This window comes from Bos indicus x Bos taurus, chromosome 12, assembly GCF_003369695.1.
Source record: "Bos indicus x Bos taurus breed Angus x Brahman F1 hybrid chromosome 12, Bos_hybrid_MaternalHap_v2.0, whole genome shotgun sequence".
Taxonomy (NCBI): Eukaryota; Metazoa; Chordata; class Mammalia; order Artiodactyla; family Bovidae; genus Bos; species Bos indicus x Bos taurus.
In genome coordinates, this window is record NC_040087.1 from 71354026 (window position 1) to 71627806 (window position 273781).

Sequence of the window (273781 nt, forward strand, 5' to 3'; positions counted from 1 at the left end):
ATGACATTCACACTAAAGGTCCTTGTTTCTACCATTTTGTATTTTATTGGGAGTTTTTAAAATGTTAACATTTAATGTTAAAATGTTAACTGGTACATGTGTAATCAGTAATTTTCAATAAAAATCCTCCCCAAATACTGGAATGTTTTATGATACGTGTTGCAGGCTGGTTCTCTGGGATGCACACTCAGATGGAGTTTAGTTCTGGAATGTGTATCAGGGGTGCCCTTGGGGTCAACACTGTGGAATCAGGAGGGAATAAACAGGGTAAGGCAGAGGGAAGGATCAAGCTGGATCACTGGCCAGACGACCTGAGCTGACTACATGGGAGTCTGGAGTGATGATGGCCCCCCAGGGTTGTCCTGACACATCCAATGACCAGTCCTTTATACCTCCACCCAGATGGGTCATTGCATTCAGGCTGCCCCCAGAGGGGCTGGTGGTTTAAGGTTGCCCACTGGCAGCACTTTCAGCTGTTGGACAACGAGTCCCTGAAGGGAGGTCAGGACAGCACGTCTCAGTGTCCCCCCTTGGTTTGTATCAAAGCTCCAGAGGTAGGTGGTGAGGGTGCACTGTGGGGAAACCTCTTGATGACTGATGTTTAAGTGAAAATGATGACTCAGTGATTCTCCTGAATACCATCTGGTCTAAAAGATAGAGAAGGTCCATGTAGGGGAGATATCCTCTTTGTCCAGGGTCAGCCCAGTTGTTGCCTCTTCTAAGAAGTCACATTAACATCAGTCGCCATCCTAGGTAACTCGGATTTGTGTATTACCCTGAGCGCCTCTCGTGTTAAAGTGAACCATACTTGGTTAGTGTCCTGTGTCACCATCTTGAGAGACCTTATTTTTAAATAAGGGGCCTGTTCTTTCTGTTGTGCATGTAGCCTGCCCTGACTGTAAGTGTCCACACGTGGAATTTTTCTCACTTAGTTTAGAGCACTTGAAACTGTGCCCTGTTCACTTTTTAATTATGTCTTCCAGCAGAGTATCTGTACATAGAGGTTTCTCACTAAATGTTTGTGGAATGAACAAATGATGACTGAGAGCAAATCTTCTTTCTCAACTTTTAAACTTTGAGATATTAAGAGGTAGCCTGGGATAATAGAAAGCCTTGGTTTTGGAATCAGTCACACTGATCTGTCCTTTCTCTACTACTCACTAGCAGTGTGGGTGTGGGAAAGCAGTAACCAGCCAAGGTGCCAGGACATTAGAATGGCACCATCCTTGACAAAATAGGCTCTGGACAGCCTACAGCCACGTAGTCTTAGTTACATGCTTGGGTAAGCATCTCAACCTCTGAATCTCAGCTTCTTTGTCTGGAAAATGAATACAGTTCCTGCTGTTGAACCATTGCTTTGCTTGGGATGATGACCTAAGAGCATCCAAAGACACAGGGTGGAATCACTGACCTTGGAGATTCTTATCACCAGGAGAGGAGAACAGGATGGGTGTGGATGAAGGAGGTTTATGGAATGTAGAAGGTGTACGTGAGGAGGTCCGCATCTGATGGCCTAAACCAAACTGTTCCTCCTCCACATGTACTTAAAATGACACAAGCACACGGGCAGAAGCACAAGCTCTGGAGTCAGGGGCAAATACTGGCTCCTCTGGGCACTGACTGGGCTTGGATTCAAGTTCTGCTACCTGGTGAGTGTGGACTCTTAAGGTTGGGAAGCCCACTGTGCTTCAGGGTCTTTGAAAGGTCAGGTGGGGATAGCCTTCTTGATTCTCAGAAGGCTGTTGCAAAGATTGATTATGACAGTGAAACAGTGTGGTCTGTGCGCTAATGTCAGTCCCTGACCTGTTTGTAACCCGGTTAGAAATAAGTACAGGAAATTCAAGAAGTCTAGAAATTCAAAACCCTCTGTATTGCTGTGACATCCACCCTCAGGATGGTTGGGATCCTGAATTCCCCGGGGACCAGTGTGAGTGTTGCACTTGTGCGGTGGGGGAGGGGCCCGTGGCTGAGCTGAACACTAGCCGTGCACAGTGGATCATTGATTAGGTTGCAATGGGTTGAAAATGCAACGTTAAGTAAAACTCATATTTAATCCAAGAAAGGTGAGAAAGACTGCTTTTGAACAATGCTGGATATGTGATTATCTGTCAACCAGTACGATCCCCTCCAGCCCTATCCTCTTTATTAATTGTTCCCATCATATTTATCTTAAAATTAGAGCACACAGGCTTTCAAAAGGCCCTACTATACATTATCAATGCTTTTAATAGCATTAAAAAGTTAGAAATAATTAAATTCCTGTTCAAGTTTAAAGGTTTTTTTTTTTTTTTTTTCCAAGTCTAAAAACAATACTGTGCATATATTTTACCAATTCTATTATTGAATCAGCAGCATGGTCCTAATGTTGAAGAAGGTCCCTGGAAGCACAACAGGCCACTTTATAAAACCTTCAGAATTTTTTTAAACACAAGGTTTTAAGTGTAAGCTATTAATTTTCCTTTAAAAACAGAAAGAATGTAGATTAACTGAGCTTTTGTTTTTTAAACCTAATGTTCTAAGAAAAGTGTTTCTTTTTTCCAAAAACTAAAACAGCAATGTGTGTTGAAAACTGTGAGAAAGATATATTTATTTGAATTTAGACCTAAAAAATAACATTATTAGAAGGAATTTCATGCTCCAGCTGTGTGAGACCTCCATCTATACTCCAGGCCCATCTGACTTACCTTAGGAGTCAAAATGGGATTGTGTGATTTTTTAATAAAAACCAAGGTTAAGACTTAGATACACTAGGAATGTTCTATAAGACATTTATATTGGACAGTCCTGACTAAAATTCACTCTTTCACTCAGCAAACATGCTCACAAGTATCCATCCTAATAGGTGGAAGCTTTGGGTATTCCAAACCAGTGTTTGATCCAAAAGCTTATCATATTTAATTCTGGAGGACATTACAGGAAAAGCATTTTTAAAAATAAATTTTTCCGATTATCTAGACAAAAAATGAGTCTCTGAGATGGAGTTTTTATCACATTAGAAATTTCATAGTAAATAACGATAAACAGAGGGCTGTGGGCTTTTAAAACCTACATTTTACAACACTAAAAATTTTTTTTAAATCCATGAGTTTATACTGATTCCTATAAGACATAAAATAGTAGGAAGGGAAAGCCCTTTTTTTTTCAGTAGAAGGTCAACTCACAAATGTAGACAGATGGACAGAAAAGTACCATATAGCAGCCATCCTTGTCATAAATAATTCAGACAAAATTCATCATTGTCTGAATATACGGTGAGTGTTCATGGGTTGGGGGAGACACAGCATTTTCATGGACTCAAAGCATCTTCTCAGATTAATTCTTTAGGGAAGAATTGTATTTTCAAATTGGAAAAATCTGGCAAACACCTGGCTAAACAAATAACCAGAGTGAATATTATTAATAGTGAACCTACTGACACCCTTGACTTTTTTTTCTTGTTTCTTTAAAAATTTATTTAAGTATTGTTGATTTACAATGTCTTAATTTCTTCTGTACAGCAGTGATTCAGTTATACGTATACATACATTCCTTTTCACATAGGTTAAATAAGTATGACCTGACAACATACAGGTCATACTCCTTTCCCAATTTTGACCCAGGCAGTTGTTCCATTTCTGGTTCTAACTGTTGCTTCTTGACCTGCATACAGGTTTCTCAGGAGACAGGTAAGGTGGTCTTTAAGTTTTTCAGTTTGTTGTGATCTACAGAGTCAAAGGCTTTAGTGTAGTCAATGAAGCAGGAGTAGATGTTTTCCTGAGCAGAAACCATAAGATCTACAAATTCTGGAAATGTACTTCCTGGTCCTTTACAGAAAAATGCTGCCCACCCTGCCCTAGAGCTCTGCTGTCCTAAGTGTGGCCTGTGGACCAGCAGCATCGACTGTCCTAGGAGGCAGTTAGGACATGGAATCTATCCCAGACCTACTGACTCAGAATCTCTGGATCCCAGGTGAGTCCTGCTCACAGTACAGTTTGAGAAGCGCTGGTTTTGAGGTCCTGCTCGGTCATCCTGCGGATGCACCCTCCCCAGGTGCAGCCAGAGAGGACCAGGGGGTGTGGCCACCTGGAGCCTCGCCCCCTCCAGGCCTGCTCTGAGCACCTGGACCCCAGAATCCCTGTTCCCATCCCCAGTGCCAGCCTCCCTCCTGGGGCCCATGTCCTAGCCTGACAGGTGGTCAAGATACTGCTGTTCATGGGTGGGAAGAGTGTGGCCTGATTTTGAACTTGAAGGATAGGAGTGCTCTTGCTTGAGCAGCAGATTCCTCAGGGCCCAGGGAAGGTCAGAGCCAGAGGTGGGAAGAGCAGGGGAAGGGGGCTGGAGGCTGGGTCAGCCCCGCCCTCCGCTGTCCTGCCTTCTGGCTTGGAGCTCAGTGTCCAAAACCCCAGTCTGCCAGGTGTTAATAGTTAGGAAGGTGTACTTGACAGTTTTGTTTGATTGATTTATAACTTCTAAATATTTAAAAATACACTATGGCCTTCATTTGTACTCTTGACCGAGGGCCCACGGATGTGAGTGGCAGGTCTATTAAATGTTTCTCTGAGTGTTCACAGGATCCCCTGCATCCCAATCCCCCAATCCACTGGGATGCTTGATAAAAATTCAAATTCCCAGGCCCCACTGTGTGACCTCCTGGATCAGATCTTTGGGAATGGATCCTAGGACTCTGCCTTCTGACTTCTCCCCTGGTGACTCTGATCCACAGCAGAGCTACAGGAGCACTTGTAATTGGGGGGCGGGGCGGGGGGGGGGTGTTGCTGCGGCCGGAGAGGAACGTAGAGGGAAGCTGCCATAAACGGCCGGAAGTGAGAGGTAGAGAGAGGGAGGTCCCAGGTCACAGGAAGATGCTGACCACAAGCTCACTCCCTCCTCCTTCTCTCATGAGCCCTCACAACCTGGGCTGACCCCATCCCCGGGAGTTGGCTGCAGGGAGAAGCGACCAGAACGGGGCAAGTGTGTCCTCCTGCTGACTGTGGGGCTCTCAGGGCTGCCCTGCAGAAGGAAGGACCGGAGTCAGGGGAAATAGGTGCAAAGGGGCTGTGGGAACTTGGAGGGACCACTTGGACCCACCGGGAGAGTCAGGCTGAAGGGCTGGGCAGATCTTTGGACAGGAGAGAACTCCGGGTCCTGCCAGGACATGGGAGGAGCGGGGACAGACTGTGGGGTCCCACCTGCCTGGGCTCAGAGGCTGCATCTGTCAGTTAGGAGTCGGATGACCTTGAGAAATTTCCTTAAGCTCTGTAGGCTTGTTTCCATGTCTCTGAGATGGGGATCCTAACACCCTCTAGGCTTGTGTCACAGGTAAACGCGGTAATTAAGTAAAAACATATCTTTGCTATACAGGAGGGCGGAATATATAGCAGGACTGTTGCTGTTTACTGTGAAGATTGTCAAGTTACACCTCTGCAATTCCTGATGCTTGATATCACAGGCACTTGTGTCTGGCTGTTAAGACCAATTTCCTCAAACCCCAGGCACAGGAAGGCTCCAGTTGCAGGCATGTGCCAGACCCGTGCTTGACCAGTGACCTAGAGCTCCCTGAGCTTCCCTGTGCAGGAGCAACTCCTGAAGTCACTGCCAATCTGCTCCTTGTGTATGGTTCCCAGGATTTCCCTCCTGGCAAACCACATCTATGGGATGTGAGGGAATCCTGCTCACAGATTTGTGATGAACTGAGGAGGGGCTTGTATGAAACCTCCAGGGACAACTGTTCCGTTCAGTTCAGTCGCTCAGTCGTGTCCGACTCTTTGCGACCCCATGAATCTCAGCACCCCAGGCCTCCCTGTCCATCACCAACTCCCGGAGTTCACTCATTCTCACGTCCATCAAGTCAGTGATGCCATCCAGCCATCTCATCCTCTGTTGTCCCCTTCTCCTCCTGCCCCCAATCCCTCCCAGCATCAGAGTCTTTTCCAATGAGTCAACTCTTCGCATGAGGTGGCCAAAGTACTGGAGTTTCAGCTTTAGCATCATTCCTTCCAAAGAAATTCCAGGGCTGATCTCCTTCAGAATGGACTTGTTGGATCTCCTTGCAGTCCAAGGGACTCTCAAGAGTCTTCTCCAACACCACAGTCCAAAACCATCAATTCTTCAGCACTCAGCCTTCTTCACAGTCCAACTGCCACATCCATACATGACCACAGGAAAAACCATAGCCTTGACTAGACAGACCTTTGTTGGCAAAGTAATGTCTCTGCTTTTGAATATGCTATCCAGGTTGGTTATAACTTTCCTTCCAAGGAGTAAGCGTCTTTTAATTTCATGGCTGCAGTCACCATCTGCAGTGATTTTGGAGTCCAAAAAGATAAAGTCTGACACTGTTTCCACTGTTTCCCCATCTATTTCCCATGAAGTGATGGGACCGGATGCCATGATCTTCGTTTTCTGAATGTTGAGCTTTAAGACAACTTTTTCACTCTCCACTTTCACTTTCATCAAGAGGCTAAAAACAACTCTACCATACTGCAAATCACCACCAGGGGGCAGCAAAATCCACGAGTCCAGGTGAGGTGCATGGAAAGTTCATGGAATGAGGGACCAGGAAGGCCTCACAGCAGGCAAGAGGGTTGGGGCCTCTAGCTTTGCTTCATCCTCATTCACCCCACCCTCCACACACAGAAATGCACACTCCTACTCCTGAAGAATCACCTGATCCCTGTATATTCAGTTACCTTCTCCAGGTACAGTCCTTTATATCCTCAATATGACAAAGGCCAGTGTTTTGTAAACTTGGCTGCAAATTCAAATCACCAGAGGAGCTCTATAAAATCCCAGTGCTGAGTAGTCATCTCAGTTAAATCAGAGTCTCAGGGAGGGGAGGCAGGAGTCAACACTTTTTATTACTAAAACCCTACAGGTGATTCTACCCTGTTGCCAACTGAAAACCACTGTTGGAGGCAAAAGATCTTTCTTCCCAAACGGCAGCTGCTTTCATTCACATTTCTGACAAAACGTAGTCTACTCGAGAAGGGAATGGAAAACCCCTTCAGTATTCTTGCATTGAGAACCCCATGAACAGTATGGAAAGGCAGAAAGATATGACACTGAAAGATAAACTCCCAAGGCTGGTAATTGCTCAATATGAAGAGTGGAGAAATAACTCCAGAAAGAATGAAGAGACAGAGCCAAAGAGAAAACAATGGCCCGTTGTGGATGTGACTGATAATGGAAGTAAAGTCTGATGTTGTAAAGAACAATATTACATAGGATCTTGGAATGTTAGGCCCATGAATCAAGGTAAATTGGAAGCGATCAAACAGGAGATGGCAAGAGTGAACATTGACGTTTTAGGACTCAGCTAAAATAGACCAGAATGACTGAATTTAATTCAGATGACCATTTCTTCTATTAATGTGGGCAAGAATCCCTTAGAGGAAATGGAATACCCCTCATAGTCAACAAAAGAGTCTGAAGTGCAGGACTTGGGCGCAATTTCAAAAACAACAGAATGGTCTCTGTTTCCAAGGCAAACCATTCAATATCACACTAATCCAAGTCTATGCCCCAACCACTAATGACAAAGAAGCTAAAGTTGAATGGTTCTATGAAAACCTACAAGACCTTCTAGGACTAATAGCAAAAGAAGATGTCCTTTTCATCATAGAGGAGTGGAATGCAAAAGTAGGAAGTCAAGAGATACCTGGAATAACAGGCAAATTTGGTCTTGTAGTACAAAACAAAGCACGGCAAAGACTAACACAGTTTTGCCAAGAGAACACACTGGTCATAGCAAACACCCAATTCCCAAAACAAAAGAGATGACTCTACACATGGACATCACCAGATGGTCAACACGAAAATCATGTTCTTTTCAGCCAAAGATAGAGAAGTCCATAGAGTCAGCAAAAACAAGACCAGGAGCTGACTGTGGTTCAGATCATGAACTCCTTATTGCCAAATTCAGACTTAAATGGAAGAAAGTAGGGAAAACCACTAGACCATTCAGATATGACCTAATCAAATCCCTTATGATTATACAGTAGAAGTAACAAATAGATTCAAGGGATTAGATCCAATAAATAGAGTGTCTGAAGAACTATAGATGGAGGTTCATAACATCATACAGAAGGCTGTGATCAAAACCATCCCCAAGAAGAAGAAATGTAAAAAGACAAAATGGTTGTCTGAGGCGGCCTTACAATTAGCTGGAAAAGAAGAGAAGCTAAAGGCAAAGTAAAAAAGGAAGGATATACCCATATGAATGCAGAATTTCAAAGAACAGCAAGGAAAGATAAGAAAGCCTTCTTAACTGATCAATGAAAAAAAATAGAGGAAAACAATAGAATGGGCAAGACTAGAGATCTCTTCAAGAAAATTAAAATACCAAGGGAACATTTCATGCAAAAATGGACACAATAAAGGACACAAACAGAATGTACTTAACAGAAGCAGAAGATATTAAGAAAAAGTGGCAAGAAAACACCAAACTATGCAAAGAAAATCTTAATGACCTGGATAACCATGATGGTGTGATCACTCACCTAGAGCAAGACATCCTGAAATGTGAAGTGAGATGCACCTTAGGAAGCATCACTATGAATAAAGCTAGTAGAGGTAATAGAATTCCAGTTGAACTGTTTCAAATCCTAAAAGATGATGCTGTAAAGTGCTATAGTCAGTATGCCAGCAAATTTGGAAAACTCAGCAGTGGCCACAGGAATGGAAATGGTGAATTTTCATTACAATCACAAAGATGGGCAATGCCAGAGAATGTTCAAACTACTGCTCAATTGCACTCATCTCAGTTCAGTTCAGTTCAGTTCAGTCACTCAGTCGTGTCCGACTCTTTGTGACCCCATGAATCGCAGCAGGCCAAGCCTCCCTGTCCATCACCAACTCCCAGAGTTCACTCAGAATCACGTCCATCGAGTCAGCGATGACATCCAGACATCTCATCCTCTCGTCCCCTTCTCCTCCTGCCTCCAATCCCTCCCAGCATCAGAGTCTTTTCCAATGAGTCAACTTTTTGCATGAGGTGGCCAAAGTGCTGGAGTTTCAGCTTTAGCATCATTCCTTCCAAAGAAATCCCAGGGCTGATCTCCTTCAGAATGGACTGGTTGGATCTCCTTGCAGTCCAAGGGACTCTCAAGAGTCTTCTCCAACACCACATTTCAAAAGCATCAATTCTTTGGCACTCAGCCTTCTTCACCGTCCAACTCTCACATCCATACATGACCACAGGAAAAACCATAGCCTTAACTAGACAGACTTTTGTTGGCAAAGTAATGTCTCTGCTTTTGAATATGATATCTAGGTTGGACATAACTTTCCTTCCAAGGAGTAAGTGTCTTTTAATTTCATGGCTGCAGTCACCATCTGCAGTGATTTTGGAGCCCCCCCCCCCAAAAATAAATAAAATCTGACACTATTTCCACTGTTTCCCCATCTATTTCCCATGAAGTGATGGGACTGGATCTCGATTCCAGCTTGTGCTTCTTTCTGCCCAGCAACTAAATGCTGGGTGGGAAGAAGCACAAGCTGGAATCAAGATTGCAGGGAGAAATATCAATATGCAGATGACACCACCCTTTTAGCAGAAAGTGAAGAGGAACTAAAAGACTCTTGAAAGTAAATGAGGAGATTGAAAAAACTGTCTTAAAACTCAACATTCAAAATACAAAGATCATGGCATCCAGTCCCATCACTTAATGGCAAGTAGATGGATAAACAATGGAAACAGTGAGATTCTTTATTTTGGGGGGGCTCCAAAGTCACTGCAGATGGTAACTGCGGCCATGAAATTAAAAGATACTTGCTCCTTGGAAGGAAAATTATGACCTACCTAGACAGCATATTATAAAACAGAGACATTACTTTGCCAACAAAGGTCTGTCTAGTCAAAGCTATGTTTTTTCCAGTAGTCATGTATAGATGTGAGAGCTGGACCATAAATAAAGCTGAGCACCAAAGAATTGATGCTTTCAAACTGTAGTGTTGGAGAAGACTCTAGAGAGTCCCTTGGACTGCAAGGAGATCCAACCAGTCCACCCTAAAGGAAATCAGTCCTGAATATTCGTTGGATGCTGAAGCTCTAAACTTTGACCACCTGATGGGACGAACTGACTCATTGTAAAAGACCCTGATGCTGGGGAAGATTAAAGGTAGGAGCAGAAGGGGATGGCAGAGGATGAGATCATTGGATGGCATCACTCACTCTATGGGCATGAGTTTGAGTAAACTCCGGGAGTTGATGATGGACAGGGAAGCCTGGCATGTTGCAGTCCATGGGGTTGCAAACAGTCTGACACGACTGTGTGACTGAACTGAAAGGAGTTGATTATGTGGGGTTCTTAAGTATTTTTTAGTCATTAATATTTTTCTCCTATGTCTTAGATAGACATTGTTTTTAATAGTTGGTGTTTCAAAAAGAACATAATTACATAGCCCCCTTATTAGGAGGACTGAGTGTTATCACTATTTTCCTCCAGATCTAGTTCCAGGCCTGCCATAGTAGGTGCTGAGGAAGGTTGGATTTTAATGACTCAGTGAAAAACCCTAATGGGGCATGTAAGAAATTGGGGAAGGACTCCTTTAGGACAGAAGACTGTGTCCACAGGAGGAAGTGGGATGACTCCTCCACCACCTGAGTCCTGCCTGCTCTCCTGCTTCATCTCCAGATTTTCTTTCACTCTAGCCTGAGCTCCAATGTGTCTTAACTGTTTTAGTTTCTCACACCCACTAACCTCTCCTTTGCTCTGGACATTTGGACCCATCTTTTTCTGCCAAGGAAACCTTCCCCCCACACACATATTTTATTGACAGACTTTTACTCTTCTCTCAGCTCACAAGTGAGACATGGCTCTACCCAGCAGGACTCCTTCTCCTTGAGATAAGGCCCCCTCCTTCCCTATCCCCCCCTCTCCTGATTCCGCTGTGTTGGCTCCTTTCTCCTCTCTTTCAGGCTGCAAGAGCAGCAGCTGTGTCTTCTCCAGGGACCCCAGAACCTGTCTGGGAGCCTGGGCACAGGTGGGCTCAGTATTTGGTGGCTGACTTTGAAAACACCCAGGTGGTAGGTGAACAATTTTCCAAGTCTCAAATATGTCCACTTGCTTTTCTTTTCCCCTTGGTCTAATTAGTGGCTATAAAACTTCAAGTGTTTGAGGGGAGGAGTAGGACACCTGCATGATTTAAATAGAAGACAGTTGGAGAGAGTATGGAGAAAAGAACTGGGAAGTTCAGGAAGAGTATGGCCGACAGCCAGTTGCTGTGATTTGCACAAAGCCTGTCCTGTGTGTGTGAAAGAGGCTCCCAGGATGAACGTGCCATGGAGATGTTCCCTGAGGGCTTCCTCTGGCTGGTCCTTTGATATGCTGAGTCTCTGAGGTCAAGGCTGTGAATGGAAACTCAACTTGAGGGAAACATGTGTTGTGTCTCTTTGTATAAATGGTTGCTACTCTGCACCCCAAAACAAGCTGCTTAAATAGGGATGTCATACATTTTAAAGTGTCCAAATCTCTCATCCACTCCCAGGGAAGGAAGGACTGGTTGTCCCTGAGTCCTATCCTTCAACCTCTGAGAACTCTTCATTCACTTTCCCCAGAAGAGCAGGGCTGAGGGTAAGAGAAGGCTTGTCGTGTCTCCATCTCCAGCCCCCTGACTGTTGTGTGAGCCTGTGACTGAGAGGTGGGGAGGAGGTGAGATGAATGAGTGTCCTCTGGTCCCACAGCCAGTCCTCCCCCGGCCCTGCCCCCAGCACCTCCACCCTTCCGTTCCCTCTGCCCTTGGACTTGCCCTTGGATTTCCTCTAATATTCATTCAAAGCTTCCCAGAGTTCTATCTCAGAGCTGAAATCTTTCTTAAGCCATCTTTTCCTTTGTTTAAAATCTTATCCCTTGATAGTTGAGTGAATTCACTCAGGAGGACAAGGGGAGAACCGGGAGTATGGAAAAGGCAGGAGGGTCTGACGTGTTGCTTAGTTTATTATCTCACTTTTAAACTAGAGTGTGAGGCACTTAACACACAGCAAAGGCAAACATCACAGCATTTCACCAGAAGCAGATCCCCTACACCTGTGACAGGGAGGAAAATTAGCTTTGTTGGCTCCTGACCTCCGTGTCCATGAACCGTGAACTTCCACATGTTCAAACTGGTTTTAGAAAAGGCAGAGGAACCAGAGATCAAATTGCCAACATCTGCTGGATCATGGAAAAAGCAAGAGAGTTCCAGAAAAACATCTATTTCTGCTTTGTTGACTATGCCAAAGCCTTTGACTATGTGGATCACAATAAACTGTGGAAAATTCTGAAAGAGATGGGAATACCAGACCACCTGACCTGCCTCTTGAGAAACCTATATGCAGGTCAGGAAGCAACAGTTAGAACTGGACATGGAACAGCAGACTAGTTTCAAATAGGAAAAGGAGTACGTCAAGGCTGTATATTGTCACCCTGTTTATTTAACTTCTGTGCAGAGTACATCATGAGAAACGCTGGACTGGAAGAAGCACAAGCTGGAATCAAGATTGCCGGGAGAAATATCAATAACCTCCGATATGCAGATGACACCACCCTTATGGCAGAAAGTGAAGAGGAACTAAAATGCCTCTTGATGAAAGTGAAAGAAGAGAGTGAAAAGTTGGCTTAAAGCTCAACATTCAGAAAACGAAGATCATGGCATCCGGTCCCATCACTTCATGTGAAACAGATGGGGAAACAGTGGAAACAGTGTCAGATTTTGGGGGGCTCCAAAATCACTGCAGATGGTGATTGCAGTCATGAAATTAAAAGATGCTACTCCTTGGAAGGAAAGTTATGATCAACCTAGATAACATATTGAAAAGCAGAGATATTACCTTGCCAACAAAGGTCCATCTAGTCAAGGCTATGGTTTTTCCAGTGGTCATGTATGGATATGAGAGTTGGACGGTGAAGAAAGCTGAGTGTCGAAGAATTGATGCTTTTGAACTGTGGTGTTGGAGAAGACTCTTGAGAGTCCCTTGGACTGCAAGGAGGTCCAACCAGTTCATCCTAAAGGAAATCAGTCCTGGGTGTTCATTGGAAGGACTGATGTTGAAGCTGAAACTCCAATAGTTTAGCCACCTCATGCAAAAAGTTGACTCATTGGAAAACACCCTGATGCTGGGAGGGATTGGGGGCAGGAGGAGAAGGGGACGATTGCCAGGGTCCAGCACCGGTTGGATCCAGGGATTCCCTCGGGAGGACTGCGTTGGTGATTAAAAGGATAGATAAAAGGAGAAAGATCAGAGGCTCAATATAACTGGTTTACGTGGAAAGCCAATAAAACCTGTGATACCAGGTTTGCACTGACCAGGGAGGCTGCAGGCGCCCTCTCGGATAGCAGAAGGTGCCCCACCTTAGGCACCTTCTCGAGTGGGTCTTAGAAGCCCGGGCAAATAAGTGGTCTCAGAGGGCCCCCGCACTCAATTATTTGTCCTGAAGGCAGAACAGAGAAGAAGAGGAGAGAAAAGGAAACAAGAAAGAACGACATGGGGAGACCAAGCTTGATGAGCATGGCCCACACTTTATTTTACAAAGTCGTTTTTATACCTTAAGTTGTGCATAGAGGATAATGGGGGGCGGGGGGAGGGTAGAGTCATGCAAGGTCAGCAGTCCTTGATCCTTATCAAAGCCAGGCTTTCTTTCTGAAAACTTATCATATGCCAAAGCTTTAGGTGATTTACATCATCTTCTGGCCAGGAGGCCTGTTAACATTTTATGACCCTTTCTTCAGAAAACTTATTTTGCTCTAAAGGTGATTATTCTAAAGTCAGGTGCCACCCTCCGAAAGCATTAGATAAAGTTGCATTCCTATAGGGCAAAAGTGTGGTGGTCTGTAACAAGAAACAATTAACTCAAGCATCCAAGGTTATAAACATTAAAGCTACTACTTACATTTCTATATACCAACTATATTAATCAATACACTCCCAGGGACACAGTAGGTGAGGGATATGGAAACTTGGCACCAAGCATTAGCTAAACAAAGAAATCCTCTACTAGTTCTATTCTAACAATTTTAACTCTCTGAGAAGCTCTGCATTGTTAGAATATCTTAAGCTTCCCATGCCTCTTGTGGTTGGGAGGCTGTGAACAATCACATGCGTAGCTGCAGGAGTCCAAACAAACCTGTCAGGCAAGCTAGAAAGTCATCAGAGGGGTTTGAATGGAAACACTCCTATTATGCCCAGGAAACTTATTAACTAGAGCTCTAAGTTGATTTTCTTCAGAGAAAGGTAGTCAGGGATAGCCCCCTGTTAATGTCAGAAGAGTTGGTGAAAGTCATGAAATAGTAAAACAGACAAATTTTGGTTTTGGGGTAGATGCTCGGGCAGGTCCAGGGGGCCTCTCCAGTTCTGATTCGCCTTTGCATGTCAGATCCTCTCCGCATGACCTTTGTCATGGGTGGGAACTCCCGTGCTGGCTCCCGCCAGACGGCAGAGGATGAGATGGCTGGATGGCATCACTGATTCAATGGACATTAGTTTGAGTGAACTCTCCGAGTTGGTGATGGACAGGGAGGCCTGGTGTGCTGCAACTCATGGGGTCGCAAAGAGTTGGACACGACTGAGCTACTGAACTGAGCTGACCTGACCTCCGTGTCACCGGCAGCTCCTCCCAAAACTCCAGGTCTTTGGTCTGTTCCTACCTCTCCTCAAACTGAAAGTAAAAGTATTAGTAGCTCAGGCATGTCCTACTCTTTGTGGGCCCATGGACTGTACCCTTCCAGGCTTCTCTGTCCAAAGAGTATGAGAGTGGGTAGTAATTCCCTTTTCCAAGGGATCTTTCCAATCCCAGGGATCAAACCCAGGTCTCCCACATTGCAGGCAGATTCCTTACCATCTCAGCCACCAGGGAAGCCCTCAAACTCATGTTTATTATCTGGCTCCAGTTGTTGGGCGGAGAAGGCAATGGCACCCCACTCCAGTACTCTTGCCTGAAAAATCCCATGGATGGAGGAGCCAGGTAGGCTGAAGTCCATGGGGTCGCTCAGAATCGGACAGGACTGAACGACTTCACTTTCACTTTTCATCTTCATGCATTGGAGAAGGAAATGGCAACCCACTCCAGTATTCTTGCCTGGAGAATCCCAGGGACAGGGGAGCCTGGTGGGCTGCTGTCTATGGGGTCGCACAGAGTTGGACACGACTGAAGTGACTTAGCAGCAGCAGTTGTTGGGTGGAAAATTATCTCATTCGCTTATTGCATAATAATAACAAAAGAAAAGGAGTGGTATCAAGATAAGACTGAAGCTCATTATCCAATCTTTCAAAGGGAAGAAATAAATCATTCCAGAAACTGCCCTCATGTAAAATTCCAAATAAGTGTGAAAGAAAGTGAAAGTCACTGAGTAGTGTCAGCCTCTTTACAACTCTATGGGCATAGTCCATGGAATTCTCTAGGCCAGAATACTGGAGTCGGTAGCCTTTTCCTTCTCCAGGGGATCTTCCCAAGCCAGGGATCTAGCCCAGGTCTCCTGCATTGCAGGTGGATGTTTTACCAACTAAGCCACCAAGGAAGCCCAAGTGCAGTATTAAACCAATGGCTTGTGATAATTTAGAATGACCCAGAGGGATAGGATGGGGAGGGAGGTGGGAGGGCATTCAGGATGGGGAACACATGTACACCCGTGGTGGATTCATGTCAATGTATGGCAAAACCAGTACAATATTGTACTTAGCATCCAATTAAAATAAATAAATTTAATTAAAAAGACAGAAAATGAAGTAGTGATCATTGGAACAATCTCTTGGTTCAATACATAAAGGATTGTAATGCCAAATTAAATGTATATGCTTATAAAGGCTGAAGGAAACTGTAGTGAATCCTAGCATTAAGATTTTAGCAGGCATCTGTCACTTTCTTAAGATGCTCTTGAGGTACTGTACTGAGTATGAGTATATATATCCATACACACACATATATATATTCATATTAAGGTGATTAGTAAAGGGATGATGGTACTGTGTTTATCTCTCTCAAGTGTTTAGCTCTTAGAAATGTGTACCGGAGTATCAGTGGGTGAAATATGTATCTGGGAGTTGTGCTAAATACTGGTGGCACTACTGCAAAAGAGGACAGTTTAATGAAATGAGATGGACAACATGTGAATAATTGTTGAAGCTTGTTTCCTGGAAGTTCATTGTGCTATTCTACTTTTGGATATGTTTGAAAATTTCTATAAAAAAAAAGTTTAAACACCTACTTGCTATGATAGGATATGAAAAAATAAGAACTAAAGACAGGGTCTTTGATCAGATGAATTCCCAGTGTTTTAGGGTTGGGAACTCACCATTCCTCATGATATTTCCTTAATAGGCAGGCACAGGAGAGAGAATTATTATTCATTATGTAAAAAGAAACTTGTATGTGAGTCAAGAAGCAACAGTTACAACCGGATGTGGAACAACTAATTGGTTCAAAATTGGGAAAGGAGTACATCAAGGCTGTATATTGTCACCCTGCTTATTTATCTTCTATGCAGAGTACATCATGCAAAATGTCTGGCTGGATGAATTACAAGTTGGAATCAAGATTTCCAGCAGAAGTATCAACAGCCTCAGATATGTGGATGATACCACTGCAATGGCAGAAAGTGAAGAGAAAATAAAGAACCTCTTGATGAGGGTGAAAGAGGAGAGTGAAAAATCTGGCTTGCAACTCAACATGAAAGAAAACTAAGATTATGGTATATGATTCCATCACTTCATGGCAAATAAAAAATGAAAAAGTGAAAGCAGTAACAGATTTTATTTTCTTGGGCTCCAAAATCAATGCAGATGGTGACTGCAGTTATGAAATTAAATGACACTTGCTCCTTGGTAGAAAAGGTGACACAAAGCTAGATAGTGTATTAAAAATCAGACATTACATTGCTGACAAAGGCCCATATAGTCAAAGCTCTGGTTTTTCCTGTAGTCATGTATCCATGTGAGAGTTGGAGCATGAAGAAGGCTGAGGGCCAAAGAACTGATGATTTTGAATTGTGGTCTGGAGAAGACTCTTGAGAGTCCCTTGAATAGCAAGGATATCAAACCAGTCAATCCTAAAGGAAATCAACCCTGAATATTCACTGGAAGGATTGTGCTGAAACTTCAATACTTTGGCCACCTAATGCAAAGAGCCATCTCATTGGAAAAGACCCTGATGCTGGGAAAGAATGAAGACAAACTTCAATACTTTGGCCACCTAATGCAAAGAGCCATCTCATTGGAAAAGACCCTGATGCTGGGAAAGAATGAAGACAAACTTCAATACTTTGGCCACCTAATGCAAAGAGCCATCTCATTGGAAAAGACCCTGATGCTGGGAAAAAATGAAGACAAAAGGAGAAGGGGGTGGTAGAGGATGAGATGGTTAAATAGCTTCACTGACTAAATGGACATGAATTTGAGCAAATTTCAGGAGACAGTGGAGGACAGAGGAGTCTGGTGTGCTCTAGTTCATAAGGTTGCCAAGACTTGGACATGACTAAGTGACTGAATAAGAAAATGAAAAACCAAGGGGATGAGGGCACAATTATATTTTAAAAGAACAGCATTGCCTCTGCAGACAGATGTTCTAAGCTTTGCTGCCAGTGCCTCAGCAAGTTCATTCCAGAGTCCTCTCTCCATTGCCCTCACATCTCAGTTTGCTCTCCAGACCTCTAGACTTCCCTCATTCAAAAATGAGCCTGGGAGGAGTTCCCTGGTGGCACAGTGAATAAGAATCCACCTGCCAATGCAGGGGACACAGGTTCGATCCCTGGTCCAGGAAGATTCCACATGATGTGGAACATCCAAGCCTGTGTGCCACACTGCTGAGTGCCCATGCTGCAACTCCTGAAGTCCACATACCTAGAGCCTGTACTCTGCAACAAACGAAGTCATCTCAACGAGAAACCCACACACCACAATGCAGAGCAGCCCCTACTCTCCTCAACTAGAGAAAGCCGCATGAAAGCAACAAAGACCGAAAGACCAGCACAGCTAAAAATAAAACAAGTAAACAAACAATGCTGGGACTAACCTGCCTTCTTTCCTTTTTTATTTTTTTAATGTCACACTCTGTGGCAGGAGCGTCTCCGTTCCCTGACCAGGGAAAATAAGATTAAACCTGTACCTCCTGCATCCGGAGCATATAGTCTTATTAACCACTGGACTGCCAGGGAAGTCCCTTTTGTTGTTGTTGTTTTTTAACTTTGGGGTTTTTTTTGACCTGCCTTGCTGATTTTCAATCAGTTCCTTGATTAAACTTTGACCCCACTTGAGAAATCAATTCCTTTATCAGACTTCGACACTATATGAGTGTTGCATCAACAAACTACAACAGGGTGAAAGAGAACTTTACATTCCACATACTATCCTTTTGCCACCCAACCAGGAGTATCCCCAACACAAGACCAGATTCCTTCTTCAGAGCAGGTGGAATGTTGAAGGAGAGAAGCAGAGAGAGGGTTGAGAACTGGATCATTGTGATGAGTCTGTCCACGCAAGTACTGCTGAGTTCATCTCCTGGTCTCTGCAGTCCCATCTGCTCATCTCAGCTCCACCTCCACCACTCAAGCCAGGTGAGGAGTATTTCTCTCCCAGAAGACAGAGGAAACCCTGCATTCACTCCAGCCCCGTGGTTCTCAACCAGGAACTGGTTTCCGAGGATACCTTACCAACAACGTCTGGACACATTTTTGGTTGTCACGACTGAGGGAGGAGGTGACTACTGCATCCAGTGGATAGAGGTCAGGGACTCTGCGACACACCATGCAATGTACAGGTCCTCTCACCAAGAAAGACTTGTCTAGTCCAAATGTCAACAGTGCTAATGTTGAGAAAGGCTGCTCTCGTCCCCCTGTAAAACCTGAAATGCATAATCAGGCTCTTTCTTTAAAGAGAACATCAGATCAAGTCACCTCATTGCTTAAAACTTTTCAACGGTTTCCCACTCTTAGTACGAAGATTAAAAACAAATAAAAAAACCTCCTTAGCTCCTTGAACTTGCATCACCTGACACTCACCTCCCCTCTTTTCTTATATTACTTGCAGTAACAAAACTAACTTTATTCCTGTTTTTCTAGAAAGCATCATATTTCCTCCTCCCTCACAGGGTCTTGCTATTCTCTCTTATAAGTCAATTTCTCCCCTCTCACCAGCCTCTCCCCCTTTTCCCTGCTCACTGCTGCCTTCCAATCCTTTAGGAGACCTCAGCTTGAAGGGGACTCCATCACAGACTCCCTCCGTGACCACCGAGCGGTCAGCAGTCTGAGGTGAGAGGCCACATGGGGAGAGAAACCAGGCCACCCCAGGTCCTCTGGCCATCCCAGCTCAGGCCGGAGTGGAAGTGAGGCCCATCTGGACACCCAGTGCCAGTGGGGCCCCTGGCTGTGGGCAGACCTGTGAGTGAGCCCAGGAGGCTAGCAACAACTCTGCTTCATCAGCCTCACAAATGTATTGAGTAATGAAAAAGTTACTGCCTTAGGGTGCTTATGTCTCAGGTGGTTGATGTAGTGACAGACAGCAGATTCATTCTCCCTGGTGTTCCTGACTGTGCAGTAAGGAGAGCTCCTTGCTACTGTGGGGAATTCCCCCCTCACCTCCTGCTCTGTCCCCTTCACAGGACTGCTCTCAGGACCTGAGTTTCTGAGTCACGGTCCACTTGACAGGATGAGGCTCTCTCCCCAGTAGGTCAGTGAGTGGAGGTGGGGAGACTGTTCCCCTACCATCTCACCTTCTTGTCCCATCAGCCTCCCTGGAACTGCAGTCCTGCGCTGGGCAGGGATGGTCTCACTTAGTTAACTCAAGAACCAGAATATGTTTCAAAGGGTCAGTATCTATTTCAGTAAGCAGGGAAAGAGCTAAAGATTTTCACAGTTTGTCTTTTCCCATATTATAAAGGGGAAATCACTTAGAGGATAACTTAGGCTTCCCTTGTGGCTCAGATATTAAAGAATCTGCCTGCAATGTGGAAGACCCAGGTTCAGTCCCAGAGTTGGGAAGAGCCCCTGGAAAAGGAAATGGCAATTCACCCCAGTACTCCTGCCTAGAGATTTCCACAGACAGAGGAGCTTGGCAGGCTACAGTTTATGGGGTCTCAGAGTTGGAAATGACTGCACGACTACACTTTCTTTCTTTCTTTCTTTTGGGAGAACACCCCAGGGCAACACCAGTACTCTTGAACCTGGTTTTTTACTTAGAACCCCCTTCCACTCTGTTCACAGTAATCTCCACCTGCCTCCTGCAGGAGACTCATCCTCATGGGAAAACCCCATCCCCATGAAGGTCTCATCACTTGAGTCAGTCTCCATTCCCTGGCCAGTCACCAAATCTTTAGTATAACCTCAGTTTATCATGACAGGGTATTTCTTGGGGCTTAGGTCAGGAAGGGTGGGGGCATCTGAAGGAGAAGATGCTGTTGGTTTCTGGGTCTAGTGTGAGCCTGGTCACCCAGACAATGGATTTCCCTCAAGAGTCCCACTCTGAGAGGCTCCTGAGAGTCTGGTTCTTTAAGTCTTTGACCTGATAGAACAGGAAGGTGTATCAGCCTCACCTGGCTTCTATCAGGAGGGGAGGCACAGGTTTTCAGGAGTGAACATAACTTTTAAAGGGAATGATGCAAACTACAATGATATTAAGTCTAATTTTCTTAACTAGTCTGCTGCTTCTCCCTTACCTAGGTCTCTAGGAGAATCACACTCTTATTGAGCAGAAGGGGGTTGGATTTCTTCCTGTTCTGTTACCCACCGTCCCACGTCAGACCCCAACAAGCGTCCTTTGCCAGCTGTGGCTAGTTCCAATAGAACTTGCTCTGGAGCACATGCTCCCCGCTAAAAGCCCTCCAGGGGCTGGGGCTAGTGGTTCATGTGAGTGGAGAGGGGCGGGGTTCTCGAGAGTCCGGGCTCAGCTGTGTAGCTACGCGCCCAGATCCAGTGCCAGGTGCATCGTCTCTGCCCACGGCCCCCTGGCCACCATCTTGAATCACAGCCCCGGGAGCAGCGTCTCTGCCCTCGGCCCTCAGAGCTGAGGTGTCAGTGGAGCCATTTCTCCCCAGGAAGTCTTGTCTGAAGGGCCAGGGATGGGAGGCCTCTGCAGGAGGTGACTTGTGAGCAAGTGAAAGTCAACTCAGCACAAAGGGAAAGAAAAAAAGGTTAAATTTTTATTTTATGACCCTGATTCTAATTTCTGTTGTTTAGTTGCTCAGTCGAATCCAACTCTTTTGTGACCCCATAGACTGTAGCCCACCGTGCTCCTCTGTCCATTCGATTTCCTGGGCAAGAATATTGGAGTGGGTTGCTGTTTTTTTTTCTCCAGGGACTCTTCCCAACCAGGCATCAAACCTGCATCTCCTGTGTCTCCAGCATTGGTAGGCAGGATCCCACAAAAACTGGCTCAAACCAGCTACAATCAAGATGGTGTTGAGCATGATCTGGTCACTGACCTCTAACTCATTACACCTTCATTAGAACACTAAAAATCATTCCCCTTGCACCATGACAGGCATTGTGATAGTTCCAAGGCTGACCATAAAAGGCAAAAAAATGTTCCATGACCCAGCTCCTGGCACTCCCCGTCCCTTCCTCAGAATAGCAAGAATATTCTTCCCACTCTCTATCCTATGAAATTCCCCAACCCATAAAAACTCACAACCCCATACTTTGGGAGCACTCTTGCCTTCTGAGAAAGTCCACATTCTGTCTGTGGACAGTGTATCTCCCTGAATCAGTCCATTTTTCACTCTACTTCAGCTCGCTCTTGTATTCTTTCCTGCAGAAGCCAAGGACTCTCACTTGACAGCTAGTCTCAGGGCTCCCAGGACATGATATTTCCTTCTCCTGCACCACTGGTAACCTGGAGAATGAAGGATAGAGATTATAGATCTAACCTGATTATAAAGTAGTTGACCTATATTTAAGAAGAATTCTTATTTATTGTCCTAGTGTCTCTTAAACTCTAGCAAAGTCTGATTTCTGATTTCCCAGCAGATTTTGCTTTTTAAACTTGCTTTGTTTTTAAAATCTACTTTTCTATGGGATTTTCGGGCTTCCCTGATAGCTTAGTTGGTAAAGAATCCACCTGCAATTCAGGAGACCCTGTTTGATTCCTAGGTTGGAAAGATCCACTGGAGAAGCGATAGGCTACCCACTCCAGTATTCTTTGCTTCCCTGGTAAATTCTTCCCCGGTAAAGAATCCACCTGCAATGTGGGAGACCTTGGTTCAATCCCTGGGTTGGGATGATGCCCTAGAAAATTGAAAGACTACCCATTCCAATATTCTGGCCTGGATAATTCTATGGACAGTATATGGGGGTCACAAAGAGTTGGACACGACTGAGTGACTTTCATTTCTCTTTGCTTCATGGAATTTTAAAGGAAGGATGTAATTGGTTCTCATTTGCTCCCCAGCTGGATGGCACACACTTCATCTCCCTCTATGGCATTCTCTCATCCTGGTTCCACACTCCATAAGCCTGTTGCTTCCCGCTTTCTGAATTTTCCAGACCCCAGGTGGGAAATCAGGATTTTCTATTTCACTCGTAACACAGGTTTATGGCCTGGGAGTCTCCTCTACAAAGCTGATAACTCTGCTGGCTTCTAGCAGGAGGTAAGGCATGAGCCATACTTGAAGGGGTTTCTATCATATCCTGTATCCCCCCTACTTTGGGGACGGTGATCACTGGGGACAGATGTCTCCAGCTCTCTGCCTCTCATTCCCAGACCTTTGCTCTCCTCTGATTTGGGTTTTGATCTGTCTTCTGTGGAGGAAATTGTGGTTGGCTGTTTTCTTGCCAATTGTGCTCTTTATACCAGCACCAGTACCCTTTAAGCTATAACCTCAAGAATTCCATTTTCATTCCTTTTACAAAAACATTCACACCCTAGCAAGGGACAGTCAATTTAATATTTTGGTAAAATATATTTCCATAATTGTTTCCACTTATTGAACATCTCTTCTGTGCTATGAACTGCAGTAAGCACTTTCACATCAATAATAACTCCATGAAATTGATACTGATTTTCAGTACCCCCTTTACAGATAAGAAACTTTGTTCACGGAATACAATTATCACCCGGAGGTGGAAGAGTTGTCCTTGATAGGAAGTGGCCTTCCTTATTTATCTGATACATCTGCTGGGAACCTAAGAGTTTCCAAGTTTTGGAGGGATCAGGTAGAAAGAAAAGACATGTTTTAGTTCTACTTACAAAGGTCTAATTTTCCAAATTGTTGTAAGTCATAATTATCTTGAAGGGAACTGTTTCATTATATCTGGAAAATGCAAACTTAAACTGGTAATATTTTATTTTATTTTTTAATATAGATTTATTTATTTTAATTGGAGATTAATTACTTTACAATATTATACTGGTTTTGCCATACATAAACATGAATTCAATATTTTAGACAATATATTTAGACATAAAATATATTTAGACAATATTTTTAGACATAAAAATAATAGCCATGTTCACCAGTTCACTCAGCAACTAATCCTTTTTGTTAACAGTTTTGTGAAGCCATTAGGCTTTCTGCTAGATCTATAAAATTTCTTACAAAGTTGACTAGCATGGTCTGAAATTTATCAGATACCTGTATTTATCAAAAGTCCTTTCTATGAATCTTCTTGAACATGAAACACTTTTGCAAAACTGTCCGAGTACAACAATAGCAATCTGTAAATGATAGAAGATCTTTCCATAAGTGTGCATGCTGCACAGGTTAATAAACTGTATTTCACTTGTTCATCTGTCTTACATCATTTGAATTTCCAAGGCTCCATCCAGAGAGCCTAGAAGTGTAAAAGAAAGAGGAATTTTCCTCTCCCCTACACAGTAAAGTATACATAATGTAAAACGAACTTTTTAAACCATTTCTTAAATGCACTGCTCTGTGGCAGTAATTATATTCACATTGTTGTGAATCCATCTCCAGAATTTCTACATCTTCCCTTTAGATTTTATTAGGTTTGTCATAGCTTTCCTTCCAAAGAGCAAGTGTCTTTTAATATTATGGCTGCAGTCACCATCCGCAGTGATTTTAGAGCCCAAGATAATAAAATCTGTCACTGCTTCCACTTTTTCCCCATCTATTTGCCATGAAGTGATGGGACCAGATACCATGATCTTAGCTCTTTGAATGTTGAGTTTCAAGCCAACTTTTTCACTCTCGTCTTTCACCCTCATCAAGAGACTCTTTAGTTCCTCTTTGCTTTGTGCCACTAGAGTGATATCATCTGCATCAGTTCAGTTCATTTGTTCAGTCGTGTCTGACTCTTTGTGACCCCATGGACTGTAGCACACCAGGCTTCAACTGCGTATCTGAGGTTATTGATATTTTGCCTGGCAACCTTGACTCCAGCTTGTGCTTTATCCAGTCTGGGATTTTGCATGATGTAGGGATGGGGGAGCCTGGTGGGCTGCCGTCTATGGGGTCACACAGAGTCGGACACGACTGAAGTGACTTAGGAGCAGCAACAGCAGCAGCAGTCTGCATATTAGTTAAATAAACAGTATGACAGTATACAGCCTTTTTGTACTCCTTTCCCAATTTTTGTTTGTCTGAAGAAGTATTCATTTTTCCTTCACTTTTGAACAATCATTTCACAAATTACAGAATTCTAAGTTGGTGGTTTTTTCTCTCAACACTTAAAACTTTTTCACTCTACTCTCTTCCATGTTTGCTTGGTTTCTGAGGAGAATTGGATATAATTCTTATCTTTATTCCTCTATAGCCAAAATGTTTTTTCTTTAATTTGAAAATAATATGCCTAGTTGTAGGTCCCCCCCCCCCTCATTTCTGTTACACTGCTTTTTATCTCTAGCATTTACTCTTGGTTCTTTCTTAGAATCTCCATCTTTCTGCTTCTATCACCCATCTGTTTTTATGTGCTATATACTCTATACATTAGAGCCCTTGGCATATTATTCATGTTATTGTTATTGTTGTTTAGTTTCTTTTTAGCATTTGACTCTTTTGTGACCCCAAGAACTGTAGCCCACCAGGCTCCTCTGTCTATAGGATTTCCCAGGGAAGAATACAGGAGTGGCTTGCCATTTTCTTCTCCAGGGGATCTTCCTGCCCCAGGGATCAAACCCAGGCCTCCTGCATTGGCAGGCAGATTCTTTACCACTGAGCCACCAGGGAAGGCATAGTTGCTTTTCAATTCCTCATCTGATATTTCCAACATCCCTGCCATGTCTGGTTCTGATGATGCTTTGTCTCTTCAAAAATATTTTTCTTTTTTCTTTTGCAGTGTCTTGTAAGTTTTTCTTGAAATGCAGACATGATGTCCTGTATTAAAGGCACTGCTATAAGAGGGCTTTAGTAATGAGGAGGTGAGGTGTGAGGGCAGGCAGATCCCATGATTAGGTCTCAGCCCCTCAGTAAGCCTCTTCCTCTGGACTGTGAACCTCACAAGTGTTTCTCATTTTTCTCTCCCCTACCCCATCCCTTGTGTGGGACAGAATGGCTTGAGCCAGCTGGAGCTGGATATTCCCTTCTCTGAGGTCAGTTGGGTTCAGTTAATACCCTAGAGGGTTAGACTCTAGTACTAATTTTCCTCTAGGGCCTTCTTAAGAGGACTGAGTGTTCTGGTTTATTTCAAATTGGCTACCCCCTATCACCCCACTCCCAGCAGGAAGGCTGAGGGGATTTTCCCTGGTACTCCTGTAGGATCCTGATGAAGCTCCTGGAGGTAAATCTCACAATATTGTGAGTCCCCCCATGACTGGGTCCCCTGGAGTTTTTACTTTCAGATTGTTTTTTTTTTTTTTTTTTTCAGTTTCATATAATTTGTTTATTTTATTTTTATTTTTTTTTCCTTTTTTCCTTTTGTTTGTTTGTTTGTTTGTTTTTTTCCCTCCTTCCTCCCCATACCATCCCTCTGGGTCGTCCCAGTGTTGACACTGAGCCTCCAGCAGTTAGTCAGTTATGGCTCTGGTTTCTTTCCCAAGCACAGGTTCCCATGATCGTTTCACCCTGAGGAAGCCTCAACTTCCTCTGTTTACCTGTGAGCCTCCCCAGTCTCGGGGGTGGCAGTTTGCCTCCTCTGACAGATGCAAGAGCAGGTTTCCCTTTCCTCTCTCTCTCTTTTTTTTTTTTTTTTAATCTACACTTACCTAAGTTATCTTATCCAATACCATGGAATTTTTTTATCTTTTTTTTTTTTTTGCTCCCAGGTTTGCAGAAGACTGACTCCCTGATTTTGGCTAAGTTTCTCCTCTAAGAAGGCTTCTTGACCACCCAATTTAAAGCAGGGCTTGCCAGCCATCTCCAGCCACTATCACTTCCTGTTCTTCAGATTCCTCATCAAACCTAATGTTATCTTGTTCATCCATTTACTTTTTAACCATCTATCTCCCACTACTTCAATGTGAACACCATGAGAAGATAAACCTTACATATCTTGTAGTCCATTGATTCCCAGTGCTTTGAAAGGTAGATGTATGGTAGATGTTCAAAAGCACTTGTTTAAAAATAATTCATAATTTGTTCAATCATGTTGCTATTGCTAAACTTAGAAGTTAGGATATTTCTAAATCCTATTACAATTTAATAATAACCACTGTTCTGAGAAACATTTGCATATAAATAAAATTGTGTATAAATAGTTCTCTATAAATGACTTTTTTGCCTTCATCATCATGTAAGTAAAAATCCTATTGAGTCAAAAAAGATGAATGTTTTTAAGGCTCTTAATAGATGTTGTCAGATTATGTTCTGAAAATGCTTTTCTAATATACAGTTTACCAATAGACTACAGTGCCTACCACACTTTTCACTAGTGTGGGCTATTCTGGTTTTTAAAGAGTGTTGCTTATTTAAAAGATGAGAATGAATATACTTATACATTTATATTTGTATCATTTTGCAGCAATTTTCTTTTTACCTATTCCATTTCTAGATTGTGAGCCTAATGAAAGCAGGATTTTCATCTTTTTAGGTATATTATTTTCTGAGAACACCCTTATCAACTCTTATCAGTTTCCAGACAACTTATCTCAATAATGGACTAGTTTTCCAAAAGGCTTAAAACAAAATAACTGAAGCTCCAAGTATTATTATAATATCTTAATGTTGTTGTTTAGTCACTCAGTCATCTTCGTTTGTCAGAGAAGGCAGTTGCACCCCACTCCAGTACTCTTGCCTGGAAAATCCCATGGACGGAGGAGCCTGGTGGGCTGCAGTCAATGGGGTCGCTAAAAGTCGGACACGACTGAGCGACTTCACTTTCACTTTTCACTTTCATGCATTGGAGAAGGAAATGGCAACCCACTCCAGTGTTCTTGCCTAGAGAATCCCAGGGATGGGGGAGCCTGGTGGGCTGCCTTCTATGGGGTCACACAGAGTTGGACATGACTGAAGCGACTTAGCAGCAACAGCAGCAGCATCCTCTTTTGTACCACATGGACTGTAACTGCCTGGCCCCTCTGTCCATGGGATTTCCCAGGCAAAAACACTGGAGTGTGTTGCCATTTCCTTCTCCAGGGGATCTTCCCGACCCAGGGATCGAACCCGGGCCTTCTGATTGGCAAGCAGATTCTTTACCACTGAGCCCCCAGGGAAGCCATTGGCCCAAATTGAGAAGTTTTGCTTAATTTTTTACATCAGGTCTCTATATGATAGTCAATGATGCAAATGGGACTGAGGGCCAGTGGGAAGTGAGATGGGAACTCATCACTAACAACAAAGTTCTGAAATGTGAATGTGACTTCTTTCCATGAATTAGATCACATTCGAAATTTGTATACTAACATAACCCTTACTTATTTGCTTTCTTGAGTGGGAGAGAAATTTTTGGTGCTAAAGCCTTTCCACTGGTTACAGCCGTGCTATCCATAGAAATATACAGTGAACCACATCTGTAAATTTAAATTGTAGTAGCCATGTGAAAAAGTTAATAGGGACAGATAATATTAGTAAGATTTTTTTAAGCCAATGTGTCAAAAATACTATATCAACGTGTAAAAAATATAAAAAATCATTGAGGCATAAAGAGTTTTACACTGTCTTTGAAATCTGTGTTGTATTGTACAATTAAAGGACACTTCAGTTTGGACCAGATGCATTTCAAGACCTCAGAATCATCATGTGAATAGTGCTACTGTATTAATATTATAAACCCAAGGTTTATAATATTAAAAAGTATTTTCATGGGCTCAAAGAGGAAGTGAATATAGTTTTCAATACTTGGAATGATGTTCCTCAGAGGTTTCATAGTTTGGGTTTTCCAGTCACAGACTTTGAGACAAACAGTTGAGTGAAAGTGGTTTATTTTAGAAGTGATCCCAGGAAAACACATGTAGGGAGTGGAGAAGTGAGACAAAGTGGGAAGGAAACCAATAAAAAGTGTGTTAGCAAGAAAGTTACTGCTTTTGCAACTGGGCTCCTTCCCTTGTGGTCACCTTGGTAGACAAAGTTATTCCAACTCATAGGCAAGGGCACTGGGGCATTTATCTACCCACTTCCCATCCATCACTGGTTAAGGGTTGAATCCAAGGTTTTGGGCTTGCTTTTCATATGGCCCCAGTGTGCTTCCATAGCCAGAAAGAGGCCCTAAGTGGAGAGTTGCAGATAGGCAGTGAGCTCCTTAGTCCTGGAGAAGAGTCAGAGGTCACGAGCTGGAAAGTGACAGCTTCTGCTCCAGCAGGTCACACTGTCCAAGGAGGGATCCTATTAGCCTCAGTATGTTACAAAGACTTGATGTTACAAAGACTCCACTTTATACCACTCATCCTATTCACTTATATATCCCTAGCTCCTGGAATAGTAGGTGTTTAATAAATGTTGACTGTATGACTTTCCCTGAGTGCCTGCTTTATTCTTTAAGGCTCTCAATGTAAATGGGGCACATGGTTACCAATCATGGGTCATGTCCTTAAAACTCCCTCATCAGAAAGGAAAGAGAGGTTTTCCCTTTCTAGCTCCAGCAAAAGCAAAACAAAAATCACCCTCACTCCCCTCCCCTTCACTGCTCAATATTCTCAAGGAAGAAATCCAGTTGGTCTGGTTAGCCATGAGGTTATCTCTCAACCAAGCCCTTTGGACAAGGTCATGGCATATGATGATTGGCTAGAGTTCAGCTGGGTACTCACTCCTGAGTTTACAGAGGTGGATATATCACTAGGAGAAGTGATAGAGAAATTATCACTATATTCAGAACTATGCATACCCACAGGATTATGTTTAAATTGTAAATCTCATTTTCTTATATGTCTTGGTTGAAAATGCTTGAGGACCAGCATTATCTCAGCTGAATCATTTTAGTACTGCTCTTATACCTGCTGTAGGTTTAACACTTGAAGCTTTGACGATTTGACAGAGATCTTATAGATCAGTCATTTTCACCGTTTTTGGAACCAGGGACCGGTTTCTTGGAAGACAATTTTTTTCACGGACCAGGGAGAGTGGGATGATTTCGAGATGATTCAATCACTTTATTTATTTTGCACTTTATTTCTATTATTATTACATTGTAATATATAATTAAATAATTATACAACTCACTATATTTCAGAATCAGGGAGCCCTGAGCTTGTTTTTCTACAACTAAATGGTGTCCTCCAAGCTTGATGGGAGAGAGTGACACCCGAAGTGTGTTCTTATATCCAATCTACTTTGTGATCTTGCTTTGATTGCTGTCACTGCAGAAAACCCTGCTTTACAAAGATAGCTTGTTCAAAATGGAAGCAGGCTTTTCAGTGCTTTGTGGCAATCTCTGCCACAGAGAATATCCTGTGGCAGGATATTCTGCCTTGACTTTAGAATGTATAGAAATTTGAAGTTGTCTCAAACATACTTTTAGGTCATCATCATTTGCAGTCTCACAAAGCTGATCCTCTTTCTAGCATGAACAAAGTTGATTTACCTGGCTTATTCACAGATAGGTCACAGATCCATTCCTTCCCAGTTCAAGGGTCTTTTGCTGTTGGGATATAATGCTCAAACTCTTTAGAAAGCTGAGATAGGTGATCAAAGACCACCTGGGAGAAAGAAGTCCCTGGCTCAGTCTTTTTCAAAATATCTGCTAATATTTGAAACATGTCAAAAATCTCAATGTTCACTTGTCACCCCCATAGATCCAGTTTGGCACGGAATGCAGCCACTTTACTTTGTTGGATAACTGGTTGCTACATATATGTGTTGCAATGAACTCATAATTGAAGTAGAACTCTCGATATTTTACCTTAAATTGTTTCCTTTTTGTTGGTGGTCTTAGAGTCTTTTGCTGTCTCATCATTGGGTCTCTCCCCCTTATCAAAGAAGCTCTTCAGCTGTGTTTGTTTTTCACTCATTTTGGTAAAGTTAGCTGTGGGTTTACCAGACTGAGACGGAGTCAAGTGTGCAGTGCAGGAAGAGCTGCTGATGGAAAATAATGGGCAGGCCTTGTGCACACTGAAATGAGTGTTGGATTCTGACTTAAAGCCTATCACGAGATGCGGCTGTCCAATTGAAGTACATCAACTCATGTTACTGTAAAGCCTGCCAGCAGATGCAGCTTGTCACTTGCCACTCACTGAAAGGATTTTGATATGAGTCTGCAAGCAATTGTCTTATTTTGGTCTCTGTGTCGTCAACCTCTCTGCTCATGATAATCTGTGTTTGCAGGTGCTCCCCAGTGCTAGCATCATCACTTCAGCTCCACCTCAGATCATTAGGCATTGGATTCTGATAAGAAGTGTGCAAGCTAGATCCCTCACATGGGCAGTTCACAGTAAGGTTTGTGCCCCTATGAGAATCTAATGCTGCTGCTGGTCTGACAGGAGGTGGAGCTCAGGTGGTAATGCGAGTGATGAGTGGAATGGCTATAAATACTGATCAAGCTTCTCTCCCTTGCCCATCACTCACCTCTTACTATGTGGCCTGATTCCTAACAGGCCACAGACCAGTGGTTGAAGACCCCTGCTGTAGACCATACAATATTTTATAGTTTGCACAGATACAAATTTCCACCATCTATCCCTGAGGTTTGTTTGGAAATGAATCATCAAGTCCAACAAGATTGCATTTCTCCTTAGATATTGTTTTGCCCTCCTCATTAGAGTCAATGGCTGTCTTCATTAACTCGGCATAATATATTCAGTGTTCATCTGCTTTGTGGCATACTTCAGTGTATCTATCTTGACAAATCATATCCTATTGCATGTAATTCCAGATTTCATTTGCCCATTCATAAGGTGGTGTACACTTTCTTCCTCCCACCCCTCACACCTTTATCTTTTATGAATAATGGTGTTATAACATTTGTAACTAAGTTTTCAAGTGGACATATGTTTTCATTTATCTTGGATAGATAACTATGAGAAGAATTTCTGGGTTATGTGGTAACTTTGTGGTTGTACCATTTTACTTTCCCACCAGCAGTATATGAGGATTCTGGTTTCTCTGCATCCTCTCCATCACTTGTTATTGCTCCTTTAGTCATAGCATTGAGCCATTTCAGATCAATAAACAAGTGCAGATAGAGGTCTTATGACATCTCGCTCGTTTGTAAGCTCTGTGTCTGGCCTAGTGGTCCTGCACCTGAAAGGCATTCACTGAACATCTGTTCAAAACAAAGTTTTATTTGTATGTTGTTTTAGGTTTTAGTTTTTAGAAAATGCTCTCACAAATCCTGAGGCTCACAGTAACCCTGTAGGAAGTAGGATGAGTGAAGGATCTGGTCCCCTGGCTCTAGAGCCACTCTTCTCTGAACAATTTAATACTGGATTTCAACATTTCTTCTAAACATCGTATTAGTTTATGCTCAGAAAACAATGCTAAAAATTTTCAAAAAACTCTTAGTTTTAAAACATACAGCAGAAGCTGAAGGGACTGAGTGATTTGACAGTTTAGAGATGACAATTATGGTCCTGAGAGAGTTGGAACTGGAGAGAACAGTCTGGGGAATTGGGAAAAGGGAAGTCACCAGACTCCCAACTTCAGCAAGCAATTTCTTCATCTTTGAAGAAGAACTAGTAGCTGAACATTTATAGGGATGGAAAATGTAGAGAATTTCAAAGACAACTGGAAATTAGGTGAGGAGTGATTATTTAGATTGTAGATTGCATTATCTGAGAAAGAGTTAACAACAGAAAGATGGGTAATTGAAAACTGACGATTTTTGGCTCTCTCTTCCTTTTTGCAATAGAAAATTTCAAACCTGCATAAAAATTAAGAAAATAATATTAAGAAAATAGTATAATAAACCACCATCACGCCCATTAATAGAAAATAATCAACACATTGCCATTGTTAAATGTATGAGTTATAAAAAATATTTGACTACATTAAGGATTTCTTTAAAATTGATTTCTCCTCCAGCTTTATTGAGATCTAATGGACAATCAAAAATTGTATATATTTAGATGTACAACTTGATGATTTGACATACATATACACTGAAATGCTCATCATACTAAGCCAATTAATGTATCTATCACTTCACATCTTAATCATTTAGATTTTTTTCTTTCTTTTATGTTGAGAACCCCTAAGCTCTACTCTCTCAGCAAATGAAAAGGACACAGTACAGAATTATCAACTGTAGCCACATTGCCATGCCCTAGTTCTGCAGGACATATTCATTTTGCAAACCTGAAGCTAAAAGTCATTGTTAATACCATTTTAGCCAAGGTTCATGGGAAATTATCAAAGAATAATGAGGTGATCTTGTTATAAGCCCCACAAACTTTGATCTTTCTTCATTTAGGATGAAAGGGAAGAAAAGCTTCTAAGCTGGTAAGGCAGCCACAGAAATAATTTATCACTTATGAGTGAGGGCCCAAGATTTTGTTCTCAGTCCTACAGTCATTGATTCATTCAGATAGCATATTGTGGCACTTTTCACACAGACCATCCACCAGTGGGATGGTCATGCTGGACTTGGACTTGAATCCAAATCTAGATTCATCATTTACTGATTCAAAGACCTTGGAGAAGTGCTGTCTTTGAGCCTCATTTTTCTCATCTGTAAAACAGATAACACCTCCTTGAATAGGGCACTGTTTGATTTAAAAGTGAAGCAAAAAAAAAAAAAAAAAGTGAAGCAAGTTCCCCACAAATGCACATAACCTGTGTTCTATAACATATGCCACTGTTACATGTTTGAGTTATAAAATGTTTGAATACATTAAGGATTCCTTTAAAATAGATTTCTCCTCCAGCTTTATTGAGCTGAGCTCATGATGAAAGAAATCATAAGGCAATCTCTCTGTCCCAAATCCCCCTTGTAAGAGGGCAGCAAAAAGCTCACAAGAGTACCCCTACAATGTAACCTGTGAGATGCAAGACATCTCACATGTTGTGGAGTTCTCTAATGACAGAAAATTCATCTTTTGAAATCATTTGGAGTTTTCTAATCTGTCACATTTCTCTAAATCTTGCAGCTCTATAAGCATAATATGTGCTAAATACTGTTGTTCAGTCAGTTCAGTCACTCAGTCGTGTCCGACTCTTTGCGACCCCATGAATCACAGCACGCCAGGCCTCCGTGTCCATCACAGTTTCCCGGAGTTCACTCAAACTCACGTCCATCGAGTCGGTGATGCCATCCAGCCATCTCATCTTCTGTCGTCCCCTTTTCCTCCTGCCCGCAATGCCTCCCAGCATCAGAGTCTTTTCCAATGAGTCAACTCTTCGCATGAGGTGGCCAAAGTGCTGGAGTTTCAGCTTTAGCATCATTCCTTCCAAAGAACACCCAGGGCTAATCTCCTTTAGAATGGACTGTTTGGATCTCCTTTCAGTCCAAGGGACTCTCAAGAGTCTTCTCCAACACCACAGTTCAAAAGCATCAATTCTTCGGTGCTCAGCTTTCTTCACAGTCCAACTCTACATCCATACATGACCACTGGAAAAACCATAGGCTTGACTAAACAGACCTTTGTTGGCAAAGTAGCGTCTCTGCTTTTCAATATGCTATCTAGGTTGGTCATAATTTTTCTTCCAAGGAGTAAGCGTCTTTTTTAATTTCATGGCTGCAGTCACCATCCTGCAGTGATTTTGGAGCCCAAAAAGATAAAGTCTGACACTGTTTCCACTGTTTCCTCAACTATTTCCCATGAAGTGATGGGACCAGACGCCATGATCTTCATTTTCTGAATTTTGAGCTTTAAGCCAACTTTTTTTACTCTCCTCTTTCACTTTGTAGTTCTTTTTCACTTTCTGCCATAAGGGTGGTGTCATCTGTATATCTGAGGTTATTGATATTTCTCCTGGCAGTCTTGATTCCAGCTTGATTCCAACTTCTTCCAGCCGAGTGTTTCTCATGATGTACTCTGCATATAAGTTAAATAAGCAGGGTGACAATATACAGCCTTGATGTACTTCTTTTCCTATTTGGAACCAGTCTGTTGTTCCATGTCCAGTTCTAACTGTTGCTTCCTGACCTGCATACAGGTTTCTTAAGAGGCAGGTCAGGTGGTCTGGTATTCCCATCTCTTTCACAATTTTCCACAGTTTATTGTGATCCACTCAGTCAAAGGTGTTGGCATAGTCAATAAAGCAGAAATAGATGTTTTTCTGGAACTCTCTTGCTTTTTCGATGATCAAGCAGATGTTGGCAATTTGATCTATGGTTCCTCTGCCTTTTCTAAAACCAGCTTGAACATCTGGAAGTTCACAGTTCACATATTGCTGAAGCCTAGCTTGGAGAATTTTGAGCACTACTTTACTAGCATGTGAGATGAGTGCAATTGTGCCGTAGTCTGAGCATTCTCTGGCATTGCCTTTCTTTGGGATTGGAATGAAAACTGACCTTTTCCAGTCCTGTGGCCATTGCTGAGTTTTCCAGATTTGCTGGCATATTGAGTGCAGCACTTTCACAGCATCCGCTTTCAGGATTTGAAATAGCTCAACTGGAATTCCATCACCTCCACTAGCTTTGTTCGTAGTGATGCTGTCTAAGGCCCACTTGACTTCACATTACAGGACGTCTGGCTCTAGGTGAGTGATCACACCATCGTGATTGTTGGCCATCGTCAAATGTTTGGTGCCTGGTTTGTATTGGCCAAACCAAGGTCTTGTGCCCAATGTACATTGAGGTGAAACAAACTGAAAAGTTGGGGTTCTGAGCAGAGAAAGGTTCCTTGCGAGGGTCAAGCAAGGAGTACAGGATGTTCATCCTCAGAAGGCTGGAACTCCCCAGTGGATTTCGGGGGAGGATTTTTAAAGGCAAGCTGAGAGAGAGAGTCCAGGGTACTTGATTAGCTCATGCACTATTCCGACTGATGTTGAGGGGCAGGGTAATGTAACAGGGGTTATCATCATAAATCCTTAGGTTCCAGTTTATCCTGGTCATCATGCAATTAACTTCTTCCACCTGGTGGACATTTTAGCATCTGCAAAACAATTCAGGAATATGCACCAGACCCTGTTGTAAAGATTCTGTGACTGTTTATGGCTAATCTATCGATGAAGTTTTTTTGTTATTACACCTTCACATTCTTCCAATCATCCTTGAGCCAGCCTTTTGTGACTCAGAGGAGGCCTGGGAGATTGAAGCTTTTCTACAAACAAGAGCCAGGCAGAGGTCATGGGGTTGGAGTAGGGTCTATCCCAGGAAGGTCCCTCAGTGTCCTACTCCATTCCAGTTGGAGACCTTCCCACAGTGCCCTTATTTGGTCCTGAGGAGGGCAGCATGTCCAGAGGGTGTGCTGCTGTCTCCTTCTGCCATCTTTCTCAGGGTTTCCTCTGCAGTGCATGGGCAGCCTCTGAGCAGCAAAGATGGGCGGGGCCTGAGACTCCTGCCTCCTGTGAGTTCCTGGACTCAGAGCAGGAACTTCCGCAGAATTTGCAGCCAGGTGTGCTCCAGGGAGCTGGGCTGGTTGTGCCCCGCAGTCAGCCTGCCTGCCTGCCTTTATCAAAGAGCTGGTAGCTTTGCCTCCCACCTGCGTGGAGCTCCTAGCAGCATTTACCTGGGTGTCTCTTGGTCCTGCAGCCCCACACGTGGCATGCTGCATCCATCCTAGGCCTGTGGCAGCAGCTGCACAGAGTGGGTGCCTCAAAGGTGGACTCTGGAGGTTTCTCAGTCCTGGGAGGTGAGACCTGGCACACCACTCTTAGAAGCAGGTGTTCTCAGGCTCCAGCCCAGTGGACCTGTGGGGTGGCCAGTCTCCAGCATCCCCGCCGGCACCTCCAGGAGCAGCAGGAGGCCCACCGCCTCCTGAGCAGGGCGACCCCGGTCTGCGTCCGCCTTGGCTGGCAAGATGCTGGCCGTGTCCCCGGAGGTGAAGACCAACCCGCTGCAGAAGGCGAACTTCTGCTCACGCCTGTTTGTCTGGTGAGCACCCCATCTAAGCTGTGACAATTCCTGCAAGCACATGCCTGACACTGCTGGCTTCTTTTGGGGACCAAGGGACAAGGAGAGGGTGTGTTCGGGACTGGTGGCAATAGGGGTGGGAGGAGGACCCAGGGACCTGGTGTCCACCTTATCCAGCTGCCTCAGAACCGCTCAGGAATTCACTGTCAGTTCTGAAAGAAGCTGCAACTGTCACCCCAAGGAAGCAGCTTATGAACAATTTTATTTATCTAATCAGTGCCCTGCACCTTTGCCATCTTCCAATAATGTCCCCACCTTTCCCCATGTTCCTTAGGTGAACATCTGAGCTCCAACTGCCCTGGGATACTTCTCTCACCCTGTCTATGGCCATGCCTTTCTTTCTTTCCATGCCTCCCTCCCTGTGTGGTTGACTATTTGTCCTGGTACCTAGTCGAGGCCAATTTCATGTGTGTACAAAACACAATTGTTTTTTATGAAATGAATGGGAACGCTCTTCTGGAACACCTTTTGCTTTTTCCTGGGATACACAACCAGGAGCAGAGTGTCTATTTGACCACAGCCCCTTTCCCTATTGTAAATATCTCCACTTCCACCTTTGAGGACCAGATCCTGGGAATGGGGTCCATGAAACCTGTGGGGTCTTATCCAGATTTCTAGCTCAGAGAAGCAGTGCCTGATCCCTGAGCTGGGAGGAAACACACAGATGAAAAATGCTGCAGAGTGCTGAAGCTCTTAAATGAAGTCTTCATCTAATAGCTGGGACTACAGAAAGGCAGGCCTGAACCTTTGGACTTTAATCACACTTGGGTGATTACTAGATCTTTTGTTTCTTGACTCTAACCCATTCATCTTTCCCACAAATTCTGATACTTCTTTTCTGGGACAGCCTAGGGGATCCCCAGAGTGATGGCAGCTCCTATTCTTGTTTTGATGGTAGTATAGTCAGTGTATGTGGCCACATCTCTTGGCTATTGGATGTCCCTTAAGGAAAGAGGGTCCTAAAAGAAGGAATATGTGTGTGGTTACCATAAATAATAGCAAAATAGATAAATGTCTCTTTAATTTCAGGCAGAGCAAAAAACTCTCAAAGCACATTCTGTTTGTTGATTTTGAAAATGTATGTGCATAGAAATGGAAGGTGGAGACTTTGATTTTGGTTGGCACCCATTTCCAGTTTTCCTGCTGGAGAGGAAAGAGGGTAAAGATCATCTGCAGAGGTCTTTACCCTCATCTGGAGAGGAAGGATTGGTAAAGACCGTCTGCAGCTTGATTATCTCAGTTCTCCAAGAGATAAAACTAATGAGACAATTGAGGAATCATGGACCAAAGAGCAAGAGAAGAAGAGTAACTGGAAAAGGCTCTAAGAATGGCCTTAGCAGCTCATGGAATCTGGGGATCTTTCTTTTGAAACTGTCACAAATTTGTTCAGTCAGGCCATTCTTGTTCTGAGCATTTAGCCAAGTGGCCTCTCTAAATATATATATATATATATATATATATATAGGAGTATAGTTGATTTACAATGTTGTGTTAATTTCAGGAGTACAGCAAAGTAAATCAATTATACATATATCCACTTTTTAAAAAAGATTATTTTCTATAAAAAAGAAAAAAAAAAATAAAGGCTATTGAAGAGTATTGAATAGAGTTCCCTCTGTTATACAGTAGGTTCTTACTAGTTATCTATTTTATATATGCTTCCTTGGTGGCTCAGATGATAAAGAATCTGGCTGCAATGCAGGAGACCTGGGTTAGATCCCTGGGTTGGGAAGAATCCCTGGAGAAGGAGGTGGCAACCCACTCTGATATTCTTGCCTGGAGAATCCCATGGACAGAGGAGCTTAGTGGGCAACAGTTCATGGGGTCACAAAGAGTGAGACACAAATATAGTAGTTTATATATGTCAATTCCAGTCTCCCAATTGTCCCTTCTTGCCTTATCCGCTGGTAACCGTAAGTTCTTTTTCTACATCTGTAACTCTATTTCTGTTTGGTAGGTAAGTCCATTTGTACCGTTTTTTAAAGATTCTATGTATAAGTGATACCATATATTTGTCTTAGTCTGCAAGCGGCTTTCTCTGGCAGTTGGGATGCACTCTCTTTTATCAGACCGCTTGTATTAACATAGAAACAACAGGAAATGGTTGCTGGGGCACAGATTCCCCCTTGATCAGCCGGCAGGTAATCAAGAGCTTTGTAGTCTTCAAGAGTCATGTGGGCCAGAGGGTCTAGGGAATATTTTGTCATTCTAAGGTTAGAACTGGGTCCTCTACTTACCCAAGCTAGTCTCTGACTTTTTTTTTATGGTTATGGGATTATAAATCATTACTAGTTCTAGGCTCATCAGGGATCCTACAAGAGAGACAACTGCTATTACCAGTCCAACTCCCCTCCTGACTAGATGAATGGTCCCCTTTGATTCACAGGTTGTGTGAGTGTAATTAAAATCTGAATGTAACCTTGATCTGGGTGTGAACCACCTATAGCCCAGTGTCCCCTGGTAGAGTTTTCTTGGAGACAGTTGATGGCCCAACGTGGGTGGCCCTTGTCACAGGGGCCTCAAGGAACAAACATCCCTCAGGGGTGCACATGCTGTCTTTGGGTTTTCTTGAGTCAAGTTTAGGCTCATGGTGGTGCCCTTCCATCCAGGGTACTGGTTGCATAATCAGACTCATCTATGTTTGGTATGATCCTGTTCCCACAGCCGTTAAGCATGATAACTACCTAGAGTTGGCCATGCCTGTAGGTGGAGGGCTCATAGTGAACAGTTGGTTGAACTCCAAGAAAACAGGGATTTGACTAACACATATACCTTTGCAGGGGTGTGGTGGCAGTGGGCAACCTTGATGTCCCCGGGCAGAAGCCTGGGCATGGAGGAATTAAACCGTAGTTTGGTGATGTTGTCAGTTGTTAGTGGAGTTCCCTGAAAGTCTGGGGCTATATTTATTCCCCGACTGAGACTGAGGCTGATTGTGACAGATCCAACAGTCAGTAAAACTTCAGCCCTTTTGGATGTTTGAATGTTACTTTTTAAAATAAATGAATCTGCCAGGGAGTGATACCAAGGAGATACCAAGTAAGAAAAATCAACTGTGCACTTTAGCTGGGAAAGTGTTACTTATCTTGAGTATGTCTTCAGAAGATTGGGATCAGAAAGAGGCTCACTTGAGCATTCTGGCTGAGGGGAGTCTGACAGGACTGTAAGGAGTTCAGGGTCCAGAGCCTGTTAGACTCAGGGTTTTGTGTCCATAAGATAATTGCCTGTAAAAATTCCTCTCTGTTGAGAGCTGATCTAAGGAGATCTTGACATCAGGGTTGAAACTGCTTTGAATATGACTGGTGCCCAAACACTTTAGTCATATCCGACTCTTTGCAACCCCATGGATTGTAGCCCACCAGGCTCCCCTGTCCATGGGATTTTCCAGGCATGAATACTGGAGTGGGTTGCTGTTTCCTTCTCCAGGGGATCTTCCCAACCTAGGGATCGAACCAGCATCTCTTACATCTCCTGCGTTAACAGACAGGTTCTTTCCCACTAGTGCCACGTAGGTATCCTTGAATCTGATACAGTTCAGAAGATTTAAGTCCTCAGTAATAGAGAAACGTTATCTGCAGCCTTACCCGCAATGGCCACTCAGCTCTATTCTGCTTTCCTGAAACACTGTTACTTTATTTTCACTTCTAGATATATTTTTTCCTTAATAATTAAAGAACATGTACAGTGTATGTTCAGTAGGCCACAAACAGCCTGCTTTTATACCATGTATAAGCCAGCATGACTTTCCTATACCTAGAATATATGTGTGTAAGCACATGTCTAAATCCCCCCTGTACCTTTATATATTTAAAATGTAGACTTCTTTTTTAACAATGTCCATGAATGTAGGTTTCTAATTAGAGATGTATAATTTGGATATATGTCACTCTCCTTTTAATGTTTAACAGGTGGCTAAACCCCTTGTTTAAAATTGGTCACAAACGGAAATTAGAACCAGATGACATGTATTCAGTGCTTCCAGAAGATCGCTCCCAGAGCCTTGGAGAAGAGCTGCAAGGGTGAGCACAAACATCAGAGAGAGGGGAGGAAGAGTGAGAATTTCCATGTGGGGCTAAAGGTTTGGGGGAGGCTTTGCCTTCCTCTGGGTTCTCCTGAGTCTCCTCCCCTGACACTGCACACTCACCCCCTCAGGCTGACCCCGGGCTTAGCCCACTTTGCAGTCTGGGGGAGCCCGTGTTCCCTGTGCAGCCCGTGTTCCCTGTGCATCTGTGGACGTGGAGGGAGCCCTCAGCCACGGCCCTGGAGGCCGAGCTCTGTCTTGGAGATGGGGTCCCTGGAGGAGGGTGTTTACCCTCCTGAGCTCCTCATGACCTGTGAGTCCAGCAAAGCTTGGCAGGAACTTGTTTCCAGAATCTGGAACTTTTCCCTCAAGGCCTGTTTCTCTGGTGATTCAGAGTCTGCACCGCTCATCTTTCAGGAGCCCTGTGAGAAGGTAGCCAGCATCTATTGCACAGCCACAGAGAGCCCTGTAGTGCAGGCTCGTCTCCCACTCCACCCCACCCCCTTTCCCCTTTGGTGGACACGCTGTTCTTCACTGTGCTCTGTTTCTCATCGCAGGCACTGGGATCAGGAAGTGAAGAGAGCCCAGAAGGATGCACAGGAGCCTTCCTTAATTAAAGCAATCATAAAGTGTTACTGGAAATCCTATTTAATTTGGGGAATGTTTACGTTTCTTGAGGTAAAAAATTTTTATACTGTGCATCGCTTTTTGGTGTATGAATATCAGTACTGAGGTGGACGGGACCGGTGGGGAGAGAGGCCAGTGGTCTAAGGTCTGAGGATAAACCCTCATGGAAACATGATAGAGCTCAGAGGTTGTATTCATCTTTAGAATGGCAAGAACTGGACTCCAGGGGTTACTGTTCTTCTTTTAACTGATTAAAGAGTGTTGTGGAAGGATGGCCTTGAAATAAAATACATTTTATTGTATGGTAGAAAGTTCCTGGTGCTCAGTATAAACACTGATTGATCTTTGACCAAAAGAAGATTCCAGCAACCTCAGAACCATATGTGCCCTGTGATTTAGAGGAAGGTAATTTGGACCTGAGCCCAGAATAAAGTAGCTTTTATGGCGCTTTGTTATAGTTTAACAAGGTAAAAATTGTTACCTTGACCAGGTCACATCTTATAAATGCTTTTCTAAGAAGATACCATTGCCGCTCCTCTTCCAGGGGAACAGAACCCAGGGCCCTGCATCTGGCCTGTAGCTGCCCAGAACTCCTTACAGTACACCTTGCCCCAGGCTTCCCCCTTCCCTATGGGCTGGCACTACGAGCAAAGCCCCTGTGGGGAGCAGCTCCAGCTTGACCGTGAATTCTGTGTACCCTCCACGCTGCTTTCTTTCCCTGGTTGTGGGAGCAGATTCCTGGTTGAAAGGGGAGTTCTAATAGCCTGGCATTGGCAGAGGGTGTAGAAGGGAATGTTCAGGGCAAACCAGAGGCAGAAAGTTGTGAGGTCAGTGACCTCCTTGACCCTGAAGATCTTGGGTCAAGATCCCCCAGAGGACAGTTCACCTGGGGACACAGGGCTGTGAGCCCCCTGTTCTGGCTGAGCCTGCTGGGGGTCTGCTGCTGACCCCCTGGGTGGTTTGTGCTCTCCGTGGTCCCATTAGCTGCCTTTGGGACACGGGTGGGCTGTGAGTGTGTGAGCAGGAGGAATGGAAGATGCCGTTGCTGTGAAAGGGGTGTTTTAGGTGCAGAAGGTGTGAGCTGTCCTCAGTCCATTGTGTTGGGGGTGTGGTGGGTGGGCCAGGTAGTTTACAAGTGGGCGGCGTGGCTCTGGTTTAAAGTGCTGAAGGGCACTGCGGGCAATGGGCAGCTGGGGAAGGTGAAGTCCACCCCACACAACTGGAGAGACAGAGAATCTGTCAGCTCCCAGGTGACTGGATGGTCCTGGGGGATGGAGTTCTCACTGATGTCAGAAGAGGATTGGCCACTGTGCCAGAGGATGGGACAGGTATGTGGGGCAGGGTGTCACCTTTGAGAGGACACTGACCACCTAGCTACTGCAGTGCCTTGTGAAGGGCAGGGGTGGGAGAGTGAGCAGGAGCCCGTCAGGCTGCCCCAGCCCTTCTTTGTCCCGTGTGCAGCTGTCCCAGTCATGGAATTTCCACATAGTCACAGTAAGTCTGTTTGAAATACACAGGTGGCAAGCTGGTGTGGCCTGTTTGTGCAGGATTTCCTGACCTCACACAGCAGAGCTCTCATGAATTCTGCTTATCAGGAAACCCTGGGGCCTCGGTGTCTGCCTGTGGCTCACGCCAGGTGCATAGTTAGATGAGTGGCCTCCGGGTTTAATGTTGGATCATATCCTGGAGCAGGTCTTTCTCTGCTGTCCCTGGCTCTCTAGTTTCTCTTTGGTAGCAGATGCTCAAGAGTCTTAGAGTCAGGTGGGTTCAAAGCATAGCCCATGTGGCTGGGTTTGAACTGAGCTGCTGGTTTTTCTTGCTGTCCTGGGCTGTTAGCCCCTTGAGTGGGGTCTCTAAGCCTTTGATGCTGCTGTGCTGCTGCTAAGTCACTTCAGTCGTGTCCGACTCTGTGCCACCCCAGAGACGGCAGCCCACCAAGCTTCCCTGTCCCTGGGATTCTCCAGGCAAGAACACTGGAGTGGGTCGCCATTTCCTTCTCCAATGCATGAAAGTGAAAAGTGAAAGTGAAGTCGCTCAGTCATGTGCAACTCTAGCAACCCCACAGACTGCAGCCTACCAGGCTCCTCCGTCCATGGGATTTTTTAGGCAAAAGTACTGGAGTGGGGTGCCATTGCCTTCTCCGAGCCTTTGATGGATCCCATCCTAATATGAGTCCTGGGTCTTGGCTGTGGCAGCTCATGGGAGAAGCAGACATAGAGGGAGAGGCCGCAGGATCTGGGGTTCTTCCTGAGAGGGAATCCTCCCCACTGTGGTGCTGGGAGTGTTGATTTCAAAGTTGTCCAGCCCCAGTAATACTTCCTTCTGGGGGTCCAGTAAGGCCAGGCCTGGGGCTGCATAAGGTGCAATTGGTAGAGCCCTGGCCCTTTCAGGAGGTTGGTCGCTGTGTGGTCATGGCGGAGAAGCAGTGAGTAAAGGACATAAATTTAGGGGCTCATCTGTGTGGCAGTATTACTAGGACTAGTAGCAGTGCTAGTTAGTTAATAATTGATTTTATGAAGCAACTTCCCATGTTGTGATCAATCTATACTGCTTGTTATTCTTTATATTTTAAATGGTGGAAATCTAAACTCAGCCCAGGATTTTCTAAAACACAAACATGTTTCCTTTTTGACCTCTGGCCCTCTTTTAATCTCTCAGATTCACAGAATGCCCCGTGGATCATCCATGATCCCAAACAGTGTGGTCTTTCCACCCACAGAACGAGCAGGGCCTCCCAGGTATTCCTGGAGGCACCAGTGGGAGAAAGCAGGGTGACGCCAGTCCAGAATGAGGCTTTTAGGGTTTTAGGATTTTGAGATATGAAAACCTCTGTCCTATGAGAAGGGCTTCCCTGATAGCTCAGCTGGTAAGGAATCTGCCTGCAATGAGGGAGACCTGGGTTCAGTCCTGGGGTTGGGAACATCCCCTGGACAAGGGAAAGGCTACCCACTCACTCCAGTATTCTGGCATGGAGAATTCCATGGGCTGTCCTGTGAAAACTGAGGAGTATCTCTTCCTCTCAGAGAAACGAGTGGCAGGCTGTGGAACACTTGCCAGTCACCCCTAATTAGAACAGAACAGCCTGAGAGCTCCCAGCATCCCTGGCCCCTGTGTGAACCTTCACGGGTACTGTGGGTGGAGAGGATAGGTCCCCACCTGCCTGCGGCCGTCAGGGTGGAGAGGAGGAGCCTGAAGCCTCTGCCTGGGCCTGAGTCACAGAGACCACCTCCCCAGGTCATCAGCGCTTCTCTCTGAGAGGTGAGGTCTCCATTGCTGGTGTGTAATGGGGTGATCTCAGAGAGCCAGAGTGGGTTCACCCAGTCCCTTCCCCTGAGAGGGGAGGTGTTTCCGGGTGCTGTGTCCTTTTCCCAGGACTCTTAGAAGTGGCCCAGCCTTGTCCGGTCACTTGGCCTTTTTTTGAAGCCACTTTTGCTGATGGTCTCTGGTCCAGGTGGAGGCTGTTGGAAGCCCATGTGTGTGTAAACCTTCACTTTGGAGCTCAGTTAATGGACAGGAAGTAAACAGAATCCTCTGCATCCCACAGTGGGCTTTGTGCCTCAACTCACGGCTGGTTCCCCAAGAGCTGAGTGGTCTTTGCATTAATTTCCCAATACTTTCTTCCGTGTGTCCCTCACTTTGCTCAACCCAGGAGGCTGAGGAGTGGCTGCTGGTGGCAAAGATACTGTGGGCTGAGAGCAACCACTGAGGACCACACAGCAAGGGAGAGGAGGAGGGGGCCTTGAGCCAAGCAGAAGGGGACCTGCCAAGCAGATCTGCTGTGTGTGCCCTGCTGGTTCTTGAGAGCATAGCATTAGTGATTAGCCATTAGATGTTAGTAATATCCACAGTGATGACCTTGAGTTGTAAATTAGGGTTTTATATCCACCTTCTTTTCTTTTTCTAAGCATATGTAAGTTTTTAATGTAAAATTAAAATTTTTTTTTAAATTGAAGTATGATTGGCTTACAATGTTATATTAGTTTCTGATATACATCAGTTCAGTTCAATTCAGTCATTCAGTCCTGTCCGACTCTTTGTGACCCCATGAATTGCAGCACACCAGGCCACCCTGTCCATCACCAACTCCCGGAGTTCACTCAAACTCACGTCCATTGAGTCAGTGATGCCATCCAGCCATCTCATCCTCTGTTGTCCCCTTCTCCTCCTGCCCTCAATCCCTCCCAGCATCAGGGTCTTTTCCAATGAGTGAGCTCTTCACATCAGGTGGCCAAAGTACTGGAGTTTCAGCTTTAGCATCATTCCTTCCAAAAAAATCCCAAGGCTGATCTCGTTTAGAATGGTCTGGTTGGATCTCCTTGCAGTCCAAGGGACTCTCAAGAGTCTTCTCCAACACCATAGTTCAAAAGCATCAATTCTTTGGCGCTCAGCTTTCTCTGTAGTCCAACTCTCACATCCATACATGACCACTGGAAAAACCATAGCCTCAACTAGACAGACAATTGTTGGAAAAGTAATGTCTCTGCTTTTGCTATCTAGGTTGGTCATAATTTTCCTTCCAAGGAGTAAGCATCTTTTAATTTCATGGCTGCAATCACCATCTGCAGTGATTTTGGAGCCCAATAAAGTAAAGTCTGAAACCGTTTCCATTGTTTCCCCATGTATTTCCCATGAAGTGATAGGACCCGATGCCATGATCTTAGTTTTATGAATGTTGAGCTTTAAGCCAACTTTTTCACTCTCCTCTTTCACTTTCATGAAGAAGCTTTTTAGTTCCTCTGCACTTTCTGCCATAATTAGTGATTTAATATTTTATACAGTACATGATAAGTTTAGTTGCCAACTGTCACCATGCAGAATTATTCTAATATTATTGAATATATTTCCTATGTTGTATAATTCTGTGATTTATTTATTTTTTAAATTTTTATATATTTATTTTTTGCCCCCAGTCCCCTTTTACTTATTTTATAATTTGGAGTTTGTACCTCTTAAGTTCCCTCACCTATTTCACTTGTTTCCTCCACCCTCCTCGATCCATTTTCTTTAGTCAGGGAAGTAGGAGACTCTTTTTAAAAGATTGCATTCATAATGTTTAAAAATGTTGGCAATCTGGGTAGAAGTGAAACTTTAATTACAGTCTAGAAAATTTGGTTTTACACATGACTTTTCTCAAGAGATCTTGTTCCATTGTGGTCGCCTGTGAGGAACAATGTGTTTTCCAAGCCTTTGTGAATCCAGACTCTGCCATTAAGAATAGAGTAAATCTCTTACCAGGACTTCTAATAATAAAAGTGATGAAAAATCCTTGTTTTTATGGTGGTTTCAGAGCACTCTTCTCTGTTGTAGCTCATTTAGGTGTCCCAGGATTCCTCTGAGGGAGGCATGGCGGGTATTTTCACAGATAAAGACCCCGAGGCCCAGGAGGGCACACGATGGGCTTGGGATCCTGTGACTGGCAGGTGGCCGACCTGGTCTCTGAGGCGTGGTACTCTGACTGCTAGACCCGTGTTCTCTGTGTTCTGTCCTCTCCTCCCACAGCCTCCACTGAGGCTCAGAGCCAAGAGGAGCTGCTTTTCTAGAAACAGCTCTGGCCCCTCTGTCACCTGATTTCTATAGTGTTTTTTTTTTTCTTTTTAATTTCCTGTAGATTTTTTTTTTTTTTTTTTTAAATCTTGTATTCCTTTTATATACAGGGAAGAGGTACAAGGTTCAGGTATTCATAGATTCATTTTTTTTTTTTTGTAGATTTTTAAGAACATTTCAAAAATACAAAAATAGAATAGATGGAAAGGTAACACAACGTGTCACTCCGGAGTAGGGCTCTCTGGCAGAAAGATTGTTGTGAGTTGATTGTGTTTTTCAGAAATAGACACAGGAGAAACTCTGAAGACAGAGTAGAAGTTATTCTTCTGAGGGACATTTACACAGATAAAGGAAATCTCCATTTGTAAAGGTGTCTCCCTCTCTGTACCAGAAAAAGAAGGATGGCTCTAAATCACAGCAGAATCCTGTTGAAGGACAGTCTTCAAGAAGGATGAAATCTGCATAACAAACCCAACCCTGCTGTAGTTTAAGCTGCTTCTCCTGCTAACCTCTCATTGGCATTCCATCACCTTTTCTTTTGTCTTTAGGGGGAGATGGTATTTAAGGTGGTGGCTTGGGCTATCTCAGGGAGTTACTCAGTTCTTCTTGATATTTCTCATCTGTATCAGAAATATACATGTTAATAAACTTCTGTTTTATTTTCTCTTGTTATTCTGTCATTTATTACAGGGATCTTCAGCTAAGAACTCAGAAGGGTAAAGGGAAATAAGCCCCTATGTCACCCTGAGTCAGCTTCAATAATTGCCATAATGAGCAGTCTTGATTCATCTGAAACACACCCTCACTTCCCAAGATTATTTTAAAGAAGTTCCAAGACATCATATCATTTTTATCCATAAATATTTTAGTATGTATCTTTAAAAGATGTGGAATCTCCCCCCACTAAACATATTTAGCATAAACATTATTTTTATAGACTTCCCTGGTGTCTCAGATGGTAAAGCATCTGCCTACAATGCGTGAGACCCAGGTTCAATCCCTGGGTTGGGAAGATTTCTTGGAGAAGAAAATGGCAACCCACTCCGGTATTCTTGCCTGGAAAATCCCATGGTTGGAGGAATACAGTAGGCTACAGTCCATGGGGTCGCAAAGAGTTGGACATGACTGAGCGACTTCACTTTCAGTTTATTATTTCTATGCATAAATATTAACTTTAATATCATTAGTATCTAGCCAGTGCTCACAGTTGTCTTTTCCCCCTCTTCCACTGGAAGCAGTATTAAATAAGGTACACTTGGCTGACATAGGTTATTCAGATTGCCTTTCTGTTCCCCTCCACCCCGAGCCTCTAGGTTGTTTGACCTGTAGAGATTCCCACAGCCTGGATTTGGCTGATTGCATCTCCTTCTGTGTCAATTAACTTGTTCCTCTGGCACCTTAGGTTGGTGTTTTAGGTCTAGAAATTTGATATAACTCATTTGGATTTTCTTTACCCCTTTCATCTATGTAGGAGGTAGGGTTGTATATTTCCCTTATAAGGCACATAACATCTTGTGTGTGTGTGTGTGTGTGCATGAGTGATGTTGGAGCTATTCATGATCCTTGCTCAAGGTCCATTAATTTATTAAGGGTTGCAAAGTGGGGATGTTCTAAGCTCTTTGGTTAATGCTGAACTATAGTGTTTGTATGGAGAGTAGGGGAAAATCATTTTTTCCATTTTTAAAACCTGTTTTCCAAATGGGGAATTGGTTCTCCTCTAGTGAGGAGAGGGGCTAGTGAGTTTTCATGGTTGTTTATTTGGTTTGGTTTGGTGAATGTCAATTTGAGCTCATGGATTTAAGCATTTCTGATCTGCTTCAGTCCATTTTATTTGTTATGCTTGTGTCAACCTTGGGCCATCTTTGGGCAGTGAGAGTATATTCAGGTTGGGTCCTAAGTCTTTTGCACATACTCTAGAAGTCTTGGCTAGTTTTTTTTTTTTTTTTTTTTAATGTCTTTTTTTGTTTGTTTTGTTTTGTTTTGGTTTCTGGTGTGACAGGATGTTTCTAGTTCATTTTGTACAGCATTTGCTCAGCCCTGGAATCATCCATTTCTCCAAGCCGCCCTGTCTTCTTTTAGTGTGAAATGGTATTTAAAGACTATAGTCTGGATGCTAGAGGGGCTTATTGCTCTTGGTTATTGTTTCTTGGCTTTTTTTCATTAGACCAAGTTAGAAAACATTTTTAAGGTAAACAAATATGTTTATATGGGTGTTTCCAATCCAAATCAGATACAGGACCCTAGTTTTTTACTTCATCTTGTTGTGCTTACATCTGTATCTCTTTTCTCCCATCATCTATTCTCTTTGTCCCATGTCTAAGCCCAATTCTCAATGATACCAACATAACTATTCATTTGTTTTACCTTATAATGTGACTTCTGAAAACATAATAAGATTTATCTTTTGGCAGTTCATACTGTCATCACGTGGGTGTATCACGCAGAGAATGTGTTTTCAAATTGTTTTTTTTAAACCACTTTTGATAGTCATTTTTTGTATGGTTCTTTGAACCAACAGGATGGGCAGATATTTAGGTACTTTTATTTAAATTTACTCTGAAATTTTAGGAATTTCTTTTTAAAAAATTAGTTCTTTTATAATTATAATTCTGTATAATGTTTTCACGATTCCAAAATCAAGACAAGGCTACTTTTAAACAAGGCTAATATCCTTGTTAGCTCTATTCTAATTCTCCTTCTCCTTTTAGAGATAATTTTCCAGGCTAATTTTGACTCATCTTTTTATTAATGTTTTTTTAAATATAGTTTTATCTGAATTTTTGTTTTCCTACTGTGCAGAATGAAAATTTTCAATTTCAGTGCTGTAATCTCTGGACTTGGGTTTATAAGGATTTTTCTGGAAGATGAACTGTGTCATGGGACTCTGGTTAAAACTCTTTGTGATCATTGTAACTCCTTCATAGCAGGTCTGTAGCCATTCCAGGCTCAGATGCCAAGACAGTGCAAGAGTGGAGGTTAGCAGATGCTTACAAGGGGTTAGTTTCTACATCCAGACTCTTCCAGGGAGAGGAATCTTCAGGCTCCACCCTAATCAGTTGAACCTAAGCCAGTTTCTGGAAGCTGGACCTTGGGCATCAGAGTGGCCTTATCCCCCCCAGGTGATGCTAAGGTGCAGTCAGGATGAAGACTACTGTGTAAAAGATGAGTGAAGGCTAGGATATCTAGAATGCTGGTTGTTATTATTTCACAGATTCACTGCTTTTTCTCCTCATTTCTGGATTTTTCTCAACTCTACTTTAGAACTCCCCCAGTTCTGAAGATTAACTGCTTGTTCAATTTTTCCCTACAAGCTCACTCTTTTCTGCTTATATGTTTCACTCAAGTGTTTTTCTTTGTTAGCTTTCTTCTATTTTTGTGTTTTTATTTCCATGAATGAGATGTGGGGAAATTGGGTGAGAAATGTTTCAAGTACCTTAACTTGGAGGAGGAATTCTATCCACTGCAGAAGTTCTAGTTTCTAACCAAACCCTGCAAGAAGTTATCCTAAGAAGCAAAAGCTGGGACCCAATATCAGGTGCTTTCAGGAGGCTGAATACCAAGGACTCTATCAAGAAATGGCTACCACCAGCTTCCCTCACAGTCCGGTGATTAAGACTCCATGCACCCAATGCAGATATGAGTGTTTTTGATCCCTGGACTGGGAACTAAGATTCTACATGCCACAGGGTGTGGCCAAAATAAAAAGTCTGCCTCAGAGACTCAGACTCTCAGATAATCCAGAATAATGGATGTTGTGGTATTAAATTCAGCTCTTTTATAGATCCTTTATGATTTCAGAGCTGTGAAGAATTCTTGTGAAAGAATAAGAACTATATTCTCAATTGGTTTGTGGAAAGAATGTACATGTGGTCATAGATTGATGTCAGAGAGGAAAGGTTTAAGGGACAGTGTTTGACCTTGTTCTGCTTATCAAGAAAGTTTTAATTTGGTTAGCTTCATGATTGATAATGAATATTTTCTCAGTTGTTTTATTTCTTATTAGTTGACAGTGAGAATTGGGAATGTACAGATGAGAGAATTCCTTGGTGGTGTCTGCCCACAGCAGTGTACATGTGGTGGGGGCAGCTCCCGGGAATGGCTGCCACCAGTGTCTGTGTCCCCAGGGTGAGCCACAGCCACTCCTTGTCTCTCTGAGAGACTCTCCAAGGCAAGCAGAGTCTTCTGAAATTCAGTCTACCCTTGGGATTCACACCACTGTTTCATTTGGAGTTAATACTTGGACTAGAACATTAAGCATATGCAGGAGTTAATCTTCTGGTAGCTGGACAAACTTTTGCCTGGTTTGCCTCAGCCAGTTTTACCAAATGTTAGAAATGGAAACACTCACAGATTATAAATTCTTCTGCCAGCTGTCCTGCTAAATGACTCTCCATCTCTAACCTTTCCTTGTGTGTGGAGGGGTTGGATTTACTTAGTCTACCTTTGATGGCCTCAGTCACTTCTGCCCTGTGTGTTCTGGAGGCTTTGAAGAATCATATTTAATATGTGTCTTCTTACTCTTTATATGTACTTGGGGTTTTGTTTTCACAATTTTGTGCTATTCATTATTTTGCTTTCTATTTTTTCTTTTTGAGAGAAATTACTGGAAAATTGTTTTTTGCTTGCTGCTATTTTTCATATGGAGCATAATATCAATTTTCTGTTTTCCATAGTTGCAATTTTCCTTGTATGTTATACTTTTCATCAGTGCTCTGAATTGCTGTGACTGCTCCTTGCTGGAGGCAAAGTTGTACATGTGTGCTCAGTCACTCAGTTGTTTCTGACTCTTTGTGACCCCATGGACTGTAGCCCACCAGGCTTTTCTGTCCATGGGATTATCCTGGCAACAATACTGGAGTGGGTTTCCATTTCCTCTTCAGAGGATCTTCTCAACTCAGGGATTAAACCTGCATTCCCTGTGACTCCTGCATTGAGATGGATTCCTTACCATTGAGCCATTGGAGAAAGTCCCAAAATAATAAGTGACTCTCCCCTCAAATTGCATCAGTAACAGTTCATGTTTGAAATCCTTTGTTATCTTTTTGAAAGATAACAAATTTTCTATCCCAATTAAATAATAGTCATTATCAAGAATAAAACGAATTCACAGATGAGTAGAAGATATGAGCCATGAAATGGCATTATACCTTAATGAGGCTATTTCTCCAACTGTTTTTTTGTTTTGTTTTGTTTTGTTTTAATATTGATTTATTTGGCTGTGCCAGGTCTTAATTTCTGCATGTGGGATCTACTTCCATGACCAGGGATTGAACCAAGTTTCCCTACATTGGGAGTGTGGAGTCTTAGCTAAAAGACCACCAAGGAAGTCCCTCAATTAAGTTATTAAATATTGTTTCTCAGTGAAAAACTCCAGATATGCTTAGGCAGTAATGACCTGCCTTTATTTACACGTCTTTTTGCTGGATTTATATTAAATTTATCCATATTATCTTTGGTGAGTGCTATTACTCTTATTTCTCCTATAATTACAAAGATGTTAGGCTCAAAAGGAGAGCTAAGTAACAAGCAACAGTGTTTCCCAAATAGAATCATAAGTTTCAGGAAAGTTTTGAATGACAGATATTACTGCTGGGCTTCTGGTGGTTTGTGGCTCCAACACTGGACCGCCCTTGGCAACACCTGGGCTGGGACTTCCCATGTGTACAGTTTGTTGTTCTTGCTTCTCTGTGTGGCCTCCACATTTCCATCTCAGGAAACTGTAAACAGTGTGGTTGACAGTCCACTGTGTGAGGGACTCTTCCATGAGCTCTCTATGCCTCTTGGGATGGATGACAGATTACGATGGAAATGTATGAGAACTGATCATTGTACTCAGGTCTAATCATCTTACTTACACTTCTTCAACTAAATAGTGTTCCCTTTATCCTCTATAGTAGATGAAAATCTCCATGAGTTCATGGAGGGAGAGGCAGTTGGTGCAGCCTGTTAACATGTGTGTGTGCATATGTCCATTTGTGTAGAACAAGACAGGAATGTTAAGATTTAATGAGACCCCCATATGAGGGATGGGGACATCTTTGAATAAATATCCTGATCAAGCACTGGTTGGCTGAGCAGAAAATGCTTGGTTTTCTTTTTGGTGTTTGGTGTTATGGATTCTCCTTCCCTCCTCTTTTGTGTGTGTTCCTCAGCTTCAGACAGACAGAAGAGAGCTATCAAAGCATACCTGTCAGGTAAGCAAAGCTTACTCTGTCTGTGTTAGTAATGCGGATTGCCAGAAAAGGAAAAGCCCTGTTCCTGAAAGACTTCCAAACTTTTAACATTTTGTCTTTTGAGAAGTCTGTGAAGGAAATGACATTGAGGCCCAAGGTGTTTAGTTTTGTTAACTTGAATTTGTTGATTAATTTCCCTTGATGGTGAAAAAGGCATCCTAGGAAGAAGGGGACCTTCAAGGGGTGACTAGAGGGAGGAAGTAGATTGTGAGGTGGAGCGGCTGTTTGGCAGGGTGGATAGGTGTTGCCGTTCCTTTGCCTTTTTCTTTGGGAAAGAAACTTGCTTTCCCTAAGTCTTACTCAGGGTGGAAGCCCAGTGCACCCTGAGTCAATTGGTTTAGGCCTTGGGGAAGAGAGGATTGGTAACATTTCTTCCAAACCACCAACTTCAGTGGATGGTGGATCAAGAACTATGGAGACATGATTTTTTAGCTTGGCGTCCACCATGTTTAATTTTTTACTCCAAGGAACATTCCAACTTCTAGAGGGTAGAGGCGTAGTGAGGCAGTGCTCTCGGGAGCTGAGAGCCTGCAGAGCTGCCAAGCCTGGTTTCTTTGTGGTACTCCTGCCAAACCCAGTTTCCATTCCCTGGATCTACGTGTGGAGTTTGGGGTAGAAAAGAGTGGATTTGTTTATGCCAGTGTCTCAGTTCATAAAGATTCATGAAGATGGTGATAAAAACACGTCTCCCATACATGAACCACATTGACTTTCTATTGGGCTGGGACATTGAGAGTATGGGGGACAGGGGCAGGCTGCCAGCAGGCTTGTTCCTGTGGAAGCAGATTTCTTCCTCTTCTTCTGCCACCTTTTTCTTTATTCATCTTAAGGCTCAGTTGGTATTGAGCCTATTTGTGATATTTGTTGAGCATCCATGGTGTGCTAAGCACAATGTACTAAGGCTTTACTATGTTTGAATGGAAAATTTTGCCTTCAGGTTAAACTGTTGCCTGCTTGACTTATAGGACATAATAAATCTGCATATTTTTCTTTTAAATTAGTCACAAATGTAGCATTTTCTCAAAATGCATTTTAAACATGCTAATGATAAAAGTAAATCTTGTGTAAAGAAAAATTGACATTTCTAATTAAGACTTTTTTCTTTTCTTTTAGGAAGGCACCAGAGTAGTTCAACCCATATTTTTGGGGAAAGTGATTAGTTGTATTGAAAACTATGATCCCAATGATTCTACCTCTTTGCACGAAGCCTATGGCTACGCGGCAGGGCTGAGCGCCTGCGTGCTCCTGTGGGCCGTTCTGCACCACTTGTACTTCTACCATATGCAGCGTGTGGGGATGAGGCTGAGAGTAGCCCTGTGCCATATGATCTACCGCAAGGTGAGTGTCACTCGGTTCCACAGTGTGTACCTCCCCTGAAGGATCAGGAACATTTAGGGAAAGTTCTCTGTAAACTAAACATTTTGTAACTGGGATCATTTGTACTTTACTGGAGAAGCTTGGTATTTGCACCAAGTCAAGTTTTTTTTTGTTGCTTTTCCAATATATAATAAAAAGTTTTCTACTGAGATTGGATCAGGGCTACCTTTTATGATTTTTAGCCACATAATATCCACGTTGCATAATATCCACTAAATCTGTAATAAAATCTAATTAAAAATTAAAGTATCAAAGGTATCCCATTGATTTTCAATGTTTTTATGCCTAATTCTCATAGTGGTATTTCTGGAAATTTTGTTGTTGTTGTTCATTAAAACCTTCAAAGCTGTATTTAAAAGTGAACTTCAGGATTGGACCCATAAAATTAAATCTTGGAGAACAGAATGGATTTGAGAAAGGGAATGATTATATTTTCCAATGGCCCATTTAATCACATTCAGTACAATTGTGTTAACTAAAGAAAAATATAAATATAACTCAGGCTTAATACAGACTCACTATATGCTATATGCTATAGTTACAATTGTTTTATTGGCATTAAAGACAATAATTGGACATTTTGGATAAAACTTGAAAATTTCCATTGTCTTTAGTAATTTGAGAGAGAATTTGTTGCTGTTCTTTCAAGTTATTTTCATAATACTATGTTTCCTTTTTCTCTTTAGTATGCATTATAGAAGTCTTAATAAGACCTGATTTAGTCTCAGGCCGTATCAGCCTGAAGGCGCCCGATCTCGTCTGATCTCGGAAAAAAAAGACCTGATTTGATGTGTTCAGTGATTTTTATATTGAGAAATGCCACACAACTATTTCACAGCTTACCCTGATCTTAGCTAGTGTACAAGGAATTAGGATTTCAGATGTCTTTACAAAGAAATTGCCACAGATATACCATGTCAACTGTTGAAAGTCTCTGTGTAAACTTGTGTCTCAGTATCTTGTTGCCCTGGGTTATTTGCTTTAAAAAAATCCTTATTTTATTGTATTATATACTTGAATTTTTCTGCGAGAGTAGATCTGAAGTGTTCTCAAGTGAAAGTGTGAAAGTGAAAGTCACTCAGTTGTGTCCGACTCTTTCCGACCCCATGGACTATGTAGTTCATGGAATTCTCCAGGCCAGAATAATGGAGTGGGTAGCCTTTCCTTCTCCAGGGAATCTTCCCAACCCAGGGATCAAACCCAGGTCTCCCTCATTGCAGGCATATTCTTTATCAGCTGAGCCAAAAGGAAGACCTAAGTGTTCTCAGGAGACACACAAAATGGTAACTACATAAAGTGTGAATATGTCAATTGGTTTTACTACAGAAATCATTTCCCAATGTATATTTTTAACAATAATCGTGTTGTCTACCTTAATACATATAATTTTTATTAAAAGATAAAATCCTAATCAAAAGCTAAAACCAAACAATTTAAATTGAAATCATCACTTCTTTTACCTAGTAGCTACTTATGCTGCTTATCTAGAGCTTCTGTTTCTTGGGAATGTTTTTCTTGGCAAAATGTAAAGTGTCTTCTCCTCATCTTTCCTTGAGCAGAATCTTGTTAATCTCAAGGGTCCCTGGCATCTCATTGTGTGTGTTTGGCACGTGAGCTGGTTTCTTCCTGGGTGATGTGGAAATGGTAGTGATGACTGTAGACTCTAGCCAGGGTTCTTCATTGTCCCTCATCATATATTTGTTATTCTCTTGCACCTTTCACTGTTTAGGAGATGAGGACTCAAATTTCTCCACAAGTTAGCTAGATGTTTGTCATTCTAGATCGTGCTTAGCTCCCATAAGTATGTGTGAAATGTCACCAGAACTGCACTGTGAAAACCTTGTTAGGTGTGAGGTCATGCTTCAGGCAAAGCTCACTGTTTGCTGCACAGGTGAGCCATTGTCCACCTGTTTTTCTTCCTCTTCCCACTAACACTTTGGAATGTGACCTTTGGGAAATTTTTAGGCTCTTTTTAGCTGAAATTTGAATGATCTTGTCAGATGTGTCATAAATATAATGATTTGTCATTTCTACAAATTTAGTAAAGTTACTTTTGGCTTTTGGTCATTGATTTTTAAAAATTATTATAAAATATGCACAACATAAAATTTACAATTTTAACTAATTTGGGGAACATTGTTTATTGACATTAATAACATAAAGAACTGACTCATTGGAACAGACCCTGATGTTGGGAAAGACTGAAGGCGAAAAGAGACAGGGGTGGCAAATGATGAAATGTTTAGATACCTTCACTGACTCAATGGACATGAATTTGAGCAACCTTCAGGAGATAGTGGAGGACTGAGGAGACTGCTGTGCTGCAGTCCATGGCATTGCAAAGAGTTGGGCATGACTTAGTGACTGAACAACAACAATTTAGTGACATTAGGAACATTTACATTGTTGAGGAAGCAACACTGCTATTCATCTCCAGAATTTCATCTTCTCAAAGTGATCCTCTGCATCCAATAAACACTAATTCTCCAGCCACCCCACCCCACCCCTACCAGCCATCACCATTCTACTTCAGTCTTTGAATGTGACTTGGTGTCCCATGTAAGTGGAATCGTGAAATATTTGTCATTTTGTGTCTTGTTTATGTCATGTAGCACAATGTCTTAAGGGTTCATTGACGGTGGAGCAGATGTCAAATTTAATTCCATTTTACAATTGAATAATATTCCATTATAGGTATATACAGCATTCTCTGTATCCATTCATCTGTTAGTGAACATTTGGGTTGTTTCTGCCTTTTGGCTATTGTGATCATTGCTGCTGTGAACACAAGTGTATAAATATCTGTTCAAGTTCATACATTCAGTTCTTTTGAGTACATTCCCAGAAGTGGAATTGCTGTATTACATGCTAATTTTGTGTTTTTTGAGGAACTGCCACACTCTCTTCTATGGCCGCTACGTTGTTTTACATTCCCACTTTATCATTGATTTTTCTGTTTAACCTGAGGACTAAATGAAACAGTTTTATGAACCGTGAGACTGTTTGGATCCGATTGGTGGTCTTTGAAGAAGCTCATGGTGTCTGTTCAGGTTCCTCAGATCTCTAGGACATTTTTCTTAACAAATAAAGGAATTGTGCAGCAGAGGCTGTGTTTTTTGTAAAGTCAGCAGACTGGCATTAAGAACAGAGGTTCCTCACAGAAACAGTGTTTTGAACATTATAGTCACTCATTTCAGAATGAATAAACTAAGCCCAAAGGGTTTAAATGAGGTCACACACAGAATTGATAATCAATTCCAGATTTATAGTCCATCCAAGTCCTCTAATTTCTTTCTTTAAGTCAGCCTTTCCACTCACATCTAGTTTGGCTCAAATTTATTTTGGTTTGTTTTTAAGTCTAAATCAACATCCTTTTATCCTTCAGACAGGTTCAAGTTCATTGAGAAACAGGATGGGGGATTTTGCTTCTACCTCCTGCTCCTCTCTTTGCTGTTCTTGTGGGTAGGGCTGCCACCACATTGAGGAGAAAAAGGATGAATATAGGTCCCTAGAACCCTGCTGTTCGGGGTCACTCTCTTTGTCCTAGCACTGTTCAAGACTCCATGAAAACAGTCCATTTTGCTATGTTGTAAGATTGACTTGGTATCACCTTAGCAATCCAATTCTCTGTATCTTTCTCTCACTAGGTACTTCGTCTGAGTAGCTCGGCCATGGGGAAGACCACCACAGGCCAGATAGTCAACCTACTGTCTAACGATGTGAACAGGTTTGATCAGGTAAGCTGCCCCTGAGGGATCCTCTTTCATTTCCCATCCTTCTTACTGAGGGTAGCTTATTGGAAGGCCAGGTGCCAGGATTTGGTGTCAGCCAGGGTTCTGTTGAGGACCTAAGACAAGGGTCCTCTTTATCCAACTCTCATTTCTTCTGTATGCAGCTTAGATGTAACAATGTGTGTTGTCCTGTGGATGAGAATTTTGTTTTTCTAATAATAGGCAGTAGGATTCTATCCCAGCTTGGTTAGTGTCCCTAGGGGTCCTTCTGGTGTGGCCTTCTTGGCATATGGTGTTGGTGTTGCTGGGCTGTCTTCCTCCTCCTCTGGATGATGAAGGCCTGGTGGGCAGGGGTAATTCTTTCCCTGTTCAGTGCCTGCTGTATAGGGAGCCTGTGAGGAATAATGCCAAGTGGATGGTCCTCAGCCAGACACAACCTACTGTCTGCTGTCCCCTCACACTCTTTTTTCCCACTTACTTTATGAATAGATTACATTACCCAGGGCATTGTAGCTGTTGGTAAGATCTGTACTGCACTAGACCACTTCTCCTTCAATTATTCATTCATCAAACATGAAGTAAGACTTCTACTCAGTTTCAGGGATAAATTAGGTTTAGTTTTTGCACCCCGCCCCCAAAGCCACAGCCTGTCAGGGAGGTAAATACTTAAGTAATTACTGGAGAGAGTAGTAGGTACCATAATATAGGCTCTCCTGGGGAGATGGTGGCTGAATTTTGGAACAAAGAGAGTTTGGGGAAACCCTGAGCTCATCTGTGTTGTGGATAAAATTCAGATCTTCCTTCCAGTGCTGCTGATTGGGTTCTCCCTGGCTGGTCCTGTGCTGCCCCAGAACAGTGTCATCTGGGGTTGGATGTGTGGATTTCTGCTTTAGCAGGTTTAAAACCCACTGTGATTATTTCTGTTTTGGTTCCTGTATCTTCCTTACAAGCATATTATTTCTATACTGTGTCCTTACTTGTGTTGTTTTTTATAATATCCTAAGAAGGCTTATCTTTTTCTTTAAGGTAATGATGTTCTTGCACTATCTGTGGGTGGGGCCACTGCAGGCAATTGCAGTGACTGCCCTGCTCTGGATGGAAACAGGAATATCGTGTCTTGCTGGGATGGCGGTTCTCATTTTCCTTCTGTTGTTGCAAAGCTGCTTTGGGATGTGGTTTTCATCACTCAGGTAAGTGAAACACTGGTTTTAAAAATAGGTAACATATATTTGGTGACAACTACAATCTGTTGGATGCTTTTGTTTAAAAAACAAGGTGCCTTCTCTGATCTTTTCTTTGTGTGTGTTGTAGACCCTTCAGGCTTAGTTTAGCCAGTGGTGGCTCCAGCTTTAAGCTGAAGGATAATCTTGAAGCAGGAAAAGTTATGGGATTTTCCAGACCCTCCCAGCACTGTACCTGAATATGTAGAGTATCCTTGAGCACAATGTACCTATATTGAAGTTATTTAAACATTATTAAATAGTAATAATCTTACAGGCTCTATCTTAGCTGCATGTATTTTTATTAAGCTTGGGTTAGAGTGATTTTTCCAGTATGTATATTCATGTCTTATTTTTAATTCAATGTTTCCATTAATTTATAAGTGTCCAAGGACAAAGTCAGTTTTGATTAATTTTTTAAATCAACCTATTTATTTTAATTGGAGGCTAATTACAATATTGTGGTGATTTTTGCCATATATTGACATGAATCAGCCATGTGTATATATGTGCCCCCATCCTGAACACCCCTCTCAACTCCCTCCCCATCCCATCCCTCTGGGTTGTCCCAGTGCACCAGCTTTGAGTGCCCTGTTTCATTCATCGAACTTGAACTGGTCATCTATTTCACATATAACAATATACATGTTTCAATGCTGTTCTCTCAAATTGTCCCACCCTCAGCTTCTCCCACAGAGTCAAAAAGTCTGTTCTTTATATCTGTGTCTGTTTTTCTGTGTCACATATGGGGTCATTGTTACCATCTTTCTAAAGTCCATATATATGCATTAATAAACTGTATTGATGTTTTTCTTTCTGACTTACTTCACTTTGTATAATAGGCTCCAGTTTCATCCACCTCATTAAAACTGATTCAAATGTGTTCTTTTTAATTGCTGAGTGATATTCTATTGTGTGTATGTACCACAACTTTCTTATCCATTCATCTGCTGATGGATATCTAGGTTGCTTCCATGTCCTAGCTATTGTAAACAGTGCTGCGATAAACACTGGCATACACATGTCTCTTTCAATTCTGGTTTCCTCAGTGTATATGCCCAGCAGTGGGATTGGAGGGTCATATGGCAGTTCTATTTCCAGTTTTTTTAAGGAATCTCCACACTGTTCTCCAGAGTGGTTGTACTAGTTTGCATTCCCACAAACAGTGTAAGAGGGTTCCCTTTTCTCCACACCCTCTCCAGAATTTATTGTTTGTAGACTTTTTGATAGCAGTCATTCTGACCATCATGAGATGGTACCTCATTGTGGTTTTGATTTGCATTTCTCTGATAATGAGTGATGTTGAGAATCTTTTCATATGTTAGCCCTCTGTATGTCTTCTTTGGAAAAATGTCTGTTTAGTTCTTTGGCCCATTTTTGGATTGGGTCATTTATTTTTCCATTATTGAGCTGCATGAGCAGGTTGTATATTTTTAAGCTTAATTCTTTGTCCGTTGCTTTGTTCACTACTATTTCTCCCATTCTGAAGGCTGTCTTTTCATCTTGTTTATAGTTTCCTTCATTGTAAAAGAGCTTTTAAGTTTAACTAGTTCCCATTTGTTTATTTTTGCTTTTATTTCCATTACTCTGGGAGGTGGGTCATAGAAGATCTTTCTGTGATTTATGTCAGAGTGTTTTGCCTATGTTTTTGTCTAGGAGTTTTATATTTTCTGGTCTTACATTTAGATCTTTCCTCCATTTTGAGTTTATTTTTGTGTATGGTGTTAGAAAGTGTTCTAATTTCATTCTTTTACAGTCAGTTGACCTGTTTTCCCAGCAAAACTTGTTAAGGAGATTATCTTTTCTCCATTGCATATTCTTGCCTTCTTTGTCAAAGATAAGGTATCCATAGGTGTGTGGATTTATCTCTGGACTTTCTGTTTTGTTCCATCAATTTATATTTCTGTCTTTGTGCCAGTACCATACTGTCTTGATGACTGTAGCTTTGTAGTAGAGCCTGAAGTCAGGCAGGTTGAGTCCTCCAGTTGCATTCTTCTTTCTCAAGATTGCTTTGGCTAGTCAAAGTTTGTTATATTTCCATATAAATTGTGAAATTATTTGTTCTAGTTCTCTGAAAAATACTGATGGTAGCTTGATAGGGATTGCATTGAATCTATAGATTGCTTTGGTTAGTATACTCATTTTCACTATATTGATTCTTCCAATCCATGAACATGGTATATTTCTCCATCTATTTATGTCATCTTTGATTTGTTTCATCAGTGTTTTATAGTTTTTTATATATAGGCCTTTTGTTTCTTTATGTAGACTTATTTCTAAGTATTTTATTCTTTTCATTGCAGTGGTGAATGAAATTGTTTCCTTAATTTCTCTTTCTTTTATCTCATTGTTAGTGTATAGGAATGCAAGTGATTTCTGTGTATTAATTTTATATACTGCAGCTTTACTATACTCATTATTAACTCTTGTAATTTTCTGGTGGAGTCTTTAGGGTTTTCTATGTAGAGGATCATGTCATCTGCAAATAGTGAGAGTTTTGCTTCTTTTCCAATCTGTATTCCTTGTATTTCTTTTTCTTTTCTGAATGCTGTGGCCAAAACTTCCAAAACTAAATTGAATAATAGTGGTGAGAGTGGGCACCCTTGTCTTATTCCTGACTTTAGGGGAAATGCTGTCAGTTTTTCACCATTGAGGATAATGTTTGCTGTGGGTTTATCATATATGGTTTTTATTATGTTGAGGTATGTTCCTTCTATGCCTGCTTTCTGAAGGGTTTTTATCATAAATGGATGTTGAATTTTGTCAAAGGCTTTCTCTTCATCTATTGAGATAATCATATGATTTTTATCTTTCAATTTGTTAACGTGCTGTATCACATTGATCTGCAAATATCAATGAATCCTTGCATCCCTGGGGTAAAGCCCACTTGGTCATGATATATGATCTTTTTAATATGTTGTTGGATCATCTTTGCTAGAGTTTTGAGAATTTTTACATCTATGTTCATCAGTGATATTGGCCTGTAGTTTTCTTTTTTTGTGGCATCTTTGTTTGGTTTTGGTATTAGGGTGATGGTGGCCTCATAGAATGAGTTTGGGAGTTTCCCTTCCTCTGCAATTTCCTGGAAGAGTTTGAGTAGGATAGGTGTTAAAATTTTTGGTAGAATTCACCTGTGAAGCCATCAGGTCCTGGGCTTTTGTTTGTTGAAAGATTTTTGATTACAGTTCTGATTTTCATGTTTGTGATTGGTCTGTTAAGATTTTCTATTTCTTCCTTGTTCAGTTTTGGAAGGTTGTACTTTCCTAAGAATTCATCCATATCTTCCAAGTTGGCCATTTTATTTGTATGTAGTTGCTGATACTAGTCTCTTATGAGCCTTTGAATTTCTGTGTTGTCTGTTGTGATTTCTCCATTTTCATTTATAATATTGTTGATTTGATTCTTCTCCATTTTTTTCCTTGATGAGTCTGGCTAATGATTTGCCTATTTTATTTACCTTCTCAAGGAACCAGCTTTTAGTTCTGTTGATTTTTGCTATAGTCTCCTTTGTTTCTTTTTCATTAATTTCTGCTCTAATTTTTATGATTTCTTTCCTTCAACTAACCCTGGGGTTCTTCATTTGTTTCTTTTTCCTAGTTGGTTTAGGTGTAAAGATAGGTTATGTATTTGATTTTTCTCTTGTTTCTTGAGGTAAGTATGTATTGCTATGAACCTTTGTCTTAGCACTGCTTTTTACTGAATCCCATAGGTTTTGAGTTGTTGGGTTTTCATTTTCATCTGTTTTTATGCATATTTTGATTTCCTTTTTGATTTCTTACATGATTTTCTGGTTATTCAGAAGCATGTTGTTTAGCCTCCATATGTTTGTATTTTTAATAGTTTTTTTTCTCTAGATGACATCTAATCTTACCACGTTGTGATCCAAAAAGATGCTTGAAATGATTTCAATTTTTTTTTTTTTTTTAATTTACTAAGGCTAGATTTACAGCCCAGGATGTGTAGTATGTGGTCTATCCTGGTGAATGTTCCATGTGCACTTGAGAAAATGGTAAAATTCATTGTTTTGGGTGAAATGTCCTATAGATATCAATTAGGTCTAACTGGTTCATTGTATCATTTAAAGTTTGCGTTTCCTTGCTAATTTTCTGTTTGGTTGAGCTATCCATAGGTGTGAGTGGGGTACTAAATTTTCCCACTATTATTGTATTACTGTTAATTTCCCCTTTCAAACTTATTAGCATTTGCCTTATGTATTGAGGTGCTCCAATGTTGGGTATATGAAAGTGAAAGTGAAAGTCACTCAGAGGTGTCTGACTCTTTGCAACCCCATAGACTTTATAGTCCATGGAATTCTCCAGGCCAGAATACAGGAGTGGGTAACCTTTCCCTTCTCCAGGGGATTTTCCCATCCCAGGGATTGACCCAGGTCTCCCACGTTGCAGGCAGATTCTTTACCAGCTGAGCCACAAGGGAAGCCCAAGAATACTGGAGTGGGTCTCCTATCCCTTCTCCAGTGGATCTGCCCGACCCAGGAATTGAACCGGGGTCTCCCATATTGCAGTCAGATTCTTTACTAGCTGAACCGCAAGGAAAAGCCAAGAATACTGGAGTGGGTAGCCTGTCCCTTCTCTAGAGGATCTTCCTGACTCAGGAATCAAATCAGGGTCTCCTCCACTGCAGGAAGAAACTGAGCTATGAGGGAAGCCCTTGTTGGGTGCATATATATTTATAATTGTTATATCTTCTTCTTGGATTGGTCTTTTGACCATTATGTAGTGTTCTTCTTTGTCTCTTTTCAGAGCCTTTCTTTCAAAATCTATTTTATCTGATATGAGTATTGCTACTTCTCCTTTCTTTTGGTCTCCATTTGCATGAAATACCTTTTCCAGCCCTTCACGTTTAGTCTGTATGTGTCCCTTGGTTTGAGGTGGGTCTCTTGTAGACAGCATATATAGGGGTTTGTTTTTAATTCTTTCAGCCAGTCTTTGTCTTTTGATTGGGGCATTAAACCCATTTACATTTAAGGTAATTGATAATTATGAACCTGTTGCCATTTATTTTGTTGTTTTGGGTTTGAGTTTATAAACCTTTTCTGTGTTTCCTGTCTAGAGAAGATCCTTTAGCGTTTGTTGAAGATCTGGTTTGGTGGTGCTGAATTCTCTCAGCTTTTGCTTGTCTGTAAAGCTTTTGATTTCTCCTTCATATTTGAATAAGATGCTTGCTTGGTACAGTAATCTGGGTTGTAGGTTTTTTCTCTTTCATCACTTTAACTATGTCCTGCCATTCCTTTCTGTCCTGAAGAGTTTCTATTGAAAGGTCAGCTGTTATCCTTATGGGGATCTCCTTGTGGATTATTTGTTGCTTTTCCCTTGCTTCTTTAAATATTTTCTCTTTGTGTTTGATCTTTGTTAGTTTGATTAATATGTGTCTTGGGGTGTTTCACCTTGGGTTTATCCTGTTTGGCACTCTCTGGGTTTCTTGGACTTTGGTGGCTATTTCCTTCCCCACTTTAGGGAAGTTTTCAACTATTATCTCCTCAAATTTTCTCATGCCCTTTCTTTTCATCTTCTTCTTCTGGGATTCCTATGATTTGAATGTTGGGACATTTTACATTGTCCCAGAGGTCTCTGAGGTTGTCCTCAGTTCTTTTAATTCTTTTTCTTTTTTCCTCTCTGCTTCATTTATTTTCACCATTCTATCTTCCATCTGACTTATCCTATCTTCTGCCTCAATTATTCTACTGTTCGTTCCCTCCAGAGGCCTTTTGATCTCAGTTATTGCATTATTCATTATTGATTGACTCTTCTTTATCTCTTCTAGGTCCTTGTTAAACATTTCTTGCATCTTCTCAATCCTTGTCTCTAGTCTATTTATCTGTAACTCCATTTTGTTTTCAAGATTTTGGATCATCTTTACTATCGTTCTGAATTCTTTTTCAGGTAGACTCCCTATATCCTCCTATTTTGTTTGATTTTGTGGGCATTTATCACATTGCTTTACCTGCTGAATATGTCTCTGCCTCTTCTTTTTGTCTAGATTGCTGTGTTTGGGGTGCCCTTTCTGTTTGCTGGCAGTTCATGGTTCCTCTGTATTGTGGAGCCTTCTCCCTGTGGGTGGGGTTGGACTAGTGGTTTGTCAAGGTTTCCTGGTTAGGGGAGCTTGTGTCTGTGTTCTGGTGGGTGGAAATGGATCTCTTTTCTCTGAAGTGCCATGAAGTGTCCAGTAGTGAGTTTTGGGGTGTCTATGGGTTTGGCATGGCTTTGAGAAGCCTGTCTTTTAATGCTCAGGGCTGTGTTCCTGCTTTACTGGAGAATTAGCATGGTATAGCTTGCTCTGGAACTTGTTAACTCTTGGGTGGAGCTGGTTTCAGTGTAGGAATGTATCCTTTTGAGTGAGCTCTTGTCTATTAATATTCCATGGAATCAGGAGTTCCCTGATGTTCTCAAGTTTTGGAGTTAAACCTTCTCCCTCTGGTTTTCAGTCTTATTCTAACAATAGCCTCAAGACTTTTCCATCCATATAACACAGATGATAAAACATCTAGGTTAATGGTGAAACAATTCTCCACAGTGAGGGACACCAAGAGAGGTTCACAGACTTACATGGAGAAGAGGGAGAAGGGAGATAGAGGTGACCAGGAGGAAAAGAGAGGAACTCAAAAAGGGAAAGAGCAATCTAGCCAGTAATCAATTCCCTAAGTGTTCTCCACAGCCCAGAACACCCAGAGGCATTCACAAAGTAGAGAAGAGAAAGGAGAGGGAGGAGATATAGGTGAACTCGGGGAGAAAAAGGAGAGTCAAAAAGGGAGACAGCAATAAAGCCAGCCAGCAATTTCACACACTTAAGTGAAAATGGGTACTGAAGATTATATTCCTAAAGGTACAAAATTGAAAACAAATACCAAAAAGCAAAGATTAAAAATCTAGAGTAGAGGTTAGACTCTCAGGAATACAATATTAAAATTATAAAACAAAATCAATCACAAAATTATGAAAAATATATATGTGAAGTTGCTTTAAAAATAGGGTCTTTTTTGCAAGATAATAGGTTATAAAAATGAAAATGGAGTAATAAGGAACTTAAATTAAAAAATTAAAAAGTGATAATAATAAAAATATATATAGGAATTTCTCTGGAGCTGTTGTGGGCAGTGTGGGGTCAGTTCAGTTTCAGATAGTTCCTTGCTCCAGCTTGTACTTCTTCTCAAGGTCTATCGGCCCCCTCCAATGCTTAGTCAATGTTAACTACAGGGTTTTAATCTGTTGCACCTGTTACTTCCAGAGACGTTCCCTCTTCTTTGCTTATTTTGGCTTCCTCTGTTTGCAAGTCTCTTCAGTGTCTAATTTCCATCCTGACACAAGGGGGCAAAGGTGGTCACTTATTTAGGCTCACTTGTTCAGTTGTGTTGTGGGGAGGGAGGGACAATGCAAACAGATTTCTCTGGCATATGTGGAGAATGTTCACAGTGTAAGGACCACACTGGGTTTGCCAAAGCTCAAGGTGACATGTGCTTCCTGGGTCTATTCTGCTCAGGCTATAGGGTGCTCTGCAGGGGTACTGTCCAAAGTGGGTCTTCCTTTTCGGGAACTTCCCAGGTCTAAGCTGCTCAGGTTCTTGGGTACTCCACAAGGGCACAGAGTCGGTTGGGTGTGCATTTTGTGCCCTTCCCAGGTCCAAGCAGCTCAGGTGACCAGGTTCTTGGCGAGTGCACTGTCCCAGGTGGGCCATGTGTCTTAATCACCTCTCAGGTCCTGGCCGGTTGGTGTCCCGGGTGTGCCGCAGGAGCACCATCTCAGGTGTGCCATGTGGGAGGTGTGTCTCCTCTGGGGAGCTGATCTCAGGCTGTGACACTCCTGGCAGGTGTCAACTGTCCAGGATCCCAGGAGGACGTGGTTAGCAACTGGGAGCCTGCTTACAGTTTGGTGGAGGATGCCGGTCCCTGGGGCGGATATTGCAGCAGCCCCTTGCCCTGCAGCTCTGGTTGTCGCACACCTGCGTCTCTGCCTCTGGGGAGCTGGGGAGGGCTGCGGGGCTGGTTAGGTCTTCTTTGGTGTTAGCTTAATCGTTTGTTCTGTGCGTAGGCCAGGCTGTGCGTTAGAGCCTTTCATGGGAAAGTTCTCTCTTTTTTTTTGTTCTCTCTGGCAATCCCACAGTTTGGGTTTCTATCTCATGTTAACTCCTTCAGATTGTCCTCAGGGCATTGAGGCCCAGTCCTTATCCTAAGCACTGATTATGCAGCCTGTGCCTCCCTGTCCAGTCCACACTTGTTGGTAGTGGATGAGAGTGTCTGGGCTACTTCTCCACTGGCAGCTGCGGTTAGGTGCATATTCTGTGTGTGTGTGTTTTCCTCCTGGTTATGTTGCCATCTGAGATTCCAAAACTCCCCACAGACCTGCCTGTGAGAGGATTTCCTACTGTATGGAAACTTCTCCTCCTGCACAACTCCCTCCCCAGGAATCCCTAACTCTTTTTGTCTCTCTTTTTGGCTTTTATATTTTGTCCTACCTCTTTTCAAAGAGAATAGGCTGCCTTTCTGGCTGCCTGGTGTCCTCCACTAGCATTTAGAAGTTGTTTTGTGGAAGTTGCTTGGCATGCAAATGATCTTTTGATGAATTTGTCGGAGGAAAGTGGTCTCCCCATCCTATTCCTTTGCCATCTTGGGACCATCACCAGTCTTGATTAATTATGTCTTTATTTTTCTTTAATTAATTTATTTTACATCACAATATTATATTGGTTTTGCCATACATTTACTTGAATCCACCATGGGTGTACATGAGTTCCCCATCATGAACCCCCCTCCCACCTCCTTCCCCATCCCATCCCTCAAGGTCATCCCAGTGCACCAGCCCCGAGCACCCTGTATCATGCATTGAACCTGGACTGGCGATTTGTTTCACATATGATAATTTACATGTTTCAATGCCATTCTCCCATATAATCCCACCATTGCCCTCTCCCACAGAGTCCAAAAGATTGTTCTATACATCTGTGTCTCTTTTGCTGCCTCGCATACAAGGTTATCATTACATTCTTTCTAAATTCCATATATATGTGTTAATATATTGTATTGGTGTTTTTCTTTCTGGCTCACTTCATTCTGTATAATAGGCTCCAGTTTCATCCACCTTATTAGAACTGATTCAAATGTATTCTTTTTAATGGCTGAGTAATATCCCATTGTGTATCTGTACCACAGCTTTCTTATCCATTCATCTGCTGATGGACATCTAGGTTGGTTCCATGTCCAGGCTATTATAAACAGTGCTGCGATGAACATTGGGGTACACGTGTCTCTTTCAATTCTGGTTTCCTTGGTGTGTATGCCCAGCGGTGGGATTTCTGGGTCATATGGCAGTTCTATTTCCAGGTTTTAAAGGAATCTCCACACCGTTCTCCACAGTGACTGTACTAGTTTGCATTTCCACCAACAGTGTAAGAGGGTTCCCTTTTCTCCACACCCTCTCCAGCATTTATTGCTTGTAGACTTTTGGATCATAGCCATTCTTACTGGTGTGAAATCGTACCTCATTGTGGTTTTGATTTGCATTTCTCTGATAATGAGTGATGTTGAGCATCTTTTCATGTGTTAGCCATCTATATGTCTTCTTCGGAGAAATGTCTGTTTAGTTCTTTGGCCCACTTTTTGATTGGGTCTTCTATTTTTCTGGAATTGAGCTGCAGGAGTTGCTTGTATATTTTTGAGATTAATTCTTTAATTGCTTCGTTTGCTATTATTTTCTCCCATTCTGAAGGCTGTCTTTTAACCTTGCTTATGGTTTCCTTTGTTGTGCAGAAGCTTTTAAGTTTAGTTAGGTCCCATTTGTTTATTTTTGCTTTTATTTCCAATATTCTGGGAGGTGGGTCATAGAGGATCCTGCTGTGATTTATGTCAGAGAGTGTTTTGCCTATGTTTTCTTCTAGGAGTTTTATAGTTTCTGGTCTTACATTTAGATCTTTAATCCATTTTGAGTTTATTTTTGTGTATGGTGTTAGAAAGCGTTCTAATTTCATTCTTTTACAAGTGGTTGAGCAGTTTTCCCAGCACCACTTGTTAAAGAGATTGTCTTTAATCCATTGTATATTCTTGCCTCCTTTGTCAAAGATAAGGTGTCCATAGGTGCATAGGTTTATCTCTGGGCTTTCTATTTTGTTCCATTAATCTATATTTCTGTCTTTGTACCAGTACCATATTTTCTTGATGACTGTGGCTTTGTAGTAGAGCTGGAAGTCAAGCAGGTTGATTCCTCCAGTTCCATTCTTCTTTCTCAAGATTGCTTTGGCTATTCGAGGTTTTTTGTATTTCCATACAAATTGTGAAATTATTAGTTCTAGTTCTCTGAAAAATACCATTGGTAGCTTGATAGGGATTGCATTGAATCTAGATGGTTTTGGGTAGTATACTCATTTTAAATATATTGATTTTTCTGATCCATGAACACGGTATATTTCTCCATCTAATTGTGTTCTCTTTGATTTCTTTCACCAGTGTTTTATAGTTTTCTATATATAGGTCTTTTGTTTCTTTAGGTATATATATTCCTAAGTATTTTATTCTTTTCATTGCAATGGTGAATGGAATTGTTTCCTTAATTTCTGTTTTCTCATTGTTAGCATATAGGAACACAAGGGATTTCTGTGTGTCAATTTTATATCCTTTGACTTTACTATATTCATTGATTAGCTCTAGTAATTTTCTGGTGGAGTCTTTAGGGTTTTCTCTGTAGAGGATCATGTCATCTGCAAACAGTGAGAATTTTACTTCTTCTTTTCCAATCTGAATTCCTTTTATTTCTTTTTCTGCTCTGATTGTTGTGGCCAAAACTTCCAAAACTATGTTGAATAGTAGTGGTGAGAGTGGGCACCCTTGTCTTTTTCCTGACTTCAGGGGAAATGCTTTCAATTTTTCACCATTGAGGATAATGTTTGCTGTGGGTTTGTCATATATAGTTTTTATTATGTTGAGGTATGTTCCTTCTATTCCTGCTTTCTGGAGGGTTTCTGTCTTAAATCAATGTTGAATTTTGCCAAATTATGTCTTTATTATGACTTCTCTGGTGGCTTAGATGGTAAAGCATCTGCCTACAATGCTGGAGACTCAGCTTCGATCCCTGGGTCAGGAAGATCCTCTGAAGAAGGAAATAGTAACCCACTCCAATACTCTTGCCTCAAAAATCTCATGGACAGAGGAATGTGATAGGCTACAGTCCATGGGGTGGCAAAGAGTTGGACATGACTGAGCGACTTCACTTTCACTTTTATAAAGTCTCAGTCTCAGCAGCATATGTGATAGAAAAGTAACTGGTGATGAAGGGCCTAATGGTGATGAGTGAGAGCTGAGGCAGGTTCCAGAGGGTTGGAAGTGGGTCATTGTCCAGATTGTCAGGTGGTGAAGGCGTGTTGTTTGAAGCTAGGTGAGTTCTTTTGTGTCTGTATGTACCTTTATGTGAGGTATTTTTCTTTACTTGAAATTCCCTTTCCTCTCCTTGCTGTGGAGAGATGTTCCTTATCCTTTGAGGCCCTGTTCCAGTGGTACAAGGTGTCTTAAGTTTTGCTTGTTCTCCTTTCCTAATGTTATTAGCAGCCTCATCTTTTCTGTTCCCCAGAATTTTACTCCTATTTTATTACAGCACAGACACTGTTTTCCTGTTAGATTCCTTTCTGCCTTTCCTGTTCAACCACCATCTTCTTGGGCAGATGGTTTTTATCTGACTCACTTCAGGTCTTCCTTGGCTGTTACTGCAAGTTCTCTGAGTTAGTCTTTGAATGAGGCTGAGTTGTTGACTTCCTAGAAGTCTTTTTCTCCATTTGTACTTTGAATAGTACCTTCCTGTGATGTCAGCACAGAAGAGCTGTAGAGAATCATTTGATCTCTGGTCCCTCCCTGTGCCCCCTGCTGCTGCTGCCACAGAAAGTTAGTTTGTGATCACTATGGCTCATCTCTCATGTCTGTCCCCTTAGGAGTAAGACTGCAGCTCTCACAGACGACAGGATCAGGACCATGAGTGAATTTATAAGTGGCATCAAATCAGTAAAACTATATGCTTGGGAAAAGTCACTTATAGACCTTATTACCAGATTGAGAAGGTAAGTTTTTGTATATGTCACACCATACTTTTGTACTCCCCTCCACATTTTTAACTGAATTTACTTATTATTTTTGGAGGATAATTACTTTACAGTGTTGCGGTGGTCTCTGCTATACATCAAAGTGAATCAGTCATAATTATATGTATATCTATCCCCACCTTCTTGAATCTCTGCTTTGCACCTCTATTCTACCTCTCTAGGTTACCACAAAGCACCAGGCTAGACTCCCTGTGTTATATAGCAGCTTCCTGCTAGTTATCTATTTTACACATGACAGCATATACATATCAATAATACTTTCTCAATTTGTCCTACCTTCTCCCTCCCACTTTGTGTCTCTGAGATTGTTCTCTGCATCTGTATCTTCATTTATTCTCTGTGAATAGGTTCATCAGTTCTATTTTTCTAGATTCCATATATATGCATTAATATTTGCTTTTCTCTTTCTGACTTACCTCACTCTGTATAACAGGTTCTAGGTTCCCCTACATTACTACAAATGACTTTTCTGAATTAATTTCGAAGTCTTACCAAGTTTTTCACATTATGATGAACTTAAATGCTATGCACTCCACCCCCAACATGTGGCAGAAAGTTTAAGTAGAATGGGGAGACATCATTTTAACCTGCTCTTTCACTTACTGTCTTCATAAAGGAAAAATTTATATAAAGCTTCTTCAGTACAGTTCAGTCACTCAGTCATGTCCGACTCTTTGTGACCCCATGAATTGCAGCAAGCCAGGCCTTCCTGTCCATCACCAACTCCAGGAGTTTACCCAAACTCATGTCCATAGAGTTGGTGATGCCATCCAGCCATCTCATCCTCTGTCATCCCCTTCTCCTCCTGTCCCCAATTCCTCCCAGCATCAGAGTCTTTTCCAATGAGTCAACTCTTCGCATGAGGTGGCCAAAATACTGGAGTTTCAGCTTTAGCATCAGTCCTTCCAATGAACACCCAGTACTGATCTCCTTTAGAATGGACTGGTTGGATCCCCTTGCAGTCCAAGGGTCTCTCAAGAATCTTCTCCAACACCACAGTTTAAAAGCATCAATTCTTTGGTGCTCAGCTTTCTTCACAGTCCAACTCTCACATCCATACATGACCACTGGTAAAACCATAGCCTTGACTAGATGGACCTTTGTTGGCAAAGTAATGTCTCTGCTTTTAAATATGCTATCTAAAATGGTCATAACTTTCCTTGCAAGGAGTAAGCATCTTTTAATTTTATGGCTGTAGTCACCATCTGCAGTGATTTTGGAGCCGCCCCCCAAAAAGTGTGACACTGTTTCCACTTTTTCCCCATCTATTTCCCATGAAGTGATGGGACCAGATGCCATGATCTTAATTTTCTGAATGTTGAGCATAAAGCCAACCTTTTCACTCTCCTCTTTCATTTTCATCAAGAGGGTCTTTAGCTCCTCTTCACTTTCTGCCATAAGGGTGGTGTCATCTGCATATCTGAGATCATTGATATTTCTCCCGGCAATCTTGATTCCAGCTTGTGTTTCTTCCAGCCCAGAGTTTCTCATGATGTACTCTGCATATAAGTTAAATAAGCAGGGTGACAATATACAGCCTTGACCTACTCGTTTTCCTATTTGGAACCAGTCTGTTGTTCCATGTCCAGTTCTAACTGTTGCTTCCTGACCTGCATACAGGTTTCTCAAGAGGCAGGTCAGGTGGTCTGGTATTCCCATCTCTTTCAGAATTTTCCACAGTTTATTGTGATCCACACAGTCAAAGGCTTTTGCATAGACAATAAGAGAAATAGATGTTTTTCTGGAACTCTCTTGCTTTTTCAATGATCCAGCAGATGTTGGGAATTTGATCTCTGGTTCCTTTGTCTTTTCTAAAACCAGCTTGAACATCTGGAAGTTCACGGTTCACATATTCCTGAAGTCTGGCTTGGAGAATTTTGAGCTTTACTTTACTAGCGTGTGAGATGAGTGCAAATGTGCAGTAGTTTTAGTATTCTTTGGCATTGACTTTCTTTGGGATTGGAATGAAAACTGACCTTTTCCAGTCCTGTGGCCACTGCTGCTTTTTCCAAATTTGCTGGCATATTGAGTGCAGTACTTTCACAGCATCATCTTTTAGGATTTGAGGTAGCTCAGCTGGAATTCCATCACCTCCACTAGCTTTGTTTGTAGTGATGCTTCCTAAGGCCCACTTGACTTCATATTCTATGATGTCTGGCTCTAGGTTAGTGATCACACCATCGTGATTATCTTGTTCATGAAGATCTTTTTTGTACAGTTCTTCTGTGTATTCTTGACACCTCTTCTTAATATCTTCTGTTTCTGTTATGTTCATACCATTTCTGTCCTTTATCGAGCCCATCTTTGCATGAAATGTTCCCTTGGTATCTCTAATTTTCTTGAAGAGATCTCTAGTCTTTTCTGTTCTGTTGTTTTCCTCTATTTATTTACATTGATCGCTGAGGAAGGCTTTCTTATCTCTCCTTGCTATTCTTTGGAACTCTTCATTCAGATGCTTATATCTTTCTTTTTCTCCTTTGCTTATGTTTCTTATACAGAAATGAATTTCCAAGTATTTCTTAGTACCACAAACCCCCCAAAAGCAGTAATTTCAAGGTGTTAGTATTTTTTTCCCCTGTCTTTTATGTTTATTTTTACCTAACGATATTCCTTAGCTTTTTCACTCTCTGTAAAGGTCTTTCACATATGGAAATCAATTACAAAAGAACTCCACAAGGTAAGTTTTGTTTTCATATCCAATATAGAAACATGAACAGAGACATGGTGGTTAAGTGTTTCAGATAGAAGAGTATGTAATTGCTGGAAATCAGTCTTTAGGTGAAAAGTCCAAAGCATTTTCTTCTGATGATGATAGCAGGTGTATTTTCTGTCCCTCCATGACATCTGTCCTATATTGGAGCTTGTGTGTGAGGCAGTTTCCTCTCTATGCCCCAGCTAATGTCCTCTGCTTTGTACAACTTCAGGATCCTGGGCAGAACCTGGTTTTCTGTCTCTTCTCTTGAAGCAGGTGGCTTTTGCCTATTGTCAATTCAGGGTACAGGATGGGCTTGTTGTCATTATTTAGTCTCTAAATCGTGTCCGTCTCTTTATGACCCCACGCAGTATAGCCTGCCAGGCTCCTCACCATGGGATTTTCTAGGCAAGAATACTGGAGTGGGTTGCCATTTCCTTCTCTACAGAAGATGCTCGTATTTGAGATGATGACATTCAAACTAAAACTATAGCTTGCTGTAGCACAAATGGCGAGATTATAGAGATTGGATGTAACTGTATCAGGCAAAACTTTATGAATTGCCAAGGTTCAGCCCCGGCTGATCCAGGGTATTCGCGCTCCAGATGGAGACTCAGCTGGAAGTTAAGGAGAAAAATGATATGGGGAGACCAAGCTTTGGTGAGCAAGGCCCATAGCTTTGTTTTCAACAGGGGCTTTTATACCCTAAGTTACACATAGAGGATAATAGGGGATGCAAAGTCAGCAGTCTTTGATCCTTATCAAAAACCAGGGTTTCTATCCTGCAAATTTATCGTATACAAATGGTTTAGGTGATTTACATCATCTTCTGGCCAGAAGGCCTATTAACATTTTATGACTCTTGACAAAGACTTATTTTCTCTAAGAGTAATTATTTTAAGTTTTGGCGCCATCTTTCGAAGGTGTTAGATAAAATTGCATTCCTATAGGGCAGAGGTGCAATGGGTTTACAACAAAGGAAAGAATTTACTACCTTAAGGGTCTAAAGTTGCTAACACCAAGGTCACTACTTATTTTTTCTACATACCAACTATATTTATTAATACACATTCAAGGATACAATACAGGGGATGTGGAAACTTGGCAACAAGCATTGGCTCATCAATGAAATCTTTTACTAGTTTTATTCTGGCAGTTTCTAACTCTCTGAGAGGCTCTAAGCTATTTGAATATCTTAAGCTTCCCATGCCTCTCGAGGCTGGGAGACTGTAAACAATCATATGCATAGCTGTAGGAGTCCGGGTAAACTTGTCAGGCGAGAGCTATCTGAGGGGTTTGGATTTAAACACTCCTAATTGCCCAGGAACTTTATTAATTGGAGCTGTAAGTTAACTCCTTGACAGAGAGAGTGAGATGGTGGGGGGGGGGGGGGTGGGGACAGCCCCTAGTAAAGTCAGAGATGAGAGCACAAAGCAATAAAATAGGCAGACTCTGGTTTTTGGGGGTAGATGCTCGAGAATATCCAGGGGAACTCCTGAGGCTCGATCCCGCCTTTGCGTATGCCGAGACTCCTTCCTCATGACCTTTGTCACGAGTGGAATGCCTCACTGGCTTCCGGCAATGAATCATTATTATTTATTCCAAACAGAACCATGAAAACATTATGTTGTTTTCTTTGTAGAATACTTTTCTACATTTTCTTATCTACGGTATTTTTCTACATCTTTCATTTAAATATCTGATGAGTGTTTTACTCCAGCACACGGTACTTAGAATTCTCTGTTATCTCCCTGTCACTTCTTTGCACCTTTGCGGGGGCCCTCCCTCTGATGGAAATACACTCTCATCTTCTTTATTCTCTGGACTCTGCCAACCCTGACTTCAGCTTATCTTCTCAAGATCCACATTCATGCAACTTGTTCTCACTCCACTGCTCCATGTTACACAACTCTGCTCTGAACTCCTGTGGGGGCTCTGTGGCTGCCTCTGTCTAATGTCTTTGTGTGTCAGAGTCTTAGGGTGTCTTATTCTGTTCCTCCACAAGTTCATGAGCTCCTGGAGGTGATGGGCTGTATCTTTTGTCATCTGTGCGGAGCCTGACCCAGGACTTGTGGTTTTGAATGCTTGTTGAATGAATGTTCAAACCCAGTCTCACTGGTCCAAAATGTTTTAAAAAGTGTGACTCTAAGTCTTCTTTTAGTTGGAAGAGTGAAGTCTTGCTGCAGAGTGTGGTCCTGGTTTGGGGGCAGACCTCCGGGTGCGCACTGTGTAGTGTCTCCATGATGTGAGGGATAGTTTATCTGTGCCCACTCCCTCAAAAGGGGCCACTCACACAGGGCACTTGAATTCGTGCCTTGGATGTAGATGAATGTTTTAAAATCTATTTTCTCCTCTCTTTTCCAGGAAGGAAATTTCCAAGATTTTGCAAAGTTCCTACCTTAGAGGAATGAATTTGGCATCATTTTTTGCTGTAACCAAAATCATGATTTTTGTCACCTTCGTCACCAATGTGGTTCTTGAAAAGGTGATTACAGCCAGCCAAGTGTTTGTGGTGGTGATGCTGTATGAGGCTCTGCGGTTTACGAGCACCCTCTACTTCCCCATGGCCATCGAGAAGGTGTCAGAGGCCATCATCAGTATCCAAAGAATCAAGGTTTGGGAACAAATAACTTTTTAAAGTTGTAGGTGTATATTACATAAAATGCCTTCTTTTATTTTGTGTGACTGTGTGCCAGTTAGGTGAGGTTTAGCTCTGTGCCAAAGCTGGTAGTCATTCCAAACTCTTATGTACTCCCCTCTCTTCTTTGATAGAGTATATTATAAATATCATAAGTTCCCTGCTCATTTATTGGCAGCAGTAGCAACAACACAGGACTCTCTACATACAAGTGATGACATCAGGGTGATTAATATGTCTAAAAACAAGAGAAACTAACAGGTTGCTTCTCCTGTGCTAACTCAAATGACTAGACAGTCAGCGTGCACAGTCCTGGAGTGAACAGGATTCCTCTCTGGGCTGGGAAGGAAAAAACTTGCTGAGAGCTCCTTCTTCCTTGGGCAGGAAGATTTACTTAGTTCTCTGTTGGAAACGGGTTCTTTCCTGCATAGGTGGTTTGCTTATTAATTTCTGAGCTTGGCTTTTGGATCTGCCTTTTCCTCTCTGCCTCTTTTCACTGCTTAATTCTGTCTCTAGCTGGACTCTTCCCTTCAAATTTGTGATTCCCACCATACCCCCTATGTTTTTTTCCCCTGCTGTCCCTAAATTGCCTGGGGTAAATAATTTATATCTCCAAGACAAGGGTCTGGCACACAGTAGGTGATCAGTTATTCATGTGTTTGTGAATAAATCTAAAATGAAAATAAACTGGTTCTGTGAGTCAGCCTGGGCATGAGCTTGAGTGTCTAGGCTTTTGAAAAATCTGACTTGTTTCTACTTCTCCACAGTGATGGGCAACTAGTAATAGATATCTAGTGAAGTTAGATAGTTCTCCATGTGATTATATTTTATTTTGGAGTCTTGTCAAAAAAGCCAATCTTTTCTGTGATGAAGTTTCTATGCTATAAAAAACCATTTCCCATAAAACACATCAGTCATATGGGGTCAGTTCTGGTCCCCTGAGTTTGTCATTCTTTCTGATGGGGGCTTCTAGCAACACTTATAAGGCTTGGTCCATGCAACTTGTTAAAAAATTCCTTTTTCCTGGCTTTCACATCTTCAAATAAGACATTTAGGAAAATCCTTGGACTGTAGTGACATTCTTAGTGACACATTAACATATCCAGATGGAAGCTTCATATGTGTGTTGTACTATTGTGGTTTTGTTATTACTGCTGCTGCTGCTGCTGTCTTTGATCGTGGCTACCAGTGATCTACTTGTGGTCTGGGCCCTCTTGAACTCTTTATGCATCATGCCATCTCATTTAATCCGGAAAGCAATTGAGTGGTAAACATTAGTGTCACCGCTTTACAGATAAGGAAACAGCTTCCTTTATCAGTTGAAATAGCTCACCCATCCTCACACAGCTTGCAAATGACAGAAGTAGGATTCTGACCAAAGCCTGGTTTCTTAACCACTGTTACATTGCTGTCTATGTACCTTCTGTCATGTGGACTATCTCATTAAGTATGTTTTTTAATCATCTTTTCTTACTCTGAAGACCTTTGAAGTCCCTGTGTTTTGAAGAATCAAGTTGTAAACTCTGTGCTCCACTGGCCTCTCTGTTTGTTTCTCAGCACATGGGGACTGGGGTGGGGAGGAGGAAAGGGGTTTGCCTGTGACCTGCCATATGCATCCTTACTTTGAGGTCTTGGCTCACTCTATTCAGCCTCTTGGATTGATTTCCCTTCTGTCCTTGATTTAAGTAAATGCTTCTGAGCCTCCAGCAGCCCCATGACCCTCTCCCAGCACTTTTGTTGATATTGATCTGGGGTTTCCATCTATGTGCACAGCAGCCTCTTGTCAGGTGGGGTGATGCTGACTCCCTGGGAGTGTTCTGAGCCCTTGACAGCAGACTGTCTCTGGTGGTTCTTTAGTGTAGTGTCTGGTCCATGCTGGACACATCATGGGTATCAAATAAATGCTGGATTGACTGAGACAACAGTTACAGGACATGACTGGGCCCCTATAAAGGCCCAGGGTGGGTCAGTCTACACTAGAAGCTGGAGAAATACAGAGGAGGGAGCAGATTAGAGATAGGCATCCCTGGAACATTGGGTCTTGATGGGAGTGTCAGATCAGGAGAACTGAATCTTATCCAGAGTGGGGATAGGTCTGAATCTTCTGCTTCTTCTGTGCACACATCTGTGTATCTGAACCCAGCCCAACTAGACTTGGTGGACCTGCTCTCTAAAGAGAGGAGCTAGCTGTACCCTGTACAGCCAGGTGTTCATGTAGCTCCTGCTGGCCTGGCTCCTGGGCCTTGTAGTAAACTAGAAACACTCTTATTTGTTTAACAAAAATTGTCTTGATGGCTATCATAAAAGAAGATTTATAACATGAGGCTTTATGCTAAAATTCATCTCTAGTCCGAAGGTGCTCTTGAGACAGAATTCCCTCCTCTTTGGAGTTTGTCAGTCTAGTTTCTCTTAAGACCTTTGACTAATTGGATGAGGCCCACCCACGTATGAAAAATAATCTGGTTTACTCAGACTCTACTAATTTAAATGTTGATCTCATCTAAAAATGCTTTCACTGTAATATGTGTTTGAGCAAGTGTCTGGGGGCTGGTCTGCCAAGTGTCTGGCTAATAAAATTAACCATCACATCCTCTTGAATCCCCATATCTTCCTTTGAGCTCCCAGATATGACGTTGTGCTCACTAAGCCATGTATTTATGGATTTCTTTCCTTCCCAGAACTCCAGACTTCTTACAGACAGTGCCTTGTTCATTTTCGTAGTTCTCAGAAATAGCAGATGCTCAGAACATGTGCAACTGAAAGGACTTTCCAGCTCCATCATGTCTGGGATCCTGCAAATACCTAACCGTTAAGCATGGTTGAAGTGGAGACAGTGATAACTCTGATTCTCTGATGGATGATGTGATGCACCAGAGAGTGTAGTGGGAAAGGGGTCCTGTAGAAGGTTTTCAGAGAATTGTGCTCAAATACGTGGGTGGATTTTTTACTTCTTTTCTACTAAAATGAACTCAATGTCTAAGGCCTGAGACTTATTCCTGTGTAGCTGTGTGCAGTAACATTAAAATTATGATCTGGGGAGAACCTTGAATTTTCCTTGTGCTGACTTTGTCAGGCTACTTTGTGTCCTGATGAAGGACACACCTTTGACTTGGGAAAAACACCTAAAGTTTCTCTTCGTGGCTGGAAGGTGGTCTTGGAATTTAGAGGTCTGTTGATGGTAGTTTGCAGTAAAGCCAGGGCAAATAGCTGAGAATAAGAGCGGTGAGGTTGTTTGCATTGGAAACTGCTCCATGGTGTGTTGAAGTAATCTTGGAAGTTTTTTGTTTTTTGTTTTACATCCTAGTAATAGAAACTTCTTCAACCCATTTAGTTTTACAACCCTATAAAGAATGTAGGTCTCTAGTTCATGAGAATCACCTGGTGTGCTTATTAAAACTAAATTATCACATCTTGGAGTTTCTGATTCACTATTCCTTTGCTGGGGTCCAACTTACCTATGTCTTTAGTAAGTGTCCCTGTGTCCCTGAAAATAAATCACGTTTGGGAAACATCACCCTAGTTGTAGAAAGAAATCTAAAATGTACCTTAGCAAATGCAAAAGATAACAGGACCTTTTTAAAACTAAAATCAGTTGAGAGGAAAAAGCTGTCTTGATTTATGCTTGACTTTTGTGGGTCAAATTTGAATTTATTCATCCAATCATTCCACAGAATAATAAGTCTAGTGCAGCCTTGAGTATGGTACAGATGAGTATATACAGTGGCAAGTAAGCAACTGCAGAGAAGTCCTTCCTACTTGCAATTTATGTTTCATCAAGTGGGAGGTTAATAAAGTATCAAACAGTGATACCTGATGTGCATTTCTGTGTCAATAGTCCTTGGAAGGAAAAGTCTAAGGGGCTATGAGGTGCTTTGTCAGAGTCACTGGTATAGTTTTGGAGGTTGTGTTGAGAAGTTTGAGCAGGGAAGGCTAAGCAAGTTACCTGGAGAATTCCATGTGTGGGGGTGTGGGAGATGGGAGGCTGATGCTTCACATTTCCCTGGGGATGGTCATGTGACAAAGGCCTTTTGTGGATAAGAAGGGGGATCCGTGCATTTGAGTAACCAGAAATGTCTGAGGCTGCAGAGTAGAGAGCTAGAGGCCTCAGGAGGGGCCCATACAGGATCCTACAGGAAACATTAAGGTTTTTATCATCTCAAAACTCAGCCTGGCTGCAGCCTGGAGAACAGGGCAATGATATGTGTTAGGGACCCAGAGCAGAGTCAGGGAGATGAGTGTGTCAGAAGTGTGTGCAGTACATGGTCCAGGGACGAGATCATGTGGTTTGGTTTAGGGTGAAATAGAGAGACTTGGCCATATTTGAGAGCCGCTCAGGGGCACATTTTGAGTTGGGTATTAGGGGCGGGGATGGGAGAGGTGGGTGTCAGGCTGCTTTGGTTTTTCAGGCTGTAAAATCACCTGGATTCACGATGATAAGGAATGTTAAGAGAGAACCAAATCTGAGGAGATGACTAGCCTGGACTTAGTTTTAGATTCTGAGAGCATTTAAAAATACTCAGTGTTTGCTGTAAGACCCACCTCACTGAGCAGCCATTGGCTGGATTCAACCTCCTGTCCTGTTATTTAACAGGTAGCAGCAATTATCAGATAATCATTTTCTTCCATTCCCTGCCTCTCACTTAGATGTGATGATGCCCAACTAGAAGGCGAAAAGGGCCGCAGGAGTGAAAGAAAAGGTCAACTGAGTTTACGGATCAGGTGGTCAGAACTGGGCAAGATTTGACCACAGATGGGCTGGAGGTGTGGTGGACATGCAGAGTTTAAAACACAGTGTGGTACTGAGCCCTGCTGCCCCACAGCCTCCTGAAGCCTGGGGCTCAGTAGACTAGGTGGTTCATCATCCAGCATTTCTGCTCAGGTCATGTCTGGCAGCCCCAGGAAGGAAACCCACTACCCCTGCCCATCTTGGATGTGGTGCGGTGGTCCATCCCCATGGGCAGAACTACACATGGTCTTCATAGTGTTGTGTCTTCTTGTTTTCATGTGCTTTTCAATGTCATTTTTCCCATGTACAAAATATGAATGATTTACTGTGACTTTATAGGCCCCAGAAACCCCTCTATTTTATCTTAATAAGGAAAATGGACTGAAGCTCTTATCTTTGAATGACTCCAGTAGGATTGTAAATATCTTGAAAGCACCATAAGTCTTCAGTGACTTTCATATCCAGTAAAATGTGTCTCTGAAGTTTATATTATTCACAAAACTGCTTAGGTTTTCCCCCACCAGCCACTGGGAAGTCAATCTTTTTGGCTGAAGTTATGACTTTGATATTTCCCCACATGATCTGTTCTGGGTCTGCACATCATCTGTATTTTATTTTTGGCCTTTTTTTTTTTTTTTATCAGCATGAGTCCTAGAAAAAAATCCAGCCAGCACTTCTGACACCTTTACAAGCTGGTTATGTGCTGGAATCTCATTTAACCCCTAGAAGATTGTGACATCTTTCCTCACTCAACCTATTATTTGTGGAGAAGTGTTGGGAAGTTCTGTCCTACTATGTACACACTGATGGTGTCTGGTATCACTGACTCGATGGACATGAGTTTAAGCAAGCTTCAGGAACTGGTGATGGACAGGGAAGCCTAGCGTGCTGTAGTCCATGGGGTCACAAAGAGTTGGACACGACTGAGTGACTGAACTGAACACATGCACACACTAAATATTGAGTTTTTGTCTTGGTAACATATTTAAGCTGAAATTGGTATTTGATTCTGTCTAGACAAGATGTACAATATATGCATACAAGTTTTTGCTTGTTGCTGTGTTAGCTCAGTCTATGTAAAGCTGTAGCAATGCAGGTTGGATGGATTTGAAGAGCCCTGTAACCTATTCCTTCCCTTACCCATGATTTGCTGACTCTGTACAAGGCTCGGTCTCTGTTGGAGTTGGAACTAGTGTCTGTAAGTGTGTGAGTGATGTAGTGTCTATATCTCCTGTGTGACATATAGGAGAACCCCTCATGGGATTCAGAGATAGGGAGGACAGTGCCAGCTGGTGATGTCCTGACAGGTTCCCAGGAGGATTAGCTTTTGAGATGGACTGGAAGGGTGGGTGGGTTAGTACTCAGGGTGTCCAGACAGAGGCCACCTGGGGAGTGTGGACTTAGGTGCTTATGGATCACTGGGGGATATTAAGTATGGTAGACTGCCGGGCTCCAGCCCTGGCTGATCCAGGGAGTTCGAAGCAGGGACAGCGTCGGTGAGGATCAGGATACAATAGCTTCAATTAGATATTAATTAGAGATGTAAAGAGTAATAGAATGAAGATAGCTCAGTAGGAAAATTCAGTGGAGAAAAGAGGCTGAGTAGCTTGGTTTACGTGGGAGACCAATAAAACTTCAAGACAAGAAGTTTGCACCACTTATGTAGGCCGCAGGCGTCCTTCCATTCTCCCGAAGGAGAGGAGACACTGACGCCTCCCTGGTCGGATCTTAGAAGACCAGACAAAATTAGTAAGCTTGGTGGGTTCCGCACTCCAGATGGAGACTCAGCCATAGTTTGAGAGAGCGACATGGGGAGACCAGTATTTCGAGAAACTGATCCCAATTCTTTATTTTCTATGGTCTACTTTTACACACTGAGATGTTATACAAAAGTCACACGGGGTCAGCAGTCCTGACTTTTATCAAAGTCAGGTGCTTCATACAAATGTATACAGAGGTCTTAGGGGTGTTACATCATCTTCTGGCCAGGGGGCCTGCTGACAATTTATGATCCTCTCCTTGTGACAGCGGCCAGTCAACCAGGACACTTATTTCTCCAGGGGTGATTATTCTTAAAACAGACGCCACCCAAATAAAGTTACATTCCTATAGGGTGAGGGTGTAGTGGGTTTTAGTTAAGGAAAGAATTTACTTGGCCTAAGGCCTAACGTGATTTATATCAAAGGTTAATACTTATTTCTTCTATATATTCATTAATGTGTGTAAGGGCAGGTGATGTGGAGACTTATCAACAAACATTAGCTCAACAAATGAAAAACCCTTCACCAATACAATTTCTAATCAGCCCATTATACTTATACTAATGGTTTTCTAACTTTTCTAAGGCACCTGTTTTTAGGAGGTTTAAAGCATCTCATGCCTCTCACGGTTGGGGGGCTGTGAGCAATCACATGTGGCTGGACAAGCCTGTCAGGCAGGCTAGAGAACCTTCAGAGGAGTTTGTAAGTTAAAACACTCTTGTCACACCCAGGAGTTTTTATTAACTGGAGCTCTAAGTTAACTCCTTCTCCGAAAGAGGTGGTGGGGGACAGCCCCCCGTAAAGTCAGAGGTGTAGGTGACAGCACAAAGTAGTAAAGTAGGCAGGCTCTGGTTATGGGAGTAGATGCTCGAGGATTTCCAGGGGGACTCCTGAGGCTCAATCCCGCCTTTGCATATGTCGAGCCTCCTTCCTCATGACCTTTGCCATGGGCGGAGTGCCTCCCACTGGTTCCCCGCATCATTCTCAGAGGTGTTGTAAAGAGATCAGGAAGGAGTGCAGTTGGGGAGGGCCAGGGAAGGAACCAGGGAAAAAACCCAAGAATATTATATCAGTATTTGAAATGATTAATAGTAAGTTAGACTCTGAAATTATGTTGCTTCAAGAGAAAAGGAAAATTGGGAGATGAATGAGCTGTGGCAGAACAGACAAGAGCTGCTACATGACTGATGATGGGAGAGGTGATGTGGAGACAGAACTCAGGTTGTGGTGATTGAGAGCCTGCAGAGGAGTCCTCAGACCACCGTCCATCCATTCCGCCCCCTGCTGGACATGGGCTCAGGGCGGGGAGGAGTAGTTGTGCCCCATGTTAGGTTCTCAGTGAGCCTGGATGAGAGGAGGAGGAAATGAGAAGATCTTATCTCCTGACTGCTGGTCTTTGAGAGAAATGCAAGGGTACTGCTTTCTTTTTCCTGCACAGAAGCAGGTTTTCATGATCACTTTTTGCCAATTGTTTTTTTGGAGAGGAAGATTGCAATCACATTTGTAGCTCTGTGGTGTGATAGGTGAGAATGTCAAAGACTTGAAGGATGTTTATGATTTTAGGGGAGTAGGTTCCTATTCAAATGTTTTCTTTCTCAAACATCCCCAGAAGCTTTTATCAGTTGCCCCTGTGTTGGTAGGGAATTGGTTTGCATCTGGGTCCTAGAATTGCCCATATTAAAGCTGCTTACAAGGATAGTTTGCTTTTCTCTCATACAAGAGTCCTTGTAAGGATCTATATTCTCTTCCTGGGGCTGCCTTTACAAAGTAACACAAACCACAAGACCTAAAATCACAGAAGTATATTATTTCACAGACCTGGAGGCTGAAAGTCTGAAATCAAGGTGTCAGCAGGGCCACGATCTCTCGAAATCCTATAAGGGGGACTCCTTTGTCAGCTCTGTTAACTTAAATGGTTTCAGACAAACCTTGTTTTTTCTAGGCTTGTAATTGCCATCACTCCAGCCTCTGTCTCCATCATCATCTGCCTGTTTTCTGCCAGTGTGTCTGTCTCTGCATCTCTCTTCTTATAAGGGCACTAATCCTGTTGGATTCAGGGCCCACCCTACTCCACTGTGATCTCACCTTAATGGATTACACCTATAACAACCCTATTTCCAAATATAGTCACATTTTGAGCTAACTGGGGTTAGGACATATCTTTTTTGTGGTGATACAACTTTCCCCATAATAAGTCCCATGGCTAGTGTGAACCTCCACGGTGTTGGGACCCAGACTCTTTCTCTCTTATTATTACTCCACTGCATGTGACCTTGACCCCGCTGGCAGCCTCCAAGGCCCATGACGTGGGGTGGAAGCTGGAAGGTCCTGGTTGCTGTCACTCTCCACTGACCTCTATTTAGCCACGTGGTTGTGCCTATCTGCTTCTGAGGCTGGAGAGAGAGACCCTCCTTCCAAACTGCCACGTGCAGCCAAAATCCAAGGTTTGTTACTACAGAAGAATGAGAGCAGATTTTGAGGACAGTCAGCAGTCTCTGCCACACATTCATAGTTCTTAGGGGTGTGGGTAATGGAGGTGGTCTCAGTTGTTTACTCAATTTCTCTACCACTGTAGTTTCTTTTACTGAGTTATTAATACATCTAACATTTGCAGGGAAGAGAGAGTTTTCTGGTATATGTTTATTTTAGCTTTGTAGTGGTTTACAGGACTTGGTTTTATTCAGCTAAATCACATTGAATGACTGCTAAGTGCTGTGAAAAGAGCAAGAAGTGGAAGATGCAGCCATTCCTGTCAAGCTGGAGAGAAGGCACTGACTAAAGAAAAGAGATAAGTGACAGTGAAAAGATGCTTGTGAAGTATTTTTAAGAGGTAGAAATTTAATAAGAACATTTTCTTTTTAGAATGATAACAAGTGATAGTTAATGAAAAGCAGTGATATTGATTTAACACACATGAGAAAAGCAGAGTGGTCTTAAGTGCTCACATGGGGTTACGACCCACAACAGGCAGAGCCAGAGTTTTCATTTAGCATCTCTGCTATAGGTCTTGTGTTCCCAGCCTGTCTTGTGCCACCTGATTGAAGAAGGCCTGGGAATGGCCTTCCTCTCTCTGTTTCTAGCAGTGTCACATGATGCTTGGCGCATAGTGGGATTCAGTAAATATGTATGGAATAATTTCCTATCAGCTCCCATGTTTATTGCTGGTAACACAAGACTAAAGCAATATAAATGTCCAGGTTCTAAATGTGTTGGATTTTGGAGCTATATTTTCTCCTTAGGGAAAAACTTGTACACTGAGAAATGCTGAGAAAGTTGCAGACAGACTCATGGCCAGGCCCTCTCTATATTTATGTCATATATACACATGAATATACACACATTACACACACACACACACACTCCCTTATATAAAGAACTCTATGTATACTATATGTCTTATATTATGAATGTATATACTATATGCTGTAATAATAGTGTATATTATTCTATATATTAGTTTATTCTGATGTGAACCAACACTTCAAGTACAAATGGCAAGACAATTTGTAGGTTGTATAGATTTTTACTGCAAATTCCAGGGAAGCAATTATTTTTGTTTGTGTTTCATCCCATAGACTAAACTGTCTATATTTTTCCTTTTTCTGTAGAACTTTTTGTTACTTGATGAGATATCACAGCTCAACCCTCAACTGCCATCAGATGATAAAACAATTGTGCACATGAAAGATTTTACTGCTTTTTGGGATAAGGTAATAAGTCCTCCATTCCTAGATCATGACTGCTAATAGATAACTGTGACATAGATTTATTGGAGAATTTTGAGATTTTACCCATGGTGTAAAACTGTGACTTGCACATTTACTGAAAGTATGTTATAAAAATTCTCAAAATCAGAGATATTTTTGCAACTAACAGAGATTACATGTAAAATCAGCCTAAGCTATTTGATGTGTTGTCTATTTCATTTTCAAGAGTGCTTTCAACACATTAGCACATCTTGAACTTAAAGTAAATATGTTTGTAATGTTAGAGTTTACAGTACTGGAGAGACAAAATGGCAGGGCAATGCCAGGTTCTGAAGCCTGAACAGGGAGGGAGCTCAGTGTCTGGCCCTGGGAAACTGTGAGGTGTGGAGACAGGAAGCTGAATGTATGGGGCTCATTATTTTGTTGTCATACCTGAGTGATAGTAGTAATATAGAACTCTCAGTATCAGACAAGAAAGGAGTGGAGAAGCTTAAAAACATCTCTCATGTTTAAAAATCTAGCTTCTTATTGATAGATTTGCCAAGTCTCCTTTTTAGTGATGAAAAATAATTCTCATTGTTTCAGTATGTTAATGTTTTAGACATATTTTAGAATGTTTTTAGTATATTTATGTTCAAGACAACATAAACAGATGAAGAGATATTCCATGTTCCTGGGTAGGAAGAATCAATATTGTGAAAATGACTATACTACCAAAGATTCAATGTGATCCCTATCAAGTTACTAATGGCATTTTTCATGGAGCTAGAACAAAAATTTCACAATTCTTATGGAAACACAAAAGACCCAAAATAGCCAAAGCAGTCCTGAGAAAGAAGAATGGAGCTGAAGGAATCAACTTTCCTGATTTCAGATTATACTGCAAAGCTACAGTCATCAAGACAGTATGGTACTGGAACAAAAACAGAAATATAGACCAATGAAACAAGATAGAAAGCCCAGAAATAAACCCATGCACCTAGGGTACCTTATTTTTGACAAAGGAGGTAAGAATATGTAATAGGGCAAAGACAGCCTCTTCAATAAGTGGTGCTGGGAAAACTTGACAGCTACATTGTAAAAGAATGAAATTAGAATACTTTTTAACACCATACACAAAGATAAACTCAAAATGGACTAAAGATCTAAATGTAAGACCAGAAACTAAAACTCTTAGAGGAAAACATAGGCAGAACACTCAATGAGATAAATCAAAGCAAGATCCTCTATGACCACCTCCTAGAGTAACAGAAATAAAAAAAAAAGAAAAGAAAACAAGTGGGACCTGATTAAACTTAGAAGCTTTTGTACTTCAAAGGAAACTATAAGTAAGATTTAAAAACAATCTTCAGAATTGGAGAAAATAATAGCAAATTAAACAACTGACAAGGGATTACTTTTCAAAATATATAAACAGCACATACAACTCAATACCAGAAAAACAAACAACCCAATCAAAGAGTTGGAAAAAGACCTAAACAGATATTTCTCTAAAGAAGACATACAGATGGCTCACAAACACATGAAAAGATGCTCAACATCACTCATTATTAGAAAAATGTAAATCAAAATGACAATGAGATATCACCTCACACAGACCAGAATGGCCATCATCAAAAAGTCTACAAACAATAAATGCTGGAGAGGATGTATAGAAAAGGGAACACTCTTACACTGTTGGTGATAATGTAAATTGATACAGCCACTATGGAAGATGGTATGGAGATTCCTTAAAAAGCTAGGAATAAAACCACCATGCTCCTGCTGCTAAGTCGCTCTAGTCATGTCTGACTCTGTGCGACCCCATAGACGGCAACCCACCAAGCTCTGCCATCCCTGGGATTCTCCAGGCAAGAACAATGGAGTGGGTTGCCATTTCCTTCTCCAATGCATGAAAGTGAAAAGTGAAAGTGAAGTCACTCAGTCGTGTCTGACCCTTAGTGACCTCATGGACTGCAGCCTACCAGGCTCCTCCCTCCATGGGAGTTTCCAGTCAAAAGTACTGGCCATATGACCCAGCAATCCCACTCTGAGCAATCCCACCAAAATTGAAATTGATACATGTATCCCATTGTTCATTGCAGCACTGTTTACAATAGGTAGGACATGGAAGCAACCTAGATATCCATTGACAGATGAAGGGATAAAGAAGTGTGGTACATATACACAATGGAATATTACTAAGCTATTAAAAAGAACATATTTGAATCAGTTCTAATGAGGTAGATGAAACTGGAGCCTATTATACAGAGTGAAGTAAGTCAGAAAGAAAAATATCAATACAGTATATTAACACATATACATGGAATTTAGAAAGATGGTAACGATGACCTTATATGCAAGACAGCAAAAGAGACACAGATATAAAGAACAGACTTTTCAACTCTGTGGGAGAAGGTGAGGGTGGGATGATTTGAGAGAATAGTATTGAAACATATATATTGCCATATGTGAAATAGATGACCAGTCAAAGTTCGATGCATGAAACGGCATTCAAAGCAGCTGTACTGGGACAACCCAGAAGGGGTTGGGGAGGCAGGGTGGAGGAGGGTTCAAGATGGGGAACACATGTACACCTGTGGCAAAAAATTTCTAAAAAAAAAGAAAAGGAAAAAGAAAGAAAAACAAGTTAATGTTTTATAATTCAGTTCTTCCCAGAGAAATGTTTTCATTTTTAAGATTATCCCAATAGTTTATTCAGACTTTGTCTTTTAGTTTTTTGGGCATTTTACTGATCAACTGTAACCTCTCTTTAAAAGCAAAAATTATCAGTTACTGACAATTTTCTTAACACTAAGAACAATGTAAATACACACCCTTAAGTCTCTCAGAAATATGACCTGTAATTGGCATGACTTCTCCCTCACATTGGATTGTGTGCTATTGCATGTACCTCCATGTTTTTTGTTTTCTTACAGCAGAAGTACTTTATGACCCCTGTTTAGCCAGGACAGATAATGCATGTAACACATATTAAAATTGAGGTCTTATCACTCTGACCCACAAAGTCATAATTTCTTATTTCCCTATTTTTTTTTTTGTTGTCATTGTTGGTGTTAAATTAGAGCTCTTGTGAAGTTAGAGTTTTGACGAGTATTTATAAGAGTTACTTTGCCAAGAAAGACTTCATCATATAAAGTGACCTGCTTCCTTAGCATTACTGAGATTCATTCTTTATCAAATGAAAATGGAGAGATAGTGGAGGTTTCAATTTATTAGTAGAGGGCCAGGCTCATCATGTACTTAATCTGCCACATTGTGGAGATTAATGAAATAGTTAAAACCAGGGGTCATAATGAAAACATAAATGATTAAAAACTTCCTATATTGACTATTCTACTAAGTATATTATTTAAATAAGTTAGTATACATCATAAAATTTGCATTTCAAATTTCAGCTTGTCATTTCAACTGCTAAATTCTGTGGCTATCTAATACTGTGCCCATATGGATAGCTGGTAAAAGGAGACTTCTTAAAGGCAACTGAAGTTGTTTCAGACCCTGGAAGAGAAAAGATTGGATAAAAATTCCTGTAGAACACATTATCTTAAAATAGGAAGGAGAAAAATGTGGGGTATGTTTAGCATATTAATGACTATTTTGTTATTTTCTCCACTTTCTGAAGTAATGTGTGTTACTTTATTGAAAGGGGCACATCTTTATAAACTTTAATTTGCAGGAATCAGAAACCCCAACCCTACAAGGCCTTTCATTTACTGTCAAACCTGGTGAACTGTTAGTTGTGGTTGGACCTGTGGGAGCAGGAAAGGTAAGCCATGATACCTTGCTCGGCTTGCTGCAATGCCACAGCCCCTGTTAAATTCTCAGGGTTGAGGGACTTCCCTGGTGGTCCAGTGGTTAAGAATCTGCCCTCCAATGCAGGAGACATGGGTTGGATCCCTGGTCGGGGAACTAAGATCCCACATGCCTCGGGGCAACTAAGCCTGCATGCTGCAATGAAAGATCTTAAGTATTGCAACTATGACCCAACACAGCCAAAAATAAATAAATACATATTTTAAAAAATTCTTAAGAGTTGAGCCTAAAGCTGTGTATAACACAGTTTGAACTGGGCAAATCTAGAATCACTTTCCTCTAGGTGTGTTCCATGGGACATTCGTTTTGCAAGAAGGTTTCATGGCCACATAAATCTGGATAAATGCACACTGTTTTCCTTCTTGGTGCTTCATGCTGCACAGTTGGAAACTGCTTGTTGGATATTTGGACATCTCAGTGAAGGACATTATTTATGTGACATCTATTCAGGACAGAATGAGACAGTGGGGACTTCTTTTTGTGACGGTCGTCCCTCCAGGAAGTCTGGAGGTTGTGAAGGCTCTTCCAGGAAGCTTTGAGCATTTTCTCACATGACTTGACTTGATCCTCTCAGTGCACATGTAGTGAATGTGCAGCCATGTGCTGGAGCTAAAGAAACAGATGTGAGCGAGACCCTGACACCTCTGCCATCCAGAGACAACCAGGTTCTGGGGTGAGACAGATATACAGGCAGATTATTTTAGCCCAGTGCGCTAGCACTGTGATGTGGGGACACAGATACACCACATCTGTGTGGTGTACAAGATTTGAAGGACATATGTACATTCACTTAGTCTCTTGTGTTCTGTACAACAAAATACAGAAATCTAAACGTAAGTGTGTACATGAGAAGTTGATGATTTCTTCTGTGATGGACTTTTGCTCTCTGGACACAACCCAATTTAGAGTTCTTTCAATAATCATCTTTGGATATAGTTTTCACGTGTAGCTTTTTAAGAACAAGTATTTGTCAAGTGAAGGATACCCAGATGTAGGAACAGCTGTATAAACATCAGATGCAAGAAATACATATCCTGCTGGGCTGCTCTGCTAGTTAAGAATGTTAAACATTCTTATTTAGTTTTTCTTGAGTATAGTGCTTCATTTGGGGGAACTTTTTGGGTACAGTAGATTGTTATAGCATTTTATTAGTATTTCTTGTCAACTGTGGGTTTACATTGACCAACAGTGTTATTTTCACCTTTTTGGTTGCAACTGCCAGAACTATACTTCATCCTGTTCTAAACACAAGCGTTCTATCATGTATCAAGCGCCAGGGTGGGGTCGGCTGTGCTGCGGGGCATGTTCCGTCCTGAGTGCTGCGTGTTCACATGTGTGTGTTGCGATCTGTTTCAGTCATCACTGTTACGTGCTCTGCTGGGGGAGCTGCCCCCAAGCCAAGGACAGGTCAGCATGCATGGGAGGATCGTGTATGTTTCTCAGCAGCCTTGGGTGTTCTCAGGAACTGTGAGGAGTAACATTTTATTTGGGAAGAAATATGAAGAAGGACGATATGAAAACGTAATAAAGACTTGTGCTTTGGAAGAGGTGAGTAATGACTCCTAAGTTGGATGTATTTGAATTTTACAAAATGATAGTATTGGTTTAACCTACAAGATTTGTTGAGAGTTTTTATTTATTTATTTATTTTAATTTGAAAAATCTTTGATTGTTGCTGATTATTTGAAGCTGTTCTTCTGGGTAAATATGTAGGTATATACATTGCTGTTTAAACACTCACAGAATTCCTTTTTTTTTTTTTTTCCCCTTGAGGGGATCAGTCCATTCTGTGAAGTTTCATTCATTTTTAACAATTATAGAAATTTCTAAAATAGCAAGCACAGTGTAATGAATCCTCATGTACCACTCCCAGCTTCAGCCAAGATTAGCTGGTGGCCGGTCTTGCTGCATCTCTACCCCTGCATTCTGCCTGCCCCACCCATTATTCTGGAGCAGATCCTAGACATCATATTAGTTTATCTGTCTACATTTCATTAGTTTCGTCTAAGAGAAAAAAACTTTCCTCTTTGGAAAAAAATTGACACATGATTTCACCTGAAAAATAACCCAAATTACTGAATGTCATCAACCTTCTAATCTGAGTTTACATGTTGTTAGACATCCCACTGAGAAATGTTGTTCCCTGTTGTTGGAATCAGATACCACATAAGGTCTGTTCATTGTGCTTAGTTGTTGCCTCCTCGATCCCTTTCAGTCTGTAGGTTTCCCTCTTTACTTCATTTTAATTTATAATTTATTGTTTAAAGAAAATAGAATACTTATGTTTCTTCTTAATACTGCATCATTTTATTGGAGAAGAGATTGTTTTCAGAAAGGGCATCAATTTTCACAGAAAATGGCAAAGTGAAACGTTTAACTCTATATTAGGATTTAGATGAAATTAGTGAATGAATGAGGAAAACTAAAATTATCTGATAGAATATAATTTGGCAGAAAGAAAGAAAAATGTAAATACTGATAAATAGTTTGTTATTCTCTTGGGTTATAAACATCAGTGAAAAACAGTTTTAAAGGGCTCACCCTGGTCTCCTCAGGGACGTTTGGACATCTGACTATCCTTTTATACTGTTAGGAAAAAGCTGGGACAGACTTTCAAAGGTTTGGTGTTAAAGGCTGCAAACTCTCTTTGTGAGGAAATAGTAATTCTGCTTGAACAATGGCTTGAACAACATAGACAGTATCAGGTGAGCATATTATTTTATGATAATGTGAACAGAACATAATTATTCATTTAATGGCTGCTATTTCTTTCTCTTGGGCTCGTGTTAATGGGAGATTGTGCTTTTGCAGAAATGATGTGAAGTTAGGAGGAATGAGCTAGATTTTTATTAAATGGCACATAGACTATATAAGAAAAGAGGAAGGGAAACAAATGTGAAACAGTGAGACAATAGCTGCTATTTATTCAGAGTCCATGTGCAAATCATTTTTGTATCTGTCTCTCACACGAGTGCATGCACACACATAAACAGAAAACAGTTCAGTTCAGTTCAGTCGCACAGCCATGTCCGACTCATTGTGACCCCATGAATTGCTGCACGCCAGGCCTCCCTGTCCATCACCAACTCCCAGGGTTTACTCAAACTCATGTCCATCCAGCCATCTCATCCTCTGTCATCCCCTTCTCCTCCTGTCCCCAATCCCTCCAAGCATCAGAGTCTTTTCCAACAAGTCAACTCTTTGCATGAGGTGGCCAAAGTATTAGAGTTTAAGCTTTAGCATCAGTCCTTCCAACGAACACCCAGGACTGATCTTCTTTAGAATGGACTGGTTGGATCTCCTGCAGCCAAGGGACTCTCAAGAGTCTTCTCCAACACTGTTTCCACTGTTTCCCCATCTATTTCCCATGAATGATTGGACCAGATGATATGATCTTAGTTTTCTGAATGTTGAGCTTTAGACCAACTTTTTCACTCTCCTCTTTCACTTTTATCAAGAGACGTTTTAATTCCTCTTCACATTCTGCCATAAGGGTGGTGTCATCTGCATATCTGAGGTTATTGATATTTCTCCTGGCAATCTTGATTCCAGCTTGTGCTTCTTCCAGCCCAGTGTTTCTTGTAATGTACTCTGCATATGAGTTAAACAAGCAGGGTGACCATATACAGCCTTGACGTACTCCCTTTCCTATTTGGAACCAGTCTGTTGTTCCATGTCCAGTTCTAACTGTTGCTTCCTGATCTGCATATACGTTTCTCAAGAGGCAGATCAGGTGGTCTGGTATTCCCATCTCTTTCACGATTTTCCACAGTTTATTGTGATCCACACAGTCAAAGGCTTTGGCATAGTCAATAAGGCAGAAATAGATGTTTTTCTGGAACTCTCTTGCTTTTTTGATGATCCAGCAGATGTTGGGAATTCGATCTCTGGTTCCTCTGTCTTTTCTAAAACCATCTTGAACATCTGGAAGTTCACAGTTCACAAAATGCTGAAGCCTGGCTTGGAGAATTTTGAGCATTACTTTGCTAGCGTGTGAGATGAGTGCAATTGTGTGGTAGTTTGAGCATTCTTTGGCATTGCCTTTCTTTGGGATTGGAATGAAAACTGACATTTTCCAGTTCTATGGCCACTGCTGAGTTTTCCAAAGTCTCTGTTTTGAACAAGCTGTATATTGTCACCCTGCTTGTTTAACTTATATGCAGAGTACATCATGAGAAATGCTGGACTGGAAGAAGCACAAGCTGGAATCAGGATTGCCGGGAGAAATATCAATAACCTCAGATATGCAGATGACACCACCCTTATGGCAGAAAGTGAAGAGGAACTAAAAGCCTCTTGATGAAAGTGAAAAGGAGAGTGAAAAAGTTTGCTTAAAGCTCAACATTCACAAAATGAAGATCATGGCATCTGGTCCCATCAATTCATGGGAAATAGATGGGGAAACAGTGGAAACAGTGTCAGACTTTATTTTGGGGGGTTCCAAAATCACTGCAGATGGTGACTGCAGCCATAAAATTAAAAGATGCTTATTCCTTGGAAGGAAAGTTATGACCAACCTAGATAGCATTTTCAAAAGCAGCGACATTACTTTGCCAACAAAGGTCCGTCTAGTCAAGGCTGTGGTTTTTCCTGTGGTCATTTATAGATATGAGAGTTGGACTGTGAAGAAGGCTGAGCGCAGAAGAATTGATGCTTTTGAACTGTGGTGTTGGAGAAGACTCTTGAGAGTCCCTTGGACTGCATGGAGATCCAACCAGTCCATTCTGAAGGAGATCAGCCATGGGATTTCTTTGGAAGGAATGATGCTAAAGCTGAAACTCCAGTACTTTGGCCACCTCATGTGAAGAGTTGACCCATTGGAAACGACTCTGATGCTGGGAGGGATTGGGGGCAGGAGGAGAAGGGGACAACAGAAGATGAGATGGCTGGATGGCATCGCTGACTTGATGGACCTGAGTCTGAGTGAACTCCAGTTCATGGTGATGGACAGGGAGGCCTGGCGTGCTGCGATTCATGGGTTCACAAAGTGTCTGACACGACTGAGTGACTGAACTGAACTGAACTAAATTTGCCTTGATTCATGGACCTAACATTCCAGGTTTCTATGCAATGTTGCTCTTTACAGCATTGGACCTTGCTTTTATCACCAGTCACATCCACAACAGGGTATTGTTTTTGCTTTGGCTCCATCCCTTCATTCTTTCTGGAGTTATTTCTCCACTGATCTCCTGTAGCATATTGGGCACTTACCAACCTGGGAGTTCCTTTTTCAGTATCCTATCATTTTGCCTTTTCATACTGTTCATGGGGTTCTCAAGGCAAGAATACTGAAATGGTTTGCCATTCCCTTCTCCAGTGGACCACATTTTGTCAGACCTCTCCAACATGACCCATCTGTCTTCAGTGGTCTTAGTTTCATTGAGTTAGACAAGGCTGTGGTCTGTGTGATCAGATTGGCTAGTTTTCTGTGATTATGGTTTCAGTGTGTCTGCCCTCTGATGTCCTCTCACAACCCTACTGTCTTACTTGGGTTTCTCTTACATTGGACGTGGGGTATCTCTTCATGGCTGCTCCAGCAAAGCGCAGCTGCTGCTCCTTACCTTGGATGAGGGGTATCTCCTCACGGCCACCCCTCCTGACCTTGAACGTGAAATAGCTCCTCTCGGCCCTCCTGCGCCCGTGCAGCCGCCATTCCTTGGATGTGAGGTTGCTCCTCTCTGCTGCCACCCCTGACCTCGGGCATGTTGTAGCTCCTCTCTGCCGCTGTGCCTGACCTCGGACGTGGGGTAGCTCCTCTTGGTCGCTCCTGCACCGTCGCAGTCTGGCACTCTCGGTTGTCGCCCCTTACTTGGGTGAGGGGTAGCTACTCTAGGCCATGCTTCTTCGGGGTTCTTCACAGCCGGTGCGCTAATGCATGGTCCGTCACAGCTGGCGGGCTTCTGCGTGGTCACATGATTTATTCTTTATGAGTATCCTTGATGTTCCTATGTTCATTTTATAGTAGGAGAAACTGATACTTGGGGGATCAAACAGCTCATCCCTGCCTTTACAGCTCAAGTTTAGATCTGTTTCTGCATAACCCTAGATTCCATGTAAGGTGGGGTGTAGAGTAACAGATTTCAGGCATGTCTTCTTTACCTTAATCACATACATTTCCTGACACCCAGATTAAATTCCAGAGACCCAGCCAGGGTGTGCCTGTTTCTTTCATGACCTTACTTTTCTGGTGAAGAAAGAGACACACCCTGGTTAGAGTCTCTGTTTACATGTCCCCTTACACCTTCATCCATTGCTCACTTTTTAAGAAGTTTTTACTTCTAAACTTCCTCAATTGAGAGGCAGCACAACACCATGGATAAGCATGGAAACTAGAGGCGGTATGATGTGAAAGAGCAGAAGTCTCTGAACTGACATGAGCTAGGTCAGATTCTAGCTCTTCTGTTCAATAGCTGAAAAAGGAAGATATACCTATTTGAATGCAGAGTTCCAAAGAATAGCAAGGAGAGATAAGAAAGCCTTCCTCAGTGATCAATGCAAAGAAATAGAGGAAAACAACAGAATGGGAAAGACTAGAGATCTCTTCAAGAAAATTAGAGATACCAAAGGAATATTTCATGCAAAGATGGACACAATAAAGGACAGAAATGGTATGGACCTAAAAGAAGCAGAAGATATTAAGAAGAGGTGGTAATAATACACAGAAGGACTATACAAAAAAAGATCTTCACCACCCAGAAAATCATGATGGTGTGATCACTCACCTAGAGCCAGACATCCTGGAATGGAAAGTCAAGTGGGCCTTAGGAAGTATCACTACAAACAAAGCTAGTGAAGGTGATGAAATTCCATTTAAGCTATTTCAAATCCTAAAAGATGATGCTGTGAAAGTGCTGCACTCAATATGTCAGCAAATTTGGAAAACTCAGCAGTGGCCACAGGACTAGAAAAGGTCAGTTTCATTCCAATCCCAAAGAAAGGCAATGCCAGAGAATGCTCAAAACCACACAATTGCACTCATCTCACATGTTAGCAAAGTAATGCTCAAAATTCTCCAAGCTTGGCTTCAACAGTACATGAACTGTGAACTTCCAGATGCTCAAGCTGGATTTAGAAAAGGCAGAGGAACCAGAGATCAAATTGCCAACATATGCTGGATCATCAAAAAAGAGAATTCCAGAAAAACATCTATTTATGTTTTATTGACTATGCCAAAACTTTGACCGTGTGGACCACAGCAAACTCTGGAAAATTCTTGAAGAGGTGGGAATACCAGACCACCTGACCTGCTTCTTGAGAAATCTGTATGCAAGTCAGGAAGCAACAGTTAGAACTGGACATGGAACAGCAGACTAGTTCTGAATCAGGAAAAGAGTACATCAAGGCTGTATATTGTCACCATGCTTATTTAACTTTTATGAAGAATAAAAGTTCTTCATAAATAAAAGAATAAATGAGAAATGCTGGGCTGGATGAAGCACAGGCTAGAATTAAGATTGTCAGGAGAAATATCAAAAACCTCAGATATGCAGATGACATCACCCTTATGGCAGAAAGTGAAGAAGAACTAAAGAGCCTCGATGAAAGTGAAAGAGGAGAGTGAAAAATGTGGCTTAAAGCTCAACATTCAGAAAACTAAGCTCATGGTATCCGGTCCCATCACTTCATGGGAAATAGGTGGGGAAACAGTAGAAAGAGTGACAGACTTTATTTTGGGGGGCTCCAAAATCACTGCAGTTGGTGATTGCAGCCATGAAATTTAAAGACACTTACTTCTTGGAAGGAAAGTTATGACCAACCTAGACAGCATATTCAAAAGCAGAGACATTACTTGCTAACAAAGGTCCATCTAGTGAAAGCTATGGTTTTTTAAGTAGTGATCTTTTGATGTGAGAGTTGGACTATAAAGAAAGGTGAGCACTGAAGAATTGATGCTTTTGAACTGTGGTGTTGGAGAAGACTCTTGGGGGTGCCTTGAACTGCAAGGAGATCCAACCAGTCCATCCTAAATAAAACCAGTCCTGAATTTTCCTTGGATGGACTGATGCTGAAGCTCAGACTCCAATTCTTTGGCTACCTGATATGAAGAACTGACTCAGAGAGGACCCTGATGCTGGGAAAGATTGAAAGCAGGAGGAAAAGGGGATGACAGAGGATGAGATGGTTGGATGGCATCACCAACTCTATGGACATGAGTTTGAGTAAACTCTGGGAATGGGCAATGGACAGGAAGGCCTGACCTGCTGCAGTCAATGGGGTCACAAAGAGTCAGACATGGCTGAGCAACTGAACTGAACTGACCCTCAGAACAGTGATGTGACCTCACTTAGTCTCAGTTTCCTCATCTGGGAAATAGGGTCAGTACTTACCGTGTAGCTTGTTGCAAAGATTAGAGATAATCAGTATCAGGGTGCAGCACAGTGCTTGGTTCACAGATCTTACCCACCAGGAGCTGAGAGATGCTATGTGCATGCATACAAATTATTGAGCAGAATAGGACAGGTCCTTCAGAAGAAATGTACGCAAAGTCTTAGGAACCCAGCAGGAAGAGAGTGAGTCCAGGATGGTTTCCTGGGAGAGTGTGTTTGGGCTGAGCCTGAAAGGATGGGCAGGATATTGACAGGCCGTGAGAGGAGGGGCAATTCCAAATGGAAGACAAGCAGTAAAGAGAGGTATGGGCTTCCACTGTTTGACTCCAGAATCCAGCCCTCCTCTGCCAGGGCGTTCATCAACTGTTTCAACAGTCTGCTCCATAGCGTTTCTACTTACTTGGTATGTTTCTGGTAGATGGTATCAAACCAGCTTTTTCATTTCCTAGTTTGCCTCTAGTTTGTGTATCTGCTGTTCAGTGAAAATTGGTTAAATTTAACTTAGAGGAAAATAGCATGAATAAGAACACTTTCCTGTCAGTGGGAAGTGTTGTAATATATGCTCAAGTCAGGCTTTTCCTTTTAACCTAATCAGGAAATCGTGGCTGGGAAATTAGCCTGACTTGGATTTTATCTCAAATCCTTTAAAATGTTCTTCCCATCTTGGACTTGTCCATTAATAATTTGCTAAGTCAACAACACACTCGAAGTCCTATCACCAGAGTTGAAGAGAGCCTGTTTCTTATGCTCGAACTGAGCTAAGTGAAAGAGTGAACTTTTCTAGAGCATGTTGCAATTGCTATACTATAATGCGATGCTATTTGGGGAAGGAAATCAGAAAAATACCTTAATAAAATTAAAGGATAGAAACTAATAACAGTTTGCAAGGATTGTTGACAGTGAAATGGAGGTCCAGAAAACAGTGTGTGTGTATGTATGGCTGGAGCCTATCTTAAAATGGTATCAAAACCAGGAGGGAGAGATGGTATTAACTTCTGAGCTTGATGAAGAAATAAGATGAAATAATGAATTTTCATGACAAAACAATTGCTGCTTTTCATTTGATCCTCCCTTGTTAAGCTTTGAGTGAGCAGGGAACCTGTGTGTGTTTGTGTGTCTTTGTGGTTGTCAGGGAGGGTTATGATGGAGACACTCTCTTTCTTATCCTCATGGTCACAAGCTTTGCATGCTGTGATTCACACTGTGAATAGGGTCCCCCTATTGGATTAATGAGAAAATAGGCATCAGTCATTAGTAGCAGAGCTTCCCTGATAGCTCAGTTGATAAAGAATCTACCTGCAGTGTGGGAGACCCAGGTTTGATTCCTGGATTGGGAAGGTAACCTGGATAAGGGAAAGCTACCCACTCTAGTATTCTGGCCTGGAGAATTCCATGGAGTCACAAAGAGTCAGACATGACTAAGTGACTTTCAGTTTGACTTTCATCAGTAACAACTCAGTAAACGGTGACCCTGTTCTTCCTCATGCTCCAAACACCATGGTGCTCTTCTTTCAACCCACACCCATCCCATCAGTAGGTCTTATAGACTCTGCCGTCAGAATGTGTCTAGAGTGTGCTCCATCTCTCCATCCCTGCTGCTCCCACTGTGGTCCTGGCCACCGTCATCTCTCAGATTATTCCAGTAGCCTCCATACTTGTATCTATCCTCACTCATTCTCCCTTACTGCTTGTTTTCTGCAAAGCACAGGAGTGATTCTGTAGAAATCTCAGACCAGGTCAGTCCTCCCTTCTCCCACTCCTCCTGTTACTGGAGTGACCCCAGGCTCCTCCTGCTCTGTCTCTGCCCTCACTTCCCTCATTCTTACTCAGCTCCGCTCTCCTGCCTCCTTGCTTGTCCTGAACACCTTGGGCACCTCCCGGTGGCCCCTGCACTCGCCCATCCCTCTGTGTGGAGCAGCCCCTCCACCTCTCCCAGATCTGCTCATCCCCGCTCTGAGCAGAGCCCTCACACCCCAGTGTGGACTCACTTCCCTCCTTTACTCTCCACCTCCCAGAGCCCGCTTCCTTTTCCTTCTCATCCTCAGTACTTGCACTCAGGTTAATTTTCCTTATTGTTCATCCCCCACTGTGGAGAGAAACTCTAGTGGCTTTGTTTCCTCATGGCTGAATTCATTGTGCCCAGAACAATGCCTGGTGTATATTGATCCACAATAAATATGTTAGAATGATCAGATGCATAAATGTTGTGAAAAACTGCAGAATGAAAACAAACAAACAAACAAAAAAACCTGAGGATTTTTTTAATTGTTCAGTGTTACGGTTTAGCAACTATGAAATATACTCGTTGTTGTTGATCAAACACTGTGTGGAGAACTGATGCTAAAAAGTTAGGATGGCGGGAGGAGAACATATTTTAGATCTTTTTTTTTTTTTCTCCTTTTCTATCTTCATGTAGGATTTACAGCTTTTGAAGGAAAATGATCTAACTGAAATAGGAGACCGGGGAACCCCGCTGAGTGAAGGACAGAAAGCCCGGGTCAGCCTCGCCAGGTAAATGGGATTTCAGTTGCCATCCTGCCCCTCCTCCTCCGCGACTCCTAGTGGATGTGAGCACGCAGAACCCACTCACAAGGTGGGCCTGTGTGAAGCACGGTCTTGGTCCTTTCCCTGGGCTCTTGAATTAACCTGGAGTTGTTGAAAGCCATCATGATTCAGAGATGAGACCCAGGGAGTGTGACGTGTCCTCTCCTGATGTCTCTCTCTGTTTTCTAGAGCCGTGTATCAGGATGCAGACATCTACCTCCTGGATGATCCACTCAGCGCAGTGGATGCAGAAGTCAGCAGGCACTTGTTCGAACAGTGAGTTTGCTCCTATTTTCTATCATGTCTGCTTTCCAGGAACCCTGTAGAGATCAGGGAAGAGAGCTCAGGAAAGCCTTTGTGCTCCAGGAAACTCAGCTCGCTCTGCCCTGGTGTCCCTCTCTCCTCTCCCTCCCTTCCACAGAAGATCCATAGTAGAGAAATTTTGCATTATGATGAGGTCATGAAAATACAGAAGGTATTTCCTGTCATGAGGGCAGGAAAATACAGAAGGTGCTTCCAATGTGTGAAGGACAGAGGGGTCTGTGCTTTAGGGAGTGAGGAATAGATGGGAGATTTCCCTGTGACCTGCAGTTGATAACCAGACACTGTGATGGATCCATACCCTTGAAATAAGAAAGATGATGAATAATTTTTAAATTGTAGAGTTGGACCCAGGAATCAAGTACTTAGGGTCAGTCCTTTTCCTCCATCATGTGTTTAAGGCACATTAGAAGCAAAATTTTCCGTACTGACACAGGGCTTCTGTGGAAAGGCCCTGTTGGTTTATGCTTATTATTCTTTAGGTTTGGAAATTCTTAATAAGGCCTAGAATTAAGACTAACTTATTCCACATCTAAGTATGAATTTAATCATTTAGCATTGCTTCATGGATGCTTATTTGAATTAATACTTAGACCCATGATGTAGGGTTAACCTGAATGTGTAACTAGAGATCTAGAATCTGGTGGAAATCTTGACTTTCATTTTTGTGTTTCTGGAATACAAATTGCTTTTGCCTGGCCACAGAATGACTGAAGTAGAACAACTCTTACGTTTTTCTGTGAATAATGTGTCCTCATACACGCTGACTGAAGCCTCTGATGGAGTCTAGACTGGCCTTTTTGAAAGCTGCATGAGCTTGCTTTTGCTACAACAGCATCCACATCTACCCCGTGGTTGCTTACCTTGCTGTTGTCCACCTTGTTAAGGCCAACAAGCCTTCCAGCTGCACTTATTAATGCCCTGCTGTGTGCACTGGGATCAATGCCCTTACAGATGTCCCTGCACAAAACCTCTTAGTTTATAAGGAGGACGGAGAGCCAGGAGAGGGGAAGGACTACACTGGGCAGCATAAGGGAGACTAGGAAGCCCAACTCTCATTTCAGCCTCTGAGGAACCTGTCTCAATGTGGAGCTTGTTAAGACAGATGCCTGGGAAAAGGTCAGCTGAGTCAGGGTTTAGAGGTTTCTATACAGGATAGTTGGAGAAGGCGATGGCACCCCACTCCAGTACTCTTGCTTGGAAAATCCCATGGATGGAGGAGCCTGGTAGGCTGCAGTCCATGGGGTCACAAAGAGTTGGACACGACTGAGCGACTTCACTTTCACTTTTCACTTTCATGCATTGGAGAAGGAAATGGCAACCCACTCCAGTGTTCTTGCCTGGAGAATCCCAGGCATGGGCGAGACTGGTGGACTGCTGTCTGTGGGGTCGCACAGAGTCGGACATGACTGAGGCTACTTAGCAGCATACAGGATAGTAAGTGCTGAATGGAACTGAATGTTGGAAAGCTCCCTGTGCCCCGGGCTGGGCAGGAAGTGCCCTGGGGTTGTGCAAGCTGGGTATGTATGTAGAGGCTGAAAATAGGACCCAGTTCCCTTTGCTGGAGGAAGAGTAGAAGCACAGGAAACGAGGCTGTGAGAACAGAAGGCACATTGTCGCCTGGAGGAGGCAGGTTGTACAGCAGAGAGAAGCTTTTTGGGAATTCTCGCTGTCAGGTCCTGTGTTAGTTTGCTGGGGCTGTGTCTGTCCAGGCTGATCTCACCGAGACCAGAGCCTGGGCAAGTCCAAGGGTGTTGGCAGATTTGGTGTCTGGTGAGAACCTAATTCCTGTGTCCTCATGTGGTGGAAGGGGTGAGGGAGCTGTGTGGGTCCCTTTTATAAAGGCACTAGTCCCATTCAGGCAGACTCCACCCTCATGACCTCGCCTCCCAATGGCCCCATCTCCAGTACCTTCACAGTGGGGATTAGGTTTCAATGTATGTATTTTGAGGGCACCAACATTCAGTCACAGCAGGTTTTTAGAGATGACAGTGTTGGGGGAGCAGTGCGAAAATAATTGAAATTCATTCTCTCACAGTTCTAAAGGCTAGATTCTCAAGATCAAGGTGTGGGCAGTTTGGTTTCTCCTTAGACCTTCTCCTTATCTTCTGATGACAGCTTCCTCACTGTGTCTTCAGACATGGTCCTCTCTCTGTTCACGCACACCCCTGTGTTTCTGTCCTCATGTCTTAGTCTCCTCTTCTAAGAACACCAGTCATATTGGATTAGGCCCACTCTAATTAAGGGTAGCAATTACCTCTTTAAAGGTTCTGTCACCAGATTCTAAGGTTCTGGTGGTCAATGTGCCATCACATGAATTTTGGGGGGAATAGAATTCATTCACAGCAAATCCTAAATAGCAAAGTAAAGAGACTTAAGCAGATCGGTGGAGTGAGTGAGAGAGATATATGAGGAGCTCTGAGCTCTGGATATGAGGAGCTGGGATTCCAAATCCATTAAGCAGGGGTCATGAGGCAGGTACCACTGAAGGCTGTATGTGAAAGGTGCTTAGTGTTGGGGCAATGAAAGAGCTCTAGAGATGGATGGTGGTGATGGTTACACAATGATGTGAATGTACTTAATGCCATTGAGCTGTATGCATAAAAAATAGTTAAAATGGTAAATTTCATGTTATGTATATTTTACCACACACAAAAATTACACATTAGCATTGAATCTTTCAGAACAAAAGAGAGCAGGGCAGCTGACATGTGGCATGGCCCACACTCCAATCTGACCACCCCCCCCCCCTTTCCCACCCTCTTTTGATTGTGATTTGATAAATTTTCTCTTATTTAAAGTACCTAGTGGTTCAGATGGTAAAGAATCTGCCTGTAATGCAGGATACCTGGGTTCAATCCCTGGGTCAAGAAGACCCCCTGGAGGAGGGCATGGCACTATTCTTGCCTGGAGAATCCTCATGGACAGAATGTCCTGGTGGGCTATAGGCCATGGGGTTGCAAAGAGTCAGAAATGACTGAGTGACCAACACTTTCACTGATGATTTTTCCCTTAGGTAGTGCCTTGTGGCTTGTCGTGAGTTCAGTGATGGGATACTAGTACCAAGACATGAATTTCCATCCCCCACTATCCTGGCATCATGAGTAGCTCAGCCTCCCTGTTCCCAGCACTCTACCTTGAACTTGCAAATGTCTGCTACCCTGTCTTGTGTGCATCTGCACAAGTTCCCCATCACTGCAAGAGCAGTTTCTGCTGGCTTTTGTGTCTGTGTCACAGGGAGGGGAAGGGAAAGTTTACTGATTGCCATGTATCAGTGTGCTGAACACAAAAACTCTCTCAGGTGTTTATAAAGGTGAGGTGTTTATAACATGTTTATAAAGTCCTCTCCAACCTTTTGGTTTAATGACCTTGGATGTACACTTAATAGAAGCAAGCTTGTTAAGACTTGTATGCTAATCAGAACCACATTCTTTGGGGAAACTTAGGGCAGGGATCACAAAGGCAATTTAGTACATCACTCAACAGTGACTGAGAATGTTCTCAATGAGTTAGGCAATTGGACGGAACAATATGCTATGAGAGATGGTGGTCGTGTTGAAGCTTAGTCGTGGTAAATATTTTCTATTAAAAGTGAATGAATCACACTCCTACTTGCCATTATCAGCTTCCTTTAGTCATGAGTATATTAATATATACCAGCTTACTAATGTTTGTGATTTTTATAACTATATTTTGTGATGATTAAGTGGGTTCTATTACTTATAGAAGGTGAGAGTCCTTAGATAAACTGATGCAGGTTCACTTGTGTCCAGCCATGGATCCTTTCCTGGCTCAGCCCCACATCACCAGATCCCTGCCTCCTGCGTCATCAGCTTTTCAGGTCTGTCCTGATCAGACTCCCATGCTGCTGTCTACACAGCTTACCCTCCTGCTCCAGCCCTTCATAGACCTCCCCCTGCCCTCCCCTCCCATTCCTCCCATGTTCAGGAAGCAGCTCCAGGTCCGCAGAGAACAGGCTTCTTTGCCATCTGCCCCCATCAGCCTGTCTAGCTCTTCCCCACACCTACTTAATAATCCACTGCTCTGGCTTTGTGGGGGTCCTTTCTCACCCCTGTCTGTCTATATATACTGGCCCCTCTGTCCCAGAGCCAGGGAACAGTGCACCAGGACACAGAAGGAAGATGGAAGACGGGATCTGCCATTGCCTCCCGTTCCTCCAGGCGGAGCCCATGCCCTCTGTCTTCCCACAGCCCTCAGCGGGTGCACTTGACCATTTATGAGTCTCCCCACCCCTAGAAGCTGTGAATGCAGGAAGGCGCCTCAGCCCAGCATGTTCTGTCCCAGATTCCTGCACCTGCTGTGTCTTCTTCCAGGGATGTTTCCCCAGAGAATCTCAGGTCTCTTCCCCAGAGAATCTGTAGTCTCCCCAACTACAGCAGCCCCCTTGCTTTTTCTTCAGAGCACACATCATGGCCTGATAGTACATGTCCTATACTCGTTCAGTATATCCCCCTTTTACATGGTGCAAAATAATGTCTGCTTTCTTGACCTGTGATGTACGTCAAGAGAGTGGCACCTCAGTAAACCTCTGCTGATTGAATGGATGAAGGTGTGGATTCTGAATTATTTGTATCCCCTCTACCATGGAATGTGTCTCCTCTTAACACAGCCCCTATAGAGAATGATACTGGATTGGCCAAAAAGTTCAGTTGGGTTTTTCTGTAAGATGTTGTGGAAAAACCCAAAGGAATTTTGTGGCCAACCCAATAAATAGAATTAACACAGCCCTTATATAGATTTAACAGTTAACTTGTTTCTGAATCAATAATTTTTATGACATAACTTGGAAATCTTTACTCTGAAACTTGAAAAATAGGCTATCTTCTTAGAGATGGATAAAAAGCATTATTTAGGAAAATTTCAAAGTCATTAATTGGCCACTTTGTTGTAATTATTTATATTACTTCATCTCTGATGGAATTTTAGGAAGCAAACATTTTACCACTTTTGGGTTGCTCCATCTTGGACATAGAAACCCATCAGATTTGATTAACATCTGGCTTCAGGGACTGTTGGCAAGTAATTATGAATTAAGGAGAAACAGTTCCATTAAAAGCTTTAGTACTAAGTCTGAAGAGGTTTACTCACTCAGGAATCTTAGACACAAACGCTGAACTAAGATATGTCAAAGGGAAAAATGAATCCTTTTGGACTTAATGAAGCAATGGTGTATGTGTCTACATCCTGGGGTCTTGCTTCTGGTCACAGACCCAGTGTCCAGAGTGTCCCCTTAGGACTTTTCTGTCATGACTCCAAAGCACATGACTGCTCATGGTTAGGGAGGAGTGGAGAAGGGGGCTGACATTTACTGAGTGGATTGGTGGTTTGATTTCTCAGAACCTGTGGGTGAGTTGTCCTTGGCCTTGTTTTGAGATGAAGAAACTGAGGTTTCATCACTCGTCTGACATCAGGCTCATGAGAGGGACTGAGCTGCAATCTTCTGCCTTCACACTCTCCATCTAACTCACTAACAGGCTGAGTTCTGGCCCAGGTTCCTGAGATTTGCTCTGTGAGGGACTTGGGCACCTAGAGTACCTGCTTGCAGCCCTGACTGTGGTCACCGGGGCCCCAAATCCAGCCACTTTCTTCCCTGGAGAGGTTGTGGACCTTGTGGGATGAGACTGGGGCTGAGTTCCCAGGGGTCTGCATTAAAAATGTGAAGCATTGGAGAAGTTACTGTAAAAACACACTTAAGGTTGGATACTGAGAGAGGTTGTTGGCCTTCCAGACCTGCCAGGCCTGTTACTTGCCCAGGTTAGACTTAAGAAAGAGCCCAGAATCAGTGACAGACACACATATGGTTTAATTATTAGGGCCAACTTACATGTGCAAAGGAAATCCTGGAAGGGCATCCTATCATTTGAGGCCCACGTCAGAACAGGACGTGGTGGTAGTCTTTGCTCCCAGGGCAAGGTGGCAGGAGAGGGGGGGCATTACCTGTTATAGGGGAAGTTGATGTCAGGGTGGGCCATTGGTCACCATGAAAACCAGCAGAGGGTCATGTCCCTCTTGCCCCTTTGACAAGCATCATGGAAGATTGTGATCTGAAGCTAGAGCCATCATTAGCTGGGCCCTGGGACAAGCATATAGGAAGGTCAGTCATGTAAGTAGGTGTAGGTGAAGCAGACACTGGTCAAAAAGGGGATGTATAGAGAGCAAGAGAATAGCCATTTTGGGTGGCCTGATCACACAAGGGTCTTGCCTAAGAGAACTGGTGTGTCTTTTGGCCATTGGATGATTCCCATTGTGATTTGGGCCATCTGAATTCTGTTCTTTAATTTTCATATTTGGAAGGTGTTCAATCCTTATGAAAGAAGACTGGTTTCCTGGGTGGGACTGGGACTGTTGTAGAGACTGATGGAGGCCACGTTGGCATTCATTTTCTGTTTAATATTATTTGGGAAGAAGTGTCTAGAAAAGTCACTCTAGCAAAGGTTACCAAGATTCTATTAATTTTTTGTTGTTAATGTATACATCATAAATCATAAATAATCCCCTAGAAAATTGTCTAAGGAAAATGCACACATTTTTATATAACATAGATGCCTCTTTTCCCCTTCCCACATAGTGATAAAATATTAAGTTCAGTCAAGTTTTGGAATCTCAGTATTGCTCAATTATTTTTCATTATGAAATGTAAATTATTGTTAAGCTGAGTTTTTAGAAAAAATTTAGCAAGTGCCTCCTTCACTGGACTGTTTTTAGATTTTTTTTTTTAGCAGTGCTGGGTTCACATTTGCTGCTGATAAATTTGAGGACCTACTCAGGATCATTGGCATATTTGTATTTAATTTGTATTATTTATTTTTTTATTTAAACTATAGACCTTTGCTGTGTTGTTTTTGTCTCATTATGTTTTCAGAATATGTGTTTTCAGTTTGGAGCACCCCCACTAATGTGCATTTGCATTCTATACCTTTTATATTTGTAGGTGTATTCGTCAGGTCTTGAAGGAGAAGATCACAATCTTAGTGACTCATCAGCTGCAGTACCTAAAGGATGCAAGTCAGATTCTGGTACTGAAAGATGTAAGTAGTTTCTAGAAGCCTGTGAAATTGCTAGCACTCAGGTGTGTTGAAGGCCAGACCTCCCAGCAGGTCACTCGCCTTGGATTCATGGTAAATGTCCTCTTCTCCCTCAATTTAACTCCCTCTTTTTCTCAGAGCTGATGCTATTCAGGTCTTTGAGGATCAATCCAAAGACCTGTAAAGTGTCACTATTAAACTTGAAGCCACATAAACACTAAAGCATGTAGGAGCGCTACCACAGGACTACTGAAATATTACTGTTCTATTGAAATTTGTTAAGGATAATGATGTTATTTTATTTATAACTTGTGTTTTCCCCTTATACAACTTAAGTCAAAGTTTTTTACTTGGAACTTAGAGCTACTGAGACCTGTTTGTATCCACATGATTGTCAAGTACAATTTGCCTAAAGAGCATCTTCCATTAACACTGGAAGCAAAGTTGGGTAGCCAAGCACCTGGGTCAGAGATGCCCACTCTGCGGGTCTTCCTGCCCAGGTCTCTATGTGCCCGATACGTGTGGCAGCCTGTGCAGCAGGAAGACAAGGCCCTGCCTTCACAGGACTCCTGTTCTTATGGGGATGAATGTGACAAGGAGGGTGATATCCTGGCTGTCTCCTTGAGGAGCTGGTGCCTCATGGGGTCTGAATGACATGAAGGTGGGCGCCGTGCAACACCTGGGGGAAGGGGCCTGAGGCAGGGGGTCCTAAGGAAGGAACTGACTAGCAGGTTGGAGGAACAGCGGGAAGACCAGTGTGTCTGAGGAGAGTGAGCAGGGGGACGTGGAGGGAGCTGGTCTCTGCAGTGGGCAGCGAGCCTGGAAATGGGATGGAAGCCTTGGATGGTCCAGAGCAGAAAAGCAATGTGGTCTGATGTTGGAGTTAAGAGATTCCTCTGATGGTTACTGGAAGGGCGGCAGCAGAAGCAGTTAGAAGTCTTAGTAAAGCTGAGGAGACAGAAGTGTGGACTCAGGATAGGATATCAGTTTCTAGAGCTGCTGTAACAAAGCACTACGAACTGGGTGAGTTAAAACAACAGAAGTTTATCGTCTCCCTGTTCTGGAGGCTATAGATCCCAGATCCAGGTACTGGCAGGGCCATGCTCTCTCTGAAGGCTCCAGGGGAGAATCCTTCCTTCCAGCTGGTGGTGTTCATGGATCTTCCTTGTGTTCCTTGGCTTCCAGCTGCAGCACTGTGGTCTCTGCCTCTGATGTCACATGGCTGTTGTCCCCGTGTCTGAGTCTCTTCTCATAAGGATATCAGTCACATAGGATTTAAGGTCACCCTGTTCCAGTGGGGCCTCATCTTAACTTCATTACATCTACAAAGACACTGAATGCAAATAAGATCATGTTCACAGACATAATGTTTAGGGCTTGAACTTACTTTTTGGGGGGCTAACAATCAACCCCAACTCCTAGCATGGCTGGCGATGGGGTGGAGATTAGTGAGAATATTTCAGGCTTACTGGTTGTTTGATGATTCAGACCTTGGCTTCTTTGTCTCTGGGCCTCAGCACCTCTGTCATTAACCCTTGTTTGTTCCACTGGCCCTTGGTCAGTCAGTTCAGTTGCTCAGTTGTGTCTGACTCTTTGCTACCCCATGGACTGCAGCACGCCGGGCCTCCCTGTCCATTGCCAACTCCCAGAGTCTACTCAAAGTCATTGAGTCAGTGATGCCATCCAACCATCTTATCCTCTGTCGTTCCCTTCTCATCCTGCCTTCAATCTTTTCCAGCATCAGGGTCTTTTCAAATGAGTCAGCTCTGCATATCAGGTGGCCAAAGTATTGGAGTTTCTGCTTCAGCATCAGTCCTTTCAATGAATATTCAGGACTGATCTCCTGTATGATTGACTGGTTTGATTTCCTTGCAGTCCAAGAGTGTTCTCCAACACCACAGTTCAAAAGCATCAATTTTTTGGTGCTCAGCTTTCTTTATGGTCCAACTCACACATCCATACATGACCACTGGAAAAACCATAGCTTTGACTAGTTGGACCTTTGTTGGCAAAGTAATGTCTCTGCTTTTTAATATGCTGTCTAGGTTGGTCAGATCCCTCATTTATCAAGTGAACTTTTGTCCTAAGAAAGATTATTAAATGCGGAACCTCTGCCTCTCTAGAAGCAATATCTCATGTCAACTGTTAACTGCTCTTTCAGGAATGGGGAGTTCAGGTTTCTCAGATTTGATAGCAGTTAATTTCATGATGGAAGAAGATGATACTAGTGTGTAAAACCCCAATGATGACAATATTATGAGCACAGGATCAGTGGGAGACAGAGTAACCTATTTAGTTTGTCCCTAGATCTTTTAGGGTCCCTTATTGCTTCTTTTGAGGACACTACCCCCAATTTTAGTGCTATCAGAACAACTATTGTCCACTCATGAGCACCCCTGGATGAGCTGGGGTCCATCCTTACTCTTTGTCTGGTTCATCTCTAACAGCAGAAAGGGAATGGTTGCCCTCTCAGCCTCTCAGAGTTGTCTGTGCTTGGCTGCTCAGTGAAATTCCTATCCTTGTACCAGTACTTGTTTCCTTGTGCGTCTTATAGGTACTATGTAGAAAATGGTAATTTCATTAAATAAAGTATTTGAATTTTGCCTCCCAAGTGGAACAAGGCACAGTATACCCTGAATAATTTTCTAATTCTGTAGTATAGACAGTACCCAAATGCTTCATTGAGTTTCTCACAATGGACCACCTCAAGAAATAGGGTGAGAGGTCCCAGCTATGGTCCTGGGGCACCTTCTTCCATCTGACCTGCCTTAACCAGAGATGCTCTCCTCTGTTTAGTTTTGCATCCTGTGATTTTTCCCTATATTTTGTTTGACACTGAGTGAATGAGCTGAGCCTTTTCGTGGGGTCAGAATATAGTGAAGGTATCTGCACATTATTTTATAGGACTTTGTAAGAGACGGATGAGGATGAGATGGTTGGATGGCATCACTGACTCAATAGACATGAGTTTGAGCTAACTCAGGGAGATAGTGAAGAACAGGGAAGCCTGGTGTACTGCAGTCTGTGGGGTCACAAAGAGTTGGACATGTCTGAGCAACAGAACAACAACAAAAGGAGGGAAACTGCAATGATGTGTCACATGTGTTCAAAGAAAATGATTAGATTGACTGTAGCCTAAACGGTTGCCTGAGTAGAGGATACCTCGTTGACTGCTTGTGACTGGTTGTTCTTAAGTTTTAATTTTTTTAATTTTTTGTTGTTGTTGTTGTTAGATCTGAGTGCATTGGTTCTTAGTTATTGGTTTGCTGGCATGGGAGGTCAAGGATTTAGAGACGCCTCAGTCTCAATGCCTCTCTGTTTAAATATTATGGCAGGTAGAATATTGAATTTTCAGTTGGGAACTTCCTGCATTTGTGGGAAGTGGTAAAGACCATGAAGATAAAGCTCATGGGTTCTCTGTCTAGGGCTGGTTCCTACATGTCTTTCTCCCAGTGGAGCACATGATACTATAACAATGGTCTGTGAAGATTTGATAAGAGACCATTACCTCTGGAGATGTGCTTGTTGCCACGTCTGGGTCAGCCTTAAGTTTCTTTCCTGGAATATCTTCCCCAATTAACTACTTGCTTGCATTTTAACATGATGCTTCTCTCAATTTCCATGTTGTCCAAAAATCCTGTAATGATACTTCTACCTACATCTGTAGTTTTAGCATCCCTGAGTTCCCATGGTAGTTATGTCAATGGCCTCCATTTTTAAAACATGAACATACATTTCTTTCATATCCCCCAGCACCTAGCACAGGGTTTTACAGTGAATACCATGCTCATTTTGCTCTTTGGAAGAAAAGCTATGACCAACCTAGACAGCATATTAAAAAGCAGAGACATTACTTTGCCAACAAAGGTCCAACTAGTCAAAGCTATGATTTTTCCAGTAGTCATGTATGGATATGAGAGTTGGACCATAAGGAAAGCTGAGCACTGAAGAATTGATGCTTTTGAACTGTGGTGTTGGAGAAGAACCTTGAGAGTCCCTTGGACTGCAAGGAAATCAAACCAGTCAATTCTGAAGGAACCCAGTCCTGAATATTCATTGGAAGGACTGATGCTGAAGCTGAAACCCCAAAACTTTGGCCACCTGTTGCAAAGAACTGACTCACTGGAAAAGACCTTGATGCTGGGAAAGATTGAAGGCAGAAGGGGATGACAGAGGATGAGATGGTTGGATGGCATCACTGACTTGATAGACATGAGTTTGAGCAAGCTCTGGGAGTTGGTGATGGACAGGGAGGCCCGGCGTGTTGTAGTCCATGAAGTCACAAAGAGTCAGACGTGACTGAGTAACTGAACTGAACTAGATTTTTTCACCAGAATTCCAAATCTAGAGATAATTTTCTTAGGAAAATAATAATTTAAGACTAGTTAACTTTCCTTAATTAGTATGTAGATTGGATTAATATTATCAAATGTAAATTAATTCCTCTCAAATTCTTTATTTTAGGGCAAAGTTATGCAAAAGGGGACTTTTGCTGAGTTTTCAAAATCTGGGATAGATTTTGAAGATATTATTTTATGGGAGAAGATAGAGGAGGCTGAACCATCTCCAGGTCCAGGAACACTCACTCTGATCTCCAAGTCTTCAGTTCAGTCTCAACCGTCTTCCAGACCCTCTTTGAAAGATGCAGCTCCAGAGGACCAAGATGTGAGTTTCTCATCCTGCAACATGCCCTTGTCTGTCTGCTCTTGGTCGCCTTGTGGACCTTCAGTCTGCTTCTCTCATGACATCTTTGTTTATCCCAAAGTAGATCCTAAGATTCCAACTCTCCTTCCATGGATTTGGTAGAATTAGAAAAGCATGAAGGAAGCAAGCCTGCTTGGTGTTCTCCTTTGGGTGTAGGATGAAGAATCTTATGGAGCTCAGTAGTGGGTGCACTGCTATGAATTTCCAGCTGTTTGTGGCTCACAGTGATATGAGAACTCATCAGTTTACCATAGTTACATCCTACTCACTCTGGTGGCTCCCAACTTCCCTTATGCATCTAGAGGTTTAATGTGAAGACCCCCTTAGACTGAGTCTTTCTGTGACCACATTAAATCAGCTACTTTTCCTATATTTTGGAGTGTTCTGGCTGCAGGTGGTTGATGGTAATATTTTGCCCCTTTGTTAAATCATTTGTTGTAGGCCAGACACTTTAGAGTTAGTTCTTGTTTTCCTTTTTTACTACCCTTTGAGACCTAGAGCCACATCGTATTCACCTTGAATGTCCAGTGGTCAGCATAGAGTTGAGTACATCTTTGGCTCATGTGACTCTATAATGCATTCTAGGTCCTACAGACAGAAATGAAGAAAAGCACTAGCTCTCTCTTAAAAAACATACATAGGTACTTCTTGGTATCCAAGCCCACAATATCCAGACCTAGGAACCTGGATGATTCTGATAAATATTCAGATTAGTTCCTCACATTCTACACTCAGGAATCACTCCCTGAAATTCAGGGATTAAATAGATTTGGGTCATATGCTGTCCTGTGCTGTCCAGACTCACATTATTTCAACTTCCTGTGTGAACTTATTTTGCTGTATTTGTCTAGGATTTTGAGCACCAAGTATGTTTTATGTTTCTATTATTGGAAGTGATACAAGTCATTTAGAGGGATATGTTAGTGCCATATCACTTTGTGTATTATTTTGGAAGAAGCTTCTGCATTTGTACTTGAATCAGGTAGTTGTGCTTGTGCTGAGAGTCATGATTGACTTTAAGCAAAGCCACCCAACAAGTGAATAATTTCATGCAAATGATGTTCTTTTTCTAATAGATTTCTGAAAGTAGGATGGCTGAGTCCAAGGGTAAATGCATATATGGTTTGGCTAGACATTTGCACACCCTTTTCTGTAGGAAATGGACCATCCTGCACTCCTACGAGCATATGAGATGTATCTGTTTCCTCACAGCTTTGCAGTGGAGGGCATTGCAAACTTTTGAAATTTGAGGGTTCCTTACTTAAAATTTTGTTTTCACTGCCGTTCTCCCTCCCAGACTGAGACTATCCAGGTTACATTACCACTAGAGGGCCATTCGGTTGGAAGAGTTGGTTTTAAGGCCTATGAGAATTACTTCACAGCCAGTGCACATTGGATTATCATCATTTTCCTTATTTTAGTGAACATCACAGCTCAGGTAAATAAAAACATTTATTTCGGTTTTGTGCCCTCTTCTTGGTATCTACATATTGTTTATACTGTATTTATTTAATTTATTATTACATTAATATTTAATTTATTAACATGTTTAATATATATATTAAGAGATTTATTTTAGAGAACTGGCTCATGAGGTTGTGCAGTCTAGCTGGTCAATGTGAAATCAGAAAAGCAGGCCTACAGGCTGGAACCTCAGGCAGGAGCTGACCCTGCTGTCTTGAAGCAAAATTTCTTCCTCCTCCAGGAAGCCTCAGGTTTTGTTCATCAGGCCTTTGACTGACTGGACAAGGCCACCACAGTGTTGAGGGTGATCTCCTCTACTTCAGTTCTGAGGATGATGTGAATCATATCCACTGAATACCTTCATAGTGACATCTAGACGAGGGTTTGGTTGAACCACTAGAGACTGGCCTGGCCAAGCTGACACATAAACTTGATCATCACAGTTTCTATCAAATTTTTTTTTCTTTGAAAAGTCCTGACTTTTATACTGTTTTTATTATGCTTTGCAGTCCATTTTGGTTTGCACTGAATGAAATCTGTGAGGAAAATAAGTGAGGCTTACTTATTGAGGTGAGGTGGTGTTTGTATATAACAGAGAGATTCTAGGAAGTAAAAGAATGTCTTGTAAAGATATTAAAATGTAGCATGCCCTCCTCTGACCTGTGGTCATCTGGGGTGTGGGGCTTGGCACAGACCTGAGCTGGAAGGACCATCTCCACGTTCTGGAGCCTTTCCATCTCCCAACCTAGTGAGCGGGGTGTGAGGCTCAGTGATGTCAGTGTGTGAGTGACTGTTGTTTCCTGCTGCAGGTTGCCTACGTCCTGCAGGATTGGTGGCTTGCATACTGGTGAGTGATTCCTGGTCTGACTCAAAGGGCTGTGAAGTCTACATGAAGCCTCACTTTCCCACAGCAGGGGGGATAGTTGGGGCTTGTTCAGCCTCTTCTTCTGACTCTCACATAGTTTCTCTGAAAAAGAAGTAAATTTCTGGCTGATGGAGTGAGACTATCCCCGTATTTGACCCTCAGAAGCTTCCTCACGTTCTTAGAGATGAAAGTTGTGATTCAAATGGACTTTTTATAAGGTAGACGGACACAGGGCCCAGTGAGCTGGGAACCATTTTCCACCGTAAAACACGTCTCCTAAATTGAGGTTAATTTTTCTGTTATTTACCTAAATTCTATCTAGAGTGTAATATTTTTTCTTTGTCTTCCCTTTTCCCTAGGGCAAATGGACAGAGTACCCTATATGCCATGGCATATGGAAAAGGAAGGGTAATTGAGATACCTGATTCTGGCTGGTACTTAACAGTTCACTCAGGTAAATCATCTGGTCTGTTATACGAGAGTCTGAGGTGTTTACTAGGAGCCTGGGTGAACAACTAGAGCTCCCGGGAGTAATTCAATAATGTCTTAACAGATGAAGAGTCTGAGTTGCATTTACTCATTGAGTTAATTAGAATGAGTATTTTTAAAATCTACTAGAAGAAAGTGGGTGCATGAAGACTCTTAATTTGCTCTGCACTGGATTTTGGTAGTTAAACCAGCATTGCGTATTGAGAAAATCAGCCACTGGAAATATGTTCTATCGTCTATTCTAATAGGTTGCTTTAGCTAAAGCTTACATCATTACATGAATGGGCAAGGGGATTAGAAATGGATCCCCACCCTGTTGTTTGGATTGTTTCAATTCTTTCTGAATAAACCATGACTTTTATTGATCCTGAGTGAAATCCTTTGGCAGCAAGTGTCCCACGTAAAAGTGTTATTCCCTTGCAGGTATGCAAAGTCCCCTTCACCACACTCATCTCTTGGGCTTCACTACTTAAGAAAGAAGTTAAGCAGGGAGAAATCCAGTGTCTAGAAATTAGAATTCCTTCTCTTTCTTTCCTTGAGATCACAATGTTATTGTGTCCTCAACTATGTGATTAATATCTGGCTTGCCAGGCCAATATTAACACAGCTCTCTGTGTTTTCACAGGAGTGCTTAGAATATATGTAGCGTTATATACTTTTTAAAGGAAATCCTCACCTCAAATATTATCTATTCCCACAGGAAACCCTCATACAAGCTTTCTACAAAGGTAGAGTGTGTTATCTTTGTTAGAACCCACTCATTGAAATTTGGTATTTATTATGTTGATCACTTGCTAAGAAATGTGAATCCATTAGTTGTTTACCTTCTGAATTGAGAAACTATGATAACATAAAGAAAGAAAGATGGACTTACATTATATATTCATATAGGATGGTGTGTTAGTCACTCAGTTGTGTCTGGCTTTATGACCCCAATGCCTGTGGCCTGCCAGACTCCTCTGTCCATAGAATTTTTCAGGCAAGAATACAGGAGTGGGTTGTGATTTCCTACTCCAGGGGATCTTCCTGGCCCAGGGATCAAACCAGGGTCTCAATGCACTGCAGGCAGATTCTTTACCATTTGAAGCACCAGCGAAGCCCAGTAGGCTAAGGCAAATGCTTATTGATGGAATTCAGGAATTTGAACAGCTTTTAAAGCTGAAATAACAATGACACATCAGCTAAAGAGGAAAACAAAATATTTGATGGAATGTATATTACAGAAGTTTCTCCACTCTCTTTAGCATTGTGAATTCAAGGGATGTTAAGAGGGCTATTTTCATTTTTGTATGCATAGCAGTTACTCATTTATGTCATTAATAAAGTTAAATTTAGGTTATTGTGTTTATTTCCAAATGCTTTGTGTTTCTTTTTTAATTAATTAATTTAATTGGAGGCTAATTACTTTACAATATTGTAGTGGTTTTTGCGATATGTTGACATAAATCAGCCATGGGTATACATGTGTTCCCCATCCTGAACCCCCCTCCACCTCTCTCCTGATCCCATTTCTCAGGGTCATCCCAGTGCACGAGCACTGAACACCCTTTCTCATGCATTGAACCTGGACTGGAGATATGTTTCACATATGATAATATGCATGTTTCAATGCTATTCTCAAATCACCCCACCCTCACCTTCTCCCATAGACTCCAAAACACTGTTCTATTCATCTGTGTCTCTTTTGCTGTCTCGCATATAGGGTCATCATTACCATCTTTCTAAATTCCATATATATGTGTTATTATTCTGTATTTGCTTTTCTTTCCAACTCACTTCACTCTGTATAACAGGCTCCAGTTTCATCCACCTCACTATAACTGATTCAAATGCATTCTTTTTAATAGCTGAGTAATATTCCATTGTGTATATGTGCCACAGCTTTCTTATCCATTCATCTGCCAATGGACATCCAGTCTGCTTCCATGTCCTAGCTAATGCAAACATTGCTGCAATGAACATTGGGGTACATGTGTCTCTTTCAGTTCTGGTTTCTTCGGTGTGTATGCACAGCAGTGGGATTGTTGGGTCATATGCCAGTTCTATTTGAAGCTTTCTAAGGAATCTCCACACTATTCTCAATGGTGGCTGTACTAGTTTGCATTCCCACCAACAGTGTAAGAGGGTTCCTTTTCCTCCACACCCTCTCCAGCATTTATTGTTTGTAGACTTTTGGATAGCAGCCATTCTGACTGGTATGAGATAGTATCTCATTGTGGTTTTGATTTGCATTTCCCTGATAAAGAGTGATGTGGAGCATCTTTTCATGTGTTTGTTAGCCATCTGTATGTCCTCTTTGGAGAAATGTCTGTTTAGTTCTTTGGCCCATTTTTTGATTGGGTCATTTATTTTTCTGGAATTGAACTGTAGGAACTGTTTCTATATATTTGAGATTAATTCTTTGTCAGTTGCTTTATTTGCTATTATTTTCACCCATTCTGAAGGCTGTCTTTTCACCTTGCTTATAGTTTCCTTCATTGTGCAAAAGCTTTTAAGTTTATTTAGGTCCCATTTGTTTATTTTTGCTTTTATTTCCAGTACTCTGGGAGGTGGGTCATAGAGGATCCTGCTGTGATTTATGTCAGAGAGTGTTTTGCCTATGTTTTCCTCTAGGAGTTTTATAGTTTCTGGTCTTACATTTAGATCTTTAATCCATTTTGAGTTTATATTTGTGTGTGGTGTTAGAAAGTATTCTAATTAATTCTTTTACAAGTGGTTGACCAGTTTTCCCAGTACCACTTGTTAAAGAGATTGTCTTTTCTCCATTGTATATTCTTGCCTCCTTTGTCAAAGATAAGGTGTCCATAGGTCCATGGATTCATCTCTGGGCTTTCTATTTTGTTCCATTGATTAATATTTCTGTCTTTGTGACAGTATCATACTGTCTTGATGACTATAGCTTTGTAGTATAGTCTGAAGTCAGGCAGGTTGATTCCTCCAGTCCCATTCTTCTTTGTCAAGATTGCTTTGGCTATTAGAGGTTTTTTTGTATTTCCATACAAATTTTAAAATTATTTGTTCTAGTTCTCTTAAAAATACCATTGGTAGCTTGATCGGGATTGCATTGAATCCATAGATTGCTTTGGGTAGTATACTCATTTTCACTATATTGATTCTTCCAGTCCATTAATATGGTATATTTCTCTATTTGTGTCATCTTTTATTTCTTTCATCAGTGTTTTATAATTTTCTATATATAGGGTTTTTGTTTCTTTAGGTAGATTTATTCCTAAGTATTTTATTCTTTTCATTGCAACAGTGAATGGAATTGTTTCTTTAATTTCTATTTCTGTTTTCTCATTGTTAGTGTATAGGAATACAAGGTGTATTAATTTTATATCCTTCAACTTTACTATATTCATTAATTAACTTTTGTAATTTTCTGGTGGTGTCTTTAGGGTTTTCTGTGTAGAGGAACATGTCATCTGCAAACAGTGAGAGTTTTACTTCTTCTTTTCCAATCTGGATTCCTTTTATTTCTTTCTCTTCTCTGACTGCTGTGGCCAAAACTTCCAAAACTGTGTTTAATAGTAGTGGTGAGAGTGGGAACCCCTGTCTTGTTTCTGACTTTAGGGGAAATGCTGTCAGGTTTTCACCATTGAAGATAATGTTTGCTGTGGGTTTATCATATATAGCTTTTATTATGTTGAGGTATGTTCCCTCTATGCTTGCCTTCTGGAGAGTTTTTGTCATAAATCAGTGTTGAATTTTGTCAAAGGCTTTCTCTACATCTATTGAGATAATCATATGGCTTTTATTTTTCAATTTGTTAATGTGGTGTATCACATTGATTGATTTGCGGATATTAAAGAATCCTTGTATCCCTGGGATAAAGCCCACCTGGTCATGATGTATGATTTTTTTAATATGTTGTTGAATTTTGTTTGCTAGAATTTTGTTAAGGATTTTTGCATCTATGTTTATCAGTGATATTGGCCTGTAGTTTTCTATTTTTGTGGCATTTTTGTCTGGTTTTGGTATTAGGGTGATGGTGACCTCATAGAATGAATTTGGGAGTTTACCTTCCTCTGAAATTTTCTGGAAGAGTTTGAGTAGGATAGGTGTTAGCTCTTCTCTAAATTTTGGTAGAATTCAGCTGTGAAGCCATCTGGTCCTGGGCTTTTGTTTGCTGTAAGATTTCTGATTATAATTTCAATGTCTATGCTTGTGATGGGTCTGTTAACATTTTCTATTTCTTTCTGGTTGAGTTTTGGAAAGTTATACTTTTCTAAGAGTTTGTCCATTTCTTCCAAGTTGTCCATTTTTTGGGCATATAGTTGCTGATAGCAGTCTCTTATGATCCTTTTTATTTCTGTGTTGTCTGTTGTGATTTCTCCATTTTCATTTCAATTTAGTTGATTTTATTCCTCTCCCTTTGTTTCTTGATGAATCTGGCTAATGGTTTGTCTATTTTATTTATCTTCTCAAAGAACCAGCTTTTAGCTTTGTTGATTTTTGCCATAGTCTCCTTTGTTTCTTTTTCATTAATTTCTGCCCTAATTTTTATGATTCCTTTCCTTCTACTAAACCTAGTTTCTTTATTTCTTCCTTTTCTAGTTGCTTTAGTTGTAGAGTTAGGTTATCTATTTGATTTTTCTCTTGTTTCTTGAGATAAGCTTGTATTGCTATGAACCTTCCCTTTAGCACTGATTTTACTGAGTCCCAAAGGTTTTGGGTTGTCGTGCTTTCATTGTCATTTGTTTCTATGCATAGTTTGATTTCTTTTGTGATTTCTTCTGATTTATTGGTTATTCAGAGTGTGTTGTTTAGCCTCCTTGTGTTTGTATTTTTAATAGTCTTTTTTTCCCCCTGTAGTTGATATCTAATCTTACTGCAGATATCTAATCTTGTGATCAGAAAAGATACTTAGAATTTCTTTTTTTTTTAATTTACCAAGGCTAGAGTTATGGCCCAGGATGTGGTCTATCCTAGAGTAGGGTCCGTGTGCACTTGAGAAAAAGGTGAAAGTCATTGTTTTGGGGTGAAATGTCTGATAGATATCAATTAAGTCTAACTGGTCCATTATATCATTTAAAGTTTGTGATTCCTTGCTAATTTTGTTTAGTTGATCTATCCATAGGTGTATTAAAGTGAGTGGTGTAGTAAAGTCTCCCACTATTATTGTGTTGCTATTAATTTCCCCTTTCATACTTGTTAGGATTTGCAACACATATTGTGTTGCTCCTATGTTGGGTGCATATATATTTATAATTGTTATATCTTCCTCTTGGATTGATCCTTTAATCATTATGTAGTGTCCTTCTTTGTCTCTTTTCACAGTCTTTATTTCAAAGTCTATTTTATCTGATGTGAATATTGCTATTCCTGCTTTCTTGTGGTCTCCATTTGCATGAAATGTATTTTTCCAGCCCTTAATTTTCAGTCTGTATGTGTCCCTTGTTTTGAGGTGGGTCTCTTGTAGACAGCATATGTAGGGGTCTTGCTTTTGTATCCATTCAGCCAGTCTTTATCTTTTGACTGGGGCATTCAACCCATTTACATTTAAGGTAATTATTGATAAGCATGATCCCATTGCCATTTACTTTGTTGTTTGGGGTTCGAATTTATACACCTTTTCTGTGTTTCCTGTCTAGAGAAGATCCTTTAGCATTTGTTGAAGAGATGGTTTGGTGGTGCTGAATTCTCTCAGCTTTTGCTTGTCTGTAAAGCTTTTGATTTCTCCTTCATATATGAATGAGATCCTTGATGGGTATAGTAATCTGGGTTGTAGGTTTTTCTCTTTCATTACTTTAAGTATGTCCTGCCATTCCCTTCTGTCCTAAAGAGTTTCTATTGAAAGATCAGCTGTTATCCTTATGGGAATCCCCTTGTGTGTTATTTGTTGTTTTCCCCTTGCTGCCTTTAATTGTTCTTTTTGTTAGATATTGGTTAATTTGATTAATATGTGTCTGGGGTATTTCACCTTAGGTTTACCCTGTTTGGGACTCTCTGGGTTTCTTGGGCTTTGGTGGCCATTTCCTTCTCCATTTTAGGGAAGTTTTCAACTATTATCTCCTCAAGTAGTTTCCCATGGCCTTTCTTTTTGTCTTCTTCTGGACTACAATGATTTGAATGTTGGGGCATGTGACATTGCCCCAGGGGTCTCTGAGGTTGTCCTCATTTCTTTTAATTCTTTTTTCTTATTTCCTCTCTGCTTCATTTATTTCCACCATTCTATCTTCCACCTCACTTACCCTATCTTCCGCCTCACTTATCCTATCTTCTGCCTCAGTTATTCTACTGTTGGCTCCGTCCAGAGTGCTTTTGATCTCAGTTATTGCATTATTCATTATTGATTGACTCTTTTTTACTTCTTCTAGGTCTTTGTTATACATTTGCTCATCTTCTCAATTCCTGTCTCTAGACTATATATCTGTAACTCTATTTTGTTCACAAGATTTTGGATCATTTTTCCTATCATTATTCTGAATTCATTTTCAGGTAGACTCCCTATCTCCTCCTCTTTTGTTTGATTTGTTGGGCATTTATCATGTTCCTTTACCTGCTGAATATTTCTCTGCCTTTTCATTTTGTTTAGATGGCTGTGTTTGGGGTGGCCTTTCTGTATGCTGGAACTTTGTGGTTCCTCTTTATTGTGGAGGTTCCTCCCTGTGGGTGTGGTTGGATGAGTGGCTTGTCAAGGTTTCCTGGTTAGGGAAGCTTGCGTCAGTGTTCTGGTGGGTGGGGCTGGATCTCTTCTCTCTGGAGTGCAATGAAGTGTCCAGTAGTGAGTTTTGAGGTGTCTATGGGTTTGGTGTGACTTTGGGCAGCCTGTATTTTAATGCTCAGTGCTATGTTCCTGTGTTGTTGGAGAATTAGCTTGGTATGTCTTGCTCTGGAACTTGTTGGTTCTTGGGTGGAGCTTGGTTTCATTGTAGTTATGAAGGCTTTTGGATGACCTCTTGTTCATTAATGTTCCCTGGAGTCAGGAGTTTTCTGGTATTCTCAGGTTTTGGATTTAAGCCTCCTGTCTCTGGCTTTCAGTCTTATTCTACAGTAGCCTGAAGACTTTTCCATCCATACAGCACCAATGCTAAAACATGTAGGTTAAAAGAGAAAAGATTCTCCACAGTGAGGGACACCCAGAGAGGTTCACAAAGTTACATGGAGAAGAGACGAGGGAGGAAGGAGATAGAGGTGACCAGGAGGAGAAGAGGATGAATCAAAAGGGGAGAGAGAAATCTAGCCAGTAATAAAATTCCTATGTGCTGTCCACAGCCTGGAATATCCAGAGAGTTTCACAGAGTTACATAGAGAAGAGAAGAGGGAGGAAGGAGATAGAGGTGACCAAGAAGAGAACATGGGGTGTCAAAAGGCAAGAGGCAGATCTAGCCAGTGATCATTTCCCTAAGTGTTCTCCACAGCTCAGAATACCCAAAGAGATTCACAGAGTTGGGTAGAGAAGAGGTTGGAGGGAGGAGATGGAGGTGACCTGGGGGAGAACAAGGAGAGTCAAAAGAGGGAGAGGACAATCAAGCCAGTAATCACACTCCTAAGTAAAAATGGGTATTGAAGATTGGATTCTTAAAGGTACAAAATTGATAACAAATACCCAAAAGCAAAGATTGAAAATCAAGAGTAGAGGTTAAACTCTCAAAAATACAATATTAAAAAAAAACAAAATCACAAAAATTATAGAAAGCATATATGAAATTTGCTTTAAAAATAGGTTCTTTTTTTGCAAGATAATAGTAGGTTATAAAAATGAAAATTAATGGATTAATAAAGTAAAATTATAAAAGTAAATAGTAATAAAATATTACTATTTACTTTTTTACTATATTTACTATATTTTTTACTATATTTACTATAAAGTAAATAGTAATAAAGTAAAAAAGTAATAAAGTAAAATTTAAAAAATGATAATAGTAAAATATATCTAGGAATTTCTGGAGCTATTGCAGGCAGTGATGGGTCAGTTCAGTTTCAGATAATTCCTTGTTCCAGCTTATACTTCTTCTCAAGGTCTATAGACCCCTTCCAATGTAGTCAGTGCTAACTACAGGGTTTTAATCCGTTGCACCTGTCACTTCCAAAGCGGTTCCCTCTGTTTATTTTGGCGGCTTTTGTTTGCGAGTCTCTTCAGTGTTTAATTTCCGCCCTGACACAAGGGGGCAAAGGTGGTCACTTATTTAGGCTCACTTGTTCAGTTGTGCTGTGGGGAGGGAGGAACACTGCAAACAAATATCACTGGCATTTGTGGGGAGTGCTCGCATTGTCTGGACCACACTGGGTTTGCCCCCACTCACGGCGCCTGTGTTATCCCTGTCTACACTGCTCAGGCTCCAGGTTGCTCTGCAGGGGAACTGTCTAAAGCGGGCCCTGGGTTGCATGCACTTCCCAGGTCTAAGCTGCTCAGGTTCAGGTTCTCAGGTACTCCACAAAGGCACATATTTGGTTGGGCCTGTGTTTTGTGCCCTTCCCAGGTCCAAGCAGCTCAGGTGATGAGGTGCTTGGTGAGCACACTCCCCAGGTGTGCAGTGCGTCATATCGCCTCCCAGGTCCCAGCCGCTTGGTTTCCTGGGAGCATAGTGGGAGCACCGTCCCACGTGTGCTGTGTGTCTCCTCTGGGGAGCTGATCTCTAGCTGTGACCCTCCTGTTGGATGTCAACCGTCCAGGATCCCAGGAACATTTGGTTAGCAACTGGGAGCCTGCTCGCAATTTGGTGGAGGATGCCACCTTTGGGGCCCAGATTGCCCCTTTCCAGCTCTGGATGTCACCTGCCTGCCTCTCTGCCTCTGGTGGGGGATGGGCCGGTCCGCAGCCGGCTAGCTCTCCTCAGGTATTCACTCAGTCCTTTGTTCTGTGAGTGGGCCTGGCAGTGCCTTGGGTTAGAGCTTTTCACGGGAAAGTTCTCTCTCTCTCTTTCTTTTTTTCTCTCTGGCTATCCCACAGTTTGGGTTGCTGTCTCATGTTAGCTCCCTCAGATTGTCCTCAGGGCATTCAGGCCTGGTCCTTACCTGAAGCAATGCAGCCAGCGCCTCCCTGTTCAGTCCCTGCTTGCTGGTGGCAGATGAGAGCATCTGGGCTGCTTCTCTGCTGGGAGTTGTGGTTAGGCACATAATCTGTGGGTTTCATTTATTTATTTATTTTCATCCCAGTTATGTTGCCCTCTGAGATTCCAAAACTCCCCACCTACCCGCTGGTGAGAGGGTTTCCTGGTGTTTGGAAACTTCTCCTCTTTCACAACTCCCTACCCAGGATGGGTCTCTGTTCCCTACCTCTTTGTCTCTCTTTTTGTCTTTTATATTGTGTCCTACCTCCTTTAGAAGACAATGGGCTGCCTTTCTGGGTGGCTGGTGTCCTCCGCCAGCATTCAGAAGTTGTTTTGTGGAATTTGCTCAGCATTCAAATGATCTTTTGATAAATTTTTGGGGGAGAAAGTGGTCTCCTTGTCCTATTCCTCTGCCATCTTAGGACCACCCCCATGCTTTGTGTTTCTATAAAACACTTAGTGAGAGATTACTTGCTCATTTTGATTATTATCTCATGGTAAAATGTAGTACATGTTTTCTTGCAATTCAATTATTAAAGAGATTGTCTGCTTGCAACTTAATATGGTCTTTTTATACTCTTTAAAGCTGCTTGGGCATGGAAATAGTTTCTTTACATGGAAGTAAATTTCCATATACATTTACCATTTATAAGGAAATGGTAAGTCATCTCTCTTATTCCCTTTTAATTCATGGTGGTATCAAAACATTTCTCAATTTTAGATTATGGGACATGTTATAAATAATGAGATTTGAAATATGGCAAAAGGAAGATACTACTTTTTATCATTTTCTTTCTTCTGAGTTTTAATTAGTACTTGTAATTGGATTAGGAAAATCTGAGTTTGTATTTTACACCTGATTTTTTTTCTCATGTTGTTTCTATTTAATAAGAGAACCATACTTATTTTAATATTTTTATGTGTAAATATACCTAGTGAATGTATTAGACTCTCATAGAATCCATTATATATTTATTCTATAGTCTATAGCTGAATTTATATAAATTTATGAATTTATATAAATTATATATACTTTATTCTATAAATTATATTTATAGAATAAAACACATAACATTTTTGTAAGCTGTCTGCCATGCTTTCACATAATTGAAGGAAAGGCAGAGATCTTTTGCTGAGTGATGTTACTTTATTTCAGTTCTAACTGTAGGTATCATCCTTTTTGGCATCACAAGATCTTTGTTGATATTCTACGTCCTTGTTAACTCTTCACAAACTTTGCACAACAAAATGTTGGAGTCCATTTTCAGAGCACCAATGTTGTTCTTCGATAGAAATCCAATAGGTAAGTCAGACACCAAGTTTCTCAGTAAGTATGTATTATTAATGCATTTAGTTCCTGATTACATTTGATATTTGAAAGTGGATGAGATACTTAGAAGATAATCACTGTGCATATTGATCTATTTTCTACAAAAAACTTTACTGATCTGAATATAGGGGCATATAAGTTTTTTTTTCCAATTTTAGTGTGTGTGTAAAGATAAATGTTCACTTTGCAGAATGACTTAGAAACCCATTTGTTATGTGGCATATAAAATATCCTATGTTAGATGCAAAGATGTTTTAATGTTGTTGACCAGTTTCTAAAAGCTGGCTGTGTCATATAGTGTTAAGTTAGGCCGTTGTCTAGATAGAACCTTCTTACAATGAAACTGCAAGACACAGGCTGTGTGTTTCTTTCTTTTCCCATCCATTTCTGGAATCACAGAACTCTGACATATGCCCATGCATTGAGGTTTACATAAAAATAGTAATAAAAATTCATTAAAATTCCAAATTGGTAAAATGTAAGCATCTTTTTCAAAGAAACTAACTTTATAGTTTTACAGTGGACACTTGGTGACATGTAAGACCCTTTGTAGTACATAGCACATGTATCTTCAGTAGTAAATTTCTCAATATGAGTGTCCCTGGAGGTTTCTCAGTGGTTTTTTTCTTCCATCTTGAGGCCTTTGACTTGTTTTGCTTCTGAAGGTAGCCTCCTGACCTGGGTTTCTATGAAGCATTAGTTCATCAGTGTACATGCCCCTCTGTTCAGTTAGTTGGACTTGTGCTGAGGCCCAGGGCAGCTTTGTTTTTGTAGGCAATGATTGACAGGACTTGTTGAGGCAGGTATGTGGACTGGAGGGAGGACAGGAGTAGCCTTGGCCTGGCCATCAACTCGCCATGTGACCAAGGCCAGAGCAGATGGATCCTATTGGGCAGGCAAATCACAAGGCAGGATGTGGTCTGTCTTGGTTTAAAAGTGTGACTCTGCCTGAAGTCAGCTGCCTGGGTTCAGTCCTGGTGCTAGTTACAAATGGTAATAGTAGGTTATAGCTATATTAATATAATTCTTATGTGCTGGTTACTTAATTTCTTTGTGTCTGTTTTCTTATCTCTAAATGGGGATTCTATTAATACAGTTTTTGACTGTGTTAGAAATAAGCTTATTAATATACTCACAACACTTAGCTCATTGTCAGTGACTAGTGAACCTTACTGATAATGAGGAAATGCTATCTGGGAACTTCCTTTCTTGTGAAATGGGAATAATTTCACATGCCCTTCCTGTTTCATAGGACTCTTGTGAGGATTAATGCTAATTATTCAGGGAAGCATCTTGTGTAGATGTATTCAAACATATTTTTTGGCCCAGGCAGTGAGCCAAGCACAGAATGGTTAACTACAAAGGCCCATACAGATCTCATTTTATTATGAAGCTATAGTGAGGAAGTATTTGGAGAAGTCCATACTATTATAGCTGTGAAGTTGCTCCACTTTGTCAGCTAACATAAAAACTATGGTCATCAAGTTGGGAGCCTTAAGTGGGACTGGATTTCTGTTATTTCAGCCTCTGGGTGCTCATGACCACAGTTAACCAGGTTCTTCATGTTCAAGACCTGTAGGCTTCTCCAGATGCTGATTTATTTATTATTCAAGAATTTGGGATCAAGTTTAAATCTTCAAAGTCTCTAATCTTAGAGCAGTCAGCACACTGGTGCTTGTCTTCCTCCCCTTCCTCTATCTCTTAGCAGAATCTCATTCTTTCAGGAAAATAGAAGCCCAAATAAGTATTATACTGCAAAGATTATAGGCCTGCTTTGCCCAAAAGGCTTCAGGGCCATCAATTACTTACTCCTTCAGTGATATATTCAGTTGAACTCTTTCCTATAGTTTATTGTCAAAGTAAAATGTACAATAGATTATTTATGGTGGACTTTATTGCTGGTTTGTGATCACATGAAGAGAAAACCACATGTATTGATACTTTGGAAGCTCTGGTTCCTAGAACCAGGCTATCCAAACTTCCAAATTCCGTGTCTGTCAATCAAGGAAATGAAACCGTCAGACATGTAATACATTTCCCTGGGGTTTAGCTGAGCATTGAAGGCAAATCGTGGTGCTTATGTGGGTTAAATATGTGGTGCCTACTAGTTTTGCCTTACAAACTAAAGGCCATTAAGAAATAATGAGGAATTCAGCCATTTTTAAACATACATAGACATTTAAAAACTATTATTGGACAGGGAGTTGGGATGTAGGTGGAGATGTTAGATGTTCTGGTTCTGCTGGGACAGAGCTTTGGAAGAACTGTGCCAGCCACTTCTCTTGGCCTCAGGTTCTAACAGGTAAGAATCAGGGGCCTTTTCACTCATCAAGCATTTACTGATCATCTACTGGTTGTAAGTTGTGGTCCCCAGCATTGAGACAAACAGTCCCTGTCTTTCTTCTTATTCTTTTTTCTTTTTTTTGTAGTTTTCCAAGTTTATTTCAGTTTATAACATAAGGTATTTCAAATAAATCCTTAATTATACTGCATGCAAAAAAAGTGCCCCCAGTTAAAGTCATCATGTGCAAAGGTTATTGTGATGTGGCCTATTGTTAAATAGATAGTTAGAAAGATATTTTTTTTCCCAAATAAAGATAATGTGTCTAAATTAGAGGGAGAAAGAGAGATTCCATTATTAAACTTGGAAACAAGGAAGTAGTGATATCAACTTGCTGGGCTGAAAAATAATTTGCAAAAGACCATCCAAGAGCATCTGAGAGCAAGTGATTGGGAAAAATCATGTAAGGTAATTTCCCAACACCTGACACCCACACAAGAGGGATGTCATTGTTAATACTGTGGTATTAGATTGTTGGACCTCTTTCTTTTAAAGTGTTTATTTTTAACTTTTTTCTTTATATATATATATATAAACATTGTTGACTTACAGTGTTTCAGGTGCCCAGCAAGGTGATTCAGTTATACATATACATTATTTTTGAAATTATTTTCCATTAAAGGTTATTGTAAGATATCAACTATAGTTCTCTGTGCTATACAGTAAACCTCTGTTACTTGTTGCATGTCTATTTTGTTTTTAAATTAGACATCTAGCATTCTATTCATACTAAGTCAAACAAGTGGAATCAAAATGTCATAAATTTTTTAGTTAGGCAAGAATTGTTCAGTTTTCTAAAATACATATATTATGCATATTATTTATATATATGTATACACAAATTTTTCTACTATGCTTGATAAGGGGTTGAGAAAATACATCAATAAAAAAAGATGGAGACTTTGGAAAACAAATAAATGAAATGGGAATACTGAATATGAAATAGAAAGAGCGAAACAAGTTAGGTAAAATTAAAAGATCCCCATATAGTCTAATTATTTTTAAACATGGCTGCTTATTAGAAACATCTGGAGTTCTGGAGAGAAAAAAAAAGCAATACCTTGGTATTTATATTTTTCAAAAAATTCCAAGATAATTTTGATATGCATCTGGATTTTAAACAGTGATTACAGGGTTTTGTATTAAATAGCAGTTTTTAATGATGATGCAGATTTTTATTATTTTTCTGTTGACCAATCATGATACAATGGTATTATGTGAATAACGGTTACATAATCACAATAGTAAAAGATGTTCATAAAATAAATCAATAGCCAGACCAAAAAAAAAAAAATTAAAATTGCAAGTCATAAAGGGAACATGATTAACTTAATAATATACAATAATCACATACAATTTGGGAGGATCAAGCAGAGTAACATGGTAAGTGGAAATGCATCCATGCAACATGTTCTCATCTGCTCAGCCAGTCTCTGTCTTTTTTGGTGCATTTAATCCATTTATATTTAATGTAGTTATCAATATATGTGATCCTATTACCATTTTCTTAATTGTTTTGGGTTTATTTTGTGTAAGTCTTTTCTTTCTCTTGAATTTCCTGCCTACAGAAGTTCCTTTAGCATTTATTATGAAGTTGGTTTGGTGGCGCTGAATTCTCTGAACTTTTGCTTGTCTGGATAGCTTTTGATTTCTCCAACAAATCTTAAGCAAGAGTCTTGCTGGGTAGAGTATTCTTGGTTTTACTTTCTTTGCTTTCATTATTTTAAATATATCAGGCTGTTTCCTTGTAGATTTTCTGTTGAGAAATCTGCTGATAGAATAATGGGAGTTCAGATCAGCTCAGTTCAGTTGCTCAGTCATGTCCGACCCTTAACGACCCCGTGGACTGCAGAACATCAGGACTCCCTGTCCATCGCCAACTCCCAGAGCTTGCCAAAACATGTCTACTGAGTCAGTGATGCCATCCCACCATCTCATCCTCTGTCGTCCCCTTCTCCTCCACCTTCAATCTTTCTCTGCATTAGGGTCTTTTCAAATGAGTCAGCTCTTTGCATCAGGTGGCCAAAATATTGTAGTTTCAGCTTCAACATCAGATCTTCCAATGAACACTCAAGACTGATCTCCTTTAAGATGGACTGGTTGGATCTCCTTGCAGTCCAAAGGACTCTCAAGAGTCTTCGCCAACACCACAATTCAAAAGCATCAATACTTTCATGCTTAGCTTTCTTTATAGTCCAACTCTCACGTCCATATATGACTACTGAAAAAAAATAATAGCTTTGACTAGACACACCTTTGTAGGCAAAGTAATATCTCTGCTTTTTAATATGCTGTCTAGGTTGGTCATAGGTTTTCTTCCAAAGAGTAAGCGTCTTTTAATTTCATGGCTGTGGTCACCAACTGCAGTGATTTTGGAGCCCAAAAAGATAAAGTCTGCCACTGTTTCCACTGTTTCTCCATCTATTTGCCATGAGGTGATGGGACTGGATGCCATGATCTTAGTTTTCTGAATGCTGAGCTTTAAGCCAACTTTTTCACTCTCCTCTTTCACTTTCATCAAGAGGCTCTTTAGTTCCTCTTCACTTTCTGCCATAAGGGTGGTGTCATCTGCATATCTGAGATCATTGATATTTCTCCCAGCAATCTTGATTCCAGCCTGTGCTTCATCCAGCCCAGTGTTTCTCATGAAGTACTCTGCATATAAATTAAATAATCAGGGTGATAATATACAGCCTTGATGTACTCCTTTTCCTATTTGGAACCAGTCTGTTGTTCCATGTCCAGTTCTAACTGTTGCTTCTGACCTGCATATAAGTTTCTCAAGAGGTAGGTCAGGTGGTCTGGTATTCCCATCTCTTTCAGAATTTTCCACAGTTTATTGTGATCCACACAGTCAAAGGCTTTGGCGTAGTCAATAAAGCAGAAATAGATGTTTTTTCTGGAACTCTCTTGCTTTTTTGATGATCCAGCAAATGTTGGCAATTTGATATCTGGTTCCTCTGTCTTTTCTAAAACCAACTTGAACATCTGGAAGTTCACAGTTTACGTATTGTTTAAGCCTGGCTTGGAGAATTTTGAGCATTATTTTACTAGCATGTGAGATGAATGCAGTTGTGCAATAGTCTGAGCATTCTTTAACATTGCCTTTCTTTGGAATTGGAATGAAAATTGACCTTTTCCAGTCCTGTGGCCACTGCTGAGCTTTCCAAATTTGCTTTCAAAATTTCCATATTGAGTGCAGCGCTTTCATAGCATCATCTTTTAGGATTTGAAATAGCTCAACTGGAATTCCATCACTTCCACTAGCTTTATTCATATGCTTCCTAAAGCCCACTTGACTTCGCATCCCAGGATGTCTGGCTCTAGGTGAATGATCACACTATTGTGATTATCTGGGTCATGAAGATCTTTTTTTTTATACAGTTCTTTTGTGTATTCTTGCCACATCTTCTTAATATATTCTGATGGGAGTTCACTTCCATGTAATTTGTCATTTTTGCCTTATTGCTTTTAATATTTTATTTTTGTCTTTAGTTTTTGTCAGTTTGTTTACTCTGTGTCTCAGCGTGTTCCTCCTTGGGTTTATCCCGCCTGAGACTCTGTGTGCTTCCCAGATTTGGTGGACTATTTCGTTTTCTATGTTAGAGGAGTTTTCAGCTATTATCTCTTCAAATATTTTTTTCAGGTTCGTTCTCTCTCTCTTCTCATTCTGGGACCTCTATAATGCGAATGTTGGTGTGTTTAATGTTGTCTCAGAGGTCTCTTATGCTGTCTTCATTTCTTTTCATTCTTTTTCTATATTCTGTTCTATGGCAGTGATTTCCACCATTCTGTCCTCTAGGTCATTTATCTGTTCTTCTACCTCAGTTATTCTCCTATTGATTCCTTCTAGTATATTATCCATCTCTGCTTGTTTTTTTCTTTAGTTTTTCTAGGTCTTTGGTAAACATTTCTTGCATCTTTTCAATATTTGCCTCCACTCTTTTCCTTAGATCCTGAATCATCTTCCATATCATTATGCTGAATTCTTTTTCTGCAAGATTGCCTATCTCCACTTCATTTAGTTGTTTTTCTGGGGTTTAATCTTGTCCCTTTATCTGGGACATAACTTTCTGCTTTTTCATCCTGATTGACTTTCTATAATGTGGTTTTTGTTTTAGCCACTGTGGAACTGTAATTCTTTTTGCTTCTTCTGTCTGCCCTCTGATGGATGAAGCTAAGAGACTTGTGTAAGCTTTCTGATGGGAGGGATTGGTGGTGGGAAAACCTAGGTCTTGCTCTGGTGGGCAGGACCTTGCTCAGTAAAGCTTTAATCCAGTTATCTGCTGATGGGTGGGGTTGTGCACCCTCCCTGTTAGTTGTTTGGTCTGAGGCGACCCAACCCTTGGTAGGGTTAATGGCCACTTCCAAGAGGGCTTATGCCAAGGGAGACCTTCCCAGGCTGCTGCTGCCAGTGCCTCCGTCCCTGTGTTGAGCTCCTGCTGATTCATGCCTCCTCAGGATACCATCCAACAGTAGCAGGTAGTTTTGGTTCAGTCTCCTGTGGGATCACTGCTCTTTTCCTCTGAGTCTTGGTGTGCACAAAGGTTAGCTTGTGTCCTCCAGGACTGGAGTCTCTGGTTTTCTTAGTCCTGTGGATATAATAAAGTCCTGCTGGTCTTCAAGGTCAGATTTCCTGGGAATTACCAGTCCCTTTGTTGAATTCCCAGGCAGGGAAGCCTGATGTGGGGTTCAGAACCTTCACACAGTGGGAAAACTTCTTTGGTATTATTATTTTCCGATTTGTAGGTCACCCACCCAACTGGTATGGGATTTGATTTTATTGTGATTGCACCCCTCCTGCCATCTTGGTGCAGCTTCTTTTTTGTCTTTGAATGTGGGGTATCTTTTTTTGGTGGGTTCCAGCATCCTCTTGTCAGTGAGAGTTCAACAGCTAGTGGTAATTTTGGTGCTCTTGCAGGAGATGAGTGCACACCCTTCTATTCTGCCATCTTGACTGAAATTCTGTCAGTCCCTGTCTTTCAAGGCATTTACACACGTAAATAATTGCTGGTAGTGGATTGTTTGTTTAAATCAAATGGTGTCAATATTCTGTGATCCCATATAGAAAAGATACAGATTCACATTTTAATACAGCTGTCAATTGGAGATCTCAGTTCATAGATACGCACCACATACACACTGACAAGCATAACCCTATGCTGCAGATCTTTTTCATAGTATGTTATGTAAAGGTTGCCCTCGGTTTCAGAAAATTTTACAACAACTGTTCTCTTGGAACTTTAAGATGAATTGTTTTCAAAATGAAATGACATCTGTGGGAGTGAAAGGAATTTAGGAAATAAAGTAAATGATCTTTATTTAAGATCATTATCTCTAAGCTTACAGAAAATTCATCTCAATTTCTAAACAGACTCTTAGTGATACTGAAATGTCCTCCTGACCCATCGGAAACTGTCTAGATGCTAGAACTCATCTCTGAAAATGTATTAGGAAAAGAAGAGGGAAGCTAGCACTTCTAATGTTGCTTTTTACAAATATCTACACACACTTCTCTTCAGGCTTTGTAGAAGTGTGTTACAAATGTTTGACAGTAGGTGAAATGTAAGCAATGATGTTTTCTCCATAAGTACTGAAATCAATTATGATCTGTTGAGTGTTCTTTTCATTCTTGGTAACCAGGATTAATCTGTTAGAAATTTCCCTCTTATTTAGGCAAAACTCTAGTATCTAGAATAAAGATTATAAGTAAACTTTGAGTGGAAGTTTACTAAAATAATGTAGTTATGTGGAAAGCTATCATGAAATCAAGTTCTCTGTTCTGGAAATATTTTCCTTTCATTTCTTTTTTGCATTTGCATTTTCATATATTGTATCATATGGGGAACTAGCTCAACCACTTGAATACCTGGAAAGTCTATTTTAGACATGTTACATGTATAGGAATCTTTATCCAGGCATTATTCCAAATACAGTCATGCTCCTCACGATGGGAAAGTCTTGCATCTGGGTCTACTGTTAGGAGAAAGTAGTGCTACAGAGTGGCATATTGTTACTATATCACTAGAAGGAGAAGAGGGCAACAGAGGATGAGACAGTTGGATGGCAACACCAATTCAATGGACATGAACTTGGGAAAACCCTGAGAGATGGTAAGGGACAGGGAAGGCTGGCATGCTGCAGTCCTTGGGGTCATGAAGAGTCAGATATGACTTGGCAACAGAATAACCAGAGTGTCTGCCCTGGGTGATTTTCAGTCGAAGTCCCTAATTTTGGGCTAAGTCAATAATTAGTGATTTCTCTTTGAACTTCAAGTGGATGTTTCTAGAAGTGTTCTTTTGGTTCAGTGACTGATATTATCTTCACTCTGATTGAGACATGTAATGAAAATGTGTATTTTTTGAGCATGTGGTAAGGAAAACAAGGTATCCATTTCTTTCTTTTCTATACAAAGATGTTTGAATAGATACCAGAGTACATCTGGATTTGCCTTATATGTATTTTCTCACAATAAAAAACCCCATAGATTTAGCTTTGAGAAGTTCTCAGGATGACAGATTAATCTTTTTATTACCTTTAAATATTTAGAAAGAAATTAAGGAGAAAGAGATATAGAGAACAGACCTATGGACATGGCGGGGAGGGGAGAAGGGAGAAGGGAAAAGAGGAGATGTATGGAGAGAATAACATGGAAATTTACAATACCATATGTAAAATAGGTAGCTAATGGACATTTGCTGTATGCCTCTGGGAACTCAAACAGGGGCTCTGCGACATGCTGAAGGGTGGGATGGGAAGGCAGATGGGATGGAGGTTTGGGAGGGAGGGGACTTGGGTGTACCTATGACTGATTCTTGTTAATGTATGACAGAAAACCACAAAATTCTGTAAAGCAATTATCCTTCAATAAAAAATTTAGAAAAAGAGAGAAATTAAGAAGGAAATTTCTTTCTTTCTTATAGGTAGACATTATTTTCAGAATTGTGTTCTTTTTTCTCCTATTGGTGTCAGCATGCCTGGGCTCATAAAATTTACTTCCCTTGGGAGAACTATAAATTTATTATTCTTTATTTTTGGAGAGTAAAATGATCCTATTAATAACATTTTATTTATTTATTTATTTTTTAATTTTGGAAGGCAAAAATTTATTCAAATGATATAATAACCATGTCACTGTTAAGCCTTTTCTTTCCTGGATGGTGTAGAAAATGCAACAAAACACAAGCTGCTTTGACAACACTCTTGCAGTGTTTTCTCCCACAGTTAGTTATACCAATTTAAAAAAAAAAGCTTTTAAGATATACGGAGAAAAATGGAATAATGAAGGATTAAAATCTGAAAATTTCTAGTCAAAACAATCCAACTTTGAATTCCACAAACTCCTGAAGTTCTTCCAGTGAGAACTGAACATTAAGTGTGAAACATGAGACATTCTTCCCAAAGCTACCACAGGTAGGTTTTAAGAGGTCAACAAAACATCACCCAAAATAGTTTTAGATTTTCCCTTTTTTTCCCCTGGAAATAACATTCACGAATCTGGTTCTCGAAAGATTAGCCAAGAAAATTGACATTTTTCACATGAGTGTGCTATTTGTAGAGATTTTTGGCAAGTGCTTAAAGTGCTCATTTCATAACAAGCAGTGATGTTGGTGTCTGTTCCTTGACATTTCAGGGTCAATGTATTTTAAGCTTCAATGTGTTAAATTCTGCTTAAAGTTTTAAAGTACAGATTCTTTATCATTGGTGTCCCAAGTTAGTTGTTCTGTCCATAAATTCAGGTGAACCAAGTTTTCTGATCAAGGAAACTCAGTGCATGACAGAAAATGCTCTGAACAGCATTCAGATTTTTGAAAACCAAGGCAAACTGGGATCAGATGGACTACTTTTCACAACAGTTATGCTGACAGCAAGGTTTAAGATTTCCAGTAGATTATGGGCAGGCTGATGAAGTCAATGCTTGGTGATGACTGCTACGGTACATCTCACCAGTTTTCTTCAATTTTTGACAAAGACCCATATCTAAAACATATACTTCTCTAATTTTTTTCTTCCAACCAATTTCATTTCATACAACTTCAAAAATACTGTCTTTAGTGCTAGGCTTAGTGAAAATAGCACATCCAGAGTTTTTAAAGCCTTACTCTGAACAAAGTGGGGCAAGGAAGATAATGAGCAAGACAGGGAGGAAGAGGACGATGAATGGGAGGAGGACGAGGAGGACGAGGAGGCAGTAGGGGCCATCGGTGGATGGGGCAACTCCATTCGGGAGGTTTTATACCAGGGGAATGCTGACGAGGAGTTGTTCCAGGACCAAGAGGATGATGAACCCTGGGTCGGTGATGGTGGCATAAGGGACAGCATGGATTATGTGTGGGACCAGGAGGAAGATACGAACTACTACCTGGGAGGCTTGAGACATGACCTGAGAATTAACGTCTACCTGCAAGAGGAGGAGATTTTGGAAGAATACGATGAGGACGACGAAGAGCTGTACCCTGGCACTCACCTGGCCCCGCCTCCAGCCCCTCCACGGCAGTTCATCTGCCCCCAATGCCGAAAGAGCTTTAAGCGTTGCAGCTTTCGTCCCAACTTGCAACTGGCGAACATGGTCCAGATAATTCACCAGATGTGTCCCACTCCTATTAATAACATTTTAAAATTATGCCTCATCCTAGTATAAATCTTCTTTATATTCTCTGTTTTATTTAGCATAAAAGTGAAAAGATCATCAACTATGGCTTAATCCATTCCACCAATGGGTGATACTGTAGGCAGAAATATTCATTATTGGTATCAACTTTTAAATGTTATTCTTGACATAGCTCTATCAGTGGAAGAAAAATAAATGCTAATTTCAAGATAATGAATAATTTGTATTATTAGAATATTATTCTTACTTGATTCAAAATTAAATAGAATTTTGTTGACAGAAATATCCAGGTAAATAAAAGGTAACATCTGTGTAATCCAGCTAGTCACAGATTTATCAGATAAGCTACAATCAAATGAGCTCTTGTTTATTAAGCAATTGTTAAATCTTTAGACAGGGTGAGTAGATTTCACTCCTACATTAGGAAGTCCTAAAACTTAAATGAAGAAAGTTTAATTTCACTTGGTGTCAAATGCTCTAACCACTCATATCTTTCACAAAGGAGACACTATAGGAGTTTCATACCTAATTGAGCTAGCCTTCAAGCTAGCCATCATCTCTTGGTTCCTGTTATATCCAAGTTGCTAAATTTTTTAAGGTGAGGTTAAGGTTTGTAATATTAGGTAAAACAATGAATACCTTATATATTTTGGATAAACATTAAGTATTTAAAAAATATAGCTTTATTTTCTCTCCCCTTAGTTTTATGTCCATTTTTTTTGTTTGTTTGTTTGATATAAGAGAGACAACTTTGGTTGTCACCAGTAAACAGTTTTAAACTATTAATGGAGAGGGAGTCGGGATGTAGGTGGAGATGTTGTGATGTCTCAGTTCCGCTGGAACAGAGGTTCAGAATAACTTTGCCAGTCACTTCACTGGCACAGTCATGATCTTCTTGATTGAAGCACAGTTATCTTAAGCAGCACTGATGTGGGATAGCTGTGTGTGTGTGTAGACGTCTTTTGTGTTAGATCATCACATAAGTATAAGCTCCATATTATTACATTCCATTAAAGAGCTGTGAAATTTAAAGTTTGAAAATTGTCCAACAAAAAAGTGATCATTGACTTTACCCAGAGTAAACTGAATGGGTTTCTTTTATTTTTCAATAGTGGTTTTGAACCACTGTGTAATTTGGGATCTGTGGTGCTCTGTGCTCAGAAAAATAGACTTTGGTGTCAGCTCTTCTGAATGTGAATCCCAGTCCAGATGCTGACAGATAGACCTTTGTCAAGCAATTTAACCACTATCTCCCTCAACTCTCTGTACAGTAGGGATGAAAGTCCAATAATAATCTCAAACATTTTTGTGTGTGTGAGAATCAAGAGAATTAATGTATGTAAAGCATTTAAAGCAATGTCTGGCAAATAGCTGACTTAAATTGTTTTTAGGACTAAGTGTCCTGATGAAATTTTAGAGATTTTTAAAATCTCTCCTTTTCCTACAAAACTGAATTAATATGATAACTTGATAAAAAGGTTGAGAGTGGGGAAGGATATGTGTGTTTTCCCAGATGCAAGAGAAAAACAGATAAGTGAGTAAGACTAACAAGTCACAAAACGAAATCTGCAGAATTGCTTTTGTTTGCTTGTTTTTGTTTTTGTGAGGGCTTGACTTCATTCCTGAGCTCATTTTAATTTGGTTTCACAGGGAGAGCTTAATTTTGCATATAAGCACCGAGCATCTGGTTTATTTTTTGTTCGAATATGATATGGCTGAAGTTTATTACAGAAGTATATTGTATAATTAAGGAAAGACCGTGGGCAATTTAATAAAGTTGGTTCTGTTTAAATGGAACATTGTAATTTATCCAGGGAAGTGGATGTAGTTATTAGGAGTAGTGGGAACTTAACTATTTTTTAGAAAATTCTTTAACTGGTAAAAATGGAGAGCTTCTATGTATTCACCTTTTTCAAATAGCATGGAAAATGGCAAATTTCACAAGTGAAAGTTGAAGCTGACCTAAGGTAAACGCTTGGCTGCATGAAGCACAAGCTGGAATCAAGATTGCCAGGAGAAATATCAATCACCTCAGATATGCAGATGACACCACCCTTATGGCAGAAAGTGAAGAAGAACTAAAGAGCCTCTTGATGAAAGTGAAAGAGGAGAGTGAAAAAGTTGGCTTAAAGCTCAACATTCAGAAAACTAAGATCATGGCATCTGGTCCCATCACTTCATGGCAAATAGATGGTGAGACAGTGGAAACAGTGGCAGACTTTATTTTTGGGGGCTCCAAAATCACTGCAGATGGTGATTGCAGCCATGAAATTAAAAGATGCTTACTCCTTGGAAGGAAAGTTATGACCAACCTAGATAGCATATTAAAAAGCAGAGACATTACTTTGCCAACAAAGGTCTGTCTAGTCAAGACTATGGTGTTTTCAGTAGTCATGTATGGATGTAAGAGTTGGACAATAAAGAAAGCTGAGTGCCAAAGAATTGATGCTTTTGAACTGCAGTGTTGGAGAAGACTCTTGAGAGTCCCTTGGACTCCAAGGAGATCTAACTAGTCCATCCTAAAGGACATTAGTCCTGGGTGTTCATTGGAAGATCTGATGTTGAGGCTGAAACTCCAATAGTTTGGCCACCTGATGCGAAGAGCTGACTTGTTAGAAAAGACCCTGATGCTGGGAAAGATTGAGGGCGGAAGGAGAAGGGGACGTCAGAGGATGAGATGGCTGGATGGCATCACAGACTCAATGGATATGAGTTTGGGTAGGCTCCACGAGTTGGTGTTGGACAGGGAGGCCTGGTGAGCTGCACCTCACGGGGTCACAAAGAGTTGGACATGACTGAGCAACTGAACTAAACTGAACTGAATTTTAGATTGTCAAGCCTTCAAACGTTATTTACAGAATGTTTTTAGAGACATTTCATGCTTGTTCACTCCAGTTAATTTCAGACAGCTCTTCTACATTTGTATTAGATGGGCATTCTGATATGGCAACCCACTCCGGTGTTCTTGCCTGGAGAATCGCAGGGCTGGGGCATCCTGGTGGGCTGCCGTCTATGGGGTCACACAGAGTCGGACACAACTGAAGTGACTCAGCAGCAGCTGATACTTCAGAACTTCTCCTTCATTAAAATATGGTTAAAACAGCCTGGGACAAAAGTAGGATTCTTGGTTAGTTCTTATAAACTGTAGATTATATTTTTAAAGCTGATAAAGGCATAATGTACAGAACAGAACAAATACAACTCTCCTATAAATACTGCCCAATTAGCATTAATAAATGAATCATTTAAATGCAGTAAATTGCTGGCTGGGTTATATAGTGGTATTGAGGGAGATGAAGAAATATATAGTTCTTGGTTAAGAGTTCTGAGTGAAGATAGAGAGCACCTATGGGGTCGCACAGAGTCGGACACGACTGAAGCGACTTAGCAGCAGCAGCAGCAGCAGCTAGTAGCTGTGTTAGACAGGCAGGAAGTGAGTCTTGACATTCGACCTCAGTCATATACGAGAAGCCTGAAGCTCTGAAATCCAGTGAATCTATCATCTTGCAGAACTTACCTGGAAATAATTTGGTGAAAAAGAAAGCCAAAATAGGTTGTAAGGACTTCAGAGAATTTTTGTGATAGTTTCTGTACACTGTCTAATGTTTCAGAGATCTGCTGCAGGAGAGAGGTTTCATCTGTTGGCAGTTAAAATTCTCTCAGATATATGAGATGGAGACTGTGCATTTTGCCTTGAAAGATAGTTGAGGTGCACTGGGCCAGGAAAAATACCCTTCTTGGAGATAGTTGTGCATTCTTATGTCAGGAGGAGTCCCGTGATAGGTGGTGTTCTGTTCCCTCAGAATCAGCAATTCTTACCTGGCCCACATCTCTCTGAGGCCACCCCACTTCCTGTGGTTCATGGTTTAGGAATCCTCAGAAATCATGAAGCTGAGTCCATGAGCATTTTCTAGCAGACTTGCTCCATAGCTTTCATCAGATGTACAGTGTTTCAGAGTCACTGTCTTAGAGATTTTTCTGCCTGTTAATTTCTCCACTGTCCATTCCTGACAGTGAGTGAGCTGTTAGCCAAACTCCTATATGATAGCATGTGTGACATATGTGTTATCCACAGGTAAAGGAACTAATCTGGTCTAGTTTCCCAGTACCCTACACCTGCCTCTGATACTTAGGAAAAGTAAAGTATCAATTACACCCTGTTCCAAAGCATTTATGGTGGCTGTGGCAGAGGGGTTCCCTGGGGCCATGTGTGAGGTGTGTCTGCTCCTTCAAGGTCAGTGTCCTACCATATTTAGCAACAGGCAGTGTGACTTGCCCCAAGTTACAAGACAGAACAAGACCTTGGATGAGGGGGCTCTCAAGTCCTGGACTTTCCTAATCAATTATGCTTTTTTTAGACCATCTGTCCCAATTCATTCTTTCAGTCATTTGTTCATTTGTTAATCAATTAATTCAACCATAAGTAATTTACATAACTTTGAAGTAGAGTTATTTTAAATGTTTTACTTTAATTATGGTTTGGTAAGAGAGAATTCCTGTAACTTTTAAAAACTCTTTTAATATTTAATGTATTCAGCATCCAGTGGAGCAGGCAGTACCCAATCAGAAGGGTCCAGACTGTCAATGGCTGGTTGGCCATCACTGTTCATATCAACTTAACACCAGCGCTGCCCATGATGTTACTGGCTTATCTTTAGTAATAGATATTTAATAGAGGTTTCCAGTGTGTCCGGTAAAATGGCTGTGTATCATAGATGTGTTGATATGAATTTTCTGAGTCTCTATAACCTGGGTGAGTCAGTCTCCAACATGTGTCTTTCTACCTGGTGTTGCTTGTGCCAACAGAATGAGGCTGAGTTCAGTTCAGAAGTAAAGGAAATCTTTATTCCTTGATCAGAGAATGGAGAGGTATGAGCTTGCACTCTATAGTTCTTGTTCTCTCCCCCAAAGGTAGCCCTAAGCAAGGGTGTTTTACAGGTTTCTTGTCATTGCACCTGCCCCCCACCACCATCTTAAAGCCGTTTCCCACTAGGGACTCTGATCTGAAGAGTTAGGTGCAAAGCTTCTGCACATAGTACTCTATGAGCACATGAAATTTGACTTAACCAAAAGGGAAAAAAGGAGTTAGACTTTATCTTATTTCCCAGATTCTACCTTTATTTTGTAAGAATTGTTAATGAGTTTTGTTGGTGACAATATGATGGACCAGACACTTCACTTTGAAATGAATTTCTCCAGGTTAGAAAACAACAGCTTAAAAAAAAGAGAGATTGTTCAAAATATCAATAGAGACTGAAATTTGAGGACAAACTGCTTATTTATAGAAGAAGAGCTTGTTTTATTGATTCACTCAGAATATTCAAGTGCCTTCTATTTAAGGTGTTCCAGTGAGGCATTGGTCCAGGCATTGGGTTAACAGCAGTGAATAAAATAGACAAAATCTCTGTCCTAGCAATGTCTGTTGTTATTGTTAGTTGCTAAGTCATGTCTGACTCTTTGCAACCCCATAACTGCAGGATACCAGGGTTCACCATCTCCCCAAATTTGCTCAAACTCATGTCCATTGAGTTGGTGACACCATCCAATCATTTCATCCTCTGTTGTCCCCTTCTCCATATTCTAATTTAATTTGTGTGAATAAAAAGATGACAAGTGGTTGTTAGCCCCTGAAAGTAAAGAATGGAATTTAAAAGGGCAATAGTTATACATGTAGATAAGACAAAATCAATTTAAATGGTCTTGAGACAGAAGGTATAGATGATTCCCACTGGGTCAGTGACTTCTGAATGGGTTCTTTGCCTGGAATCACAAATGCTACTTTTTAAACCCGGTTGTATATAGTAGAGCAGAAGCTTTATTCATTGATTAAGGAATGAAGGGAGAGCCCATGCTCAAAACACACCTTCTCCCCAAGGGGAGGTGGGAGTAGAGGAACTTTAAGGGATAGGAGGCAGGCATGTCACTGGGGCTCCAGGAAAGGGGCAGAGATTTCAGGGAACAGCCAGGTTAGCTGGAACATGTGCAGTCTTCCACACTCCTTTGCACATGGCTGGAATTGTGCCTAGTCCAGTACAAATCCCCACCTTGGATAGAAATCTTAACATGGTAATGAAGCAAAAATAACTTTCAAACAGTTCCAGTCTCATCTGTGCACGGTCATTCCTGTAGTTAAGTCAGAGGTGGTTCAGGGCGGTTGGCCACAGCATCTCTCTCAAAGCACAGCTGCAAAACATCTCTGTCAAATACTAGACGTTTTAAAAACAAACAAAGAGGTAAATTAGGACAAAGATTATTTAGCTCTCAGGGGTGGGTATGGGTGACAAAGGAACATTATCAGAAATGTTCAGTTTCTTCCTTGCTACTCAAAGTGTGGTCCCTGGACCCAGCAACATCAGCAACCTAGAGTTGTTAGCAATCCAGAATCTCAGACCTCACACATGCTCTTGAGAATTTACATTTTAAGCAGATCACTGGGAGATCTAAGGAAGACATATGCATTGGTAGACTCCGTAGTGATCAGAATTAATCTTTCCAACTTTTCCACATATTGACATGTACCAAGATGGTCACTAAGTGGGTTACATATCTTACAGTCTTACTTCAGTAAGAGCCACTTTTAAAATACTCATTTTACTAATATGTTTTCTATTTTTGTGTAAGAATCCAGAAGCACAGAAGGCTTCCCATCTTAAACCAAAAATGGTTGGAAAGCCACTGGGTTTATGGTGTATTATTAGTAAATGCCAGTTGACCACTAACACCTGGCAGTTTCCTTTTTGTAATAGATTGTGTGTGAAGTGTGGTCGATGTTTACAAAAGGTGTATAATCTGGACGTGAATTCAAGGCTAGAAGACATAGACAGTAGTTAAACCACTAAATAGATTATATTATAATATGTTCTGAGGATAGACCCAGGCCTCTGGTGGAATCTGAAAGGACACTGAAACAGTTCTTCATCAAACAAAGTATCAGAAAAACTATGTCTTTAAATATGAGAGTTGCTTATGGCTTTGCTAAGAGCCTGTAGAATCTTCTTCTGGACCCCACTTGTTTGTAGGGTCTCCTTGGTTCTCAGCTATAAACATAAAGATTGAGGGTGGAGTCAAATGCTGATAACAGCAAAATTTATCAGCTGAAAGGACAGTGTTATAAATTTTTTAAAGAAAGTAGTGAATAGGTGGGGGTTTGAGTGCATTTTAGGCAACCAATAGTAGCCCCAAAGGATATTGCCATGTTTCAGTTCAGTTCAGTCGCTCAGTCGTGCCCAACTCTGTGTGACCCCATGAATCACAGCACACCAGGCCTCCCTGTCCATCACCAACTCCCGGAGTTTACTCAGACTCATGTCCATCGAGTCAGTGATGCCATCCAGCCATCTCATCCTCTGTCGTCCCCTTCTCCTCCTGTCCCCAATCCCTCCCAGCATCAGGGTCTTTTCCAATGAGTCAACTCTTCCCATGAGGTGGCTAAAGTACTGGAGTTTCAGCTTTATCATCATTCTTTCCAAAGAAATCCCAGGGCTGATCTCCTTCAGAATGGACTGGTCGGATCTCCTTGAAGTCCAAGGGACTCTCAAAAGTCTTCTCCAACACAACAGTTCAAAAGCATCAATTCTTCAGTGCTCAGCTTTCTTCAGAGTCCAACTCTCACATCCATACATGACCACTGGAAAACCATAGCCTTGACTAGATGGACCTTTGTTGGCAAAGCAATGTCTCTGCTTTTGAATATGCTATCTAGGTTGGTCATAATTTTTCTTCCAAGGAGTAAGTCTCTTTTAATTTCATGGCTGCAGTCACCATCTGCAGTGATTTTGGAGCCAAAAAAAAAAAAAAGAAAAGTCTGACACTGTTTCCTCATCTATTTTCCATGAAGTGATGGGATCAGATGCCATGATCTTTGTTTTCTGAACGTTGAGCTTTAAGCCAACTTTTTCACTCTCCACTTTCACTTTCATCAAAAGGCTTTTTTGTTCCTCTTCACTTTCTGCCACAAGGGTGGTGTCATCTGCATATCTGAGGTTATTGATATTTCTCCAGGAAATCTTAATTCCAGCTTGTGCTTCTTCCAACCCAGCGTTTCTCATGATGTACTCTACATATAAGTTAAATAAGCAGAGTGACAATATACAGCCTTGATGTATTCCTTTTCCTATTTGGAACCAGTCTGTTGTTCCATGTCCAGTTCTAACTGTTGCTTCCTGACCTGCATATAGGTTTCTCAGGAGGCAGATCAGGTGGTCTGGTATTCCCATCTCTTTCAAAATTTTCCACAGTTTACTGTGATTCACACAGTCAAACGCTTTGGCATAGTCAATAAAGCAGAAATAGATGTTTTTCTGGAACTCTCTTGCTTTTCGATGATCCAGTGGATGTTGGCAATTTGATCTCTGGTTCTTCTGCCTTTTCTAAAACCAGCTTGAACATCTGGAAGTTTACGGTTCACATATTGCTGAAGCCTGGCTTGGAGAATTTTGAGCATTACTTTACTAGCATATGAGATGAGTGCAATTGTGTGGTAGTTTGAGCATTCTTTGGCATTGCCTTTCTTTGGGATGGGAATGAAAACTGACCTTTTTCAGGCCTGTGGCCACTGCTGAGTTTTCCAGATTTGCTGGCATATTGAGTGCAGTACTTTCACAGCATCATCTTTCAGGTTTTGAAATAGCTCAACTGGAATTCCATCATCTCCACTAGCTTTGTTTGTAGTGATGCTTTCTAAGGCCCACTGGACTTCACATTCCAGGATGTCTGTCTCTAGGTGAGTGATCACACCAATGTGATTATGTTGGTCGTGAAGATCTTTTTTGTATAGTTCTTTGTATATTCTTGCCACCACCATGTTTAAAAACAATTAAATCAGACCAAAGGGGAAAAAAAAAAAAAAAGAATACCAAATGAGACCATTGGTGCTCAAAATTTTAGATCTGAGTTTCAAGAAAAGATGTATTTCTGTCAGCTTTTAAGATGACAAAACTCTGTAGTCCTCATGAAAATAGGTTCTCACTAATAGTTTCTTCCTAAGTAGTAATTTGAAAATTTAACTTTACAAAAACATCTCATTTCCCCAATTAATTTTAGTATGCAGTCTTTTGTTGTACCTGTGCTGACTGTTTTAGTCAAGGCTTTTTGGTTGCTAGTGGCAGAATCTACCCAGGTTAGTTCAAAGGAAGAGGGCTTGATGGAAAGGAAATGGACATCTTGCGCAGCTGGAGCAATGCTGACTTTCCTGGAGCTAGGAACTGGGGTCCTCATGGGTATTGGAGCCACTGTCACAGGATGCATGCATGTGCCCAAGCTCCCTGGTCTCTCACTTTTGATGGGTGCAGTGACTCTGCTGTACTTTTATGTTTTTTTCTGGCCTTATAATTCTCAGGAGGGGAAATCAGAATGACTTGGTGGCTAGTCATGGGTTAGGACCCCCTGGTACTTTACTCCATTAGCTGTGGTCAAGGCTCTAGCAGTTTCCTGGTAGAGGAGCACTTATTCCAAGCCCGTCCGATAAAGTTAAAGGAGTTTAAGTGAGTGGCAGATTCCTGGGAGCTATATTTGTCATCAAGAGTCTCAGGAAAAGAAAGGGCTAAGGTTGAGATCTGGACAGAGTGGGTGGGGACTGAGGACCTTCTTAGTAGGTGAACAGAGGAGAGAAAAGAGTCTTTCATCAGAATAAGGGTACACAGCCAAGAGTGATGGGAGGTCAGGCCGATATTATCCCTAGTGAAAATAAGAGGCAGCAAACGATATTGCAGGAAATTGCCCTGAAAAGTGAGTTTCCTTGTCTCCTCTCTCTGCTGGATTAAATCTCAGAATGGCTTGGTAGTAGCACCCACCCCATGATGAAATATTGTATGCTTAATACTATTGCATCATCCTGAGCAAGGTGGGACATTATCTCCTCCAACATCAGAAGCTTGGTCTACAAATTAATTTGAATATTTCTGTTTGCTATAGAACCCCCTTCTTGAAATACCATCTCTAAGGTGAACATCCAGATGAATGAAAAGGGCTCTGTTTGCAAGGGATGGGCAGTAAGGGAGACAGATGGGGTGTCTTCCTCTATTTCTCCTTCATTGTCCAAGGCACCTGTGTTAAATCTCAGATGCTTCCCAGGATAAATTTTGGGAAGACTAGGCCTGGTTATCTTTCATGCCCCGCAAAGCTCTAAAATTCCCAAAGGATAATAAGAATAACACCTTTCACATGAGAGGTGGCAAGAGAACACAGAAGAACTATACAAAAAAGATCTCATGACCAAGATAACCATGATGTGTGATCACTCACTTAGAGACAGACATCCTGGAATGTGAAGTCAAGTGGGCCTTAGAAAGCATCACTACGAACAAAGCTAGTGGAGGTGATGGAATTCCAGTTGAGCTATTTCAAAACCTGAAAGATGATGCTGTGAAAGTGCTGCACTCAATATGCCAGCAAATTTGAAAAACGCAGCAGTGGCCACAGGACTGAGAAAGGTCACTTTTCATTCTAATCCCAAAGAAAGGCAATGCCAAAGAATGCTCAAACTACCACACAATTGCACTCATCTCACACGCTAGTAAAGTAATGCTCAAAATTCTCCAAGCCAGGCTTCAGCAATATGTGAACCATGAACTTCCTGATGTTCAAGCTGATTTTAGAAAAGGCAGAAGAACCAGAGATCAAATTGCCAACATCCACTGGATCATGGAAAAAGCAAGAGAGTTCCAGAAAAACATCTATTTCTGCTTTATTGACTATAGCAAAGCCTTTGACTGTGTGGATCACAATAAACTGTGAAAAATTCTGAAACAGATGGGAATACCAGACCACCTGATCTGCTTCTTGAGAAATCTGTATGCATGTCAGGAAGCAACAGTTAGAACTGGACATGGAACAACAGACTGGTTCCAAATCGGGAAAGGAATATGTCAAGGCTGTATATTGTCACCCTGCTTATTTAACTTACATGCAGAGTACATCATGAGAAATGCTGGGTTGGATGAAGCACAGACTAGAATCAAGATTGTGGGGAGAAATATCAATAACCTCAGATATGCAGATGACACCACCCTTATGGCAGAAAGTAAAGAACTAAGAGCATCTTGATGAAAGTGAAAAGGGAGAGTGAAAAAGTTGGCTTAAAACTCAACATTCAGAAAACTAAGATCATTTCCTCTGGTCCTATCACTTCATGGCAAATATATGGGGAAACAGTGACAGACTTTAACTTTTTGGGCTCCAAAATCACTGCAGATGGTGATTGCAGCCATGAAATTAAAAGACGCTTGCTCCTTGGAAGGTAAGTTATAACAAACCTATACCGCGTATTAAAAAGTAGAGACATTATTTTGCCAACAAGGCCCATCTAGTCAAAGCTATGGTTTTTCCAGTGATCATGTATGGATGTGAGAATTGGACTATAAAGAAAGCTGAAAAATTGATCCTTTGACCTGAGGTGTTGGAGAAGACTCTTGCGAGTCCCTTGGACTGCAAGGAGATCCAACCAGTCCATCCTATAGGAGATCAGTCTTGGGTGTTCATTGGAAGGACTGATGTTGAAGCTGAAACTCCAATACTTTGGCCATCTGATGCAAAAAGGTGACTCATTTGAAAAGACCCTGATGTTGGGAAAGATTGAAGGTTGGAGGAGATGGGGATGATAGAGGAAGGAATGATTGGATGGCATCCCTGACTCAATGGATGTGTTTGAGTAAGCTCTGGTCCATGGGGTTACAAAGAGTCAGACACGACTGAGTGACTGAACTGAACTGAACTTCATAATTTAGATGGTATCTGCATACACATAATCTCTTTCATCTTCGTGATCTTTTATCCTGTGATTTTCATCATCTCACTTTTACAGATAAAGGATTTTCCTCTCAGTGAAGGTTGAATGAGTTGCCTAAAGGCCTCTTGCTGCTGAAGGCCAGAGGACCATGATTTGGTGGTTTTCCACTGGTGGTTGCCTATTAATAATTCTGTTACTCTTTTTGTTTCATAACCTTCTTTGAGCAGCCATCATATTGATGACCTATTTTAACAGCAATAAAGTTTTGTTAATTCTAACAAAATCAAAGAAAATATGAAGCTCTCAGACTTTTATAGCTTCAGCTCCTATTCTCATCTCACCCAAGCTGAATTAGTTTATGTAGAATGATGCAGGCAGTCCATGCTGGGCCACCTCCCTTAGTGGCTCGCTCATGCACACAGGGATCCTTTTCAGCCTGGTGATCATCTCCAAGCTCTACTCTTCTTTGGCCCAGTTTTGCTCCATGCCCCTGTATGGCATGTTTGCTATGTTGCATGGATGTAGATCCAACTTCTCAGCAGGACAGTGGGTCTTTTATTATCCTCCCCGTCTGCCCCTCTCCATTCCACTGAACTCAAAGCCTGGCTTTGGCACTGCACTCCTGGTGTCAGACTTTCTTCAGGGCTATCAAACCAATGGCTGATTCTTTTCAAAATAATTAGGTTCAGGAACCATTAATGAAGCTAACCATGGGCACATAGAAAGAAGTTCACAATATTGAACAGTCACAGAACACATCTGCTCTTACTCGCAAGGTCAGGTGTGGTGTGACCTGATATAAAGTCTTTTTTGCTGATGACTAAAAGTTATGACCAACCTAGATAGCATATTAAAAAGCAGACATAACTTTGCCAACAAAGGTACATCTAGTCAAGGCTATGGTTTTTCCAGTGGTCATGTTTGGATGTGAGAGTTGGACTGTGAAGAAAGCTGAGCACCAAAGAATTGATGCTTTTGAAGTGTGGTGTTGGAGAAGACTCTTGAGAGTCCCTTGGACTGCAAGGAGATCCAACCAGTCCATTCTAAAGGAGATCAGTCCTGAGTGTTCATTGGAAGGACTGATGCTGAAGCTGAAACTCCAATAAACTTTGGCCACCTCATGCGAAGAGTTGACTCATTGGAAAAGACCCTGATGCTTGGGAGGGATTGGGGGCAGGAGGAGAAAGGGAAAACAGAGGATGAGATGGCTGGATGGCATCATCGACTCAATGGACATGAGTTTGAGTAAACTCCAGGAGTTGGTGATGGACAGGGAGGTTTGGTGTGCTGTGATTCATGGGGTCACAAAGAGTCGGACACGACTGAGAGACTTAACTATTACTATATAAGACTAGTTCTTTGGTTAAAAAAAAAAAAAAATTAGCACTCAAAAAGACAAACACTATGTCCTTGGTGCACCACAGAAACCTTAGGCACCTTAAGCTGAATGAAAGAAGCCAGACCCAGAGACACCATATTGTACGATTCCATTTGGGTGTTATGTTCTGTAAAAGAAACTTATAGAGAAAGAAAGAAGAGTAGTGGTTGTTAGGGTGAGAGGGGGAATAGGGAATCACTGTAAACTGCAGAAGAGATCTTAATTGGAGCATAAAAATATCTTAAAACTGATTTTTGGTAGTGGTTGCATCACTCATTGAATTTTACACCTGAAATGGGTGAATTTTATGAGATGTAAAATATACCTCACTAAAAATATATCTTGATATTTTATGATACATAAATATTTAATTTTTGTTGCTTAAAAAAGATAGAGCAAAGACCAGATGTAGGAACTTCAGGGTTTTAAGAAACAATTTGGTCACAACTAACCTAGTTGTGGGTCAGGTGTCAGAATTCTAAAGGTGACTGAATCCAGCTTAGAGTATAGACTCTGTTCTTAAAATACAATCATTATGAATTTTTATTTTGACAAGTTCAGTGGCATCTTCTGTGATATTCTCTCTTGTGGACAAGACAGAAAACTGTGAAGTAGAGCAGTTAGGAGGACACTGATTGGTTTTTGGATATCATGGTCTTTAAGGGGGGTTATCTGTCTACCCCTGTTACTCTCTGCCTTTCTCTCTCCCCTTCCCCTGATCCTCCCTATCACCCCTTTCTTTCTCCTCCTCCTTGTCCCCCCTCTACTTTACATTTTTACACAAGTAATACACAGTGTAGAGAAATAAGAATGGACAGAAAAAATTAAAATTGCATGTAATACATTACAGACTTGTTTCAGACTTGTTCAGGTTGTTTTCTACTAGTGACTTTATAAATATGCCACATTCAACAGATTGATGCACTTACTGACTCTTGGGGATGTAAACCCAGACACGGATTTTCTGGGTCAGAAGGGATACACTCTTAGAATGGTTTACACATATTGTTCAATTGTTCCCAAAAAATCTACCTGTGTTTACAGATGGAAGTTATGTGTCCAAAATATGATCTAGCCTCTAGAATTTACTGTGGTTGTAGCTTTGTGACTGGCTATGCAGGATGAGGGAAGGTGATGATACCACTTTACCCTAAAGTAATCAAGACTTGGGTACAAGGCATTAACTGAGACTGGCTGTCTGAGTCTGGTCAAGAGACTGTAGACAATATAGGGCCATGCCTTATATTATGAGGGATCATTGAGGCACCAAGGAATAGTTGCTAGAAAGAATATGGTTCATTTCATTCAAGTGTTTGAAAGGCTATCATATCAAGAGAAATTAGATTCACCTTGTGCAGTTATAAGGGCAGAATAAGTAGGGATGTTCCAGGAAGACAAGATTCAGTTTAATGTGAGAAATCCTTGAACCCAGAACAGTCTGAAAATGGTTTGGGTTCCCCCTGTTCATCTTTAACCCTCTTCCCTCTATATCCCTGGAGATCTTCCATCAGGGGGCTCATGTTATTTGGATGAAGAGTTATGGCATGTGTGTGAAAGGAATTCATGATAAGGATTTAATATTTCATTTGGAGACTTCTGAGAAAACTTTATTACTACAGGCTGTGGGCTTGAAATCACAGCTGTAGTTAAAATGTGCTCAGTCGCTCAGTTGTATCCTCCTTTTTGCGACCCCATGGACTGTATAGCTCATCAAACTCCTCTGTCCACAGGATTTTTCAGGAAAGAATACTGGAGTGGGTTGCTATTTACTCCTCCAGGGGATCTTCCCAAACCAGAGATTGAACCCCTGTTTCCTGCTTCTCCCTACATTGGCAGGCAGATTCTTTACTACTGAGTCACTTAGAAAGCCCAGTCCATCCCAAAGCCAGAGGAAATATTCTGCAAACACCATGTGTTCTCTTAATGTTTCTTAGAGCAAGGAAGAAACTGTTGAACTTTCTGATCTCACATTATTTTACACTCAGCTCACTGGTGAATAAGTGCTTAGTTTTTTGATGATCTTTGATATTAGGTTCAGTTTGTGTAGTCACTGTGTGGGAAGATGTTTTTTCTCATTGTTTCTGTTCTTCTTGTATTTTACACTCTTTGCCAACCCTTGGTCTCTCAGACCTTAAGGTTCACATATCCGGAGAAAGGTAAAGGGGTAGTTTTTACATACTGTTTACTTCATCTTAAAAATTTTTCAATACTACCTTCAACACTTTCTAAGCCAAATCATACTTGTAGTGTTTCTGAATTTTGCCAGTGTTAAAAAGTTACATTTTTCAAAGAAATTACAAGCATTTAAACCACATTTTAGATATTTTTGACATATATTTTCTTTATTTCAAAATTGCTACTTTGAGAAGTATAAAATTGACCAGAGGGGTCACAACTTTTGTAAGAGTATCTTCAAAACTGCCCATCTGATTTTAATGTTCCTGAAGCACAACTGATTAAATAATAACCCAGTTTCTTACCCCTCAAAACCACCTGGGCAATAGCAGAAAGGGCGTCACCTGCCAGCTTGGAGGGAATGCAGACTCTCTGGCTCCCCCAGCACTCCTGAGTCAGAATCTGCATTTTACCACGTGGACCCTCCTTCAGCTCCTGGTGGACTTTCCCAGGTGACGTGATGCTGCAGAACCTGGGGCTCAGAGTCATTATCTCACATTGGTGGTTGAGTGCCTGGTAACTTACATGGCATCGTGACTGGGTTCTTTCACCTGCATGAGCCTGTTTAATCCTGAGATTTGCCCTCTAAAGCAGGCATTCCTAGAAGATCAGAAAAGTTGTCACTGGGCCTGCAAAAGTGTCACTGAAAGACAGTTTCTGGAATCTGTATTTCCTAAACCTGAGAAAGGAAAATTGAGACATAGGCTGTGATGGCCTGACCAAGTGTAAAATATTCCAGTAGCTCTAGCTCCTGGCGTGGGCACATCCTGTGCTTCTGCTAGCCAGTTGCCCTGTGGAGGACAGGAGAGCCACATTCAGACCACAGAAACTCAGCCATCAGCTGCTGCTCATTCACAGTCCAGCTGTGGCTTGCTGTGCAGGCCTCGGGAGGAAGTCATCTCTGACAGAGGTCAGGAAGAGCAGGTCAGGTTCCCATGTCTCACCTGCAGGCTGGCTTTCTGGAATCTCAGTTATAAATGAAATTCAGGGGTCTAGGTAACAGGAGTTGCTATACCAAAGTCGTGTCTGCATGCATGTGTGTAGCTTCAATTTCTTTAAATTTGATCATGAAAGGATGAGATATTCATTAGAAATTATTTCTAATCTTCCAGTCTTGCAGCCTTTAGGATATACTGTTTTAGTGGATTTTGAGAAGGGAAATAAAATCAATAATGATAAGTGATCTTTAGTCATTACATAATATTGCCATTTTCCTGCCTACATCCCTCTAGTCTTTTAGGATGCTTAAGCATGAGTCTATGTTTGTCACATCTGGTACACCTGTGAAAATAATGACATTACCATGATAGGAAACTCACAACATGAAGACGACAGGAATCTACAATGTCCTGAAATGTGAGTTGTTGTGAACCATTTTGTGGGGGGAAAAAAAAAATTACAGAGAGATTATAATAATGTTAATTTTAAAAGTATCACATCAAAATTAATTTTGATAACTAAAGCAAATTTAGTATAATGATTGGGATTAATTGAAGTATTTTGCAAGTGTTTATTTACTGACTTAGCACTTGGAATGAGTCTTAGATAGGATGGATCTAGAAGGACAGAAGATTCTCAAATCCACCAACTCTCCTTGATGCTGCCACAAGATTCCCCTCATTCTTTTAAAAATCAGGGCTCAATTTCAACATCCCACCCACTGATATTTGGTAGAATTTTATCTCTATTTATATATCATGCTATTTTCTCTTTCTTTATCACTGACATCAGCTTATTTCATATGATGCTATAATAAATGCATATAATTTAAAAATATTGTTTTGGTTTGTTCATGAATTATTTATCTTAAAAGGCTTATCTGGGGAAGTAATTTCTTGTGTCCTGTTCTTACAGGAAGAATTTTGAATCGTTTCTCTAAAGACATTGGCCATATGGATGACTTGCTGCCCCTGATATTTCTTGATTTCATCCAGGTAATGTGACAGTCCTGTCAGAGTTCTCACAGGAAGAGCACAGAGTCTGTTTCTGAAGGTCTTTTCACAGGGGCTGAGGGTGATCCGTTCAGCTTGGCAATGTGTCCTGTTGTCTTAAGTGAAAGGTCATGTTTGTAAGAGAAAGGTTCAGTTGTGATTGGGAGGCTGATTTAACATGAGGAACACCTAGGGCAGGAGTGTCTACACAGTCCCGTCAAGGTTAGTCTGAAGCAGCGACATGCTGGGTAAGTGGTTCTCCCTCTGCCTTCCAGGTGTCTGTGAGGGCATTTAATAACAGAATCACCTCTCATGGAAAGATAGCCTGCTGCTGCTGCTAAGTCACTTCAGTCGTGTCCGACTCTGTGCAACCCCATAAATGGAAGCCCACCAGGCTCCCCCGTCCCTGGGATTCTCCAGGCAAGAATACCAGGTCCAGATGGCTTCACAGCTGAATTTTACCAAAAATTTAGAGAAGAGCTAACACCTATCCTGCTCAAACTCTTCCAGAAAATTGCAGAGGAAGGGAAACTTCCAAACTCATTCTATGAGACCACCATCACCCTAATACCAAAACCTGACAAAGATCCCACAAAAAAAGAAAACTACAGGCCAATATCACTGATGAATATAGATGCAAAAATCCTTAACAAAATTCTAGCAATCAGAATCCAACAACACATTAAAAAGATCATACACCATGACCAAGTGGGCTTTATCCCAAGGATGCAAGGATTCTTCAATATCCACAAATCAATCAATGTTATACAGCACATTAACAGATTGAAAAACAAAAACCATATGATTATCTCAATAGATGAAGAGAAAGTCTTTGACCAAATTCAACATCCATTTATGATAAGAACTCTCCAGAAAGCAGGAATAGAAGGAACATACCTCAACATAATAAAAGCTATATATGACAAACCCACAGCAAACATTATCCTCAATGGGGAGAAATTGAAAGCACTTCCTCTAAAGTCAGGAACAAGACAAGGGTGCCCACTTTCACCATTACTATTCAACATAGTTTTGGAAGTTTTGGCCACAGCAATCAGAGCAGAAAAAGAAATAAAAGGAATCCAAATTGGAAAAGAAGAAGTAAAACTCTCACTGCAGATGACATGATCCTTTACATAGAAAACCCTAAAGACTCCACCAGAAAATTACTAGAACAAATCAATGATTATAGTAAAGTTGCAGGATATAAAATCAACACACAGAAATCCCTTGCATTCCTATACACTAATAATGAGAAAACTGAAAGAGAAATTAAGGAAACAATTCCATTCACCATTGCAACAGAAAGAATAAAATACTTAGGAATATATATACCTAAAGAAACTGAACACCTATATACAGAAAACTATAAAACACTGGTGAAAGAAATCAAAGAGGACACTAATAGATGGAGAAATATACCATGTTCATGGATTGGAAAAATCAATATAGTGAAAATGAGTATACTACCCAAAGCAATTTATAGATTCAATGCAATCCCTATCAAGCTACCAAAGGTATTCTTCACAGAGCTAGAACAAATAATTTCACAATTTGTATGGAAATACAAAAAAACTCAAATAGCCAAAGCTATCTTGAGAAAGAAGAATGGAACTGGAGGAATCAACCTACTTGACTTCAGGCTCTATTACAAAGCCACAGTTATCAAGACAGTATGGTACTGGCACAAAGACAGAAATATTGATCAATGGAACAAAATAGAAAGCCCAGAGATAAATCCACGCACATACGGACACCTTATCTTTGACAAAGGAGGCAAGAATATACAATGGATTAAAGACAATCTCTTTAACAAGTGGTGCTGGGAAAACTGGTCAACCACGTGTAAAAGAATGAAACTAGAACACTTTCTAACACCTTACACAAAAATAAACTCAAAATGGATTAAAGATCTAAACGTAAGACCAGAAACTATAAAACTCCTAGAGGAGAACAAACATAGGCAAAACACTCTCCGACATACATCACAGCAGGATCCTCTATGACCCACCTCCAAGAATATTGGAAATAAAAGCAAAAATAAACAAATGGGACCTAATTAAACTTAAAAGCTTCTGCACAACAAAGGAAATTATTAGCAAGGTGAAAAGGCAGCCTTCAGAATGGGAGAAAATAATAGCAAATGAAGCAACGGACAAACAACTAATCTCAAAAATATACAAGCAACTCCTACAGCTCAACTCCAGAAAAATAAATGACCCAATCAAAAAATGGGCCAAAGAACTAAATAGACATTTCTCCAAAGAAGACATACAGAGGGCTAACAAACACATGAAAAGATGCTCAACATCACTCATTATCAGAGAAATGCAGATCAAAACCACTATGAGGTACCATTTCATGCCAGTCAGAATGGCTGCGATCCAAAAGTCTACAAGCAATAAATGCTGGAGAGGGTGTGGAGAAAAGGGAACCCTCTTACACTGTTGGTGGGAATGCAAACTAGTACAGCCACTATGGAGAACAGTGTGGAGATTCCTTAAAAAACTGGAAATAGAACTGCCTTATGATCCAGCAATCCCACTGCTGGGCATACACACTGAGGAAACCAGAAGGGAAAGAGACAGGTGTACCCCAATGTTCATTGCAGCACTGTTTATAATAGCCAGGACATGGAAGCAACCTAGATGTCCATCAGCAGATGAATGGATAAGAAAGCGGTGGTACATATACACAATGGAGTATTACTCAGCCATTAAAAAGAATACATTTGAATCAGTTCTGATGAGATGGATGAAACTGGAACCTATTATACAGAGTGAAGTAAGCCAGAAAGAAAAACACCAATACAGTATACTAACGCATATATATGGAATTTAGAAAGATGGTAACAATAACCCTGTGTACGAGACTGCAAAAGAGACACCGATGTATAAATCAGTCTTATGGACTCTGTGGGAGAGGGAGAGGGTGGGGAGATTGGGGAGAATAGCATTGAAACATGTATAATATCATGTATGAAACGAGTTGCCAGTCCAGGTTCGATGCACGGTACTGGATGCTTGGGGCTGGTGCACTGGGACGACCCAGAGGGAGGGTAGGGGAGGGAGGAGGGAGGAGGATTCAGGATGGGGAACGTGGGTATACCTGTGGCGGATTCATTTCGATATTAGGCAAAACTAATACAATATTGTAAAGTTTAAAAATAAAATAAAATTTAAAACCTGTTAAAAAAAAAAAAAAAAAGAATACTGGAGTGGGTTGCCAGTTCCTTCTCCAATGCATGAAAGTGAAAGTGAAATTGAAAGGGAAGTCACTCAGTCGTGTCCAACTCTTAGCGACCCCATGGACTACAGCCTACCAGGCTCCTCCATCCATGGGATTTTCCAGGCAAGAGTACTGGAGTGGGGTGCCAAGATAACCTAGATGAATTAAATTATGTGTCTTATGACCACAGAAAAGAGAAAGTGTTAGTTGCTCAGTCATTTCTGATTCTTTGTGACCCCATGAACTGGAGCCACTAATCTCCTTTGTCCATGGATTTCTTCAGGCAAGAATACTAGAGTGGGTTGAGTTCAGTTCAGTTCAGTCACTCAGTCGTTCTCTTTGCAACCCCATGGACTGCAGCAAGCCAGGCCTCCCTGTCCATCAACAACTCCCAGAGCTTGCTCAAACTCATGTCTATCGAGTCGGTGATGCCATCCAACCATCTCATCTGCTGTCATCCCCTTCTCCTCCTGCCTTCAATCTTTCCCAGCATCAGGGTCTTTTCCAATGAGTTGGTTCTTTGCATCAGTTAGCCCAAGTATTGGAGCTTCAGCTTTAGCATCAGTCCTTCCAATGTATATTTAGAACTGTTTTCTTCAGGATTAACTGGTTTGATCTCCTTGCAGTCCAAGGGACTCTCAAGAGTCTTCTCCAACACTGCAGTTCAAAAGCATCAGTTCGTCGGTGCTCAGCTTTCTTTTAGCCATGCCCTTCTCCAGGGGTTCTTCTTGTGAGCCCCCAGGGAAACCCATTACCACAGAAGACAAGTATTTGTTGCACCATTTTTTTTTATAAGACCAACTGTGGTTACTTACAAAGAAAAGATTAATAAATGATAAGTTGAAAAGTAATAGCTGAACAAGGACAATAAAGAGCAGTTATTGAGGATACAAAACCTTTAAGCCAATAATTCAAGTAAGGGATCAAAGTCATCTCAGAAAATGTCTTTTTTGTTTTTGTAAGCATTTCTTTTCAAGTGCCTATTGCTCTGTTGTAAGGTGTCTTTAAAACAAAAAAGACAGAAATGCCACAGACATACCTCCTATCCAGACTTTGTTTTGTCTGTGAACTTGAGATTCTAAAGAATGGTGTTGAGTCATCTCAGCTCTCATCTCCTCATTTAGAATGCTCATTTGGAATGCTTTTTTGTTGTGGTTTAGTTCTGTCTGCTTTTTAGTGATTCAAGCTGTGGTAAGTTTCCACATGTTCATTTTGGAAGTGAAATGCATTTATCAAAAGCTACACACAGAAATGCAGCAATGACTATCTATGCAGTGCAACCTATGGGCAAAGGCTTCCACTGTTACCAGTGAGAAGTAAGCTGAGTCTCAGAGGCAGAGTACTTTTACTGCAAAGATATATCTGTTTATTTTTTTTTCTTTTCTGCAAATTTATTTTATAAAGGTGTCCTGTTTGGTTCAGCTATGCTACTTATCTCCAGAAGCAGTCTTTCAGTAAAGCAGTGTCACATCTTGACAGTGATTGCTAATTACTTTAAAAAGATTTTGTGAAAGTTCTGTTCCTTAGCTACAACAAGCTAGGCCAAGGTTGGCTTTCCAAAGCTGGCTGGCCTGCTGTGTGCTTAGCACATGGTTCATTAGCCCTTATAATCAGAATCAATTGCATGTTTTTGTATGACGTGTAGAGGGACAGGGATAGGTGCTGCCTGATTTCAGGATAAAACATTCTCAGTAATGAGGAGAGAAAACTTCAGTTTCATTGATTTTGAATCCCAGCTCCTTTGTACTTCCATTGACATCAATATACCAGTTCATGGTACATGAAATAGAAAAGGTCAATTTGATCTTATCTTTGGAATATCTTATTTAATAATCTTGTTTGGTTTAGTTAATTCGAAGTTCCACCACTTTTTTTCATCAGTCTCCCATAAATACTCAAGAGTGTCGTAACAGTAACTCTTCACTAAGAAGAAGCAGAGCTTGAAACAGAGAATATGGAATAAGAAAATAAACATCTCAAAAAGTGTTGACTTGCTGTCATATTCCGAAGGTTATCAATCCTTGGAAGGCCTAGAGCTGAGAAGAAAATACAGAGAGGACAAAAACTGTAGTAGGCTTGAGGTTTATTGGTCATAGTATTTTTGAAAGTACATCTCCAAACAAAATAGACCTCAGATTCAATTCTCTTTGTGGCCAGAGAAAAGCAGCAGTCACTTTAGTACATGTGACATCATCACCACATCTAGAAAAAAATAACACCACTCTGATACATCTTTGGATATACTAGGCTGTTCCAGTGGTGAGCATGAATGACCTCTAAGGGTCCAAATTCATTGGATTATTAAGCCTTTTGGGCCTTAAATCTATTAATACACCATCTTTCCTCTCCCGATTGATGGTACCCAGAGTACACTGAAGGGTGGTAACAATGAGCTTAGAGTTTCTATTCAATTTGTCATACATAGACTGGTAAGCACTTTATATACATAATCTCATTTAATTCTCACCACCATCCTTTTAAAGTGTTCATATATCACAGATTTTCCTAAAATTAAGAGTGGGTGTATGGTCTTACCATCCGTGTCAGTTTTTGAGAGAATGAGCCCTAAACCTTGTCTCAGACACCTCAATATTTGGCTAATGGGTATTTCTGCTCTAGGGGGATGAAATCTGAAGGACTTTTATTTTTCAATTTGTTAATGTGGTGTATTACATTGATTGATTTGTGGATATTGAAGAATCCTTGCATCCCTGGGATCTTTTTAATGTGTTGTTGGATTCTGATTGCTAGAATTTTGTTAAGGATTTTTGCATCTATGTTCATCAGTGATATTGGCCTGTAGTTTTCGTTTTTTGTGGGATCTTTGTCAGGTTTTGGTATTAGGGTGATGATGGCCTCATAGAATGAGTTTGGAAGTTTACTTTCCTCTGCAATTTTCTGGAAGAATTTGAGCAGGATAGGTGTTAGCTCTTCTCTAAATTTTTGGTAGAATTCAGCTGTGAAGCCGTCTGGACCTGGGCTTTTGTTTGCTGGAAGATTTTTGATTACAGTTTCAATTTCCATGCTTGTGATGGGTCTGTTAAGATTTTCTATTTCTTCCTGGTCGAGTTTTGGAAAGTTGTATTTTTCTAAGAAGAAGACATACAGATGGCTAACAAACACATGAAAAGATGCTCAACATCACTCATTATCAGAGAAATGCAGATCAAAACCACTATGAGGTACCATTTCACGCCAGTCAGAATGGCTGCGATCCAAAAGTCTACAAGCAATAAATGCTGGAGAGGGTGTGGAGAAAAGGGAACCCTCTTACACTGTTGGTGGGAATGCAAACTAGTACAGCCACTATGGAGAACAGTGTGGAGATTCCTTAAAAAACTGGAAATAGAACTGCCTTATGATCCAGCAATCCCACTGCTGGGCATACACACTGAGGAAACTAGAAGGGAAAGAGACACGTGTACCCCAGCGTTCATTGCAGCACTGTTTATAATAGCCAGGACATGGAAGCAACCTAGATGCCCATCAGCAAATGAATGGATAAGAAAGCTGTGGTACATATACACAATGGAGTATTACTCAGCCATTAAAAAGAATATATTTGAATCAGTTCTAATGAGGTGGATGAAACTGGAACCTACTATACAGAGTGAAGTAAGCCAGAAAGAAAAACACCAATACAGTATACTAACGCATATATATGGAATTTAGAAAGATGGTAACAATAACCCTGTGTACAAGACAGCAAAAGAGACACTGATATATAGATCAGTCTTGTGGACTCTGTGGGAGAGGGAGAGGGTGGGGAGATTTGGGAGAATGGCGTTGAAACATGTATAATATCATGTATGAGACGAGTTGCCAGTCCAGGTTCGATGCACGGTACTGGATGCTTGGGGCTGGTGCACTGGGATGGCCCAGAGGGAGGGTATGGGGAGGGAGGAGGGAGGAGGTTTCAGGATGGGGAGCACGGGTATACCAGTGGCAGATTCATTTTGACGTTGGGCAAAATTAATACAATATTGTAAATTTTAAAAATAAAATTAAAAAAAAAAGAAAGAAATCTGAAGGACTTAACCTAAGCTAGGTAGCTTTTGAGAACGAGTTACCAGTCTATAATTGGTATTCAAGGAAAGATCATTTGCACAGCTCCCTTCATTTTGATCTTACCTCTGCTTCCCAGCTTATCTGCCAGGCTGGGTTAGTCATTAAAGGCTTTAAATTATACAGAAAAACAGATTACTTAAACTGGTGAATATTGTCCAATCAAATAATGTGAATCTGCTAAAAAAAAAAAAAGTGTAATGGTTTTTTTTCCTAATTGGAATTTCAGCAGATTTTTTCCCTGACAACCACTGATAACACCCCCAGTGACTTTACTTAAGATCAGATGTGGAAGGAGCTGGAAGGACCCTTCCCCATGAATATGAAAGTTGTAGAAGGATGGGATGCACAGTTAAACCAGTGGTTGTTAAGAAATTGTTCATCCATAGGTCTAATAGAAGAGAGAACAGACAGCCCTGTTTTTCCCCATTTATGATTAGAATTTATTCTTTCAGAATTCTATCCTCTTCACTTTTTTTTTATATTGATACCATGACACAGATGAGAGAAACATGAAAAACACATGGGTCTCCAGATAATGCAGTTTGGTTCACAAGGGTTCTTGGCCACAGAGTCCCAATTCTGGACATTTCCTCCTCCTTCCAGACTCCTCTACCTGCAGTGGTGGGTCTGGAATTCCACGACTGCAAACCGTTCCTGGATTTCTCCATGACCTATAATACCTTGGGAAAATGTAGGACACCACTTGCCCTTCCTTCCAAGTTCAAGTCTTATCTGTAAATAGAAATGATAGGACTTACTTTGCTCATTCACAAGGTAGTTGTGAGGATCCTCTGAGAAAGCTGATCAGGAAGAGCTGTAAAATGATAAAACACAAATCTCTGTGATACAGGTATTACCCACCAAACCATCCCTTAGAGATGCACCAGGGCCAGTGACCCTGGGTGACAAGTTGGGGAGGCCCTGGGCTGGTGAGCACAGGATTCAGGTGCTGGTGCTGAGAGGACCCAGAACAACCAGTGTTAACTCAGACAAGCATCTCAACCGTCTTATCCCAGTTTCATTTTGGTCAAAATTTCCATCAACTGTGATTCTGACAGAATGCAGTTCACTGGAGAAGAGAATGGCAAACCACTTCAGTATTCTTGCCTTGAGAACCCCATGAACAGTATGAAAAGGCAAAATGATAGGATACTGAAAGAGGACTTCCCCAGGACAGTAGGTGCCCAATATGCTACTGGAGATCAGTGGACAAATAACTCCAGATAGAATGAAGGGATGGAGCCAAAGAAAAAAACAACACCCAGTTGAGGATGAGACTGGTGACAGAAGCAAAGTTCGATGCTGTAAAAAGCAATATTGCAGAGGAACCTGGAATGTTATGTCCATGAATCAAGGCAAATTGGAGGTGATCAAGCAGGAGATGATAAGAGTGTACACATATATTCTAGGAATCAGTGAACTAAGATGGACTGGAATGGGTGGATTTAACTCAAATGACCATTGGATCTACTACTGTGGGCAGGAATCCCTTAGAAGAAATGGAATAGTCATCATGGTCAACAAAAGAGTCCAAAATACAGTACTTGGATGCAATCTCAGAAACGACAGAATGATCTCTTTTTGTTTCCAAGGCAAACCATTCAATATCACGGTAATCCAAGTCTATGCCCTGATCAGTAATGCTGAAGAAGCTGAAGTTGAACAGTTCTATGAAGACCTACAAGACCTATTAGAACTAACACCCAAAAAAAAAAAAATGTCCTTTTCATTGTAGGGGACTGGAATGCAAAATTAGAAAATCAAGAAACACCTGGAGTAACAGGTAAATTGGCCTTGGAGTACAGAATGAAGCAGGGCAAAGGCTAATAGAATTCTGCCAAGAGCAATGGTCATAGCAAACACCCTCTTCCAACAACACAAGAGAAGACTCTACACATGGACATCACCAGATGGTCGACACCAAAATTAGATTGATTATATTATTTACAGCCAAAGATGGAGAAGCTCTATACAGTCAGCAAAAACAAGACCGGGAGATGACTGTGGCTCAGATCATGATCTCCTTATTGCCAAATTCAGACTTAAAGAAAGTGAGGAAAACCACTAGATCATTCAGGTATGACCTAAATCAAATCCTTTATGACTATATAGTGGAAGTGAGAAATAGATTTAAGGGACTAGATCTGATAGAGTGCCTCATGAACTATGGAATGAGGTTCATGACATTGTACAGGAGACAGGGATCAAGACCATCTCCATGAAAAAGAAATGCAAAAAAGCAAAATGGCTGTTTGAGGAGACCTTACAAATAGCTGTGAAAGAAAGGGAAGCGAAAAGCAAAGGAGAAAAAGAAAGATATACCCATTTGAATGTGGAGTTCCAAAGAATACCAAGGAGAGATAAGAAAGCCTTCCTCAGTGATCAGTGTAAAGAAATAGAGAGAAAAAATAGAATGGGAAAGACTAGAGATCTCTTCAAGAAAATTAGAGATACCAAGGGAACATTTCATGCAAAGATGGGCTCGATAATGGACAGAAATGGTATGGACCTAACAGAAGCAGAAGATATTAAGAAGAGGTGGCAAGAATACACAGAAGAACTGTACAAAAAAGATCTTCATGACCCAGATAATCATGATGGTGTGATCACTCATCTAGAGCCAGACATCCTGGAATGTGAAGTCAAGTGGGCCTTAGGAAGCATCACTATGAACAAAGCTAGTGGAGGTGTTGGAATTCCAGTTGAGCTATTTCAAATCCTGAAAGGTGATACTGTGAAAGTGCTGCACTCAATATGCCAGCAAATTTGGAAAACTCAGCAGTGGCCACAGGACTGGAAAAGGTCAGTTTTCATTCCAATCCCAAAGAAAGGCAATGCCAAAGAATGCTCGAACTACCACACAATTGCATTCATCTCACATGCAAGTAAAGTGAAGCTTAAAATTCTCCAAGCCAGGCTTCAGCAATACATGAACCGTGAACTTCCATATGTTCAAGCTGGTTTTAGAAAAGACAGAGGAACCAGAGATCAAATGGCCAACATCTGCTGGATCATTGAAAAAGCAAGAGAGTTCCAGAAAAACATATATTTCTACTTCATTGACTATGCCAAAGCCTTTGACTCTGTGGATTACAATAAACTATGGAAAATTCTGAAAGAGATGGAAATACCAGACCACCTGACTTGCCTCTAGAGAAACCTGTATGCATGTCAGGAAACAACAGTTAACTGGACATGGAACAACAGACTGGTTCCAAATAGGAAAAGGAGTGCGTCAAGGCTGTATATTGTCACCCTGCTTATTTAACTTATTTATGCAGAGTACATCATGAGAAATGCTGGGCTGGAAGGAGCACAAGCTGGAATCAAGATTGCTGGGAGAAATATCAATAACCTCAGATATGCAGATGACACCACCCTTATGGCAGAGAGTAAATAAGAACTAAAGAGCTTCTTGAAGAAAATGAAAGAAGAGAATGAAAAAGTTGGCTTAAAGCTCAACATTCAGAAAATGAAGATCATGGCATCCAGTCCCATCACTTCATGAGAAATAGATGGGGAAACAGTGGAAACAGTGTCAGACTTTATTTTTCTGGTCTCCAAAATCACTGCAGATGGTTATTGAAGCCATGAAATTGTAAGAGGATAACTCCTTGGAAGGAAAGTCGTGACCAACATAGACAGTGTATTAAAAAGCAGAGACATTACTTCACCAACAAAGGTCTGTCCAGTCAAGGCTATGGTTTTACCAGTAGTCCTGTGTGGATGTGAGTGTTAGACTATAAAGAAATCTGAGTGCAGAAAAATTGATGCTTTTGAACTGTGGTGTTGGAGAAGACTCTTGAGAGTCCCTTGAACTGAAAGGATATCCAACCAGTCAATCCTAAAGGAGATCAGTCCCGGGTGTTCATTAGAAGGACTGATGTTGGAAGCTGAAACTCCAATATTTTGATCACCTGATATGAAGAGCTGACTCATTTGAAAAGATTCTGATGCTGGGAAAGATTGAGGGAAGGAGGAGAAGTGGACTACAGAGGATGAGATGGTTAGATGGCATCACCAACTTGATGGACATGAGTTTGGGTAAACTCCAGGAGTTGGTGATGGACAGGGAGGCCTGACATGCTGCCAGGGTTGTAAAGAGTCGGACACGACTGAGTGACTGAACTGAACTGAACTGTGATTACTGCCTGAAAATCATTCATGCCACTCTTTCTATTTGTAAAGCAGCTTGCAAAATCAGTCATAAGTCTTAAAATTGTCTCAAAATATTCAGGTATTCCTCACTGTGTTTCCCAGCACTCTGTGTCTTGTGCAGATCATCATGAATTTGTATCCACCTGAGACAAACTTCAGAGACCCTGGCCCAGACTGGGTGAATCTGCATGCCCCCACTACCCCACCTCACTTTTGTAGCAGGCAGATGCTAAATGTTGATTGTATTCTTATTGCCTGATACTGTCCACCAGGGTATCATACTTTTCCTGATTAAGATGGATGCTTAAGTAGCATTGACCAATTATTTTGTTTTCTATTCTACCTGCTATCTTTTTAGACCAAGATGATTTCCCAAGATAAAATCATCTCATGGGATAATGTGATGATTAACAGTGTTCATGGAACTCTTAGCACAGTGCCTTACATACAACAAACACATTGTAAATCGCGTCTGTTGTCATTATAATCGTTAACCTTTGGAATTGACATTTTAAGTACTTAGTCTGAACTTTTCCAGTCTTGTGGCCACCGATGAGTTTTCCGAATTTGCTGGCAAATTGAGTGTACGTGTGAATAGCATCATATTTTAGGACTTGAAATAGCTCAACTGGAATTCCATCACCCCCACTCAGCAGTGCCCACAGGACTGGAAAAGGTCAGTTTTCACTTAAACCCCAAAGAAAGGCGGTACCAAAGAATGTTCAAACTACTGCACAATTGCACTCATCTCACATGCTAGCAAAGTAATGCTCAAAATTCTCCAAGCCAGGCTCCAACAGTACGTGAAGCATAAACTTCCAGATGTTCAACCTGGATTTAGAAAAGGCAGAGGAACCAGAGATCAAATTGCGAACATCTGTTGGATCATCGTAAAAGCAAGAGAATTCCAGAAAAAACGACTTCTTCTTTATTGACTATGCCAAAGCCTTTAACTGTGTGGATCACAACAAACTGGAACATTCTGTAAGAGATGGGAATACCAGACCACCTGACCTGCCTCCTGAGAACTGTGTATGCAGGTCAAGAAGCAACAGTTAGAACTGGACATGGAACAACAGACTGGTTCCAAATCGGGAAAGGAGAATGTCAAGGCTGTATATTGTCACCCTGCTTATTTAACTTACATGCAGAGTACATATTGTGAAATGCTAGGCTGGATGAAGCACAGGCTGGAATCAAGATTGCTAGGAGCAATATCAAGAACCTGAGATATGCAGATGACTCCACCCTTATGGCAGAAAGCAAAGAAGAACTAAAGAGCTTCTTGCTGACATTGAAAAAGAAGAGTGAAAAAGTTGGCTTAAAGCTCAACATTTAGAAAACTAAGATCATGGCATCCAGTCCCATCACTTCATGGCCGGTAGATGGGGAAACAATGGAAACAATGACAGACTTTATTTTCTTGGGACCCAAAGTCAATGCAGATGGTGACTGTGGCCATGAAATTAAAAGATGTTTGCTCCTTGGAAGAAAAGCTATGCCCCACCTAGACAGCATATTAAAAAGCAGATACATTACTTTGCTGACCAAGGTCCATCTAGTCAAAGCTATTTTTTTTCCAGTAGTCAGGTATGGATTTGAGAGTTGGACTCTAAAGAAAGCTGAGCTTGGAGAATACTCTTGAGAGTCCTTTGGAGTGCAAGGAGACCAAAGCAGTCAGTCCCAAATGAAATCAGTCCTGAATATGCATTGGAAGGACTGATGCTAAAGCTCCAATACTTTGGCCACCTGATGCAAAGAGCTGATTCATTGGAAAAAGACCCTGATGCTGGGAAAGATTGAAGGCAGGAGGAGAAGGGGATGATAAGGGATGAGATCGTGGGATGGCATCACCAACTCAATGGACATGAGTTTGAGCAAGCTCCAAGTGTTGGTGAACGACAGGGAAGCCTGGCATGCTGTAGTCTATGGGGCCACAAAGAGTCAGACATGACTGAGTGACTGAACTGAACTGAATTGAACACTTAGTCTAATGATAGAAAGATGACTGTATGTTGGGGGTTTAAATGTGTCATAATGGCTCATGACATGGGCTTCCCAGCTCCATGGCTTAGTCTCCATCAAGTTGCTTCTTCTCATCCTGTGCCTCACTCCTCCATTTCTAAAATTAGATAATACTGTTACTGGATATTTTACACTGAATTTGTAATTAACCACTTCTTTATCCCTGCATGCATAGCTAAGGTGTCTGGATTCCTCATCTGTGATACCTGCTCACTCATCTTTTTAGTAGCATCTGATGACTCCTGATAGTTTGGGATTCAACTCCTACTCTTTGAACCTCAAATATTCTAATCTGTTAAAACTAGTCATGCCTGCCTCAAAGGACTACTGAGTGTATCAGAAGAGCTGATACCTAGAAAGTTCTTATAAAAGTGTTGGTGCATGCAACAAATATCATGAGGGCCAGCTATACTTTTATTTCTTTGGAAGGGAAAGCATTCCCTGCTGTTCAAATAAGTTTTTCAAGGAAAGGAGTTTAATCTTAAGAACAAATCATTAACGTTTATCTTTGAAAAGTATCATTGACATGAAAGCCTCTGTATTTTTGCTATTTCAGACATTTCTACTTGTGATTGGTGTGGTGGGTGTGATGGTGGCTGCAATTCCTTGGATTGCTATACCTGTGATTCCCCTTGGCATCCTTTTCTTTGTTCTTTGGCGATATTTCTTAGAGACGTCACGAGATGTGAAACGCCTGGAATGTACAAGTGAGTACCTGGGCTCTCAGTTTGGGATGACAGTGCATGCTGGCTTCCATTTGTACAGCAATTAACCAGACCCTGAAATTCCTTAGACTGTTCTGTGGAATTTCTCACTGTTAACATTAGGTGATTGAAAGTTATGGCCCCTGAGAGTGGGTTTGGCCCTTAAGGCAAATGGAGCTGATGGCGGGTCAGCTGCACTTTGCATTTTAGCCCAGGGAGGACGGATGTGAGCTCCATGAGAACAGGGACCATTTCTGTCTTGTTCATGACACACTTTCTTACACAGAGTATCCACTCTGTGAATGCTATTCTTGAAAGTATTTCATCATGTTGGAACTAATGCAGAAGGAATTAATTAGAAGGAACTAATATAGAGAATTTTTCTTCTCCTGAAGTTACCAGACATGACAAGGAAAGGAAAAGATTAGGAAAAGGAAAGGAGACCTCAGGAAATACATGTCAGAAGTGATATATTTGAAAAATGCATTGTTTAACACATTAAGTAAGTTGTAATTGTTAAATGTATTGAAAAGATGTGTGTTAGTCATCAGTTATGTTGACTCTTTGTGACCCCATGGACTGTAGCCCACCAGGCTCCTCTGTCCATGGATTCCCCAGGCAAGAATACTGGAGTGGGTAGCCGTTCCCTTCTCCAGAGGATCTTCCTGACCCAGGTGCTGAACCCAGGTCTCCTGTGTTGCTGGTGGATTCTTTAATGTCTGAACCACCAGGGAAGCTCTATTGAAAAGATAAGCCCTGTTATTTTCAGGTTTGTTATTTATCATTATCAGTATTTGGGTGATACCACACTGTATACCCCTTTCTCAAAACTATTTATATAAATGATGCTGAAAATTATCCCCTATGAGAACACAGGATGGAGATCTGTTCAGTATGCATTTAGTTGATTACTCCATACACCTTCCTAGTTTTAGAATAATGGGGGACAGGGACTTCCCTGAAGGTCCTGTGGTTAAGACTCTGTGCTTCCACTGTGGGAGCCACTGCTTCAGTCCCTGGTTGTGGAACTGGTCTTGGTTTTGACTGCAAGATGCAGCTAAAAAACAAAATAATGGGGAACACATTTTATGATTAATTATTCTATTCTACAGGTAATCACAGATGATGAAAGAATCAAATTTATGTCATTCTTAATGAACACATTTCATCAATATTAATAAATAATGAATAAAATACATTGTTACATATTTTTAAGTTATAAAAACAATAGCTAAAAAGTAAAGAGAGAATATGTTTGTAGCAGAGACCTCAAACATGAATAATTATTGCAAATTAATACCAACTTTACTTTCTAGAAACCAAGCCAAGAACAGAAGCATATTGAATCCTATGGTTCTCTGTACTTAGTAAATGGAAAAAAGTCTCAGTTAATCCAGTCAAAGGAGTTTGTGTGTGTGTGTGTGTGTGTGTGTGTGTGTGTGGCATTTGTGTGTTTTGTTTTAAATAGTAAACACTTGAGGTACTTTATTTGTGAAAAGGATGGTGATCATCAATTTCATAAAATTTATAAAAGAAATTTTCATTCATCAAGAGAAGCAGGTGACCTCCCATGAGGTCTGGTCTTGTGAGGTGTTTGGATGGAGGGGGAGCAGTGGAGTCCAGGTGTGTGTGACATTCTGCTGATGACTTGGTAAGATGGAAGGACCTGGGGAGGCAGAAGAGGAAGCGATGAGCTCCATCCAATCTTCTGTGTAGTCAAGGTTTCAGAAGTTTTATATTTTGAGGCCACCCATGAAAGGGAGTCATTCAACAGTTTTGTTGCAAAGCAGGTCTATGGTACGTTCAAAGAGGGTTTATTCCAGAAAAAATGTTTGACAGAAATTTTTGCCTGGGGCAAGGGCCATCCCCCATTCATATGAAAGTGGAGAGAAGAGTTTCTCCTGAGGCTTTTGTCAAGAAGCAGTACAGAATTTTCTCAATATTTGATCTGGAGAGTTTGAGGACTTTGGCACCATCACTGTGGAATATTTGGATTTTTTTTGCACCTAGTAGGCTGCAGTAAGTTAGACAATGAATTTAATCCAGGTACTCCTCCTGCACACCCCAGATAAGCACATGTGGTGGCCAGTTGATTAGAACTGTTTATGTTTTCTCTCTAGCTGCTGGTGGTAGTAGTGTTCAGTCCCTAATTCAAGTCCAACTTTTTGAGACCTCATGGTCTGCAGCACACCATGCTTCTCTATCCTTCACTACCTCCCGGAGTTTGCTCAAACCCATGTTGGCTGAGTTGGTGATGCCATCCAACTATCTCATCCTCTGTCATCCACTTCTCCTCCTGCCTTCAGTATTTCCCATTATCACGATCTTTTCCAATGAGTCGGCTCTTCACATCAGGTGGTCAAAGTAGTGGAGCTTAAGCTTGAGCATCAGTTCTTCCAATGACTATTTAGGGTTGATTTCCTTTAGAATTGACTGGTTTGATCTCCTTGCAATCCAAGGGACTCTCAAGAGTATTCTCCAACACCACAGTTCAAAAATATCAGTTCTTCTGTGTTAAGCTTTCTTTATGGTCCAACTCTCACATCTATACATGACTACTAGAAAAACCATCAGTTCAATTCAGTTCAGTTTAGTCGCTGAGTCCTGTCTGACTCTTTGCAACTCTATGGACAGCAGCACGCCAGGCCTCCCTGTCAATCACCAACTCCTGGAGTTTACTCAAACTCATGTCCACTGAGTCGGTGATGCCATCCAACCATCTCATCCTCTGTTATCCCCTTCTCCTCCCACCTTCAATCTTTCCCAGAATCAGGGTCTTTTCCAATGAGTAGTTCTTGGCATCAGGTGGCCAAATATTGGAGTTTCACCTTCAGCATCAGTCCTTCCAATGAATATTCAGGACTGATTTCCTTTAGGATGGACTGGTTGGATCTCCATGCAGTCCAAGGGACTCTCAAGAGTCTCCTCCAACACCGCAGTTCAAAAGCATCAAATCCTTGGTGCTCAGCTTTCTTTATGGTCCAATACTCACATCCATACATGACTACAGGAAAAAATATAGCTTTGACTAGATGGACCTTTGTTGGCAAAGTAATGTCTCTGCTTTTTAATATGCTGTCTGGGTTGGTCATAGCTTTTCTTCCAAAGAGCAAGCATCTTTTAATTTCCTGGCTGCAGTCACCATCTGCAGTGATTTTGGAGCCCAAGAAATTAAAGTCTCTCACTGTTTCCATGAAGTTATGGGACTGGATGCCATGATCTTTGTTTTCTGAATGTTGAACTTTAAGCCAACATTTTCACTTTCCTCTTTCACGTTCATAAAGAGGATCTTTAGTTCTTCGCTTTCTGCCATAAGGGTGGTATCATCTGCATATCTCAGGTTTTTTATATTTCTCTTGGCAATCTTGATTCCAGCTTGTGCCTCCTCTAGCCCAGCATTTGAATGATGTACTCTGCATATAAGTTAAATAAGCAGGGTGACAATATACAACCTTGATGTACTCCTTTTCCAATTTGGAACCAGTCTGTTGTTCCATGTCCTGTCCTAACTGTTGCTTCCTGACCTGCATACAGATTTCTCAGGAAGCAGGTAGGGTGCCTGTCTATTCATCTCTTGAAGAATTTTCCACAGTTTATTGTGATCCATACAGTCAAAGGCTTTGCCATAGTCAGTAAAGCCGAAATAGATGTTTTTCTGGAACTCTGATGATCCAATCAATGTTGATGATCCAATGATGATCCACTGGACATTGGCAATTTGATCTCTGGTTCCTCTGCCTTTTCTAAATCCAGCTTGAACATCTGGAAGTTCATGGTTCACGTACTGTTGAAGCCTGGCTTGTAGAATTTTGAGCATTACTTTGCCAGCATGTGAGATGAGTCCAGTTTTGTGGTAGCACTCTTTGGCATTGCCTTTCTTTGGGATGGGAATGAAAAGTGACCTTTTCGAGTCCTGTGGCCACTGCCGAGTTTTCCAAATTTGCTGGCATATTGAGTGCAGCACTTACACAGCATCATTTTTTAGGATTTGAAATAGGTCAGCTGGTATTCCATCACCTCCACTAACTTTATTGGTCATGATGCTTCCTAAGGCCCACTTGACTTCACATTCCAGGGTGTCTGGCTCTAGGTGAGTGTGATCACACTATCGTCGTTATCTGGGTCATGAAGATCTTTTTTGTATAGCTCTTCTGTGTTTTCTTGCCACTTTGTCTTAGTATCTTCTGCTTCTCTTAGGTCCATACAATTTCTATCCTTTATTGTGTCCATCTTTGCATGAAATATTCCCCTGGTATTTCTAATTTTCTTGAAGAAATCTCTAGTCTTTCCCAGTCTATTGTTTTTGTCTATTTCTTTGCATTGATCACTGAGGAAGATTCTCTTATCTCTCCTTGCTATTCTTTGGTACTCTACATTCAAATGTGTATATCTTTCTTTTTCTCCTTTGCCTTTTGCTTAGCTTCTTTTCATAGCTGTTTGAAAGACCTCCTCAGACAACCATTTTGCCTTTTTGCACTTCTTTTTCCTGGGAATGGTCTTGATCCCTGCCTGCTGTACAATGTCGGGAACCTCTGCCCATGGTTCTTCAGGCATTCTCTCTATCTTATCTAATCCCTTGAATCTATTTCTCACTTCCACTGTATAATCATAAGGGATTTAACATGCATCATACCTGAATGGTCTAGTTTTCCCTACTTTCTTGAATTTAAGTCTGAATTTGGCAATAAGGAGTTCATGATCTGAGACACAGTCTGTTCCTGGTCTTTTTTTCTGCTGATTCTATAGAGCTTCTCCAACTTTGGCTGCAAAGAATATAATCAATATGATTTCAGTGTTGGCCATCTGGTGATGTCCATATGTAGAGTCTTCTCTTGTGGTGTTTGAAGAGGTTATTTGCTATCACCAGTGTGTTCTTTTGGCAAAACTCTATTAGGCTTTCCCCTGCTTCATTTTGTACTCCAAGGCCAAATTTGCCTATTACTCCATGTGTTTCTTGACGTACTGCTTCTGTACTTCAGTCCCCTATAATGAAAAGGACATCTTTTTTGGATATTAGTTCTAGAAGGTCTTGTAGGTCTTCATAGAACGATTGAACTTCAGCTCCTTCAGCATTACTGGTTGGGGTATAGACTTGTATTACTGTGATATTGAATGGTTTGCCTTGGAAATGAACAGAGATCATTCTGTCGTTTTTGAGATTGCATCCAAATACTGCATTCAGACTCTTGAGTATGATGGCTACTCCATTTCTTCTAAGGGATTCTTGCCCACAGTGGTAAATATAATGGTCATCTGAGTTAAATTTATCCATTCCAGTCTATTTTAGTTCACTGATTCATTTCAATGTTCACTCTTGCCATCTCCTGTTTGACCACTTCCAATTTGCCTTGATTCATGGACATAACATTCCAGATTCCTATGCAATATTGCTCTTTATAGCATCAGATTTTACTTGCATCAGCAGTCACATCCACAACTGGGTGTTGTTTTTGCTTTGTCTCTGTCTCTTCATTCTTTCCAGAGTTATATCCCCAGTGATCTCTAGTAGCATATTGGGCACCAACTGACCTGGGAAGTTCATCTTGCAGTGTCCTATCTTTTTGCCTTTTCATACTGTTCATGGGGTTCTCAAGGCAAGAATACTCAGTGGTTTTCCATTTCCTTCTCCAGTGGACCACGTTTAGTCAGAACACTCCACCATGACCAGTTTGTCTTGGGTGGCCCTACACGGCATGGCTCATAGTTTCATTGAGTTAGACAAGGTTGTGGTCCATGTAATCAGATTTGTTTGTTTTCTACGATTGTGGTTTTTGGTCTGCCTGCCTTCTTTTTTTTTTTTTTTTCTCTAATTTTATTTTATTTTTAAACTTTACATAATTGTATTAGTTTTGCCAAATATCCTGCCTTCTGATGATGAAGGATAAGAGGCTTATGGAAGCTTCTTGATGGGAGAGACTGACTGAGAGGGAAACTGGGTCTTGTTCTGAAAAAAACCTAGCTTTGACTAGACAGACATTTGTCTGCCAACTTTTCCACTCTTCTCTTTCAGCTTCATCAAGAGGCTCTTTTGTTCTTCTTCACTTTCTGCCATAAGGGTGGTGGTATCTGCATATCTGAGTTTATTGATATTTCTCCCAAGAATCTTGATTCCAGTTGTGCTTCATTCAGTCTGACATTTTGCGTGATGTACTCTGCATAGAAGTTAAATTAGTACGGTGACAATATACAGCCTTGACATACTCTCTTCCTGGTTTGGAAGCAGTCTATTGTTTCATGTCTGGTTCTAACTGTTGTTTCTTGACCTGAGTACAGGTTTATTAGGAGGTAGGTAAGGTGGTGTGGTATTCCCATCTCTTGAAGAATTTTCAGCTTATTGTGATCCACACAAAGGCTTGAGCATAGTCAATGAAGCAGAAATAGGTGTACTTCTGTAATTCTCTTGCTTTTACTATGATCTGATGAAAGTTGGCAATTTGATCTCTGGTTCCTCTGCTGTTTCTAAATTAAGCTTGGACATCTGAAAGTTCTTGGTTCACATCGTGTTGAAGCCTGGCTTGAAGGATTTTGAGCATTACCCTGCTAGCATGTGAAATGAGTGCTACTCTGTGGTAGTTGGAACATTCTTTGCCATTGCCCTTCTTTGGGATTGGAATGAAAACTGACCTTTTCCAGTCCTGTGGTCACTGCTGAATTTTCCAAATTTGCTGGCATATTGAATGCAGCACTTTAACAGCATCATCTTTTAGGATTTGAAATAGCTCAACTGGAATTCTATTACCTGCACAAGGTTTGTTTGTAGTGATGTCTGGCTCAAGGTTTTTGATCACACCATAGTGGTTATCCAAATCATTAAGATCTTTTTGTATAGTTCTTCTTGTATTCTTGCCCACTCTTCCTATTATCTTCTGCTTCTGTTAGGTTCATTCCATTTCTGTCCTTTATTGCGCCCATCTTTATATGAACTGTTCCTTTGTTATATCTAATTTTATTGAAGAAATCTCTAGTCTTTCTTATCTGTTGTTTTCCTCTATTTCTTTGCATTGATCACTGAGGAAGGCCTTCTTATCTCACCTTGATATTCTTTAGAACTCTGCACTGAAATGAGTATATCTTTTATTTTCTCCTTTGCCTTTAGAGTCTCTTCTTTTCTCAGATATTTGTAAGGCCTCCTCAGACAACCACTTTGCCTTTTCACATCTCTTTTTCTCAGGGATGGTTTTGATCACTGCCTCCTGTACAATGTAATGAAGCTCTGTCCATAGTTCTTCAGGCATTCTGTCTACCAGATATAATCTCTTGAATCTATTTGTTACTTCTACTGTATAATCATAAGGGATTTGACTTAGGTTGATTTAAGTTATACCTGAATGGTCTAGTGGTTTTCCATACTTTCTTCAATTTAAGTGTGATTTTTGCAATAAGGAGTTCATGATCTGAGCCACAGTCAACTCCCGATCTTTTTTTTGCTCGCTGTATACAGCTTATGCATCTTTGTCTGCCAAGAATATTATCAATCTTATTTCAGTATTGACCATCTGGTGATGTCCATGTGTAGAGTCTTCTCTTGTGTTGTTGGAAGAGGTTGTTTTCTATGACCAGTGTGTTCTCTTGGCAAAACTCTGTTAGCCTTTGCTCTGCTTCATTTTATAATCCAAGGTCAAACTGTTACTCCAGGTATCTCTTGACTTTCTACTTTTGCATTCCAGTCCCCTATGATGAAAATGACTGTGTGTGTGTGTGTGTGTGTGTGTGTGTGTGTGTGTGTGTTAATTCTAGAATGTCTTGTAGGTCTTCACAGAGCCATTCAACTTCAGCTTCCTTGGCATTAGTGGTTGGGACTTAGGTTTGGATTATCGTGATATTGTATGCTTTGCTTTGGAAATGAATGGAGATTATTCTCTCATTTTTGAGATTGCATCCAAGTACTTCATTTTGGACTCTTGTTGACTGAGCGCTACTCCATTTCTTCTAATGGATTCTTTCCTACAGTAGTTGATATAATGATCATCTGAATTAAATTCTCCCATTCCCATCCATTTTAGTTCATTGATTCCCAAAATGCCAATGTTCACTCTTGCCATCCAGCACCTATTTGACCACTTCCAATTTACCTTGATTAATGGACCCAACATTCCAGGCTCCTATGCAGTATTGTTCTTTACATCATCAGACTTTTTTTCACCACCAGATACATCTACAACTAGGCATTGTCTCTGCTTTTGCTTAGCCTCTTCATTCCTTCTGGAGATATTTCTCTGCTCTTCTCCAATTGCATATTGGACACCTACCAACCTGGGGAGGTAGGTCTGTGCTGTAAATAATAACACTGCTGCTTCCTCTAAATAGTAACTGATAGTGTATTTTAGGGCTTCCCAGGTGTCTCATTGATAAAGAATCCACCTGTCAATGTAGGAGACACAGGAAACAGGTTCAATCCCTGGGTTGTGAAGATCCCCTGAAGGAGAACATGGCAATCCACTCCAGTGTTCTTGCCTGGATAATTCGAGGGACAGAGGAGTGTGGCAGTCCATGGGGTCTCAAAGAGTCAGACATGATTGAGCAACTGAGAAAGCGAGAATGTATCTTAAAGGTCACTGCTGTAGTCACCAACAAAAGGAAGGACACCTGACTGCTGTGCCTAGAAGGCAAAAGGACTCCAAGGAGTCCTGATGTGCTCCAAGGACTACTGATGTCCTGACATTTATTTTTAGGTCCTATGGCCTACCTGCCCTTGGAAGCTTATGCTGGCATTTTTATCTGATGACATATTGGCATCTGATTATTAAGGGACTTTGGGGGCACAGTTTTGGAAAAGTGAGCATAGCAATGGTCAATCATGGACAAGTACATAAAACCAGGATGGCATTTTCTTGCCTTTCTCTAGTCAACTTTTTACATTTGGCAATGCCTCAATGATGAAGCCATACCCAAGTTCTATCTGAAAGATGCTGGGATCAACTAGCAGTGTCTGCCATGGCCATTGCTAGGGGAGAGTTAGCACATGTGTCAGGTGTATTAGGATCATGGGTCCTAATACACCTGTTTTAAGGGGTTCTCATGCCAGATTCCCAGGGACTTTGTTCAACATAAGGTAATTAATGGGGCTTCCCAGATAGTGCTAGTTGTAAATGCAGGGGATGTTAGAGATGCGGGTTCAATCCCTGGGTTGGGAAGATCTAGGTATTCTTCCATGGAGAATTCCATGGACAGAGGAGCCTGGTGGGCTACAGTCCATGGGATTGAAAAGAGTTGGACATGACAGAAGCAACTGAGCACAAGGTGATTAATAAAATATTCAATAATGGCTAAGGCTGTTGGATATTAGCTGAGTAAGATTTGGTGGTTTTCTGAACACAAATAAAGTCTGGAGAAAAATGCACATCATCACACACAGGCATCCTTAACCCTGATTATTCTCCCTCTGAGACACTGCAGCTGTGATTAAAAGCACAACCTTGGGAATAAGATAGTCTGGGTCTCATGTGCAGGTCTATCACTTAGATGGGTTAATATAGTTAATACTGGGCAGTCAGTGCTCTTAATCCCTTAGTCTCTGGGGATCTCAAGAGGATTTCTTGAGTAGATTCTTGTAGAGTGCCTGCTGGCCACTACCAAAGGCATTAGAACCTTGAACAAGAGACAATTGAGAACTTATTCACAACTAGCAGGTCTCACATAGCTTGAATAATAACCTTCAGCAGGGCTATCAGCCAGGGAAGTCTCCCTGCCAAGGAATATCTACACCCCACACTTGTGGGGTGTGTTCCCAAATGTCCTCAGCATTATGGGAAACACAGCTGTGAGTCCTGTGAACTGTAGGTTTACACATCTGTGACTGTGGGCTGATGCTATGGCTGTGGCATAGTCTTCTTCAAGACAGTGAGCTCAGTGCTTGTGGGAAAAAGATGCTACTTTGGGCAACATAACAGCAGAGCCTTGACATCCCCTCTCCCCATGTTCTACTTAACTTTTTGGCAGACCTTCCAGTTCACTCATCCTGGCATTCTGCTCAGCCCTAAGTGGGGTTTGAAAGAAAAAGGATAGATTTTCATGGCTCCAGATTCCCTGGCCTATAACTCTTGGGTTTGAGGTGAAGTAGGTGATGGGGTGTTTGGGTTCCCTGGTTTTCAAGGCTGAGATAATACCTGGTTTCTAAAGTCGACCCCACCTTCCATGCCTGCTGGAGAGAATCAGCTGCACTTTGATCTCCTGACAGGGAAGCAGGTGAGGGAGGCCACGCTGAAGAGTTCACTCCAGGACTCTCCATGGGGAAACAGCCATGTCTGCTTCCTCCTCAGAAGCCCTGTCTGTGATGAACAGTGTTGATGTCACTCTCTGTGGAGTGGAAATGGGAGCCTGGTTCTAGTGAGTTTTCTCTGCTCTCTGGAGCTGGGTTTTCAGGTCCTCCTGACAGGGTGATGAGCCCCAGAATTCACCTGTATCATCCCTGTGAGCACCCAGTGTTCAGACTGGCTGAGTTCTACAGAAAAGACCTGAATATAGCTCCCAGAATTTCTTATTTGGAGCTTGAGCTCAATCTGAGCTTATGTTGCTCTTAACACAAAGCTATAGGCAGCTAAAAAGTTACTCAATAGAGTGAAGAGAGAGAGCAGTGTGGATGCTGAAATGAGAACACAGGTGCACAACTGGATGATCAAAAGCATCACTGAATCACTTTCAGCTCTGTGCCTAAATGAAGTAAAAAGGGGAAAGGTTAGAACATATCGCTGGTCAGAGAAGGGTTTTTCCTTAAAGTAATATTACAGCTGAGGGTCCCTAAGAGTTAGGTTCCTGGTCAGATGTCCCAGATAGGAAAGAGTCCCACTCAGGGCTGAGTGGATGGTTACCTGGCCCCTAACCCAGGCTGTTCTCCCCTAGCCAAGGGCTTTCCACCCTCTCTGAGCCCCAAAGACTTACAAGAGGAAGCCAGCTCCTTCTGTCTTTTTTTTTTTTAATTCATTTATTTATTTTAATTGGAGGCTAATTACAATATTGTAGTGGTTTTTGCCATACATTGACATAAATCACCCAAGGGTGTACATTTGCTCCCCATCCTGAACCCACCTCCCACCTCCTTCTCATCCCATCCCATCCCTCAGGGTCATCCCAGTACATGAACCTGAGCACCCTGTCTCATGCATTGAACTTGGACTGGTGATCTATTTAACATATGGTAACATACATGTTTCATACTACTCTCTCAAAACAGTCCACCCTCGCCTTCTCCCACAGAGTCCAAAAGTCTGCTCTTTACATCTGTGTCTGTTTTACTGTCTCGCATATAGAGTCACTGTTACCATCTTTCTTCAGTTCAGTTCAGTTCAGTTCAGTCGCTCAGTCATGTCCGACTTTTTGAGACCCCATGAATTGCAGCGCGCCAGGCCTCCCTGTCCATCACCAACTCCCAGAGTTCACTCAGACTCACATCCATTGAGTCAGTGATGCCATCCAGCCATCTCATCCTCTGCCTTCCCCTTCTCCTCCTGCCCCTAATCCCTCCCAGCATCAGAGTCTTTTCCAATGAGTCAACTCTTCGCATGAGGTAGCCAAAGTACTGGAGTTTCAGCTTCAGCATCATTCCTTCCAAAGAAATCCCAGGGCTGATCTCCTTTAGAATAGACTGGTTGGATCTCCTTGCAGTCCAAGGGACTCTCAAGAGTCTTCTCCAACACCACACTTCAAAAGCACCAATTCTTCAACACTCAACTTTCTTCACAGTCCAACTCTCACATCCATACATGACTACTGGAAAAACCATAGCCTTGACTAGACAGACCTTTGTTGGCAAAATAATGTCTCTGCTTTTGAATATGCTATCTAGGTTGGTCATAACTTTTCTTCCAAGGAGTAAGCGTCTTTTAATTTGATGGCTGAAGTCACCATCTGCAGTGATTTTGGAACCCAGAAAAATAAAGTCTGATACTGTTTCCACTGTTTCCCCATCTATTTCCCATGAAGTGATGGGACTAGATGCCATGATCTTCATTTTCTGAATGTTGAGCTTTAAGCCAACTTTTTCACTCTCCTCTTTCACCTTCATCAAGAGGCATTTTAGTTCTTCTTCACTTTCTTCCATAAGGGAGGTGTCATCTGCATATCTGAGGTTATTGATATTTCTCCCCACAATCTTGATTGCAGCTTGTGCTTCTTGCAACCCAGCGTTTTTCATGATGTACTCTGCATATAAGTTAAATAAGCAGGGTGACAGTATACAGCCTTGACATACTCCTTTTCCTATTTGGAACCAGTCTGTTGTTCCATGTCCAGTTCTAACTGTTGCTTCCTGACCTGCATACAAATTTTCAAGAGGCAGGTCAGGTGGTCTGGTATTCCCATCTCTTTCAGAATTTTCCACAGTTTATTGTGATCCACACAGTCAAGGGCTTTGCCATAGTCAATAAAGCAGAAATAGATGTTTTTCTGGAACTCTCTTGCTTTTTCCATGATCCAGCAGATGTTGGCAATTTGATCTCTTGTTCCTCTACATTTTCTAAAACCAGCTTGAACATCAGGAAGTTCGTGGTTCACATATTGCTGAAGCCTGGCTTGGAGAATTTTGAGCATTACTTTACTAGCATGTGAGATGAGTGCCATTTTGTGGTAGTTTGAGCATTCTTTGGCATTGCCTTTATTTGGGGCTGGAATGAAAACTGACCTTTTCCAGTCCTGTGGCCACTGCTGAGTTTTCCAGATTTGCTGGCATATTGAGTGCAGCCTCATCTTTTGGGACTTGAAATAGCTCAACTGGAATTCCACCACCTTCACTAGCTTAGTTCGTAATGATGCTTTCTAAGGCCCGCTTGACTTCACATTCTAGGATGTCTGGCTCTAGGTCAGTGATCACACCATCATGATTATCTGGGTCGTGAAGATCTTTTTTGTACAGTTCTTCTGTGTATTCTTGCCACCTCCTCTTAATATCTTCTGCTTCTGTTAGGTCCATACCATTTCTGTCCATTATCGAGCCCATCTTTGCATGAAATGTTCCCTTGGTGTCTCTAATTTTCTTGAAGAGATCTCTAGTCTTTCACGTTCTGTTGTTTTCCTATATTTCTTTGCATTGATCGCTGAGGAAGGCTTTCTTATCTCTTCTTGCTAGTCTTTGGAACTCTGCATTCAGATGTTTATATCTTTCCTTTTCGCCTTTGCTTTTCGCTTCTCTTCTTTTCACAGCTATTTGTAAGGCCTCCCCAGACAGCCATTTTGCTTTTTTGCATTTCTTTTCCATGGGGATGGTCTTGATCCCTGTCTCCTGTACAATGTCACGAACCTCATTCCATAGTTCATCAGGCACTCTATCAGATCTAGTCCCTTAAATCTATTTCTCACTTCAACTGTTTAATCATAAGGGATTTGATTTAGGTCATACCTGAATGGTCTAGTGGTTTTCCCTACTTTCTTTAATTTAAGTCTGAATTTGCAATAAGGAGTTCATGATCTGAGCTGGTTTGGTGGTGCTGAATTCTCTCAGCTTTTGAGTATCTGTAAAGCTTTCTCCTTCATATTTGAATGAGATCCTTTCTGGGTATAGTAATCTGGGTTGTAGGTTTTTCTCTTTCATCACTTTATGTATGTCCTGCCATTCCCTTCTAGTCTGAGGAGTTTCTATTGAAAGATCAGCTGTTATCCTCATGGGAATCCCCTTGTGTGTTATGTGTTGCTTTTCCCTTGATGTTTTTAATATTTGTTCTTTGTGCTTGATGTTTGTTAATTTGATTAATATGTGTCTTGGGGTGTTTTGTCTTGGGTTTATCCTGTTTGGGACTCTCGAGTTTTCTTGAACTTTGGTGGCTATTTCCTTCACCATTTTAAGGAAGTTTTCAGCTGTTATCATCTAAAGTATTTTCTTATGGCCTTTCTTTTTGTCTTCTTCTTTTGGGACTCCTATGATTCGAATGTTGGAGAGTTTAACATTGTCCCAGGTGTCTCTGAGGTTGTCCTCATTTCTTTTAATACTTTTTTTCTTTTTTCCTCTCTGCTTAATTTATTTCTACCATTCTATCTTCCACATCACTTATCCTATTTTATGCCTCAGTTATTCTGTTGGTTCCCTCCAGAGTGCTTTTGTCTCAGTTATTGCATTATTCATTATTGATTGACTCTTTTTTATTTCTTCTAAGTCCTTGTTAAAATTTTCTTGCATCTTCTCAATCCTTGTCTCCAGACTATTTATCTGTAACTCCATTTTGTTTTCACGATTTTGCATCATTTTTACTCATCATTCAGATCATTTTTCTGAATTCATTTTTAGGTAGATTCCCTATTTCCTCCTCTTTTGTTTGGGTTGGTGGGCATTTATCATGTTGCTTTACCTGCTGAATATTTCTCTGCCTTTTCATTTTGTTTAGATTGCTGTGTTTGGAGTGGCCTGTCTGTATGCTGGAAATTTGTGTTTCCTCTTTATTGTGAGGGTTCCTCCCTGTGAGTGTTGTTGGACAAGTGGCTTGTCAAGGTTTCCTGGTTAGGGAAGCTTGCATCAGTGTTCTGGTGGGTGGAGCTGGATCTCTTCTCTCTGGAGTGCAATGAAGTGTCCAGTAGTGAATTTTGAGGTGTCTATGGGTTTGGTGTGACTTTTGGCCACCTGTATTTTAATGCTAGGGGTTATGTTCCTATGTTGTTGGAGAATTAGCTTGGTATGTATGTCTTGCTCTGAAATTTGTTGGCTCTTGGGTGGAGCTTGGTTTCAGTGTAGGTATGGAGGCTTTTGGATGAGCTCTTGTTGATTAGTGTTCCATGAGTTTTCTGGTGTTCTCAAGTTTTGTATTTAAGCCTCCTGCCTCTGGCTTTCAGTCTTATTCTTACAGTAGCCTCAAGACTTTCCCATCCATACAGCACCAGTGATAAAACATCTAGGTTAATGGTGAAAAATTCTCCACAGTGAGGGACATCCAGAGAGGTTCACAGAGTTACATGGAGAAGAGAAGAAGGAGGAGGGAGATAGAGGTGACCAGGAGGAGAAGATGGGGAGTCAAAAGGAGAGAGACCAATCTAACCAGTAATCAGTTCCCTAAGTGTTCTCCACAGCCCAGAACACCCAAAGAGATCCAACAGAGTTAGGCAGAGAAGAGAGGAGGGAGGGAGGAGATAGAGGTGACCACCTTTCAAAGAGAATGGGCTGCCTTTCTGAGTGGCTGGTGTCCTCTGCCAGCATTCAGAAGTTGTTTTGTGGAATTTGTACAGCATTCAAATGATTTTTTGATGAATTTGTGGGGGAGAAAGTGGTCTCCCCATCCTGTTCCTCTGCCATCTTAGGACCGCCCCTGCTCCTTCCTTCTTTATAGAACTGGGGACACTAAACAGAAGAGGAGGTTCTGTGTCTTTACTTGTTTGTACCTCAACCCCTCCAAATGTGCAGTGTCCAGGTGCACATCTGTACTGACTGAACTGTCACCAGACAGGCATTCAGATACTGGACTAAGGAGTGAGGACCTGAAAACAGTTTAGAGTTTCCCCCTGGACTCTTTCCCCATCATTTTATAAAATCTTCATAGCCTCATGTAAGATGTATTACTAACTTCCCATAAACAACCTAGTTGTACTAACAGGTCTTCTCTAGGACCCGCACAGGTAACAAAGTGATGTCAGTATTTCCTGCTCATACAGCTCAAGTTATCACTCATCCCAGACAGAGGTCAGAGGTTCACTATGTGCCCCTGGCAATAGCAAGTTGCATCCTCATTCATGGTGGTGAATGAGAAATGTAAGGGTCCTCCCTGCCTGGTAGCCTGCAGCCCAGCTGTTCCCTGACAGGCAAGAGCCTGACCCTGGTGCTCATGGTCAGTGTGCTCTTAGAGAAGATGGCAGGAAATGAATGGGAAGTCATGTGACATCAGGCCCCCAACCACATGAAGTCACTCAAAAGATGGACACTGAGGCTGCTGTCAGATTATAAAAGGGTGATATGAGTGTCATGTGCCACAGTGCCTTCCAAACACCAGGACAGGTGTCCAGCAGGAAGATATAAAAACACCCATAAGGTTTCCAGAGCAGAAGTCAAGACCATTCAAAGGCTCCTCATCTGTTGGGTCATGTGGGCACAAGGGCAGTGCAGTACCGGGTGCTCTGTGACCACACAGAGGCTCCTGGCACAGGTGCAGGGAGAGGCCCAGGATGGGGAAGGCGGCAGACTCTCTACTCCCTTACTTATCTCATTCCTGTCCTGTGTCTGGGTCTGGTCCAGGGTGGGGGATGTACTGACTCTATCCCAGTCCTTGGTTACTTATCTAAGGTGGAAACAATACACAGGTAGCTAATCAAAATTCAGTGTGGTGAGGACTCTAATGAGGAATTAAATTTTAAAATGCTATTGGTTAAAAAATTAGTGAATGATAATTACTCATCTATGGGGAAAAATATGAAATATTGCCATTTGCAGCAACATGGATGGATCTAGAGAGTATTATTCTTAGTAAAGAAAGTCAGAGAAAGACACATATGATATCACTTAAACATGGAATCTAAAAATAATACAAATGAGTCTATACACAAACTAGTAATAGACTCAGAGTCATAAAAAACAAACTTGTGGTTACCAAAGGGCATTGGGAAAGTGAGGAGCAAATTAGAAATATGGGATTAATAGATACACTACTATTAATACGTCAAATAGAGAACAAGGATTAAGTGTAAAGCACAGTGTCTTGTAATAACCTATAATGGAATATAATCAGAGAAAAGAACTGAATGACTACTACATACCTGAAACTAGCAGATTATTGTAAATCAACTATACTTCAATATACTTTTAAAAAATTGTGAGCAATTTCCACCTGGAAAGATGCCAGAAGTATATGGAGGGAGAAATGTTTGAGAGGATGTTGATGAAAGAACCAGTAAAGAATTTCTTTATCTAAATCTAGCTGGGATTTTGAATTTGATCAAAGATAATTTCAAAGAGAATCTCTCATTCCCAGGTCATTAAATTGAAACTTGGTGTGAGCAGGAGTTTGAGGGTCACATGGAGGATTCCCTTTGGCAGGACATGTGACCACAGAGCCCAGGAGGCAGTGGTTTCCTCGCATCCAACCTCCCCTGACTTTCTCTGTCATTTGTCTGTCTTTGCTCCCCCAGCTCAGAGCCTGGTGTTTTCCCACTTAGCATCTTCTCTCCGGGGACTCTGGACCATCCGGGCGTACAAAGCTGAACAGAAGTTTCAGGAGCTGTTTGATGCACACCAGGATTTTCATTCAGGTCTGTAAGTTTCTGAAGATGATTTCTAAGGATGGGATGAACTCCCTTCTGAGGCCTGACCTCTGTCTCAGGTGGCCTGGCTGGCCAGTGCCTCTCTGTATGTCAGCCCCTGTCGCCCTCTGCACACCTGCCTTCCCCACCCCTTCCTCTCAGCATCTCCTCTGTGTTCCCCTGTTCCCCTCTTCCCCCCTCACAGCCCTGCTTTTCTCCCCTGACTGGCCTGCATTGTCCTCCATCACTGTGTCCTGTGGATGTCTGTCTCTTTAAGGCAGGAGTCAGTAAACTTTTCTTTTTTCCAAAGGTCCAGATAGAAAATATTTTAGGCTTTGTGTGCTGTCTCTATTGTAACCACTCATCTTTGCCATTGTAGCACAAAGACAGACAAAAAGCATACATTAGTCAATGGCTGTATTCCAATAAAACTTTATTTTCAGAACCAGGTGGTAGCTGTTCTTCCCCCTCAGGGTGTGCTTTGCCAAGTCTTTTGAGAGCAGACATTGAGGGTAGCAGAAGTATTGAGGAAAATAAGTTCCTGATTTGCTACCCATTTGATTATGCTTTGTATCAATGAAATTTGTTTGTTTTCCATCTAGGTATAAAATTCAGAATTTCTTCTAAGTCTATAAAATCCTGGCCAAACTTTCCAATCATTAATGTATTTTGAAGATAACATGCCATTTGAAAGTCACATACAGATCCTGTTAACTGATGGTCATGTGGACACTGGTTCCTAAGAATAACCACCTCAGGCCTTGTAGTGAGGGCATAAGGTGCTGGAAACGGTGTGAGCTGTGCTCTCTGCTATCAGAGCTGGGAACAGCTGACCCTTTGAGAGGAGGATCTTCATGTTGAGGCCCAGAACTGCAGGGAACACACCAATGAGATGTTTTTCCATCTTCTTTCTTATCATGGTATTTCTCTTGATAACCTGTGGGTTGAACTTCTCAAAACATGCTTACTGGACTGATTCCTTTGTGTCCCATATGTTGTTTTGTGTTGAACCTAGTTTTCTGAAATCTTCAGGTTCCTTTGAAGTTACAGGTGTGTAACTTTGCTGTCCTACCCCTTGTGTAAAATCTTCTGTAGCTCAACTGAGAAAATGCTCTCCTTCATGAGAAGCAGCTAACATGTTTTTTTCTGTTTATATATTGCACTTATTATGGTTCACAAATGCAGAGGCTTGGTTCCTGCTTTTGACAACGTCCCGATGGCTCTCTGTGTATCTGGATGTCATCTGTGCCATCTTTGTCACTGTTGTTGCCTTTGGGGCCCTGATTCTGGTAGAATGTAAGTACACATGTGAATATTTGTGGTATGTTTACATTTGATAGCTTTGTTTGTAGTTATTAAACTGTTGTCATCTTGTCTAATATATACTCTTTGATTCTAATGAGTTGTATTAAAGTGTCTGCAGCATGTGACTCCGCAGGGTGTCCATGTGAAGTCATTTATGTCTTGATGAGAACTTTTATCTTTTTTTTTACTTTTACTTATTTATTTACAGTAAGTCCTTGTTGGGATAATTTTTAAAAAATTTTTTTGATTGGCATATGGTTGATTTATGATGTTGTGTTGGCTTTGGGTGTATAGCCAAGTGAATCTGTTATACATATATTCACGTTTTAAAAAATTCTTTTTCCACACCCCACGAACATTGAGGTGCCTGTATTCTTTTTAGTAATTTGCACTTGATTAATAATTCAAATGAATAGTCCTTTAGAAAAGAATTTCTGGTTTTGACTTTTGGAATCTTTAGGAGCAAAGACCAGGTATGACATGCCTGCTGCAGCAGACCTGTGGTGCCTTGGGCCCCTGCTTTGGCTCACTCAGGCCATTCTTTAATTTTTATTTTAAGTTTTATTGGGGTATAGTTCATTTACACTGTTGTCTTAGTTTCCAAAGTACAGCAAAGTCAATCTTCTATACACATACATATATCCACTCTTTTTTAGATTACTTTCCCATATAGATCATTACAAAGTTCTCTGTACTTTACAGTAGTTTCTTATTAGTTATCTTTTGAATATTTTATATATAGTAGTATGTATGTGTCAGTCCCAGTCTTCCAATTTATCCCTCCCCTCCCTTATCCCCTGGTAAACATAAGTTTATTTTCTACACCTGTTACTCTACTTCCGTTTTGTAGATATGTTCATTTGTAGCCTTTTGTTATAATCTATATGTAAGCAATATCATATTCTATTTTTCTCAGACTTATTTCACTCAGTATGCAAATCTCTAGGTCCACCCATGGTGCTGCAAATGGCATTATTTTTCCCTTTTTTTATGGCTGAGTAACATTCCATTGTATATGTGGTACCGCATCTTCCTTGTCCATTGATCTGTTGACAGGCATTTAGGTTTCTTCCATGTCCTGGCTGTTGTAAATAGTCCTGCAGTGAAGACTAGGGTGCATGTATCCTTATAAATTATGGTTTTCTCTGGATATAGGCCCTGGAGTGAGATTGCTGGATCTTAGTAGTGAGAGAGTCAATTCCTAGGCATATTGATAAGTCCAGGGGTCCCCAAGGAGAGAGGGGTCTGGAATTCTCAATGAGGAAGAAAGGACAAACTTTTTTTGTCCCTCTACATTCCTTAGGATTATATAACAATAATGTATGCTGCTTGAGGACAGTCTCTGGAAAAAACCTTCTGGCTAATCCTGTTATCTTAAGGTACAAATTATGGGAGTAAGTCTATTGAGGTCTTTACAACCTCCAGACATTCTTTTGATTCACTGTAATAACTAATTAGAAAGTATATAACTCCATGGCTAACATTAACAAGGGGGTACTCTTTCTGTCCCCTTCTGATGCCTATGTCAGAAGCTTTCTCTATCTCCTTTATACTTTAATAAAACTTTATTACACAAAAGCTCTGAGTGATCAAGCCTCATCTCTGGCCCTGGATTGAATTCTTCTCCTCTGGAGGCTAAGAATCCTGGCATCTTTTTGTGTGTCTATTTTTAGTTTTTAAAATAACCTCCATATTGTTCTCCATAGTGGCTGTACCAGTTTACATGGAGTGTTCCCTTTTCTCCACATCCTTTTCAGTACTTATTGTTTGTAGACTTTTTGATGATGGTCATTCTGACTGGTGTGAGGTGAAACCTCACTGTAGTTTTTTGCTAAAAAAAAAAAAATTACTGTAGTTTTGATATTCATTTCTCTAATAATGAGATGTTGACCATCTTTTCATGTGCTTTTTGGCCATCTGTATGTCCTATTTGGAGAATGTCTGTTTTAATCTTCTGTCCATTTTTTGATTGGGCTGTTTACTTATTTATTTTTGGTATTGAACTGCATGAACTGTTTGTATATTTTTGAGAGTAGTCCCTTATCAGTCACTTCATTTGCAAATATTTCCCCCCATTCTGCAGGTTGTCTTTGTTTTTTTTTTCCTGTGTAAAAGTTTTTAAGCTTAATTGAGTCCCATTTGTTTGTGTTTTATTTATTTTCATTACTCTAGGAGGTGGGTTAAAAAGCTTACTGCAATTTATGTCAGAGAGAGTTCTCCCTATGTTTTAATCTAAGAGTTTTCTAGTGTCTCGTCTTACATTTAGGTCTGTAATCTATTTGAGTTTACTTTTGTTTATGGTCTTAAGGAGTGTTCTGATTTTATTCTTTTAGATGTAGCTCTCCAGTTTTCCCAGCACCAATTATTAAAGAAACTGTCTTTCTCCATTGTATATCCTTGCTTCCTTTCTCATAGGTGACACAGGTGCATGGGTTTATCTCTGGACTTTTGTCCTGTTCCATTGATCTATATTTCTGTTTTTGGTGCCAGTAGCATACTGTTTCAATTACTGTAGCTTTGTGGTATAGTCTGATGACAGGGGACATGATTCCTCCTTGCTTCATTTTTCTTCTTTGTTTTTCTCGAGATTACATTGGCTATTCATGGTATTTTGTATTTCCATACAAAATGTAGATATTTTTGCCCTAATTCTGTGAAGAATGCCATTGGTAATTTGATAGGGATTGCACTGAATCTGTAGATTGCTTTTGGGTAGTTTGCTTCTTTGTTTATAGTAGGTTTTCATTGAGATCTTTTATCTTTTTATCTTTCTTTGAATGGGTTGAGATCTACATAACTGTAGCAAGATGGCCTCTGAACATCCTAGGTAGTGTCCTATAGCTGGATGGAGAGAACCAGGTTTACTCTTAAGTTTTTTGTACAGATTAGGTTTTAGGTTTTAGCTTTTGGGCTACATGGAATCCTTGGTTGTAGGGGTCTGAGAAAGATTCTCTATAGCAAAAACAGTATCCTCGCTGCTGTGTGGGTCCCAGATGAGCAGTTGTTGGAATGTGTGGCATGAATTCACCATCCCTCACTATTCCATAGAAATAGCCCTGAATTACAGTCTTTAATAATGGAAAAATGAGAGTAATATTTTAGATTTAAAAGCACTGGCTCTTAGAATCCATTGCCTTGTTTTTGTGATTTCAACTGCAGCTACATTGGATGTAGAAAGTGAAATTACATAATGATAATTGTAGCATAAGGACAAAAATCTGAACAATGGCATCCTCAACTGTTTTATACTGTCAAGTGTATCTCACTCCAGGTGGGATTAAATGATAAAGGACAAAAATGGTAAGGACCTAAGAGAAGCAGAAGAGATTAGGAAGAGGTGGCAAGAATACACAGAAAAACTGTACCAGAAAGATCTTAGTAACCTGGATAACCACGATGGTGTGGTCACTCATCTTGAGCCAGACATCCTGGATTGTGAAGTCAAGTGGAACTTAGGAAGCATCACTACGAACAAAGTTAGTGGAGGTAATGGAATTCCAGCTTAGCTATTTCAAATCCTAAAAGATGATGCTGTTCATATAATATGCCAGAAAATTTGCAAAACTCAGCAGTGGCCACAAGACTGAAAGTTGTTTTCATTCCAATCCCAAAGAAAGACAATGCTAAAGAATGTTCAAACTATCATACAATTGCGCTCATTTTACATGCTAATAAAGTTATACTCAAAATCCTTCAAATAAGATTTCAACAGTATGTGAACTGGGAACTTCCAACTATAAAAGCTGGGTTTAGAAAAGGCAGAGGAACCAGATATCAAATTGCCAACATTCATTGAATCATAGAGAAAGCAAGGGGATTCAAGAGAAAACATCTCCTTAATTGACTATGTTGAAAGGTTTTGACTCTGTGGATCACAACAAACTGTGGAAAATTCTGAAAGAGATAGGAATACCAGACCATCTTACCTGTCTCCTGAGAACCTGAAAGCATGTAAAGAAGAAACATAACTAGACATAGAACAATGAACTGATTCAAAACTGGGAAAGGAGTATGACAAAGCTATATGTTATCACTATGTTTATTTAACATATGTGCAAAATACATCACGCAAAATGCCAGGCTGGATGAAGCGTAAGCTGGAATCAAGATTGCTGGGAGAAATATCAATAACCTCAGATATGCAGATGAAACCATTCTAATGGCAGAAAGTGAAGAGAAACTGAAGAGCCTCTTGATGAAAGTGAAAAAGCAGAGTGAAAAAGCTGGCTTAAAACTCAGCATTCAAAGATCTAAGATCATGGCATCCAGTCCCATCACTTCATGGCAAATAGATGGGAAAAAATTGAAAGCAGTGACAGATTTTATTTTCTTGGGTTCCAAAAATCACTGCAAACTGTGACTGCAACCATGAATGAAAAGACATTTGCTTCTTGGAAGGAAAGCTATGACAAATCTATACAGAATATTAAAAAGCAGAGACATCACTTTGCCAACAAATGTCCATATAGTGAAAGCTATGTTTTTTCCAGTAGTCATGTAAGAGCTGTCAGTGGATGTAAAATTTGGGCCATTAAGAAGGCTGAGGGCTGAAGAATTGAATGCTTTCAAGTTGTAGTGTTGGAGAAGACTCTTGAGAGTCCCTTGGTCAGCAAGGAGATCAAATCATTAAATCTTAAAGGAAATCAACCCTGAATATTCACTGGAAAGACTGATGCTGAACCTGAAGCTCCAATAATTTTGCCACCTAACTCGAAGAGCTGATTCATTATAAAAGACCCTGGTACTGGGAAAGATTGAAGGCAGGAGGAGAAGGAAGTGACAGAGGATGAGACGGTTAGATAGCATCACGAACTCAATGGACATGAATTTGAGCAAACTCTGGGAGATAACAAAGGACAGGGAAGCCTGTAGTGCTAGAGTCTATGATGTCACCAGAGTCAGACATGACTTAGTGACTTAACAACAACAACAACTTTGTTAGTTCTTTCTAAATTCATATTTTAAAAAAATTAACTTAATTATTTCGCTGCATTGGGTCTTAGCTGGGGCATGTGGGACCTTCAGTCTTAGTTATAATAGGCAAGACTTTAGTTGCAGTATGTGAACTCTTAGTTGTGGCATGTGGAGTCTAGTTGCCTGACCAGGGATTGAACCCGAGCCCCCTGCATTGGAAGTTTGGAGTCTTAGCTATTGGACCACCAGGGAAGTCCCTCATAGTGATTTTTTTTGTTTGTTTGTTTTTAATGTATTGTTGTCTCATACAACAGAAGTAATATTATGAATGATACTATCATTACCTGCAAATGATTTAAATATTATAAAGGAGTCTTCTCACTACTATATAATAAAATAGATAACTAAAAAGGACCTACTGTATAGCACAGGGGATTCTATTTAATACTCTGTAATGTCTGGATGGCATCACTGACTCAATGGACGTGAGTCTCAGTGAACTTCGGGAGTTGGTGATGGACAGGGAGGCCTGGCGTGCTGCGATTCATGGGGTCGCAAAGAGTCGGACACGACTGAGCGACTGATCTGATCTGATCTGATTGACATATATGGGAAAATAATTTAAAAAGAGCAGATTATATGTATATATCTGGCTAATTCACTTTACTGTACACCTGAAACTAACACAACTTTGTAAATCTACTATACTCCAGTAAAAATCATAAAAATAAAGGAGTCGTCTTTGTAAAGTGAAGAGAAGGAGCTGTGTGAGGGGTTGAGAAGTAGACTAATTTTATTCCTCTTCTTCCTCGTTTAGCCTTGGATCTCGGGCAGGTTGGCCTGGTCCTGTCTCTCTCTCTCGTACTCACCGGGATGTTCCAGTGGTGCGTCAGACAAAGTGCTGAAGTTGAGAACATGGTGATGTTTATTTTTCTGTTCTTAGCCTTTTCAGGTCTCCTTACTGTTATATGGAATAAAAGCAATTCTTACATAAAATAATAAAGCTTTTTTTTCTTTTTCACATTATCTTACAAAGTTTTTTTATGTTCTCCTCCATTTGCTTAAGGGCTTCCCTTGTGGCTCAGATGGTGAAAAATCTGGCTGCAATGCAGGAGCCGAAAGAGAGAAAGATTTTATCCCTGGGTTGGAAAGATCCCCTGGAGAAGGGAATGGCTACCCACTTCAGTATTCTTGCCTGGAGAATCACCATGGACAGAGAAGTCTGGCAGGCTACAGTCCATAAGGTTGCAAAGAGCAGAACACGACTGACTGACTTTCACTTTCACTTTCCATCTGCTTAAAGTTAATAAATATATATGTATATTTTCCCACATATGTATGTCATGTCAGAGGGTTTTATATTCATCACAAACTGTCTTCAAATACAATAAATGTCTCTGTAGGAGAGAGGTTCTGAAATTCTGGACACAAGCTCATTTCTTAGCAGCTAGTTTATCTTTGCTTCTTAGAGGGTAATTCCTTATTTTTGGCAAAAGAAAAGAATCCAGTATTTTAAAGTTTATTTAATTAATATCTTCCTCCACCCCTCCCCTCCATTTTGTCACTTATTCGTGTGTGTATTGAGCACCTGAATTTGCTGGCAGTCCTTCTCTCTGGTAGGATAGGCTCTCTCCCAAAATGTGCTCTCAAAGGTATGGAGTTATGGTTGTTTAAGCCTTTGACTGTGTGGCTCACAATAAACTGTGGAAAATTCTTCAAGAGATGGGAATACCAGACCACATGACCTGCCTCTTGAGAAACCTATATGCAGGTCAGGAAGCAACAGTTAGAACTGGACATGGAACAACAGACTGATTCCAAATAGAAAAGGAATACATCAAGGCTGTATATTGTCACCCTGCTTGTTTAACTTATATGCAAAGTACATTATGAGAAACGCTGTACTGGAAGAAACACAAGCTGGAATCAAGATTGCCGGGAGAAATATCAATAACCTCAGATATTGCAGATGACACCACCCTTATGGCAGAAAGTGAAGAGGAACTAAAAAACCTCTTGGCGAAAGGAAAAGAGGTTAGTGAAAAAGTTGGCTTAAAGCTCAACATTCAGAAAACGAAGATCATGGCATCTGGTCCCATCATTTCATGGGAAATAGATGGGGAAACAGTGGAAACTGTCCGACTTTATTTTTTTGGGCTCCAAAATCACTGCAGATGGTGATTGCAGCCATGAAATTAAAAGATGCTTACTCCTTGGAAGGAAAGTTATGACCAACCTAGATAGCATATTCAAAAGCAGAGACATTACTTTGCCAACAAAAGTCCATCTAGTCAAGGCTATGGTTTCTCCAGTGGTCATGTATGGATTTGAGATTTGGACTGTGAAGAAAGCTGAGCACTAAAGAATTGATGCTTTTGAAGTGTGGTGTTGGAGAAGACTCTTGAGAGTCCCTTGGACTGCAAGGAGATCCAACCAGTCCATCCTAAAGGAGATCAGTCCTGGGTGTTCTTTGGAAGGACTGATGCTAAAGCTGAAACTCCAATACTTTGGCCACCTCATGCGAAGAATTGACTCATTGGAAAAGACTCTGATGCTGGGAGGGATTGGGGGCAAGAAGAGAAGGAGACGACAGAGGATGAAATGGCTGGATGGCATCACCAACTCGATGGACACGAGTTTGGGTGAACTCCAGGAGTTGGTGATGGACAGGGAGGCCTGGCATGCTGCAATCCATGGAGTCACAAAGAGTCAGACACGACTGAGCAACTGAACTGAACTGAACTGAACTGAAGAGGCCTTAGTCAATAAGTAAATTATACACTTTTGAATATTTGTACCTTCTCTTAAAGGGAGAAAAACAATAAAAATGAAGTTTCTCTATTTATTTCTTCTAACAGAGTAGAAAGTGACTAATTATTAAAATGATGTTTGATGACTGTCCAGTTCTGGACATCTGTAACTCATGGCCCTTCTGTAGCCACACATACTGATTGATGTCCATAAGTGTTCTTTTTTTTCAAAAAAAAAATTTTTTTTAATTTTGATGTGAAAGGTGGATCAATAAAATCTTACTATTCATTTCTCTAATTTTTTTAGCTTTTATATAAAATTGAAGGAAGTAGTCGTGTGTAAAAGTTTTGCAGATGATGAGCAAGTTTGCAAATCATCCAAGGCCTCATCAGACTCCTACTTCTGTCCTTTGCGGATGTTGAGACCTGAGATATTCTGAACCATAGAAAAGCAGGAGGTTTCATTTACAGTCTCTGAACACCCATAAACTGGATCCTCTGATACTAACTCATGTGATGTCATATGTCTTTCAGATGACGTCAGTAGAAAGAGTGATTGAATATACAGACATTGAGAAAGAAGCACCCTGGGAACTTGAGTATCGTCCTCCACCATTCTGGCCCACCAACGGAAGGATTTCCCTTTTCAGTGTGAACTTCAGATATAACTCAGACAGTCCTCTGATATTGAGGAACCTGGAAACATCCATTTACTCAAGAGAAAAGGTTAGTTTAATCCATTTGCCTCTTTAAATCCAGCTAAAGATTTAGTACCACATCTGTTCTTGGCTTCCTTATCACTATGTCACAGGGATTGTTTGCTCCTAATGGATGCAGATTAGATCAGTGACATTGTACGTGAATCTTTCTTGGAAACTGACCATGGGAAGGGTATACCAGCAATTTTCCCCCTGTGTTGTGAGCTCCCTCATGGTGGTTGATGGGCTCTGGGATCTGGGGTTCCATCTTAACCTGACTCAGGACACTATATGTGACACCTGATTATTCATACAAAGTCTGGGATGTCAGCCTTGTCTTCCTGACCTTAACTCCAATCTCATTCCTTTCCATCTTTTCTTGTTTGTATTTCTGAGATCTCCTCCTCCTCCCATGGTGCCCTCTGGTTGCAGCCTCCTTCCCTGTCCGTTAGCCCTTCCTGTAGCCTTGTCCTCCACTCACCCACACTGAGCTGCCAGCCCCCTGCCCCCTCTGCCACCCCCACAGACTGCTTCTTTCTTAGCCCAGATCTGATCCTTACTGGGCTGTGTGAGCTGCTGCTGGAACCATAGCATAGCCTCAAGTCCACTCCCGCAGGGGCCGTGAGGTGACCTTGTGTCCATCAGAGAAGAGCTTCAATAATGACCCAGTCAGGAGTGAGGAACCAGGACTTCAGATAGAGGTAGGGTCTAGAGACTGGCTCAAAGTCAAAAGCAAGTTGAAGGGAGCAGAGAAGATCCATGTGAAAGATGGCAGAGAGGCTTGTGACCTGGACCTGTCAGCATCCATGTCTGCTGGTGATGTTCCTTCCGCACTCAGCTTGAGGCCCTCACCTGGGACTAGGACAGAGTGGAAGAAGACACTAAACCAGAACAGACAAGGTGTTAGGAAGCTCTTCCCCACCTCCCTCTGCAGCCGGTATGTCTGACATACTCACACCTGCACTCGGATTGTGTGTAGGTTCTCCCAAAGCTCCACATCCTCCCTGTTCCCAGTGCACATGCTCGTCCTCTACCTCAGAGACCCAGGCCCTCCATCATCTGGATGGTGAAAATCTCATTTTCTCAGTCAACTCGAATGCATCTTCGAGACCCTCAGTTTAATGTACCCTTAATATACCCTTATATATACTAATATATATTATATATATTTAATATGCATACTTAACATAATATATACTTAATGTACTAACATATATTTAATATACTGATATACATATCAGTGTGTATATATATATATATATATATATATATATATATACATATACTTTTAGTATTAGTGTATATATATACTTTTATACACACACACACTAATATACCCTTAGTGTCTTTTATATTCTTTTAAGGTAACATTTATGGTACACCTATGTTCATAGCAGCCAAAAGTTGGAAGGAACTAAATCCTTACAATGAAGTATTATTCAGCCTTAAAAAGGAAGAAAATTCTGACCTATGGATAAACCTGATGACATCTTGCTAAATGAAATAAGCCAGACACAAAAGAAATGAATACTCTCATTCCATTTATGTGAGATTCCTAGAGTAGTCAAATCCAAAAAGACAGGAAGAAGGATGGTGGTTTCCAGGGACTGGGGGAGGGGAAATGGGGAGTTGTTTTTAATGGGTAAGAATTTCAGTTTTACGAAGCAAAAAAAAAAAAAAACTCAAGCTTTGTTGCACAGCAATGTGAATGTACTGAACACCAAACTATCCACTTAAAAATGGTTAAATGGTTAAATTTTATGTTATGTGAATTTCATCATAATTAAAAGATAGCACCTGTGGCATGCTTTGTAATTTGGGATCTGCATCTCATAGTACTTTGAAGCTTTTTATAATCAGGGAGCATCTTGTTTTCGTTTTTGTTCCCAGAAAGTAGCATTTTGCAAGGCACAGAGAGGGTGCTGAGGGACTGCTGGTTGTGAGGGTGAGTGACTTACACAGGTGTGAGCAAGCAGGAACCAGCATACACACATGACAACTCCGTAAATAACTGAAAGAACTGCTCTTTAAAATGCTTACTGTGCCAGACCCATCTAATGGCTATAGCTGTAATTTAATGAATGAAACCCTTGTAACATGAAAGAATATTCAATGTAATGCCCGAATGCTACCCAGGGAGCAGCTTCAGTTAGTTACAGGGCAAAAGCTCCCTCCTAATTATTTCCAGTTTTAGTGTAGGTCAGAAAAAATGTGAACTGTTGTGTCAGGAAAATATTAACCACAGCTCTTGATATAATCTTTTCTCTGAGAGCACTGTAGGTGGTGTTTACTTACTCTTAGAACAATGTGTCTATCAGATTTTCTGTTGTAAATGTAATTCTGTTAACCTGCACTTGTCTTAAATTTTCCCCAAAGCCATAAAATATGACTTATCTAAAATACTCTGTAGTACAACTTAGGAATATAACAGATTCTTATACTTCCTTCTAAAAGCTGAAAATCATGGGATTGAGATTCTGAAATGTTTGAGGGAAAATTGAATTTGAAAACTGAATTAATAACTGCAGTAACTTGATTTTTGATCTGTGCCTTGGTCCACTCAGTATCACTGTTAGTTTCATTTCTGTGTTTGGAGATGATACCTGGGCAGTGTGTTCATGAATTGATTTCACTCTACCTGTCTACCTCCCAGGTTCCCTCTCCTGCTCACCTGTCCCAGCCCTCATCACTCCAGGACAGCCTTTTGGTGTTGGATTTGATTGAGAGAGGCTGTTGTGGAGTGGGGGAGAGGGGTGTGGTGGGCAGGGGACATGGGAGTGAGCCAGCCCAGCAGAAGTGGGGTTTTATTCTCTTTCCTGTATTTCCTCTTCTGTCCTGATTTCTGGAAGTTAGAGTCAATAGGAAAGTATAGTAGGTACTATTCAAGATTGCAGGGAGAAATATCAATAACCTCAGATATGCAGATGACACCACTCTTATGGCAGAAAGTGAAGAGGAACTAAAAAACCTCTTGATGAAAGGGAAAGAGGACAGTGAAAAAGTTGGCTTAAAGCTCAACATTCAGAAAACGAAGATCATGGCGTCTGGTCCCATTACTTCATGGGAAATAGATGGGGAAACAGTGAAAAGAGTGTCAGACTTTATTTTTTTGGGCTCCAAAATCACTGCAGATGGTGACTGCAGCCATGAAATTAAAAGACGCTTACTCCTTGAAAGGAAAGTTATGACGAACCTAGATAGCATATTCAAAAGCAGAGATATTGTTACCATCTTTCTAAATTCCATATATATGCATTGGGGCTGGTGCCCTGGAACGACACAGAGGAATGGTACCTGGAGCGGGGAGGGAGGAGGGTTCAGGATGGGGAACACGTGTATACCTGTGGCAGATTCATGTTGATATATGGCAAAACCAATACAATATTGTAAAGTTAAAAAATAAAATTAAATTAAAAAAAAAAAAAGCAGAGATATTGCTTTGCCAACAAAGATCCATCTAGTCAAGGTTATGGTTTTTCCAGTGGTCATGTATGGATGCGAGAGTTGGACTGTGAAGAAAGTTGAGTGCTAAACAATTGATGCTTTTGAACTGTGGTGTTGGAGAAGACTCTTGAGAGTCCCTTGGACTGAAAGGAGATCCAACCAGTCCATCCTAAAGTAAATCAGTCCTGGGTGTTCTTTGGAAGGACTGATGCTAAAGCTGAAACTTGAATACTTTGGGCACCTCATGCGAAGAGTTGACTCACTGGAAAAGACTCTGATGCTGGGAGACATTGGGGGCAGGAGGCAAAGGAGACGACAGAGGATGAGATGGCTGGATGGCATCACTGACTCAATGGACATGAGTTTGAGTGAACTCTGGGAGTTGGTGACGGATGTCAGGGAAGCCTGACGTGCTGTGATTCACGGAGTCACAAAAAGTCAGACATGACTGAGTGACTGAACTGAACTGATGCAGGATTTTAATTCACAGAAGAAATATAAAGTAAAAATTAGGAACTAGGACTCCCCTGGTGGTGCAGTGGATAAGAATTTGCCTGCCAGTGCAGGGGACACTGGTTCAGTCCCTGGTCTGAGAAGATTCCACATGCTGCAAAGCAACTAAGCCCTGCACTACATCTACTGAGCCATGTGCCACAACTACTGAAGTCTTTGCTCAGCATCAGTAGAAGCCCCCTCAGTGAGAATCCCGTGCACTGCAACAGGGAGTAGCCCCTACTCACCACAGCCAGAGACAGCTCTTCCAAGGCAATCAGGACCCAGAACAGCCAAACATAAAAGCCAACATGAGGTAAATAGGACCCTAGACTTCCTGGTTAGAGTTTGAAAACAGGCTACATTTTTCATTTAGATGATTTTGTGGTTGATTTGATCATTTTAGAGAATCCTAGGCAATAGAGTATTTTGCAGCTCTCGAGGTAGATTGATTTTGCTTTGTTTTTGCTCACAGCTATTATTTGGATGATACATTTTTACAGACGCTTAGTAGACCATGCTATAATGTGCAAAAGTATTAGTTTCTTACATTCCTCCTTTTATACATAATATTTTCTTAAAAGCCACTCTCCTTACTCCCAGATTGTCCCCCTTCCCCTGCTGGCTTCCTAATTCCTTGTGACTCATACTGTGGTGCCAGAGGCAGCAGCACCTACACCTCCTGGAGCTTCTTAGAAATGCAGAGTCTCAGGATCACCCAGACCTCTTGACTCAGCATTACAGCTGAACATAACCTCCTGCTTTGCCTCCCATGGGCAGTTTTTGATGAGTGATAACCTGTGATTCCCAAGAAGTGTGCTTTGACAGTTGGAAATTGAACTCAAGAATTCCCAATTCTCTGTTGTGACTGAGCAGGAGGCTCTAGAATATTCTGTGCCACTAGATTTCCTTACCTTTATGCTCTATAAATTGCACTTTTACATTACAATCTAATTCTGTGTGATTCCACTGCATTATTTGTGTCTTTCCAGTGGAGTCTGTCTTCCATCACAGGCATTTTTCATTCTGCTGTCCCGCCTTCCCCACACCAGCCTCCTACAGGGACCGGAGGGATTTCCCACAGGCTCAGCCCTGTCTGGACCTCGAGTCAGAGACAGCCCAGTGCAGCAGTGTATGTGTGGCTGTTTCACCACCTGATGGGATAAAAAAATGAGTCTTGCTGCCCCAAGCAGGGCATGAGGTCTGTTTGATCTGTTCCCCAGGCATCATGTGTACCACTAAGCTGCAGGTTTCTCTCAATCTGGCTGTGGATGCCAGTTCTTTCTGCTGACAGCTGGTCCACCTGACTTCAGGTACCCTCTTTGCTCCTGTTCACCACATATGCACTTGTGTCCACGTCATGCTTTAAGTCTCTGACTGTAAGTTCTCTATGGTAGGCCTGTTTTTTTTTAACTGCAACTACACCTCTCCCCACTCTCTGTGTTCTAGCTACGAGGGACATGATAAGGTGTCAGGCCATCCAGGTGATAAAAAGTCCCATCAGCAGATGGAAAAGAGGCCAAAAGATGTGGATTTGAGTCCCATACTGCTATTTATGGGCTCTGATATTTCAGACAGACTAAGTCATCTAAGCCTCAATCTTTTCTTGTGCAAAATGGAAGTGATAGGATGTAACCTGTAGGGTTGATGTACAACTTAAACAACATAAGACATATAAAGCACCCAGAGTAAATGCTTGGACAAAATGATCATCATTTTCATAGGGTGTAAAATGACCATAACCACCTACATTGCAGAAAGTGTTGTCTGTCCCATGAAAATGAGCTGTTGGCCATTTGAAATTGTATTTATGGCTATAGGATCCATCTGCTGTGTCTGGCTCTGTCTGATTTATCTTATACCTAAATAATATGGTAATAGATTTTCCATAAATTTCTCTGGCCTGAGTTAAAAATCTCATCTCGCAGTGGAAGTTTCTTTGTCTCAGGACACCACAGGTAATAAAAATAAGAAAAAATCAAATCCAATACAGATCCTAATGTCAATGTATACAGTCTAGTTGAAGAAACAAGAAAATGGCTATATTAACTTTGTAAGCTAGAAGGAGGTCACGATTTTTATAGACATTTATATAAAATTACATAACATCAGCTAGAGTTGGAACAAGCCCACATGAGGGGACAGTGAGAGCATTTTCAAGGAGTTAGACATGTGAGACAGACTTAGTGATGTGTGGTTAGGGTTTCAGCAGGCGGAAATGCATGTAAGAGGCATTCTGGGAGGTGAGACCAAGATAAGCAAAAGCATGATGCTGTGATCCAGTGAGTGAAGACCTAGACATCTGCAAAGCATTCAGGAAAATGAACTACCAAGTGTATAACACACGTTTTTGCATTCAACCCTCACAATTACCTAGTGATGCCAAGGAAGCTGACTCATGTACATGAAGTATGAGAGGACAGTTTTGTAGAAGAGACATCCTAGCGTGTAGTGTTGGATGCTGAGCTGGCATTTGAGAGTTTAATCTGAGAAGTGAGAGCACATTGACCAGAGGGGGCAGGTGCAGGGGGCGGGGAGGCAGGAGCTGTTTTCCCTCCAGTAAGACATCGTGGGAAAGTGATGCCACTTTTTGGAATCAAACTGTCAATTAAAACAAAGCTCTAACACCTGGATTTGTGAATGTGCAGGGAAATGGGTGGGAGTAAAAAATGGTATCATACTTCTGGAGGGTAGGTTAGCAGCTTAACAGCTTCCTCTGAAAATGTTTATACTTTGTTGTTGCTGTTCAGTCACCTAGTTGTGTCCGACTCTTCACAACCCCATGGACTGACACACACCAGGTTTCTCTGTCTCTCACCATCTCCTGGAATTTGCCCAAGTTCATGCTCATTGTATCAGTGATGCCATCCAGCCATCTCATCCTCTGTTGTCCCCTTCCCCTCCTGCCTTCAGTCTTTCCCAGCATCAGGTCTTTTCTAATGACTTGGTTCTTTGTGTCAGGTAGCCAAAGTATTGGAGCTTTAGCATCAGTTCTTCCAATGACTATTCAGGACTGATTTCCTTTAAGATTGACTTGTTGTCCAAGGGGTTCATACTTGACTCTCAGCAGTTCCAAATCTGAGAATTTATGTGAAGGAAATGCTTAAGGTTGTTTGCAAAGATTTAGCTTCAGGGATATTTAACACAGAGTTATTTCTAGTAGCTAACCATTCGACACTGCCTAAACATCCAGCAATAGAGGATTTGTTAAATAAATGATCACATGTACTATAATATTATGAAAGCATTATGAAATACTAAATGAAAACACATATAACAGTATGTTCACATTAATCCCATTTTGCTTAAATATGTGAACTGTGTCTTTAAGAACACATACAAAAAAATACAGAAACAACAAAAAGAACACATACAGCAGCCTAGAAAGTAAAAATATAATTTTAAGAATTTTTTTTCAGAGTGCTGGGCTATAGCTAGTATTTATTTACTTTTTAAATTTATTTGCACTGATTATGATTAAGGAGTTTAATTTGTTTTTTAAACACTGTGAGCCTGGGAAAGAAGTAATGAGAATAATGTAGGGAAGATGGATGAAGGGGTTGTTTTCTGTGGGGCATTGGGTGTTGAATATGTTGAGTTTGATATGTGAAGAGACATCCAAAAGCAAGTGTCTAATAAGTTGTGTCATCATCAGAGACCAACCTGGTTGGAAAAACAGAAAGGGGCCATTGTAAAGCCAATAACAGAAGATTTTCTTTAAGAGTCTTTATAATTTTATTTATTTATTTATTTTTGGCTGTGCTGGGTCTTTGTTGCTGCTTGGGCTTTTCTCTAGTTGCCACATGTGAGCCTCTCATTGTGGTGTCTTCTCTTGTTAAGAGCATGGGCTATAGGGTGCAAGGTCTTCAATATTTGTGGCATGTTGGCTCAACAGTTGTGGTTCCCAGGTTCTAGAACGCAGGCTCAATAGTTGTGGTGCATGGACTTAGTTGTTTCACAGCATGTGGAATTCTCCTGGACTAGGGATTGAACCCATGTCTACTGCATTGGCAGGCAGATTCTTTATCACTGAGCCACCAGGGAAGTCCCCTAACTGTCTTTAGATTGAAGAATGTAAGGTTACTGATACTGGTGACACTCTCCATGGGCAATTGTTAAAACCCTTTCAGTTCAGTTGCTCAGTCGTGTCCGACTCTTTGCAACCCCATGAATCGCAGCACGCCAGGCCTCCCTGTCCATCACCAACTCCCGGAGTTCACTGAGACTCAAGTCCATTGAGTCAGTGATGCCATCCAGCCATCTCATCCTCTGTCGTCCCCTTTTCATCCTGCCCCTAATCCCTCCCAGCATCAGAGTCTTTTCCAATGAGTCAACTCTTCTTATGAGGTGGCCAAAGTACTGGAGTTTCAGCTTTAGCATCATTCCTTCCAAAGAAATCCCAGGGCTGATCTCCTTTAGAATAGACTGGTTGGATCTCCTTGCAGTCCAAGGGACTCTCAAGAGTCTTCTCCAACACCACAGTTCAAAAACATCAATTCTTCAGCACTCAGCCTTCTTCACAGTCCAACTCTCACATCCGTACATGACCACAGGAAAAACCATAACCTTGACTAGACGGACCTTTGTTGGCAAAGTAATGTCTCTGCTTTTGAATATGCTATCTAGGTTGGTCATAATTTTCCTTCCAAGGAGTAAGCATCTCTTAATTTCATGGCTGCAGTCACCATCTACAATGATTTTGGACCCCCAAAAAATAAAGTCTGACACTGTTTCCACTGTTTCCCCATCTATTTCCCATAAACCCTTCGGTTACTCAGAAAAGACATTCAAACTATAGCTTTGAAGACTGAACTCTGGAATAATCAGAGTCAGGTTTTCTGTGAGTTGCTTTTTTCTTTTTGGGGTGTTTGGGGCCATGCAGCATGTGTGATCTTAGTTCCCTGACCAGGGATCAAATCCATGCCTCCTGCAGTGGAAGCACAGAATCTTAACCACTGGAATGAATGCCAGGGAAGTCCCCTGGTTTTTTAGTTCTCTTCACTGGAGTTTGGAATTCACAGTCTTGTGGTCATGAGCAGTCCTCGGTGCCCCAACATATCTCAGTCTATTTACCTAAAGTGTACAGATGTTCCTGTTTGCACAGATGGGTCAGTTACAGTGGAGCTGGTAACATGGGAACATACACACATTCTCATAGATCAGTTCTCACCTGTGTCCTGATGTGTGTTGGTTTATGTATGAGAACATACAGAAATACAGGCACACCTGTTTAACTGTGCTTCACAGATAATACTTAAAAAAAAATGGACGTTTATGGCAATGCTATGTCAGGCAAGTACAATCGAACCATTTTTCCTATAGCATTTGCTCACTTCATGTCTCTGTCACATTTTGATAATTTTTTCAATATTTCAAACAATTTCATTATTATTATATTTATTATTCTGATCTGTGATCGGTGGTTTTTAATGTTACCCTATAAATGCTCAGATGGTTAGCATTCTTTTAGCAATAAAGTATTGGAAATTAAGGTGTGTATTATTACCTTATATAATGCTTTTGTACCTCATTAGACTACAATATCGGAGAAGGCAACAGCAAGTCACTCCAGTACTCTTGCCTAGAAAATCCCATGGATGGAGGAGCCTGGTAGGCTGCAGTCCATGGGGTAGCTACGAGTTGGACGCGACTGAGCAACTTCACTTTCACTTTTCACTTTCACGCAATGGAGAAGGAAATGGCAACCCACTCCAGTGTTCTTGCCTAGAGAATCCCAGGGACAGCAGAGCCAGGTGGGTTGCTGTCTATGGGGTCACACGGAGTCGGACATGACTGAAGTGACTTAGCAGTAGACTACAATATAGTATAAACATAACTTTTATTTGCATAGAGAAACAAACAAATTCATATAACCTGCTTTATTTTGATATTCACATTGTTGAGGTGGTCTGGAGCCAAATACAAAATATCTTTGAGGCCTGCTTGTACACAGAACAGATGAGCCACATATATACACACTACAACCTGCCTGCATGCAGAGAATGGCACATCTAATATTATATGAATTAGAGTTTAGCATAAGATACAAAATGTCCTGAGAAGCCTGTATGCAGATCAAGAAGCAATAGTTAGAACTAGACATGGAACAATGTACTGATTCAAAATTGGGAAAGGAGTACTTCAAGGCTATATATTGTTACCCTGCTTATTCAACTTACATGCAGAGTACAGCATGCGAAATGCTGGGCTGGATGAAGCTCAAGCTGGAATCAAGATTACCAGGAGAAATATCAGTAACCTCAGATATGCAGATGATATCACCCGAATGGCAGAAAGCAAAGAGGAACTAAAGAACCTCTTGATAAAGGTGAAATAGGAGAGTGCAAAAAGCTGGCTTAAAGCTCAGCATGCAAAATACTAAGATCATTGCCTCTGGTTTCATCGCTTCATGGCAAATAGATGGGAAAACAATGGAAACAGTGATAGACTTTATTTTCTTATGCTCCAAATCACTGTGGACGATGACTGCAACTGTGAAATTAGAAGATGCTTGTTCCTTGGAAGGAAAGCTATGACAAACCTAGACAACAAATTAAAAACAGAGACATTATTTTGCCAACAGAGGTCCATCTAGTCAAAGCTATGCTTTTTCCAGTAGTCATGTATGGATGTAAGAGTTGGGCCATAAACAAGGGTGGGCACTGAAGAACTGATGCTTTTGAACTGTTGTGCTGGAAAAGGCTCTTGAGAGTTCCCTCAGACAGCAAGGGGATCAAATCAGTCAATCCTAAAGGAAATCAACCCTGAATAATCATTGGAAGAACTGATGCTGAAGCTGAAGCTCCAATACTTTGGCCACCTGATGTGAAGAGCCATTTCATTGGAAAAGACCCTGATGCTAGGAAAGATTGAAGGCAGGAAGAGAAGGGGATGGCAGAGGATAAGATGACTGGGTGGCATCACCAATTCAATGGACATGAATTTGAGCAAGCTCCAGGAGATAGTGAAGGACAGGGAAACCTGATATGCTGCAATCCATGGCGTCGCAAATAATCAGACATGACTGAGTGATTGAACAACAATAAAATGTCTTATAGTCATTGTATTACCTTTATAAGATAATAAAATTAGGTAAACCCACTTTTCTTATGTTTAATCTCTATAAAGATAAATTCATTTTGAAATGCCATGATTGATTTGACAGACTAAGATTTGAAACTTTAGAAGTATTCAAATCAGAAAACATGAAACAGTCCAAACATTCTGATTATGTTGCTCAGAAAGATTTAGTAGTTCTTTTTTTAAAGCCATGAGTTTTAAAACTTTATTGATTTACAAATGATCCAAGCATATCTTACACTATCATCAATTCCAAATTTTAAATAGAGATGAAATAATCTCTTAGAAAGCTTCCTTCAGGGAATTTGCATTTGGGCTTCCCCGGTGGCTCAGAAGGTAAAGAATCTGCCTGCAATGTAGGAGACCTGGGATCCATCCATGGGTCAGGAAGATCCCCTTGAGTAGGAAATGGCAACCCACTCCAGTACTCTTGCCTGGAGAATTCCATGGACAGAGGAGCCTGGTAGTCTACAGTCCAGGGGGTCGCAAAGAGTTAGACACAAGTGATTAATACTTTCTTTCACTTAAAAATTCATTGGTAAAAAAGGCCAGTTTCTGCATATATATTTGAATGCAGTTTTATTCCTCACCAGCATTTTACGTGGGAGAAGGAAATGGCAACCCACTCCAGTATTCTTGCCTGGAGAATCCCATGGACAGAGGAGCCTGGCAGGTGACAGTCCATGGGGTCACAAGAGTTGGACACAACCCAGCAACTAAACCACCAGCCACCAGCATTTTACCTACACTATACTGATTCTTGAATCTTACTGTTAGTGCGTTTAATTTCTCTCTGCTCTGGTTTTAGTAAATAGACTGACACCTGACATGTGTTTTTCCAAGGTTCAGTTGTAAGTATTAATATATTGATAAAATGTCTTTTGACCTGCTCTGATGAAAGGTCTCATGTAAATAGCAAAGGTTATTTGTATCAATGTTGATCTCATTATGGAAATTTTGTCTACTGGCCTCTTTCAAGACTGAGATCTGCATTTTATATTTGAAGATGTTTCCTTTCAAGATATAATATAATTAAGATATTTAATATCAGGAAGTAATTTCATTTTTTTACCGAAGAATAATTCCTCTTAAATAAATAACACAGAAAGTGAGCACCTGTTTGTGTTAACACTCTGACTTGACTTGTCGACATCTCTGTAAAATTACCCATGTAATACTCAAGGTCAAATTATCCAGGGAGTAGGAATAAAACTAATTTAAAAGCTGACTTCTTATGGACCACTTAGGAGACTGCTAGTTTTTCACTGCAGGCAGATTATTTTTCAGGTCTTCTTCCTTTATTTGTGAATGTTAGTTACACACACACACACACATACACACACACACACACACACACACTGCATACACATATATGTCTCCCCCTTTAACATACCACATAATGATCAGTTCAGTTCAGTCAGTCACTCATGTCCGACTCTTTGCGACCCCATGGACTGCAGCACACTAGGCCTCCCTGTCCATCACCAACTCCCAGCGTTTACTCAGACTCATGTCCATTGAGTCAGTGATGCCATCCAGCCATCTCATCCTCTGTTATCCCCTTCTGCTCCTTATATGATAATTATAGAAAACAAACAATCTTCAGCATATTAAACATTTATTCAGGGAAATCTGAATAAAATTGCCTGACATTTTTAGAAGGCATGAAAATCACTATAGTTTATGTTGTGTATTCTTGGGATGATGGTGATCTCAATCAGGGACATTTGTGAATTTCTGTCATTGTTGATTGCCACAATTTGGGGGTTGCATCTCGTGTCTAGTGGGTTCATGGCTACTGTTAATCATCATACAATATACAGGACAGGCCCCCAACCCTCAACAATGAATTATCTGGTCCAAAATGCCAGCAGGGCTATGCTTGAGAAACTTATGAAGTTGCTTGGTCATGTCTGACTCTTTGTGACCCCATGGACTGTAGCCTGCCAGGCTCCTCTGACCATTGGATTCACCAGGCAAGAATACTGAAGTGGGTTGCCATGTCCTTCTCCATGGGATCTTCCTGACCCAGGGATTGAACCTGGGTCTTCTGCACTGCAGCCAGACACTTTACTGTCTGAGCCACCAGGGAAACCCTGGGAAACTTATAGACTAGTCTTTATATATAATAGAACTTTAAAAATTCGTCTTCAACAATCAGGGTCCTCCCGGGTTTTGTGCATCCTGTTAATTCTTCATCCCCCCTGGGTCTCTTTACAGTATGGCATCGTGGGAAGAACAGGAGCTGGTAAAAGTTCCCTCATTGCTGCCCTTTTTCGATTGTCAGAACCTGAAGGTGGCATTTATATTGATGGAATCTTGACAGCACATATTGGACTGCACGATTTAAGGAAGAAATTGTCAGTTGCACTTCAGGTACGCACAGCAGAGCACTCTCACATGTTCTTTGTATAAGGCGTCTAAGTTTAAGTGCTTTTAATTTGATTGTTTTTTTTTTTTTCCAATTAAGTGAATGAGATGATCCTTTTTTTTTTCCCCCCAGTGGAGCATATTTTTAGCAGCAGGTATTTTTAATAGACACTTTCATCAGATACCAGGGTTTTTTTTGTTTGTTTGTTTGTTCATTTGTTAGTTTTGTGTGCATGTGATTTAATAACTTACTGAGATAGATTTCTTGACTCAGACTTCCTTAGTTTCCACAATTTTATTCACTGATAATCACATAATTCTGAGAACAGAAGGATAAATGGTTTGTTTAGCACTGGAGAGGTTCCTATAGGGAAACATGAATTTTATTAATAAGTGTCTTACAGATGTAATTTTGTTGTGGGAAACCAGGACATCTTTTAAAAAGTGATTATCTCCTTGGAGAACTTTCTGTGAAATTGTGGGGCTTTGAGAATCATAGGATTTTTAGATGCTTTGGGGAGACTTTGACAATTTAGCCATTAATTAATAATTTTCACCAGGGAGGCAATACAGAATAGTGAGGAAGAGCAAGGGACTCAGAATTCTGTCTCTATGTACTTGGTTTTCTCTGTCTTACAAGGCAGATAACAGTATCACCCCTTCAATCTGTTGTGAGGATAAAATAGGTTAATGTGAAGTGTTTCAAGTAGACCCATATGTGCCTGCTGTGATGGAGTGTTGAGTTGGCCATCTCTTCCTGGGCTCTGATTCTGTTCTATTTTCTTCTTCTTTGTAAAGTAGTGTAACTTTCAGAGAGTGTTTTGGAGACTGGATTATATGCATGGTAGACACTCCTGTCATTCCTATGGTTCATTCACTCAACATAATTCTGTGATATTTACTGAGAGATTACTATCCTCCAGGTATATAGCCAAGCACAACCTCGATCCTGTGTCCTCATCTATCATCCTGCCCTCTGCTTTGACAGACTTGCTGATTAAAAAAAAGAAAAAGAGTTTTTATTTATATACTTAGCAATCATCTGCCTATCAAAGGAAGCTCAGAAAACTACCGTCTTGAGATGAGAAACAGAGAGGAGATGAGACAGAATGAGCCAGGCAAATGTACTTCCTGGAATGTGAGTGTAATGTGTCCTGAAAAACCTGTTATCAGGAAGCATGTACAAGATGGCACCCAAAGGAAGGTGAATGTGGATTTGGGGACAGCTGTTGCTACCTGCCTGTGACCTTGAAAATACCTGGGATTACTCTAAGTAATTTTTAAATCAAGATAGTCTTTTCAGACTCTAGTGAAATGCCACCTCACACCCCTTAAGATGTCTGCTATCAAAGAAAAGAGAGAGAAAAAAAGAAAATTACTAGTGTTGGCAAGGATGTAGAGAAATTAGAACCCGTGTTCATTGCTGATAGGAATGTAAAATAGTGCAACCACTATGGAAATCAACTTGTTTGTTGCTCAGAAAAGTTAATGATGGAATTATCATATGACCTAGCAATTCTACTTTAGAATATAAACCCAAAATAATTGGAAGAAAGGTCTTGAAGAGATACTGGGACATGCATGTTATAGCAGCATTAATTCTCAACAGCAAAAAGGTGGAGGCGCCCAGGGGTCCATTGACAGATGAATCAACAAACAAAACGTGGTGTGCATACATACAGTAGAATATTACTCAGCCTTAATAAAGAAGAAAATTCTGACACATGCTACAGCACAGATGAACCTTGAAAAAATTAAGTGAAATAAGTCATTTACAAAGGACAAATACTGTATGATTCTGCTAATAGGAGTTACCTAGAGTAGTAAATTCATGGATACAGTATATAGAATGGTGGGTACCAGGAGTGGCCAGGAGAGCGGAGTTGTTGTTTAATGGGTATGGAGTTTCAGTTCTTCAAGATGAAAGGAGATCTACAGCTGGGTGGTGGTGATGGCTGTTCAACAATGTGAATGTATTTAACACCACTGAAATGTGCACTTAAAGTGGCTAATCTAGCAAATTTATGTGTGCTGCTGCTGCTGCTAAGTCACTTCAGTCATGTCAGACTCTGTGTGACCCCATAGACGGCCTCCTACCAGGCTTCTCTGTCCCTGGGATTCTCCAGGCAAGAACACTGGAGTGGGTTGCCATTTCCTTCTCCAATACAGGAAAGTGAAAAGTGAAAGTGAAGTCACTCAGTCATGTCCGACTCTTAGCAACCTCATGGACTGCAGCCTACCAGGCTCCTCCATCCATGGGATTTTCCAGGCAAGAGTACTGGAGTGGGGTGCCATTGCCTTCTCCGAAATTTATGTGTATTTTATTGCAATTGAAAAATTTTTTCCCAAAGGTATCCCTTTCAGAAAAACTGGATAGTCCCCATATTTAAAGATTTCCTCTGGCTATTAGATTTATGACTTATGGTTACAGTAGAAAATAAATGAGCTTAAATTCCCAAGTTTTATGCTTTGATGGTACTCATCTCTGAAATGGCCATGTGAGATTAGTTAGTAGAAATAAAGGGCATGTCTGTAAAGTCCTTTCATATCCTTGGATACAAAGCGTTAGAAACATTCCCTGCATTCTTTTTAATGTTGTGCAATAGGAAAAATTTGTATGCTTGTGTACATAAAATAACTCTGTAAATAAATAACATTAGATGATTCTTGGCTCTGCCAATAATATTTGGAAGCATATCTGAGCAAAGACTAAGCATGCCTTGACGTCAGCATGTTTTGGTTCTGTTCTGTTGGTTTCCATCTTTCCTTTGAGCATGTTCTAGGTACACTCTTCAGAGAGCATGCTTACAAAATAGTGCTAAGCTTTGTATCCATGTAGATTCCACTTTCTTTATTACTTTATCTCCAAGGTGCAGTGTTGGTTGATTAAAGAGAAAGAATCTGGAGAGAACTTGGAATGTGTAAAGATTCCCAGGAAGCCATTCAGGAGACGGAGAGGGCTAGAATGTTTAACAGTGTAGACCAGGTGTCAGTGTGACCCACAGTTTATTCCTGCTATGCTTCGTCAACTGTGGGGCCTTGATGTCACTTGGCTGCCAAGCTTCAACATCCTCGTACTTAAACCCAGTCTGGAAATAATTGCCCCACAGATTTGTTGTGAAGATGTAACTTAGTGAGATAATGTTTGTGCCCATGTCTCATTCTTAAGAATGCTCAGTCATCAGGAAATGTTATTATTCTTAAGAATCAGGGCACTGGCCTTTTGGGTATTATTTCTACTTAAGTAAAAGAGTAACACCTTTTGAAATGACTTTACTTTTTAATTTCTGTTTACGTGTTCATGGTCTTTGGTGATTTTCTTTATATTTATTGTCTAATAATAAAAACTAAATTGGTTACATAAATATGAATGGTAAAGCCAAGAAACAGAAAATAAAAGCAAACTAACAAACACAATAGGAATTTTGGGGGAAAGTATAACAGAGAAATGTATCTAACATTTTCCACCAAGAGCAAAAAATCAGACTAAAATATTTTTGTATTTTGATTTCTGGCTTTCCTCCCACAAGCTTCTTTTCTGACTATCACCTTGTACAAACTCTTTCTTTCCAATCCCCCACCAAGACCTCTGGCCTTTTTCTCAGACCTCCACACACTCTTGACTATTTTCTTTCTCTCTTTGAGGACAGGGCCTGTATCTCTCATTTCTGTTCCTCTAGTGCTTGATGCAGTCCCTGAAAAGTAACACAAGTATTAATAATAATTACTAACATTTATGGAATCATTAACACATTTTAGTTTCTTATCCCACCATTTCCTGCTTAATCCTCACAATTTGTTGTTATCCTTATCTGACAAACTTAAAAACTGAGTCACTGGGAGCTTATCCTACTTTTCAAGTAAGGGGCAGTGCCAGGATTCAAAAAGTTATGACCAACCTGGATAGCATATTGAAAAGCAGAGACATTACTTTGCCAACAAAGGTCCGTCTAGTCAAGGTTATGGTTTTTCCTGTGGTCATGTATGGATATGAGAGTTGGACTGTGAAGAAGGCTGAGCACTGAAGAATTGATGCTTTTGAACTGTGGTGTTGGAGAAGACTCTTGAGAGTCCCTTGGACTGCAAGGAAATCCAACCAGTCCATTCTGAAGATCAGCCCTGGGATTTCTTTGGAAGGAATAATGCTAAAGCTGAAACTCCAGTACTTTGGCCACCTCATGCAAAGAGTTGACTCATTGGAAAAGACTCTGATGCTGGGAGGGATTGGGGGCAGGAGGAGAAGGCGATGACAGAGGATGAGATGGCTGGATGGCATCACTGCCTCGATGGACGTGAGTCTCAGTGAACTCCAGGAATTGGTGATGGGCACGGAGGCCTGGCGTGCTGCGATTCATGGGGTCGCAAAGAGTCGGACACGACTGAGCAACTGAACTGATATTTTTTTTTTAATTGAAGTATAGTTGATTTATAGTCTTTCAATTGTATAGCGAAGAGTTTCAGCTTAATCTCCAAATACTCCCATCGCAGCAGAGTAAGATCCAAAGTACTAGTCATATGACAGAGACCTATACTCTCCAGTCTCCACCTTGTCTACTTCTCAGTCATGTCCGACTCTTTGTGACCCCATGGACTGCAGCAGGCCAGCATTCCCTGTTCATCACCAACTCCTGGAGCTTGCTTAAACTCACATCCATTGAGTCGGTGATGCCATCCAACCATCCCCTTCTCCTCCTGCCTTCAGTCTTTCCTAGCATCAGGGTCTTTTCCAGTGAGTCAGCTCTTCACATCAGATAGTAAAAGTATTGAAACTAGAAACTAATCTCCAGTCCAGGTTCGATGCAGGATACAGGAAGCTTGGGGCTGGTGCACTGGGATGACCCAGAGGGATGGTATGGGAGGGAGGTGGGAGGGGGGTTCAGGATGGGGAACACATGTACACCCGTGGCAGATGCATGTTGATGTATGCCAAAACCAATACAATATTGTAAAGTAAATAATAATAATAATAATTTTTTTTTTTAAAGAAGCTTCAGCATCAGTCCTTCCAGTGAATATTCAGGGTTGATTTCCTTTAGGATTGGCCAGTTTTATCTCCTTGCAGTCCAAGGGACTCTCGAGAATCTTCTCCAACACCACAATTCAAAAGCATCAATTCTTCAGCTGTGTTGTACTCATTAGATATTTTCCCCCTTTTTCCTACCATCCCACTTGAAAGGACTCCCCAAACCATAGCAAGAGTGAATAAGCATAGAACAAAGCCAGAAGATACTACTCCTATTGCTCTGTCCCTCATTTGGAAATATCAGTTTAGAAATGGGTTTATGCACTTGTATGTCATGGGCTGATATATGTCAGGAGAAGATACTCAAAATCATATCCCTCCCCAACCAAGAGCCCTTTGTCTTTACAGTGTCTTGCTAGCTGCAGAGGTGGAGAAAGTCTGTTAGTTTGGCTACTGGAATTTACTTGTCTAAGTACAAAAGCTTACATTCCTCTCCCCCCCAAATGAGTAGGAAGCATTGATGCTTGTGTCTCAACACCCCAATTTAGGGAATTTAGGAGGCTCAGAGCAGACTCTGCAGAGGGGGAGCCCAGTGCTGTTTCTTTGAGTTGCCTCTCTTAGCTGAGCCAGACCCACATCATCTTCCTTGGATCCCTGGTCCCTGTGATCCTGGAAGCAGCAGAGAGCTTCCATGGTGGTCTCTCTTCCTCCCAGGCTCATCCCCATCACTGCTGACCCTGCATGAACAGGTCAGAACTGGGGAAGATGTGATGATAACAAGGACCTGGGTAGGAGCAGAGACAGGGGAGTGGGGACATAGACCATCAGTCATGGGGGGAACTTTCAAAGATGAATACTGTGTTCTTAAGAAGGTACTCCTCAACTTCTGTTCAAAATTTCAGGAATAAGCAAAAATGAAAGTTCTTCTTAAATAATTTCCTTAAACACAACAGGTAGCTGAAGTATGTGTGTTCTTTATGCTTAGGATCTGAAGTAGTTAAATATGTCCCCCAGAAAGACCACAGGTTGAGATTATATACAGGGAGTAGCCTGCTTACTTGAAAGAACCTAGAAAATGGAGGGAAGGAAGAAGAATACTGGGGACCAGCCTCCCCTCGCCTGGCTATGTCGCTTGTGTAAACCCCATGGAGACATGCAGAAGATACCTGCATGTGGGAATCTTAAGGTTGATAATTACAAGAAGTAACAAGTTTTTATAAAAATCTGAGGTAGAATGATGGTTAGTCCCCTGACAAGGAATGCTTACCATTGTTTAGATGGTTGTTTAGTCTTTGATTCAAGTTTTAAGGGAGACCTTAAATTTGTGTTTCGAGTTTTTTTAGTTCAGTTCAATATTCATTCTGAAATATTGTATGACTAGTGATTTTCAGTGCTTTGGAGGCATATTGGCTACTTAATCAACTTTGTGTGAATAAATCTCCCTTTATAATGTCTTTTTAATTGTGGATTTGCTCAGAGATATCTCTTTTTTGGTGGCATATCCTGAGTTTTCTGTATTCTTTCCTCTCTTACCAGACTTAAAACTTAGACCATATTGAAAGAAGGTTTGGAAGGCTTCCTGAGTATCATTCTTCCTTATGATTAGGGGAAATAAATGTCTGTCTATCTTTATCTTTCCTCTCAGGCTTTTGTGAAGTGAGGAGGAAAGTCCAGCCCCAAGGCTGATTTGAACATGGTGATTCAGAGCAGTTCCGGGCACTTGTGGAAGAGTCAGTTCTCCTCTTGTTCCCACACGAGTGCATTCCCTTTTGTGCCCCCTTCACTTAAAGGAGCTTGTTGGGCTCTTCACTGCTATCCATGTTCTTATGACCTGGCTTACTAGAGCCTTCCAGAAGAAAATGTAAATGGCCTACATGAGCTTATGTACAGGATTCTCTCTTGAAGCCAAGAGGACACATATATTTCCAGAGTAATTTACTTATGGCTCCTCCTGAAGCAGATGACTAGGAAGAACTATTTAAATTAAAGTATCATGACACAGGTCACGGTGGTTTTCAGGTCCTCCTGGCCTTGCAGTTATTAACGAGGTTCTGTGAGGCAGGTTATCCTGACACACAGGTGAGAGAACGTGGGGACCAGCTGAGGCCAAAATCAGAGATGATCTCTCCATGGACAGAGGTGCTGCAGACCCCAGGATCTTATGTTCCCCTTACACATATGGGGATGTTCATTTCACATATGTGGAGAGATTCCAGACCCTAGAAGAAGTCTGACCAATGGAGAAAATAGCCTAGTTTATTCTTCAGTGCTAATGTGTAAATATTTAGTGGTTTGCTTTGAGGCACAAACCTCTACTAATCATGCTGTTGGTATTTCCCAGTCACACCAGCATTGACAGTTAATTTATGTAGATCTTGATGTTAAATTTCTCATGTTTGTGTGAGTGTTTAAGCAGATATTTATTAGCAGGGTAGTATTAAAAAACAATAAAATCTTCCTTTGTCTTCAGTTTTTTCCTTAAGATGAAAAAACTTCTTCAACACTTTCTTCTGTTAGTGTTCAGTAGTCCAGAAGATATTTTGTAGCACACTTTGTACAATGAAAAATTATTTTAGAGATGCTTTTTTATAATCATACATTTGCAACTATATTATTAATAATTAATTAATGTAGATGTTTTTGCATTTTAATTTTGACATTCTGTACACATTGGAATAAAATGAAAACAGGTTAAGGTAATAACATTCACTATTTTGGGGTATTTAGGAACCTGTTTTATTCACTGGAACAATGAAGGAAAATCTGGATCCCTTTAATGAGCATACGGATAACGAACTGTGGAATGCCTTAGAAGAGGTAATTTATTAATAGTAACTGTAATTAACTTGTTAGCATCTGTATATGTGTGTTTACATTTAGAGCTTTGCAGATAATTAAGAGGAGTGTGTCAGTTTCATTGACTTCGGTAATAGGAAAACACTGATGACATGGGTGTGCTTAAAAATGTGTGTATTGATGATGATGAAAATCAACAATAATTATGTGACATGTTTTCATTTTAGCTATTTTCCTAGAACCCTGAACAAATAGACACATAATCTTGTCCTTAGCAGAGTACTCAATTAGATGTTAAAACCGTGGGATCAAATTCTACTAGTGACCTAGTGAATTAATTACTCCATTACATTCCAATATTCATTTTATTCCTCTGGTCTTAGGAAACATCCCCTAAGTGGAGACAATAGTAGTTTTTCCTTATTAACTAAAAGATATAAACAAGATCATACTAATAAAATGTAGAAGTTTCATAGGAAAGTGTTTGTAAAGATAAATTATATAGTCAGAATGATGATTATTTATTGGTAATTATGTCATTTTAATGCTGTAGCATGAATGCAGATAACAGAACCCTGGAACATCTGCTCAACTTTTATATGGGAGGTTCATTTCTAGAGAATTTTCTGTTGTTTGTGTCATGTTTTTGCTTGCTCTGCTTCTTTGAATTTCCTCACCCTTGCATGAAAAATTTTTGACTACTAAGTTGCTGTCAGTTTATATTTTAATACAAACCATTTTGTGTATTTGTACTAGTTTTACAAATCAATTCTATTGTTGGAAGAAACCATAGACTTCTAAGCCATAGACAGACTTCCAATTTCTCCTAGGACCTAGCTCAGTCTTTTGCTTTTAAAAAGTAAGACTGAGTATTCCTATGCATTAACGATCAAAGATCAGAAAGAGAAATTGAGAAAGCCATCTCTTTACCATTGCAACAAAAACAATAAAATACCTAGGAATAAACCTACCTAAGGAGGCAAAAGACCTGTACTCATAAAACTACAAGGTACTGACAAAAGAAATCAAAGATGATGTAAAACAGATGGAGAGATATACCATGTTCTTGGATTAGAAGAAACAATATTGTGAAAATGACTATACTACCCAAAGAATCTTCAGATTAAATACAATCCCTGTCAAATTACCAATGGCATTTTTCATAGAATTAGAGCCAAAAAATTTACAGTTTTAATGGAAACACAAAAGACCCCAAGTTGCCAAAGCAGTTTTAAGAAAGAAAAACGAAGCTGGAAAAATTAGGTTCCCTGACTTCAGAATATATCACTGAGTTGGCCAAAAATTTGTTACATAAGATTTTATGGAAAAATTTAAACGAACTTTTTGGCTAGTTCAATATAGATCTAGAGTAATCAAGATGGTGTGGCACTGGCACAATGGAACAGGCTAGAGAGTCCAGAGAACTCACACACCTGTGGTCACCTAATCTGTGACAAACAAGGCAAGAATATACGATGGAGAAGAGGTGGTCTCTTCAGTAAGTGGTGCTGGGAAAACTGGACAGCTATGTGTAAAAGAAGAAAATTAGAACACTCCCTAATACTGTATACAAAAATAAACTCAAAGTGGATTGAAAACCTAAATGTAAGACCAGATACTATAAGACTCTTAGAGGAAAACACAGGGAAAACACTCTACATAAATAACTACTAAATGTTTGTTTGATCTTTTCATTTCAGAGAATTTTTCTGTTTGTTCGTTTGTTGTTACACAAATCTGAGAGATTGATTGTTCATGTTGGTTTGAATTGGTATGATTGTCATTTAGTGTCACCCTTCCATGGAAGCTCTGAAATCTGTAATATATAGATAAGCCTTGACTGTGAGCAGGCAGATTTGGAGGTATGACCATTTCCAGTCAGTAATTCTGGTTTCTGAAGGATATTACCACTGAGTCTTTAAACACCCACCCTGCTTTTCAGCAACATGTGGATTTTGTTTTCTTAAATTGGGTTGATTGCTTCACCTTCTCCTGCCTATAAAGCGTGCACCTCTGATTTCATTTAAGTTTGTGAGTCTTTTACAATCAAATTCTGCAAGAGAAGAGGTGTGTAGAGCATTTAACTATTAAATATAAAGAACGATAGGATGATCCACTACTCTTGAATTCATAGGACAAATTTCATCTTTAAAAAAATAACTGGAAGTACTGGTGCATTATTTTTCAATTTGTTTCCCAGATTTAGACCTTTTTTCACAGATTCTCAGATAGCATTACTCTAGAATTTTAGAATATATTTTTCCATGGACAGAGAAACAGTGTTAATCTAAATTATAAAAATGCTGAAGTGTAGATAATACTAAGATCTACTTTTATTAAACTACATTTGGAACTTTCTATAAAAAGAAAGAAATGTGAGTTTATTTCACAAAGTGAAGTATATGGTTTCCATGTATTGCTTTTGGAATTAGCCCTGTTAACTTTGGTGATATCACTTAGAGAAATCATCCCATCATTGTGTTTCTCTAGGAATTGATTCCTTATGACTGTTTTAAAAGAAAACTTATGAAATCGTTCATTGAAAAACATACAAATGTGATAAAGAAATAATTCCTAAAGAATCTGGATAAAGGGGTGATTTATCACTCTAAGTTATTGTTGTTCAGTTGCTAAGTCACCTCTGACTCTCTGTGAGCCCATGGACTAAAGCACTGGCTTTCCTGTCCCTCACCATCTCCTGGAGTTTGCCCAAGTTCACGTCCATTGAATCGATGATGTCATCCAGCCATCTCATCCTCCGTCTCCCTCTTCTCCTTCTGCCTTCAATCTTTCACAGCGTCAGGGTCTTTTCCAATGAGTTTACATCAGGTGGCCAAAATATTGGAGCTTCAGCTTCAACATCAGTCCTTCCAGAGAATATTCAGGGTTGATTTCCTTTAAGATTGACCAATTTGATCCCTTGTTTTCCAAGGGACTCTCAATAGTGTTCTCCAGTACCACAGTTCAAAAGCATCAATTCTTCAGTGCGCTTTTATAGTCCAGCTCTCACATCTGTACATGACTACTGGAAAGACCATAGGTTTGATTATACGGACCTTTGTCAGCAAAGTGATATCTTTGTTTTTTAACACACTGTCTAGTTTTGTCATAGCTTTCCTGCCAAGAAGCAATCATCTTCTAACTTCAAGGCTTACAGTTGCCATCTGCACGGATTTTAGAGCCCAAGAAGAGGAAATCTGTCACTGCTTCTATCTTTTCCCCTTCTATTTACCATGAAATTATGGGACAAGATGCCATGATCTTAGTTTTCTTAATGCTGAGTTTTAAGCCAGCTTTTTCACTCTCCTCCTTCACCCTCATCAAGAGGTATCACTAACTCAATGAAGTCAGTTTTTAAGTGAACCAAAAACCCTAGTTATTAATTTGTAAAGGATGCCTAACTGGATATTTGAACCTAAACTCACAGAGTTAACCTGAGAATGAGTATGAGGAAACCACTGTTCTCCTCTTTATGAACTTCAATTAAAAGGAAAAGATGGCATTAAAAAAAAAAATTAAGGTCCTCTAGTTCTGTTTCCTCCTTCTTCCTTGGCAGAGATGGACACTCAGAAGGAAGACAGTCCTATGGATGCTGCCTGTCTCATTTTGGTTATTTTTCTAAATATGCCTAAAATACATTTTTCATGTACTGAAAACTTTCCAACTTACTGTAAACTGATAAAAGTTCATCAGAAATTAGTGCTATTGGGGTGCTAAAAAGCAAAGGCAGCTCCAGAAATATAACATGAGTAGTGCCTGAAGATGAAGCACTTTATCACACAGAGGTTAAAAGGTCATAGTAGATAAAACTCTGGAAGTGAATCATTGATGTGTTGCTTCCATTAAAAAGCAAAAACAAAACACCTTAGATACTGGGATTTGGAATTAAGAGTAGAGAATGGGGGCTTCCCCGGTTTCTGAGTGATGAAGAGTCTGCCTGCAATGGAGGAGAAATGGGATTGATCCCTGAGTTGGGAAGATTCCCTGGAGGAGGAAATAGTAACCCACTCCAATATTCTTGCATGGGAAATCCCATGGACAGAGGAACCTGGTAGGCTACAGTCCATAAGGTCCATGACTTAGCAACTAAACAATAACAAAAATGTCCTGTCAAAACTGGGAAGAAATTGTACAGTTAAATGTCTGACATTGATAGTGTCTCTGTTAGGACACAAGCGTGTCTCATCACACAGGAAACAAAGATACAGAAACCTGGGCATCAGCAGCCTGTGCATCAGGAACCACGTGGTTCAGTCCTTGCTGTGGAGACAGGTCACATGTCCATTTCCCGGGGCCTTGTGTTAGGTGAACTTCCTTTACTGCTGGCCCTGCTCTGGTAAAAGCTCTTCCCCATCTGTTGATTGCATTTCAGTGTCTCCTTCTGACCCACACCAGATTTTCTTCTTGAAAAGTAAGAAAGTTCCACAAAATGTGGAAACCACCTGACCTCTGTGTTCCCTTCCTGTGAGGGGCGTCAGCACCTACTACACAGAGTGCACACAGCGATGATGGAGACAGGGCGCCTTAAAGTCCAGTTTATTATTCTTCAGTTTTGCTATATTCTATTATTTTCCCAAGCTCAAAAACAATTGAAGTATTCTATACTGAGATGTATAGTTTTGAATAGGAGTTATTTGTTATATTTTCCTTAAATTATAACTTTTTCAGTGCTTTCCTTTATTTAAAGTGTGATATGATATCTTGGAGCCAGTTAATTATTATAAGAATATATCCTTTTTGCAATTACACTTAGTAAGAAAACAGTGTTATATATAAACTAGTTATCCATATGAATTTAGTTTCTATGGTATATTTTATTTTTTAATATAAATTTATTTATTTTAATTGGAGGTTAATTACTTTCTAATTTACAGAAACAGGTATGTCATGCAATTAGAGTCACTTATGCTTTCATTCGGAGAAGGCAATGGCACCCCACTCCAGTATTCTTGCCTGGAAAATCTCATGGGCGGAGGAGCCTGGTAGGCTGCAGTCCATGGGGTCGCTAGGAGTCGGACACGACTGAGCCACTTCACATTTACTTTTCACTTTCAGGCATTGGAGAAGGAAATGGCAACCCATTCCAGTGTTCTTGCCTGGAGAATCCCAGGGACGTGGGAGCCTGGTGGGCTGCCGTCTCTGGGGTTGCACAGAGTCAGACATGACTGAAGTGACTTAGCAACAGCAGCATGCCTTCATTCATGTTGTTGTTGTATGTCACGTCTGACTCTTCTGCAACTCCATGAACTGTAGCCTGCCATGCTCCTCTGTCCGTGGGATTTCTCAGTCAAGTATACTAGAGTGGGGTGCAATTTCCTTAGCCAGGGAGTCTCACCCAGGATCGAACCCAAGTCTCCTGTTTGGCAGGTGGATTGTTTACCACTGAGTCACCAGGGAAGCCCACCTTCATCCAGCCAACAAATATCTACTGAGAGCTTGTTAGGCAATGTTGCAGGTCCTGGGGCTGTCACAGTCATCAACAGACAAAATATCTGTCCTTCTGGAGCTTAAATTCTCCTGAAGAAGTTGAAAAGCAGGCCAATGCATATGTAACGAAATCTCAGTGCTGATACATGCAAAGTAGAAAAGTGAAGCAGAACTTGAGGAGGGGCTAGCCGATAGCATTATTAATAATGGGCAATATATATTGATCTGTTACAAATTCTGCATGTACTGACTCATTTAATATTCTTAACAATGTTAGGAGGCACACACCTTTATAATTATGGTATCATAGTCTTAGAGTTTAGGAAGCTAAGATAGAGTAGGTTCAGGAACTTACCCAGTTGGTACAGCCAGGCAAGACTTAATCCCCAGGCTGCCTGGCTTCAAGTCTCCAATTTATTTTTGTTTGGCTGCAAAAAAAAAAAAAAAGGTCAACAAAAGAACCTAAAATGCTGTACTTTGATGGAATCTCCAAAATGACAGAATGATCTCGGTTCATTTCCAAGGGAAACCATTCAGTATCACAGTAATCCAGGTCTATGCCCCATCCTAATCATAGAAAGTGAAGAGGAACTAAATAACCTCTTCATAAAAGTGAAAGAGGGATGTGAAAAAGCTGGCTTAAAACAACATTCAAGAAGCTAAGATCATGACATCCTATCTCATCACTTCATTGCAATAGATGGGGAAATGGTGGAAACAATGACAGACTTTATTTCCCAAATCATTGCAGACGGTGACTGCAGCCATGAAATTAAAACATGCTTGCTCCTTGGAAGAGGAGCTATAACAAACCTGCTGCTGCTGCTAAGTCACTTCAGTCGTGTCCGACTCTGTGCGACCCCATAGACAGCAGCCCACCAGGCTCCGCCATCCCTGGGATTCTCCAGGCAAGAACACTGGAGTGGGTCACCATTTCCTTCTCCAATGCATGAAAGTGAAATGTGAAAGGGAAGCCTCTCAGTCGTGTCCGACTCTTATCGACCCCATGGACTGCAGCCTACCAGGCTCCACCATCCATGGGATTTTCCAGGCAAGAGTACTGGAGTGGGGTGCCATTGCCTTCTCTTATAACAAACCTAGACAGAATATTAAAAAGCTGAGACATGACTTTGCCTACAAAGTCCATGTAGTCAAACTTATTGTTTTCCCAGTAGTCATGTACCAATGTGGGAGTTGGACCACAAAGAAGGCTGAGTGCTGAAGAACTGATGCTTTAGAACTGTGGTTCTGGAGAAGATTGTTGAGAGTCCTTTGGACACCAAGGAGACCAAACCAGTCAATCCTAAAGGAAATCAACCCAAATTTCCTTTGGAAGGACTGATGATGAAGCTGAAGCTCCAATACTTTGGCCACCTGATGTGAAGAGATGACTCATTAGAAAAGATCCTAATGCTGGGAAAGATGGAAGGCAGGTGGAAAAGGGTATAAAAGAGGACAAGATGGTTGGATGGCATCACCAACTTAATGGACGTGAGTCTGAGCAAACTCCAAGCAATAGTGAAGGACTAGGAACGCTGGTTTGCTGCTGTCCATGGGGTTGCAAAGTATTGGGCATGACTCAGCAACTGGATGATAATAAGTATATGGACAATATCCATATACTGGGGGAAATAAGATGTTGTGTTTTCTTTTTCATGCATTTTCATTCACAAACAATGCATTTAAGACACTGAAGAAAATGCACTTGATTGGTCCACTATTTGTAGGATTAAACTTGGGAAAGAACCATCATCAGAATGGGCTCCAGTATTACTAATGTATAAGTGGCAGTTTACTATTGCTTGAACTTGCATATATTAAACTTTAGAAAATAGTAAAGGGCCAATAAGCTCATATCTTCAGATAACCAGATTTTCTGTAAAATTTTTGAAAACTTTTCTCTAGTGTACCAATTCCTATGCAAAATGTACTTTAGGAAACTTGACTCAACCATAAAGATCCTTTTAACTTTTCTGTTTCAATCATATTGGGAGAAATAGCTTCACTTTTTGAGAAACTTCCTTAACTAACCCCTGGAGGGGGGTGGGTTCTGGTGGATGTCCTGTGGTGGGAAAGGGGGACACTGAGATCTTTCTGTCCTGAGATAACTCCACCATCTTTCTCAGTGAACACTCATTGGAAGGAGCTCTCTGCATCACCTGGCTGTACATGTAAGACACGTTAAGAAGTCCTGAGGATGTCAAAGCTCTAATGTCTAAAAGGCATGTCTATTTCAGTAGCAGTTTGCTTAGAAAAATGTCATTCTTTCTGAATCCACAGGTACAACTCAAAGAATCCATCGAAGGTCTTCCTGCTAAAATGAATACTGAATTAGCAGAATCTGGATTGAACTTGAGTGCTGGTCAGAAACAACTGGTCTGCCTTGCCAGGGCTATTCTCAGGAAGAATCAGATACTGATTCTTGACAAAGCCACATCATACGTGGATCCAAGGTGTGGAGCTGAGCCCCAGGAAATCTTGAATTGACTTGTAAATGTGGTAAATGGAAAACATTTAGTGAATCTTAGAAATGTTTCTAAGTGCTCACTTGGCCTCATGGATATCTGTTGATAATATTAATTCCAGAAAACAAAGGAAAAAAACAAGACATGTTATATGGTATTAATGTTGTTATGAGGCACCCTAAGAAAGCTGAATTCCTAAATCCAGCTGCTGATAGTTTCAAGTAATTTTGAGGGAAGACTAATTTTCCATCATTTTATGAAAAATAGTAAGTTTCTAAGTAGACATTTTATACTCAGTTTTTTAGGAACAAGACTATATGTTAAAGTATTGATTTTTAAAAACATTGTAAAAATATCATAGGGTGTTTTTAAGTCTTAAGTCTGTTTTTCCTGTCTTTACTGAATTAAATCAACTTCTTTGTTTCTAGAACTGATGAGTTAATACAAAAAAGAATTCGTGAGAGATTTGCCCAGTGCACTGTGCTGACCATTGCACACAGATTGAGCAACATTATTGACTGTGAATGGATACTGGTAAAACCCTCACCATTTTAGTTATTTCCATTTATGTTCAATTTTCAATGTATCCTTCTGTGTAAAATTTTATAGGAACCTCCATTAATTTTTCTCTTAGTTTCTTCTCTCATTCCTGAAAGTTATTCAAGTACTTAACTATACTTTTAGAATGCACTATTAAATAATATATCCAATAATCTTATATTTTCATATTAGAAGTTTATTTAAATTGTCATTTTTTTTATGATGGCCAACCATTAAAATATTCCAAACCCAAGTTATAGCTCCATATTTTAGTGGGGTAGAACACAGTCATTTTCACTGTGTCATAGTTCTTTCAGCATTTTTGGGTTCCCTTATAAAAAAATTAGCCTCTAGTTTAGACTGCTAGGAGGTTTATGGCTAAAGTTGTAGATTTCCTCAGGAGTCCGTGAGAAGAAAAGGCCTAGTGAGAAAAACAGTATTTATTACATAGGGATTTAGAGGACTAGAAAAGTGAAACACTGGGGTAACAATTTTAGAAAGCAACTACCATATCCTAGGACAGATCTTCAGACCTGAGAATTCAGAAAAGAGGCCCTAAGGAATTGATACTCAGACCTCCAAGAAGAGGTCACTGCCTGCTTGCTGGTCATATTTGTGAGGGGGCAGGCGGAGAAGGCAATGGCACTCCACTCCAGTACTCTTGCCTGGAAGATCCCATGGAGGTAGGAGCCTGGTGGGCTGCAGTCCATGGGGTCTCCAAGAGTCGGACACGACTAAGCGACTTCACTTTCACTTTTCACTTTCCTGCATTGGAGAAGGAAATGGCAACCCACTCCAGCGTTCTTGCCTGGAGAATCCCAGGGACGGGGGAGCCTGGTGGGCTGCTGTCTCTGGGGTCGCACAGTTGGACACGACTGAAGCGACTTAGCAGCAGCAGCAGCAGCAGGATGGGGCTAGTTCTCCATGTGCTAATAGCCGGGAGCTGAGTCAGGTCCCAGTGCTGAGGTGACTCTAGTAGCAGAATCAGGTAGAACATTAGTTGTGTTTCCCTTCAGTCTCCCTCTAGTGCTACCTACTGGCAACCTAACGAAGGCCACCTGACAAAAGAGTGAACTGCTGCAGTGACTTGCAGAGACCCAGCTTCTGCATCACAGATGAGAGTTTGGAAATAAAGGAGAATCAGGGATGAAAGACTAAATAAACAACCAGTGAATTTCTTACACAATAGCTCTGTTCTGCACACATGGCAAGCTCTAGGCTTTGGTCTCTGTATATCTGTCTAGTATATTCCTTCCAGGTTTGGTTGGCTCTTTCTTCCTTAGTAATTTAATATTTCCTTCCTTAGCTTTATTTCCTTCCTTCATTGATTCTTTTTCTCTCTCTTTTTCATTTTCTCTCTTTCTTTGTCCTTTTCCTCTGTTGCTTGCTCAGTTTCAATACATGTTAGGACGGGGCTTTATGAAACAAGAAAAGCATTCCTCAAAGGATAAACTTTGGCAGCAAATAATCTCAAGGAATGCAAGATACTTTAAGGTATTTTGATGGTCCATACAAAACAGGCAATAATCACTAATGAGTGGTCAGTAGTACCCACAATTCTTTATGTCTGATGATAATGGAACTGTCTCTTTTGACTTGGGCAGTTCCTGGAATATCACCTCCCATCCTACCTCACATGCATTGTTAGATGGGACATTAGTGGGGCACTGAGTAGATCAGGCTGTCAGTACTGAGGCAGTGCCTGTAGCCTCACTCCTTGAGCTGGATGTGCACAGGAGTGAGCTCTGGGAAGGCAGATGACAGGAGTGGGACATCCCCAACCAAAGGTATGCTCTAGGCTCCAAACAGTGCATCTGGTCACCTGGACTAGACATCACAGTAGGAAGTGGGTTCTACATGCAGACTTTCATGAGGCATGTGGTGACATTCAAGATTGCCCAACAGTGACTCTTAATTTCCAGAAATGTTTTGTGTCAGGCATCCTTAGTCGTTCATTTTGTGTTCTTGATGCTAATTGGAAAAGTAACCTTTTATTGCTAGATTTTACCTGTCACTTTGTTCTTACCTCTCAACATTGCATTTCAAAATTGTCCCCTAAAGCACCATTCTTCCATTATAAATAAATGATGCTGTGAAATTTACTTATTTCAAGCCCTTTTTTAGGCTTTAGAAACATGTCAGGCATCAGAAACATGGCTTGATCTCCAGCTCAGTTAAGGGTCTGTTCAATTAAATTCTTTGCTCCTAAATGTGCCCTAAAGATTTATTTTTGGTTTTTGGTATTATAGCATTAATGACATTAATGGTAGCAGATTCTTTTTATTACTTAATTCTTAGAAATACTGTCACCTTGGAATGTGTGGTTGGTTAGGGAAACTGAGGAAGGACAGAATTTGGACATGTCACCTGGTCTCTAGTCTTTCCCATTCTATTGTTTTCCTCTATTTCTTTTCATTGATCACTGAGGAAGGCTTTCTTATCTCTCCTTGCTTTTCTTTGGGACTCTGCATTCAGATGAGTATATCTTTACTTTTCTCCTTTAGCTTCTCTTCATTTATCAGCTATTTAAATAACCTCAGATATGCAGATGATACCACCCTTATGGCAGAAAGCAAAGAGGAACTGAAGAACTAATTTCTTCATGAATGTGAAAGAGGAGAGTGAAAAATCTGACTTAAAACTCAGCATTCAAAAAACTAAGATCATGTCATCCAGTCCCATCACTTCGTGGCAATAGATGGGGATACAATGGAAACAGTGACAGACTTCATTTTCTTGGACTCCAAAATCACTGCTGATAGTGACTGCAGCCATGAAATTAAAAGACACTTGCTCCTTGAAAGAAAAACTATGACCAACCTAGACAGCATATTAAAAAGCAGAGACGTTACTTTGCTGACAAAGGTCTGTCTAGTTAAAAGCTATGGTTTTTCCAGTAGTCATGTATGGATGTGAAAGTTGGACCATAAAGAAAGCTAAGTATCAAAGAATTAATGCTTTTAAACTGTAGTGTTGGAAAAGACTTTTGAGAGTCCCTTCAACTGCAAGGAGATCAAACCAGTCCATCCTAAAGGAAATCAGTCCTGAATATTCATTGGAAGGACTGATTCTGAAGCTGAAACTCCAATACTGTGGCCACCTGATGTGAAGACCTGACTCATTTGAAAAGGCCCTGATGCTGGGAAAGACTGAAGGCAGGAGGATAAGGGGATGACAGAGGTGGAGATGATTGGATAGCATCACTGACTTAATGGACATGAGTTTGAATGAGCTCTGGGAGTTGGTGATGAACAGGGAGGCCTGGCATGCTGCGGTCCGTGGGGTTGAAAAGAGTCAGACACGACTGAGTGACTGAACTGAGCTGAACTGTCACCTTGTTAGTCCTAAAGTGTTATCACTCAGCACCTGATCTGCAGATGTGAACATCTGTATCCTCTGAACAAAGCAGCTTTGTTGCTATTATCAAAATATGTTCATTTGTTTAATGCTTTACTTACAGATTTGTTGTTTAGTCGCTCAGTCGTGTCCACCTCTTTGTGACCCCATGGACTGCAGCACACCAGGCTTCCATGTCCTTCACTATCTCCTAGAGCTTGCTCAAACTCATGTCCACTGAGTCAGTGATGCCATTCAACCAGCTCATCCTCTGTTGTCCCCTTCTCCTCCTGCTTTCAATCTTTCCCAGAATCAAGGTCTTTTCTAGTGAGTCAGCTCTTCACATCAGGTGGCCAACGTATTGGACTTCAGCTTCAGCATCAGTCCATTCAATAAATATTCAGGGTTGATTTCCTTTAGGATTGACTTGTTTGGTCTTCTTGCAGCCCAGGAACTCTCAAGAGTCTTCTCCAGTACCACAGTTCAAAAGTATCAATTCTTCAGTGCTCAGCCTTCTTTATGGTCCAACTCTCACATCTATACATGACGTCTGGAAAAATCATAGCTTTGACTAGATGGACCTTTGTCAGCAAAGCAATGTCTCTGCTTTTTAATACACTGTCTAGGTTTGTCATAGCTTTTCTTCCAAAGAGCAAGTGTCTTTTTACTTGCCAATATCTCCTGGTAAATTTCTATAATCTCACATTTTTCTCTCTTGATCAATGCCTATGAACAAATCTTTAAAGAACATTTATGAAACAATATCCGGCCAGTCCCTCCCCAACTTTCTAGTTCTGTCCCACTCTGCTCGCCCTCCTTCCTTTATAGCTAAAATCACACTGATGGGCTTTCAGTTCTCCAGATTCAGTATTCACTATCTTACAGTGTGCCCTCTCTAGACTTTTGGATTAGTCTAAGGTGACTGTGGTGGCAATGGTGAGATGGTGGGACTTGGGATAGATAAGGAAGTGAAGCCAAGTGGACTGTGTGATGGATTGAACATGGGATCTGAGGGCAAAGAAAGAAGTTGATGTTGGTTTCTGGGTACAGAGACTGAGCATCTGGGTGAGTAGGGAAGACAGAGGGAGAAGGGAGATGCTAGAGTTCTCTTTGGAGCCTGTCACCTTCGTGATGAATGACCTTGTTTCTAGGAAAGGATCTTACCCTTCACTGTGGAGCTTCCCTTCTCACTCCTGTGTTGGGAGACCTTCAGTGTAGGGCTCCCTGGTTGCGTTCATCAGTGATGTCACAGGGAGATCCCACCAGGAGATGTAAACTCGGCTACTTGTTTATATCTTGTTCTGAACTGGTTGTGGTTGCTGACTCCTCTGGTAGGAATGGCAGGATTAGACCTCAGGGGACCTCTGCACATCCCAGTTACAGAGTTGGGGATTGTCCTCTGTGCCCCATTCACCCCAGGTACAAAGCTTGTATATATTTCTACAGCTTCTGATTACCAGTTGGCTTTCAGTTCAGCAAAAACATCACCAGTAATGTTCTTTCTCAAAACTTTAATTTTTGAGGCAATCTTATTTTTATCATGTGCTTTAGAAATATAGACATACCTTGTTTTATTGTGTTTCCCAGATACTGCATTTTTTTTTTTTTTACAAATTGAGAGTTTGTCAAAAACCTACATTAAGCACATCTATGGGTGGCATTTTTCCAACAGCATTTGCTCATTTTGTGTCTTTGTGTCGCCTTTTGATAATTCTCACAATATATCAAACATTTTCACTATTATTGAAGTTGCTCTGGTGATCTGTAATATCAATGATCTTTGATATTACTACTATGACTTATTGAAGTCTCTGATGATAGTTAATATTTTTTAGCAATATTTTATTTTTAAGTTAAGGTATGTACATTGTTTTTTTCATTGTTTTTTCATTATTGTGCAATAACGATATTGCACACATGCTTGGGTACAGTATAAAGTAAACAAAGCTTCTATGTGCCCTGGGAAACCAGAAAATTCATGTGACTCACTTTACTGTGATGTTCATTATATTCTGGTATTCTGAAACTGAACCCACAATAGCTCTGAGGGATGACTGTACCTGTTTACTTTCTGGAAAACAAGTGATTGTCTGTACTGAAAGCTTTAAGGACATAAAGACAAGTCAATCTACTACAAAGTCTAATGTTCCAGAGGGCAGGTGGCCAGCCTGGAGGAGCGGCTGCAGAAGTGACAGATGTTTGATTTTCTTGAATCAAGACATTTCCCAACGCTGTGTATCTTATAAGTAGCCCTCAAAGCTCAGAGTCTGAGAGCTAAAAGCACTAACTAATGATAACAACCCCAAAGGCCCTGGACAGAATATAAAACGCTAAAGAGTATTCAGTTCCAGTAATCATAATCATGATTAAAGCTTTCACTTTTCTGAAAATGAGAGAACTTTCATTTTCTTCCTTTCCTATACCCATATAATAATGAAAGGCTGGGCTGTGCCCTTGTCTCCCAGTGAAACAGGGGAATCAAACCATGTAAATACCACCAATCCTCCCGCCCAAATTCTCCCTGTCCTGCCCCTTTTTGAGATATTGCCTGAGTTATGTTACTGGGGGATATTGTGTGCTAATGGGTTTCTTTCTGCTATTAACAGGTTTTGGATTCAGGGACACGGAAAGAACATAATCAGCCAAATACTTTGCTGCAAGATGAAAACAGCCTATTTTACAAGATGGTGCAACAACTGGGTGAGGCAAAGGCTGCTGTCCTCAGTAAAATGGCAAAATAGGTGAGGCTGTTGTGGGAAGCTGTAAAATTCGCCTCCAGGATTCACTCTTCACAGGATCTCCACCAAGGGTCTGGGAAAAAGCACTCTGTGTTCTTTTCAATAGAAGCCTCCAGAGAGGAAGCTTCATGACTGGGTCTTTAACAACACATGGCAGGTGGAAGGCAGGTCTGCTGGGAATCTGCAGCAGTGCTGGGGGTGGGGTCGGGATGTGTGAACCCTTCTGTGTGTGTGTACCTGTGCCTGAGAGAGAGATTTTGGATTTGGCTTTCCACATGTTTGGACTCTGGGTTCAGATTCTCATGGATCATAAGAACATTTGCATTTTGCAGACCCTTTACTTTCATTCTGATTGGCACTCAACACATTTGTGATACAAGTTCCATCAAATAATATCCAGGAAATTTGAGAGTTTAAGGGAAAAAAAATTGGATATTTTGATTCTAGGAAGATCTTTCAGAGAAAAGTGTAGGTCTCTTCTGTTTCCTAGTCTGTAAAGAAAATTCTTACCTGAAATTATCACTTTCTACCTAATTCTTTGTTGTTTAGAATTAGGTCCCCCTCTATGTTTCCTCTACCTTCTAGACGATGAACTTGTCATCAGTACAAATCAAGAACTCACAATAGCTTCACAGTGTAGTCTGAATGGTGCCTAAAGGTTTACAGAGCACTTTTTCAGAGAAGAGGTGTGTGAGGCACTAAGCACTGTGTGTGGTGTGAGGAAGGGGCTCAGTGAGTAACATTCAGGTCACATGGTATCTTTCTAACAGAGGTGTACTGGTAACCAAGGTCTGGTTTAAGAGAATTACCCACTGTCATGCAGCCATCTGCAAGACTTTCTGGAACCAGGTGGGAGTGGGATTGGGTTTAATGGGAAGATAGAAGGAAAGAAGGAAGGTCTGGTGTTCTTGTTCCTTAACATGTGTGACTCAGGGTGGGATGTGGCTTCCCCATTGAAAATTTATCTCTGGGTGTTAAATTATGGATGCATTTTCCATTCTTCATACTTTTCTGTCTTTCCAAGATTTTCACTTGTAAACAGAATAAGATTATTTGTGTAATATTTGAAATGTCTTAAAGAAAACATGTCCCGGTATCTTAAGTACTTGTATATGAAAGATTTATCTAAAATGTGGCCCTTAGTTCATCACTCTCTCCTCTCAGTCCTCTCTAGAAATGAGGAAATGCAGAGCAGGACCTTCCACTGCTCATCAGGTAGGAGACTTCCTGGGTCCCAGAGCTGGCTGAAGAGTTGACAGAGCTAGAGTTCATGCTTAGGTTTAGGGACAAGGAAGTCTGTGTTTTGAACTTTTCATGAGTACTTACATTGTGTGCAAATGTTGAGAAGCTGAACAAGAAACTCTGTATTTTTTTATGCCTGAAATTAACAGAGTGCTTTTATCACTAGAATGTCTCCCAGTCAGACCATCCCTCCTGACACCTCAAGAGCCAGGAATCTCCTAAACCCTTTTGCTCTTTTGACCTTAGGCATTTCACATCAAAAAGTAGTGTTCCCACCTATATGTCAAAGTCTTCATTTTAAAACTATATTATCATAACATTGAGTAATGAGAAATAGAACACAATTTTAGATTGGTTCAGATAATAAGATAATAGGATTCAACCCTCTCTTTGTACAGGTGAGGAAACTAAGGTACTTTAGAAGGAAAGTGGTCCTATGTATATAACTGGTGTTAAGCTAGTTTGAAGCAGACACAGAATTAGAAATTTGGTCTTTTAATAAATATTTTAAATCAAGTGTAACATACATACTGATGCAGACATAGGTCATAGAATTAGAAAGCTTGTGATTTCAGGTCTAGTAATCCTGCACCTACTCTAACAATATTAACGGTAAGTTACATTTGTGTAGTTCTTTATAATTTATACAGTTCTCACATGTATGATTTCATTTACTCTCCTGATGGTCCATTTTTATCCCATGTCATGGATGAGGAGAGTGTGTACAGGGCTCACCCAAGGTGACAGAGCTGGTCCAAGGAGCACAGAGGGGGAATTGCTGAGGGAGGCTGGGTGCTGTCCTAGGTACTACGTTCTGTGTCGAGCCTGAGAACGCTGCTCCTGTCACCTGGTAGCCAAGGTAGGGCCAGTCACCGAAGTTCATGGTGACAGAACTTCACTCTTGGATTTCAGTCCTGCCACTGGCTCAGGTCCCTCTACAGAAAGAAATACATTTCTGAATTCTCATGCCATCTTGACATTATTTCTGCATACTCTGCATCCTTTTAGGAGGAGAAGCTGTAAGATTATCAGTTTTTTTAATGTGCAAGCATCAGATATCAATGCATTGTTCAGAGCTATAACACGGGGACCGTTAGCCTAAGTCACGAGGTTTCACTCTATTAGAACAGAATTCATTTATCTGAAAAGAAAACTCAACATCTGGAAGAAGGTGCTTCCACATCACATTTTCTTGAACTTGTAGCTCAGGGGAGCTGATCACTGTCTGATTGACTCTTTTGGATGATCCATGAAATAGTAGAGAAAGTACCTTTTAGATACAAAAAGCTAAAGGGGGCAGTAGTTCGCTAGGGCTGCCATACAAAGACCAAAGAGTAGGCGACTTATAAAACAGAAACTTATATCCTCACAACCCTGGAGGTTGGAAGTCTGAGGTCAAGGTGTCAGCAGGGTTGATTTCTTCTGGGGTCTCGCTCCTTGCCTTGTAGACACCATCTTCCCTCTGTGTCTCGCATGCTCTTCCCTCTGTGTGAGCCTGTGTCTTGGTCTCTTCTTATGAGATCTCCAGTCTGTTAGATTAAGACACACCTGTATGATTTCATTTTAACTTTATTACCTCTTTAAAGATGCCATCTCCAAATACAGTCACATTCTGAGGTACTGTGGGGTTTAGGGCTTCAACATGTAAAATTGGAGGTGAGAGGGTAACAGGCAAGAAGGCCAGGGGTCTCCAAAAGGAGGAAATAGTCTGCAAGTTTCAGACATTTTTCTAATTTCTCTCTTAATCTGCAGGAGGAAACAAACTACTAGTGTTATATTTTTTCCCCTTCTCTGTACAAATTTATATCTGCTGAAAAAGAAATGCAAAAAGGCAAAATGATTGTCTGAGGAGGCCTTAACAAATAGCTGAGAAAAGAAGAGAAGCTAACGGCAATGGAGAAAAGGAAAGATATACCCATTTGAATGCAGAGATCCAAAAAATAGCAAGGAGAGCTAAGAAAGCCTTCCTCAGTGATCAGTGCAAAGAAATAGAGGAAAGCAGTAGAATGGGAAAGAATAGAGATCTCTTCAAGAAAACTAGAGCTATCAAGGGAAAGTTTCATGCAAAGATGGGTACAATAAAGGACAGAAATGGTATGGATCCAACAGAAGCAGAAGATATTAAGAACAGGTGGCAAGAATACACAGAAGAACTATACAAAAAAGATCTTCATGACCCAGATAATCATGATGGTGTGATCACTCACCTAGAGGCAGATATTCTGGAATGTGAAGTCGAGTGGGCCTTAGTGAACAAAGCTAGTGGAGGTGATGGAATTCCAGTTGAGCTATTTGAAATCCTAAAAGATAATGCTGTGAAAGTGCTGCACTCAATATGCCAGCAAATTTGGAAAACTCAACAGTGGCCACAGGACAGGAAAAAGTCAGTTTTCATTCCAATCCCAAAGAAAGGCAATGCGAAAGAATGTCAAAACTGCACTCATCTCACACACTAGCAAAGTAATGCTCAAAATTCTCCAAGCCAGGTTTCAACAGTATGTGAACTGTGAACTTCCAAATGTTCAAACTGGATTTACAGAAGGCAGAGGAACCAGAGATCAAATTGCCAACATACATTGGATCATCAAAAAAGTGAGAGAGTTCCAGAAAAACATCTGCTTTATTGACTATGCCAAAACCTTTGACTCTGTGGATCACAATAAACTGTGGAAAATTCTTCAAGTGATCGGAATACCAGACCACCTTACCTGCCTCCTGAGAAATCTGTATGTAGGTTAGAAAGCAACAATTAAAACTTAACATGGAACAACAGAGTGGTTTCAAATCTGGAAAGAAGTACATCAAGGCTGTATATTGTCACCCTGCTTATTTAACTTATATGCAGAGTATATCATGAGAAATGTTGGGCTGGATGAAGCACAAGCTGAAATCAAGATTGCCAGGAGAAATTTCAATAACCTGAGGTATGCAGATGACACCACCCTTATGGCAAAGAGCTTCTTGATGAAAGAGGAGTGAAAAAGTTGGCTTAAAACTCAATGCTCAAAAAATGAGAATCATAGCATCTGGTCCCATCACCTCATGGCAAATAGATGGGGAAACAATGGAAACAGTGACAGACTTTATTTTCTTGGGCTCCAAAATTACTGCAGATGGTGACTGCAGCCATGAAATTAAAAGATGCTTGCTCCTTGGAAGAAAAGTTATGACCCACATGCTGCTAAGTCACTTCAGTCGTGTCCGACTCTGTGCGACCCCATAGACAGCAGCCCACCAGGCTCCCCCGTCCCTGGGATTCTCCATGCAAGAACACTGGAGTGGGTTGCCATTTCCTTCTCCAATGCATGAAAGTGAAAAGTGAAAGTGAAGTCGCTCAGTCGTGTCCGACTCTGTGCGACCCCATGGACTGCTGCCTACCAGGTTCCTCTTCCCATGGGATTTTCCAGGCAAGAGTACTGGAGTGGGGTGCCATTGGCATATTAAAAAGCAGAGTTGATATTACTTTGTCAACAAATGTCCGTCTAGTCAAAGCTATGGTTTTTCCAGCAGTAATGTATGGATATGAGAGTTGGACTATAAAGAAAGCTGAGCACTGCAGAATTGATGCTTTTGAACTGTGGTGTTGTAGAAGACTCTTGAGAGTCCCTTGGAGAGCAAGGAGATCCAACCAGTCCATTCTAAAGATCAGCTCTGAATATTCATTGGAAGGACTGATGCTGAAGCTGAAACTCCAATACTTTGGCCACCGGCTGCGAAGAACTGACTCATTTTAAAAGGCCCTGATGCTGGGAATGATTGAAGATGGGAGGAGAAGGGGATGACAGAGGATGAGATGGTTGGATGGCATCACCAATTTAATGGACATGAGTTTGAGTAAGCTCCAGGAGTTGGTGACAAGGAAACCTGGCGTGCTGCAGTCTGTGGGGTCGCAAAGAGTAGGACAGGATTGAGGGACTGAACTGAACTGATGCAAATTTAAAAAGAGGTTTCTTTTAAAATTCTGTTTGCCATGAAGATACCTGATTCCACCTGAAGTTAACTTTTCTCAAACTTTGAGCTAACCAATGTGTTTTTCTTATTGAAATGTTTGTCTTAAGCTATGTTAAGGAACTATGCATTTACCCTAGACTCTGTCTTCAAGTGGGCTCCCCCTAAGACTCAGAACAGACTTGACAAACCAGTGTGGTTTACTCATGCAAATGTTCTCTTAAGCTATGTCAGTGAGACTATATTTGCTTGGAAACCTGAGTTTCCTCAAGATTCAGGTCAATCATCTTATGGCCAGGGACAATTCACCTTGTGCCAATGTTATCTCAAAATACATGTTGTGTGTGAGGGGCCTAGTGCCAGTCTCTGAGTTTTGACACATTTCCTTTCTCTAATTTGCAGACTGCTAGCAGCTATATGGATCTTCCCTGTAGCTCAGATGGTAAAGAATCTGCCTGCAATGCAGGAGACCCAGGTTAGATCCCTGGGTCAGAAAAATCCTCTGGAGAAGGGAATGGCAATCCACTCCAGTATTCTTGCCTGGAGAATCCCATGGACAGAGGAGCCTGGTGGGCCACAGTCCATGTGGTCACAAAACACCACTACTACTGGTAGCTATATACCATTCGCCTAAAGACTATCAGGGGACACTCTTTCTGCCCCCTTCTGATGTCTATCTCAGAAGCTTTCTCTATCTCTTTTATACTTTAATAAAACTTTATTACACAAAAGCTCTGAGTGATCAAGCCTCGTCACTGGCCCCAAATTGAATTCTTCTCCTCTGGAGGCCAAGAATCATGGCGTCTTTCGTGGTTCAGCAACAGCCTTTCAGAAGTGACATGGTTCAGCTCCAAGAATAAATGTTTGCCATCCATTCTGTGGAGAAAACAATGGCATCCCACTCCAGTACTCTTGCCTGGAAAATCCCATGGGAAGAGGAGCCTGGTAGGCTGCAGTCCATGAGGTTGCTAGGAGTTGGACACGACTGAGCAACTTCACTTTCACTTTTCTCTTTCATGCACTGGAGAAGGAAATGGCAACCCACTCCAGTATTCTTGCCTGGAGAATCCCAGGGACGGGGGAGCCTGGTGGGCTGCTGTCTCTGGGGTCGCACAGAGTCGGACACGACTGAAGTGACTTAGCAGCAGCAGCAGTAGCAGCAGCATCCATTCTGTTCTGTGATGAAGCAGATGTGGTTGAGGATTTTTAAAGTTTCTTTGTTCCCAGTGTGTAACAGAGGTGTCATTTTGTCTATCCATGAAATCACCTAATACAGCCCAGAAATTATAAAATTCTCATATCCTAGCTCAAGGAGCCTGGTCCAGTTGGATAGATGGAGGAGGCACTTAGCATCCATGTGGCCTTGTGTCCCCCAGGGCCTCTGAGCCTCAGGTCCTCACTTGTGTGTAGGGCAGGATTACAGCTCTGCTGGCTTCTTCACACTTATCACAGGGATCAGATGAGAGAGAAGATGCTTAAGGCTTTGAGAATATAGAGGGGTTTATGGTATAAAAGTGGGATCACTTTGTAAAAGGCTGTAAATAGAAACCTTGCCTCCCAATAATAAAACAAATATACCCATAGTTCTTCTAGGTTGCTTTTGAGACTCTAAATCAGGGGTCCCCAACTGCTGAAGATCCTTTGCAGTATTCAGTTCAGGTATTTCAGACCATGAAGCAAAGTCCTTTTCAGTTAAAAGTTGCTAAAAACAATATTTTCTTTATAAAAAAATTGTATGGAGAAGAGTTATAGAGAAAGAAACCAGATGATTTTGTAAAGAATGTTAAGCAGTAGAAAATGAATTTTCTTTTGTTCCTTTAACTCTTTTTAGTTTCACCAAAAGAATACATACATATATAATCACAAAATACGTCTAGCTTAAGAAAATGAAAGAGGGTGATGATACAGATTTAACACCCCCCCTCCCCGCCCCCCGCCATTCCCACCAAAGGCTTTATTCTTAAATGCTTCCATTACAATGAAAATAGTCTCAGATTTCAGCCAGTGCAGCCAGTGGCCCCAAGCATTCTTGGAGGGTTTATTTTTCTCCTTAGGTGACATTTAAATATATAGCATTTCATGTGCAGAGCAGGATATGTTAGCAACAAGAGAGTAAGAAAGTGCACTTACTATGAAGGTAGGTGTCCTAGTGCTTTTCTGTTTCACGCGTGAAGTTCATTCTCTCTCATGATACCTTTGTTTACAGCACCCACAATGCACTTGTAGTCAGTTTCTATAAAAGAGACCTGTAATCTTATGTCTAAGCAACTCAGTTTGTGACATGAGTTAGCCTCTGATAGACGATACATTTTTTGTTTTAAAGACTCAAATGAAATTTTTTACATTCTTCTTTGAGGAAAAAGAGTTTCACTTGAAGTTGTTTTTTGCCCAAACATGTTCAGAGAAGGTTTCACAATCCCTGACATTATTTTATTTTGTTATGTGCATCTGTAAGGAACTGAGATACAACACAGCTACTAAAACCTGATGATTGTGGAACTTGACAGCACTTCCTTTCCTTTGTGTTCTGCTTATACACTGAGAAACCAGTATCTCTTCCAGTTCAGCTAGATTGGTAGAATTCAAGAGCTCAAAGGTCTGGCAGAGAGCTGTCCTATTATTGGGTATCATCTTACATTTTAGAGAAGTCTCTTGGTTGAGTCATTGTTAAAGCATTTGCTTTTCTTTTCATTCTTGGGACCCACTATCCACAGACCACATTTCTATAGGACTATAACTGCTTTGCCACACAAACTAAACACCAGGATATTTCATACATATATGCCAGTGTTTCAGTGCTTGCCAATCAGAGTTTATAAAATATAAAGATAATAACCCAATATTAATATCCAAATCTGTTATGCTCCTTTTATGTGTGAAAATAACAAACCCTGTTCAGATGTTAGATTTCCTATCCTCTTTGTTACCCTGTTTTTAATTTATTTCAGGGAATAAAATGATTTTGTGTATCAATTTACTGTAGTGATAAAGCATATCTGTGAATCAGAATGATCAGAAATCTAATAGATCTACAGGTTATTTGGAATTACGTCCAGCCCCACTGAGGGTTTTAATGGGGCTACTTCCTCCATAGAATAAATACAGCCCTGGTTTTCTAAAACTGTATCTCCAATAGTAATATGATTGCTTCATATGAAGAAGGAAACCTAGAAATGTGTTGCCTTAGGAGGAGGACTTTAAAACTTTTAAACATGCTGTTTTTGTCTTTTTCTCCCTCAGGTGTACCTCAAAAGGAGAGAGCTAGATATCACTCACAGTGACCATGTGGTTATGAATGTTTCCAGTGGACAGCCCTCAGCCTTCACAATTTTTGAGTCAACACTGTGATTCTCCCATGGGTTTATGTCTATTCCAAAGGCTTTTTTCCAATAGGTTTTGCACTACATAAACTATATTCTACTTTTTTTACACCAGCAACAAATATTTACACATTACAAAATGTGAGTTCTCCAACCTCAATGATTTCAATCTCTTGAAAAAGGATTTATGATGTTTATTCAAATGTTATATTCCTTGCTTTCTTATCCAAATCAAAGGTGCAGGCCACCAATAAAAGCTGTCTCCCAGGTTTTGTGTCTTGAGAGACTCCAGAGCCAAACTCATTTTCTAAGATTTGAGACAAAGTTGTTACAGATGTTTTTTTACTGTTCCCAGAATTACATATTACTTTCCAATTATATCAGGGATTCTGTTTACTTGAAGACTGTGTGAAGTTACTGTTTTGTGTCCACTTCCTTTAACATGACTAGGATCCATTTTTCCACCAAAAGACCTCTGGTTAAAATACTATAGAGAAAACTGATAGGATAAACATACAAGATACTATAGTTTAAGTAACCAAAAAAAAAAAGGTGGGGGGGATATATGGTTAAATACAGAAGGAAAATATCCTATGTTCTGAAAGAGAAGGAAGAGAAAATATGCTTTCTCAAAATAGGAGCCCTTCTAGGGGATTTGCTAATGAAGGATAGATGTGTGCTAGACTGTCTTCTAGATAGAGGATTTTATTTTATTTTTCTTACATTACAAATTGTGGTAAAGTATATATAACATAAGGCTTCCCTGGTGGCGCAGAGGTTAAATAAATTTTGCCATATAACCATTTTCAGTCACATAATCCAGTGGCATTAATCACATTCACAGTATTGTGAAGCCACACTGTCTGGGTAGCTTTTGGTAATTATGTGCTTCCTCTTCAGTGTGTTATTTCTGCAGAGTCATTTTGATAAGTTTCATTTTTCTAGGAGGAATCTGTTTCCTGTGAGTTTTGAGCTTGATTGGCATAAATTTATTCACAATGTCTTATATGTTTAATCTCTGCAGCATCTCTAACTGTGTTCTTTTGGCTTTTTAATTTTATTTTAGCCTTCTTTTTTATGAATTATCTTGCATAACTTTTTCATGTTTTCAAGAATCACCTTTCTGCTTGATTGATGCTCTCTTTTTCCCCTAGTTCACCATATGATTCTTTCCTTCAACTTTTCCTTAACTTTGAGGTTTTTCCTCTAAATTCTTAAATTGAAAAGAGATTATTAACATCATTATTTTTCTAACATAAATATATAAAGCTGACTTTTTCCCCCTAAAATCCACTTTAGCTACAATCTGCAAGTTTTGGTATTCACCATCGTCAATAGCCATAGTATTATGTATTTTCTAATTCCTAATTTAATTCATTAACTCTATCTTTTACCCATGAGTTATTCATAAGTATAATGTTCTCTAAATTTCAAATGCTAATGGATTTTTTTTTAGATTCAGCCATGTGGAACTGCTAACATTCAATCTTTTTATAAGCTATACAGTAGCAGTTTCATATGGTTCAACATATAGTTTTCTTTTGTTATTAATATATAACAATTTCATTTGGTCAGACAACATTAGATTGTGAATTTTAAACCAAAGGTAACCACATTCACCCTAAAGGTCCTTGTTTCTACCATTTTGTATTTTATTGGGGGTTTTTAAAATGTTATAAGTTCATGTGTAACCAGTAATTTTCAATAAAAGTCCTCCCCGAATACTGGAATGTTTTCTGATATGTGCTGCAGGCTGGCTCTCTGGGATGCACACTTGGATGGAGTTTAGTGCTGGGATGTGTATCAGGGGTGCCCTTGGGGTCAACACTGTGGAATCAGGAGGGAAGAAACAGGGTAAAGCAGAGGGAAGGATCAGGCTGGATCACTGGCCAGACGACCTGAGCTGACCCCATGAGAGTCTGGAGTGATGATGACCTTTCAGGGTTGCCCTGACACATTCAATGACCAGGCCTTTATACCTCCACCTGGATGGATCATTGCACTTAGGCTGCCCCCACAGGGGCTGGTGGTTTAAGGTTACCCACTGGCAGCACTGGACAACAAGTCCTTGAAGGGAGGTCAGGACAGTACATCTCCATGTTCCCCCTGGGCATGTATCACAGCTCCAGAGGTAGGTGATGAGGGTGTACTGTGGGGGAAACTCTTGATGACTAATGGTTAACACAAAATGATGACTCAGCGATTCTCCTCAATACCCTCTGGTCTGAGAAGGTCCATGTAGTAGAGAAATCCTCATTCTCCAGAGTCAGCCCAGTTGTCACCTCTTCTAGGAAGTCACATTAAGATCAGTCGTCATCCTAGGTAACTCGGATTTGTGTATTACCCTGAGCGCCTTTCGTGTTAAACTGAACCATACTTGGTTAGTGCCCTGTTGTCACCATCTTGAAATACTTTATTTTTAAACAAGGGGCCTGTTCTTTCTGTTGTGCATGTAGCCTGCCCTGAGTGAGAATGGTCACACGTGGTCTTTTTCTCACCTAGTATAGGGCACTTGAAACTGTGCCCTGTCCACTTTTTAATTATGTCTTCCAGCAGAGTATCTGTACCTAGAGGGTGCTCAGCAAATGTTTGTTGAATGAATAAACGATAACCTAGAGCAAGCCTTCCTTCTCAATTTTATAATTTTGAGATTTTAAGAGGTAGCCTGGGATAACAGAAAGCCCTGGTTTTGGAGTCAGTCACACTGATCTGTCAGTTCTTTCTCTACTACTCACTAGCACTGTGGGTGTGGGAAAGCAGTAACCACCCAAGGTGCCAGGACACTAGAATGGCACCATCCTTTACAAAATAGGCTCTGGACACTTACAGTCATGTAGTCTTAGTTACATGCTCGGGTAAGCATCTCAACCTCTGAATCTCAGCTTCTTTGTCTGAAAAATGAATATAGTTTCTGCTCTTGAACCATCGCTTTGGTTGGGATGATGGATGGACTAAGAGCATCCAAAGACACAGGGTGGAATCACTGACCTTGGAGATTCTTATCACCAGGAGAGGAGAACAGGATGGGTGTGGATGAAGGAGGTTTGTAGATTGAAGAAGGTGTACTTGAGGAGGTCCACATCTGATGGCCTAAACCAAACTGTTCTTCCTGCACATGTAGTTAAAATGACACAAGTACACAGGGAGAAGCACAAACTGGAGTCAGGGACAAATACTGGCTCCTCTGGGCACTGATTTGCTATGGATTCAAGTTCTACTACCTGGTAAGTGTGGGCTCTTAAGGTTGGGAAGCCCACTGCTCTTCAGGGTCTTTGAAAGTTGAGGTGGGGATAGTATGATTCACAGAGGGCTGCTGCAAAGATTAACTGTGACAGTGATACTCACAGTGAGGACTGTGCACTAGTGCCAGTTCATGACCTGTTTGTAACCCAGTTAGAAGTAAGTGCAGGAAATTCAAGAAAGCTAGAAACTCACAACCATCTATATTGCTGTGACATTCACCCTCAGGATGGGTGGGATCCTTAACACCCTGGGGACCAGTGTGAGGGTTGCACTATGGGGGGGGGGAGGGGGGGCCCATGGCTGAGCTGCACACTAGCCGTGCACAATGGATCATTGATTAGGTAGCAATGGGCTGAAAATGTAAAATTAGATAACCCCAGACAGATAAGAAACAATGTGGGATATGTTCAATGCTTTTGAACAATGCTGTATATGGGATTAGCTGTCAATCAGTACTACCTTTTCTAGAACTATCCACTTTATTAATTGTTACCATCATATTTAACTTAAAACTAGAGCACACAGGCTTTCAAAAGGCCCTATTGTACATTATCAATATTTTCACTTCAGTTAAATTGAGTCACTCAGTCATGTCCGATTTTTTGTGACCCCATGATCCACAGCACACCAGGCCTCCTTGTCCATCACCAACTCCTGGAGTTTACCCAAACCCATGTCCATTGAGTTGCTGATGCCATCTAACCATCTCATCCTCTGTCTTCCCCTTCCCCTCCTGCCCTGAATCTTTCCCAGCATCAGGGTCTTTTCGAATGAGTCAGCTCTTTGCATTAGATGGCCAAAGTATTGGAATTTCAGCTTCTACATCAGTCCTTCCAATGAACACCCAGGACTGATCTTTAGGATGGACTGGTTGGACTTCTTTGCAGTCCAGGGGACTCTCAAGAGTCTTCTACACTTCAAAAGCATCAATTCTTCAGCACTCAGCTTTCTTTATAGTCCAACTCTCACATCCATACATGACCATTGTAAAAACCATAGCCTTGACTAGACAGAACTTTATGGCAAAGTAATATCTCTGCTTTTTAATATGCTGTCTAAGTTGGTCATAACTTTCCTTCCAAGGAGGAAGCGTCTTTTAATTTCATGGCTGCAATAACCAAGCAGTGATTTTGGAGCCCAGAAAAATAAAGTCTGACACTGTTTCCACTGTTTCCCCATCTATTTCCCATGAAGTGATGGGACCAGATGCCATGATCTTTGTTTTCTGAATGTTGAGCTTTAAGCCAAATTTTTCACTATCCTCTTTCCCTTTCATGAAGAGGCTCTTTAGTTCTTCTTCATTTTCCGCCATAAGGGTGGTGTCATCTGCCTATATGAGGTTCTTGATATTTCTCCAGGCAATCTTGATTCCATCTTGTGCTTCTTCTAGCCCAGCATTTCTCATGATGTCCTCTGTATATAAATTAAATAAGCAGGGTGACAATACACAGCCTTGACGTACTCTTTTTCCTATTTGGAACCAGTCTGTTGTTCCATGTCCAGTTCTAACTGTTGCTTCCTGACCGGTATACAGTTTTATCAAAAGGCAGGTCAGGTGGTCTGGTATTCCCATGTTTTTCAGAATTTTCCACAGTTTATTGTGATCCACACAGTGAAAGGCTTTGCCATCATCAATAAAGCAGAACCTGATGCTTTTCTGGAACTCTCTTGCTTTTTCCATGATCCAGCGGATGTTGGCAATTTGATCTCTGGTTCCTCTACCTTTTCTAAAACCAGCTTGAACATCTGGAAGTTCATGGTTCATGTATTGCTGAAGCCTGGCTTGGAGAATTTTGAGCATTACTTTACTAGTGTGTGAGATGAGTGCAATTGTGCAGTAGTTTGAGGATTCTTTGGCATTGCCTTTATTTCGGGTTGGAGTAAAAACTGACATTTTCCAGTCCTGTGGCCACTGCTGAATTTTCCAAATTTGCTGACATATTGAGTGCAGCACTTTCACAGCATCATCTTTTAGGATTTGATATACCTTAGCTGGAATTCCATCACCTCAACTAGCTTTGTTCATAGTGATGCTTCCTAAGGTCCACTTGACTTCACATTCTAGGATGTCTGGCTCTAGGTGAGTGTGAGTGATCACACCATTGTGACTATCTGGGTCATGAAGATCTTTTTTGTACAGTTCTTCTGTGTATTCTTGCCACCTCTTAATATCTTCTGTTTCTGTTATGTCCATACCATTTCTGTCCTTTATTGAGCCCATCTTTGCATGAAATATTCCCTTGGTATCGCTAATTTTCTTGAGATATAACTAGTCTTTCCCATTCTATTGTTTTCCTCTATTTCTTTACATTGATTGCTGAGGAAGACTTCCTTATATCTCCTTATTCTTCTTTGGAATGCTGCATTCAAATGTGTATATCTTTCCTTTTCTCCTTTGCTTTTTGCTTTGCTTCTTTTCACAGCTATTTGCAAGGCCTCCTCAGACAGCCATTTTTCTTTTTTGCATTTCTTTTTCTTGGAGATGGTCTTGGTCCCTGTCTCCTATACAATGTCATGAACCTCTTTCCATAGTTCATCAGGCACTCTGTCTATCAGATCTAGTCCCTTAAATCTATTTCTCACTTCCACTCTATATTCATAAGTGATTTGATTTAGGTCATATCTGAATAGTCTAGTGGTTTTCCCTATTTTCTTCAATTTAAGTCTGAATTTGTCAATAAGGAGTTCATGATCTGAGCCACAGTCAGCTTCCAGGCTTGTTTTTACTGACTGTACAGAGCTTCTCCATCTTTGGCTGCAAAGAATACAATCAGTCTGATTTTGGTGTTGACCATCTGGTGATGTGCATGTGTAGAGTCTTCTCTTGTGTGATTGGAAGAGGGTGTTTGTTATGACCAGTGTGTTCTCTTGGCAAAATTCTATTAGCCTTTTCCTGCTTCATTCTGTACTCCAAGGCCAAATTTGCCTGTTACTCCAGGTGTTTCTTGACTTCCTACTTTTGCATTCCAGTCCCCTATAATGAAAAGGACATCTTTTTTGGGTGTTAGTTCTAAAAGGTCTTGTAGGCCTTCATAAAACCGTTCAACTTCAACCTCTTCAGTGTTACTGGTTGGGGCATAGACTTGGATTACCGTGATATTGAATGGTTTGCCTTGGAAATGAACAGAGATCATTCTGTAGTTTTTGTGATTGCATCCAAGTACTTCATTGCGGATTCTTTTGTTGACTATGATGGCTACTCCATTTTTTTTCTAAGGGATTCCTGCCCACGGTAGTAGATATAATGGTCATCTGAGTTAAATTCACCCATTGCCGTCCATCTTAGTTTGCTGATTCCTAGAATGTCTATGTTTACTCTTGCCAACTCCTGTTTGACCACTTCTAATTTGCCTTGACTCATGGACCTAACATTCCAGGTTCCTCTGCAATATTGCTCTTTACAGCATCCAACCTTACTTCTATCACAAGTCTCATCCTCAACTGGGCGTTGTTTTTGCTTTGGCTCCATCCCTTCATTCTTTCTGGAGTTAATTCCCCACTATTCTCCAGTAGCATATTGGGCACCTACCGACCTGGGGAATTAATCTTTAAGCTTCTATCTTTTTGCCTTTTTATACTGTTCATGGGGTTCTCAAGGCAAGAATACTGAAGTGGTTTGCCATTCCCTTCTCCAGTGGACCACATTCTGTCAGACCTCTCCACCATGACCCGCCTGTCTTGGATTGCCCCAAATGGCATGGTTTAGTTTCATTGAGTTAGACAAGGCTGTGGTCTGTGTGATCAGATTTTTAATAGTATTAAAAAGTTAGACATAAGTAAACTCCTGTTTAAGTTTAAAGGGTTTGTTTCAAGTCTAAAATCAATACTGTGCATGAATTTTTATAGATTCTATTCTTGAATAAACAGCATCATCCTAAGGTTGAAGAAGATCTCTGGAAGCACAACAGACCACTTTTAAACCTTCAGAGATTTTTAAAATACAAGGTTTTAAGTGTAAGCTATTTATTTTCCTTTAAAAGCAGAAATAATATGGATTAACTGAGTTTTTGTTTTTTAAACCTAATGTTCTAAGGAAAGTGTTTCTTTTTTTCAAAAACTAAAACAGCAATATGTGTTGAAAACTGGGAGAAATATATACTTATTTGAATTTAGACCTAAAAAATAACATTACTACTAGGAATCACATGCCCCACCTCTATGAGACCTTCATCTGTACATCAGGCCCATCTGATTTGCCTTAGGAGTCAAACTGGGATTGTGTGATTTTTTTTTTTTTAAGAAGAACCAAGGTTAAGACTTAGACACACTAAGAATGTTCTACAAGAAGTTTGCATTGGATGGTTCTGACTAAATTCACTCTTTCATTCAGCAACCATGCTCACAAGTATCCATCCCAATAGGTGGAAGCCTTGGGTGTTCCAAAACAGTGTTTGATCCAAAAGCTTATCATATTTAATTCTGGAGGACATTACATGAAAAAAAAATTTTTTTTTAGGTAATTTCCCCCTTTATTTTATTTATTTATTTATTTTATTGGAGGCTAATTACTTTGCAATATTGAATTGGTTTTGCCATACATCAACATGAATCTGCCACGGGTGTACAAGTGTTCCCCGTCCTGAACCCCCCTCCCACCTCCTTCCCCATCCCTTTCCTCTGGGTCATCCCTTTCCGCTGGTCCCAGTGCACCAGCCCCGAGCACCCTGTAACATGCATTGAACTTCGACTGGCAATTCGTTTCACATATGATATTATACATGTTTCAATGCCATTCTCCCAAGTCATCCCACCCTCACCCTCTCCCACAGAGTCCAAAAGACTGTTCTATACATCTGTGTCTCTTTTGCTGTCTTGCATACAGGGTTATCATTACCATCTTTCTAAATTCCATATATATGCGTTCAGTTCAGTTTAGTTCAGTTCAGTCGGTCAGTCGTGTCCGACTCTTTGAGATCCCATGAATTGCAGCACACCAGGCCTCCCCGTCCATCACCAACTCCCAGAGTTCACTGAGATTCACGTCCATCAAGTCAGTGATGCCATCCAGCCATCTCATCCTCTGTCGTCCCCTTCTCCTCCTGCCCCCAATCCCTCCCAGCATCAGAGTCTTTTCCAATGAGTCAACTCTTTGCCTGAGGTGGCCAAAGTACTGGAGTTTCAGCTTTAGCATCATTCCTTCCAAAGAAATCCCAGGGCTAATCTCCTTTAGAATGGACTGGTTGGATCTCCTTGCAGTTAGTAAACTGTATTGGTGTTTTTCTTTCTGCCTTATTTTGCTCTGTATAATAGGAGGCTCCAGTTTCATCCACCTCATTAGAACTGATTCAAATGTATTCTTTTTAATGACTGAGTAATACTCCATTGTGTATATGTACCACAGCTTTCTTATCCATTCATCTGAATTTTGCATACTGCCCAGACAAAAAATGAGTCTCTGAGATGGAGTTTATCTCACATTAGAAATGTCATAAGTAAATAATTATAAACAGAGGACTGATGGCTGTTAAACCCTACATTTTAAAACACTAAAAATTTTAAGAATCCATGAATTTATACTGATTTTTATAAGACATAAAATAGATAATAGGAAGGGAAAGCCCTTTTTTGAAGTAGAAGGGCAATTCACAAATGTAGACAGATTGACAGAAAAGTAGCAGCCCTTGTTGTCATAAATAATTCAGACAAAATTCATCATTGTCTGAATGTATGCTGCAAGTTCGGGGGTTGGAGGAGACAGCATTTTCATGGACTCCAAGTATCTTCTCAGACTAATTCTTTAGGAAAGAACTATATTTTCAAAGTAGAACTATCTGGCAAGCACCTGGCTAAGCAAGTAACCAGAGTAAATATTATTAATAGTGAACCTACTGACACCCTTGGCTTTTTTTCTTGTTTCTTTAAAAATTTATCATTGATTTACAATGTTGTGTTAACTTCTGCTCTACAGCAGTGATTCAGTTACACATATACATACATTCTTTTTCATTTAAGTTAAATAAGCAGGGTAACAATATGCAGGTCATACTCCTTTCCCAATTTTGACCCAGGCGGTTGTTCCATGTGCAGTTCTAACTGTTGCTTCTCCACCCACATATAAGTTTCTCAGGAGACAGGTAAGGTGGTCTGGGATTCCCGTCTCTTTAAGTTTTCCAGTTTGTTGTGATCTACAGAGTCAAAGGCTTTAGCATGGTCAAGGAAGCATAAGTAGATATTTTTCTGAGTAGAAATGATATGGCCTTCATAGCATGGAAATGTACTTCCTGGTCCTTTGCAGGAAAACTCTGCCCACCCTGCCCCAGAGCTCTGCCGTTCTAAGCGAGGCCTGTGGACCAGCAGCATCGGCTGGCCTGGGAGGCCATTAGAACACGGAATCTTGTCTTTACCCCAGACCTACTGACTCGGAATCTCCAGATCCCAGGTGAGTCCTGCTCACAGTACAGTTTGAGAAGCACTGGTTTAGAGGCCCTGCTCTATCATCCTGTGGTTGCACCCTCCCCAGGTTGAGACAGCCAGAGAGGACCAGGGAGTGTGGCCACCTGGAGCCCCACCCCCTCCAGGCCATCCTCTCAGCACCTGGACCCTAGAACCCCTGCTCCCAGCCCCAGTGCAGGCCTCCCTTCTGGTGCCCATGTCCCAGACCGACAGGTAGTCAAGATACAGCTGTTTATGCGTGGGAAGAGGGTGGCCTAAGCTTGGACTTGAAGGCTGGGGGCACTCTTGCTTGAGCAGCGGATTCCTCAGGGCACAGAGGGTGTCAGAGCCAGAGGTGGGAACAGCGGGGGGTAGGCTGGGGGCTGCCGCGGCCCCTCCCTCTGCTGTCCTGCAACTGGCTTGGATCTCAGTGTCTAAAACCCCAGTCCACCAGGTTTTAATAGTTATGTAGGTGTACTTGACAGTTTTGTTTGATTGATTTATAACTTTTGAATATTTAAGCATATAATATGGACTTCATTTGCACTCTTGACCCAGGGCTCACAGATATGAGTGGCAGGTCTGCTAAATGTTTCTCAGCATATGTTTAGAGGACCCCCCTGCATCAAAACCGACTGGATTTTTGGTTAAAAATTCAAATTCCCAGGCCCCACTTGTGTAACTCTCTGGATCAGATCTTTGGGGCTGGAGCCCAGTAACCTGCATTCTGACCCCTCCCCTCGTGACTCTGATCCACAGCAGAGTTGTAGGAACACTTGTAATGGGGGAGGGGGGATGTAGAGGGGAGCTGCCATGAGTGATGGAGGTCTCAGATCAGAGGAAGGTGCTGACCACAAGCTCACACCTTTCTGCTTCTCTCATGATTCTTCTCACAACCTGGCCTGACTCCACCACTGGGCAGTTGGCTGCAGGGAGAAGCTGCCAGAACAGGGCAAGGGTGTCCTCCTGCAGACCGTGGGGCTTTCGGTGGGTGGGTGGGGTTGCCCTGCAGAAGGAGGGATCCAAATCAGGGGCAATAGGAGCAAAGGGGCTATGGGAGCCTGGAGGGACCATCCGGACCCACCGGGGAAGTCGGGCTGAAGGGCTGGGAAGATCGTTGGACAGGAGAGAACTCTGGGTCCTGCCAGGACACAGGAGTAGCTAGAACAGACTGTGTGGTCCCACCTGCCTGGGCTCAGAGGCTGCATCTGTCAGTTAGAAGTCATATGATCTTGAGCAATTTCCTTAAGCTCTGTAGACTTGTTTCCTTGTCTGTGAGATGGGGATCCTAACACCCTCTAGGCTTGTGTTACAGGTAAAAATGGTAATTAAGTAAAAACACACCTTTGCTATACAGGGTAGAATATACAACAGGGCGGTTGCTGTTTACTGTGAAGCTTGTCACCTTACACCTCTGCACTTCTTGATACTTAATATCATAGGCTCTTGTCATTGGCTGTTAAGACCAATTTCCTCAGACCACAGGCACAGGAAAGCTCCAGTCACAGATATGTGTCAGACCCGCACTTGGCCACTGACCTAGAGGTCCCTAAGCTTCCCTGTTTGGAGCGACTCCTGAAGTTTCTGCCGAGCTGCTCCCTGGCTTCGGTTCCCAGGATTTCCCTCCCAGCATAGGTTTTTGATGAACCAAGGCTGGGCTTGTATGAAACCTCCGGGGGCAACCGTATCATACTGAAAATCACCACCAGAGGGCAGCAGAATCCACGAGTACAGGTGCAGAGCATGGAAAGGCCATGGAGTGAGGGACCAGGAAGGCCTCACAGCAGGCAAGAGGGGCCTCTAGCATTGCCTCACCCTCATTCACCCCACCTTCCACACACAGAAAGGCACACTTCTGCTTCTGCAGAATCACCTGATCCCTGTATATTCAGTTATCTTCTCCAGGTACAGTCCTTTATATCCTCATTATTATGGCAAAGGACGGTGGTTTGTAAACTTGGCTGCAAATTCGAATCACCAGGAGAACTCTATAAAACCCCAGTGCTGAGGCCTCATCTCAGCTAAATCAGAATCTCAAGGAGGGAAGGCAGGAGTCAACACGTTTTATTAATAAAACCCCACAGGTGATTCCACCCTACAGCCAACTGAACCACTGTTGGAGTCAAAAGATCTCACTTCTTCCCAAATGAAAAATGCTTTCATTCACATTTCTGACAAAACATCGTCCATTGAAGAAGGGAATGGCAAGCCACTTCAGTATTCTTGCCTTGAGGACCCCATAAGCAGTATGAAAAGGCAAAAAGATAGGATACTAAAAGATGAATTCCCCAGATTGGTAGGTGCCCAATATGCTACTGGAGAAGAGTTGAGAAATAACTCCAGAAAGAGTGAAGAGACAGAGCCAAAGAGAAAACAATACCCAGTTGTGGATGTGACTGGTGATGGAAGTAAAGTCTGACGTTGTAAAGAACAATATTGCATAGGAACATGGAATATTAGGTCCATGAATCAAGGTAAATTGGAAGTGATCAAACAGGAGACGGCAAGAGTGAACATCGGCATTTTGGGATATCAGTGAACTAAAATAGACTGGAATGGGTGAATTTAATTCAGATGACCATTACTTCTACTACTGTGGGCAAGAATCCCTTATATGAAATGTAGTAGCCTTCATAGTCAACAAAAGAGTCCTAAATGCAGGTACTTGGGCACAATCTCAAAAACAACAGGATGATCTCGTTTGTTTCCAAGGAAAACCATTCAATATCACAGTAATCCAAGTCTATGCCCCAACCACTAAAGCTGAAGTTAAATGGTTCTATGAAGACCTAGAAGACCTTCTAGATCTAACACCAAAAACAGATGTCCTTTTCATCATAGGGGATTGGGATGCAAAAGTAGGAAGTCAAGAGATACCTGGAATAACAGGCAAATTTGGCCTTGGAGTACAAAAAGAAGCAGGGTAAAGGATAACAAAGTTTTTCCCAGAGAACACACTGGTTATAGCAAACACCCTCTTCAAAGCAATACAAGAGACAACTCTACACATGGACATCACCAGATGGTCAATACTGAAATCAGATTGATTATATTCTTTTCAGCCAAAGATGAGAAGCTCCATATGGTGGGAAAAAAACAAGACTGGGAGCTGACTGTGGTTCAGATCATGAACTCCTTATTGCAAAATTCAGACTTAAATTCATAAAAGTAGGGAAAACCACTATACCATTCAGGTATGACCTAAATAAAATCCCTTATGATTATACAGTAGAAGTAACAAATATATTCACGTGATTAGATCTGATAGAGTACCTGAAAAACTATGGATGGAAGTTCGTGACATTGTACAGAAGGCCATGATCAAAGTCACCCCCAAGAAGAAGAAATGCAAACAGACAAAATGGCTGTCTGAGGAGGCCTTACAAATAATTGAGAAAGAAGAGAAGCAAAGGAGAAAAGGAAAGATATAGCCATCTGAATGCAGAGTTCGAAAGAAGAGCAAGGAGTGAAAAGAAAGCCTTCCTCAGTGATCAATGCAAAGAAATAGAGGAAAACAATAGAATGGGGAAGACTGGTGATCTCTTCAAGAACATTAGAGATACCAAGGGAACATTTCAAGCAAAGAGGGACACAATAAAGGACAGAAGATTTATGGACTTAACAGAAGCAGAAGATATTAAGAAAAGGGGGCAAGAATACACAGAACTATGCAAAAAAGATCTTAATGGCCTAGATAACCACAATGGTGTGATCACTCAGTTGGAGTCACACAACCTGGAATGTGATGTCAAGTGGACCTTAGGAAGCATCACTATGAACAAAACTAGTCACGGTGATGGAATTCTAGTTGCTCTATTTCAAATCCTAAAGATGATGCTGTTAAAGTGCTGCATTCAAATGCCAGCAAATTTGGAAAGCTCAGCAGTGGCCACAGAACTGGAAAAGGTCAGTTTTCATTCTAATCCCTAAGAAAGGCAACGCCAAAGAATACTCAAACTACCACACAATTTGCACTCATCTCACACACTAGTAAAGTAATGCTCAAAATTCTCCAAGAGAGGTTTAATCAGTATATAAACTGAGAACTTCCAGATGTTCAAGCTGGCTTTAAAAAAGGCAGAGGAATGAGATATAAAATTGCCAACATCCATTGGATCATAGAAAAAGGAGGAGAGATCCAGAAAAAACATCTACTTTGGGTTTATTGACTATGCCAAAGCATTTGACTGTGTGAATCACAACAAACTGCACAGAATTCTTCAAGAGATGGGAAAACAGACCACCTGACCTGCCTCTTGAGAAACCTGTATACAGGTCAGAAGCAACAGTTAGAACTGGACATGGAACCACAGACTTGTACCAAATTGGGAAGGGAGTACATCAAGGTTGTATACTGTCACCCTGCTTATTTATTTTATATGCGGAGTACATCATGCTAAATCCCAGGCTGGAAGAAGCACAAACTAGAATTAAGATTGCCGGGAGAAATATTAGTAACCTCAGATATGAAGGTGGTACCACGCTTATGGCAGAAAGTGAAGAACTAAAGAGCCTTTTGATGAAAGTGAAAGGAGAGTGAAAAAACTGGCTTGAAAATCAGCATTCAAAAAATGAAGATTGTGTCTTCTGGTCCCATCACTTCATGGCAAACAGATGGGGAAACAATGGAAACAGTGGCAGACTTTATTTTGGGGGGCTCCAAAATCACTGCAGATGGTGACTGCAGCCATGAAATTAAAAGACACTTGTTCCTTGGAAGAAAAGTTATGCCCTACCTAGACAGTACATTAAAAACCAGAGACATTACTTTACCAACAAAGATCCATCTAGTCAAAGCTATGGTTTTTCCAGTAGGCATGTGTGGATGTGAGAGTTGGACTATAAAGAAAGCTGAGCGCTGAAGGATTGATGCTTTTGAACTGTGGTGTTAGAGAAGAACTCTTGAGAGTCTCTTGGACTGCAAGGAGGTCCACCCAGTCCTTCCTAAAGGAAATCGGTCCTGAATATTCATTGGAAGGACTGATGTGGAAGCTGAAACTCCAATACTTTGGCCACCTGATGTGAAGAACCAACTCATTGAAAAGACCCTGATGCTGGGAAAGATTAAAGGCAGGAGAAGGGGTCAACAGAGGATGAGATGGCTAGATGGCATCACCGACTCTATGGACATGAGTTTGAGTAAGCTCTGGGAGTTGGGGATGGACTTGGAGGCCTGGTGTGCTGCAGTTCATTGGGTCGCAAACAGTCGGACACGACTGAGTGACTGAACTGAAAGGAGTTGATTATGTGAGGGGTTTTATTTATTTTTTGTAGTCTTTAATTTTATCTATGTCTTAGGTATATTCATTGTGGTTAATATTTGGTGTTTCAAAAAGAACATAATTACATGGCCCCCTTATTAGGAGGACTGAGTGTTATTACTTTTTCCTCCAGGTCTAGTCCCAGGCCTGCCCTAGTAGGTGCTGAAGAAGGTTGGATTTTAACTACTCAGTGAAAAATCCTAATGGCGCACGTAAGGAGTTAGGGAAGGACTCCTTTAGGAGAGAAGGCTGTGTCCACAGGAGGATGTGGGAGTGATTCTAGTCTGTCCAGAGGGACAGGCCTCCACCAGCTAAGTCCTGCCTCTTCTCCTGCTTCATCTCCAGACTTTGTCTCACTCTAGCCTGAGCGCCAACGTGTCTTAACTGTTTTAGTTTCTCAAATCCACTAACCTCTCCTTTGCTCTGGACCTTTGGGTTCATCCTTTTCTGCCAAGGAACCCCCCCACCCCCACCCCCACCCCCACATCTTTTATTGACTGACTCTTACTCTCCTCTCAGGTAAAAAGTGAGATATGGCTCTATCCAGCAGGACTCTTTCTCCCTGAAATGAACCCCTCTCTGCCCTGTCCCCCCCTCTCATGACTCCCCTGTGTTGGCTCCTTTCTCCTCTCCTTTAGCCTGGAAGAGCGGCAGCTGTGTCTCCTCCAGGGACCCCAGCACCTGTTTGGGAGCCTGAGCACAGGAGGGCTCAGTATTCAGTGGCTGACTTTGAAAGCACCCAGGCGGTAGGCGAACAACTTTCCAAGTCTCAAATGTGTCCACTTGCTTCTCTTTTCCCCTTGGACTTAGGACTTAGTGGCTAATAAACTTCAGATGTTTGGGGGAGGGTAAGGACACATGCATTATTTAAATAGAAGACAGTTGGTGAGAGAAGGGAGAAAAGAACCGGGAAGTTCAGGAAGAGCATGGCCAACAGCCAGTTGCTGTTATTTGCACAAAGCCTGTCCTGTGTGTGTGAAAGAGGCTCCCAGGATGAACATGTCATGGAGGTGTTCCCTGAGGGCTCACTCTGGCTGGTTCTCTGATAGGCTGAGGCTCTGAGGTCAAGGCTGTGAATGGAAACTCAACTCGAGGGAAACACGTGTTATGTCTCTTTGTATAAATGGTTGCTACTCTAGCACCCCTAAACAAGCTGCTTAAATAGGGATGGCACACATTTTAGTGTCCAAATCTCTCATCCACTCCCAGGGAAGGAAGGACTGGTTATCCCTGAGTCCTACCCTTCAAACTCTGAGAACTCTTCACTCCCTTTCCCCAGAAGAGCAGGGCTGAGGATAGGAGAAGGCTTGTCATGTCTCCATCCCCAGCCCCCTGACTGTTGAGTGAGCCCATGACTGAGAGGTGGGGAGGAGGTGAGATGAATGAGTGTCCTCTGGTCCCACAGCCAGTCCTCCCCCGGCCCTGCCCCCGGCACCTCCATGCCGGGGACCAGCCCCGGCTGATCCAGGGTATTCGAAGGAGAGACGGCATAGGCGAGGATCAGGATACAATAGCTTCAATTAGATATTAATTAAAGATATAAAGAGTAATAGAATAAGGATAGGTCAGTAGGAAAATTCAGTGGAGAAAAGAGGCTGAGTAGCTTGGTTTACGCGGGAGACCAATAAAACTTCAAGACAAGAAGTTTGCACCACTTACGTAGGCCGCAGGCGTCCTTCCGTTCTCCCAAAGGAGAGGAGACACTGAGGCCTCCCCGGTCGGATCTTAGAAGCCCAGGCATAATTAGTAAGCATGGTGGGTTCCGCGCTCCAGATGGAGACTCAGCCAGAGTGAGAGAGAGAGCGACATGGGGAGACCAGTATTTCGAGAAACTGATCCCAATTCTTTATTTTCCAGAGTCTGTTTTTATACACTAAGATGTTATACAAAAGTCACGTGGGGACAGCAGTCCTGACTTTTATTAAAGTCAGGTGCTTCACACAAATGTATACAGAGGTCTTAGGGGTGTTACATCATCTTCTGGCCAGGGGGGCCTGCTGACAATTTACGACCCTCTCCTTGTGACAGCGGTCAGTCAATCAGGACACTTATTTCTCCAGGGCTGATTATTCTCAAAACAGACGCCACCCAAATAAAGTTACATTCCTACAGGGTGAGGGTGTAGTGGGTTTTAGTTAAGGAAAGAATTTACTTAGCCTAAGGTCTAATGTGATTGATATCAAAGGTTAATACTTATTTCTTCTATATATTCATTAATGTGTGTAAGGGCAGGGGATGTGGAGACTTAGCAACAAACATTGGCTCAACAAATGAAAAACCCTTCACCAATACAATTTCTAATCAGCCCATTATACTTATACTAATAGTTTTCTAACTTTTCTAAGGAACCTGTTTTTAGAAGGTTTAAAGCATCTAGTGCCTCTCACGGTTGGGAAGCTGTGAGCAATCACATGTGGCCGGACGAGCCTGTCAGGCAGGCTAGAGAACCTTCAGAGGAGTTTGTAGGTTAAAACACTCTTGTCACACCCAAGAGTTTTTATTGACTGGAGCTCTAGGTTAACTCCTTCTCCGAAAGAGGTGGTGGGGGACAGCCCTCCGTAAAGTCAGAGGTGTAGGTAAGAGCACAAAGTAGTAAAGTAGGCAGGCTCTGGTTATGGGGGTAGACGCTCGGGGATTTCCAGGGGGACTCCTGAGGCTCAATCCCGCCTTTGCGTATGTCGAGCCTCCTTCCTCATGACCTTTGCCATGGGCGGAGTACCTCACTCTGGCCCCCAGCACCTCCACCCTTCCATTCCCTCTGCCCTTGGACTTGCCCTTGGATTTCCTCTCATATTCATGCAAGGTTTCCCAGAGTTCTATCTCAGATCTGAAATCTTTCTTAAACCATCTTTTTTGTTGTTTAAAAGCTTATTCCTTGATAGTTGAGTGACTTTACTCAGGAGTATAAGGGGAGAACCGTGAGTATGGAAAAGCCAGGAGGGTCTGAGGCGTTGATTAGTTTCTTATCTCACTTTTAAACAAGGGTGTGGGGCACTTAACACACAGCAAAGGCAAACATCACAACATTTTTACCAAAACCAGATCCCCTACAACTGTGACAGGGAGGAAAATTACCTTTGTTGGCCCCTGACCTCCATGTCACCAGCAGCCCCTCCCAATATACTCCAGGTCTTTGGTCTGTTCTTATCTCTCCTCAAAGTGAAAGTAAAGGTATTAGTCACTCAGTCATGTCCTATTCTTTGTGGCCCCATGGACTGTAGCCTGCCAGGCTTCTCTGTCCATGGATTCTCCAGGAAAGAATACTGGAGTGGGTAGTCATTACCTTTTCCAAGGGATCTTCCCAATCCCAGGGATCAAACCCAGGTCTCTCACATTGCAGGCAGATTCTTAACCATCTGAACGACAGGGAAACCCTCAAACTCATGTTTATTATCTGACTCCATTTGTTGGGTGGAAAATTATCTCATTAGCTTATTGCATAATAATGACAAAAGAAAAGGAGTGGTATCAAGATAAGACTTAAGCTCTTTATCCAGTGTTTTAAAGGGAAGAAATAAATCATTCCAGAAACTGCTCTCATGTAAAATTCCAAAGAAAAAGTGAAAGAGAGTGAAAGTGGCTCAGTCATGTCCCGCTCTTTGAGACTCCATGGATATAGTCCATTGAATTTTCTAGGCCAGAGGACTGGAGTGGGTAGCCTTTCCCTTTTCCAGGGGATCTTCCCAACCCAGGATTGAACCCAAGTCTTCTGCATTGCAGGTGGATTCTTTACCAACTGAGCCACCAGGGAAGCCCAAGTGTAGTACTAAATCAATGGCTTCTGATGATTTAGAAAAGGAAGCAGTCATAATTGGAACAACCTTTTGGGTTCAATAAATAAAGGATTGTAATGCTGAATTAAATGCATATGCTTATAAAGGCTGATGGATCTGAAGAAAACTGTAGTGAAATCCTAGCATTAAGATTTTAGCAGGCAACTGTCAGTTTCTTATGATGTTCTTGAGATATAGTAATGAGTATGAGTATATATATCCATCAGCTCAGTTCAGTTCAGTCACTCAGTCGTGTCCGACTTTTTGTGACCCTATGAATCACAGCATGCCAGTCCTCCCTGTCCATCATCAACTCCTGGAGTTCACTCAGACTCATGTCCATCGAGTCAGTAATGCCATCCAGCCATCGCATCCTCAGTTGTCTCCTTTTCCTCCTGCCCGCAATCCCTCCCAGCATCAGAGACTTTTCTAATGAGTCAACTCTTCGCATGAGGTGGCCAAAGTACTGGAGTTTCAGCTTTAGCATCATTCTTTCCAAATAACACCCAGGGCTGATCTTCTTTAGAATGGACTGGTTGGATCTCCTTGCAGTCCAAGGGACTCTCAAGAGTCTTCTCCAACACTACAGTTCAAAAGCATCAATTCTTTGATACTCAGCTTTATTCACAGTCCAACTTTCACATCCATACATGACCACTGGAAAAACCATAGCCTTGACTAGACAGACCTTTGTTGGCAAAGTAATGTCTCTACTTTTCAATATGCTATCTAAGTTGGTCATAACTTTCCTTCCAAGGTGTAAGTGTCTTTTAATTTCATGGCTTCAATCACCATCTGCAGTGATTTTGCAGCCCCCCAAAATAAGGTCTGACACTGTTTCCACTGTTCCCCATCTGTTTCCCATGAAGTGATGGGACCAGAAGCCACGATCTTTGTTTTCTGAATGTTGAGCTTTAAGCCAACTTTTTCACTCTCCTCTTTTAATTTATCAAGAGGCTTTGTTGTTCCTCTTCACTTTCTGCCATAAGGGTGGTGTCATCTGCATATCCGAGGTTATTGATATTTCTCTCGGCAATCTTGATTCCAGCTTGTGCTTCTTCCAGCCCAGCATTTCTAATGATGTCTTCTGCATATAAGTTAAATAAGCAGGGTGACAATATACAGCTTTGACATACTCCTTTTCCTATTTGGAACCAGTCTGTTGTTCCATGTCCAGTTCTAACTGTTGCTTCCTGACCTGCATATAGGTTTCTCAAGAGGCAGGTCAGGTGGTCTGGTATTCCCATCTCTTTCAGAGTTTCCCACAGTTTACTGTGATCCACACAGTCAAAGGCTTTGGTATAGTCAATAAAGCAGAAATAGATGTTTTTTCTGGAACTCTCTTGCTTTTTTGATGATCTAGCAGATGTTGGCAATTTTATCTCTGTCTCCTCTGCCTTTTCTAAAACCAGCTTGAACATCTGGAAGCTCATGGTTCACGTATTGCTGAAGCCTGGCTTGGAGAACTTTGAGCATTACTTTACTAGTATGTGAGATGAGTGCAATTGTGCGGTAGTTTGAGCATTCTTTGGCATTGCCTTTCTTTGGGATTGGAATGAAAACTGACCTTTTCCAGTCCTGTGGCCACTGCTGAGTTGTCCAAATTTGCTGGCATGTTGAGTGCAGCACTTTCAAAGCATCATCTTTTAGGATTTGAAATAGTTCTACTGGAATTCCATCACCTCCACTAGCTTTGTTCGTAGTGATGCTTCCAAAGGCCCATTTGACTTCACATTCCAGGATGTCTGGCTGTAGGTGAGTGATCACACCATCGCGATTATCTGGGTTGTGAAGATTTTTTTGTACAGTTCTTCTGTGTATTTTTGCCACCTCTTCTTAATATCTTCTGCTTCTTTTAGGTCCATACCATTTCTGTCCTTTACTGTACCCATCTTTGCATGAAATGTTCCCTTGGTATCTCTAATTTTCTTGAAAAGATCTCTAGTCTTTCCCATTCTATTGTTTTCCTCTATTTCCTTGCATTGATGTCTGAGGGAGGCTTTCTTATCTCTCCTTGCTATTCTTTGGAACTCTGCATTCAAATGGGTATATCTTTCCTTTTCTTCTTTGCTTTTCACTTCTCTTCATTTCACAGCTATTTGTAAAGCCTTCTGAGACAGCCATTTTGCCTTTTTTAAAAAACTATATTTGGAGGCTAATTACTCTACAATATTGGAGTGTTTTTCTAGGTGATGGTCTTGATCCCTGTCTCCTGAACAATGTCATGAACCTCTGTTCTTAGGTCAGGCATCCTGTCTATCAGATCTAGTCCCTTAAATCTATTTCTCACTTCCACTATATAATCATAAGGGATTTGATCTAGGTCATACCTGAATGATCTACTGGTTTTCCCCTCTTTCTTTAATTTACGTCTGAATTGGGCAATAAGGTGTTCATGATCTGAACCACAGTCTGCTCCTTGTCCTGTTTTTGCCGAGTGTATAGAGCTTCTCAATTTGAAGGAAGGATGCAGCTGGTTCTCATCTGCTCCCCAGTTGGAAGACACATATTTCATCTCCCTCTATGGCATCCTCTCACCCTGTGTGTAGACTCCATAAGCCTACTGTCTCCCTCTTTATGAATTTTTCAGACTCCAAGTGGGAAATTGGGGTTTTTTACTTCACTCATAACACAGGTTTATGGCATGGGAGTCTCCTGTACAAAGCTGATAACTCTGCTGGCTTCTAGCAGGAGGTAAGGCATGAGCCATACTTGAAGGGGTTTCTATCATATCCTGTGTCCCCTCAACTTTGGGAATGGTGATCACCGGGGACAGGCCTCTCCAGCTCTCTGCATCTTATTCCCAGACCTTTGTTCGCCTCTGACTTGGGTTTTGATCTCTCTTCTGTGGAGGAAGTCTTGGTTGGCTGTTTTCTTGCCAACTGTGCTCTTTGTACTAGCATCAGTGCTCCTTAGCTATAACCTCAAGAATTCCATGTTCATTCCTTTTACATAAACATTCACACCATAGCAAGGGACAGTCAATTTAATACTCTGGTAAAATAGTTTGCTGTAATAGTTTCTACTTATTGATTTTCTCTTCTGTGCTATGAAATGCAGTAAGCACTTTCACATCAACAATAACTCCATGAAATTGATATTACTTTTCAGTACCCAATTTACAGATGAAAAATTTCATTCGGAGAATGCAATTATCAACTGGAGTTTGGAAGAGTGCCCCTGTTAGGAGGTGGCCTCCCTTATTTATCTGATAAATCTGCTGGGAACCTAAGAGTTTCCAGTTTTTGGAGGAATCAGGTAGAAAGAAAAGACATGTTTTAATTATACTTACAAAGGTCTAATTTTCCAAATTGTTTTTGTTATTGTTGTTGTTATTTTTAAACAAATTTATTTATTTTAATTGGAGGTTAATTACTTTACAATATTGTATTGGTTTTGACATACATCAACATGAATCCGCCACAGGTATACACGTGTTCCCCATCCTTAACCCCCCTCCCTCCTCCCTCCCCGTACCATCCCTCTGGGTCGTCTCAGTGCACCAGCCCCAAGCAACCAGTATCATGCATTGAACTTGAACTGGCGATTCATTTCATATATGATATTATACATGTTTCAATGTCTTTCTCCCAAATCATCCCACCCTCTCCCTCTCCCACAGAGTCCAAAAGACTGTTTTATACATCTGTGTCTCTTTTGCTGTCTTGCTTTTAGGGTTATCGTTACCATCTTTCTAAATTCCATATATATGCATTAGTATACTGTATTGGTGTTTTTCTTTCTGGCTTACTTCACTCTGTATAATAGGCTCCAGTTTCATCCACCTCATTAGAACTGATTCAAATATATTCTTTTTAATGGCCCAGTAATACTCCATTGTGTATATGTACCACAGCTTTCTTATCCATTCATCTGCTGATGAACATCTAGGTTGCTCCCATGTCCTGGCTATTATAAACAGTGCTGCCATGAACATTGGGGTACATGTGTCTTTTTCAATTCTGGTTTCCTCGGTGTGTATGCCCAGAAGTGGGATTACTGGGTCATAAGGCAGTTCTATTTCCAGTGTTTTTAAGGAATCTCCACACTGTTCTCCATAGTGGCTGTACTAGTTTGCATTCCCACCAACACTGTAAGAGGGTTCCCTTTAAGTCATCATTATCTTGAAAGGAAGAGTTTCCTTATATCTGTAAAATGCTAGCTAAAACCAGTAATATTTTAGACAAAAATCATAAAAATTATAACCATATTCACAAGTTCACTCAGCATCTAGTCCTTTTTGTTAACAGTTTTATGAACCCATCAGACTTTTTGTTAGAATTATATAATTCCTTACAAAGTTTAGCAGCAAGGTCTGAAATTTATCAGAAACCTGTATTTATTAAAAGTCCTTCCTATGAATCTTCTTGAAGATGAAGCACTTTGTAATACTATCTGAGTACAAAAATAACAATCTGTAAATGATAGAAGATTTTTCCATAATTGTGCATGCTATACAAGTTAATACACTGTATTTCTCTTGTTCATCTGTCTTACATCATTTGAATCTCCAAGGCCCCAGCCAGAGAGCCTAGAAGAGTAAAAGAAAGAGGAATTTTCCTCTCTCCTACACAGTAAAATATACATAATGTAAAATGAACCATTTCCACCATTTTTTAAATGTACTGCTCTGTGCCATTAATTATATTCACATTGTTGTGAATCCATCTCTAGAACGTCTACATCTTCCCTTTAGATTTTATTAGGTTTGTCATAGCTTTCCTTCCAAAGAGCGAGCGTCTTTTCATATCATGCTGCAGTCACTGTCTGCAGTGATTTTGGAGCCTAAGAAAATAAAATCTCACTGCTTCTACTTTTTCCCCATCTATGTCCCATGAAATGATGGGACCAGATACCATGATCTTAGCTTTTTGATTGTTGAGCATTAAGCCAGCTTTTTCACCCTTGTCTTTCACCCTCATCAAGAGACTCTTTAGTTACACTTTGCTTTGTTCCTCTAGAGTGGTATCATCATCAGTTCAGTTCAGTTGCTCAGTCGTGTGCAACTCTTTGTGACCCCATGGACTGCAGCACACTAGGCTTCAACTGCATATCTGAAGTTATTGATATTTCTCCTGGAAATCTTGATTCCAGTTTGTGCTTTATCTAGTCTGGCACCTTGCATGATGCTCTGCATATAAGTTAAATAAGCAGGGTGACATTATACAGCCTTGTCATACTCCTTTCCCAATTTTTGTTTGTCTGAAGAAGTATTCATTTTTCCTTTACTTTTGAAAATCATTTCACAAACTATAGAATTCTAAATTGGTGGGGGTTTTTTTGTTCGTTTTCTCTCAACATTTAAAACTTTTCCACTCTACTCTCTCCTTGTTTGGATGGTTTCTGAGTAGAATTGGATACAATTCTTATCTTTATCCCTTTATAGACAAAGTGTTTTTCTTTAATTTGAAAATAATAAGCATAGTTTTAGGGTTTTTTCCTTCTTTTCTGTTACACTACTGTTTATTTCTAGCATTTATTCTTTGTTCCTTCTTAAAATCTACATCTTTCTGATTCTATTGCCCACCTATTTTTGCATGCTGTATACTTTATCCTTTAGAGCCCTTGATATATTAATTATGTTATTGTCATTGTTGTTTAGTCACTCAGTCGTGTTCAACTCATTTGTGACCCCATGGACTGTAGCCCACCAGGCTTCTCTGTCTATAGGATTTCCCAGGGTAGAATACTAGAGTGGATTGCCAGTTTCTTCTCCAGGGGATCTTCCTGACCCAGGGATTGAACCCAGGTTTCCTGCCTTGGCAGGCAGATTCTTTACCACTGAGTCACTGGGAAAGCCGGAGTTGCTTTTACTGTTTGTTTCTTTTTTAATTTTAATTGGAGGCTAATTACTTCACAATATTGTAGTTGTTTTGACATACATTGACATGAATCAGCCATGGGTGTACATGTGTTCCCCATCCTGAACCCCCCTCCCAACTCCCTCACCATCCCATCCCTCTGGGTCATCCCAGTGCACCAGCCCTGAGCATCCTATCTCATGCATTGAACCTGGACTGGCGATATGTTTCACATATGATAATATACATTTTGTTGCTAAGACACTTCAGTCGTGTCCGACTCTGTGTGATCCCATAGACGGCAGGCCACCAGGCTCTCCCGTCCCTGGGATTCTCCAGGTAAGAACACTGGAGTGGGTTGCCATTTCCTTCGCCAATGCATGAAAGTAAAATGTGAAAGGGAAGTCGCTCAGTCGTGTCCGACTCTTAGCAACCCCGTGGACTGCAGCCTACTAGGCTCTTCCGTCCGTGGGATTTTCCAGGCAAAAGTACTGGAGTGGGGTGCCATCGCCTTCTCTGGATAATATACATGTTTCAGTGCTATTCTCTCAAATCATCCCACCCTCGCCTTCTCCCACTGAGTCCAAAAGACTGTTCTATACATCTGGGTCTCTTTTGCTGTCTCACTTTTAGGGTTATCGTTACCATCTTTCTAAATTCCATATATATACGTTAGTATGCTGTACTGGTGTTTTTCTTTCTGGCTTACTTCTGGTCTGATGTTTCCAACATCCCTGCTATTCCTGTTTCCGATGATGCTTTGTCTCTTCAAAAAAAAATTTTTTTTTTCTTTTGCATTTTGCTGTGCCTTGTAACTTTTTCTTGAAACGTAGAAATGATGTCCTGGATTAAAGGCACTGCTATAAGTGGATTTTAGTAATGAGGAGGTGAGGTGTGAGGGCAGGCATATCACATAATTAGGTCTCAGCCCCTCAGTGAGCCTCTTCCTCTGGACTGTGAACCTCACAAGTGTTTCTCATTTTTCTCTCCCCCACTCCTTCCCTTATATGGGACAGAATAGCTCAAGCCAGCTGGAGCTGGGTATTCCCTTCCCCAGGTCAGTTGGCTCAGTTAATACTCTAGAGGATTAGACTCTAGTACTAGTTTTCCCCTGGGAAAGGCCTTCTTCAGAAGACTGAGTGTTCTGATTATTTCAAATTGGCTCCTCCTCATCCCCCTACTCCCAGCAGGAAGGCTAAGGAGACTTTCCCTGGTATTTCCTGTAGGATCCCTGTGATACTCCTGGAGGCAAGGTTCACAGTATTATGAGTCCCTTCATTACCAGGTCCCCCTGGGGTTTTTTACTCTCAGATTGTTTACACTGAGCCTCCAGCAGTTTTTCAGCTATGGCTCTGGTTTCCTCCCCAAGCGTAGGCTCCCATGGTGGTTTCACCCTGAGAAGCCTCAACTTCCTCTGTTCACCTGTGGGCCTCCCCAGTCTTGGGAGTGGCAGTTTGCCTCCTCTGACAGATGCAAAAGGAAGTCTCCCTTTCCTTTTTTTCAATCTATACTCACCTAAGTTATCTTATCCAATACCAAGGACTGTTTTTCATTTTTTACATTTTTGGTTTTTTTAATTTTTTCTTTTTGCTCCCAGGTTTATAGAAGACTGACTCCTTGGTTTTCATGTTTTGGCTGTTTCTCATCTGAGTAGGCTTCTTGACTACGTAATTAAAATCAGGGCTTGTCAGCCATCTCCAGCTACTCTCACTTCTTGTTCTTCATCAGTTCAGTTTAGTCACTCAGTCATGTCCGACTCTTTGTGACCCCATCAATCGCAGCACACCAGGCCTCCCTGTCCATCACCAACTTTCGGAGTTTACCCAAACTCATGTCCATTGAGTCCATGATGCCATCCAACCATCTCATCCTCTGTCGTCCCCTTCTCCCCCTGCCCTCAATCTTACCCAGCATCAGGGTCTTTTCCAGTGAGTCAGCACTTCTGATGTTATCTTGTTCATACATTAACTTGTTTACTGTCTATCTCCTACTAATTCAATGTAAACACTGTGAGAAGATAAACCTTACATGTTTTGTAAGCCATTGATTCTTAGTACTTTGAAGGGTACGTGATGTGTAATAGGTGTTTAAAAGCACTTGGTTAAAAATAATTCATAATTTATTTAATCATGTTGCTGGTGCTAAACTTGGAAGTTAGGGTGTTTCTAAATTCTATTATAATTTAATAATAATCATTGCTCTGAGAAACATTTGTATATAAATGAAGTTGTGCATGAATAGTTTTCTGTAAGTGACTTTTTTGCCTTCATCTTCTTGTAGGTAAAATCCTATTGGGTAAAAGAAGGTGAACAATTTAAGGCTTTTAATAAATATTGTCACATTATTATCTGAAAAGGCTATTCTAATTTATAGTTTACCAATAGTATATTACAATGCCTATCACACTTTTAATTAGCATGAGATGGGCTGGATAGAGCACAAGCTGGAATCAAGGTTGCCGGGAGAAATAACAGTAACGTCAGATATGCAGATGACCTTATGATAGAAAGTGAAGAAAAACTAAAGAGCCTCTTGATGAAAGTGAAAGAGGAGAGGGAAAAAGTTGGCTTAAAGCTCGACATTCAGAAAACTAAGATCATGGCATCCAGTCCCATCATTTCATGGCAAATAGATGGGGAAACTGGAAACAGTGGCTGACTTTATTTTGGGGGGTTCCAAAATCACTTCAGATGGTGACTACAGCCTTGAAATTAAAAGACACTTATTCCTTGGAAGGAAAGTTATGACCAACCTAGACAGTATATTAAAAACCAGAGACATTACCTTGCCAACAAATGTCCATCTACTAAAGGCTATGGTTTTTCCAGTAGTCATGTATGGATGTGAGAGTTGGACTATAAAGAAGGCTGAGCACTGAAGAAATAATGCTTTTGGACTGTGATATTTGAAAAGACTCTTGAAATTCCCTTGTACCTCAAGGAGATCCAACCAGTCCATCCTAAAGGAGATCAGTCCTGAGTGTTCATTGGAAGGATTGATGTTGAAGCTGCAACTCCAATACTTTGGCCACCTGATGTGAAGAACTGACTGATTTGAAAATACCCTGATCCTGGGAAAGATTGAAGGTGGGAGGAGAAGGGGACGACTGAGAATGAGATGGTTGGGTGGCATCACCAACTCAGTGGACATGAGTTTGGGTAAACTCTGGGAGTTGGCGAGGGACAGGGAGGCTTGGCGTGGTGCAGTCCATGGTGTCACAAAAAGTTGGACATGGCTGAGCAACTGAACTGAACTGATTCTGTTTTTTTAAAAGTGTTGCTAATTTAATAGATGAGATTGAATATATTTGTATGTTTATATTATCTTATTGCAGATGGTGATTGCAGCCATGAAATTAAAAGACGCTTACTCCTTGGAAGGAAAGTTATGACCAACCTACACAGCATATTATAAAGCACAGACATTACACTGCCAACAAAGGTCCATCTAGTCAAGGCTATGGTTTTTCCAGTGGTCATGTGTGGATGTGAGAGTTGGATGGTAAAGAAAGCTGAGCACTGAAGAATTGATGCTTTTGAACTTTTGTATTGGGGAAGACACTCGAGAGTCCCTTGGACTGCAAGAAGATCCAACCAGTCCATCCTAAGGAGATCAGTCCTGGGTGTTCATTGGAAAGACTGATGTTGAAGCTGATACTCCAATACTTTGGCCACCTCCCGTGAAGAGTTGACTCATTAGAAAAGACACTAATGCTGGGAAGGATTGGGGGCGGGATGAGAAGGGGATGACAGAGGATGATATGGCTGGATGGCATCACTGACTTGATGGACATGGGTTTGGATAGACTCCGGGAGTTGGTGATGGACAGGGAGGCCTGGCGTGCTGTGATTCATGGGGTCTAAAAGAGTTGGACATGACTGAGCTACTGAACTTAACTGATTATCTTATTATTTGTATTACTTTGCTCTAATTTTCTTTTTACTTACTCTTTTTCTAGATTGTGAGTCTATTGAAAACAGGGATTTCATCTTTTTAGGTATATTCTTTTCTGAGGACACCTTTGTCAACTCTTAGCAGTTTCTAGACACTTATCTAAATAATGAACTAGTTTTCCAAAAGGCTTAATTCAAAATAACTGAAGATCCCATTATTATTATGATATCTTAATGTGGTTTAGTCACTCAGTCGTGATCCCATGGACTGTAGCCTGCCAGGTCTCTTGACCCATGGGTTTTTCCCAGGCAAGAATGATGGAGTGAGTTGCTGTTTCCTTCTCCAGGAGATTTTCCTGACCCAGGGATCAAACCTGAGTCTCTTGCTTGGCAAGCAGATTCTTTACCATTGAGCCTCCAGGGAAGTCATTGGCCCACATTGATCAGTTTTGCTTCAGTTTTTACATCAGGGCTCTATATGATAGTATAATGATGCAGATATGACTGAGGGCCAGTGGGAAGTAACACAGGTAACTCATTACTAATAACAAAGTTCTGAAATGTGAGTGTGACTTCTTTCCATGAATTAGACCACATTCAAGATTTGAATACTAACATGGTCCTTATTTACTTTCTTTCTTAAGTGGGAGAGAAATTTTTGGTGTTAAATTCTGTCCATTGGTTACAGCAGTGCTGTCCACAGAAATACATAGTGAGCCACATCTATAAATTAAAATTTGAAATAACCATGTGAAAAAGATAAAAGGGACAAGTGAAAGTAATATTAGGAAGACCTTTTTGAAACTATGTGTCAAAAATATATCAGCATGTAATAAACAGGAAAAAATCATTGAGACGAAAAAGAGTTTTATGCTATCTTTGAAATCTGTAGTGTATTGTACAGTTTAACTGCTAAGTCACTTCAGTCGTGTCCGACTCTGTGCGACCCCATAGACGGCAGCCCACCAGGCTCCCCCGTCCCTGGGATTCTCCAGGCAAGAACACTGGAGTGGGTTGCCGTTTCCTTCTCCAATGCATGAAAGTGAAAAGTGAAAGTGAAGTTGCTCAGTCGTGTCTGACTCTTAGCGACCCCATGGACTGCAGCCTACCAGGCTCATCCACCCATGGAATTTTCCAGGCAAGAGTACTGGAGTGGGGTGCCATTTCCTTCTCCAATTGTACAGTTAAAGCACACCTCAATTTGGACCAGATGCATTTAAAGTCCTCAAAATCATTATGTGAATAGTGTTACTGTATTTGACAACCCAGGGCTTATAATATTAATAAGGATTTTCATGGGTTCAAGAGAGTGAATTTAATTTTCATAATTGGAAGGATGTTCCTCATAGGTGTCATAGTTTGGGTTCCCCCAGTAGCAGACCATGAGGCAAACATTTGCATGAAAGTGGTTTATTCTAGATGTGATCCTAGGAAAACACATGTATGGAGTGGATAAGTGAGACAAAAAAGGGAAGGAAACCAATAAAATTGTGTGTTATCAAGAAAGTTACTGCTTTTGTAACTGGGTTCCTTCCCTCAGAGTCACCCTGGGAGACAGAATTATTTCAGCTGACAGGCAAGGGCACTGATCTACCCACTCCCCATCCATCACTGGTTTAGGGCTGAATCCAGGGTTTTTTACTTGCTTTGCATATGGCCCCAGTGTGGTTCCATAGCTAGAAAGAGGCCCTAAGTGGATAGTTGCAGATAAGCAGTGAGCTCCTTAATCCTTGAGAAGAGTTAGAGAGCACGAGCTAGAAAGTAACAGCTTCTGCTCCAGCAGGTCACACCATCCAAGAATGGATCCTGTTAGCCTCAGGAGCCCTAGAGACTTGATGTCACTGAGACTCTGCTTTGTACTAATCGTCCTGTTCACTTATGTATCCCTAGTTCCTGGAATAGTAGGTGTTCAATAAATAGTTGTTGACTGTATGACTTTCCCTGAGTACCTGCTTCACTCTTTCAGGCTCTGCATGTAAATAAATGGGGCACATGGTTACCACTCATGTGTCATGTCCTTAAAACTCCCTCATCAGAAAGGAAAGAGAAGTTTTCTCTTTCTAGCTCCAGCAAAAAAGAAAACAGAAATTACCTCCCCCCCGCCCCCCGCTCAACATTCTCAAGGAAGAAATCCAATTGGTCTGGTTAGCCATGAGGTTATCTGTGGGCCAATCCCTTTGCATATTGACATGACATATTATGATTGGCTAGATTTCAGTTGGGTGCCCAGCTCTGAGTTTACAGAGGTAGATATATTACTAGAAGGAGGAGTGATAGACAGATTGTCACCATATTCAGAACTATGGATACCCACAGGATTATGTTTAAACTGTGAATCCCATTTATCATGTATGTCTTGATAGAAAAATGCTTGAGGACCAGCCTTGTCCCACCCGAGCCATTTGAGTTCTGTTGTTAAACCTGCTGCAGATTTAACACAGCTTTGACCATATGTCAGATATGCTATAGACCAGTGGTCTCCAACCTTTTTGGCTCTAGGGACGAGTTTCATGAAAGACAGTTTTTCCATGGACCAGGGAGGGTGGGATGGTTTTGAGATGATTCAAGCTCATTACATTTACTGTGTACTTACTTATTTTATTATTATGTTGTGACTATATAATGAAATAATTATACAGCTCACCATACTGCAGAATCAGTGGGAACCCTGAGCTTGTTTTTCTGCAAATAGATAGTCTCATTTTGGGGTGATGGGAGAGAGACTGACATCTGAAGTGTACTGTTTATGTCCAATCTACTCTGCAATCAGATTTTGGTTGCTGTCAGTGCAGAAAAGCCTGATTCCCAAAGATAGCTTGTTGAATATGGAAGCAGACTTTTCAGTGCTTTGCGGCAATCTCAGGACATTCTGTCTTTAATCTAGAACATACAGATATTTGAAATTGTTTCAAACATACTTTTTAGATTATCATCATTTACAATCTCAAGAAGGTGATCCTCTCTTACAGCAGATAAAGTCGATTCACCTGGCTTATTTGCAAATGGATCACAGATCTATTCCTTCCCAGTTCAAGAGTGTTTTGTGGTGGGGAAGTAATGCTCAAACTCTTTCAAAAGCTGAAATAGGTGATCACACACCAGCCAGGATGAAGAAGGCCTGGATCAGTCTCTTTCAAAATCTCGTTAATATTTGAAAAATGTCAAAACCCCCGTGTTCACTTGTTACCTCCATAATTCCAGTTTGGCATTGAATGCAGCCACTTTATCTGCTGACGTAAACAGAGTTGTCCTTCTCCCCCAAAGTGATAGACAGATTGAGTTCATTGAGAAGTTTGAGTATGTCAAACAGGTAAGCAAGGTTTGCAATCACTTCTGTGTCATTGAAAGGTGCTGCCAGAAATCTCTGGAGCATCTCTTGTACCTCAAAAACTCTGGCTAGTGATCTACCTTTAGAAAGTCTTCTCACTTTTTGTGCATAAGAAATGTGTGTGCTTTTCATCCATCTCCTCACAGAACTGCAATGAACAGACGTGAGCTAAGGGCATGCACTGTGATGTAGTTGATCATTTAGTCACATCCTGCAAACATTGTTAAGTTCAGGTGACACTTTTCAGCTAGCCAGCATTTCTCTATGGATAACAGTATATATCGACTCACATTAAAAGTGATCTCTTTGACCCAAGTAGTGAAACGATAAAACCATCCAGTCATGGCAACCACTGTGTGCACAGACCAATACAAAATGACCAATTCAGTTTCCTGATATGTAATTTCAAAGACTTAAATAATTCTGTAGCTGTGGTATTGATTGGCAACAAAAGTGCACACAACATACCCCTCGTGCACATCCTCCCTGAACAATATAGCTCATAGAAACAAGCATTGTTGCCTTTTTGTCAACATCAGTAGACTTGTTTAAATTGGATTGCATACCACGGTGACTCATTCTTTCCTACAATTGTGTCTCAGTATCCTCTGCTGTTTCACCAATTCATCTAGCTATGGTCTAGATGAATTCATCTAGCCAAAAGAGGGAAAGATGCCACCTTTTGAAACTGCAGCCTCTCCTAAAGTTCATGACAGCTGTCCTCAGCAGCAGGCAGGATTGACTCTTCAGTAAGAGTGAAGGACTTTTAACTTTAGCAAAATGTTCACCACTAAGAATGATGCTCTCAGTCCAGACACATTTGGGTGAATTTGTAGCCATCACTAATTGCTTCTGTTCTTCGTGTTCACATATTTCCTTTTGAAAAACCTCAAAGGCTTGTCTTTCAATGCAGGGTGCTTGTTTTCCATGTGACATCAGTTTGACGGTTTTGTGGCTTCATGCCTAACTGGTTGCAAATATATGTGTTGCACTTAACCTGTAATTGAAGTAGAACTCTTGATATTTTATCTTAATTGAAGTTTTCTTTTGTTGGCAGTCTTAGACTGTTTTGCTGTCTCATCATTGGTCTCTCCCTCTTATCGAAGAAGACCATTTCATTTTTACTCATTTTTTGCTAAAAGTTAGCTTGTGGACTTACCAAAAACTGTGACAGTATGCAGTGCAGGAAAGAGGCACCTAATGGAAGTAATGGGCAGGCTTTGTGCACACTAAAATTAGTGCTGGATTCTGCCTTAAAAGCCTGTCACAAGATGCAGCTGTGCAATTGAAGAACCACCTCATGTGCTACTGTACAGCCTGCCAACAGATGCAGCTTGTCACTTGCCACTCATTGAAAGGGTCATTATATGAGTCTGCAAGCAATTGGCTTATTATGGACCCTCTGCTGTCAACCTCTCTGCTAATTGATAATCATACTTGCAGGTGCTCCCCAGTGTCTAGCATCCATCACTTCAGCCTCCACCTCAGATCATAAGGATTAGATTCTCATAAGGAGTGCTCAACCTAGATCCCTCACATGAGCAGTTCACACAGTAGGGTTCATGCTTCTATGAGAATCTAATGCTGCTGCTAAATCTCACAGGGAGGTGGAGATCTGATGGCAATGTGAGTGATGAGAAGTGGCTCTAAAACCCATCAAGCTTCTCTTCCTCGCCCATTGCTCACCTCTTGCTCTGTGGCCTAGTTCCTTAACAGGCCATAGATCAGGGATTGGGGACTCCTGCTGTAGACCATATAATAATTTATTAGTTTTCACAGATACAGATTTCCCCCATGATCCATGAGGTTTATTTGGAAATGAATCATCAAATCCAACAAGATTGAATTTCTCCTTAGATGTTGTTTTTGTCAATGGCTGGCTCATTAACTCAACATAATATATTCAATGTTCATCCATGTTGTGGCATACATACATGTATCCTATCTTTATAAATAATATCCTATTGCGTTTATACCCAGATTTTATTTATCCATTCATTAGGTGGTGTACACTTGCTTCCTCCCACCCCTAACACCCCCTAATTATTATCTTTTCATGAATAATGGTGTTATACCATTAGTAACTAAGTTTTCATGTGGACATATGTTTTCATTTATCCTGGATAGATAACTATGAGCAGAATTCTGGTTATGTGGTAACTTTGTGGTTGTACCATTTTACATTCCCACCAGCAATACATGAGAATTCCAGTTTCTGTACATCCTTTCCATCACTTGTTATTGTTCTTTTAGTTGTAGTTATTGAACAATTTCAGATCAGTAAACCAGTGCAGATAGAGGTCTTATGACATCTC

At 41.1% G+C, this 273781-nt stretch overlaps 3 protein-coding genes across 3 annotated transcripts in view; all 3 read left to right on the forward strand.

Moving 5' to 3' along the window:
• The window catches only part of LOC113902125 (multidrug resistance-associated protein 4-like), a 188477-nt gene extending 188340 nt beyond the window's left edge, over positions 1 to 137 (forward strand). Inside the window, 1 exon segment of the mRNA XM_027557079.1 lies at positions 1 to 137. This exon segment is cut by the window's left edge and continues 1660 nt beyond it. The gene's annotated coding sequence lies outside the window, so the exon portion shown is untranslated.
• A 35911-nt stretch (positions 138 to 36048) lies between these two features.
• On the forward strand, positions 36049 to 241499 carry LOC113902126 (multidrug resistance-associated protein 4-like). Its single transcript, XM_027557081.1, has 31 exons — positions 36049 to 36177; positions 40122 to 40232; positions 40792 to 40912; positions 53752 to 53976; positions 57663 to 57752; positions 58773 to 58936; positions 70889 to 71014; positions 76113 to 76362; positions 86481 to 86582; positions 90259 to 90348; positions 91752 to 91943; positions 101139 to 101233; positions 101456 to 101542; positions 108540 to 108636; positions 113098 to 113298; positions 114635 to 114775; positions 115611 to 115648; positions 116026 to 116120; positions 126308 to 126454; positions 154566 to 154645; positions 168678 to 168828; positions 185857 to 185976; positions 187153 to 187263; positions 193004 to 193104; positions 195471 to 195662; positions 208871 to 209026; positions 216711 to 216800; positions 224487 to 224659; positions 225100 to 225205; positions 231154 to 231288; positions 239716 to 241499. The coding sequence occupies exons 1-30, from the start codon at positions 36104 to 36106 to the stop codon at positions 231286 to 231288; spliced, it is 3861 nt and encodes a 1286-aa protein (XP_027412882.1). The 5' UTR covers positions 36049 to 36103; the 3' UTR covers positions 239716 to 241499.
• Positions 136747 to 137463, forward strand: LOC113902070 (tripartite motif-containing protein 52-like). The gene is made up of 2 exons (XM_027557050.1): positions 136747 to 136758; positions 136936 to 137463. The coding sequence occupies exons 1-2, from the start codon at positions 136747 to 136749 to the stop codon at positions 137461 to 137463; spliced, it is 540 nt and encodes a 179-aa protein (XP_027412851.1).
• Positions 241500 to 273781: the final 32282 nt, after the last annotated feature.

Bases quoted from the DNA above. Each gene is read 5' to 3' on its own strand.
- LOC113902126 (XM_027557081.1), top strand. From the start codon at position 36,104: ATGCTGGCCGTGTCCCCGGAGGTGAAGACCAACCCGCTGCAGAAGGCG. The intron at 116,121-126,307 runs GTAAATCATCTG...ACTTTATTTCAG, and splicing joins GTACTTAACAGTTCACTCAG to TTCTAACTGTAGGTATCATC. The intron at 168,829-185,856 runs GTGAGTACCTGG...TTGCTCCCCCAG, and splicing joins GAAACGCCTGGAATGTACAA to CTCAGAGCCTGGTGTTTTCC.